The following is a 247,897-nucleotide window of genomic DNA, read 5'->3' as shown; positions in this document are numbered from 1 at the left end:
TGCCGTAGGGATTCGCCCCAATTTTGCTTCAGTGCTAAAACTCTTTATGGGAATTGCGAGTGCCATTTCTTTCTTTAATCCTTCTTCTTTTCAACATTTTCTGTCAGGAAGAGTGGTCTGATGTTGTATATGCCAATTATTCCAGGTGGATCTTTTAAACACTCTTGGGGAATCACTGATTTATACCTGAGGAAAATGGGTGCGGGCAAGTACGCACGGCGAGAGTAAGCGAGGAAAGGCGCACGCGCGCTCACACGGCTCTTCCTCTAGCCCGTTTAAACTCTGTCTGAACGTGTCAACAGGCAGATTGTTTTCCACCCCCTCTCTTGAATATGTGCAGAGGGGAGAGGAGCAACGGCTTATAATTGTCCCCTGTGTGGTGGCTAAGATGACAGTAAGCATACCACCTGTGCTACACTTGCTGATCTTTTACAACTTTATTTTAAGTTAAAAATAAATAAGACCAGCAGTCTATAAAAGTACTGGATGACTATACAAGAGGATATTTTTATAATCATGGGGTGGAGAAGTCTTTACTTAGCATAATAAAAAAAGTATGTGATCCACATATGGAAAGATGCCCTGCTATATTGTCAAGTGAAAAAAGCTGCAAAACAATATTTATAGTTTGATCCCACTTTGTTAAACACTACACATGTATATGCATAGAAGGTGGTTGGGAAGGGTATAAACAGCTAACAGTGGTGATCTCTGGAGGGTGAAACTGGGAATCACTTGGTTATGGGGGAGCTCTTGCTTTTTGCTTTATAAGTAATTATGTTAAACTTTTTCAATGGCCAACTGGTAAGAATGTGGAGAAAATTGAACCCTTGTTCATTGTTGATAAGAGTAAAATATTTCAGTCACCGTGGGAAACAGTCTGGCGGTTCCTCAAAAAGTTAAATATAAAGTTAGCACATAAACCCAGCAATTCCACTCCCAGGTAGCTACCCCAGAGGAATGAGAACATGTCTACACAGACTTGTACACAAATGTTCATAGCAGCATTATTGATAACCAAAAGGTTGAAACAACTTAAATGTCCATCAACAGATGAATGGATAAACAAAATGTGGCATATCCATACAGTGGAATATTATTTGGCTTTAAAAAAAAGAATGAGGGGCACCCGGGTGGCTCAGTCATTAAGCGTCTTGCCTTCGGCTCAGGTCATGATCCCAGGGTCCTGGGATGGAACCGCACATCGGGCTCCCTGCTCAGCGGGGAGTCTGCTTCTCCCTCTTCCACTCCCCCTGCTTGCGTTCCCTCCCTCGCTGTGTCTCTCTGTCAAATAAATGAATAAAATCTTTAAAAAAATAAAAAAGACTAAAATTCCGAAACATGCTACAACATGGATGAGCATTGAAAACAATCTGCTAAAGTAAAAGAAGCCAGCCACAAAAGACCACATATTTTATGATCCCATTTACGTGAAGTGTTCAGAATAAGCACGTAGGTAGAGACAGAAAGTAGAAGAGTGGTTGCCAGGGAATGGGGAGGATGGAGGGATTGGGAGTAAAAGCTAAGGGTATTAATGTTCCTTTTTAGGGTGATGAAATGTTCTGAAATTGATTGTGCTGATAAGTGCTCAACTCTGTAAATATACTAAAAGTCATTAACTTGTGTGTAGTTTAAACGGATAAAATGTATGGTATTTTAATTTTATCTTAATAAAGCTGTCAAATAATATCCTTAACATGTAAAGAGTATTTATAAATTAATAAGAAAATGCAATGGAAATGGTCAAAAAATAGGAACAGATAACTCTCAGGAGAAAAATTTTAAAAATCTATATGTAAATGTTTACCTTCAGTGATAATAAAAATTAACTTTAAAAATCCCAAGATTTTCTACAGGATTATTTATCATAGTCCCAAATTGAAAGCAACCTACATGTCAAAGAATAGCAGGATTAATAAATTATGGTATATTTATAAATTGGATTATTAAGCAGTTAATAAAAATGACATTCCCCTGTGGTGATGGAATTGTTCTGTATCTTTATTGTATCAATATCAATACACTGGTCACAATATTGTATTATAGTTTTGCAAGGTGATGTCACTGGGGGAAACTGGGTAAAGGGTATATGATATCCTTCTGTATTCTTCCTTACAACTGCTTCTAAATCTACAATTATCTTAAAATAAAAAAATCTAGGGGCACCCAGGTGGCTCAGTCGGTTGAGCATCCGACTCTTGGTTTCAGCTCAGGCCATGATCTCAGGGTTGTGAGATCCAGCCCTGTGGTGGGCTCTGAGCTCAGCACAGTCGGCTTGGGATTCTCCCCCTCTCCCTCTGCTCCTCCACTCCCCCCGTTTGCCTGCTCCCTCTCTAAATAAATAAATAAATAAATAAACAAATAAATAAATAATCTATTTTTTAAATGACTTTGTTGAAGAATTTTTAGAACATGAGAAAGTGTTCATGATATATTATTGATTGGATTATCTGTATGCAGCAGGAATATGAAGTATAATCTCAACTACATGCCATCTACAAGCATTGAAAAAAATGTTGGAAGAAACGTGGAGTAAACAGGTAGATTGACAGGAGATAGATAAATACATAGACAGGCAAATTGATAAAAGAGCGAGAAGACTGGGCTTGCATTAGCTCCTTCTGTATCATCCATAGGACGGTAACAGTTTAATTTTACTGCAGACCCTTATTCGAAAGAACACTAACCTCAGGGGTTCTCAGGGCTGAAGAAGCAAATGCAGACTTATGACTGACTCTGTCTTCCCCAGTTTGTATAGTATGTCACTTCCCCTATACCGAGTTGTCCTACAGAGCAGTCGTTGGGGCCCTTGCTACAGGCCTTAAACATAACTAACATCTTTGGAAATAAGGTCCTTTGGGATTTCATTAATGTCCTTGGATGAAAGCTAAGGATGAACTGGATTTATAACAAATTCCTTTCTCTAGAACAGTGATTTGAAACAATTTCATCCCATTTACCTGAATCCATAAATCTCATCCCTCCTGGGTAGAACAGAGGGAAATTGAGTAACAGGAAATATTTTTTTATTATAGCAAATTAGACACAGGTTTTGAGAAACCAGAATCTCTGAAATGCTGAAAGTGGAAGGGGACAGTAAAATTAAAAGGTATCCTTATTTGCTCCTTATTACCTTTGATTTTGAGAAGATTCCACAGAATTCAGGAAGTCTATTGACATGTGTCAGGATTACCAAAAGAAAGCTCATTCAGAGAATAGAAATAATAGCAACCTCACAATCTCTATAGATTATATATATATATATATATATATATATATATATATATATATATATATATAAGGGCTGCCACATTGTGCTACGTTCTTTGCCGTGTATGTGGAGGGTATCTGTCATTTTTGCCTGCCTAGCATTTATGTATTTCAATATTCCTATGGAGAGTCTTCCTTGCCCCATTATATATTTTTTTAAGTTTATTTAAGTCATCTCTATACCTAACGTGGGGCTCAAACTCACAACCCTGCGATCAAGAGCTGTATGTTCGGCTGACTAAGCCATCCTGGTGCCTGTTTCCTGCCTCACTCTAAATCCATGTGTTGCAGGCAAGATTGCCAGCAACATACACAACACACCCTTAGGAAGGTGACCCAGGTCTAGTAAATCAGTGTGTTCTGTCCCTTGGCTGCTGTACTAGGCTTAAACCAATGAGATACCATCCCAGGGCTTTTGGGAACCAGTGAAAGGGAAAATACCTCTTCTCTGGGATTGTCAATTACAGGGGTGAGATATGCCTGGGGCTGCAAACACAGCTTGCTGGAGAATGAAACCAGTGTGATGAACGCAGTTATTGGAACATCCGGATCCAGCCATGCCTGAAAAAATACCCACCCCCTGGATTTTTCGGTTACATAGATCAATACATTTTCTTTTATGCTTAAACCTATTTGCAGTTGGGTTTCTATCATTTGCAACCAAAAGAACCCCAACTATACATCATGATTAATGCAACATATAATCTCATTTAATTCAGGATTGGCATCATGAGACCTAGATGCATGTATAAACCCAGAATAGCATCTTAAATACAGAGGAGCCTCTTTGACACCCTGGGCTAAGTAAATTCAAAGAAATTAAGTAGTTGATCTGAGCTCAGTCCTTGACATTGATTTAAAGTTCACCCCTCCTCAGGAAATTCCACAGAAATCTTTTCATTTGTTATTATTTTTAAAATTTTTCAGTAGTTGCCATTTTAAAAGCCAAAATTTTGCTTCCCAAGGAAAACATTGTTTCAGAGGCAGATATTTTAATTTCTGTTTTTTGTTAAAGGAAGTGACTGCTTCTAACTTTGCTCTGTTCTGATTGCCTAATGCTTTTTTTTTTTTTTCAGCTTTGAGGTATATTTGACAAATAAGCCAAATGCTTCTAAAATGCTTTAAGAGTATTTCAAATGTAGTTATACTTTTGTGCAGCAAACAACTGCTCCTGTAAATGTTGGCAGTCCTTTTATGAAATGCTCTGGTACTTTCTCAGACTATGAGAATATGTTGGGAATGTAGATGTCAAGTACTTGGGACAAAATTTGAGTCAGAAGTAGAAATCTGGAATCATTACTTCCCAATTCTTTAATTTCTAACTAGGACTGCCTCTTTCCACATCAGCTATGATGAGTTTCAGCCTAAACAATGAATTAGAAAGAGACTGTTTTCTGCTGAATTTCTACACTGTACAAATATTTATTAATATTTATTTACTTTTTTATTAAGGTGATTGGAACTCAAAACTGGCGTCTGAAAAGATGATCAAGTTAAACAGCCTGATTTTAAGAAAACCACTTTCACCAGATTGGTTATATGGCTCACATGAGGATAAAAGAAACAAAAAATCCAAGCTAAGGTCCATAATTATACATATTACCTATTTTTTGTCTCAAAAATATATATCATTTGGTAACAATGACCAATGAAAAATATAAGACAAGTTATTTACTTCATATAATGCCAAATTTAAAGATCCAAGTCTACAAGATCAGCAGGTCATCATCTTTTTTTTTTTTTAGTGATTATGTTTCTGGGGTGCCTGGGTGGCGCAGTTAGTTGGGTGACAGACTCTTGGTTTTGGCTCAGATCAGAATCTTGGGGTCATGAGATCGGGCCCTGCCTCGGGCTCATGCTCAGCACGGAGTCTCCTTAAGACTTTCTCTCCCTCTCCCTCTGACCCTCCCCCCTCTCTAAAATATATAAATAAATCTTTTAAAAAATCTTAAAATAAAGATTTTATTTCTAAGTCATCTCTACACCCAATGTAGGGCTTGAACTCACAACCCCAAGATCAAGAGTCGCGCCTCCAGCAACTGAGCCAGGCAGGCGCCCCAGCAGGTCACCATGTGAATCTGATATAAGGGGAGTTGCTGTTATTCGCAATAATAAAATTAATAAATGTAACTTCTTCACTTTCACACTTCATCTTCTTTTTTTTTTTTTTTTTTTTTTGTAGGCTCCACACCCAGTGTGGGGCTTGAACTCTTGACCCTGAGGTTAAAAAGTCCCATGCTCTCCCAACTGAGCCAGCCAGGTGCCCCCTCACACCTCACCTTTATTCGCACTTGCAAGTACTTCTTCATCTGTCATCTCTTTTGGTCCTTCCAACAAACCTGTAAGAAAGACGCGGTTTGTTTACCCCCACTTTCTAGATGAGGAAACAGGTTTTGAGAGACTGAGAGTTGCCTAAGTTCATACTATTAGTTTGTAGCATAACTACAACTAGACTACAAGTAAGTCTGTTGACTAAATCTTAGCATTTTTAAAGATTATTTTATTTTATTTATTTTTAAAGATTTTATTTATTTATTTGAGAGAGAGAAAGAGAAAGCAGGAGCAGGGGGAGAGGGAGAGGGAGAAGCAGGCTCCCTGCTGAGCACTCAATCCCAAGGCCCCGGGATCATGACCTGAGCCAAAGGCAGAAGCTTAACTGACTGAGCCACCCAGGAGCCCCTTTATGTTATTTATTTTTTATTTTTTTATTTTTCTTTAAAGATTTTATTTATTTATTTGACAGAGAGACACTGAGAGAGGGAACACAAGCAGGGGGAGTGGGAGAGGGAGAAGCAGGCTTTCTCCACTGAGCAGGGAGCCCAATGCGGGGCTCGATCCCAGGACCTTGGGGTCACAACCCAAGCCGAAGGCAGATGCTTAACGACTGAACCACCTAGGTGCCCCTTAAAAATACTTTTAAGTATTTATTCATTTATTTAAATAATCTCTACACCCAACGTGGGGTTTGAACTCAGGACCCTGAGATCGAGAGTCACATGCTCTTCCAACCAGAAGCCAGCTAGATGCCCCAGTACTTCCTTGCTTTTATGATGAATAAGATTCCATTGTATATGTAGACCATGTTTCGTTTATGCATTCATCAGTTGATGGATACTATACTTTTTTAATGCATAAATATTGAAACCTTGATATTTTTGCACTAACAAAGTATTTTTCTCCTTAGAATACTGTCATTTAAAAAAATCTAATCTTGAGATGTTCGCAGAGAAGTATATCCTGCCTTAAAATTTCAAACCAGAGATACATTCCTTTCCGAAGTATTTTGATAACCTCTCTCCTCTGTGTAAACCCTTCCAAGGTTTCTTGCTGTTGTTGAAATGACTGATTCTGGGTTACTTGTGAAGTTGAGCATCTTTTTCTGTTTCCTAATCATCTATGTGTTCTCTCAGAATCTGTACTCTTGGTCAGCTTCCAGATGTCTCTTAGAATGGGGTGGAGGAAACTTAGAATGGGACGCGTATGTTTAGAAAAGGGCTGGGGGGAGGGCACCTGGGTGGCTCAGTCGGTTAAGCAACGAGCTTTTTTTTTTTTTTTAAGATTGTATTTATTTATTTGAGAGAGAGAGCGCGTGAGCAGGGGAGAAAGCGGGAAGCAGGCTCCCTGCTGAGCAGGGACCCCCCCCCCCCCCCGATGTGGAGCTTGATCCCAGGACCCGGGGATCATGACCTGAGCTAAAGCAGATGCTTAACCAACTGAGCGACCCAGGTGCCCCTAAGCAACCGACTCTTGATTCTGGCTCAGGTCATGGTCTCAGGGTCCTGGGATCGAGCCCCAGGTAGGACTTTGCACTCAGTGCGGAGTCGGCTTGAGGTCCTCTCCTTCCTCCTCTGCCCCTCCTCCCACTCACACACACACATTCTCTCTCTCTCTCTCTCTAATAAATAAATCTTTAAAAAAGAAAGAAAAGGGTTGGGGGAGAGGGAAGTTATGATGGGGGGTTATGAGAGGAGAAAGATGGGTGTCTGGGAGGTTCTTAGGCCCAATTCCCAGCTTTTCCCTTTGAACTTGGCCACCTCCTTTTCCCTGATTTAGGTTCCCTCTGTTTCCCTCCATGCTTTTCACCCAAATCAGATCTCTTTTCTTAGGATCCTATCCCTCCTCTTCTATGATAATTTATTCTACTCAGGGGTCGCCTGGGTGGCTCAGTCGGTTAAACGTCTGACTCTTGATTTCAGCTCAGGTCATGATCTCAGGGTTGTGAGATCGAGCCCTGAGTTGGGCTCCACGCTTAGCGTGGAGTCTGTTTGAGATTCTCTCTCTCCCTCTGCCCCTCCCCCTGCTTGTGCTCTCTCTGTCTCAGAATAAATAAATTTATTTATTTATTTGTGCAGGAGAGAGCACAAGCAGGGGGAGGGGCAGGCAGAGGGAGAGGGAGAAGCAGACCCCCCTCCAAGCAGGGAGCCCGACGCGGGGCTGGAACCCAGGACCCCGGGATCATGACCTGAGCCGAAGGCAGAAGCTTAACGACTGAGCCACCCAGGCGCCCCAATAAACAGAATCTTTTAAAAAGTATTCTACTCAGAACATTCTTTCTCAGTCATCCTAGATGAAGGCAGTCAACCCAGAAGGTCAGACCGGCCTCATCCGAGCCTCCCCCAGGAGGAACAGCAAGTTTTAATAGTGCGAAGAAGATAACTATATCTCAATTTTTAAATAAAATACTGATATTTAGTGTGACTTGCAATACCCTTGCAGCTGGAGGAGAGTTCCACCACCACTAACAGGCCATGGAGCCGGAGGCCTGGGATGTGGATTAAAGCCTGGACAGCTTGGAGCACTGCGCTGAATCTCAGCCGCCTGTCCTGCCTCTGTTTCTGGCTGTTTCCATTGCAGGCCCCTGCCAGGTCACTGTGGTTCTTAGGGGGCTGAGGACAGTCCTTTCCTCACCACCTTCCCAGTGTTCAACTGGGGCTATTTCATGCAAAAAGTAGCCTGAGTGGTTTGAAATTGCAGATGAAATGATGCTATTTATTTCTCTTCTGTTCTAAGGGGCCACACTATTTTTGTTCATTAATTTATAAGTCCACAACGATGAAGAGAATGGGAAAGGGTATTTGAAAGGAGAAGAGATTTCAGTACAATTTGAAAAAGTCAAAAGTTGATAAAGACGAGCTTAAAAGCGAGAGAGCCGCAGAAACAGGAGTGGATCGAAGGGAGCCCGCGTGCCCCGCAGAGGCCTCCAAGTCCCGGACGTGGGACTATCTCCCCAGCTGCACCCCTTACGCCTTACACCCCGTTCCCACAGCACTCCTAACTCTTGCCAGACAGCATAGACTTCTGGGGGTGGGGGATTGAAGGGCCTTCAAAAAAAAATCCGAATTCGGCTTTTTAGGGGTCTCCTAGGATATGATTCTATTCACCTTAAAGCGAAGGCTTCTGGTTTCCCAGCTCTTCCAGTAAAGTCCCCAGCCGGTGTGCAGCCCCTCCAAGTAAACCCCCATAAACCTGGGCCTCGTTTTTAAATATTGAGCAGGGTGGCAAGAGTCACTAAATGTTGAGGCAAATCACTGTAACGGTTGCTTTTCTGTGTCACTTTGGCCAGGCAACAGTTACTCAACCAAACACTAATCTGGGGGTTGCTGTGGGGTATTTTGTAGAAGTGGTTAACATCTATCGTCAGTCGACTGGAAGTAAAGTAAATTGTCCTTGAAAACCTGGATGGCCTTAGCCAATCAATTGAAAGGCAAAACAGGTTTCCCCCAGGAAGAAGGAATCTGCCTCAAGCCCGGAGCATTAGTGCCCGCCCGAGACTTTCCAGCCTTCAGGCTCGCTCTGTTGATTTCAAACCTGCCTAGATAGACCCCCAGTTGTGATCGCCTAAGCCAATTCCTTGAACGAAACCCCCCTGTTTCAGTCTCTGTCTCTAGGTCTCGACCTATAGAAAGATAGGTAATTTCTATATGCATTACACGCACACGCACACACACACACACACACACACACACAGCCTACTGGTTTCGCTGGTAGAACCCTGCCTCTAACTAATGAAAGTCACCAAATGCAAAGAGAGACCAAGAGCAACGGCGAAAACGGTCTGGCCACGCCCCTACCTCCGCAAACTCCTCTCCCACCCGGGTGCCGCCCTTGACGCGCTTGGCTCCAGCCACAAGAGCCTCCTTGCTGCTCCTGCGACCCAGCACGCTTGGCTTCCCAGAGCCCAGGCCCCCTGGGGCTGCCTCCCACTGCAAAGGTTTGCCTGGCTTGCTCCTGGCTTGCTCCCCCAATGTATTAGCGTCTCTGCTCAAATGAAGCGACACCTTGCAGCGACACCTTCCCAGGCCGCTCTAACTTAAAACCGACACCCCCCCCCATTCCCACATGCGCCATCTGTTACATTCATGGCAAAGACGACTTCCTGAAATGATATATTTGCACACTTATTACTTTATTATCTGATGCCTCCACTAGCCCGGAGGCGTCGGGACAGGGACCCTTTGTGTCTTGTTCACTGTTGTTATACCATCCCCTAAAACAGTGCCAGGTCCTTCATGTGAAGACTCAATATATGGATGGATGGCAAATGAACAACTCTGTGGAACAGAGCACTTTAAAAACAACTCTAATTTAAAAAAAAAAAACAAAACAAGAAACAAAACCACGAATTGTTTATACACTGAAAGATTCAAGTCATTATTACGATCTGTAAACAATAATGGAATATTAGGAAAAGGGAAAAATCGGAGCACAACAAAGAGCTGTTAGGAAGGCACCTGGCTGGCTCAGTGGGTGGAACCTGCGACTCTTGATCTGGGGGTTATAAGTTAGAGCCACGTTGGGGATAGAGATCACTTAAGAATAAAATCTTAAAAAAAAAAAAAAGACAGCTCTTAGAGCCGAAAATGATTGGCAAAACTTTAAAAAATTCCATGAAAAAGGGGCACCTGGGTGGCTCAGTGGGTTAAGCGTCTGCCTTCGGCTCAGGTCATGATCCCGGGGTCCTGGATGGAGTCCGCATCGGGCTCCCTGCTCGGCGGGGAGCCTACTTCTCCCTCTCCCTCTGCCTCTCCCCCTGCTTGTGCTCTCTCTCTCTCTGACAAATAAATAAATAAAATCTTTTTAAAAATACAAACAAAAAAATAAAAATTCCACGAAAGGGCCAATTTTAACCTGCCAACTCGATGTGACTGCACGCTAGTTGGGAAGAAGCGGCGCAGAATGGGCTCTCACAGGTAGTTTGAGCTGCTTCCAGTACACCATTGACAGGTGCAGGTAGGCTGGTGTGTTAGAAGCTGTGATGTGCCAATCAGATCTCCTTTCAGAAAAGAAGGATTTATTCTCCCATCTTTTGAAAATGCAGCGAGATAAAAGTCTCCAGCTGTCAGCCCCCTGCAGGGGTTGTCTCAGCGGAAAAGAGCCACCTAACCCAAGGTCCTGCTCAGGGCAACCCATATTCAATGAGTGAACAACACAGGGGATTAAGGTCTAGCTCCCTTGCCCCAAATAGGGACTACTCTGACAAATGACCCAAAATTCCAGTCGGGTTGGTTGAGGAGACTTTACAGTTTTGACTTCTTCCTCTGGCCAGTCATCTTCCTTCTCTTAATACCCCTTCTGTATCTATATTCCTTCTAATGGCACGAATTGAAGTCATCATATGTCAGCAAAGAGAAGAATGAGATGCCGGTGTAGGAACTGAGGAAAGAAGGGAGAGGGGAAGTGGTCATTTTAGAGTGGAAAACTGGGTTTCTAAGAGAGTATAGTGGGATTATCTGACAATGTTGAGAGAAAAGAGACACAAGGCACAGAGAATAAATTCTGGAGTCCCAATGTCACACAGGAACCCAAAAAAGAAGAAGAAGAAAAAAAAAAACAGAGAAAATGAAGAGCGGCATTTCAAAAAAACCCAGAAGAAATAAAAGAAAATTTTTCTAGAACTGAAGAACATGAATGTTTGTATTAAAAGGGCTCATCAAAAGTAAAATGAGATGACAGGCACCCGGTCGACTCAGTCAGTGGAGTGTGCGACTCTTGATTCCGGGGTTGTGGGTTTGAGCCCTGCACTGGGTATAGAGATTACTTAAAGTCTTAAAAAAAATAAATAAATAAAATTAGATTTTAAAAAAGAAGTACATTGGGGGCATCTGGGTGGCTCAGGCCGTTAAGTGTCTGACTTCAGCTCAGGTCATGATCTCAGGGTCCTGGGATCGAGGCCTGTGTCCGTGGACTCTAAGCTCAGTGGGGAGTCTGCTTGAGGATTCTCCCTCTCCCTCTCCCTCTGCCCCTCCTTCTGCTCATGCCCTCACATGCGTGCTCTCTCTCATAAAGAAAAATAAATAAATCTTTAAAAAACACCGTATGAATTTTTAAGGACACCAGGGATATGGAGAAAAACCTAAATATTTGCAGAGGGAAAAAATCTTTTGCAAAAGAGTAAGAATTAAAATGGCATTGAAATTCTCAGTAATGATACCGGATATTTGAAACTAATGGAAAAAATCCTTCAAAAATACGAGGAAAACATTTTTCAACTTAGAATTCTTTACTAAGCCAAAATCTCAAACAAATATGAAGGTAGACTAAAGATATTTTCAGACATCCAAATAATAGTACATCAAAAGCTCATCTTTCATAAACCTGTCGTAGGATGTTACTAGAGAATGTATTCCCCCAAAATGAAGTAAATCAGTAAAGAGGAAGACAAGGAATCTAGGAAATAATGATCCAGTCCAGGAGCTGAGATAAAGGAAATTCTAGAAGGAGAGATATACAGCAAGCCTGGAAGACACCCAGCTCAGATGGGGGAAGGACAGAGACCTCTGAGAGAGCTGCTCCCAACTCTTTCCACCTCTTTCTGCCAAGTTTGGTGAGCCTTAACGGGGGTCTTTTTGATCCACCTAAACAGACTTTAAGAACTTTGTATATCAGAGAAAGAAAAATTGGAGTTTCCAACCCTTCATTCGTAGAAGACCTCCAGGCTCCTTACATAAATGTGCCCACTCCCTCCCCAGAAACTTTCTACCTCCACAAACAATACTATAGAGCAAAAATAAAATGTAAAGCTTTTGTCTTACTAGACCCTCTGCTCAAAAAACAGAATGTGAGAAAAATCTAGGCAAATTCTAGTTATCCATCCAATGTAGTCCATACATTAAATCCCTCAAATCTATCAAAAACCTTGGTTTCATCATGATGGGGGGGGGAAATCTGGGTTTTTTCCTCAATAAGAAAATCTTGGGGGGCGCCTGGGTGGCTCAGTCGTTAAGCGTCTGCCTTCGGCTCAGGTCATGATCCCAGGGTCCTGGGATCGAGCCCCGCATAGGGCTCCCTGCTCCGTGGGAAGCCTGCTTCTCCCTCTCCGACTCCCCCTGCTTGTGTTTCCTCTCTCACTGTGTCTCTCTCTATCAAATAAATAAATAAAATCTTTTAAAAAAAGAAAATCTTGGGGTGCCTGGGTGGTTCAGTCGGTTAAGTGTCTGCCTTTGGCTCTGGTTATGATCCCGGGGTCCTGGGATCGAGCCCCGCATTGGGCTCCCTGCTCCGCGGGGAGCCTCTTTCTCCCTCTCCCTCTGATCCTCCTCCCCTTGTGCTCTCTCTCTGTCAAATAAATAAAATCTAAAAAAAAGAAGAGAGAGACTCTCGATTTGGACAGCTACCCTGCTACATTTTTCATGAACTTTAATTTTTAGGGATATTGATTACTGTAGAAAGTACTTCTAGGAATGAATCGTGTAGTTCTGGCTCTAATATTCAAATACATGAAAATAATGGTGTCATAAAGATGTGACAAGTGTCATCATATCCTTTTAGAAGACTGTCCTCAAAACACTTGATTTTTGTTTGCTCTCTGAGGCTGTGCCTCTCAGCCACCTTCCAGGGACCAAAGTGGTTTCCAGGCATTGCGGTTCTGGAAAAATATTTTGTTGAAAATGAACTGGACAGAATTAATGAAAAGGCCTCTTTCCCTCTGAAAATGAATAATTTGGTGTCCAAATTTACAAGCTAATCTTGGGTAGGTTCAGGCAGCACGGGACAGTTTCTCACATTCTAATCACTGTAGGGCTCAGAGTCCGAGACCTTTGGATTCCATGGGGACCCCACCATGGTAAAGCTGTCCCACGAAGCCCAACAGCACAGAGCCAGCTGAGCAGATCTGTTACACTAGTAACCCCAGCTTTACTACTAGCCAAGCCCTAATCCAGAATTGGGAAATCCCTGCCTTCCTTTCTTTGAGGTCCCTAACTATTGTAGAAGACACCAGAAGAGCAGACAAAGAACGAGCGAAGAAAGTTGAAGTCGGTTACCACAGTTTGTGTGTATGGATGCGCATTCACGAGAAGTGCACTGAGTCCTACAAATCAGTGGCCCTCGGACTGTGCGACTCTGGGGAACAGAAATGGAAGTGACCAGAATTCTATTCATGGTGGATATAATATTCCAGGCTGGACCCACTCTTGCCTAAATCCATTTCTTATCTTAGTCTAAGGCAAAAAATTCCTTACCACAAATGTGTGTCCTTAAGACAGTCACTGCTTGCAATGTCCACAATAGCCAAACTGTGGAAAGAGCCAAGATGGACAGATGAATGGATAAAGAAGATGTGGTATATATACACAATGGAATATTATGCAGCCATCAAAAAGAATGAAATCTTGCCATTTGCAAAGACGTGGATGGAACTGGAGGGTATTATGCTGAGCGAAATAAGTCAATCAGAGAAAGACATGTATCATAGGACCTCACTGATATGAGGAATTCTTAATCTCGGGAAACAAACTGAGGGTTGCTGGAGTGGTGGGGGGTGGGAGGGATGGGGTGGCTGGGTGATAGACATTGGGGAGGGTATGTGCTATGGTGAGCGCTGTGAAGTGTGCAAGACTGTTGAATCACAGATCTGTACCTCTGACGCAAATAATACATTAAATGTTAAAAAAAAAGAAGAAGAAGAAGATAGCAGGAGGAGAAGAATGAAGGGGGGGAAATCGGAGGGGGAGATGAACCATGAGAGAGGATGGACTCTGAGAAACAAACAGGGTTCTAGAGGGGAGGGGGAGGGGGGATGGGTTAGCCTGGTGATGGGTATTAATGAGGACACGTGCGGCCTGGAGCACTGGGTGTTATACACAAACAATGAATCATGGAACACTACATCAAGAACTAATGATGTAATGTATGGTGATTAACATAACATAATAATAATAAAAAAAAAAACACCAAGATAGTTGCTGCTCAATTTCTGTTTCCTCAGCCAACAGTAACCACAGTCCATCACGGCCTGCCTCTCCACCTTCTCTGGGAGCAGACGCATTCTTGCTCTTCAAATTAAACATGAAGATTTGGAAAAATGTTTCAAAACCAACCTGCTGTCAGCAACTCAAAACTTAGAGAAGCCTTGACTTGAAGGAGAACTCAAAACAATTTAATAAACCATACACTGTATCACAGTAAAGGAAGGGACACACAATTGTTTTATTTACAAGGACAACACTGGGGAAATGGAGCTTCCATTAAAAAGAGTTAGCCTCCCAGGTTCAAAGTAAAATATTTTTGCTCAAAATGTACAAGGGGCTGGAACAGAAGATCTTTAATGTAGCTCCTAAACTTACTATACACACACACACACACACACACACACACATATATGTATATATCCCTAAATGCTTATTTTTAAAAAATATTTTATTTAGGGTGCCTGGGTGGCTCAGATGGTTAAGCGTCTGCCTTAGGCTCAGGTCATGATCCCAGCATCCTGGGATCGAGTCCCGCATCGGGCTCCCCGCTCCTTGGGAGCCTGCTTCTCCCTCTGCCTCTCTCTCTCTCTCTCTCTCTCTCTGTCTTTGTCTCTCATGAATAAATAAAAAAAAATTAAAAAAATATTTTATTTATTCAAGGGCAAGCAAGCAAGAGAGAGCACACATGAGCCTGAGCAGCGGGGAGGGGCAGAGGGAGAAGGAGAAGCAGGCTCCCCACTGAGGAGGGAGCACTATGCGAGGCTCAATCCCAGGACCCTGAGATCATGACCTGAGCCGAAGGCAGACACTTAACAGACTAAGCCACTCAGGTACCCCGTCTCCCTAAAGGCTTATTAAAATATTATTGCTTTTACTTGGTTCTTTAAACTTTTCTGTATTATCTACATATTTGAAAATGGGCATAGATTTAGCTTATAACAAGAAAATAGAAAACATATTTAAAAAAATAGACAACAAAATTAGACTCAAGTGATCATTTTCTAACTTAAGTCAGGTCATGTCACTCTGTTCCTAACGCTCCAAATGTTCATAAAGTCCTTACTGAGGTTCTACATGATTCCAACCTTCCCTACCTAACTAATTTCAACTCGGACCACACTCCCTTCATTTTGGTCACATCATGTTCCTGGTAGTACCTCCAATGAGCCGTATAAGCTTTATCTCAGGGTCCGTGCATTTGATGTCTCCTATACCCAAAGGGCTCCCTCTCTTGCTTATTTCAATTCTCCGTTCAAATGTTACCTTGTCAGAGAGAACTTCTCTCCCTACCATATCTAAAATAGCAGCTTGGAGTGCCTGGCTGGCCCAGTCCACAGAGCATGTGGCTCTTGATCTTGAGGTCGTGAGTTGAGCCCCGGGTTGGGCATAGAGATTACTTAAAAAAAAATAATAAAATAGCACCTGCTATCATTCTATGAACATTTGCATTGATTACGAACTCATTAAAATTTCCTTTGTAATGTAAAACTATGCCATACATAATGGTAATTTGACAAAGAAAAACACTTGCAAGAAATATAAGATGTACATTTTCTGAGGTGCTTGGCTGGCTCAGTCTGTAGAGCATGCGACTCTTGATCTCAGAGTTGTGAGTTCGAGCCCTGCGGTATAGAGATGACTTTAAAAAAATAAAATCTTGGGGCACCTGGGTGGCTCAGTCAGTTAAGCGTCTGACTCTTGGTTTCGGTTCAGGTCATGATCTCAGGGTAGTGAAATCGAGCTCTGCGCTCAGCAAGGAGTCTGCTAGAGATTCTCTCCCTCTGCCCCTTCCCCCACTCGCACGTGTGCTCTGTCTCTCTCAAATAAATAAATCTTTAAAAAAAGAAAATAAAATCTTTTTAAAAAATGTGTATTTTCTTAATATGTACATTTGGTCATATATTTTGCAAGTGCTTTAAGGATGAGCAACCTATTAAGAGAATGGGCCAAGGAAATGTCATTGACAAAAGAAGAAATACAAACACCTACATGTTTAAAATATTTTAAATACTTATTAATATTAATATTAATATTTATTTATAAATATTTTAAAATTCACAAATAAGCCAAGAAAAGCAAATACCACCAAGAGCAAGACACTACTTCTTCCTCTAAACCAGTGGTTGGCAAACTTTCTGTAAAGATCTAGAGAGTAGAAATTTCCGTTTTGTGGGCCACATAATAGTCTCTGTCACACATTCGTCACTGTTTTTTTCAAATTTCATTTTATTATTATTTTTTTACTTTTATCATTTTATTTATTTGTCAGAGAGAGAGAGAGAGCACAAGCAGGGGGAAGGGCAGCAGAGGGGGAAGCAGACTCCCTGCCGAACAAGGAGCCCGATATGGGACTCGGTCCCAGGACCCCGGGATATGACCTCAGCCGAAGGCAGATGCCCAACCGACTGAACCACCCAGGCGCCCCTGTCTTTTTTTTTTTTTTACAACCCTTTAAAAGCAAATAGGTTGGGACGCCTGGGTGGCTCAGTCGTTAAGCGTCTGCCTTCTGCTCAGGTCATGATCCCAGGGTCCTGGGACCAAGTCCCATATCGGGCTCCCTGCTCAGTGGGAGTCTGCTTCTCCCTCTGCCGCTCACCCCACTCATGTTCTCTCTCATTCTCTCTGTCTCTCTCTCAAATAAATAAATAAAATCTTTAAAAAAATAAAAAGAGTCAACTGTACATGAAATCAATAAAATACCACAGAATGATTTCAAAGGATGCTGTATATCTGAATTAATTAATTCAAACATAAGAAGGTCTTCATGGCTTTTCTTGGTTAGAAAAAAAAATATATATAGATCACATAAAATAGCATATAAAACATGATTCAATTTATATAAAATTGTACATATGTATGTATATATGTGTATATATCTAAGTTAGACATATATATGCATAGAGCAATATTTGTGAAGAATATGGTTAGCTGGGGTGTTGGGACATTAAGTGACTCTTATATTATTAGGTATTGCTTGATTTTAAGCAGGTATCATCATTTTAATAATAAAAAATAACTTGGGGCGCCTGGGTGGCTCAGTCAGTTAAGCGGCTGCCTTGAGCTCAGGTCATGATCCCAGGGTCCTGGGATTGAGCCCCGCATCGGGCTCCCTGCTCAGCGGGGAGCCTGCTTCTCCCTCTCCTCTCTGCATGTGCTCTCTCTCTCTCGCTCTCTCTCTCTATATCTGTCTTTCTCTCTCAAATAAATAAAATCCTAAAAAAATAAAACAAAACTCATTAAATTAGGAAAACTTCACATCAATTGAAATGCATTTTTGTGTGAAATGCAATAATTTTCTAAAACTATCCTTCTGGGGGCACCTGGGTGGCTCAGTCGGTTAAGCATCCGGCTCTTGATTTCGGCCCAGGTCATGATCTCAGGGTCGGGGATCAGGCCCCTGCAATTGACTCCATGCTGGGCATGGAGCCTGCTCAAGATTCTTTCTCTCTCTCTGCCCCTCCCACCCTCAAAAATAAAATAAAATAAAATAAAATAAAATAAAATAAAATAAAATAATCCTTCTGAAATTATTCTTACAATACAATAATGGTAAGTATCTTTCACCATTTAAACAAATATTATTATGGGTTTTGTTTGCTCTTTGGTTTGTTTCTTATACTAACAGTAAAAAGTTACTCATCATCTTATGAATATTCTTTTAGGTAATCCAGGATGATGCATTTTAATTTCTGCCACCCCTTTTCTCAAACTCTCTGTGAACAATCACTGGCATCATGGTACCATGATATTCTCAAACCCAGGGCACAGAGCATAGAACTAGACAAGACTCAGCACATTGACCACTGTATAGGAGAAGCGAGGGGAGCAGAAGAGCAGAGAGAAGGTGGATGGTGAAGGGCATCAAAGTGCCCACTCAGAAAGTGCCCTGGGAACTCATATCACTGTCATTTGCAGCCAAGCAGTCTTCATTTACCCCATCCTGCAAGCTTGCCACATTTAAAAATGAACATGTAGGAGCTCCTGGGCGGCTCAGTGGGTTAAGCGACAAACTCTTGATTTCAGCTCAGGTCATGATCTCAGGGCTGTGAGCTCGAGCCCTGTGTCGGGCTCCACGCTGGGTGTGGATGCTACTTAAGATTCTCTCTCTCTCGGGGCACCTGAGTGGCACAGTCAGCTAAGCATCCAACTCTTGGTATCAGCTCAGGTCATGATCTCAGGGTCCTGGGATTGGGCCCCACGTCGGGCTCCGTGCTCAGTGCAGAGTCTGCTTGGGACTCTCTCTCCGTCTCGCTCTGACCCTACCCTGCCACACGTACTTGCTCTCTATCTGTCTCTCAAATCAATAAATACATCTTTAAAAAAAAAGATTCTCTCTTCTTCTCCCTGTGCCCCTCCCCTCCCTCTAAAAAATAATATATATATATAAAACAAACGTGTAAATCAACAGAAATATCACAGCCCTGGTGTTCAGCATAGCACCTCACTTGCACCATGTTTCCCGCAAATGAGCAGCTTTTATGGATCTACACTGGGTATTTCAGTATTTAAATAAAAAGGGTTCACTGACAAAGTTGTAACAGGACTTTTCATTAAAGCTTTTACCTAAGAAATGGAAGTACTAAACTGTGCAAACTTGCTACACTTTTATTCTTTGAGAATAACTGGTTCATTTTTGTGTTTGCATTTTTTGGATTATGAGACTAACACATGCTTATTGTAAAAGATTTGCAAACTATAAAGAAACAGAAAAGCAAAACCCAGCCTCCATTGTGTTATTCAGTGACCACCATGGTTCATATTGTAGCATTTTTTCCCAGTCATTTTGAGATCATAGTGTATAATTTTGAATATTTTTTTTACTAAGCATTAAAGCGGACTCATTTCCCAGTGGCAATAGCATCTTAATAAGTGTGAAGAAAACCATGTCTAGGCTTTCGATATCAAACTAGTGATGAAATTAGGTTAACAGATTACATGTGTACAATGTGTTCTTTCCTACCTCTGTCGTTAAAAATTTCACATAGACAAAAATTGCATTTTCCATACCACAAGGATGATCAAGGTAAAAAAAAAAAAAAAGACGCTGAAGTCCAAACATTGGATTATGCAGTACTTTCTTTCTTTCTTTCTTTTTAGAGAGGCAATGGGCAGAGGGAGAGAGAGACTCTTAAGCAGCCTCGATGCCCAGTGTGGAGCCTGACTTGGGGCTCCAGCTCACGACCCTGAGATCATGACCTGAGCCAAAATCAAGAGTCAGACACTTAACCAACTGAGCCACCCAGGCGCCCCAGGCAGTACTTTCAATCAAATGGTCAGAAGACTTCTAATAATCAAAAGGAGGGTCTTTGTGTGTGTGGGGGGGAGTCTGAAATATGCTACCAGTGAACAAAATGTTACACCTTTTGATGACATTTCAGTGATTGACAAGAAAGTTAAAATTGCTATTTAAATTTTATATATAGGCCAATTTTAAGGCATGAAAAGAAAGCAAGATAAAAATCTGTCATCTCTTTCTAGTTCCAAAATTATTCAATGGAACAGATAATTTAAATGTCAGGAAAAGGTTTTTCAAAAGCTTCCAGAAATATTGACAAATTGCATAAATAACCTTTGCTTGACTAATATTTTTGTCATTTAAGACATATTCTTACTTTATTAAAAAAAAACACTGAAGTATTACATCAGTTTTACCTGTTAAACAATAGTACTATTCAATTAAAATTTAAAGCAAATTTATATTTAGATTTCAATAGTACATGTTCATCCTTAAAGGTTATAATTTGTTTTAAATAGCACAGCCATCTGTCCTGTGATGGCTCACATGAGTTTAATTATTGGAGAATTCTAAGTGGCATTTCTCCCACAAATGCGTATCCTGCTGAACTGTACTGAAAACATGAGCTTTGACCCCATACTTCCACCTTACCAGCAAATTACACTCTTGAGTTCACCATTTGTTAGTAGTATAAATCACGAGTGCCTGTCACCTTATATACTTATATATTCTATCATATATTCATAAACAGTTATTACTTCTAGAATTTTCCCATTCATGATTGTTGATCTGTTGTTGTAATGAATATATATTTGTCCCATACATAATTTTCAATATGTAGAGTTGTGTAATAGATTGCCAGTAAGCAAAGTTGGTTATTTTTTTTAAGTAATCTGTACGCACAATGTGGGGCTCGAAGTCACGACCCCAAGATCGAGTGTTGCATGCTCTACCAACTGAGCCAGCCCAGCTCCCCTGTGATACAATTTTTAAGTGGGCAGGTGTGACCTAGGAAGACCAACAATAAATAAAACATGGGTAAATTAAAGAGCCCTGCATTTGTGCTCCAAAAACAATTGTACAATTATGGGATGGAGGTTGTAGTGTGTTCAATGGTGACCCCCAAAATATACGTCCACGTCTTAATCCCTGGCACCTGTAACTGTGACCTTATTTGGTAAAAGAGTTTTTGCAGATGAAATTAAGGATCTCAGGATGAGATCATCCTGGATTATCCCTGTGGGCTCTAAATTTGGTGACAAGTCTTCTTATAAAAGAGATACAAAGGAGAGACATAGGGAGAAGAGAAGACCATGTGAAAATGGAGGCAGAAATTGGAGTGATGCAGCCACAAACCAAGAAACTTCTGGAACCACTGGAACCTGGAAGAGGTAAGGCAGAATTCTTTTTTTAAAAGACTTATTTATTTTAGAGACAGAGAGAGTGCGCACATGCAAGTGGGGGGAGGGGCAGAGGGAGAGAAGCAGACTCACCGCTGAGCACAGCACCCAACGTGGGGCTTGATCTCATGACCCTGAGATCATGACCTCAGGGGAAACCGAGAGTCAGATGCTCAACTGACTGTGCCCCCCAGGTGCCCCACAGCAGGGAAGAATTCTTATGGAGCCTTCCGAGCGAGTGTTGCTATGTCAACACCTTGATTTCAGACTTCGAGCCTGAAAGAAAGAATACATTTCTACCGTTTTTGTTTTTGTTTCTTTTTTTAAGTAGGCTCCATGCTCACCATGGAGCCCAGTGTGGGGCTTGAATTCATGACCCTGAGATCAAGACCTGAGCTGAGATCAAGAGTCTGTTGCTTAACCGACTGAGCCACCCAAGTGCCCCACATTTCTACTGTTTCAAGCCATGAAGTCTGTCATATTTGTTACCCCAGCCCTAGGAAATTAATATAGGGACACATGGCTTGGCAACAGTATATGTGAAAATATCTGGCTGATAAAGAAAGCAAATGCAGGCTTCAGCCACAGCAATGGAAACGGAGTTAATAGATCAGGGAAGTAACTTGTTTTACCATAGAGCTGAAATACTGCACTCTGTGCCTAGTGCCACATTTTAGGAGGGACGTGGATAAATGGGAGCCTTGTCAGAGATAAGTGACCAGGATAGTGATGGTTCTGGAAGGCTTGCCATACAAAAGATGAGTTGACAGCATTGGAGATGGGTATCCTGCAAGAGCGGGTGGATGAGCAGCCCTGAAACACGTGAAATGCTGTCTTGTCAGAGGGAGACATCTTGCTTTGTGTTGCTCCAGGAGGCAAAATTGGGTACAGCAGGTGGAAAGTAAAAACAGAAGAAAAGTTGTCTAACAAGTGCTGATTATAGAAATTCAACACACTGAAAGTATTTCAAAAGGGGAAACGTTTTGGCTTCCTAATTCCAGACATACGGCATCTGGTTCTGCCTCTGCAGTTCATTGGTTTCTGTGATTCTGGACATACCATTTCCCCTTCTTTGGATCTCAGTTTTCTTTTCTTTTTTTCTTTTAAAGATTTTATTTATTTATTTGAGAGAGAGAGAGCGCGTGTAAGCTGGGGGCGAGGGGCAGAGGGAGAAGCAGACTCCCCGCTGAGCAGGGAGTGGGACATGGGACTCGATCCCAGGACGCTGAGATCATGACCTGAGCCGAAGGCAGACGCTTTACCGACTGAGCCACCCAGGCGCCCCCGGAAAGATTACTTTAAAAAAATTATACGAGGGACACCTGGGTGGCTCAGTCGGTGAAGCGTCTGCCTTCGGCTCAGGTCATGATCCCAGGGTCCTGGGTCGAGCCCCACATAGGGCTCCTTGCTCAGTGGGGAGCCTGCTTCTCCCTCTGCCTGCCTCTCTGTCTCTCTCTCCCTCTCTCTGGCAAAATAAATAAAAATCTTTTAAAAAATTATATGAAAGGCAGCTGTTAAGGAAATGCAGCAAATGCAGCAGGGAGGTGCTCAGTAAATACACTTAAAATTAAATTTCTGACTGTGTCTAGCCCCCATCCTCCTGGGCTGCCTAAATAAACAAATGAGTGAGTGAATGAATGAATGAAAAGTGTCCTTCCTTGGGTCCCCCTCCCCTTAGGGAGTAGTCTATAGTTCTTGGAGCTAATGCAGTGTCAAGGAGTTGGAGACAGGGAAGGGTACCTATCCGGGCCTCAATCATCATCCACAGTTTACCACCAGAGAGGTCCATCATCCCAATCGCCATGGTGTCTCCTATAGCCCAAAGGTCTCCTGGCTCTTGCCATGTTGAGGCTTGGAAGTCTTCTCCAAGGCTGGCTGGAAGGGAACCTGTCTGCCTGGAGGTACCCTGCTGTTGTCCTCTGTTTCTGCTGTTTTCTTGAAAGCGCTGCTCGACCTGATAGCCGAGGTCCTGCCTGCACTCCACCCTCAGAAACCCCTTTCTCATTTCTCCTCCCAGCAGTCCGTGGAAAGTCTTCGGTAATCATATAATTTTCTAAGGCACTGCATGTCCATGATTCCCCTTTTCTCTCTCCTCTGAGAACCTTCTACATTCTTAATGATCTGCCTTTGGAACACAAAAGCCGAAGGTAAGCTACGCAGGTAATTTTGTTTTTCTGGTGCTATATATTTTTAAGGTAATGAGCTGGGGCTGGCTATCTGCTTGAAGGGGAAGGTAAAGGGGGGAATGTGAAGAACATTCATTCTCCCCATATATTGTCATTTCTCTCTCCTCTCTGAGTTCAAAGCCAGTTGGGAAACAGGCTCAGGAATCACTCAGAGATAAAATGTATTCATTCAACACAAATTTGTTAAATACCATCTACTGTCCCAGCATTGCTGTAGGCACTAAAGAATACAGCAGTGCCCAAAGCAGACAAAAGAACTATATAGGATTTGCAAAGTTACATTTTATTTTCATTATTTTTTTACAAAGTTACATTTTAAAACCTGACCTAGCCTGAGGTCAAAATGTCCTTTCCTCAATTGAATTTATCCATTTAGTCAGAGACTTAGTGGCTGAAAGACTGAACAAGCCTCTACTGTTTCCTTTGCTGTGCAGAAACTTTTTATCTTTTTTTTTTTAAGATTTTATTTATTCCTTTGAGAGAGAGAAAGAGAGAGAGCACAAGCAGGGGGAGAGGCAGAGGGAGAGAAGCAGGCTCTCCGCTCAGCAGGGAGCCTGATGCGGGACTCGATCCCAGGACCTGGAGATCATGACCTGAGCCCAAGGCAGACGCTCAACCTTCTGAGCCACCCAGGTGCCCCAGAAGCTTTTTATCTCGATGAAGTCCCAATAGTTATTTTTGCTGTTGTTTCCCTTGCCTTTGGAGACGTGTCTAGCAAGATGTTGCAGCTGAGTTCGAAGAGGTTGCTGCCTGTGTTCTCCTCTAGGATTTTGATGGATTCCTGTCTCACATTTAGGTCTTTCATCCATTTTGAATTTATTTTGTGTATGGTGTAAGAAAGAGGTTCAGTTTCATTCTTCTGCATGTGGCTGTCCAATTTTCCCAGCACCATTTATTAAAGAGACTGTCCTTTTTCCATTGGATATTCTTTCCTGCTTTGTCGAAGATTAGTTGACCATAGAGTTGAGGGTCCATTTCTGGGCTCTCTATTCTGTTCCATTGATCTATGTGTCTGTTTTTGTGCCAGTACCATACTGTCTTGATGATCACAGCTTTGTAATAGAGCTGGAAGTCCGGAATTGTGATGCTCCCAGCTTTGGGTTTCTTTTTCAACATCCCTCTGGCTATTCAGGATCTTTTCTGGTTCCATACAAATTTTAGGATTGTTCCAGCTCTGTGAAAAATGTCAATGGTATTTTGATAGGGATTGCATAGACTGTATAGATTGCTCTAGGTAGCAACAGTAGAGGCCTGTTCAGTCTTTCAGCCACTAAGTCTCTGACTAAAATATTGTTAAATATTTTAACAATATTTGTTCTTCCAATCCATAAGCATGGAATGTTTTTCCATCTTTTTGTGTCTTCCTCAATTTCTATCATGAGTGTTCTGTAGTTTCTAGAGTACAGATCCTTTACCTCTTTGGTTAGGTTTATTCCTAGGTATCTTATGGTTTTTGGTGCAGTTGTAAATGGGATCGACTCATTAATTTCTCTTTATTCAGTCTCATTTTTAGTGTATAGAAATGGAACTGATTTCTGTGCATTGATTTTGTATCCTGCCACATTACTAAATTCCTGTATGAGTTCTAGCAATTTTGAGGTGGAGTCTTTTGAGTTTTCCACATAAAGTATCATGTCATCTGTGAAGAGTGAGAGTTTGACTTCTTCTTTGCCAATTTGAATGCCTTTTATTTCTTTTTGTTGTCTCATTGCTGAGGCTAGGACTTCTAGTACTATGTTGAACAACAGTGGTGAGAGTGGGCATCCCTGTTGTGTTCCTGACCCTAGGGAAAATGCTCTCAGTTTTTCCTTATTGATTGCAAATGACATATCAGATAAAGGGCTGGTATCCAAGATCTATAAAGAACTTCTCAAACTCAATATGCAAAAAAAAGTCCAGTCAAGAAATGGGCAGAAGACATGAACAGACATCTCTCCAAAGAAGACATACAAATGGCCAACAGACACATGAAAAAGTGCTCAACATCACTCGGCATCAGGGAAATCCAAATCAAAACCACAATGAGATACCACCTCACACCAGTCAGAATGGCTAAAATTAACAAGACAGGAAACAACAAATTGTTGGCGAGGATGTGGAGAAAGGGGAACCCTTTTACACTGTCGGTGGAAATGCAAGCTGGTGCAGCCACTCTGGAAAACAGTATGGAGGTTCCTCAAGAAGTTAAAAATAGAGCTACCCTAGGACCCAGCAATTGCACTACTGGGTATTTACCCCGAAGATACAAATGTAGTGATCTGAAGGGACACCTACACCCCAATGTTCATAGCAGCAATGTCCACAAGAGCCAAACTGTTGAAAGAGCCGGGACATCCATCAACAGATGAATGGATAAAGAAGATGTGGTATATATACATACAATGGAATATTACTCAGCCATCAGAAAGGATGAAATCCTATCATTTACATCAACGTCGATGGGACTGGAGGGTATTATGCTGAGCGAAATAAGTCAATCAGAGAAAGACAATCATATAGTTTCACTCATATGTGGAATATAAGAAACAGCACAGAGGATCATAGGGGAAGGGAGGGAAAACTGAATGGGAAGAAATCAGAGAGAGAGAGACAAACCATGAGAGACTCTTAATGCTAGGAAACAAACTGATGGTTGCTGGAGGGGAGGGGGTAACTGGGTGATGGGCATGGGGAAGGGCACGTGATGTGATGAGCACTGGGTGGTATACACAACTCATGAATTATTGAACACTACATCTGAAACTAATGATGTATTATGTGTTGGCTAATTGAATTTAAATTAAAAAAAAAAAAAGACTGAAGCCCCCTCCTCCACCTGCCTATCTGGTTTCCTACCTCCAGTGGGCTTACTGCATGGAAGATCCGGGAATGGAGAAAAGAACACCTAGTAGCCTGCAAGCTGGTAGCTCTGAAAGAGAAAGGGCCAAAGTGGGCTGAACACACACACACACACACACACACACACACACACCCAGAGAGAGAGAGAGCGAGAGAAAGCAAGACAGCGAGAGAATACCCCCTTCTCCAGGCTTACCAGTTAGCTACTTGAGTGGGTGGAAAGAGGAGCAGAAACCCAATTCTACATACGTCATAGAGGTGAGTTAACCATTTTATGGCTGGAGGTAGGAACATGGAGAGGGAAAGTTATTCCATTTGCAATTAATATTGTAGCTTTTTATCCAGACCCCCATGAATTGTTCTTGACTTTTGAATAAGATGTGCGTGAATTTATCTAGATACGCTTACTCCTCATTTAGCTCTAGTTTTTAAGCTCATTTTTTTAATGCCCAAGTGTCTCTGTTGTTACTAATTGAGAAGGCTGCATTATACAAGGGCCTTCTACTTCCATTAATTGGTGCATCCATAAAACATTATTTGTATCACATTAAATATATTATAGGAGTGAATTCAGAGTAGTTTCTCCACATTTATTTTCTTCATATGGGAAACACAAGGGGTGACATTTATCAAGTGGCTAAAATCTAGCTCCTTAAAGTTTTATCTTTTATGTTTATATACATTTAATTATATGAAATTTGAACCTGGCTCCTTAAATCCTTGATGCGCTAGTTCTGAGCCCGTTTTCTCTCAGAGGCAGTCCTCACCCTTCCCTGCTCTGCTCTGTCCTGTAGGGATAGGGAATGACCCCCTCAAGCTGTTTCCCAGGCTCCCATGTTAGCTGGCTTCCAGCTGGGTCCAGCCAACAGGAAGCGCTAGCTGGAGGCTTGGGGGCAGGTGGGAGCCCGGTGTCTCTACCTCAGGCTGCATCTCTAACAGCGGCTGAAACTCTGCTGTGGTCCCAGCTGCTCCAGACAGGCCCACCATGATTCCCATTTCTGCCAAAAGACCAGGCCAGAGGCTGCAGGATCTTCACCTCCTCTCTGTCCCCTCAAGCCTAAGAGTGGTTCTGGCCTCCTACTCTAATCTCTGGGTTGCTTTGCATAGAGCCCCAGTTGGCTTTTTAGCTCAGCCAATGTGTGTAATCAATTCCCTGTATTATGTTCCTTTTTATTTTTTTAAAGATTTTATTTATTTATTTGACAGAGAGAGAACGAACACAATCCAGGGGAGTGGCAGGCAGAGGAAGAGAGAGAAGCAGGCTCCCTGAGGAACAAGGAGCCCGACGTGGGGCTCGATCCCAGGACCCCAGGATCATGACGGGAGCCTAAGGCAGGCGCTTAACTGACTGAGCCACCCAGGCGCCCCCATTTATTTTAAATACATGTAATGGTCTGTTTTCCAGTTTGGACCTTGACTGTTGCTTTTGGCTTGAAAACTGTCATCAGATTATGAAGATCAACTCCAACGAGTGAGTGGGGAGGAGTGTGAGTCAGACAGTAACCAGGGTAAAGAACCTAGCTGCTGCTTTATTTCTTCAAGGTGTTCCATGAAAAACTGGTGTCCAGTGATTTGTTGTTAGATGGTCTATGCAAAAAGTGATCCTTGGTTTGGAACACAGTGGATTTCAACAGAGTCATATGGGTTTAACATTAGATCTTTCATAGACTTTAATGTTCTAGAATGCATTGTAACTTGTCCGACAGGGTACGATCATACATGGAAATTCCCAAAGTTATTTAGCCAGGGAACCCACTTTTTCAAGGAATACCTAATAACATTTCCCAGGACTCTTAATGTTTCATACAACCCAGTTTGGAAAATGCCGAATAATAATAATCTCAGCCAGGCTTTTGATAGGTGCAGGTGGAATCATTTCAGATTAATAGTGCTGGCCATATTCCCACGTTCTTGTTTAAGTGATGTACATACTTTACCTTTTTTATTTAAAAGATTTATTTACTTGAGAGAGAGTGTGCAAGTGGGGAGAGGGAGAATCTCGGGAGCCTGACTCGGGGCTCAATTTCACAACCCTGAAATCAGGACCTGAGCTGCAATCACGAGCTGGTCACTTAACTGACTGAGCCACTGGGCGCCCCAGTGATGTACATACTTTAGATACCAGGTGTAGGCAGCTAACTTGATGCCTCATTATTAAAATTGTAGGAGCATGCTTGTATTCTCACTCAGATGGCAGGGAACAGGGGTAGTAGGATAAAATGTTACCTTGGGAAACACCTGATTTAGTAGTACTGGAGGGAAACTCAGTTCAACACCATCAACTTTGATGAAAGGGAAAACCCAGGCCTGGTCTTTCTCTTTTTCTTCCTTTCCCTCCCTCCCTCCCTCCCTCCCTTCCTTCCTTCCCTCTCCCTCCTCCCTTCCTTCTTTCTTTCCTTCTTTTTTTTAAGGATTCTTAAGTAATCTTAAATGTGGGGCTCAAACTCACAACTCTGAGATCAAGAGCCACACTGTTCCACCTACTGAGTGAGCCAGGCGTGCCAGGGCCTGGGGTAGTTTGAGGCTACCCACTTCAAGACTAAGAGCATTGGCATATGAGCCCTGTTCATGGTTTCATTTGGGGTACAATGGCATCTGGCCCACAGGAAAATGATTACAGAAAGATTTGCTTTTTGATCATTCTAGACTCTGCAGGACACGCTTTTGGGGTTCTGGACAAACTGCACAGTGTGGTGTCGCAAGAAACACATTGGTTCAGACCTGGGTTCTGTCTTGAGGGGCCAGGGCAAGATAATTAGCTCGACTGAGCCTCCGTTTTGTTTTGTTTTTTTTAAAGATTATTTATTTGAGAGAGAGAGAGCACGCGAGAGAGCAGAGTGATCACACGAGTTGGGGGTTGGGGCAGAGGGAGAAGCAGACTCCTCCTTGAGCAGGGAGCCCAACGAGGGGCTCCATCCCAGGACCCTGGGATCATGACCTGAGCCTAACAGATGCTTAACCAACTGAGCCACCCAGGCGCCCCTAAGCCTCAGTTTATCTGTAAGAATCTGGAGTTTAATGATCTCCACATAGAGCTGTTGTGGAGATTAAATGAGGTATGTAAAAGCATTCCATGAAGTGTTATGCAGATAATAGCTAAAAGAATTTATTTTAGTATTCTACAGTCAGCTCAATTTAATGTCCTCTCCCATTAATATTTTTATGTTTTTTTTTTTTTAAAGCTCTACACCCAACGTGGGGTTTAAACTCACAATCCCATTACCAAGAGCTGCGTATTTTATTAACTGAGCCAGCCAGGTGCCCCTGCTTTAGTGTGTTCTATTTTTCAAATTATAATTTAGAAATAATTTCAGGCGTAAGTTGCAAAATAGTACAAAAAATTCCCCATATACTCTCTCTTCAGATTCCACAAAGTATAACAGTCACAATTTCAAAAAATCATTTAACATTGATATAACCTATGATAGTATATAGCCTATATACCTTAGGTAAACTCACCAGTTACCCTACTCATGTCCAATTTCTGGTCCGGGATTGAATTGAGGACATGCTGCACTTATGTCATCTTCATTTCCTTTATCTGGGTATTCCTTAGTCTTGGTCTTTCATCAACTTTATACATTTTTTTAAAGTAGGCTCCACGACCCACATGGGGCTTGAGGGGCGCCTGGGTGGCTCAGTCGTTAAGTGTCTGCCTTCGGCTCAGGTCATGGTCCCAGGGTCCTGGAATCGAGCCCCGCATCGGGCTCCCTGATCAGCAAGAAGCCTGCTTCTCCCTCTTCCACTTCCCCTGCTTGTGTTCCCTCTCTCGCTGTCTCTGTCAAATAAATCTTAAAAAACAAAAAAACCAACCCCCCAAAAAACACATGGGGCTTGAACTCATGACCCTGAAATCGAGAGTCGCACGCTCTACCAAGTGAGCCAGGTAGGTGCCCCAAACTTTTTTTACTTTTAAATTTTATTTTTAAAGATTTTTATTGGAGAGGGAGAATCCTAAACACCCCCCCCCCCACTGAGCAGAGCCCGGTGTGGGGCTCAATCCCAGGACCCTGAGATCATGACCTGAGCCAAAGTCAGACACTTGACTGAGCCACCCAGGTGCCCCATTAAATTTTTAAATCTGCTCATGTTTACTATTTTTGTTTTTTTAAGTAAGCTCTAACCCAGTGTGGGGCTTGAACTCATGTAACACCAAGATCAAGTTGCATGCTCTACCACCTGAGCCAGCCAGGAGCCCCCATGATCTCTATAATTTTGAAGATTACTGGTCAGTTATTGCGTAGAATTATCCCTGTTTTGGTCTGTCATGCTTTCTTATGGTTAATATTAATAATTAGCATTAATATTGTGATGGCTGTAATGATGGAAATAGTATCCTGGTTAAGTGTATGGACTCTAGTCAGAATACCTGGATTCAAAATCTGGCTCTGAGAGGGATGCCTGGCTGGCTCAGTTGGTGGAGCATGTAGTGAGTTCGAGCCCCATGTTGGGTGTAGATTCCTGAAAAAAAAAAAAAAAATCTGGGGCACCTGGGTGGCTCAGTCGGTTAAGCAACTGACTCTTGATTTCAGTTCTGGTCATGCTCTCAGGGTTGTGAGACTGAACCCCACGTTGGGCTCTGCTTTCAGCACGGAGTCTGCTTGAGATTCTTTCCCTCAGCTCCTCCTGCCACTCGTGTGTGCACTCGTGCACGCTCTAAAATAAATTTAAAAAATCTGGCTCTACCAGGTAGTGCAGGGTGGGACTGCTTAAACGTTAAAGGTTGCTTTTCTCCTAAATACTATTATTGGAAAAACAGTTTTCTTTACAGCTGTCATGTGTATCCATCTTTTCTCTCCACTTCCCCACGAGTCCATAGAAGTATCTTCCTGGGACAAGGGCCCCTTGCTAAGGGCAACCAACCTTCCAGGATTGCCTGGAACTTTCCTAATGTCAGTAATTAAAGTTCCATGACCTGGAAGACCTTTCGGTTCCCAGCTGAGATGGTGCGGTATGCTGAGTGACAGCCCTCCAAAGATGTCCATGTCCTTCCTATTTCCTAGAAACTGTCAGTGTGTCACCTTACCACGGAAAAAGGGACATTGCAGATGTGACTTATCTCGAGATGGAGAGATCATCCTGGATTATCCACATGGATTTGATGTAATCACAGAGGGAATGCAGGAGGGTCAGACTCAAGAGATGTGACAGTGGGAGCAGAGAGATTTGAAGATGGGACCAGGAAAGGATCATGAGACAAGTAATCACATTACTTTTTTTTCTTCAAGATTTTATTTGAGAAAGTGAACACAAGCTGGGGCGGAGGGGTGGGGTGTAGGTAGGAGGGGCAGAGAGGGAGAAGCAGGCTCCCTGCCAATGCGGGGCTCGATCCCAGGACCCCAAGATCATGACCCGAGCCGAAGTCAGACGCTCAACCGACTGAGCCACCCAGGCGCCCCATCACAAAACCTTCTGAAAGCTGGAAAAGGCAAGGGAGCAGCTCTCCTCTAGAGCTTCCAGGAAAAACACCCCGATTTTAAGACTTCCAGAATTTTAAGAGAATACATTTATGTTGAAAACGAAACAAACAAAAACCCTGGCTCTACCAGACGGCGTGACCTTGGTTTGTGACTCAGTTTCTTTATCTGTCAAACGGAGCAACGTGAGTATCTACTTCATAGGACTGTTTGAATTATGAGAGGCACGAATATCCGTCGTAAGTCATTAGAACAGTGCCTGGCACACAGTAAGTGCTGTTTAAGTGTTAACCGGAGGTAGTTGTGATTTTAGTGGCTTTACTGGCAGGAAGTACGTCCTGGCAAACTGACAGAGACCAAAACAGTAGCAGGCATTTTAACCATGAACATCCAACAGGCAAAGAGCCAGGGCCAAAGACCCTCTGGTCCACCACCAAGTGCACTGTCCCTTTCAGCCAGAGGCCGGCTCCTAGCACTTGCTCTTGAGGCTCAGGAGATGAGGACTTGCCTGAGCCCCAAGCAGTATTTCTTCAGCATAATAGGTCCACATACTAGGAACCGATCCCGTGTTTCCTTCCCCGAAAGTTGCTGGGAAAATGTGTCAAATTAATTTCACAAAGTTGTGAAATAATTAGCCCCTGTTTTTCTATTTCCAGAACACAGGCCTTCAAGCTTCATTAGTATGCGTCCAGCACATCAGCCATGGACACATCCACTGAATAACCATAGTGATAACCTCAGCCCCTAACCTTTGCATGTGCTTCTTGTTAAAGGGGCCAAACCGCTCAGACCCTCACAATACTTACTTTACTGGCCAATCTCCTGGGTAGACTCAGCAGTGAGGCAGCTCCCCGCAAAGCCGGATGGGGGAAGGGAAGGAAGCTTGCACAGACTAATTCCAAGAAGGTAGAAAGAATCTACCATAGTTACATCTCTAAAAATTTGGTAAATGACAACTACTCACTAAAAAGATCAAAGCAATAAAACATTTCTTAATATAAAAATAGCAATGATTTCATCTGAATAACAAATGATATTTTACAAAGCAGTTTTGATCCCTTTACCTCGTCTGACCACCCCTGACCCTCAAGACACCATTTTACAGGCAAGAAGAGGACCGAGAGGAAAATAGCTCGAAGTGACAACGCTGAAAACTTTAATTCAGGTCTCACCTCCAAATACAGCACATTTCCCACTTACCAAAAAATAAAAAGGAGACACCTGAAACTAATATAACACTGTATGTTAACTGCTGGAATTAAAATAAAAAAAATTAAAAAATAAAGGAAATGCACTAAATGTAGGTCAAAGACTTAACATGATCAGAAGGCTACAAAAACATGGAGACTTAAGTGTAAAAATGAAATGCTACCAGCCACGGTGGAGAAACTTTAGTTTTTTACGTGTGCACCTTTGGACCAAATTTCAAGCGACTATAGAATCGCTGCATGTTTGGATACTTAAGAATCAGATGATTTCAATGAGATGGAGACACAGACCATATATCACACTACCTCCAATGTGTGGGCAGCAGAAAGCACACTGCCAAGCATACACTAGATTTTCAGTACGTATTTACTGATTTGGCTGCCCTTTTCTCTATCAAAACTCCCACAAAAACTGTAACCTCCCCAAATTAGGTATTGCCCTAAAATGCCAGTTAACGCATACAGAAACAGGCAAAGAGAAAATTAAAAAACTATTTCCCATCATCATATTGCTTCTGTATTTTTATGTCAAACTGAGACCTTTCCAAAAAAAAGAGGCTAAAATATCAATCATATCATACCAAAGTTTATTGATACATCAAACAAAAATTTCTGTAATGAAAAAGGCAAGTTGCATTCATAAAAGATGGCATTCACAGTCATTATAGAAAGCAACGACATAGATGTAAAAAATTGCTTAAGTGAAAAATGTAATTTTGCAGTCCCATTTTGCAAGCTGAAAAATGATTTTGTTAACACTTGCATAAAATCTGCACATTTATATACTGCATGTTATTAAAAAATTCCATCACTAAATTATTATGAATTTTGCAAATTTAGGCCTACATTTATACTGTTGCTGGTGTAGATGTTGTAGATACAGAATCTGTGTTTTACGTTTAGTAGGTTACACCTTCAAACAAAGGACAACAGTTGTGAAAATTACAAGGACATCTTGATAGTTCAAAGTTGTTCAAATGATGGGTATGTGATCCCATTATTACATTTTCCCCCATTCTCTGTCACAAAATAAGGTGGTTAGCTTGTAGTGCTAGGAATACTGTGAGAAGGCTTACTTCGAGTGATTACATCTGCTAACCCATGCTAGCCATTTTTTAGCTCATTAATAAAATATCTTTCAAAAAGGAAAGTCAGGTCCCTCTCAAGGATCTAGGCCATGATTTCACCATCGTGAATTTGAGCTACAGTGTAACGTGTAGCTGTGACAGGACTTTAAATCCCCCTTAGTCACCTTTCTTCCTGGCTGCGAGGAATTTTACATACCACCAGTTACATTTCCACTGCCCTGGATGTTCTGATTATGGCAATCTTCAATGGTTTGCGCTCAACGAGCCTCTCTCTATATTGTGGCTCTCTCATTTGTATTCACAGTCCCTACAGTACTTATGTGAGACAACAGAAACAACACAGCAACGGCCAGACCACGAACAAGAACAACAAAAAACATCAAAAGCTTTCCTGGGTCTGATTTTTTTTTTTAAGCTCTTTGGAATAGGCAAAGAATACACAGACTTTGTTTTCAGTAGATTACCTCAAATATAGGCGACCAGAACACAGCACACTTGGGTAAGCTGTGAATGACATCTAACAAAATACTCAAAAATAATACTGATAGGTGAGAACAAATGAAATAATGAAAAAGGGGCATAATGATGGATAGGTTTCTGATAACTGAAATTCTGTCCTTCCTGGAATTTAAGAAAAATTACACCTAAACATTACACAAAATATATATGGAAGAATCAAATGTGCCATGTGGACCATATAAATACACTGGTATAGATTGAATTCAATACTTTTCTAAATCAAGGTATGATATAAACACTAATAATAGTACAGGCATGCCAGAAAGACAACCAAAAATGGGAACAGGTATGAAAACACTTTTTTTTTTTTTTAAGTAATCTCTATGCCCACTGTGGGGCTCGAACTCATGACCCCGAGAGATCCAAGAGACGCATGCTTCACTGACTGAGCCAGCCATGCGCCCCTGAAAACACTTTTTAAGAGCCCATTTCAATCTTGTAGTCAAATGTAGCCATTTATATCCAAAAAAAGTGTTTAACATTTAATAAAGACATTTCACATTTATGTTTATGTTTTTAAGTGAACTCATTAGGAGGCTAAAGCCCCCTTCTAGTCCAGTAAGTTGAGGACTTTACCAAGGTGAATCTCATGGTTTAAAGTTAGACCATCACCCAACCATGTTTGCTGAGAAAACATTCATGTTCACAATCACGGCTCTGCAGCTGAATCACCACCGTCTTGGGATGGATCCCTCTTTCCCAAATTGGCAAGTTAAAAAAAAAAAAGTGCTGCATATATGCACAAAGGCAGCCTCTTTCAAAAAATAACCATTAACAGTTATAAGCTATTTTTTCCCTCTCCACAAAAAATTATAGAAGATTGATGTTCAGATGGCTTTATTTTTTATGTAACTATGGTTTTGCCTATCTCACCTCAGATCCCAGTAAAACTAATATTGGAAAAAAATCTGTTATATCTTCACTCTCTTGATGGGCTACTTACTAAGCGGTTGGAAATGTTTTTATTTTCAAATCTAGTAGCCACACACCCATCAAGTGGGATTTAATTCAGAAGAACAAAAATAAAATGAGCGATTTTTTTGATTCTCACAAAAATATCCAGGATGAACGTTCTTTCCACATAAGGGTTCAAGGTATTTTTTGGGCAAGGATAGTCTATGAAGACAAAATTAGCATGTGGGTGAACAGAAAAGATTAACCATTTAGTCTTCTTGTATGTTCAAGTATTCCTTTCATATATTTGAAAAAAAATAATTTAAGATGATCATTCAGCAGGAACAAGAAATGTGATCCAAACAGCCTATTTCTTCTGCCAGGCAAAAAGAGTAAGATTAGCAAAGTCTATTCATTCCCATTGTATGACTTCTACTTTATACTATTATATTTAGATCCATTCACAGAGTTCATGGGTTAAAGGAGCACCCATTGGGTAGTTATATTATTCTATCTAAAGCCAGAAATTCTAATTATTCGTGCTTTCAACTTTCACATGATTCATAACTTAAGAGCTTTGGCCATAACGGCTACTTAACAATAACTGTAAATGCTTAAGAGAGTCATTTGGTATTTTAATGGACATTGATTCTGAACCCTAGACATAAGAGAGTGGTTTAATTTGTTGCATATTGAGTATCCTGAGATGATAACTTTTTGTAGTTGTTTCTTCCTGCTTTCTTTTTTAGCTGTAACCATTGTCAATATGCTTGTAGGACAATAACATAGGCAGTTCAAGATTCGGATTCTGAAAAATTTAAAATATACAGAGTTAAAAGGTTTATTTTAACAATAATGTGAAGCCATCTGTTTAGCATTTTCAAAAATAAATCAAGTAGTATATTTTGTTATGAGAGTAAAGGAACGATCTTAAAAGTGCCAAGTTTTATTCACATGCAGGGAAAAAAAAGTGACACAATAACCAGTTTTTAATCCCTTCTTCATTTGTTAGCTGAATAGATTCAGACTTGCTTTTTGCTTTTGGAATGCTCCAGGGCTCTCCTGTCACTGTTCCCATAAGGACTCTCTAGTCCGTGAGCTCCTTGAAAACAGGGACATTTTATTCTCCTATCTCCAGCACCTAGCCTAGTGTCTGGCACATAGCAGGTACTCGGGACATGTTGAATGAATGAATTGATTACTGTTTGTTTTTTTTTTTTTTTTTTTGAGGATGTGTAAATTTTGACAGAGAAAGTCTAAAGATACACTCAGTTTTGAAAGGCTGTTGTAAAAGTATTTTTCCTTTACTGAAAGCAACATGTTTCTTCCCCATATAATGCTGAAGTTCATTTTCTTTTTGGTAGATCACTTATCTATGAGTCAACGGATGCTTGTTTGTCTTATCTTTTTAGAAAAGCGACCACCAAAACATCCCGAAATCTGTAGATTCTTCTCTGTCCTCTGAACATTATCAAATGCTATTACAGGGATAGGGCGTGGTAGGCCAACTGATCACAGAGTATAAATCAGGTATGTTGAGAAGTGGAAGTCTTTGGTGTCGGGAGGGAGCCTAATTTTCATTCTACACTCTAAAATCCAACCTTCTAAAACAGGAGTAGTGAAGGGCCTTAAGGGGTATGCTATTTTCTTCCCATTTTGGTGCACCTTCCTTGCCATGACTGGACTGGAAGTCCTCTAGAATACGTTCCATTTCTTTCATGTTCCCTATTTTCCTAAGAGTTCTTCAGGTAGCAGGGACATGGTGACTAAGCCTAACCAAAATAAGGTTGCTGTTCACATTGAGAACTTACAAAAGGAGTCACACAGTTCTCTCATCAAGGGACAAACTCGGTGGCTGAACTACTTGCCAAATATTTTCCTCGGAGGAAAAATAAGGCTACATGAAAAGATACTTGTGGAAGAAAGAACCACGTTAAAAACAAAACAATTGTTTAAAAAATGAAACTTCCTCAATTCTATGTTCCTCATCCTTTGTCACTGTAGGATTTTAGGCCCTGGAGAGGCCAAAAGTAGAAGCAGTGTCTGCTACCCAGCCTAGTCTCCCAAACCACAGACCAAGCTAAAGAAAGCAATCCAGGGGGATACAGAATTAGCTGGCAACAGCATAGCACCATACAGCTTAGGACAAGGCCATCCGGGACAAAAGTGTCAAAGACTTTGAAGGCTACCAGGAAGCAGATCATTACTGAGGGAAGATATAAGCAGGTGAGTCGCTCAATATGGGGAAAAAGATGCTAACTGGGGCAAAATGAGTCTGCTTCCCAAAGAACACTGTGGATGCAGACTGTGATAAGGCGTAGGAGATAGAAGAACCAAAGTATTCATGCCATTAGCTTAATTTTTATTCTTTGCTCGGGGGCGGGGGAGTTGACAGCTGACAAAAACATGGGCCTATGAGGAAGACTCACACTTGTTAGCTCCAAAGAGAACTGAACTGCAATTTCATTCCTGATGATCACTAATTTTTATGTGTGCATGAAAGATGGCCCTGCCCTAAGCTGTATTGCATTTTTTCCAAGCTGGTAAGCTTGTAAACTTCATTCACGAATTACTCTGAATTCCTATGGGTGGATAAAGGGCCTCTCATGGTCTGGGATGACAGAGGCCTTGGCAGTGGGAAACAAAATGCACACAGAGGAGTCATTCTGAGTTCAAGGACTCCTCCCATGGCTTATCAATTCTTCCCGACTATTTTTCTGGGATAAATGAAACAATAGGTTATAAAATGAATTCACTCATTTTTGGAAAAAACAATTCTGAAGCATTCTACATAATTAGGCTAGCATCCCCCTGAATAGCTAGGAAAGATTTTACCTTTATCTCTGAAAGTTGAAACATTTAGCTTGAATAAAACTTGACATTAAAAAAAGTGATTAGATTGGTTCATTAATTTTGGGGATCAGACATTTACGAGTACATTAGGTGTATACCTGCAAACACACAGACACGGCACATGGAGGTACAAACACATTGGATTATTTCCACATACTTCCCAAAAGAACATGCAATGCTTAATCGACTTGATATTATACAGATGCAATTTTGGAATATTTATTTTCAATTTTCTAAATGATCTTTTAAAATCCAAATGGTATTTCCTAATCAGTATTAACGAATACCGCCATGACAACTTGCCCCTTAAAAATTCAATGTATTTTTATTGTATTTTTATTGCCCTTCAAGTTCTGCAAAATGCCTAACATTTTATTTGGGGGCTTAACAAATTTCAAATATAGATTTTCCCATATTCCAAGTAATGCATCTTTATATTTTTTTGTAAAGAATTGTATAAAGTTCACCACACCAACAGCAGAGAAAATTTAGAGAGTGGTATTTTCATTTTTTTCTTTATAATGCTGTTAATCTGTTTCTTTAAAAGCCAGCCCGCTTGTTTAACACTAGGTACCTGTTACAATATATTAGATTCGTCTGAGAATGTTCGTAAAAGAAGAGGTCTGACTGAAGGTCTGGCGGATAATGAGTCAGATGCCCTTTTACAGCTCAGATTTCTCTGTAATAGTGAGGTAAAGATACTTAAAGCATTTGAAGACTGGTTAACCTACCTGGTGATAAAAACGTAGAAGAAAAAAATCATTTCCTATAGACTACTCTTTTGGCCAAAAGTACAAATGATTACACTACAGCAAATGCATAACATTTAAATGAATACATTGAAAGACCTAAGAAAGTCTCCAACTCGAACTGAATTGTTTTCATGGCAGAAGTATGCAGATATTAGTAGTATATGGCAAACTGGGGTTTTTGAAATGACACCGGTAGGTTGGTTATGTGGTAGATGAGTCAATATGGTTTGATTAGTAAACCTTACCATCCTTTTGGTGAACACCTCTGAGAGTTGTGCTGGTGCGTGAGTGTATCGAACCAAGAGAATTTGTGCAAAACATTCCTGTCTTGGTGAACAGACTAGCCGTGGCTTCTACCGCAGACCAGAAATCAATGGGACTAGAGATTTACAGTCTAAACGTTTGAAAATCACTTCCTCTCCAGTGTGACAATTTGAGAAGGTGAACAAATGATTAAAGGAAAATGACAAAATTCTCTTAAGTATCAATAGAAGATATAAAAATGAGTAATGAGAAGTACTTTTTCATAAAGAGAAAATGGTGTCAAGCAAATGAGAATGCAAGCAAGTTGGTACATTAAGAAAGGAAATCACCTTATTCACTCCAAGAGAAACTGTGATTGCTGGAAGTTTGAGAAAGCATGAAGATAGTAGATGTTCCTGAGGAAGGGAGGCGTTTCGTTACCTTGATCACAATTGCACAAAGGGTGGAAAATTGCAGTAGAAAAAAGAGAAATGCAGAAACCAAAAAAAAAAAAAAAAAGTAAATATTCTCTGAAATGTAAGACATTTAAAAAGAAACCCTGAGAATTTGAAGTCGAAATGACATGTTAGTTTTGAAGACATTACTCTCTGAAGTAACAGTTGAGTTAGAGTTAGGAACAGTCTCTATTATATGTGCAAACTACTATTTCTCTGTTTAACAGTTTAAAATTATTTTGTTAATGGGAAGATTATTTTGAATAAAATATTTTAAAACATCCTTCTCATTAAAATAAGGCTTACTTCTAATCATTAATTCACTAACCTACATTGTTCAAAATACATTGGTCAGAGGGCTATGTCCAGGGTCCATCAGCAATCTAATTTTGAAGGAACTCTCTGTCTTATCCAATTGCACAGATACAAATGAAGGGACTGACTGCTCTTAGGCCCTTACAGGTTAAAAGCCTAACAAAACTAACATAATGGGAAGACATCTGGTGAAACCACACTTCAGTTCCATTTATCACTGGACCCATGCTTAACTTCCTTTATTCTAACACAATTTGTTTGGTTTCCCCCTTTTCTTACAGAGACCTCTTTAAAAGGGTAGGCTAAAGAGCTATAAATTTCTCCTTTAAAATGCCTAGAAAAAGTAAAAATTGATTAACTTAGAGTTTAATCAGAAAACCCAACAGGTTATTGTTTTTCCTTCTTATTCTATGCCTGAAGTTACAAGCTAAGTCACAGACTTGGTTTTGGCATTGTCCAAGCAAAAGAGTAGATGAGTGGTCAACTACGGGGACGAGTTTAACAATTCTGCTAATTAAGATTACCCATATTATCCACTTAGTGACTAACAAAAATAGGTATTAAAAAAAGAAACCAGCTAAAGTATCACATGTATCTAGCAGAGTCTAATTAACAATAAAACTTTTAAAGGCAAATACTTTGACTTATTCATATATGTTTTAACATAACTATATTTTTTTCCTGTTCATATTTTACCTTAAAGTTGGTGACATGTTGGCAACATGCAAATTACCAATATATAATTTCTGAGAAAAAAAATTTAAATTGTTCTGCCTTCTATTTTGTGGGCAAAGATCTCGCAACAAGATTAACACGATACCCAGTCCCCCACCCCCATGTTTAATATACAAGCCTAATTATTAAAGACTGCAACTATAAGCACATTTTGGTGCACTCAAAACCTTACATCCAACCATCAGAGATAAAAGTACTTCTATGAAGCAGAAATTTTAGAGGTTAATAGATTAGGTTACTTTATAAAGGAAAAAGAAAGGGAATATGAAAATACAGAAGGCAGTGGAGAGCATGGAAAGAGTATCTGAAGCAATCAAAAACTCATATAGCCAGCAAGTGGGGGGTGGGGGGGAGAAGGAAGCGAGATAATGAGCTAAAAGAGGATGAAATTTCCAGATTCCTTTGCAGTCATCTAGAGAGCTTTGACACCAGCTCAGGCTCAATGAGCAGTATGTCAAAGAGGCCAATGCATAAAGGTCCATCTCAACAGCCACAAGTTAGGATCCAACTTTTTGTCTAATCCCGTTAACAGGGCCATTATCCTTAGAACCCATGGTTGTATGGGACACCGTCAGAACTGCAATAGCAATCATCCTTGGCACCATTGTTATTAAAAGGTAAGTTATATTCTCCAAAATTTTCAAAGTGCTTACTCTGGGAATTTTGCTCAGACAGCTGACATTCTTCCTTTTCCTGTCCTCTACTCTGAAAGAGCTCCCTCCAGAATGGACTATTTCTTCTTGTTTGTGCAGACATCCCATGTTAGGCATGGCCATGTGGCTAGGTCTATTCCCATTAGATTATAGTATTCCAGGGTCTAGTAAGCAAAGTCAAGCCTCCCTTCTGATAGTGGTAGTTTACATGGGAAAACTTCCATAAAGTTTGGAGGAGAAGTCCTCCATTGGAAATGGGAAGTGGTATTTACTACTTGGCCAGAAAGTTCAAGTGTTACTTCACTGATTATAAGAGAGCCCAACAATTGTGCTAGGAGGAGACTACAACTTTTTGAAATACCAGATATCTAAACTTTAAATTTCCTTTCAAGTGTTATCTCGCTGTTCCACTGTTCGGTGCTCAATGGCGGTTTCACCATTTCAGCAGCACGGTGATGTAGCTTTGTCAATCTATAAGCTAAAGAAAAGCCTTATGATCCTTAATGACTGGATTTAATTCAAAAATTAACCACACTTGCTGAAAAGATAGCTGAGGAATAGGTAGCTTAAGCTATCCTCTGAGTTAAATGACCGAGGGAAACGATTTTCGAAGAAAGTAGAATTCTTTACAATGCTGACGTCATGACAGAACTCAGCTGGGGTGGAGGCTGCCATTCCAGCCTTTTTACTGGAGGCTTCAGGAGGTAGTGACTTGAAACAGCTCAGATGTGTTACAACACGCCATATCATTGAGTCTCCTATCCTGCTTTATACCTGCTTACAGAAGAGCTCTGCATAAATCCCCTTTGTAACTCAACGACAGTGAGAGCTCCCTGTGAGCTGGAGCCACATCTGACTCCTCCCTGAGTTACTGACACCTAGCACAGTAGCTACCTTATAGTGGACCCTCAGGCTGAATTGAATGGAATCTGACAGAAGGCTGCTTTGTAATTGTTAAACGTAAATGGCTTAGCACCCTTTTCAAATGCCAGAGACATTTTCACTACCCACTGCTGACTTCCCTTCTGAAAGCAACTGCCAAGACCCATAGGAGGACAGCTCGGGCAGCCTAGTCGCCACAGGTCTTTCTGGCTATGTGCACAAAGGATCCAAGATGCTAACCGGTTGGAGTCAGGGGGATCTTCTACCTCTAGGTAGGGACGCACACTTTACCCCAGTAGGGAGCCTGTCAGGTATGAGGCTAACCCAGTGTAAAAGAATTTTTTGCCTCTCTTTAAAAGTGAGGCCAATGCCTTAGCAAGGGATATTAAACCAAGTAGGAAGTCACCAGGGATGTCAAACTGCTGGTGATGAAGATACTCTTTCTCCTTCATCTTCAAAGTGGCTTCTGCTTCTTTGATATGGCCAAACAGGGCCTTATATAAACAGATGTGACATCAGAATAGCCTTGGCTGCTAGGTTTCCGTTGGCCTTTATGCATTCATATGCACTACTTTGCTCTTGCATTTTCTCAGAAGGGAAAAAAAAGGGGGGGCAGTGCTGCTGAGTGCCCACAACTTTTTGTCTCATCTGCAACTCTGAAAAATCCTACAGAGTCTGAAAAACCATGTAGCCTTTCAGACATTGGATGTAAAGAGAGATGTTCATCAGTAGGCGGTTCAATACATGTTCTAGTTCAATGAGGGTAGGAATAAATGAATGAATGATCGAATGAATGAAGGTGATTATGGGAATTTTCCTGATTGTTCTAGCACACCAGCATGCCAAGCTATAGCACAGACACTAGAATTCCTCCTATCATGGACATAACCCATAGCAAACAAATTTCATGCTGAACCTCATGCTTTCAACAGAAGTTTGGAATCTCCTGTTTGCATGGAAAGAAAAATGTTTTACGTCTTTATCCGCGACTGCTTTGTAGCATCCCTCCATTTAATTTATGTAAAAGTCACCGCCAGCCAGTGTCTAATTTTGTTTTTAAGAGAAAGGGCCTTGGGAGGAGGATAAAGATGGTATGTTTGAAGGTTTGGATTTCGGAGATTTTTGTATCATCTTTAGAGCATGAAGCCGGGAATGAGCCGTTACTTAGCATGAGCTCCATTAACCCAAATAAGAAAAACATTTAGGAGCATCCCAAAAGTGTACTCCCAAATAAGAGGGATAGAAGAGCACCTCAGAGATCTTTCCCAAACTGTCTATGATGACAAGGCACCAAACCACTTTTTCCAGGGACATTTTTTATTTGGCTTGATATAAATGGCCACTTGAGCCATTCCGGGAAAAACTTGTTGTATCATACCTGTTTTAACTCTGTTCAACTGATATTAAGGTCTATGGAGACAAGTAAATGCCACTTTCCCATCCTAAGACTAAACACCAGGCTGGAGGGAGTTAGTCAGGGGTCTACTGGAAGTAGCTAGGCTCATGTTAGTCGGTGCAGTGCCACCCACAAAGCATGCAGAAACAGCGAATTAAGGCCAGGTCTGACCACCTAACTGTACAGGGATCGGCTTGGTATACCCAAATCAATGTGGCTTATGCCAAGGGTAATCTATTGACTTTCACTGGGGCTGATACTGACTTATTGATCATGAAAGTCCTCTTTAACACAGCCAGTCACTAAAGATTTTCTCATTATAATCATTTTAGTTCCCCCAATCTATATGATGCCAACCACTGGATTTTCTCAAATCAATAGGCCCAAACCAACATCAGAGAAACCAGTTTTGTGGCTAAAGTGGTTGGCAAGTTTGATCGAATGGGTCCAGTAGATATACCTTAAACTATTTCCTGAAAATACTGCCTTGGAGGGGCCATATGATCGAGTTGGTGTCAAGAGGATAAAAACAGGGTTCTGTTTGGCAAAATGAGTTAAGTGTTGGCAGGAATATGACATATTTAATTAACCTTCTGGTCAAAATTTGCCAGAAGTCTTCTTCTCCAAGCTAATCTACCCCTTTCACTTTAAAGGCTTTTTAGAAATGTTTAAAAGATATCAGAGAATTAGGCTAGCAGAGGGTAATAGCGTCTCAGTCCCACAAGAAATCAACAATTTAAACAGCAAAAATAAAAACACACTCATAAAACAATCTTAATTTTCACAAGTGTGTTCAGGAGGGCAAGGATGCAGAAATCACATCCAGGGGATTCTCTTTGGTTCAAATATACTGCTGGACAGACAGGGCTAGAAGCGACAGAGAGATTAAGCAGCACTATAATTAAAGGAAGGGGAAAGGTTTGAAAAGCAAATTGGGATTATTAACTGAAAAAGAAAATCTGCAAACAACCCACAGGGAAATTTCTAAGGTTAAAGCTGGAATGTTGGTGTGGAAATTCCTGGTGTGAAAATTCTAGGCTAAAAAAAAAAAAAAACCCAAAACACCCCATTTTTTCCATTTAAAATTCCATATGGAGCATATGAGATACTCCATATGGATTGCTAAAGGTCACATAGAACACTATTAAGGAATCTACTTACCACCTGCATTGGATAACGAAGTTTTTACTATACTTTTTATGCAGAAGAGGAAATTAAGTGATGAACCTGTAAGGAGGGGTTTAACATGCTGTAACTAATGCAAATCTCTAAGCAAGGTTTTTAGTTCATGGCAGATACTGAAGCCCCTTCCAAAAATAAACTTATAATATAAACTTAGTTCTTACCCTGGCACTTCTTCTTCTTACATTCTTTAATACTATCAGGAGAATCTCAGGGAAAAGGCTGATAAATATTAGAAGAACTATGGCCAACCATGTAGATACAGAAGACAGCATTTGAGCAAATACGAAATACATTCTCTGTTGTTTGAGAAAAGGCCTAGAGTGGAAAGAAGACACAGAATGGAAAAGAAATCAGTTCCTGTCATATGAAGCAGATGTGTAATTGAAACTATCTTTTGTATTTAAAGGGACTCTTCTAATTATACACATTAATAGAAATAATTTTAAGAATATCCCAAAAGTACTGAACAGATTTCATTTACTTAATGTTTAGGGAAAAAAGGAATGATAATTAAAGGGGAAGAATGACAGGAAAATGCATCTGACTTGAAAACAACCAAGCAATCAACTTTAAAACTGCCAAGTGGAGAATATTTATTTGCGTTAGAAAATACTGGAGCTTCAAAGATATTCAAGAGCAATGGTTAATTTTTATGCTAATAAGCATTTTATTTCCTCCGCTGTTTTGTTAATATGAGAATGGACTGTGCTCTACATTCAGAAATTTATAAAGACATTTTTATAGGTTCCCCCAAAAAAACTCTACATAAAGAGAGAAAAGACTGTTGAGCTTCTCTCTCTACCATTCTTATCCACAAATATATACTGAGTATCCAGTGTGTGCCAAGTAGGTTGGCAGAAGAATACTGCTAAGAGGACATTAAGTCTTGGGAGTCCAGAAATCTAGGACCCCTTGTTCTGATGCTGGATTTCATTCTAAGTCAACCACTGAACTGTTTGGTGGCCACAGAAAAGCACAGCCAGTTTCCCCCGAGCTGAGCCACAGAGAGCCTTACTAGGCTAAATGTTGTTGGAAGCAGAGGGGGAGGAAGTGCAAAGTGGCTGATCAGGGTTGGGATGCACAACAGACTCTCCTTGGATTAGGAGCTCTAGGCAGATAATTGGTTGTCTCATTTATTATATTACGCATTGGGCTCACTGAAGATAAACTGAAAAAAATCGATGTTTGTGCACTCTTATGTAACATAATAAAATCAAGCTTTTGGCTCTAGGTGTATGGGGACAGCGAGATGGAGAATTTAATGAAGTGTGGGCTAAAAAGGTTTTCCAGGGTCCCTACCATCCAAAAAGGAATTCTGCAGAACTCTACCCTCACTCCAATTCTGAAGGGCACCCTAACTTATTTTCTAGGCAGTTAACTGACCATAAGGGTCCAGTAGACAACTAACAACTAGTCATAGGACATTCCACACAGTACCCACAATACTCTGTGATTAACAGCTCTAGATTTTTCTTTTCTTTTTTTTCCATTTTCCCTGCCCTGCAGCTTTAGATTTTTCTTTATCTTGACACCTATGGTGCTTTACAGGGGAAGAGTAAAAAACAAAAGATATTATTCTTGGATTGGGTTTGTAGCTTAGAAATCATCATTCTCAGGGCCAAACCCCAGAGGGGTGTGTCACAGTTCCTCAGGGTTGAATGTGTCCAGAGATAATAGCTGAAACCAGCATTCAGCAGAAATCTCACACAGTTTCTGGTCATATTTTGCTAGTTGCTTTATAATTTTATATTCATGTAGTAGCTCAACTCAGCTCTACTTAAGGATAGCACTACAGGCAACAAAATAAAAACATATATTTCATTTTTAGCAAGCATCGCTAAAGAAACAGGTGTGACAAGGTCTTAATCATTTAAAGGATTTATTTTAATTAATAAGGAATAGTCTGTGGTAAGAGAAACTAGTTTGCTAGAAACATTTTATTCTTGCAGAAATTTTGCATTAGTTCATCGGATGTTGATTACACAGATTTATAGACAGAACTATGCTGCTCTGGGCAGAGTTACAATTGCATATTACATGTGGTTAACCAACTTTGATTAATTTGTATATTATTAAAGAAAAGAGAGACTTCTGTCAGCTTCACCACTTCAATAATTACCTCTATAGGTGCCCAATACATGCGTGATTACACTTTTTGGAACTGCTTAAGTGATTAGGTATTTCATATTTTTATTTCTTAAGGCTTTTATTTTAAAAGCTTTTCAAAACAGTAAGAATTTTTTCTAATTAAAGCTCAAGGGACAATAAACATGGCCTCACATCTCCATGATACCATGGAATGCTTTGTCCAGTGAGAAAAAAGGTACTCCTAGAATCGCATCCTATGGCTTCCCCTAGCCATGCTCTCTGCTGCTGGCATCCTTGTCAAGAGAAGCCACTGATTAATGAAAACACCTATGATATTTAAAAACAAAATATAGGCCTCTGGGTGTAAGAAAAGGAGATGACAATCTAACTTATTTTCATTCCTTTTAACTCTCCCAATCAAAGCTTATGTGTCCCTCTCACTAGATCCTAATCTCCTGGAGGGAGGGGTACAGTCTATTCATCTTGGTTTCCCAGAGCGCCTCACACTCAACAGATTCCGAATAAACATCTATTGAACCAAGATGAACTCAATGAACTTTAAGGCCATGTTGTAGAGTCTGCCTTTACCCCACCCAAAACAATGAGATGTGATTTTAAGATATAACCCTCTGAATATTAAGTGGTATATACTCTTTACCTTGAGCACAAGTATAGTGACAAGATTGACAGTAATATACCATAAAGACAGAACAGAATCCAAATGGATAATAATGTATCTACTGGCTACTGTAAACTGTAGAAACTTCAGAGGATGAATATTTCCAGTGGAAATCACATCGCAGGGCATGCTAGAACTTGCAGTTTCGCTTCATAGACATTAGATGTTTACATACCTTCAAGTGGAAAGATTTGGACAGGGGCTACTTACTTTTGAATAACTTGTGTAAGTCGACATACTTGCATTTGAAATCTTACTTGAAATTAACTTCCAGCCCATTAATACAGAAGACCTGCCATCTTATACAATCAACACTTTAAAAAAGTATGATTAATGTTTGCAGAGACAGTGTACATATACATATATCTACTTTGTTATTTTTACATATTACTCACACATATACAGCTGCTTACCAAATAATTCCTCCCCAGAAGAATGAGAAAAATACATAAAAGGCTAAAGAACCCCAAATCACAAAGTGATTTATCCATGTCCAGAAACGAGTATCCAAGGCGAGCTGAAAAGATACAACACAGATTTCATGATGGGTACATACTACACCAGGCAGTTAAGTACACTATGCTATCTGCAAACTTGCATACAGTATGATACCTATGGGAGGATCTCGCTTGGGCCAGGCAACTAGAAGAGAGGGAAGCTAAAAGAACAGAAACCAGACTTTTCAAAGAGCTAGGGTAAGAACGAGCTAAGTTCTGTTCCAAGGCCTCCAGACCCAAGAGGACAGGCTTGGAGGTGTGGTCAAGCAAGTAGCTGGTAGGTATGGGGCTGCAGATGCCTCACTACTGAAGGAAGGGCAGACACTGAGGTAACTGTAATATGCTCAGACTGGAGCCCCAGGTCCTCAGGTGGTGGTGGCTGGGAAGCTGATGATAAAAGCAGAAGGCCTAGCTGGTGGAGGCAGGTATACTGAAAATCAGTAGGAGGGGGAAAGGTTAGTTAGGAAGAATAGACAAACTACACAAACTACACAAAGGAGTCTTGATAGCTCAAACACAACAGATGGGGGTTATTAAATGCAAAGGCAACTAGCTCTATACACCTGGCACCATGTAGCAATGAATCATGGGACTGACTATGTAGTGTGCCTTTCAATTGCAAAACCCTTATCTAATCCATTAAATTAATAACATTTTCAGTTGCCTTAGATTTTAATCCCTCCCTGTTTCTGCCAGGGCTGATTGTTTCTTTAGATTGTGGCACCTGGGATTTTCAAATGCAATCTAAAAATAAAAAAGTATGGTCTGTTCTGCTTGTTTAAAATTTCTGGGCCACATGGACTAATATCCAGGGCTTTGATTCTTGAAGAGGAGGTGGTGTCTCCGTTTTTTTTTTTTTACTTGCTGTGACACCCTGGTCCTCGACTCCCTGTTCTAAGTTTCTCGTTCATAAGCAGGATGTTGAGAACATCGTTAATGTAGACCAGACTTGCATTCCCACCTCTGGGCTGCTAGGGAGAAGGTCACGATAATACCCATCTGAAGATGAGAGAGTGAATGTCTTTTGAGGGACACATGAAAGACGCTACAGTAAGGCCAACTTTAACTACGAAGGCCATATGCAAGAGCAGGGGAAACAAAGGTGGAGAGGTTTCCGTTTCAAATCATGATCCTGTGAAAGATAATAATAAATAGCAACAACTAGCATCTGTTGTTCTGATCACATTCTATGTGCCAGATACCACTCTAAATGCTTTATGTGTATTCCCTAATAGACTTCCCACCAAAAATCCTGAGAGGAAGGTACTACTTTTATCTCCATTTTGTAGAAAAAGAAGAAACGAGGGTACTGAGAAACGAAGTCACTTGCCCAAAAATAGCAGCTAGTAAGTGGCTAAATGGAGATGAATTGTTTAACATCTTCTTTTGCAGTCCTACAATATTACTGAAATAGTAGATGAAAAATGCAAACATATGTTAGTTCTATTTGGTATGAGAAATGAATCAGGAATAAAAACTTAGAGGGGAAATGACTAGAGGTTCTTTGTCAATCATACTTCTGGGATTCTAGTTTTGACCACTGGGCATACTGGAATGCATTTACCCATTCTTGGATCCCATGTGAGGTGCTTATTACTGGAATGATCATCAAAAGAATTTGATTATGCTTTCAAGTATAAGAGAGTCCCAACTCATAAGTCTCAAGGGTAGAATTCAGCAAGGCTTCAGAGTATATTACATAGCTGCATGTTAATGCTCATGATTCCTGTATGTTACCTGCTGTATACTGTTATGCATTTCATCACTAATATGGATAAATTTCAGTGATAAATACATTATATAAAGTTTCATTACTACTGAGCTCTTTTGCACACATATCTGCTCATGGATACCTATTCAACTGTCTTAAGTACTCCCATTCCTTTGAGGCCTGGTGTTTATAAACACAATCTTAAAAACTATTCAAGTATTTAACATAGAAACACACACACACACACACACACACACAAGCACAGCCTATTTATATACTACTTATACTGTCTTGAAAGAAGAAACAGATTTTCAACAGAACTATGGTGTATGAATCTTTTTTTTAAATGAAACAAATTAAAGAGGATAGACAATGTTCTGGAAAAAATGGATCACAAACAGCATACAAATGTCTAAATATCTAATATCATACATATTTTAGTAAGTATTCAGACTTGAATAACAACCTGCAATACAAGTAAAGAGAAGACAAAAAAGAGAGAATAGTGTAAGACCAGAAAGAATTACAAAAGTGGTGTTAAATATATTTGAATAAATAAAAATCTAACCTTCAGAGTTACAGTGAATACTAAGACTGTAAAAACAATGGTTCCAAAAGTCCAGTTTCCATATACCTGCAAAACATTTAACAATTACATGCACCATGAATACACAAGCCTGCTTACGAAAATAAAAAGGAAAATTTAATCTTGGGTGTAATTGCTAAAGACATGGGTATAAAATGTTTAGGGAAATATCTGATCAAAAGATCAGGCCAAAATGTTGGATTTTACTGTGACCCTAAATTTTCTTGGACAGCTACGACACATTTGCGGTTGGTAGGGTTTATTTCCATTACTCCATGTAGTACTGAACAGGGAACACACTGGTATAATAAAGGCAGAAAAAAACCCCTATTCCACTAACAGTAATGTTCATCAAAACAAGTCATTTGAATGATTCACGGCTCGAAAAGAGTTTGACATGGACTTTCTCTGTAATAAAGAACTAAAGCTCTCAAATGAGAACTAATTTTTAGACAAATGGACTCATACTTTAAAAATAGAGTCTAATTTTTTGGCGGTAAATATTAGAGCTGTCAGCATGTGCACATTAAAGAAAAGCAGGGAGCATGTACAAGTCAATAACTATGGCAATGAATGGCACATATGCTTACCAAATGCTGTCAAGATCTGAATGCATAACATTAAAACAGAAAATGAAATGTAAAACGCTTTAAAAAAATAATAAAAAAATTAAGATTTACAGAAGCAAAAAAAAGGATTTGATCAAATCATACATGGTGCTCTGTTTAATCACTGATAGCAGTCTTACACTTACTGTAATTTTAGCAAACATTTAGAAGGATGGTGACATATATGGTCAAGTCTAATTTGGTTTTCACGAACCCAAAATGGGTAATGGATAAGACACAGGCTGGGCTGGAGCTCCCTAGGCGCCACCCAAAGAGTTTGCTGAGCAAATGAACCAGGTCAACAGGAGCGCAGGAGAGTACCCACCTGCTTTGCAGCAAGCTCTTTTTAAGAAATCATCAGCTCTTTATCATTTATGCGCCAAATAAAATTAAACGTGGAAGTCACAGAATCAGCCATAAAGCTAAAGGGACCCGAGAAATCACAGAATCTAATCCCTTCTTACTGACGTCCAAAGCTGACTTGGAAGGCTAAAATGACTGGCCTGCAGATTTAGCAGGGTACTTTCCTTGACCAGTGCTACGTGCGTCTCCTTAAGTACTACGTCTATTTCCTCCACAGTTACTCAGTGATTAATAATTTTTTTAAAGTAACCTTTGTGCCCAATGCCCAAAGTGGGACTCAAACTCACGACCCCGAGATCAAGAGTCACATGCTCTACTGACTGAGTCAACCAGGCGCCCCCAGGGATTAATATTTTTAAGGGATTCATATTAAACTGACTTGTGTTAGTCCAAATTAGAAAGGTTTTGGACTGTAGTACCTAATTTCAGAGTATCTTTCATATTCATTGGGCCTATTACTTCTGTAACAGATGTTGACTGTGTAAGTTCTGGACAGTTACTGTACTCAGTAAGTTATTTTTGAACCTTTGCTTTGCTTCACGTTATAAGGATACCAAATGAGTAACCATTAAACAGGAAGCCCAGAAATAGCCAAGAACGAACACAGTGAAAGCAGAGGTGAAGCGGTGGGCTCAAGGCTCATCGTGTGGCTGTGGCAAGACCTTGGCCTACCAGCCGTGCTCTCCCAGAACATAGCCAGGGGAAAATCATCCCACTGCAGGTGCTGACTTATGTAGTCGCTTCCTAGGAAGGCACTGGTAGGATGAGTGTAGTCTTCCTGGAAAACACTATGCTCCCATGTGGAAGGGAAAAAGGAAGAGAAGGGAATCCGTCCGTTTAACTATCGGGCTAACACTGCAAAGATAGGGTAGCTATGCCCTTCAACTCCAAGCATGAAAGGCCACTATCAATAGGAAGTGAGTGGGGCCAGACTTTTAAAACAGGAAAAGTCTGGGGGCGCGTGACTGGCTCAGTCAGTAGACCACGCGACTCTTGATCTTGGGGTCCTGAGTTCAAGCCCCATGTTGGAGGGTAGAGTTTACTTATAAAAAAAAAAAAAGAAAAGTATAGGGGTCTAAATTCTGAGGTCCTAAGAACTCTGTACATCTATTAAAAATTGTAGCCAAGTTAAACTTCCAGAAGGTTTGCACAGAAGCTCTCTAGTTAGCCGCGCACATGGGAAGTGGTTTCTTACTTCAATACTTCTATTGTTCTAAAAAAGTTCTAAGAACTAAATATTGTACCTCAAGAAAAAGTTTACAAAATGATTACAGCTAGATTATGTGTATGATAAATCCAGTACCTATAGAAAAAGAATAAGCCATGCTTACTATACCAACATGTAATGAAGTATTTTTTTACCTTTGCATTTTCTTCTAGGGATGAAGTCTGAAAAAGAAAGTAAGTCCCAAAGAAGAACACTGTCCCTTCAAATGCAGCTAGAAACGTCCAATATAAGAAGGGTCCCAACTGTAGCATGGCATTGCCAGAAATTTTCCTATTGAGAAATGGAAAAAGAAACCACAGGTTAATGAATCTCTGTGAATCTCTGTGGGCTATTTAAAGATCCGGTGAAAGGCCAAAAGTGCACACAGGTGTGACCCTGTTATAATGAAGAGAGGCATCCCCGAGGAACTGGAGGGCCCTACTGAGCCGCAGGTTCATCTCCCTGCAATTGCTTCTGGACTGAGGCACTGAGTAAACAGTCAAAAGCACTAAGTTTAAAATCCTGGCCACCGACAATAACATCATCAAAAATAATTAACTCCCATTTATTGAGTACTTCTTTTATGTCAGTAAACTGGGTTAAGAGTTTTATATATATTGTCCATTTTTATCCACGAAAAAAACCACACGAGATAGGTATTTGTCAGTCCCATTTACAAATAATGAGACTTGAAAGATGTATCATAACGGTTCCCAAACTATGGTGCACACTGGAATCACTTGATTTCTTCTTGGGAATGTAACCTTTTTTAGGTCGCAGGGTACCCTTTATATTTTTTCAATTGAGTCAAATAATGTTTCAAGCTGTAGAGTCATGTTTTCATAAACGGTAGGTGGATCGAAACTTTAAAATCTGTTAAAATAACACAATTTTCTCAGCACAAGTCAGAGTGTTAAATATGGCTACTAATTCTAATGGAGCAGAGGTGCAGAAAGAAGATGGGTTTGTGCAAGGAATTCTTTTGGCTTCTATTTCAAATTGCCTTTTTTTTTTTTTAAGAGAGAGAGAGTGTGAGGGGGGAGAGGGAGAGACAGAATCTTAAGCAGGTTCCATGCTCAGTTGAGGAGCCCAACGTGGGGCTTGATCTCACGACCGAGATCATGACCTGAGCCGAAATCAAGAGTCGGCTGCTTAACCGACTGAACCACCCAGGCCCTCCTCAAGTTGCTCTTAACATTTATCAGAAGGTAGCTCATCGCTCATATAGGACACTGTTGGCAATACCATATAGAACATCTCTTGGCTTTATCGAATCAACACCTTTATAATGTAAATGCAAGTGATCCTTGTTCACTTGGTATTGAGTACTGTGGGGTTTTCTGAAAACATGGCAATTATGTAACTTTTACCTACTAGGATTTCCAGATGCATGAAGGAATTTGAAATTCGGGGGATGCATAATGGCTATGTGTCGGTGTTTGCCCTAGAAAAACTGCAGAAGGAAAGAGGTGGCTGCTTCTCAGAAACAAGCTCCCCCCACACATAGGTCACACTGTCAAAGCAACTGGGAGCCACAGGGAAAGCCACCTTCCTAAAGATTTTTTTTTTAAGATTTTATTCATTTATTTGACAGAGAGAGACAGAAAGAGAAGGAACACAAGCAGGAGGAGGGGGAGAGGGAGAAGCAGACTCCCCACTGAGCAGGAAGCCCGATGTGGGGCTTGATCCCAGGACCCTGGGATCACGACCCAAGCTGAAGCCAGATGCCCACCAACGACTGAGCCCCTCAGGCCCCCCCTTCCTAAAGATTCTTGCAATGAGTGAACAGCAACCGCCAGTCCATGAGGCTTTTGCGAGTCACTGAATTTGGGCTGAGGCAAGAGTGAATCCTGTGTTTCTAGACTGTCTCTGGGAGCTACCTTACACACCGTGGGAAGAGGGGCAGGGGATCATGGTATGTTGGGTGACATTCGAGGCTTTCTAGCTGCCCTCAAACGGATGACAAAGCTGTTGGAAACTCAGAATATGACAGCTGCCATGAAGGAGAACATGAAAGAAAATGAAGATTTGGGGGGCAGTCACCCCGCTGCACAGGCCTGAGCACCTCCCTCTGATGGGAAGCGGCAGGTGTACTGGAACCTTTCCTTCACCTTTTAAAGCTGTAGAAGAAACAAACTATGCCTCTCTAGAAGAACGACAGTTTACTATTTAAATTTCTCTTAAAAGCATGAAAATATCTGAATAGATCGTTTCGTGTCACAGTATTTGACAAGTGCCTGAGTCACGACGTCCCTGAAGGTGAAATGTGTAGTATGCCACACGATGCCAGCCACAATATTAAGTGGTACGGCTGCAGACAGGGCCACAGAGGGTGACTAGGGCTTCATGTTTCCAAAGGAATAATTGGAGTAACAGAGCAATCTACAATACAGGCTGAGATCCGTGTCTCCACGGCTTGCGTTTCCGCGGGTGTAGCAAGTATACCCTCTCTGGAAAATCACTGAATCCTCTGTGACCTACATCTGTAGTCCCTAACTCAAACTTCATGGACACCCTTAAAATAATTGGTACTCAACAGCTTTCTGCAGGTTTTCAACATTCTTAATGTATGAAAATGCTCAGCATAGCCCTGAAGTTATGTGGAGGGGGTGTTAGAATAAGATTAATAGCTCCCATCTAATTGAAAACTATGTGCCAGGGACTGTTTTAAATTGTTTTACATGTAGTCACTCACTGAATCCTCACAAGAACACTGGGATTGGCTGCTCCTGTTACCCACATTTTACCGAAGGTGAAACCGAGGCACATGACAAAGTCACACAGTTAGACAGGAGCGAGCGGGGACTGGAGTGCGGTCTGCTGGCTGGAGCTCTTGGTGGGACTGAATGGGAGGGATTCCGCTCACTGCCGCCCGAATCCCGCGTTAACCGGAGCAGCCACACTAGGGAACTTCACTTTAGTTTTGTCTGGAGACAAACACTGCTGCTCAGTGTTTGAAAACCGCCACGCAGCTGGGAAGTGCATGGGGCTAGTCATCAGGGGGACTGAATTCCGATCTTGATTTGGCCTCTAGTTACACCATGTGCCCTCAGGTCAGTCATTTCTGGGCCCTGGTTCCTCATTTAAAAAAGAGAGCATGGGAGCTGATGCTCTGTCTAACCATCCCCTTGCCACAAATTCAGGGAAAAGCAGAACATGCTAATGTCAGAAGAATGCATTCAGCAAACTCCAGATTGGGGTAAACGCTGCAAGATAAATGACCCAGTTTTGTCAACAAATAAATTGCCCGGTTAACCTACAGATTAAAACAGACTCAAGAAGCATATTAACTAACTACAACATATGGACCTTATATTCTGATTCAAACAAGCATGCTATAAAATGAGTCAACCTGGGGGCGCCTGAGTGGCTCAGATGGTTAATCATCTGCCTTCAGCTGAGGTCATGATCCCAGGGTCCTGGGACTGGGCTCCCTGCTCAGCGGGGAGTCTGCTTCTCCCTCTCCCTCTGTCCCTCCCCACCATTCATGCTCGCGTGCTCTCTCTCCCAAATGAATAAATAAAAAAAAATCTAAAAAAAAATAAATAAATGAGTCAATTGGAGAAATTTGAACCTTGACTGGATGTATGATAATATTATGGACTTTAACGTTAAAGTTTTAGGTATGACAGGGTACTGTTATTTTTTTAAGTCCTTATCTTTTTAAGAGATACTTACTGAAATAATTATTTTATATAATGTTTGGTACTGTTATTTTTTTTAAGTCCTTATCTTTAAGAGATACTTACTGAAGTAACTATTATATAGAATGTTTGGTATATAGGGCGCCTGGGTGGCTCAGTTGTTAAGCGTCTGCCTTCGGCTCAGGTCATGATCCCAGGGTCCTGGAATCGAGCCCCGCATCGGGCTCCCTGCTCTGCGGGGAGCCTGCTTCTCCCTCTCTCACTCCCCCTGCTTGTGTTCCTGCTCTTGCTATGTCTCTCTCTGTCAAATAAATAAATAAAATCTTAAAAAAATGTTTGGTATTTATTAAAAAATAAGTCTGCAATAGAGCAAACAGCATTATTCATGAAATAGGATACTCTGAACTGATAATTATTGAAGCTATGAGTAGTGAGGATAGGGCAGTTCACTCTATTAATAGTATTTTTGCTACTACTGTGCATGTTTGAAATTTTCAATTTTTCCATCTTTAAAATAATGACAAACTTCATAAAGCTGGTTAAGTCCAACAATTACTAAATGTAATTTTTATGAGTCATACTGGTTAAAGAAATCCCTTAAATTTGTGCACCTTCACTTCATACAAATAAACCACCTGAGTCGCTCTATTGCACTTGCTGTCCATTATGTAGCAATGATTATCATCTGCTATAAATTAACATCTTCATCCTTAGGTGCAGGCTTAACTTATAAAAACCTAATTAAATCGTATGTTAAGCAACTGGCCAAGTACCCCATCCATAGAGAAAAGCATCCATTTACAACTGACACAAAATGGATATAATGGCTTGATGAGTTAATTATTTTCTTCAGCAATACAGTTTTATTTATTTTTTAAAAAAGATTTTATTTATTTATTTGACAGAGAACACAAGCAGGGGGAGTGGGAGAAGCAGACTCCCTGCTGAACAGAGAGCCCGATGTGGAACTCGATCCCAGGGCTCTGGGATCAGGACCTGAGCCAAAGGCAGATGCTTAATGACTGAGCCACCAGCTGAACAGAGAGCCCGATGTGGAACTCAGTCCCAGGGCTCTGGGATCATGACCTGAGCCGAAGGCAGATGCTTAACGACTGAGGCCCAGCAATACAGGTTTTAGAACGGCGCTAACAAAGTAGAGGAGGCTATGCTTCTGGGGTAGTTTAAGTCTCGGAGCACCTGGGTGGCTCAGTCGGTTAAGCAACCAACTTCCGGTTTGGGCTCAGGTCATGATCTTGGGGTCTTGAGATCGAGCCCTGCGCTGGGGTCCACGTTCACTGAGTCTGCTTCGGATTCTCTCCCTCTCCCTCCCCTTCTGCCCCCGATCTCACCCACTTGTGCGCACACACTCTCTCTCTAAAATAAATAAATAAAATCTTAAAAAAATTAAAAGAGAAAGTCTAACATATTATCAGTTCAACCCATTATAGATAGGAATCAATACTCTATAAATCTTTGTGTGTGTGCCCCCTCCCTTTTTTGGTAGTTAAAATAGTATGTCTTCGTGTGAGACTTCAGAACTCTATGACAATGTAGGTTCAAGTTTTAGCAGTTAGTGATTTTGAACTAGATGGTTCACAAACATTCATGGACAGGACCTACATCTAGGACATACACCATTTTCCTATTGAATGGTACAGTTTAAGTAGCTAAAAATTCAGAACAGAACCATGTAATCAAATCAGGTGGGCAGTTGTGTCCTTCCTACCTGTGGATGAAAAGAAATCCACGATTTTAAAAGTCTACAGTGGTTTTTAACAATGTGCTCTACTTACATATACAATCGGGGATCTGAGGTCAGAGTGTCAATGTTGATGTGCTGCTCCAGCAGGCTGTAGGCCAGGATGGGTAAGGATGTGAAGCAGATATTGTACATTGTAAGGTAAGCGGCATCATACAGTGGCTGAAATGACAAACAACAGAAAAAAAAACATGTGTTTGGAAAAATCATAAGCTGAATCCAGATAGTTTCCTTTCACGTTTGTCGTGATAGCAAAAGAAGTTTATAAATAAGGGCACTCTCACTGATAACTGTAGAAAAGAAATGAACATATTGTGATATATCATATTAATATATCCTCCCTTCCCACAGGATCTTATTCAGAATGTATACATGCTATAAGGTCTATTTCTAACAAATATTTACTAACAGATTTTGAAAAGATTTCTCAGGGAACAAAGACCAATTAAATATAAGCCTGGAACCCCTCAGGGAGACTAAGCATAGGCAGTGGCCAGCCTGTGTCATCGTGGTTTTGTTGTTGTTAATATTTTACATAGTTTTAAGTATCACTATCACTTTCTCTAGGCTGCATTTATGATATTGAATGTGGCCACTTGCTAAGGATTAAATAAACGTACTTGCAAAAACAAAGCTAAAAATAGGTACACAGGCATGACTTCCCTAGGCTCCAGACTCAAATCTCCACCTTTCTGCTGGCTGTCCCATAGGCATCTGCAACTCAGAATGTCTAAAAACAAACTCATTAACTTTCCCCTTAAATCTGCTTTCTCCTATGTTCTCTATCTCAGTGAAGAGCCCCCACAATGTTGCAACCTGAGTAGCTATCTTGGCGCCTGGCACCATCTGGGTGCTCAAGAAATATTTTGAAATTTGTGATTCTCCTATCTCACTAGCCATTTCTTTAGTCTCCTATTCTGCCTGAGCCCTCTGTTGGAGTGTTCCAGTACTCAAGTGTTTGGAACTTCATACTCACTCTCTAGGTGATCTCACCAGTTCTGTGTTTTAACACCATCCATTCACTGAACATTCCCAAGTATTCATCTCTGGCCCAGACCTGTCCCCATGTATCCAGTTACCCACTTGTTACCTCTTGGAAATATATTTCAAACCTACATCCAGAACTGAACTCCTTAGCTCAAACCGGCTCCTCTTGAAGTGTTCCCCATCTCAGGAAAGGGCAACTAAATCTTGGTGATCAAGCAGAACCAAAATCTTGGATTCATCCTTGACTCTTTTCTTTTTCATACCCACATCCAGTCAATTCAGAAGTGTTTACTGGCTCTACCTTCAAATATATTCAGAACCAGATTACTTCTCAGCATCTCCACAGTTACCACTCTGCAAGCTTCCTAAATGGCTCCCTACTTCTCCCCTTGATCTATAGTCCACACAATGGCCCGAGTAGTTCTGTCAGAAAGTAAGCCAAATCAAGTCGCTATTTTGTTCAAACTCGGCAGTGGATTCCTTTATCTCTGAAAGTTAAAAAAAAAAAAAAAAAAAAGGGTTCCTACAAAGGAGTGGCTATCCAGTCCCACTTGATCTGGCTTCTTCTGTCTGGCCTTCTCTCTTAGATCTCTCCTGCTCCTTGCTCATTCCACTCCTGCAGCAATGCCTTCCTCACTGTACCTCCAACATGTCAGGCACACTCCTGATTTAGGACTTCCTTTGAACTTGCTGTTTGTTGCCCCTGCCTGGAACACTTTTCCTTTAGAGAGCCTCATGGATTACTCCCTCAATCACAAATACCAGCTCAAATGTCACCTTCTCACAGAGAGACCAACCTTGATTTAAGTTGCTACTCCCTTTCTCACAGACATATTTCCCCTGTTATCTTGTTTTTTATTTTCCTATTGTACTGATCACCTTTTATCTTGTTACACATTTATTATTTTTACTGTCTCTCTTCACGCTAGAATTCAAGCTCTACAAGGGCAGGGATTTTTATTTACTTTATCAACAGGCATGGCCTGAGAGAAGCAAGGCAGCCCCTGACACCTAGAAGCTGTCCTGGCACTCACAAGCTAGGCAACGGTGTCCTCCTGTCGAACACGAACAATTTCATCAAATGACAACGTCAAACAAGGCTATTCTGTCACCATGACGGATCAAGACAAGAACATCAACCCATAATCACGTTGAACACAGAATATGAACATTGTCCAAATCACAACATTAACCAATATTCCTGTTCTGGCAAATATGGGTGACTGTTGTTTCTTCACCAACGACAGTGGTAGTCTCCTAGTCTTCAAACCTCCTGTAAGATGCACTGAAATGCTTAGTCATAAAATTACCCCCACTTACTGACAGCACCCAATCTAGAGCAAGCCCCGCTCATCTTAAACTTTTCCCCAAATAGGGGCGCCTGGGTGGCTCAGTTCCTAAGCAGCTGCCTTCGGCTCAGGTCATGATCCCAGGGTCCTGGGATCGAGCCCCGCATCGGGCTCCCTGCTCAACGGGAAGCCTGCTTCTCCCTCTCCCACTCCCCCTGCTTGTGTTCCCTCTCTCGCTGTGTCTGTCAAATAAATAAAAAAATCTTAAAAAAAATTTTCCCCAAATGACCTAATTCAAGCCCAAGTCTTTTTTTTGTAAAGGATTTTATTTTTAAGTAATCTCTATATTCAATACGGGACTTGAACTCACGACCTCGAGATTAAAGGTTGCACACTCTACTGACGGAGCCAGTCAGGTGTCCCAAGCCCAAATCTATGATTTTTCTAATACTCTCTTCCCGAGAGGCTCCACTGTTCCTCATGTTACTTTCATTAATCTGTTTTTTTGTTTTGTTTTGTTTCTATATCATTTATTTCTGCTATAATTTTTATTATTTCCCTTCTTTTGCTGGCTTTAGGCTTTATTTGCTATGTTGTTCCTTTTCCAGCTCCTTTAGGTGTAAGGTTAAGTTGTGTATCTGAGACTTTTCTTGCTTCTTTAGGTAGGCCTGTATGGCAATATACTTCCTCTTAGGACCGCCTTTGCTGTATCCCAAAGGTTTTGGACTGTCATGTGTTCATTTCCATTTGCTTCCATGTATTTGTAAAAATTTCTTCTTTAATTTCCTGGCTGATCCATTCATTCTTTAGTAGGATGTTCTTTAACCTCCATGTATTTGTGGTCCTTGCAAATATTTTCTTGTGGTTGACTTCAAGTTTTAATGCACTGTGGTCTGAAAATATGCATGGTATGATCTCAATCATTTTGTACTTTCTGAGGCCTGTTTTGTGACCCAGTCTGTGATCTATTCTGGAGAATGTTCCATGTGCACTCGAAAAGAATGTGTATTCTGTTGCTTTAGGATGAAATGTTCTGAATATAGCTGTTAATCCCATCTGGTCCAGGGTGTCACTCAAAGCCCTTGTTGATCTTCTGCTTTGAGGATCTGTCCATTGCTGTGAGGGGGGTGTTAAAGTCCTCTACTATTCAGAGCAGGGAGCCCGATGTGGGGCTTGATTCCAGGACCCAGGGATCGTGACCTGAGCCGAAGGCAGGTGCTTAATGACTGAGCCATCCAGGCACCCTATAGTTTTTGTTTTAAAATCTAGTTTGTCTGGGGCACCTGGGTAGTATAGTTGGTTAAGTGTCTGACTCTTGGTTTCGACTTGGGTTGTGATCTCAGGGTCATGAGTTGAGCCCTGTGTTGGGCTCAGTGACCATTGCAGAGTCCACCTGGGGCTCTTTCTCCCTCTCCCTCTGCCCCTCCCTGCCACGCTCTCTCTCATTCTCTAAAACAAATAAATAAATCTTAAAAAAAAAATCTAGCTTATCTGATATAAGTATGGCTACTCTGGCTTTCTTTTGATGTCCATTAGCATTATAGATGGTTCTCTATCCCCCCCCCCCTTTTTTTTTTGAGAGAGAGAGAGAGAGTGTAAACGGGGGGGCGGGGAGAGGGAAAGAGAATCTTTTTTTTTTTTTTTTTTTTGAGAAAGAATCTCAAGCAGGCTCCACGCCCAGTGCAGAGCCCAACATGGGGCTCAATCTCACAACCCTGAGATCATGACCTGGGCTGAAATCAAGAGTCAGACGCTTAACCAAATGAACCACCCAGGTGCACCCATCCCTTCACTTTCAATCTGCAGGTATCTTTAGGTCTAAAATGAGTCTCTTGTAGGCAGCATATAGATGGATCTTGTTTTTTTATCCATTCTGATACCCTATATCTTTTGATTAGAGCATTCAGTCCATGTACATTCAGAGTGATTATCGAAAGAGATGAGTTTAGTGCCATTGTGTTACCTGTAGAGTTGGTGTTTCTGGTGATGTTCTCTGGTCCTTTCTACTCTTTGTTGATTTTGGTCTTTTTTTTTTCTTTCACTCAATGAGTCCCCCTTAAAATTTCTTGCAGGGCTGACTTAGTGGTCACGAACTCCTTTTGTTTTTGTCTGTCTGGGAAATAATTTCTCTCTCCTTCTATTCTGAACGACAGGCTTGCTGGATAAAGAATTCTCGGCTGCATATTTTTCCATTCGGCATGTTGAATATTTCCTGCCACTCCTTTCTGGCCTGCCAAGTTTCTGTGGACAGATCTGCTGCAAACCTGATCTGTCTTCCCTTGTAGGTAAAGGACTTTTATCCCCTACCCCCACTGCCCAACCTCACTGCTTTCAGGATTCTTTCCTTGTATTTTGTGAATTTGACTATGATATGCCCTGGCAATGGTCAGCTTTTGTTGAGTTTAATGGGAGTTCTCTGTGCTTCTTGGATTTTGATGTCTGTGTCCTTCCCCAAATTAGGGAAGTTTTCAGCTATAAATTTATCTGAATAAACCTTCTGCCCCTTTTTCTCTCTCTTCACCTTCTGGGACTCTTGTGATACGAACGTTATGTTTTAATAAGTCACTTAGTTCCCTAACCTATCTTTGTGGTTCATTACCTTTCCCTCTTCTTTTCAGCTTCATTATTTTCTGTAATTTTATCTTCTATTTCACTGATTTGCTCCTCTGCTTTGTCCATCCTTGTTTTTATGTCCTCTACTTGGGATTGCATCTCGGTTGTATCATTTCTAATTTTGGCCTGACTAGATTTAAGTTCTTTTATCTCCACAGTAAGGGATTCTCTAGTGTCTTCTATGATTTTTTCAAGCCCAGGTAGTGTTTTATAATCGTTTTTTTAAAATTCTAGTTCAGACATCTTAATTATATCTGTACTGATTAAATCCCTTGCGCCCTGAGTTCCACTTCCCGTTCTTTCTTTTGGGGTGAATTTCTCCGTCTCATCATTTTGTCCAGAAAAGAAGAAAATGAAACAAAAACCCCCACAAAAAACAACAAAGAAAAACCCCAAAAAACAAAAATTCCCCCCAAAACCCTAGATCGTGGGAGTGTTTTGCTCTGCTTGTTAGAAGAATCTAGATCCCAAAATAAATAATAAATAAAAGTAAACAAAGAAATACAAAAATATAAAGTATATACAAATAAAAATTTGAAAAATAAAAACTTTACAAAATGGATTGAAAATAAATGAAAAAACAAAAAAATAAAAAGTAAAAAGGAAGCTAGATCCTATTTTCCTCTAGGACGGAAGCTCTGCAGCACCCTATGATCAGTAAACTTGGTGTAAGTGAGTTGTTTGTGCCGGTCTTCTGGGGAAGCAGCCTGTTGGGATGATTCTCAGGTGGATTTGTCCTAGTGGAAATGCGCCTTCAGGGTGCGGGGGGGGGGGGGGGGGGGGGGACTTGGTGTAAGCAGCTCCGGATTCCACTAGGTGGTGCTGTTTTGCTCCCTGAAGGCTTACAGCACTGATGGGTGGGATGAATATGGTTGTGTACCACTCTCTAGCCCTAGAGCTGAAAGTTCCCACCCCCCCCACTCCTCAGTGAGCCCTCACAGAAGAGCAGTCAATCACTGATTTCCATCAGAACCCTGCGTTCAACTGGTCTGTGTCCGAGCTTTTTTTCTTTAATCTCAGGCACGCAACTGAGTTTCAAAACTCTAAATTTCAGGGACTACCACAGCGCAGATGTGCGCTGCTCTTCTGGGGGAGGGTCTTGCCACACTTTTGCAAGTTGCTGGCCCCTGGTTATGTGACCAGGCACATAACCATGCAGGGGTTCGCAGTTTATGGCAAAACAGGGCAGAAAGCTGGCACTAAGAATCACTGTTCTCAGCTGGCTTCCATGTTCCTATGCCTGGGAACAATGCCACCTGTTCTTGCGACCCAGGGGATCCTCAGACCATGGTGTCCCTCCTGGGATTCCACCCTGCTTTGCCACATGAGCACCTTTAAACTGGGCACATCCCCCACTGTAGCAGACTTCTAAAAGTTCTGATTTTTGCACTCTGGTGCTTATAATACTTTGTGGTAGCCTCTGAAAACAGGCTCTCTCCCCGCCACTATATCTATGGCTATATCTCCCCCAGTTCAAATCTCTGCACCTCCTACCTTCCAAAAGGTGGTGGCTTTTCTACTTGTAGACTTGCAGTTTTTGTTCTCTCAGACCTCTGATTGATTTCTTGGTTGTTCAGAATGATTTGATAACTATGTAGCTGTGTTCAAGGGACAAGACATGCTTAGGGTCCCCCTAATGTTCCACCATCCTAACTCCCCTAGAATTAAACTCAGCAAAAATTATCTTCTGAATTGAAAAGAACCCCCAAATAGGTGTTTTGTTCCTTTTCATTTTCAAGGGAGAGGATTAGTTTGTTGGCACACAATACTGTATTTTCACTGGAAACTACCCCATTTTCACTAATGAGAAAATTGAAAACAACAACAAACATACAAACAGAAAGATTGCCTGGTAAGCATTTAGTCTTGAATTTCATTCAAACAAAAGAAGCATCAATCTACTTTTATTCCACTACAGTACTTCAATGTTACATGAGAGATTATTGTAATTCTTAGATGCATAATTAGGAGACAGAATGCCCTCAAAACAAACAACAGGTTTAGTTGATAATAGTTTCTTATTAAACCTGCTACAAATGTTTTCTTTTCACATAGGAAAAAGACCAATACTATCCTAGCTTTGCTAAAGAAAGAGTTGCTTTTTGCTTAAAGAATCTGAATCCTGGTCCCATTTCTACATTCTCTGTAGCTTGCTCTCCAATTTCCAGGGTTGGAGAGAACATGTGATGTGGACTTGAGTTGAAAAAGGCTGCCTACCTGTATGTACTCTAAACATATTTGCAATAATGGTTGCTACATCCAGCACTAGCACAAGGCCAAAGTAAAAAATAAAAATATTGCACATCATGCCACCACCTCAGAGAGACCTTCTTTTTACCCGATACACTTTTCCTCTAAGATGTCTGACAGTTCCCTCCTCTCCTTCAGATCTCTGCCCAAATGTCACCTCAGGGAGAACTTTCCAGATCATCTCTAAAATAGCAGACTTCTGCATTCATGCTCTACCAGTTTATGATGCTTTACTTTTTCCTTTGGAGCCTATATCAGTACCTGACATATTTGTATGATTGCAGTCTCACCCCCTAACACTGTACTGCAAGCTCCATGGGTAAGACTTTGTTTTGATCACTACAGTAGGCACTCAAGAGATACTCATTAAATGAACGGACCTACCATCTGAGCAGCTGAGGAAGCCAAACATCAACTCCTATGGAAACCTCAATAGCTAAGGTAACCTAAGCAGACTCTAGACAAACTAGGGTCTGAGTCTCAGATGGCTTTATAAGGAATAAATCCTTTCCTCATAGAACTTGTGAACACACTCCTTTCAAACTAAAAACAATGTTTTATCCAGATTAAGCCAATTTCCCTTTAGCATTTTGCTACAAAATTTGAAATGTCTTTTTATTTTTTAAAGATTTTATTTATTTAACAGAGAGAGAGAGAGAGAGAGAGAGAGAGTACAAGCAGGGGGAGCGGGAGAGGGAGAAGCAGACTTCCGGCTGAGCAGGGAGCCCAATGTGGGGCTCGATCCCAGGACCCTGGGATCATGACCTGAGCTGAAGGCAGATGCTTAACTGACTGAGCCACCCAGGCACCCATTAAAAATGTCTTTTTAATACCTGTACTCATCCACGGAAGTGAGGAATTTGAAGCATCTGACCAGTAGTAATCTGGATGTTCAGACAAAGCAGATTCATTAGAATTTAGAAAACTCTCTGTAACTAAGACTGTTAGTTTTGCATGCAAGAAGGCTGATGGCACTTCCTACAGCTGGTAGATGATTAATTCATAAAGCAACTCTGCTAAACTGGCACCACAGGCTTGACCACAAGACACTGATGTAAGAAAGAACATACCCAATGAAGAGGCAAGTTCTAGGGAAAGAGAGCAATCACTTTCCATTCAGAAGAACACACTGTCTTAAAAATACTGCCAAGAAATTAGAAAAAAAAATCTTTTCCTAGCAGGAGGAATGAAATATGCCTTGAAATTTTAGAAACTCAGTCTCTAATATCTGCGGTGATGTTACCATTAGCTCAGCATGGCAAAATGACTGAATTGCTCATAGATTAACTACAAAATTTCTCAGTCACTGAGCATTACAGCTCCTGTACTGGGCTATCCTTCCACTAGAAGCGACACAAGTTCCATTTCAGTTGTTAAAGCTATAAATGTGCATGCCCATCCCACCACTTATGTATCAAAATAACACATATCCTATTCTTTATGTAATAATAATGTTCAGAACACAATAAACCACAAAAAATGTAGAGTTGCTCAAGTAATCCAAGGCTCTATCCAGGGATCACAGCTTCTTGGCCAGTTGAAAGATCAACATTTTTCTAGAAACTCAACCTAAGAAACTGCAAAGGTGTGAGATTTTATTTGATGAAATATTAAACTACACCATTTTAGGATTATTGGAAAGCATGGTTTACACTGATTAAAAGAAATACTCTTAAGGTTATCTCCTTAAGGTAACTCCTCCAACAGGAGGTACCAAATAACTTTCAAGAAGAAACGAATGATAAGAACATCACTAAAGCAAAGACATAAACATTTGCTATTGTCAAAAACCAGGGCAAGAAGACCAACTGTTGAACCAAAAAATAAATAAATAAATTGTTTTACTTTGAACATACCTCTCTCATCTCTACAATCCAATACATAAAAAGGTAATTTATTAATAGCCAACATAAAGTACATTATAACAAATAACTAGGGAAACAAACCTGTTGTGAGAATCCACAGAAGAACTGGTACAAAAATTGTGGCAAAATGAAACAAAGGTTCTGGAAAAAAATGTAAAAAAAGAGTTAGCCTTCACTTGAACTTTCTAAACTAACACAGGATATTGTACTCCAAATAGTCTGTAGTCAATCCCAAGCCCTTCTAATATCATAACACAATAAATCTCTATTACAGTTGTAAGCAAACAACTCAAAGACAAATGATTAACTCATATTAATACCAACTTTTGCCTTACCAAGCAGAAAGAGGATCTCACTTTATGAGAACCTCTTGCTATTCTTCCTTGAGGGAAGAAATAAGCTCATACAAACACAAACATTTAGGTATTACCCCTTAAATGCCAATCTGATTTGCAAAATCAACATGAGGTAGACTGACATAAAGCTCAAAGTGTACATTTAAAGTCAATTAATGCCAGTAAACAGCCAGGATATTGTTAGAGTGTATGCTGACACTAACAGTATCAACTAATGCTTTACTGTCTTTATTATTGCCTCATCAAACAACTGACATATTATTATTGATCACCTATTATATGCAAAGACGGTATTGTGGGTAATACAAAACAAAACAAAACAAAACAAAAACCCAGAGCAAAGCTTCTTACTCCTAAGGGACTTATCTAATTGGGAGAATACTAAAAACAAACAGGAAAAAATATAAGCTCAGAATTCATAACACAGTAAAAGCCACTAGGTAGGACTATAAATACTGAAAATTAATGTCTTCAGGCAAAATCACCAGAACTAGTATTTTCAAATGAGTGCCACCTGTCATGGTAGGATGGGACCTTATTTGAGAGCTGTTCTCACTTGTTCACGATGTCTCTGGATGTCTCTTTGGGTAGCCCTTCAAGAGCCCGATTTTGGGCTATGTCAGAAAACTAGTCTCTTTCCTTCTGTCACACATTCTCACTTAGCTAATTTACCAGGCTAGGAGGCTTGAAGGGGTTTTTAAAAATCCAATGCATCCTCAAAGGATGAACATCTGCTATAGCTGAGGATATTTAGGTGAATATACTATAGGCTCTGGAAGCTCTTCCTAAAGAAAAGTGCTATACATGTATTGAATTAAGTCCTACAGCATCGGTGTGTCAGAGCTCCCAAGGTCACCTCTTGAAAGGGGGACACTCACGTGTATGCATCAATTTTGGGAGAATGCAAAACCATACTTAAAAAAAAAGTGTTCTGAGGTTGGAGGAGGCAGTACTCAGGGGGGATTATGGGGGTGCTTTGTGGGAAAGGAAGGTCTGACTCTCCCACTAGAATGCAAGTCCCCTGAGAACAGAGACTTTGCCGTCTTAGTCCATTATGAATCTTTAGGTCTTAAAATGGTGCTTGGCACATGGTAACACATTCAAACGTATCTGTTCACTGCATAAATAAAGAAATTAGAACTTGAACAAGGTATTACAGATGGATAGGATATGTTGACAGCATGAACCAAGGCAAGGTTCATGTATTTTATATTTTTTTATTATTTATTTTTAAAAAAGATTTTATTTATTTATTTGACAGAGAGAGACACAGCGAGAGAGGGAACACAAGCAGGGGGAGTGGGAGAGGGAGAAGCAGGCTTCCCGCGGAGCAGGGAGCCCAATGCGGGGATCGATCCCAGGACCCTGGGATCATGACCTGAGCCGAAGGCAGTCGCTTAACCAACTGAGCCACCCAGGCGCCCAAGAGGAAGGCTTTTCAGCCCAGCCCAAGAGGGTTGAAAGTATTAGAAATCACCCCGGGATAAAAGGCAGCGGGGGAAAAGGAATACTGCTAGTCGGTAACTAAGATGATAATGGGCACAGAGATCTTAATGAAGACAGAGGGCATTAGCTACACGAATAAGCCCCTAAATTGGGAACAGGGATATGTTAATTATTGACCACTGGTAAACAGCCATTTTAATGCTTGTTTTGTTTTCCTTAACAGAGCATTCCTTCCATCTGGTGGTAGGTGCTTGAATTGCAGGCCAAAATCTTGAGGCAAACCAGGCCTCAGGAATGGGATTAGAGTGTTAGGCAGATATGCATGGCAAATCTTCATGGGCTCACCTACTAGGGATAAGTAAGAAAATAACCACCTGTCCCCAAGTGGGGCTGTTGAATTACTTAGTCCAAGGCCTGACAGACCCTAACTGTGATGTACAAAAAGTCTTGCACTGAGAGTAAATAATCCTATTGTGGAAATCTAGCTCTGCCACCTTTGAGCTGAGGAGGGAAAGGCAAGTTTCGTAAACTCTGAGCTCTGCTTTCCACATATTTTAAATGAAAATAATAGTAATTGCTCAAAGGAGATCTGTGAGGATTGATTAAGAAAATAAAGTGCTTTTGTTAACCAGCAAAGTATCTTACACATACTGGGTTAATCATCATTATAATCATCATCTATGTTTGGCCGGGATACCAGCTGATACTGAATGACAGGGTCCTGGCAAATCTGTAAACCTGGGTTCACACTAATGTATTTATGTATTTATTTTTTAAGTAGTCTCTACACCCAACGTGGGGCTCAAACTCACAATCCTGAGATCAAGAGTCACACGCTCCACTGACTGAGCCAGCTAGGCATCCCAACATGTATTTTTTTTAAAACATTTTTTTTTAAAAGTAGGCTCCATGCTAAACGCAGGGCTCAAACTCACAACCCTGTGATCAAGAGTTGCAGGCTCTACTGACTGAGCCAGCCAGGTGCCCCTCACAGTTATGTAGGTCTTTTCGAAAATAGAAAGCTAGTAAGAACAGGGATTGATCACAGAAAACTGACACACAAAAACAGTTGCTGTGCTTTCCCTTCTGAGAAATATAGGGCATGAAATCCAAACACTCTAACGGTTTGAATCATTTGGGAACTTGCACACGAACTCGGTAATGTACCTACGAACTAGAATCTAATTAAGAACTTTGGTAAATTCTCTCCCCTGGTAGACAAAAATGACTAGGCAAGCTTAGTCTAACATGAACTCTAATGCTTGGTGAAAAAAGAAAACCAAGGTATTGTTGGGGAAATGACTTCAGTGTCCACTCATAGGGGTTTGCGATCCCACACCCTTATCATGTTTTAGGTGAATAATTAACTGGGTGAGAAAAACTGTTCACAATATGTTATTAAGTGAAAAGGGAAAAATGCAAAACAGTATGTTTTGGGACTGACTGCTAATAAGTATGGGGTTTCTTATGGGGTGATGGAAATGTTCTGGAATTAGATAGTGGCAATGGTTGCTCATCATAGCGAATACACTAAAAGACACTGTATTGTACACTTTTGAGTGTATGATAGTGAATTTTGTTATGTGAAGTATATCTCAATATACAAATTGAAAAAAAAATCCAGTAGTGTATAACATTATAGAGGCACCTGGCTGGCTTGGTTGGTAGAGCATGTGACTCTTGATCTTGGGGGGTGCACAGCTTACTTGGAAAAAAGAAAAAAACACCAAAAAAACCCAAAACCCAAAAACGATGTCAACACAATTTAATTTATATAGAACAGGTCACATAAAATGTCACTATTGGTTCTCTCTGTGGGTATGATTATAATTACAGATGACCTCAAAACCTTCATTTTGGAAAAAGAGTTATACATAAGAGGGATTTGAGAAAAATCATTGTTGCATGAGTTTCCTTTCGATTAGAGCATTAAGTCACTAAGCAAGATTCTCAGACAACCTCGTCTTGAGGAGAACCATACCAATGTTTTACATACTTAAAAAAATAATTAAAATCAGTCAGGATTAGAGAGGAAGGACCAAAATGGTATGCAAACAAAAATTTAACCTAACTCTATTACAAATAAATAACATAAACACTATGAAATGGTGGAAAAGGAAAAAAGTAATTTTGGAAATAGTATTTTGACTGTGTAAGGCTAAAGACAAACAGAAGTATATAATAAATACATCACTCAAGTTAGTTTGTTGCTCATAGGATTATGAGTTAGCAATTCTGAAACTACTTTATGAGTATTCCAGGATTGAGCAAGTATATAAACATATTGAGGATAACGAGAACTGGGGTTCTCACCACTGGAGAAAGGAGTTACAAGTAAGGAAAAAGGGAAGGGCAGAATGAAACCCTGTGGTGTTGGCTGGAATTCAAGGACCAGTATAAACTGAGTTTATTCTCAGTTTATTCTTGGTTCTTGGTTCATATTCTTGGTTCATACTGTCACCTATGATTCTGGCCCAACATAGCTGTGTGTGTACACACACACACACACACACACACACACACACACACACACACACACACACACACACACAGATATAAACAGATTTGTGTGTATACCCATGGCCTAGAACTGCAGCTCAGCAGGAATGAGCACAACTGGCACACAGATCTTGATTTCTAAATGCCACTTGCAAATAAAAGGAACCAGTGTTTCTTGGAGAAAGGTCTGAATCCAGAACTAGAGCAGGAAAAATACAAGATGAACCTAGAATATCATATGGAACCAGAAAATAAAGTCTTCAAAAAAGTTTGGGGAGCAGGAGAGAGGAGAATGGGGAGATGACACTCAGTAGGTGTAAGGTTTTAGTTTTGCAAGACAAGTTAACAATACTGTATTGTACATTTCAAAATCTGTTAAGTGCACAGACCTCATGTTAGGCATTCTTATCACTATAAAATAAAAAATGATGGGGACGTGGTGAAAGGACACAGGCTAAATTTGTGACAATCTGAGTAAGAGAATAAGTAACAATAGTAATAGATTTTTAACTCATAGAATAAAGTATCTTAGTAGCAGAATGCTCTTTTCCAATGAAATTACACAGATTAAAGTTGAAGGGTCTTTAGACCCCCAAAACACCATCTGAATCAAGTTATCAAAGTTAACATTATCCTGAGTGAGACGTATTGACAACACATGTCTCCTGATATGATGCACTGAGGTTACAACATTACTTCTATGGTACTGGTGCCAAAAAAGCATAACCTGATTCTCATGATAAGCAAACATTAGACAAACCCAAATTGAGGGGCATTCTACAAACTAGCCAGTACTCTTCAAAAATGTTAAGATCACGAAGACAAAGAAGATAGCAGTTTTCCAGTGTAAAGAAGACTAAGGAGGGGGCGCTTGGGTGGCTCAGTCCGTTACGTATCTGCCTTTGGCTCAGGTCATGATCTCAGGGTCCTGGGATCGAGCCCCGTGTTGGGCTCCCTGCTCAGGGGGGATGTCTGCTTCTCTCTCTCTCTGCCCCTCTCCCCTGCTCATGGTCTCTCTCTCACACTCTCTCTCCAAAATAAATCAACAAACTAAAAAAAAAAAGACGACTAAGGAGGTGTCACAGCTAAATGAAATCACGAGCCTGAAACAGACCTCAGAGAGATTACCAGTGGGACCTTTGGCAACACTCCAAGACTACATGTAGACTGGTTAATAATGTGCCAATTAATCTCAATTTATGGATCTTGATAACTATGCTGCATATTATCTAGGGTGTTAACAGTAGACAAAGAGTATATGAAAATTATTTCACTAATTTCACAATTTTTTTAAAGTCTGAAATTATTTCAACACAAAAAGTGAAAAAAACTTTAAAAACTATACCGAACAGAACATAGAACAAGAGATCAAGTTCTGGCCCATGTCGGCTTAAAATGATTTTCATACTTTAGACACTATTTCACCTTCATGTATGCCAGGTTCATTAGGCATAAAATGAGTGGCTTGTACTATATTCATGGAACTCCAAATTGTGCTCTGAGGAATCTCTGGGCAAGACAAGGAGAATGAACAAGGAAATAGCCCTGGACTCATCATCCTTCAATGAATGCAGTTCTGCTTCTATCTGCTTTACCTGTATAATTCCACTTGAAAAGAGTAGTTCGGAATACTCTTTAGGATAAAAAGGGAACCAACTATTGATAATACGATATAACATGGATGAAGCATAAAAAACATTATGCTAAGTGAAACAGGCCACAGACACAGAAGAGCACATATGATTTTATTTACATGAAGTTCTAAAACAGGCAACTCTAATGTGCATACTGCATAAATTATACCTAAATTTATATATTATATGTTGTAAGTATCATATGTTGTGTAACAATACAAATCAGGTTAGTCATTGGTGCAAGGTAGAGGAGACTGACTGGGAAGGAGCACATGGGAACTTTCTGGGTTGATGGTTACATGGATGTATACATGTGTCAAAATGGAATTGTACACTTTTAATGGGTACATTTTACTGTATTTAAACTCCAAGAAAGTTGACTTAAAAATTTCATCCCAAATTGCTTGCATTAAAAGGAATTTCTAGTTTCTTTTTTAAAAGTATTTCTTATTTGAGAGAGTGCACGCCTGTGTTTGGGGGGGGGAGGAGAAGGAGGGCAGAGGGAGAGGGAGAGAAGCTCAAGCAGACTCCCCTCTGAGCGTGGAGTCCAAACCAAGGCTCGATCTCACGACCCTGAGATCACGACCTGAGCTGAAATCAAGAGTCAGACGCTTAACTGACTGAGCCACCCAGGTGCCCCAGGAATTTCTAGTTTCTGATTCATTAGATAATGTTTTGTAGACCACAAATCTCAGTACTAAGATAGCAAAAGAACCGTGAAAAATGGGAGGAAAATCCTATGACCAAGCTGAGCCAATGCTGGGTTAGATGGTGATAAGTTCAATTACAAATATTTTGTTCCATACCTTATAGAAGAAATACTGTACAAGGTGTGCTATTCTCACATAATATAGATGTCCGTGAGCCAAGAGCAGTTTTTTTAAATGTTTAAACTTTGGAACAGCATAATCGCTATTCCTGGCTGCTTGCCGACCTTCTTTGCCTTTTATACCTGAAAAAGAGAAAATCTCTGTGACTATTTTATAAAATAAACAACCTCCTGATTTGTTATTTTCACACTTTTAACTTGTTTATGTGGCACAGTTCACTCATGTACTTTAAATTTCTTTTTAACCAAAAAGTGCTGTAACAGTGACAATGAGTCTTACCAATAAAAAGTAAAACTTAACTGGTAATTACTTATTTATAACATGATATAAAACAAATAGAATCATTGTTTTAATCATTACAAGGCAAAAATTAAGGAAAAAAATCTGAAAATTTATCTGAAAAAAGGCACTTAGTAAGTGCATAAATGTACATGCTCCTAGACAAGGGGCTGTAACAAAGCAACTCAGAGACCTGGGGTTTGTGGTCCAGGAGCTCAAAACTGAGAGTTACAATGGATGGTGAAGTCCTCTCACTGAATAAAACTCTTGAGTAGTAGCCCAAGTGGTTCAATGAGTGCAAGCAGCTTTAGGCCACTTCCACACTGAATAACCAATGAGTACAACTGAGAGTTCCACACTAAAACAGGGTTACTTACAAATGAAAGAATTTGGGAATCCAGACTACAGTAATAATAATTCCCAAGATACCTAGACCATTATTTCTTTCCTTCAAAAAAACAAAAACAAAAACAAACCAAACTTGCTGGGGTGTCAGGACTGCTGCCTCTCAGCAGCCTGACATGGGAAAAAAATGGTGCAGGCAGGGGAAAAGGCTGTTGTTGCATGCCAACATATAAATTCCACACTATAGCCCAAAGCGCCCATAAATATTGCCATGTGGAAAACCAGCCAACCAATTATCATTTCTTAGTCCCAAACAGTTAAGAATCTCAGAAGATAGAGTGCAGCAACATAAGCAGGCGATGTGGCCAGGGGCAGAAAATCAATAAAATTTCATGCATGCTGTTAAAGTGAAAGCTAAATGATCAATTGCACCACCAGTAGGCTTGGGAAATTCACTTCACTTGGCTAATATAAAAATATCCTCTAACTTTGTATTGCTACATTCCCACCGGGGCGGGACTTTGGGATGGACGTGTTAGATGAGGACCTTCATCAATGAATAATTATCGTCCCCAAATTAAAATTCAAGAGGAGTAACCAAGACATTCTCTCTAGAATATAAGACCACGTGACCTAACAAGCGATATGGATACCTTACAGCTGCCATCTCATTAGGTGGTTCTTACCTATTCCCACATGGGATTCCAAGATCATACTAACATCATTGGCACCATCACCTATTGACAGCGTTATTGGGCTGCCTTTTAAATTCTTCACCATTCTGACAATCTAAACATTAAATAGAAAAGAGGTACAGAAAAGGTCAAAGCAGAATGTGAGACTACTACATTGCGGGTATATGCCTCGTTCACACTTGTAAATGGAGGCCTTGCAAACAAATAGAAAGGTAGTTTGTGCATATTACATACAATAGCCTTGAATTCTCAGAGGTAAAAGAATGTAGCATTTTAAATGTAACACCAGCACCCACTATTTTTTTTTGTTTCCATGCATATACGAAGTGTCAGAAAACCTTGCCTCCTACCTATACTAAGAGGCCAACCTGTTTCCCTCTTTTGTCCTTGCTTCACGTGTCCTTTCAGATGAGGTGTTGAGTGTGACAGCGGAGACCAGAAAGCTGATTTGAGGTACCATGCATTAGGGCTACTGGAATAAGAGTAGGAAGTGAGAGAACAATGCTTCTAGACCCTCTCCATCTCTCCTCCCTGCAGATACAACCACTCCCTTCGGCACAGTCCCCTATTCCCAGGGACTTCCCCGATGATAAATTCTTATACCCATCCAGCTGCCAACTAAACTTTACTAAATCTCCCAGTGCCCAATATGATCTCACCTCTTCTAAAGGTAGCTGCGTTTTTAAATGGGGGCATCGTAAAGTTGGTGAGATTTGCAGAAAGTTCCCTGAGATATATGTATAAAGCCTGTCACCACTATTCCGAGTGTCTCTTCCAGATGTGTCAACGGCACAATGCAGCTCACTGCTCATTCATGGCAGGTACCGAATAAAAGACATCTTCTGGTGGAGTCACTTTGTGCAAGCATATTGGGTAAGCTGCCACCCTCCCACCCCATGTTTTAGATAATGACTGCTTTATGCGTCACCCCTCAAAACCCTCTAGAATCTGGCAGTTTTTAAAAAAGTGTATATAATTCAGAAGCTAACTAATGCCTTGCAGAAATTCTGTCCTCCGAATCGCTTTCACCAGTTAACATAAATAAAATCCATTTTCAACATTAAGTGATTAAAAATAACTGACCCGAGGCTAAGCCACCCCACAGTCTTTTCTTTAAACAAAATTCGGTCAGGTTTTAGTTGTACTAAATAGCGTACAAAAAACCCCACATCCAATTCCATTTAACACAAAAATGCTGTTATTGTGAGATGCCGGCTTTCCCCCATTCCCTCCCCTCAACTTGGTTCTTTTTAAAAATTTTTAGAGACTCTCAGAAATAATCTGTAAATGAGTCAAAGACAAACTTAAAGAACCTGCTCTAAATTTGTGTTTGATGGGCTACAATTCTGGTTAACCTAATTGCACCTGTGAAACTTGTGCAGCAATGATTTACACCTCAAGGAAGAAAAGGTGCAGCCAGGAAAGTTCTGGGGAAGGTGATAAAATTAGCAAGGGTGACAGCTTCTGCATGAAAATATGGATTAAGATTAAAGGTCGTCCTTGTGGAAAGATAAAAAAGATATACAGTCATGGACTATAAAATCACGAAAGATTTAGATAAACATTTTTTCTTTTTTTTTTTACTGTGCCCCGGGTCACCTGGATTAAGAACTTCTCTTCAATCTCTAAAATAGCTTCATGTGAAAGAAATCAATTTGCCAAAAACTACTTATCGACAAACTACAACTGCACACTGCATATACAATGTGCAATATCCAAGAAAGACAGAAGGCTGGTCACACACCTTAAGAAACATGTAATGGAATAGGAGAGATAGGGAATGAATACAAGAATATTAGATAATCAGATTATAATAAACACTAACAGTGTGAGGTATCTGTGCAAGGGAGTATGTAACATTGTCGTCTAAGTTGTCTACATAAAAAGGCCCATGATGGCAGAGAAGGGAGAGGACTCTACGTGCCACAGTAATCCGGAATGATTTTACAGAAGGAAGAGTCATTTTATCTAAATCATGAAAGATGGTTAAAGATCTGCGTGGATGGGGAAAAGGGGCTTAGAGGAGTATTCCAGAGGGAATGGCATGATCTAAGGCACATAGCCAGGTCAAGTACAATATATGCTCAGAAGACAGACTGGCTTGACCAGATCAATGAGTTTTCGTATAGGGGGCATGGACAGCCATATCCGGGTCCAGATCAATAGGGAGTGATGTTATGAAAGTGGTCACAGGCTGCAGAATAGGAAGAAAAGGCAAGACCACAGGCAAAGAGCCAAATTAGGTGGCTAGTTACAGGTGGAGTTCAATGAGCTGTTAAAGGAAGCTGCATCTGCCAGGAAAGAAAAGATGAAGAAGACAACGTACTAGGAAATGGACAGAATTTGGTGACTGAAACCACATGGAAGGATAAAACATGGTGGGGGGGAGTCACCAGAGATTTAAGGTTCTGAATCTAGAAACCCGGAAGTACAGTGGGCTCACTAACTGATGCAAAAGACAAGGAAGATGATGGGCTCTAAAGAAAGCTGAGTTGAGATGGTAATGACAACACCCAAGAAGACGTGTTCAGTAAGCAGCTGGAGAAGTAAAGTAGAAGCCGAAGTATTTGGATTGGAGAAGTGACTGGAAAATCACCTGCATGGACCTGACAGAGGAGTAGGTGATATCCTGGAAGATGGGACTATAGCGAAGGAAATAAAACAGGCCAAGGACTGAACTACACGGAGGCTCCATATTCTGGTTAGAAGAAGCTGGGAGAAGGAGTATGAAGTTAGGAATTCAAGTAACTGCCTGGGCAGTGGAGTAGCCAGAATCCTAGTGAGCAATTTGAGCAACAGACAATAAATGGGTGGGTGGGGGGAAGAGATTGCCTCTGACTAAAGGGACAGATTTCTATGGCTGCGGTTCTGGTAGGATCTACTTCCTCAACTGGGCTAACCAAGGCTCTGAAGGTTAAAGAAAAGAAAGAAGAGCACCTGATTGTGGTGGGGATTGAGAGTGAGAAGAAAGTAGACAGAGACAATGCCCTAAGTTAGGATGGGCTGTGTGCGCGCGCATGCATGTGTGTGCACGTGAAGTAGGGAGTAGAGTTTGTGTAAAGGACAAACCAAGGACACAGCCATTCCTTGGGTCTAGAGCAACCAGTTGAAGAATATGAAGAAGCAACACTAAGGCATGTGAAAGAATACAGTGTACACAGAAGTGAAAAGGTTTGTCATCTGTACTAAGGGCAAAAAAGCAAGCAAGGTGAAGCAGATCAACTCGAGCTGGAGGAGCTGGAGAAAACAGCCTATGGGAGGTGGCTCTTGAATTGGGTTTAAGTATGAGTAAAATTTGTTAGGACAAGAGGAATTCAGAGAGAATTCCAGATGAGGAAAGCTTTGGAGGAAAGGGAGCACCAACCAACAGGAGTGGAGGATTCAGGCTGGACACAGAGTGATAGTAGAGTGACAGTGGACACAGCACGTAGAGACACAAGGGCCAACAGGGGTAAGCCTGAATGCCAGAGTGCCAGAATGCCAGAGTGCCCGTTATCCTCAGGGACTAGGAAACTATAAAAGTATCCGAGTAAGAATATATAATGGAAGATGTGGTGTTTTACAAGATTAATTTGGGAGCATGGCAAGAGATTGAAGGGGGATGGGTGAAAGCCAGGAGACTGATGAGGAAGCTAAATCACAGTGTCTGTGTGTGAAGTCATAGGGCTTGGACTGGGATGGAAGTGAAAGGTTTAAAAAGATGGCACCCAAATGAGAGCTATGACAAAAGGTAGGATCAATGGGGCACCGTGACTACATAAAGAGTGTGGGAGAAGAGAAGGGTCAAAGGTCATTTGGTAACTTAGGGAGCAAAAAAAAATGTGGTGCTGGTGACAAGAATGAAGACAAGGGAGAAAACAAACTGGTCTGAAGGAGAAAATGACAAGATCTGTCTTGGACACTAGAATTTAATATGACAGCAGGGATTCCACATGGAGCCGTCTAGCAGGCAGCTAGAAATACGAGGTTTCACGTAAAGGAAAAGTCAGTACCAGAGACTATCAATGAGAGTCACAGAAATTCATGTTTAGAGAGACAGGCTATAAGTGAAAAGCAGAAGGAAGACAGCCCCAGATAAAAATGATAATCAGTGAGAAGTGAGAAGATGACACAAAATAAAAAGACACTAGGTTGCCAAGTAGGACACACAAAAAAAAGGCAAGACTGTGGACTACAGACAGAAACTCAGGGAAGAAAGTTTTAAGGAGGCTATGACTGCGGCAGAGAAACGAGGAGAACAAAAGACAGCGCGATGGATTTGGCAAGGAGGTCACTGCTCTTCTCTAGGCGATCCAACGGACGTGACACCATAAGAAGAAAGAACACACGGGGCTAATGTCACAGGGGAGCGAGGAGCAGTGCAATGGACGCAGCACGCACCAAGCACTCATTAGAGAAGTTTGGAAGGCAAGGAACTTGACAGCCAGCTTGAGGGGACAAGAAGCATGGGGTCATTCACACGGGTGGGCAGACCTCTGAATTTGACTGCAAAGAAGCAGCGTGGGAAGATGTAATAAGGTAAAAAGGGCTCTTTGAAGAAACAAAAGTGAATATCTGCACATGTGTGTATAGAAATCCCCGGAACGGAACATTAACTAATATCCAGTTACCTGGGCTTTCTGTAAAGGTGCCATCCGACAGCAGAGCACTGCGGTGCACTTCATACATATCTGCAAGAAAATGCTTTTGTAATTGTTAGAACTGGAGTCTTGACTAGAATTTAATATGAGTGACAATGTAGAGCCATCGATGATTAATCCATATTCTTGATGTTCTGTCCATGCTCTGGAAAAGAAAAACAACGCTATAATTGAATCTCCTATATCTTCCTATTTTGAAACCTAATTGTTTTTAAGAGCACAAAGAGGAGGGTCCCGCATAAGAGTCATCATCAGTCTGGTTCCCGAACCTATAAACTGCAGAGAAGCAACTGTCTCTAATGATGGCACAACAGAGATTTTTTCCATGACATCTTTGAGACTCAAGCTGCCCATATAGATTCTAAGGTCTAAAAGGTATTTAAAAATAATGGGCATTTAGCAGCTGGTCTCTGTGTAAGAAACTCAAGGTGAATTGTGGAAATTACAGATCAGTCAGTCAAACTCTGATATGAAGACAAATCATCAATCTGAAAACTTCTTAATAAAAGAAGAAGAAGACAAAATGGCTTCGGGCATACAAATCACAGAAGACCTTTTCCTGCATGACAAAGCCTGTCAATAGACCTGGCTTCTCAAAAATGATGGAGAGCCTAAAAGACACGGTGTTCATTAAAAACTACCACACAATAATGATATACGTTCCTTAAATCAGTATCATTTTATACTGGATTAGTGGTTCTCAATCATAGCCTTCCCATTACAATCATCTGGGCAGCTTTAAAAAATTGCCCACACCTGAGGTCTATTCCCAGACAAATTAAACCAGAGTATCTTGGGCAGTGCTTGGTTATTTATAGGTTTATGTTTCAGAAAGCTCTGTAGGTGATTCTCATCCATAGCCAGGACAACTAAGAGAGATTACATTCCAGGATAGACAAATATAACAGGTGCAAGTACTTAAGAAAAACATATGGGAGGGGCGCCTGGGTGGCACAGTTGGTCAAATGACCGACTCTTGGTTTCGGATCAGGGTCATGAGATCAAACCCCATGTTGGGCTCCGCTCTCCCTCTCCAACCCCACCCCCACCCCCGGCATGCATGCCCTCTCTCTGTCTCGAGAATAAAAAAATAAATCTTTTAAAAAAACATACGGGGGAAAACTTACAACTGAGAAAATTCTACCAATTAACATTTCGTTTTTTTGTAATTAAGAAAAAAACAGTGATTAATCAATTTTTGTTCAGGGGATCTTGGGTGCCATTTGAGCACTAGTGCAGTGGAAGTATTAGACACAGCACAATCTCATCATTATAGATTCATTTGTCTAATTTTAGGCTTCCTGAAGCTTAATGTTGAAGGGAGTCTTGTTAAAATTCCTGAGAATTTTGTTCAAGTGTAGCTTTTGACTCACTAGGTTTTCGGTGGGACAGGAGATTATGCATTTCTCACAAGCTTCTAATGATAATGGAGTTGCTATTCTATGGCCCAAACGTCTGAGTCGTGAGAGCCTAATATGCCTCCTCATTCCTTTATTCCATATCTCCTTGGTGTATACTGACACTATGGTATTTTGTACTTGTCCATATTCTGCTTCATAATTTTAGAAGCATGTTTTATTCACTAATTAAAGAGCTATCAATCGTGTTCTCCTTTGCTCCTCTACTCACAGAGCTGACTTAATGTGCAGAGAACAGTGGCTCAGTAACAAATCAAGCAATATTTATAAGCATCAACTCTTAGGTAGAACATAAAAGAATGGGAAGAATCATTAGCTCATCTTTCCTGGGAGAACAGAGAAACCTCCTTGAGGTGACAGAAATATACATGAGAGAATATACGCAAACAAACGAGATACTAAATGGCTAATATCCAGAGGTTGGGACAATAAATACACACAGGAAAGACCAGTGGAACTGAAAGACAAGGCAGAATGAGGTGAGGGGAGAGTAGTATGCTGGGGTGTGTTAGGAAAGCAAGGTGCAAAGGTCACTTGAGGCCTTTGCTGTGACCTCATTCTGTGTGTAATGGAGAACCACTCGCCTGGCAGAAGGGCTTAAGGGATTCAAGGCACGAGTTGCTAGGAATTTGAAGTGCAGCGCTAGTGGGGAGAATGGAAACCTGAATAAGGCTCGGTGGCTGACGTGAAGCGGAAGCTGACAAAAGGGATTCTGGGTCTGATGCTTACTTATAGAACTTGAGGGAAATCTGGGCCCAACTCCAAACAGATGAACCACAAGAGGGAATGTTCTGAGATGGTGAATTCAGTTTTTCAGAAGTCCTGGCCTTTACAAAAGTACCCCAGAGCCGCTGAATGGTGCTGTGGACTGAACTGTGTCCCACGCCCTCCCACCTTCCCAAATCCTATGTTGAAGCTCTAACCCCCGATGTGATGGTATCTGGAGATGGGGCCTTTGGGAGATGACTAGGTTTAAGTTAAGTCATGAGGGTGGAGCCCTTATGATAAGATTAGTGCCCTTATAAGAAGAGACACCAGAACAGCATCTCTCTGAGCCATGGAAAGACGCAGTGAGAAGGTAGCTTTGTATAAGCCAGGAAGAGAGACCTCACTGGAACTCGACCCCAGAAATATGAGAAATAAGTTTCTACTATTTGAGCTGCCCAGTCTATGGTTACTTTGTTATGTTAGCCAGAACAGAGTAAGATAATTGGGCAAGTAAAATGTAATTTGGGCTGCCTTTATACATACCATTTGGCTAAAGGAAGGAGACACTTGCAATAAGACCATGTTTGAAAAAAAAAAAAAAATAAGACCATGTTTGCTGGTTTAGGAAGGGGCACAGCCTCATGACTGTGGGGAAGTCGTTTGTAAAGCCTGTTGACACACTAGACATGAAGATCCCGAGAGAACACAGTTGTTAAAAGCATGGGCTCTGGAAGTGGACAGACTTGTTCTACCCCTTATTAGCTATGTGATCTTGAATAAGTTACTGCATCCCTCTGAGCCTTACTCTATCTGTAAAGTGAAGAAAATAAGATAGCCTTACTGGGTTGTGATGAAGACTCAGTGAGAATAATTACATGAGGTGCTAAATATGGTTTCCAAAACAAAGCGTATGCTCAAGAAATGCAAGCTAATATCATCCAGGAGGCCTTTGGATTTAGTGCAGGCCTATCCTGTGGCATTCCAGAAGAGGCAGTTGATTTGCTGATGGCCACAGTAAATCCCAGCAACTGGTTTAGACAAGGCTAAGCCTTGGTCAATGATTCTGGGCATGGAATTATTATGCATCCGTGGCTTTCCTTGAGACCCTTAAGTTCTATAAGTTCTTCCTAAGCAACTAGTTGGAAGCAGAGTTGAAGTGGCCATGTTATTAACAAGTATTTGGTTCCCTTCAGAGTTCTGGGGCATGAAAATCCACACAGAGAATGGCTCTAGGACCTCAAATTACAAGCAAAGTGTTATAGAGACCGGTTTCCTTACATTCAATTTAAGAGACCACAAAAAGGAGCATTTTTTTTCTTGACATGGACCAGGCCAGAGCATCAGGGCTAAATACCCACACCCTAAACATGAAGAAATTGAACTACTTTTCTAAACGTGGAGAAATACACGATTTTCTTTTAAATTAAAAGAGAGGTGGAAAGTGCCAAATAACCTCAAATGAGCCATTGGCCAAGTCCTCAGGGAAGGTTTTAACTTATAAGGATAAAACACCTGCAGACAAAGAACAATAAATCATAGAAAACGGAGCCTTCTGCATAAACAGCTGTGATTTACATTTATACTCATGCCTAAGTATAAGAAACTGATGCACTCTTACTTTTTAAGGCTTCTAGTACTTTTAGGAAAATCATGCAGCAACTTCTTACGATATTCTATCAACAACTCATGTAATCGATCTTCTTTCCTTTCACTTTCTTCGATGGTTTTTGTAGTCAGTTCCAAGAGCTCAGTGCTGGTTTGGAAGAGGCGGCACGCATAGCAGGTCGATTTGGCTGTCTCCATCTTGTCCCCAGTAAGCACCCAGACTTTCAGACCTGCTGCATGCAGAGCTTCAATGGTCTCAGCTGCTTGATCTTGCAGCCTGGGAACACAAAGGAAATCTTGTTATCCTCAAAAATTCCTGACAGAGATTCTGCAAGAAGGCTTGCAAAAGAGAGTATTTTTACAATTCACAGCAATGCTGGAGTCCTGACATGTTACCAGTTGGTTTTCTCATATACCCTCTACTCTTTCTGAGAGTGTTATCTCTGGCATGGTTTTACTTACTAAAATGAATTTCAAGCAGTGAGGTTTGGAAAAGTTAACGACATCTCTTTAGGTAAATGGTATCCAATGGCAGAATGGAGAATCATCCCTCTTAGTTAAAATGTTCATAAACTCACCAAACATTCTTATGCACTGTCACTTTACTATATTTCATTAAATTTTATATCTCACCATACAAATACTTAGCGTGGTTCAAAACCGAAAGGGCCAAACACATTCTAGTGAGATATCGAGGGGAGTTAGTGAATCCCCATTGCTGAGGAGCGTTGAAAATAAGAAAGCCAACCATCCCGAGTGAGAATTTAAGCATAAATCCGAAAGGCACAGAGAGAAGAATACTTTCTTTGAGTTCCCTTTGGTCAGAGTAAGAAAGAAATAGACTAAATGAATCCCCTTAAAATTTCAAAACCTTCCAATGTGGCTGAATATATATATATGTATATATATAACTTTTTTTTGGTTAAATCTCAAAATTTGCATTTAATTTCTTAAAAACTCCTAAAATATTAAGAGTGTAAAACCTATTCTTTCAGGCAGATCAATGCTGGAGCCCTACAATCCTGTCTAGTAGAGCTCAGCCTGGAGAGTTAAAGCAAATTATTTGAAAGTATGCAAAAACATGCTCTAGCCTGTTGAACCAGGTTAGAATGAGCTCTCATGTTGTCTGCTCTAACCTGAATTTCCTTTCCGCTCATTTCTGTCTGTCAAAATCTTACCACTTCTATCAGGCACCAGCGCAAACGATGTCTAGCACAAAGCTCTCAATACATCATAAGACTATTTCATAAATATCTGCATAAATAAATGGATGGCTTTGTAAACATTCAAAAGATCTTAGAGATGACAGATTCGTTCTTCTAAGCCACAAATATTTAACTTAAAAAAAATCATTCCCACGAACCAAGTCTGGTCTATCAACAGATCTGAATAGAAGATTTCAAAATTTGAGAATAAATTACAAATCTGAACAGATACCACCCTAAATGGTCATTAAAATGACAAGAATATCATTTTGTAATTACTTGTCTTCCACTGCAGTGGCTCCAATTAAATTCATGTTTGTCTCAATATCATCAAAAACCTTTTCCATTTTTTCTTCTCTGTCTTGTAAGGCCATTTTTGCCTCGATGAGCTGTCTGTTAATTCTTTCATAATCATCTGGAGCGATTTCTTTGAAGGCTACACAAAGTGTCCGATACCCATCCTAGAAAAAAAGGAGATCTCTAGTTATCCAAATAATTGAAAAAAAAAATCCCACATCGTTTCACTGCACAAGAGAAATTATGATATGTTAGTTAGAAAAAAAAAACACTAACAGACTGCAACTAAAAGGGTAACATTCAATTAGGTTCAGAATAGCAAAATAATAATAGCTCTTATAGAAAAAAAAAGCAGAACATAAACCAAAGATTCTTGAAAAGTCTTCAAGTCTACCAATTCTGAACAGAAACTTGCTCCAGGATACTGTTTTACATTAAAATAAGGAAAATAATATTACTAAATCCCCAAATCTAAAAATAGACAATAAAAATAAGCTAAAATGCATTTAAACATTTAAATAGCAATCCCATCAAATAGTCATCTTTAGCATTTCTAGAGGGATGTAGGCTCACCATTGCATTACGTTCCACATGGGCTTTAGTTAACTCAATTTCATGATTTTGCACCCTGGGGAAGACTGCTGAGTCTGCTCCTTTACAAAAGAGAAGTATGTCTCCTAAAATAAATAAAAAACCAAGTTCTCAACCTAGAATTTTAAGACCAGTATTGGGATTTTAATAACAGGTAACTCTTAAGGTGGCCTCTCCCACTCAGCTACTGTGGATCCTGAGCCTGCCTGGTAATGCTCCCCCAAATGGAATGAGACATCTTGACCTTTACTCTCATAGGACAATGCCCACTACCTCTTAAGACCAAGATGGACACAAATAACTCAAGAGTATACAACAAGCACCTCTGTTAAGACGTACTTCCTTTCAGGGATCATGGGAGACTGTACTTATGTCAAAGAGCTCCTTCTGAATTTTCTTTGAAGACGTTGTCAAGCATGTTCTAAAGTGCACACATGGCATCTACTGATGTCAAGGACCAAACCCACATGCAAATAAAACCATTTTGAATAAACTACAGAGGTTACTTTAAAAAACAGTGGCTTGGTAGTTTGTACTGGAAACTTGAAAATAGCACTGCAGAATGCTAGTATAAGTATGGCCTTATAGCAGTCCATGCATCTGGCCAAGTAGTCACCGTTAAGCATTAAGAAAGACACTTCACCCTTATAAAGCAAAATGCTGAGTTCAAGAAGTTAAAAAGAAGTGTAGCTCTGAGGTCAAGGCTCTCTCAGCAGACCACTTCCCCAGATGTCACACCATTTGAGTAGAACGCATACGTGTGTGTTTATAGGTAAGAACACCAAGTGGTCTTCTTTTTCTAATTTTCTCTCACACATCCACAGTGTGTTTAAAAGTCACAAAACAAACGTGGCCTTCACATAATGAAATCAATTTCATGACCTGGCAGTCACATCACAAAGTATGAATAAAGTGGGAAACGTTCCCTCAAGGGTCTGTCTGTATCTTCCCATTCTCACACTAAGGAATTTGGGATAGATTTAATAAAAGGTAAATTACTAGGATATAAACCAAGGAAAATTTGAAAAACCACCTAGAGACAGTCACAGTCTCTCTCTCTCTCTCTCTCTCTCTCTCTCTCTCTCTCTCTCTCACACACACACACACACACACACACACACACACACACACACACACAGAGGCATCTGGGAGCCTGCATGTAAGGCAGGAGTGCTCCCCCATGGCTCTTGCTCAATCCGAGCAGAAGGTATCTCAGCTACCATGGCTCCTCCAAAGGACATGGGGTAACCCTGGGATGATGGTACTGGTTCCGATGCAAAGGGCAAGCTTCCTTACTCTGTCAAACAAAGAGCCCAGCATGCTAGAGTAAAGCCACCATATCCTTTCCCAGAAGTCTGGCCCTTAGTCATCCCTAGCTTGCCTGCTACCTGGAAGTAAAAAGCAGTGGAGAATGAGGAAGGTCAGGCAGGGAGAGCCAGTGACTCTCTACACTCAAGAATTCTACTGCTAGTTAATCTCAAACCACCCAGCTGTACTGGGCTGCCGCATATAGACATTACCAGTGATCGGTCAGTACCACGAACTATAAAAAAGTCACCCTTTCAGTTTCTGTTTGGACACTCAGGACTGAAGAGTTCAGTTTCCAAGAAAATGCATATAATACTGTCATATGAGGGGTTCTGCCACTGACAACTGGGCAACCCGAACATATGTGCTTATATAAATACCTTAAGGCATACACGGAAGTTACCGCTTTGCATGACTTTAGGCAGTCATCTATTACTAAATGAGATATTTTCCTTTCTTAAAATAACTGATCAACACACAAATCTACAAATGGAAAAAGAAGAGGAAGAGAATAAAAAGAGAAAAAGTCAAGTTTTCAAAAAGTATACCTGCTTGAGTCTTCACAATGACACTCATACGACGACGGACAGAATCGAAGTTTAAGGTGTGAAGAAGTTCATACCTTTATGAGGAGAAAAATGAGAAAAAGAAAATACCTAGACCACACTGGGAAAAACAAACCGCCACAGAACCATCCTGAATAGAATTCTCCCCTTTTGGTAAGGGTTGCTGGCTGAGTGCACAACTGGCACTTTCCATTGGGACTTTGAAATTTTTCTGCACTTAGAATGTGGTGTCAGAGGATGCTAGTGTTGCTTAAGGGACATCTATATCCTCTCATTAGATTACTGCAAATGGGAAGGGGACAGTGACTACATAGACAAAGAGCTGCCCAGCCAAGCCATTTCTGGAGGGGTCTAGAAATAGTCCCACCCTGCCAATTATTTTAATCATTGATGGGGTGCTTACTATGTGTTGAGCACAATGCTAGGTACTGGAAAATAGACACGAATCTGCCTGATTTCTTTCCCTCAAGAGGCTCATCATGTGATTAAGGGAAGCGGAGGGTAACGAGATGACTAACTCTCAATCCGCCATACACTGTAATAAAGGAACTCACAGGGCAGATATAAAAGCACAGAAGGAAGATATCTGAAGGAAGGCCTCCTGGAAGAGGTAGTGCCTGGGCTGTGTTCTGCAGGAGTGACATGAGGAAAAAAGGGTGTCATGGCATTGTGAATAGAGAAAAAGGCATGTGCAAAAATACTTCACTAGGGGCGCCTGGGGGGCTCAGTTGTTAAGCGTCTGCCTTCGGCTCAGGTCATGGTCCCAGGGTCCTGGGATCGAGCCCTGCATCAGGCCCCCTGCTCTGTGGAAAGCCTGGTTCTCCCTCTCCCACTCCCCCTGCTTGTGTTCCCTCTCTCGCTGTGTCTCTGTCAAATAAATAAATAAAATCTTTTAAAAAAAATAGTTCCCTAAAGCTTGAAATCTAGTTGATAGGGGCACAGCAAGAGGGGTAAACAAGGGCTGGGAGCTGAGAACATTGTGGTCCATTTCAGAGATCTGGAATTTTATCCTAAGAGCAACAGGAATTTACTGAAGGGTTGAAACAGTGGAATGATCTGATCAGATTTGTACTGAGCTAATAAATCAGATGAAAGAATGCAGAAGAGTAAAAATAAGAGTTAATTATTACAAAAACATGGGGAAATATTTTCTGAAAATGAGCAACTTGGATGCACGTATTTGACCTAAGAATATTTACTATGAAGCCAGTTTTTTTTTTCCAAAGATTTTATTTATTTATTTGAGACAGAGAGAATGAGAGAGAGAGAGAGAGAGAGAGAGAGAGCACATGAGAGGGGGGAGGGTCCGAGGGAGAAGCAGACTCCCCGCCGAGCAGGGAGCCCGATGCGGAACTCGATCCCGGGACTCCAGGATCATGACCTGAGCCGAAGGCAGTCGCTTAACCAACTGAGCCACCCAGGCGCCCTGAAGCCAGTTTTTGATGGGAGTGAGCAGGTCACCAGTTCTGGGATGTGTGTATGAGTAAGAGATCTACATGTAGCAGGTCACCAGTTCTGGGATGTGTGTATGAGTAAGAGATCTACACGTAGCATATCATTTGGTGTTGACCAGATGGGGGCACTGTTGTGAACCGGCTAGAATCTGGACTCTAATAATGATCCGGGCTCCTGGCGGTCAGGCCAAAGAGCCTTCGCCTGGCTTTTAAGCATCACTTCCCAAAGGGGTACATTCCCCAAACACATCTACACATACTACAGGTTTCTGAGACAGGTCTCATGAGATGCTAGGGGCCAGAATAGAAGTCAGATAAGATAATTACATTTCAAGTTCAGATGAAGGAATTCAAATTAATCACAGAACCTAATTAAAATCTGCTATTAAGCCAAGGTGGTTTTGTTCATTGGGATCTCTGTAGGGAAAAAAAAAAAAACACCAAAAAACCCCAAAACACTGCTGCATCAGGGTACTTGCCCTGGGGCTCACACTGGAGCACAGAGAACAAGACAAAGCTTCTGACACCAAAGCTGCCATGACTGGCTGAGCTTGCAATCCCAGAGTGACTGGCTGGGTTCTAGACAGCAGAAGGTTTCATGCAAGTTCATGGATTTTTCTTGCAACGTGTGCTGGAGACCAAAAATTGGCAACCATGTTTCAGAAAGAAAGTCCAGGCAGATTCTCACTGGGGCTATTGGACCCATATGTGAACCAAACAGGAATAATTTCCACGTAAAGTCCCAGTTTCTACCCCTCTATGAAAAATGTCTTCTACTGCAACTATATTTACATAAAACTCCAACTGGGAAAGCAGAGTCTTATACATTTATGGATGTAATAAGTTTCCTTTGTTGCCCTTCCTAAATCCACCCAAGGTTAACCACGGGGTTAAGATGTGATAAACATCAAACACACAGTGCTACTTACTCTTCTATTTCTTTTCTTTGGTTCTCCACTCTCATATGGCCATTCCGAATTCCTACAAATGTGAACCCATACCTGTCAAAAGCAACAAAAACACCTCTGTGTATCTCTAAAGAACGATTAATTTTCCCTTGCACTGGGGTTACTCATACTTGTTTTCTTCTCTTTTGTGTGAAAAAAAAATCAGTCTATAACTATACTTCCCTTTACTGGCTGAGATGACAGGAAAGAGGAAGTCAAAGCCCAGTCACGACTTGTAATCAAGGGGCAATTTGTAATTCCAATTCTATAGCAAACACATTGGGTGACCTTTTAACCACTTAATCATCTCAGGCCTCAAGGGTAAACAGGACTGTCAGTTACAAAGTGACGCCAAAATTCCTAAGAGCACTTCAGAAATAACGTGTGTTGTACAAAAAGTGGCCATTGTTATAGAATTTGCAGAATATAATATGAACATTTGGATTCCTTTTTGGTATGCATAAATACTAATCCAAGTTATACCTATGCATTGCTATTTTCTTATTGGTCTTAATTGGCTAGGTTTGGGGAATTTTTCACAAACTTTCAGATAAAGCAGTTCGGCTTTTTATTAAAGAATATTTATAAGATAAGGTTATTGAAGCAAACAGAAAAAACAACTCCAGTCCTCCTGTGATTTCGCTTTCTCAGGAGAAGTACAAGAAGTGCTTACTTTTTTTTTTTTTTACCCTTCAAAAATGCTAATGTATTTCTCTACAACTCATCTCAGGGTTTTTAAAACAGCCTTACTGAGGTATGACTGATATACAAAGAACTATACATATTTAATGTGTGCAATTTGAGAAGTTTGGACACGTTCAAACACCCGTGAGATCATTACCACAAACAAGGTAAGAGACCTATCCAACACCTCTCAAAGCTTCCTTGTGTCCCACTGGTCCGTTGTTTGTGGTAAAGAACACTTAACATGAGATCTACCCTCTTAACAAATTTTGAAGTGTTACATGAGATCTACCCTCTTAACAAATTTTGAAGTGCAAAACACTGTGTTGTTAACAATGGGTACAATGCTGTACAGCAGATCTCTAGAATTTATTATTCATCCAGCATAACAGAAGTGCTTACTTTTTAGCTCCTTTCACCAAAGCTATTTCATCTGGTGAAGAGGACATGTAAGTTAATTCAGCTGATTCTGTAGGTCCATCAACAGCATCATTTGTTTTAATTTCTACAGTATGACATAAACACAAGGCACGCAGAAAGAGCTCTTCTCGGTTCTGTTGAACAGTAACAGAAAAATGACTCTATTATATTTTCCCCTTGATTACCTGGTAGTCAGTGAACAGAGAAAGGGTATTAATGTGAGAAAACGTTGTAACCTCCAGCAAACTGAGTAGCAGAAATTTCTAAATCCCTAATACTCAAATGAGCTATATATCCTCCCTTATACCTAACAGCATCCCTGGTTCTCAGCTGACATACCCTAGGGGCTGTGTTAACTCATTCAGGCTACTGTGGTGCCGCCTAATACTAAATCAGTGAATTCTTTATGGCCTAAAAGAGTTCATTCAGTATCCAATTCACAATCTGGCAATAGCTCAGGTGCAGGGAGACCGGTTCATTTAATGTCTAGACGCTCCTGGGACTTGAATGATTTGAAAAGACTTCATTCTTGAAGCAGCTCATATTTTTAAAGACAAAGCATAAAGAATTATGATCATACAGGCAGGCAAGTGAAATTTTTGCCCAAAAGCCATTTTCCACAATCCTCCCTATTTATAAATTCTATATAGAAAAGTTTCCAAGTTAACAATTTCCAGAGGTGTTAGTGAAACGACAAAAGTTGAAGTCAAAAGAGCAAATGGTTATTCCAAAGTTGGTGTCATGCCCTCAGTTTTCATTTCTACTACAAAAGTTAACACATGCACACGTACATTCATTTCTCAAGGTAAAATGTAACTCAGAAAATGCCACCTTATCTGCTTTGTCAAAATACGTTAAGGGTCCATCAGTTTGAGAGAGTCCATCAGTCTCCTGAGCTGCACCTTTATATTTGTGCCCATCGATGCAGCACTCAATGAATTCCATGCTATTTTCAGTGAGTGTTCCAGTCTTGTCTGTAAATATATAATCCACCTAAAAACAAGGACACAAACAGATGGAATTTTACCTTCTTTAGTGTGACTGATTTTTTGTTAAGCTGTAAGGCAGGGCTCTTTTCATATCCGTAACAAATCACTGTTTCTAAGACTTCTTGTCAAATGTCAGGTAATTACAAAAGCAATATTATGAAAAGAGTGGGAAATGAATAAGAGCATTTTTTTAAATTAAAAGGAAGTTTTTCTTTTAAGTAAACTCCACACATGTGGGGTTCAAACTCACAACCCCAAATTCAAGAGTTGCATGCTCCACTGACTGAGCCAGCCAGATGCCCCTGAATAAGTATTTCTTTTTTAAAGATTTTATTTATTTATTTGACGGGGGGGGGGGAAGGAGAGAGAGAGAGAGAGAGAGAGAGAGAGAGAGAGTGCACACAAGCAGGGGGAGCAGCAGGCAGAGGGAGAAGCAGGTTCCTCACTGAGCAGGAAGCCTGATGCAGGACCCAATCCCAGGATCCTGGGATCATGACCTGAGCCAAAGGCGGCTGCTTAACTGACTGAGTCAGATGCCCCAAGAACAAGTATTTTTAAAGGCAGTGAAATAGTATAACATGTCCAAGGCAGACGCACTCAAATACAGAAGATAAATAGTAAAGAAAAATGTGGCTATTTTATCAAACTAAGAAACTTTCAGTTTATTACTTATCCATTTTGATGTAAAGAAGTTCTAAAATAAAAGTCAATTTTCCAAGTGGGAAATAAGAATATACTGACCACTTATTACACACACACACAGAAAAAATAGTTGACAGGAACTAAAATTAACTAGGATGTAACAAAACTTTTCCTTGAAAAGTAGAATTTTCCATGAATATACTGGGTTGAAGGAAAATGCACTGTGTTATATACTGCAGATAGAATCACAGAGTATGGATGGTCAGGGAAAATAATAATATCAACAGTGACTTAATTAGGAGACACAGTAAGTCTTTAATGTTCAAAAACATAACTGAAGTTTCTTTTCACATACTGTGTATATTTTTAGGTACTCCTGAAAAAAGTTTCCAAGTTAAAAAAAATGGAGTTTGGGCGCCTGTGTGGCTCAGTTGGTTAAGCGACTGCCTTCGGCTCAGGTCATGATCCTGGAGTCCCGGGATCGAGTCCCACATCGGGCTCCCTGCTCAGCAGGGAGTCTGCTTCTCCCTCTGACCCTCTTCCCTCTCGTGCTCTCTATCTCTCAGTCTCTCTCAAATAAATAAATAAAATCTTTAAAAAAAAAAAAATGGAGTTTATAATAATAGGTTAAAGTATAATGTAAGCAAAAAAAAGTATAATATAAGCATTCTTTCATAAATAATGGAAAAAGTAAGCTATGAAATAAATTTTCCATGCAAAATAAACCATGTTGAGCATTGCCATTTTATCTCAGTTTTTATCTCTTCTATTTATAACATCTGGCTTTTGGAAACCCACAATTTTATCCTCCTTTTTGGCAATTTACGCTTAAATAGTTAAAATTATGGGCTGACAGGAACAAGCATAAGCACAAGATGAAGGTTTTCATTATGTAAGGGAGAGAGAGATGAACTCCAGCAGTAGTTGCTTTCTAATTATTTTTCAAAGCTTTTCACGGTAGCAAGCACTGGCACAAATATAGCATTTCAATCTTCCTTTTTTTGCTCTGTTAGCCAGCCAAGTTTGAATTCTCTCTTTAAATTAATCCAAGTGGTATTATTCCTGTATCATCTAGATTTTTCCAGTTCAAACAAAACTCTTTGGGACTTTTTTTCTGATCAAAATTAATTTACCGTCCTTTCCCCCTGAGGGTTCTCCTGGGTTACTGCATCTCCTACGCTTGGATGAACATTAACCCATTTAGAAATCTTTTATAAGTGTTAAAGGTGGTAGTTTAAAAAATATATCGCTCAACTGTTTCCGTACATATAACGTTTTGTGCAGTATGGATCAGCATACAATTACTCTCACAGGTATAGGACAACAAATTATACCCTAACACAATAATTATCAAATCATAGCGTGCATCACACTCACTTGGAGGGCTTGTTAAAACTCAGATCGCTGGCCTCTATTCCCCAGTTTCTGATTCAGCAGCTCTGGGGCAGGGCTAGGTAATGGGCATTTCTAATTAAGTTCCTAGGTGATGCTGATGCTGCTGGTCCAGGGATTGGACTATGAGAACTACTGCTCTAATACGTGCCCCCTGTATTTGGCAAAGGGGGACGAGAGGATCAGCTGTTACTAAAAAGTACTCTCATATTTAAAAGGGAAAGAGGACTAAAGAGCGAGAGGCTGTTGCTTGCCCGACTCTCGGAGCCTGCTGGAAAGGCACTTCTCTATCAGCAAGCTCAAACTCATCATCTTATGGATGTAAAGCCTAAAGTGAGACAGCTGTTCTACGGTGGAAAAAGCCCTGAAGTAAGGTTCACGAACGCATGGAAATGCCTATTTTGGTCAAAAGTTTTCATATCGTTCAACCTAATGGAACATTTGGACTGGTGTCTTGACTTCACCACCTACTAACTTTGTGACCTTGGAAAATTCTCATCTCTGTAAACTTTAAATATTAACCTTAAATAACCAAGCCTGCTGCACAAGGCTGTAAAGAGTGGAAAATAAAGTATAATAATAAATGTTTATAAATTATAAGGTATCATATAGATGCAGACAGTCATTGCTGTTGACTTGACCAAAATTACACAGTACTGGACTCTTTCCACCGTCTCACATTCCCTATTTTTCTGATCAATTATGATCACATTGCTATAGTTAGGTACAATATGTGTTTTCCTAACTGAATGGTGAACAACTTGAGGGTTTCTTGTTTACTTTTTAATAGTAACCTCAGTACCACCAACATATTCTTGCTATATAGTGTAAGTTCAATACATTAACGGTGGCACTGAATTACTGGAATCAGAGTATACACCCAGACACACCATTAGGCACAGCTGCAAGACTTGAAGGGGATATAAAACAGGAGGCTGGGGAGGCTGGTGGCTCAGTCGGTTAAACGTCTGCCTTCGGCTCAGGTCATGATCCCAGGGTCCTGGGATCGAGCCCCGCATCGGGCTCCCTGCTCAGCAGGGAGTCTGCTTCTCCCTCTACCTCTCCCCCTGCTTGTGTTCCCTCTCTCGCTGTCTTTCTCTCTGTCAAATAAATAAATAAAATCTTTAAAAAAAAAAAAAAAGGCTGGAGGCTACCCCAAAATATTTTCAAGATGGGTTAAAACCATTTGGTTGCCTAAAAAACTGATGCCTGATCATAAAAGACTCCATTCTTTTCCAACTGAACAGTCTACTTCCTTTTTGTTTTAAAGACTTATTTATTTTAGAGGGAGGGGGAAAAAGAGAGTGCACGGGCAGGAGGGGCAGAGGGCAAGGGATAGAGAATCTCAAGCAGACTCGACGCTGGGCACAGAGCCCGACTTGGGGCTGGATCTCCCAACCTGGAGATCACGACCTGAGCCAAAACCAAGAGTCAGTTGCTCAACCAACCGCGCCACCCAGCTGCCCCTACTTCTTTTTGTTTCTCAAGTCAAACACTGTCCTAAACATATCTTCCCATTTTTAAAATATCAGTGTGGGTCATTTTTTTTAAGTAGGCTCCACACCCAGCATAGAGCCCAATTCGGAGCCCAAACCCATGACCCTGAGATCAAGACCTGAGCCAAGACCAAGAGTTGGCCACTCAACCGAGTCACCCAGGCGCCCCTCAATGTGGGCTGTTTTAAAAGAGATTAAGCAAGTATTTGCAATGGTATTGATGGGACCTAATTGACACTGCTTTTTATAACATAAAAAGTCCTACAGATCTGACATTATGACTCATCAAGGAGGAAACCAGTTACACTTAATTTTGTGTGTACTGGTCCACTGAATGCTAAATGGCCTAGGAAACTATTTCAAGACTTCTTTGCATTTTCATTCAGGCAGTTTCCATACATATAAGCTGATAATGAAGGCAAGTTGTTTTTACACCATATAAATTAAAGTGGTGGTCTGGCTATTAACTTAGTGATTTGACTAAATGACAATCACACAGAAAGGCAGGTTTGGGTAGGGTAAAGAAGTGGTGGTTGAAATGAAAACTGTAGTTTCTTGTCACTGATCAAATTTACCAGATCATTACCCAAAGCTCTACTTTACTTTCGGCAGTGGGAGTACAGCCTGAATGATAGGAATAAAATTACATTCCTATAGGTAATATGGCAGCTCCTGAGGTGGGGATCTGAAAGATGTAAAGAATCTCATTTAGTGGCATCTGCCCTGGAGATCCTGCCTGTCTCTAGGGAGCATTAGGAGTCACGTGCGCCATGATGGCTGTTCTATTTGCAGTACCCGGGGCTATCGCCACATTTATCCTTGGGTAGGTGAATCCAGAGAGCCAGGCACTGGATCTAGAACAGGCAGATTTACTCAACTAAATCACCTGTCAGGGAAAGTTCACCAGAGGTGGCTTGTAACTCAATTTTTTTTTCATGCAACAATGCTATAGATCGATGCTTGTTATTGGAACTAGAGTAGTTCTATTCAGACAGCTCTGTTCCTGGATGAAAAATTCTGGTTTAAAAAGGCTAAGTAAGGTCAGCCGTGGCAGCTGAAGTCACCTTCAAAAGAATCTTCTGGGAACAATATCTAAGGGAAAAAAAAACATTTGTTCATTCATTTCTTGTTCTATCCTTAGTGACTCAGTATCTCTGTGGGATGCAGATTCCAGTCTGGGATCCTGGAGTCATGTAGCCAAGGCTCAACAAAAATGCTATCTGGAGTGTCCTTTCACCCTTGTGACTGTAGTTGCTAAGATGGCACTTCAGTTTAGGTAAGGCTGGGTAAAGAACAGAAAGAGCGGGGGCAGCAGGGGGCTAGATTCAGGAAGCGAGTTTTGAGGTATAGATGCAACTTGGCAAAATTTAAAACAAGTGTGAGGCCCTGTTCCAGCCGCACAGTTCCATTAACTGAATTTGCATCTCCCAGTCATAGAAATGACATTTCCACAGCCTTGACATTCTAAATATCATGAGAATTAAATGAAAGCCAAAAAATTCCCCCAGCTTGTGAAGATCATTACGTGACACACAGTAAATTCAGACAAAGGGAAAAACTTTCTCAATACTGATGAGAAAAGCACCTATGAAGTCGTCATTGGAAGAATGACAGCTAGACTGCGCTGCGTTGGAAAACAAATGCACCTGGGTTAGAAATGAGGCCACAGCCTGGGTTGCGCTGGTATATGAAGCAAAAAGCATTTTGAGGAGTACGTGCCCTCACATTTTGCCTTCATTTAAATTCCTGCACTGGAATCAACAACTCTGCTTGCTAGGAATGTATTCCGTCTGATCAGAAATGTACCAAGAAACGTCAATAGGACAACTCTGGTCAATGTTGCTTATGGAACAAAACACAGTTACAAAATAGCTTTATTTACTCCCCAATAGTCTATCCCCATATGGTAACAGACAGTGATGAAGACTTAACTACATGTGTCTGTTCCAAAGCAACAGCCCATAATCTCACATCACCACCAGGTGAGTTTTAAAGAAAATTTCCATAACATTCAAATTTAATATACAAACTGGGATACTCCTCAAAAATGCCAGCAAAATAATTAAGGCTACAGCTATGAAAACACTGCTTATCTTCATTGTATGCCTGCTTTATAAAGGAATATGTGAATCACATTTCCAAATGGGAAATGGTCACATATATTGGTAAGCCAGAATGTAAGAACAGATATTTTCAAAATATTAACTTATTTTAAGTAAAAATACATTCTAACCTGACCAAGTTCTTCATTAAGGTCTGATGTGTTAACCAGGGCTCCTTCATTAATTTCTTCATCATAAAAGTCCTTATCCCATGAAATGAAGAAGGAGCCCAAGAATTTCTGCATTTCTACCGTGACATACATGGATACAGGAATGATAAAGTTGAATAGAACCATAAATGACAGGAAGTCAGTGAACATTTTCAAAACCTAAAACAAAAGAAATAGTTTGTGCTGATTAGATACACAGTTCTAGCAAACAAGTACAAAATAAAGAACTAGTTAACTTTCTTTTTATATCAATGCTGAAAGCACTGCTCTTGCTATGAAGAAAGTATGTGAAAACATTTAAAAACACCCTCAATTTTATCATTATACTTCAGTAAATGTGCCTGTTGACCTAACACTTTTTCACTACCTTAAATTCTTTGCCCTTCCCCCAATATGAATGTAGGATCAAAGTTTCTGTGTAGGCATCTATTTATTATGTTATCGTGATATATCACAACCTCATCATATATAGTCACATGCCAGAGATTCTTGCTCAGTTGTTTAAAAGTCTTAACTAAAGAGCTAAAAATAAGCACAGATGCCTAAAGTAAAAGAAAAAAGAATACTATAAAACTTCTTAAATATCTAATAGCTTAGGGCTACCATACAACCAAGAGAAAACCCGGAAGCTAACAAAAGGTATCATTATCTGAACAACATTTCAATAAAGGGTGGCTTGGTCACAAAGTGCTAGAGTTAAAATTTTTAGCAAGAATTAAAAGTTTCAGCATAAAACCGATTACCTTCAAAGTTTCCCGCTCTTTCTGAGTCTTTTGGTTATACCAAGGTTCATCGTTATAGGGGGTACTTTGCCAAACATACTTTAGAGTAGTGCATACTGCAGCTTTGGTCAGTAAGATAAATAAATACACAATCAGGAAGGCATTAATGGATCTGAAAAATAAGATATTACGGATTTAAAAACTATATAATTATCTAAGATATCAACCACGTATAAATTAAATGGTTCAGTTTCCTAAAACTTCTCCTGTGTACAATGTGTAACCACAGCACAAGCTTTTATGTATGAACTGCAGTTTTCACTGCAAAAGCCTTATTCTCAGCTGGTAAAGTGGAAAAGCCAGCCCTGACCTGTTTGTTGGTCACCAATGCTCCCCAAAGTGCAGAGGCTGACTAGCTTAACACACTTTAAAAAAAAAAAATTAGGATCCTATAAAGTGCCAGGAGACACACACGCATACACAGTACCTACTCAACCCTTACAGAAAGAGTAGGTTGTTTCCATTTCCCTAAATCCTAACACTTTGCAGTAGAGGGTGGGGGAGCAAATGTGAAATCCTCAAATTTAGTATGGATTCTTCTAATCTGAAAGTAGGGCTATGGAGAGGGTGCCACTGATACATGGGATATCCATGGCAACGACAGAGCGAGGACTCTGCTATAGCAATTGGCCTGAAGCTCTAGCAGGAGACTATTATCTACACTGTTGAACTTCCTTACACAAAGCAAGTGAAGGTACCCAAACCACTATTCAGCAGCAAAAGGGAATAAATTTGTATTTCAACTAAACTTTGCCCCTGAATAGCTCCACAAGCTTCGGTAAGTCACTCATCTCGGAGACCATTTCTTCATCTGTAAAGCAGACAGGCTAATAGGAGTTACTCTACGGAGCTGCTCAGAGGATTAAATGGAATCAGACATACAAATCACTGAGCACAATTCTGGAACATAAAAAGTGCTCAATGTGGTAGCTGCTATTATAACTGATGCTGTTTTTTGTTATGGTTGTTATTCGGAATTACTGAGAAGTGACTATATCACAGTCCAACTGCTACTAAAGAAATGGTGGTGCACACTAACTTTTCAACAGCAGAACGCTTCTGAGATTTCCCTTGGTAGTTCAAAGCCATTTTGGTTTCCATCCCAGTGTAAACAGCAACTCCTAAGGAATAAAAAAATACAATGAAAACTAGGTGCCAACCAACTCCCCACCAACTTGGGTCTATCCACTTTTCCCATCTATAAAAGTGGGCATTCTTAAACTTAGTCTAGTCACCAGTTGACATATCATTTATAATTTTAATTCTACATACTTTGTCATATTTATTATTTTTTAAAGATTTTATTTATTTATTTGAGAGAGAATGAGAGATAGAGAGCACGAGAGGGAAGAGGGTCAGAGGGAGAAGCAGACTCCCTGCTGAGCAGGGAGCCCGACGCGGGACTCGATCCCAGGACTCCAGGATCACGACCTGAGCCGAAGGCAGTTGCCCAACCAACTGAGCCACCCATACTTTGTCATATTTAAAGTTAGTTTATTTCCCATCTTACAAATTCTTAACACCTAAAAACAGGCTTAGACTGAGTGGCAATTATCAGCAATGTCCAATTTGTAACATGCACTATTTATGCACAGGCTTTACAAAGCATATTTCTGGTAAGGAGATCTTAAAAATTGTTCACCATATATCTTCTTGGTATTTTTTAGTGTGGCTCCTTTCAACAAGAGATTTTCAGGTCCCAAAGACCTAAATGAAAAATGAACACAGCTTATCCAAACAGCTCAATAAATATAGCATCATCAACTTTGCCCTACCACACATCTATCTCCAAGGGGTTCAAAATGTATCTTTCCACTTATATCATTATGCTTACTCCCCAGGATGAGCTGAAAGATCTTTCCCTCTGAACTCACTTGAGGGCACAGCACAGTTGGAAGCAGAGCACAAGAGTGGCCAGCAACACGCAGAGGTAATGAGGTGCACAGAGATAAAAAAGGATTCTGAGTCACAGACAGCAAGAACCGTACAGAGCAGGAGACAGCAAGAAACAGAAAGAAAAGGTGACAAATGAAAGACTGGGAAAGCAGCCATCAAGGTAGGAAAGATACACTGACGTATTTAGAGAGAGTAAACCCGCCTTTGGGGCAATCATTGGGCGCCTGGCGTTTGAATTCCTTTTGAGCGTGGCTTATAAAGGCCAAGTGGAAAAATTGAGGTAATTAACTGGATGATAGAAGAGGGAAGAAAACATCCCTTTTTATATGAATTGCTTCATTATAAATGATTAGCCTTTCATTTTGCTTCAGTCCGAGTAATTCTCTCAGCTTTTTATGTACCGCCTTATCCCTCAGTTACTCTCCCTTAGCCACTGTTCTCCAGGTGTACTCCCGATATAGTCTGCCACTGCACAACCAAGAACAAAAAGCACAGCGCCCAGGACAGATATGGGAGTATCAGTCCAAGGGCCTGGAGCTCTGCAATTTTGGACACCCTCAGCATCACTTGCAACACCACCCCCCTACTGGGATGCTGGCTGGTTAATCCAGGTTTATTCACCTCAACATCCTTTTCTATAAAGAAAAGTATCTGGGTATTTAAGGGGCTATATAAGAGAAATATACCCACCTCCTCTCGAAAAGGACAGATGAAAGGAACAGCAAACTAACCTGGCAACCGCCTCAAGACTATTACTGTAGATATTGATTCGTCCAACAAACCTGCAAAAAGAACATAATGGCAAATGTGTCTACTATATCAAGGTAAAAATCTATATACCATGTAAATGGGAATGAATCAAAATACAAATAATACAAAAGAGGTAAGACTGAACGAACTACAAAAACCTATTATATTTCTGGAAAAAAAGTTATGCTGAACCAACAAGATGTGCAACATTTTCATATTATTTTAAAAATGATATTATGGATTATAAGAACACAAAGATTCAAAATCGATTTTCCAACTCCAGTTGGCACTGTGCATGCACAGAACACCCCCGCTCATTTATACGTTACATAAATAATTAACCTATTTTAGATCCATGTGAAGAGAGGTTTCTGGTGCTGACACACAACTTTCAAAACCCTTAGTTCAGTAGTTCTTTCACTTGTGCATGCATCAGACTCACTGGAATGCTTATTAAACTGAGGATTTCGGGGCCCCATCCCCAAGCTTTTGATTCAGGTGAGAATCTGCATTTCCAGCAAGTTCCCAGGTGATGCTGTGCTGGCCCAAGATCACCCTTTGAGAACCATGCATGAGTCTTAGAGGGCAAACATTTTGATTACCATCTTGGAAATTTCCAACCTGTGTTTTTCGGCTGATCTCAATACTGAGCTTGATCTGATCACTTAATATGGCGAGGCACACCATAATCTGCATTTCTCAAAAAATGGCCTAAGGTGGCCTAACTCTCCTTAACAAGAGAGTTATGAGTATTTTATAATTTGCATCATTGCTTTTCAGAAAAATTGAACTATGATTACTGTATACACAAAGTAGGATGGTCTGCTCATTTATTCACCGCATATTAATTGTGCCAGTGCTGTGGTAGGTGCTGGAGACACTAGTAAGCCAGAAAGACATGTTCCTTCCACTACAGACAGACAAGTTAACAGGGAATTACAGTGTAAATGATCACCATTCAGGTGGTGGAAGTACAGGTAATCTCAAGTCACAAAGCAAGGGCACTCAATCTAGTCCAGAAAAATCAGGAATAAACCTTCCCTGCCCTAAAATTCTCCTTCATATTTAAGGTAACTGAAAAATTTAGGAGTTGCCATATAAGCATGCAAAAATGTATACTGGTCTCTAACACAGGCAGAATCAGTCACTCCTTTTTCTGTGACCCCATGGGCCTTTTACTCCATTCTATTGTGTTGCTGTACTATAAGCCTAGCTTTAATATTTTATCTGCCCTGCAAAGTCTGAGCTCCCTGAAGGCAGGGAACAGCTGTTTTGTTTTATGGTCCCTGTTCCTACTCTCAGGGTGGATACAGAAGAAAGGAAAGAGGAAAGAAGGCATGATGGGAAGGAGGGAAGGCTCTGTTCTTGTAGTAGGATGAACATTTTGTTTTTCCACTACTGTGCGTTGGTGTTAAGCCACATCCAACCATTTGGTCCCCCATTATGACCAACAGAATTCATTAACAAGATGCCTGGCATGGGTAATTGATGCCATCTGTAAGAGGGAATAGAATGAGATTAATTGGCCCACGTGGGGATTAAACTCATTACTCTATCCTCATTAACAGCATGCCCTAATCAACCAAACTAACCAGTCTTAAAAATCAAATGCCAAATTTTTGACAACCCACAATGACGATTAATCAGCAAATCTACTCCAGAAAGCCTAAGAATAGTAAAATAGAGGAAATTACACCATTTCATGGGTCCCTCAACTGTTTACTGCAGGCAAAAAGCCTATTCGCAATACTCAGTTCATCATAATCATAAAAAAGGATAGTGCATGGCCCCATATCCCCTTCCTCTCTTTAATGTTGGAAGACATATCAAGTGGTTTATTTATGTTTTAATTAACTCGGATTAATGCATGAATCTGATAGAGCAGCCTTATGGGATAACATAATCTTAAAATTTGATATATGGTCATGTTTACAAATAACAAAAATAAAAGAAAAATCCCAAGTAAGGTGTCCGGGCCCACAATGATTTATCTTAGGCTGGTAGTGAACAAGGCTGATTTGATTCATTTCCCTGCCAGAAGGAAAGAACAGCTCATAAAAACACGAAAGAAGTAGGGCTGGAAAGTGGTGGGCGTTTCTCTGCAATACTGGTGGCGAAGAGCAGGTGATTCTTACTTGTAGAGGTCAGGCTGAGGCTGCTCACATTCAATTGCTGCTCGGAGGGTATCAATGGACTCGGCTGTACACAGTGCAGTGGTATCCCGTACTGCATAATGTGTCTAGACGCGAAAGGCAGAAGAAAAAGCAAAACCAAGAAAAAGGGATTTTTTTCATAATCGTACACCCACCTTATTCCAGCAACACAGTATGTTTTAGTAAGAGGCTTTGGCAGAATAATACAAATACTGATGCACATTTCCGACCAACTAAATTTTATGGTATTATTCTTCAAATATATTACAAGTAATTAGATAACCCTGCTGCAAAGGGATTTAAAAGATAATGAAAAAACTAAAGCCTTTCCTGATAGTGACAGCAGACAGAATTCCATTTGTAGCATGCATATCCTAACTGAAAACCCAATGAAAAATTTAATCTGTTTACTTTTTCTATTTATAGAACTGAGACCTGTTATTTTGCTCACCATAGAGTATGGTGATACCAATGTATACACATGAACTGAACATAAATAACCACCCTGCGGGTCATAAGAAGGCTAACATTTTGCCAACGGAAAGAAAAAAACATCATTAATAGTTCCACTACACAAACAGCATAATTAATGACTTTGAAAATGCTCAAAGAGGCTACATTTCATAGCGGGAGCAGTGATATGATGTGTCTTGCTTTAGTCAGACAGTTGGAATATTCTACTAGTGTATATTATGCACTTGATTTCCCCAGAACTCAAGGCAGGCTCCAATAAACCCATTTATAAATCATCAAAGGACGGCTAACACAGACTCAAAGACTGCACCACTTACGCAGAAGGGAAAGCTGTTGCATGGTCTTCTGGGAATATTACGGAACTGCCTGAGCTCTATTTAAAGCTCTCCCCCGACTGTGAAAACCTATGTACTTTTAGCTGATTTGATCGGATCAACTTAATTGAAAAAAGAAATCACTTAAAAGTTTTCTTCCTCTAAACAACTTTTTCCCCTATTAGGGAATCTTTAGGTAGATCTCTTCATTTTTATCTTGACATTTCCTCAAACTTTGTTTTTGAACAGTTTAAATGCACTAATTCATCACCATGCCCTTGAAGTACAGAATTAGTCATCTAACAGGCATTTCAGTTCCTGTTTCACATACTGAGTCCTGGTTCTTGACTCCAGATGGAAAAAACAAGCAGAGAAAAGCCCTCAAGGATATACACAGAGGTGAGCACATTAGTGCCCTTCCTTAAAGGCAGCATATAGAGGATACATCTTTATGCCCTGTGGAGCTCTGGACAACGGCCAAGAACTGATTGCCAGAAAGTACCATGGAAATGTTATCCTCCAATTTGAGCAAACTTACTTTTGCTCATTTATAATTCTTCCTAGTTGCAATGAACAAACATTTGCCAAACAAAACCCTAAGGTATGTTTTTAAAAAGCAATCAAACTACTCCAAGATAAGAGTTTCTATATGCCATGAATAAACATTTTTTAAAGAAAATATTCACCACTTTTAAAATAAAAACAGACTGACGGTTAGAATACACGAAGTTATTTTTACAGTTACATAGTTTAAGCCTAGAACAACATTCATTTTAAAAAGCCAAAATAAAACATCGAATCGGATATGTCAGTATCAAATGCAAACAGTGCTACAAAAAAATGGGGTGGTTTTTATTTGGGGCATGGATTTTCCTCGCCGAATACCACACTTTTTCCCTAAAGTTGAGTAATTGCTTAGAAGTTCAAACACAATTATATAAAAGCTGCTTTCAAATACAAAACTTGCACAAATAGGAAAATATAAGATAAAAGACAGTAGCGGTACTGTATGATTAACTATCCTGAGCTTGAGATGTTTATGCAAGGTTTACTTTCCGTTACCTTGCAATTGGATTCCCCATCAAGACTGGCTGTAGTAACGTAACAGGTTCCATCACTAGTGCAGGATGATAGAAGAATAAGATCACAGGGGAAGGTTTCATCTGCTTGTACTTCTACTACATCACCAACCTAGTAGAGAGAGAAAAAGAAATATAAATATTCTTAATTCTAAACAAAGCATTCATCATACCTCAAACTAAAGCCAAAAGAGTAGCAAGAGACTACTCCTGCTCCTAGAGAGTGTCTCAGCATCCCATGCCACGTGAAAGATGATGGAAGAATATTCTTCAACATTCAAAATCCTTGGTAAGGTCACAAGGACTTACTGATGCAGTCAGATTACCTTACTATTGAACTTTAATTTCAAATAAACAATTTTAGTACCCGGGGACCCGTCTGCTCTCTGACGTATTTTGGCACTGCTGTTCGATAAACAATGACCGTTATCAGTTCATGAATGCATCCAGAAAAACTGCATGTCTCAACCCGAGCACTTCCTGAACACTGGGCAGCCACTGTCCTACCCTGCATCGTGCATCTTTCACTATGCTTTGCCTTCCATGTGCTAACGGCTATTCCTGTTGGGTGCTGGTTCCCTCTTCAGTGCTCAGAAAAACTTAGCTGACTGGAGAGGCAGCTATTTTTCCCATAACATTTGACAAAAAAATAATTTTCAAATAGGTCACTTTCCAATAATTCATCTGCTATCAGAAGAATCCATTAACGGGCGCCTGGGTGGCTCAGTTGGTTGGGTGACTACCTTCGGCTCAGGTCATGATCCTGGAGTCCCGGGATCGAGTGCCGCATCGGGCTCCCTGCTCAGCAGGGAGTCTGCTTCCCCCTCTGCCCCTCCCCTCTCTCATGCTCTCTCTCTCTCAAAAAAAAAAATCTTAAAAAAAAAAGAAGAATCCATTAATATAGCCATGAGAAACGATTTCCTCTCAGCAAGTACCCAAAGCTCAAGTATAGGAAAAACATAAGAAATCATGAACCATTTCTAGTGCAGATGATTTAAAATGTAGGGAATAAATCATAATGGTTAAAAGGTAGAACTTTTTCTTAAAGATTTTACTTATTTATGTATTTGAGATAGAGAGAGCAGGGGGAGGAGCAGAGGGAGAGGGACAAGCAGATTCTGTGCTCAGCGTGAGCCCAATGTGGGGCTCAGTCTCATGTCCCTGAGATCATGACCCAAGCCGAAATCAAGAGTCGGACACTTAAGCCACTGAGTCACCCAGGCACCCCAGGAGGTAGGACTTTGTAACGTGACTTTATGGCCCAGCTCTGCTGCTTCATCATATAAGCTCAGGGTGAGAGCCGCAGATGATTAGAACTCCCTCACAGGATTGGTTTGAGCACGAAATGAGGACAGGTAAAGTGGTGAGCCAAGTACCTGGCATGTATTCACCATTTGATAATTATTACGAATACAAGGCAACTATTTTACTCCCAACCTATGAATAGTCCTAACAGGTTTGGGGAAGGATCTAAGAAATCGTCCAGAGTTCAGTGCTTCCCAAACTTTTTCATACTGTGGCACAGAGAGAAAATGCTAAGTGTCAGTTTTCTACAGCACCTCAGATAAAGGGAGGAAGCTGCTCGTGGCAGAAGACAACCCACTCTGGGAGGGAGTCCATATATAGCACACCAACCTGGACACACTGGTTGTGAAATGCTGAATAAATGACATACACCTGTCTTCTATCTGCTACAGGATTTGACAGAGAAAGATGGGGATTTCAAGACCTATTCCGGAACAATTTTATTTTCTTGCCAATCTCAATCAGCAGCCAAGAGCAACAGCATCAGTAACTCAATTAATTTGTAAATAATATTTTGTTGGAGCTTTCCTTCCTCACTTACATAAACACTTATGTTGCTTACATAAAACCACAGTCTATGATTAAATACACAGAAGAGAAATAACAAACAAAATCCTAAATCATCTTAAAAGAAGGAAACACCCATTAAAGGATGGAAGAGCATTCTTAGGCACCTAAAAACCACAAATAGACAATTTCTTCGACAACGTGTACAATTTGCTCAGATATGAACTATAAAGGTTCTGTACCTGGAGTGCAAGTTGAGGCTGGTGAGATGGCCAGAGGGCAGATCTCAGAGGGCTGGCAGGCCAGGCTCAGGGGGTTAGGCCTTACCCTAAGGCAAGGGGGAAGTGGGATGGGGTTTTTAAAGAAAAGGAACAACAGGGTCCACAGAGACATTCAACTTGGGCTCTATTTCCGTTTAGTATGCAAAAAACAGTAAGAGAACAGATAATCTACAAAATTATGTGTTTTTTTAGTTCATCAGAGAGCTGAGGTTGCGAGGCAACCAAGTGAACCGAATTTCAAAGGGCGGAAAGTCCTTCTGAGGACAGACAGGAGAAATGAACTGTTTCACAACTGACAAGGCACAGGAGCAAGAGATGACTGCCATAAAAGGGCAGAAGAAGAAAAACAATTAGATTTTGAACCAATTCTTAAAGGCTTGGTAGGAGCTAATGTGACAGTTTGAAATGTGCAAACCTGAAAGAAAAGAGGAGATCATAACCACTCATCATTTCTTCTTTACAGGCATCCATTGGGTACTGGTGAGAAAACACGAGGGCAGGAGACCTACAGGAGCCTGCCTTACTGGTATAGGCATGCCAGTTATGCCTGACCACTGTGGAGAGACAGAAGCAAAGTATGCCAGAATCGTGGACCCTTCTCTTGTTTTGAGGCAAAAGCCATCTATGTCTAGGAGAAAGGCAAGAAACCCTCCCTGGGTTAGTCTCAGGAAAACGTCACCACTGCTAGAGGAGACAAAGAATAAACACCATCTGCTGCTCGGGATGGGACAGAAAACCCACAGATAACGGGGGCCCTAGCACTAATAAAAGGCAAAGTTCAAATGCCATTGGAGGTGGGGTAGGAGTACTGAGACCAAGTATTCAGTAGTGAGGCAAAGGTGCTTAGGCCCTGCTTAATACTGAGACTGGAGCAGGAGAACCAAGAAATCACTCTGTTCCTCCCAGGAGACTTGCAATATGAATAACAATAAGAAATAGCAATCTACTGGGGTGGGGGAGAGGAGAAGGGGCAGAGAGAGGGACATCCAGTCTCAGGGACGCAGACCTCCTGGAAGCAGCAGGTGGAACAGAAGTACTGAGCTAGGCCCTCTGGGCCCCCAGGCCCTACGCAAAGCACAAGGCAATGGCAATGGAGCGCTCCCGGGATTGGAATTCCCAGTGGGATACCAAAAACAGCAAAAGCTACAACCCGACTCCGACTAGACTGACTTACGCTTCACATTCATGGGCTGACAGAAGAGGTGTGCCCATTTCAGATCATAAATACTATTTACTTTGGTCTCTAGCACTGTTTCACATTCAATGTCCAAAAATAAATTAAAAAAAACAAAACAAAACAAGACACATAGAACATAAGATCAAAATGACCTAAGATCAAGATATAAAGGAGTCAGCACAGGACCAGTCCAGAAATGTTGCGATTTTGGATTATGAAAAACAGGCATGTAAAAATAAAAATAGCTATGATTAAGATATTAAAGTATTTCGTGGAAAAGGCAGACAACATACATGTGCAGGTGAGGAATTTGGGCAGAGATGGAAACTATAAAAAAAAGGCAAAAGGAAAAGTTATAAAAGATGTCCTTCCATGTGTTTATCAGTAGACTGGATACAAAAAAGGAAATAATCAGAAAACCTGAAGAAACTCTTCCAGTATTTCCAATACCAAAACCCATATTCTCTTCCTTACAAAGAACCATGCTTTTACCTTGGAATTCCTCAAGCCCTCTTTGTCGGCTGTCTTCTCTATATTCTAGGATTCGACCCGTCCCATGGCTTCATGTGCCATCTACATGTTGACGAAATCCAAATTTCGACTGCTAGTTCAAACATATCTAAGCTCCAGGCTTGACAATTCCATCTGGATGTCTAACAGGTATCTCAAAATGAACATGGCTAAAATGGAATTTTTGATTTCCTTTTCACTCCCACATCTGTCATTAAACCTATTCTTCTCCTGGTCTTCTCCATCTTATTTAATAACCAGCATTTTTGTTTAATAGCTCAATTTAATTCACCCAGTTGCTCAGGCCAAAATCAAGAAGCCTATCTTTATTCTTTTTTGCTCTTTGCTCTTTTTTGCTCCCTGCATCCAGTACATCACTAAGTCTTGATGATTCTACCTCCAAAAAATATCCTGAATATATCCATTTATCTTAATCATGAAACAGGTGGTACAAAGTTGTGGTTATGAGCACAATTCATAACCCAAACTTGTTTCAAATCCCAGGTTTTCCACTTACTCGTCATGGACAAGTTTCTTAATCTCCCTGTGCCTCAGTTTTAATATTTGTAAAGAGGGAATAATCAAAGTACCTATTTCATAGGACTGTTATAAAGTAAGGATTAAATCAGTTAATATAATGTGAAAGGGAATGCCTGGCATATTTATGTTATATATAAATGTTATTTACTATTTTATTATTGTCATCTCTACTACTGTCATCGTAATGTAGGCTCTTACCCTCTTCTCCAAGTCACTCCCTGGCTTTGAAAACCTTCAAAAAATTTCCACTGCACTGAGGATACACACCAAGTTACTCTCTTACTCAACAATAGTCTACCCACTTCCCCAGGCAAGCAAACACTTAGATAATTTTAGTTTATAGGCATTTCTTGCCACACACAAGTATTCCAGAAAGGGCCGAATCAAACAGCACCTTACACAATAGCATCAACTGATTTAATTAAGATTATACCTGGTTGAGATCAGCCTCAAGGCAAAGAAGCCTGATGAACAAAAGCTGGAAGATGGGGAGGGGGTCTTTCTAAGAGGGTGGGGGGTGACAACAAAATCAGAAAGAGGAAACAAGAGAAAGGGAGAGACGTGGGAAACATTTACTTGCTTCACAATTTTACTTAGTGCCCTGGGAGCAACAGATTTAATGCTATGAATCATTTAGGCTGCATTTGGTTCTTATGCTGAGTTTCTAAGACCGGTTTGGCAACTTCAGATCCTAACCACTCTAGTTGAGGGTCTTCTACGGGATGCAGAGAATGCAGAAAAGAAAAACGGGTGATATAAAGACATTCTAGGGGCGCCTGGGTGGCTCAGTCATTAAGCGTCTGCCTTCAGCTCAGGTCATGATCCCAGGATCCTGAGATTGAGCCCCACATCGGGCTCCCTGCTCCGCGGGAAGCCTGCTTCTCCCTCTCCCGCTCCCCCTGCTTGTGTTCCCTCTCTCGCTGTCTCTCTCTGTCAAATAAATAAAATAAGAGCTTAAAAAAAAAAAAAAGACATTCTACGTCAATCTCAGGTAACTCTCCCACTCTGTAGCCTTTTCCGCATTATTACTAAAAGAAGATGCAAGACAATTTACCTATCGCTGTGAATATGGAGAACTTATGTCCAACAATTCCCAGTATTTAATAAATAATTCAGCACTGATAATGCCTGATGAAAGTACAGGGAGGAGAGTATCATTTTTAAGCAATTCCTATCACAATCCTGAACCCTTCTGGAATGGTATTTTCACCTACCCTCTGCTCTTTCTGTTCCACCCATCTTCTTCCCTTGTTCTAGAGAATTTGATTTCTGTTACCTTTCCTATTTTAATCCATATTCATATAGAAATATTCTTTTAAAAATAATATCTTGGAGAGGGGCCTGGGTGGCTCAGTCATTAAGTGTATGCCTTCAGCTCAGGTCATGATCCCAGGGTCCTGGGATCGAGCCCCACATCAAGTTCCCTGCTCAGGCTGCTTCTCCCTCTCCCTCTGCACCTCCCCCCCGATTATAAGAGACTACTACAATTATATGCCAACAAATAAGAGAACCTAGAGTAAATGGGTAAGCACCTAGAAACATACAACCTGCCAAAACTGAATCATGAAGATACAGAAAATCTGAACAGACCCAAAGCTAGTGAGGAGACTGAAGCAGGAATCGAAAACTTCCCCCCCCCCAAAAAAAACTACAGGGCTAGATGACCTCATAAGAGAATTATGCCAAATATTCAAAAAAGTAATAACACCAATTCCTAAACTATTCTGAAGAATCGAAGAGGAGGGAACACTCCCAAACCTGGTGTATGAGGCCAGAATTACTAATACCATTTTATCAGGAAAAGACAGTATAAGAGAAGAAGACTAGAGACCAATATCTTCAATGAATATTGATGAAAAAAAAATCCTGAACAAATACTACTCAACCAAATCCAACAGCACATTAAAATGATCACACACCATGACCAAATGGGATGTATCCTTGGGAATGAAAGGATATACACAAAAATCAATCAGTGTAATGCAACACATAACAACAACAGACAAAAGCTATTTAATCATCTCAATCAATGCAGAAAAAGCATTTCGCATAATTCAACTCTTTCATGATAAAAACACTCAATGAACTTAGAAAGAGAAAAAAAATGACCTCAACATAATAAAAGCCATATATGAAAAGCCCACAGCTAATATCACACTCAGTGAGGAAAGACTGAAAGCCTTTCCTCTAGTATCAGGAACAAAGCAAGGATATCCACTCCCCAGCATGGCTATTCAACATTGTACTGGAAGTTCTAGCCAGAGCAATTACACACACACACACACACACACACACACACACACACACACACACACACGGCATACAAATTGGAAAAGCAGTAAAATTATTCTGGTTTGCAGATGACCTAATATTATATATAAAAAACCCTAGATTCCACACACACAAAAACCTGTCAGAATTAATAAATGAATTCAACAAAGTTGCAGGATATAAAATCAACACTCGAAATTATTTGTATCTCTATACACTAACAATGACCAATCCAAAAAGGAAATTAAAAAAAGCAATCTCTATTTACAATAGCATCAAAAAAGATAAAATACTTAGGAATAAACTTAACCAAAGAAGTTAAAGACTTGCACATTGAAAGCTACAAAAATTGCTAAAAGAAATCAAAGATAAAATAAATGGAAAGCCATTTCATGTTCATGAATTGGAAGACTTAAGACTTGTTTAAATGCCTATACCATTCAAGCAATCTGAAAACTCAATGGAATTCCTACCCATATGCAAATGACATTTTTTGCAGACATAAAAAAAATTCCTATAATTCATATGGAATTTCAAGGGACTCCAAATAGCGAAAACAATGCTGAAAAGAAAAAAAAACTTGAGGGGTCTCCACACTCCCAGATTTCAAAACATACTACAAAGCAACAATAATTAAGATGGTATGGTACCGGCATAAAGACAAATATATAGACCAATGAAGAGAGAGCCCACAAACAAACCCTTGCATATATGGCCAAATGATTTTCAACAAGGGTGCCAAGACTATGCAATAAAGAAAGGATGGTCTCTTCAACAAATGGTGTTGGGAAAGCTGGATAGCCACACGCAAACAATGAGGTTTGACTCTTACCTTACACTACATACAAAAATTACTCAAAATTAATTAAAGACCTAAATATAAGGGGCATGTGGGTGGCTTAGTCGGTTAAGCATCTGCCTTCGGCTCAGGTCATGATCTCGGGGTCCTGGGATCGAGCCCCATGTTGGGCTCCCTGCTTAGTAGGGAGTCTGCTTCTTCCTCTTCCTCTGCCCCTCCTCCCTGCTCATTCTCTCTCTCTCTCAAATAAATAAAATCATAGGAAAAAAAAGACCTAAATGTAAAACTTTTTATACTCCTGGAAGAACATCAGGGAAAAGCTTTAGGACACTGGATTTGGTAATGATTTCCTGGACATACACCACAGTGCAGGAAAAAAACCCCTCAACATTAGAAATGGGAATATATTAGGGTGCCTGGGTGGCTTGGTCAGTTAAGCGTCCAACTCTTGGTGTTGGCTCAGGTCTTGATTTCAGAGTCGTGAGTTTGGGCCCTGTGTTGGGCTCCATGTGCTGGGTGTGGAGCCTACTTAAAAAAAAAAAAAAAAAAAAGAAACCGGAATATATCAAACTTAAAAACTTTGCACCAAAGGAAACAATCAACAGAATGAAAAGGTAACCTATGGGAGAAAATACTTGCCAATCATATATCTGATAAGGAGTTAATATTCAGAATCTATAAGAGACTTCTACAACTCAACAACAAATACCCCAGTTAAAAAACGGGCAAAGGATCCGAATAGACATTTCTCCAAATAAGATATACAAATGGCCAAAAAGCACATGAAAAGATGTTCCACATCTCTAATCATATGGGATATGCAAGTCAAAACCACAATGAGATATTTCACACCCATTAGGATGGCCACCATCAAAATAACAGAAACTAACAAGTGCTGGAGAGGATGTGAAGAAGTTTGTAACCCTTGTACACTCTAAGTGTAAAGGTAAAATGATATATCCATTATGGAAAACAGTATGCAAGTTCCTCAAAAAATTAAAAACAGAATTACCATATGATTAAGAAATTTCATTTCTGGGTATATATCTAACATAATTCAAAGCAGGATATCTAGAGTTATTTGTACACTTGTGATTGTCAGCATTATTTACATTACTAAGAGGTGGAAGCAACTCAAATGTCCATCAACAGATGAATTGATAAAGAAAAGGTAGTATAGGCATAAAATGGAATATTACATAGTCTTAAAAGAGGAATTGCTGTCATATGCTACAACATGGATGAACCTTGAAGACATTATGCTAAGTGAAATAAGCCAGTCACAAAAGGACAAGTACAGTATGATCCCATTCAAAGGAAGTAGTTCTCGAAAGCAGTCAGTCATAGAAATAGAGAGTAGAAAGGTGTTTATCAAGGGCTGGAGGTAGGGGGAGTTCATGTTTTATGGGTATGAAGTTTTAGTATTACAAGATGAAAAGATTCTAGAGATTTGTTGTACAACAATGTGACTATACTTAACACTAATGAATTGTACACTAAAAATGGTTAGTTAAGATGAGGGGGATGCCTGGCTGGCTTAGTCGGTGCAGCATATGACTCTTGATCTTGGGGTTGTGAGTTCGAGCTCCACAACGGGTGTAGAGATTTTTTTAAAACAATAAAATTTTAGGGGCACCTGGGTGGCTCAAGTCAGTTAAGCCTCTGACTCTTGGTTTCAGCTCAGGTCATGATCTCATGCGTCTTGGGATGGAGCCCCGGCGTTGTGGGGTTCCGTGCTCAACAGGGAGTCTCCCTTAAGATTCTCTCCCTCTGCTCCTCCCCAACACCCCCAAACAAATAAATCTTTACAAAAAAATAAATAAAAACAAAACAAAAAAAAAAAGAAAAAAGGTTAGGTTGGGCCCTCTCGGGGCCTCACTTTCAAGATGACCAAGAAAACAAAGAATAATGGTTGTGCCACAAAGGGCATTAGGCTGCACGTGGCCATGGCCATTTGTGGCACAACCACAGAGAAGTTTGTTACTGGGACCACAGTAGAGGCCACTGCCATCAGGGGCATTTCCAAAGCGAATGTCTTCCAAGCGTATGTGTGTCCCAAGCTGTGAGACTACATTACTGCGTGAGCTGCACCATTCACAGCAACGTAGTCCAGAATGGCTCTCCTGAAGCACAGAAGGACCCAACACCCCCACCCCCACCCCCACCCCGATTTGGACCTGAGGGTACTACCCCACCACCTCCACCAAAGCCTATGTAAGGAGCTAAGTCCTTAAGCAGGGAAGAAAAACTGTTCTCTGGAAAAAAAATAAAATGGAGATTATACTTTAAAATAATGGTTAAGATGGTCAATTTAACGTTATATGCTTTTTGATCACAGTAACAAAATGAAATAAAAAAATAAATAATACTTTGAGACTGGGATAAAATATTTATAGAAGACCTATCTGATAAAAGACAGTTATCCAAAATATTAAAAAAAAACTTTTAAAACTCAACAATAAGAAAATGAGCACTCTGATTAAACAATGGGTACAGACCTGAATAGGCAACCTCATGAAAGAAGATACTCAGATGTCAAGGACGCATATGAAGAGATGTCGAACACCACTATGTCATTAGGGGAATGCAAATTAAAACAAAAATGAGATACCACTACACACCTCTTAGAATTGCCAAAACCCAAAACACTGACAACAGATGTTGGCCAGGATGTGGAGAAACAGGAACTCATTCGGTGCCGATGGGAATGCAAAATGAACAGCCTCTTTGGAGATAGCTTGGCAGTTTCTTACAAAATTAAACATGCTTTTACCATACAATCCAATAAGCACACGCCTTGATATTTACTCAAATAAAATCTTATGTCCATGCAAAAACTTGCACATAAGTGTTTATAGCAGCTTTGTTCATAACTGCCACCATTTGGAGGCAACCAAGATGTCCCTCAGAAGGTGAACGGATACATAAACTAGTCCATCTAGACAATGGAAGATTATTCAGCACTAACAAGAAATGAGCCATCAAGACATGAAAAGACATGGCATAAACTTAAATGCATATTGTTAAGTTAAAGAAGCCAATCTGAATATGATTCTAACAATATATTACGGAAAAGCAAAACTATGGAGAAAGTAGAAAGATGAGTGGTGACCTGGGGTTGGCAGGATGAAGGGATGACGAGGCAAAGCACAAAGGATGTTTAGGGCAGCGAAACGATTCTATATGATACTAATAATGGTGGATACCTGTCATTAGACATTTGTCTAAGGCCACTGAATTTGGAACAAGAGTGAATCCTAATGAAAACTATGGACTTTGGGTGATAATGATGTGCTAGTGTAGGTTCATGGATTGCAACAAAAATACCACTATGGAATGCTGATAGCGAGGCAAGTTGTACAGATGTGGGAAAAGGGGGTATATGTGAAAACTGTACTTTCCTCAATTTTGCTGTGACCTCACAATTGCTCTAGAAAAGTAAAGTTCATTATCAATTAAAATACAATCTGTTAAAAAAAATACCATCTGTTGGGAACAAAACAGATTATTTGATATGGACAGGTCTAAAATCTTAATTGACTGGGATCTTATTAGGTAATAATCAACAATGATTAATTTGGGTTAAAAAATAACTCAGCTGATAGTAAAAAATAATACTATCTTAGAATTCTCATACATTGCTGGTGGAATGTAAAATGGCCAGTTGCTATGGAAAACAACTTGGTGGTTCATGAAAAAGCTGAACATAAGAACTACAGTATTATGTAGCAATTCTACTCCTAGGTGTATATCTCAAATAATTGAAAACAGGTGTTCAAACAAAAACTTGACCATGAATGTTCATACCAGCAATGTTCATAATAACCAACAGGTGGGAAAACTCCCAAATGTCCATCAACTGATGAATGGATAAAGAAAAGATGGTATAGCCATATGATGGAATATTTAGCTATAAAAGCAAGAATTACTAATATATGCTACAATAAGAAGAGACCTTGAGAACATTAAGAAAGAGAAGGCAGACACAAAAGGCCACATAGTGTCTGATTCCATATACATGAAATAATCTAGAATAGGTAAATCCATAGAGACAGAAAGAAGATTAGTAGTTGCCAGGGCCTGGGAGAGGGAGGAATGTGGCATGACTACTTAATGCCTATGGGGGTTACCTTTTGGGGTGATGAAAATGTTCTGGAACTAGATAGTGTTGAAGTTTGCATAACAATGTGAATGTATTAAATGTCACTAAATTGTATATTTTAAAAAGCTGTGTTTTTACCACAATAAAAAAATGAACCACAAAAATACCTTGATTTTTTCACTCTCTTTTCTCACTCGCTTTGCATTTTCAATAATGTAAACAGTGCTCTTGTTGACTTCATTGTCAGCTCTGTGTCTTAGCCAATCCTCATATCCCTAGAGTAAAAATAACTACAGTCAAGCTCACATGATGCAGCGAAGTTGTTAATAAATTTCTATAGCTCCCTCTATGAGTCACTAGTAGATATTTATACTTATAGTATTATTCTCAACTCACAGTGCTAAAAAGACAACATTGTTCATTTTTACAGCAAAAACCAAGACACCCTTTCAAAATACCCCTTAGGTAAATATTTACTTGTGTTAAAAGGTTTCTCCATTCTACAGAGAAGTATCAATGAAAACACAGGAATCAGAACCGTAATATTCTTCAACTGTGAAAGGCTATGATTTATTCTTCTAATTCTACTTACTCAAATTAATGTTAATTTCTCTACTTTTTAATGTGACAATTTTTTTTCTGGGTTTTATTTTCTTACAGCTCTAATCACTTAAATATATTATTCTGTAGTAGACTGTTGGGAGTGATCATCGCTGAGGAAATCTAATTCCTCCCCAGGGAAAGAGAATAGAAAAGGCAAGTTAGGATTATTTTGGCACAGAATCCATGATAAGTTTTGGAGGTCAACTTCACTGATTTGGTGGTAAAGGAAATCATCAACTGGTATTCATTTTTTAGAGTTAAACGTCATCAGGAAAAGGTCTAATGGCTCATTTTAGTTTGTTTTTTTTGTATGAAGTAAATTTAAGCCAAAAGAACTAAGGAAGGAGGATGTTCATTTGTCTGAGGATGACCTCTTCTCCTTTTTTACATCACACTGCTTTTTTTCTTGAGAATAATGTCTGTGCCTTTTCAAATGTAACTGTTTGAAAAAAATCTCTTGATCGCCTTCCACTTTTATTCTCCAGTGCTATATTCTTCCTGTCCTGTCCCTCTTTATGACAATGCTAGGCTATCACTTCCTATGGCACTTTCTGTGATGTCAGTGAGGAAAGAAAGGCCCTAACATGAACTAGTATAGGGAGTAAAATGAATCAGTAAGAGCTTTTGTAAACCATACAGGCTATTCTTGGAACCAGCAATTCTATGATGTTAAAGAAAATAATCCTAACAGCCTAAGGGAAAGAACATTCCAAAAGTCTTTATTTAGCAACCAAACACTTGAAAAAATATTCTTGCAGTTTCTGGTAGGCAAGATAGAGACCAGATAACCCCAAGAGGAAAGGTAACCTTGTTCAAAATACCATTAAACAGACCTTCATTTTCGAAGTTCTTGAGGGTAGTTTTTAAAGCTCTTTGGTAAGTACTGTCTAAAAGTATGTTTGCAATTAGTCAGGTCCTATGGACTGTCCCAGTACATGATAAACGTTGCTAACCCCCCCTTTACCTCCAGTTTCCCATTTGCATTTTCAGTTTCATGTGGAATTTTTCAAAGGTACTATTATATAAAATGGTCAAAAAACTTCAGACATCAGCATCAGAAACCATGGCAATTGTCAGCTTTGATGAAAAACAAGAATAAAAGTCTCTGCCCACCACCTACTTCGGCAGCATCAGGGAAGAAAGACAACAAGTATCAAGTACTTGTGCTCTTGAGTTCTCTGCTTTAGGCATCAACAAAAATTCACTAGAATGGGAATTTTTCAGAAAGATATGCCACACTGAAAAACATTTATACACACTAAAAATTCGCCTCTCATTTCCTGACTGAGCTGTACCTTCTACCTCCTTTCTTTTAGGGTTACAACCCCATAACACAAATACTGAGGAAAAAAGGGGCAAAAGAAATTAAAGATGTACCTTATGATCATTTTAGTATGTTTTTAATAGGAATCAAATATAAGTTAAATCCATCAAGGATGCTGCCCACTCTATAGAAATATGAAAAAGGACCTTTGGCAATGAAATTCAAAGCAGATGGGACTGAAATGCAGGCATAATTGTAAATAAGAAATTTACCTGCTTGATGGCTGTAACAGTTATAACAAAGAAAAGTGGAAGTCCACTGGTAACCGGGCTAGTCGGTGTGTCTACTGTGACCTAGGTAAAGAAATTAAATTGAACGTAAAAGGAAAATAAGCCATTCACTTATATGCAGGACTGATATGCTACAACCATTTCAGGTAGAAAAACAGACAAAACATATCCTGGTAACAGGGTCACTGTTGACTTTCATTAAACAAAAGCAATCCACAGAGCAGTTAGTGTAAGGAAACAGTTCTAATTCAGGCTTAGGTTTCATTCCAGTTTGGATTAACGCCTTGAATGAAATAGAACCAATCATTTACCATCTCTTTGTTGAGTATCATTCTTTCAGCCCCTGTGCTATCATCAGCCAGGCTCTAGAGATGTTGCTTTAAATAAGATAGAGAATTGTCCCTGCCCTCATAAAGCTAGCAGCTTACGGGAAAACAGTCAACCAAGTGAAATGCTGAAATCTAATGAGTAAAGCTGAGTTAATGAGATGAAGTATGGGCTTTCAGGCAGGCACAGAGGACCGCATATACAATGTCTCTATGGTAGCAGCGCAGGGGTGGGGGGCACACGTAAACAAATAAAGGGTAGAGTGTGGTGTAAGATGGGGCTGGAGAGGGGGACAGAGGCAAACCCAAGCAGGGCCCTCTAGGCTAGAGCTCATTGTTTACCCCACAGTGGGAGATAACTAAAGCTTTTAGGCAAGGAGAGGTCCCGTGAACAGAACTACATTTTGAGAAGATCATCCTCCCCGATTTGTGGAAAATAGAATGTAAGCGGGGAGTCCATAATGCAGGTACAAGATGACGGCTTGGACGAGGGGGGCAGCGGCAGACATGCAAAGAACTTCCATGGATAGTTCGGGGTTAAAATGGTAGGAATGGCAAGGAATTTTTTGTCAGGGTGATGAGAGATGACTTGTAAGTATCTGGTGACGGCTGGGTAGATGTTGTCATTCACTAAAACAACAAATACTAAGAGAGGACTAGACTGGAGGGACAGAGGACCATGAGTTCAATCTGCCCCCACAACCCGCTCTCTTCTCTAATCCCCACCTAGGCCTGGCTCTGCCACATCCCCCGAGTTAGAGACACAGGCTTTTATGTGGCTGTGGGCCTTCATGCACAGCCTGAGATACCCATCTGGCATTCTTCACCAGGTTAACTTGCTCTAATCTTTCAAGGTTTAGTTCAGATATCATCTACTCTTTGAAGTTTCCTTAAGCTCCTCTTGGTTAGAAAGACATATTAACTTCCACTGTATCCCCACAGCACGTTGCTCATGCTACTTTTATGACTTATACCGCATTAAATTAAATGGATACATGACTGTAACATACATTCCTTAAGGACAGAAAAGCCATATCTTGATCTTCATTGTATCTGCTAGAATCTTTGTTATCTGGAATACTGCAAGGCACACAGTAGGTGCTTGGTATACATTCACTGAACCAAACTGAACTGCGCGGCATGCGACAAAGAATGACTCCTCTGAGCATAATTTTGTATGCAGTTTATTTTATGCTGTTTTGTAAGATATCTTACGATGGATCACTAGAGTAGCTCCTTTTCAAATGACCCATCATTTAAGACTGAAATTAGCTCTTTTCCATATCACAACCCAGACTGGTTTTAAGTAGCAGGGCTAAATTAAATTACAGCACCATTTACTCAAAGCCTCAAAGTGGATAAACAGAAGCACTTAACATTAACAAGGCTTTGAGCCATTTCATTGGGATGTTTCTGCTTCGTTTAAAAAAATGAAACGAGTGGGTGCCTGGGTGGCTCAGTTGGTTAAGCGACTGCCTTCGGCTCAGGTCATGATCCTGGAGTCCCGGGATCGAGTCCCACATCGGGGTCCCTGCTCAGCGGGGAGTCTGTTTCTCCCTCTGACCCTCTTCCCTCTCGTGCTCTCTCTCATTCTCTCTCTCTCAAATAAATAAATAAAATCTTTAAAAATAAATAAATAAATAAAATAAAAAATGAAACGAGGAAAAAATACCCTTACTGTAATAAAATTTTCTGGGGGTAATTTTGGTGAGGGAAAACTTATAATAGCTCATAGACTTAAAGATGGAAGAGGCAATTTAAGATGTCTAAAATTTAAAACACAAAAAAAACATTAGCAGGAACATAGAGAAGATCAAGTCTACCAGGCTTTCACACTTAAAAGTAAATGAAAGAGGAAGAGCAAAACTGGTATCAGGAAGAAAAGTGATAAATTTTCAATTAAGCTGAATCTGGTGTTTAACGAAGTAAAACTATTAATCTGAACTATTTTCAATTTTAATATATACCACTGTATTTAATGGTACACAATATATGTCCTTCTAGGATAAACAAAGATGAAATCCATGGAAGTTTTTAAAGAAAGTAACAAATTCTCAACAAGTTTTCTAGTAAAAATGCTACTTTGGAAATATATAAAATCATGTAAATCTTAAACTATAATATTAGTACTTTAAAAAGTTTTATTAAAACAAGCCCTGAAACACCTTTTTACACACAGGGCACTTTTATTTTTTTTTTTAAAGAAATGGATTGAAAATTTGTTTGGGGGGAAAAAGTTTGATTGGAGTAATTTTCTTTTTTTTTAATAAAAAAATTTTATTTATTTGACAGCGAGATAGCACAAGTAGGCAGAGTGGCAGGCAGAGGGAGCGGGAGAAGCAGGCTCTCCGCCGAGCAGAGAGCCAGACATGGGGCTCGATCTCAGGACCCCAGGATCATGACCTGAGCCAAAGGCAGCCGCTTAACTGACTGAGCCACCAAGGTGCCCCTGGAGTAATTAAGTTTCTAAAAGGGGAATGGTTGTTTATGGAGCTCTTACCTGCACAAGGAAAATGATGAGAAAATAAAAATTTGCAATTCTTCTAAACTGTTCGAACAGATTCTTTGGGAGGAAATTCCAGAGTGTATACTGTATGGGAGGAGGAAAAAAAAGAGTATTATTAGAAAGGAAACTTGAAAAATCCTAATAACAACTCATATGGGCCGGACTATCACAATAATTTGAAAATGTTAAAACCCAGACCTCACACATACAAATAAGCATACACTTAGAGGTATACTATATAAGAAATGAAGTTTTCATTTGGAGCATCACAATTGGGCCATCTAGTCCCCAACCTCTGCTTTCCCTGACCTGATCTAAATTAGGTTCCTTGTTAGGTGTTCTCAGGTCATCCTATACTTCCTTGATAATACTCGATACAGTGAATAACTATAGATGTGTGCATTTTTTATTAAAGTTGCTCCCTCCATAGGCAGTAAGTTCCATAAGGACAGGTAATATTACTTTTCCCCCAACACCTAACAGACACAAAATAGACATTCAATAAATTAGTTGGATGAATGAATGAACAAATTAATTCCTCTGGCTAAGCTAACCACTGGAGTCTGGATCATCATCACTGATATAACTCTGTCCCTATCAGTACCCCCCCGCCCCACCTCCATGACAGCTGAGGTGTACACATAACCCTGGGACATAGAGGGCTTTCACTTTAATCAACATACCACACTAGGCTTTGGTAACTGGTAACAGGTTAAAGGTTCAATGCTAAGTAGTACATGGGCAGGAGAAGAAAACTCTTGGGCCAACTGTTGAATCATTGAGACTTTCTCACTAATATCTTAAGCTCAAGGATGAGGTCATTTAAAAAAATCACCAAGAGAAGTTGCATTTTCTAGATATCTTGATAAAGACCAGAAACCAGAAAGAAAGGTTTCTTAACCTAAAAGATCTAAATTATACTTAAATGATCTCCACCACAAATACGGTGAGAAAGTATCTATTCGGTAAGGTGACTGAAATGCCAAAGTTGCAGAGCATGACACAATATATGTGAATTTACTACTAACCTCTCTTTAAAAGGCTTATGGGCTCAAAGATTAGGGAATCCCGGGAAAATGAAGATAAATGGAGGCAAAAATATTCAGTAAAGGAGTTGGTGCATTACAACAACAGCCAACCTAGAAGATTCTTCCCCCCCAGGAGTCACGGAAGCGCCTCAAGGAAGCTCATTCAAAATTAAGCACAAAATTACAATGAGATATCACCTCACACCTGTCACAATGGTTAAAACAGAAAACACAAGAAACAACGGGTATTGGCGAGGATGTGGAGCAAAAGGAACCGTTCCTCTTGCACTGTTGGTGGGAATGCAAACTGGTGCAGCCACTGTGGAAAACAGTATGGAGCGTCCTCAAAAAGTTAAAAATAGAACTACCCTATGATCCAGTCCTCGCACTACTGGGTATCTACCCCCAAAATACAAAACACTAATTCAAAGGGATACATGCACCCCTATGTTTACTGCAGCATTATTTACAAAAGTCAAACTATGGAAGCAGCCCAAGTGTCCATCGATAGATGAATGGATAAAGAAGAGGTGGTATATATACAGAATGGAATATTACTGAGCCATAAAAAGGATGAAATCTTGCCATTTACAACAACATGGATGGAGCTAGAGAGTATAATGCTAAGTGAAATAAGTCAGAGAAAGACAAATACCATGATTTCACACATATGTAGAATTAAAGAAACAAAACAAAGGTAAAGAAAGAGAGAGAGACAAAATAAGAAACAGACTCTTAATTACAGGGAACTGATGGTTACGGGGCGGGGCGGGGGGAGGGGTGGGGGATGGGTGAAATAGGTGATGGGGATTAAGGAGTGTACTTGTCCTGATGAGCACTGGGTGATGTATATGGAAGTGTTGGATCACTATATTGTACACCTGAAACTAATATAACACTGTAGGCTAACTATACTGGAATTTAAAACCTTAATAAACAAGGAAAAATAAAGAATTGTGTGGATATGCATCATTTGGGGGAAGAGAATCCACACTTTTTATCAGGTTCCCAAGGCAGCTTGTAACCAAAAACAAAAGGGACCAAAACCACTGATCCAGTCACGTTGAAGCTGATGTAGTTCAGGATCAGCACTTAACTGTCCCAATTACTTAAGATCAATTTTCTAAAACAATAAGCTAAACTTCCACAACAAGCTAACAGCTGAGTTTCTGGCTTGTTGACCTTCTGTTCCCTAACTAAGGGGTTTTTAATTAAACAAACAAACATTAGGGTCTGTTAGAGTCCTCTGTGGGGTGTTAAGACATCAAAAGGGAACATTTTTGTTGTTTCTAGACCCCCACTGTTTGTTTATCACTGTTTTAACTTATTAAATGAACTGCTTCCTTGGGGAACTCTGATTATTACCATTATAGGAACCTATTGCTATATGCCCTCTTCTTTTCTGTATCAGGTCATGAGCTATTAAGAGGTCAGGGAACATATCATAAGCCCTCTTACCACAGCTGCCTAGAACAATGTTTGGTACATAGAAGGCACAAGAAATCTTGATCTTAAGTGTTGGCCATTTACTCCACTGCTCGTTACCCTTGTGAAGCAGAACTTTCTCTTTTTTAAAGTACCACTCTTTCTCCCATAAATTTGAAAGTTTAAGTAAAGGGAGTTACCAGGACACTCTCCCACTAGGATTTAGTAACTTTAGCTAAAAAGGCACCGTCCCGTGAGTTTGAAAAGATTCAAAGAGCTGTCCGATAAATTCTACTGAAAATCTGAGTTTTAAAAATGAGGGAGAATGCTAGTGTATTTTAGGCTTAAAGCTTTAATTCAAGACAGTCTTTCACATAGGAGTTCTAAATTTAACCTTGGGCATACCTTCAAAGAGTTAGGTGGAGCGCACAGATTCTTAAGCCACTAAAGTGCCTTCAAGATTGAGGCTCTGAATTTTTAAAGAAAAAAAATGTGTAACAGGGAAATAAGATGGAAACTAAAGATCCTAGCAGCAAGCAATCAGTGCTCATTTTGCTACAGAAGGGGATTTCCAAATTTCGTACCAGCTACAAAATTCTGGCGATTCCCAGAGGTTCCTGCTGATTATATTAAAGTAGTAAGGTTGCATAGAACAAGTTTTTCTATGGAAAGTATTGTGTGCCCCAAGAAGAAAAGAAGACTAATTTTAACAGTAAGTAAAATTTAAGATAGGTCAAAGTGTTTATTTTCAGTGTTCCCTGCATTAATAAGACTTACTGGGAATAAGGAAAAAGGAAATCAACACTTGCTACGAAGTTGGAAGGCAGCTAACATATGCTATAAACTGTACATTTCAATTAAAAGATTCTGGTGAAAATATAAAGAGCCAAAAGACAATGTGAGGAAGGAAAAGTTCAAATTATGAAAATATTGGGGCGCCTGGGTGGCTCAGTCGTTTAGCGTCTGCCTTCGGCTCAGGTCATGATCCTTGGAGTCCTGGGATTGAGCCACACATCGGGCTTCCTGCTCAGCGGGGAGCCTGCTTCTCCCTCTCCCACTCCCACTCCCCCTGCTTGGGTTCCCTTCTAGCTGTCTCTCTTTGTCAAATAAATAAATAAAATCTTTAAAAAAATTTTAAAAATTATGAAAATGTTATCTCTAGAATGGACCCAAAGGCCTCTTTTAAAGAGAGATCATGCCACACAATCAAAACACATGAGACTGAGGCAATCACTAGTACTGCTCAGGACTGTAGTAATACTAAGCACAGAAATATAATTTAACAATACCACCTACCATTTACTGAGTCATTACTGTAAGCCAAGCACAGTGTTTAAACTGTGGATTACTTTATTTTATCCTCATCGCGGTCCTCTGAGGTAAGTACTGTTAATATCTCCATTTTACAGATAAGAAAACTGAGACATGGAAGGGTTCGATGCCTTACTTTAAATTCAAACCCAGATCTTCTGTCTACAAGGATGAAGCTCTTTACCACTACACTGTCCATATGCTATCCTCTTCTAATTATTCATTGTATTAAGATTTCATTCTTTTTCCTGAAGTTAGTGTACTGTCAATTCCTCTTTTTCTGCGCTAGAGCTTTTAGGAAAAAGTGGAACACTGGTAAACTAGATGACTGGTAAATTAGAAAAACTGTAAACATGTAATAGTTACAGAGAAAAGAGAGATGTTAGTCTATTCAATGTACAAATGTTCATTTCTTTATTCTGATTTCTAAAAGATATATACAGATACAGAGATATATGTGCAAATCTGTTCAGAAACAAACTTTATTTGTCTCATGCACTCTTAACTATTTAAAAAAAATATCCTAATGTATTGTTTTGCCTATTGGCAAAACTGAAGCTAGATAAAATATGAGAAATATATTAAATATGAAAAGATTTGACAGAGTGTTCTAGTTCTTTTACAATGTGAAATCGTGAAGTATATTACAACAAAATGGTTATAGTTAGTTCAACGAAAGTCACTTTACCATCAGTGTGTTACATTATCTTCTACATAAAACACTATGGAAAACAGTACTTCCCTAGAAAGTATTTTAGATTTTGATGCAAAATGTGAGAGAACACAGAGAAAGGAGCCCCAATAGCACAATGATGTGAAAAGGGCTTTTTATTCAGAGCCACTAGACCTTATAAAGCAGTTCTGCTCCTGACTTTATCACTCACTCTGCTTGATGACCATGGCACTAACTTAATTTCTCTGGGTTTGCTTTCTCCATCTGTAGAGCCAGCAAGTTGAACAGATAATCTCGCAGGATCTTTCAGTTCTATGTCTATGATTCTGAGTCAAAGGACTACTACTATTGTCTTGGATCCTACAGGGGGAGTTACAATTTTCAATCAAAGGACTAGTCACTATCCTGGGCACAGGTATGAAAACTTCTGGTTGATGACAGATTTTCTGCCATAAGGTTCAAGATGAACAGGAAATAGACATTTTATCCAAAGACAGAGTGTTCTATAGGCCAACAGATACATGCTGATCAGGCAACAGTTTTCACTCATTCTGTCCATATTTTACATGTTAATCTCCTACTTAAGTATAATCTGTATACATTCGCTACCTCAAGAGAAATCACACATGTGTTTGAAAACCAAATGTTAAATTTTTAAAGGAAGGGCATAATTTTGTTTCAGGTCCTAGGTGTTCACAAACTTGCAGTGATCCAACTGTCACTAACATTTTACATCTGCCTTGCCAGGCTACGTGAAGAAGTAAGGAAAATCTATCAAGATCTGTCAATCTATCAATTATCTGCCATTTAGCACCTAGTACCTAACCTGGTCAGCCAAAGGTGAAGATTAGCAAGCTAATATTAGCAGAATGAGGGCGACTGGGTACTAGGGACTATAGAGAGTGCTTTTACGTATAGAACATCAGCTCCATTTCACTGTTGAGGACATATAGACTTGGAGATTAATTTGGCCAAGGTCACAAAGCTAGTAAATGGTCAGGCCAGGAGTGTACTTGAGGAGCTCCCCAGTGGAACAGAAAGAGATATAAACGTCATTCTAGGATAGTACCCTCCAAAAGAATGTAAATTATTTAGAACCTAGTCCAAGCACTTAAGAGAAATTCAGGAAGATTTGGGCAAGTAAATAATTCCTAGTTTTAGCACCCTTTAAGGCTTAACGTAATATGTATCATCAACAGGCACTATGAATAATAATGGAAAGCAAGTGACTAATATTTCAGCTATAACAAGACAGAATGATACTTTTTAAGAAAAACAGCCTTTTGGTGGAATAATTACCACAGTTGGTATACAGTATAGGTGCACATCCATGTATGCATATATAAATAAACCAGCTTCCTTGGAAGCATAAATAAGTGCATTATCTGGCTCACTATATGAATCACTACATGTATCTACTGAATTAAAAAAACCACTTACCTTAGATGAGACTATTCTATTATCACAAAATCTTTGTGCAATGTAAGCTTCTGTTTCTGAAACTGGATGATTGCCAACAAACACTGTACGTGTACCAACTCTTTTCTCTTCTCCAGCACACTGACCAAGAGAAAGGGAGGAAAAGTCAGTTTCTTATCACATTTGTCCATGCTTCTACTGAGCTCAGAATTCTTGCCTAAGCACATCTGACAATCCCCTAGAGAGACAAGAGTACCAGGGAGGGGAGAAAACCTTGTTAGGCTACTCAAACTCCAGGAGCTCTTGGTTGCTGACTTACTGAAGATTAGTGGAAGGGTTGCTTGAGACAACTCTTCTGAGGCCAACCTTACTATTTTAAAATGTTTAAATTAAAAGAAATCCTAGAAATAAGTCAATCAGAGAAAGACATTTATCATATGACCTCACTGATATGAGGAATTCTTAATCTCGGGAAACAAACTGAGGGTTGCTGGAGTGGTGGGGGGTGGGAGGGATGGGGTGGCTGGGTGATAGACAATGGGGAGGGTATGTGCTATGGTGAGCGCTGTGAATTGTGTAAGACTGATGAATCACAGACCTGTAACCCTGAAACAAATAATACATCATATGTTTAAAAAAAAATGAACAAGATAGCAGGAGGAGAAGAATGAAGGGGGGGAAATTGGAGGGGGAGACGAACCATGAGAGACTATGGACTCTGAGAAACAAACTGAGGGTTGTAGAGCGGAGGGCGGTGGAAGGATGGGTTAGCCTGGTGATGGGTATTCAGGAGGGCATGTTCTGCATGGAGCACTGGGTGTTATATGAAAACAATGAATTGTGGAACACTACATCAAAAACTAATGATGTAATGTATGGTGATTAACAACATAATAAAAATAAATAAATAAAGTTTAAAAAAATAAAAAAATAAAAGAAATCCTAGAAAAACAGTATTTTTACTGCCATTTTTCTTTCTTCCACAAAATCTCAACCATCACCATCATAGCAACACACTCCAAAGGTCAGATTGGGAATATTTAATTTATCATACAACAACTACTGAAGACCATCTTGCTAATTCCTTACCAGAGAACACAAAGCAGAATGCAAGTTATTTCTGAATGGAAAATAATTACTTCTAAGTATAGAGAAATAGAATGGCTGTCTTTTATTTTATTTATTAATTTTTTTAAAGATTTTATTTATTTATTTGACAGAGAGAGAGACAGCGAAGAGAGGAAACACAAGCAGGGGGAGTGGGAGAAGGAGAAGCAGGCTTCCTGTGGAGCAGGGAGCCCGATGCAAGGCTCAATCCCAGGACCCTGGGATCATGACCTGAGCCGAAGGCAGACGCTTAACGACTGAGCCACCCAGGTGCCCCTAGAATGGCTGTCTTTAATGCTGATCAACTATTTCTACAAAGAAAAGTTGTAATTCTTTGGTTTTACAGGAAAGACATCCTTTGTGATTTCTCAGAGCCTACTGTCAAAAAGTCCCATTTCACACACTATATCTCTAATGCCCCTTTTATTTTATTTATTTATTTGAGAGGGAAATGGGGGGGAGGGGCAGAGGGAGAAGGAGAGAGAGAATTCCCGAGCAGGTTCCATGGCCAGCACAAAGCCTGAAGCAGGGCTCGATCTCACAACCCTGAGATAATGACCCCAGCTGAAATCAAGAGTCAGTTGCTTAGACAACTGAGCCACCCAGATGCCCCCCACTTTTACAATTTTTTAAAAGTAGGTTCTAGAAGTTCTAGAATCTAGAAGTTCCAAGGTTGAGCTCCATTTTACCTTACTTTTTATTTCACTGAGGCTTTACTCCATTTTTTGTTTTTTAAAGATTCTCCAAGTTTATTTTGCAAATTTTTTTGCATTTTATGTTTTATTGGCTTACAGTGTTATAAAGAGAAAAATGTATACAATTTTGAACACTGAACTATTAATCATTTTCACATGAATTCAGATATACTTTATTTCTAATTGACCTTCAAATGCAGCAGCAGCTCATGAGTTTAGTTTAAGTATTCTTGCTACCCTATCCTACCCTGTCACTGAGTCAGGGTTCAAGATACAGATACATATATAAATACAAAACAGACACAAACAAGCCTTTTATAAAGTGAACAAATCTTTTATAATGTAAGTAACGGTTCCCTTTTGGAACTTTCTATATCCAGTTCATGCCTTTTCTGAAATTGGGACATTCACACTTTAATTAGACACAATCTTCATAAAGCAAAGTGTTTATCTCTTTGCAAACTCAGGTAATTCTTGAGAGCAATATTTTTCTTACTGATCTGAAAACACTGTGAAGGTCAAAGAGGAAAAATCACTTCAAATGATCAAAACAGGTCTGAAAAATAATATACTTAATAGTGTAGGGAGAATAATTTTAAGTATAGATTCTATGAAAATACTGATATTCAAAGGAATAGCTTTGGACCCATTGCCAAAAACTCGGTTTTTTTCTCAGTTAATTAAAACCAAGAGTATTTAGGAAGATACATTCAGTCCTTGAAGTAAGAATGAAAGGATTGTACAATTCAATTTCTATATAAATGACTGAATATACAAAGTATAAAATATAAACAAGTGTAGCAAGAAAATAAATTGGCAGAAATACTCAACCAGTAGCAATAATTAAGACCACCATTTGAAAGATCTTCTATACACCAAGAACGAAAAAAAATGTTGTTATACGATTTTACAGCATACAACTGAATTCAATTCTAATTCATTACTATTATACCTTTTTCTTCTTCAGTATTAGAGGACCCACATCATCTCCTATCAATTCATTTTATTTTTTTATTTTTTAAAGATTTTATTTATTTATTGGACAGAGAGAGACAGCGAGAGCAGGAACACAAGCAGGGGGAGTGGGAGAGGGAGAAGCAGGCTTCCCGCTGAGCAGGGAGCCCGATGCGGGACTCGATCCCAGGACCCTGGGATCACGACCTGAGCCGAAGGCAGACGCCTAACGACTGAGCCACCCAGGCGCCCAATTCATTTTGTTTATTACGTGACCCATCACATTCAGGAAAGTCTTAGAACGCCAACATCGGCAATAAGCTGCTTTAGTAAGACACAAATCTTCAATGTTTATTTCATTCACCACTTTGGAATTTTCCTCTTGTATTTTAAGATTAATCAAGCTTGGGGGTCCTGGGTGGTGCTGCCCATTAAGTGCCGGACTCTTGGTTTCGGCTCAGGTCATGAGATAGAGCCCTACCTTGGGCTCCCTGCGCAGTCCCAAGTTGGCTTATGTTTCTCTCTCCCTCTCCCTCTGCCCTCACAAAACCCCATGCTTGCTCTCTCTCTCGCATACATGTGCTCTCTCTCTCTCTCACATAAACAAATAAACCTTAAAAAGATTAATCAAGCTATTGTTCTGTTGCTTTTCTTTGAGAGGAATGGACGGATTGCAAGGCAGCTAAGTAGTGCAAGTACACTAAAGAAAGGCAATAACCGAAGCCATTCTGAAACTGTGAGCTGAGTGAACCAGTAATGCTCTCGGGGACAGGGAGCTGCTTTAGATACGGGAAGCTGCACCTTCATGATGTGGGCCCGCTCTCCAGCACCATCCTCTCCGCCAGTGACCACTCCTCTCTGAGACCCACCGCTCTCCAGCTGAGCTGCCATGCCTCTACTGTTTTCTTACCTTAAATCAGGACAATACACTTTTTAAACTTTTTTTTAAAGATTTTATTTGTTTGACAGAGAGAGAGAGACAGTGAGAGAGGGAACACGAGCAGGGAGAGTGGGAGAGGGAGAAGCAGGCTTCCCTCAGAGCAGGGAACCCGATGCAGGGCTGGATCCCAGGACATTGGGATCCTGACCTGAGCCGAAGGCAGATGCTTAACAACTGAGCCACCCAGGCACCCCAAGATATTTTTTAAAAGATTTTTATTTATTTATTTGACAGAGAAAGAGATAGCAAGAGAGGGAACACAAGCAGGGAGAGTGGGGTAGGCAGAAGCAGGCTTCCTACTGAGCAGGGAGACCGATGCGGGGCTCAATCCCAGGACCCTCCTGAGCCGAAGGCAGACACTTAATGACTGAGTCACCCAGGTGCCCCAGGATAATATGCTTTTAAAAAAAGATTTTATTTATTTGAGAGAGAGAGAGGACGGGGGTGGGGTGGGGGCAGAGGGAGAGGAAGCAGCAGACTCCCCACTGCACAGGGAGCCTGAGGCGGGGCTTGATCCTAGGACCGTGTCATGACCTGAGCCAAAGGCTGACTTTTAACCAACTGCCACTGCACCACCCTGGCGCCCCTGGGATAGTCTCCTTTGATAGTACTATATTACCATGTTTGAGACAGCCATATATTTAAGTCAAAACAAGATAGGAACCAATATCCACATACATATTTCCATTATTTTTTAAAAAGATAATTCCTTAGCCCAGAACGTTTTAAAGTATGTAGGGTCAAGGATTTTCCTTCCTTTCAATGATCTATTTAAAAGCCAAAGATGTAATAATCCTGACCCCAAAGTAATCATTTTAAGCAAGACTACTTAGGGATTGCAAAATTCTCCAAATGTCTGTTTGGATGTATTTCAATCTGAATTTTTGTACCTTTTATCAATATTATAGGGAAAATGATTTTTTAGTTTAAAAAAAGGTAAAAATCAACCAAAAGTATAGATAAGACCTCTTGACTCATCATTTTCATTAAAACTTATTAAATAATTATTTAGTGGGGTACTACTTTCAAACTCTGAATCAATCAAAAAGTGACTGGGATAAATTCAAGTAGGAGAGATTTAGCGCCCCCCCACACACACACACGGGAACTTCTGGAATTCTAACCTGGCATGGGTGATAGAATCTCTATCCATGGCAATGTGGAAAAAGTAAGTAACTGTGGTAGAGAGCTTAGCTGTTTACCCACTTGCCCAAAGACAGGGTATTATTAGAACTGACTGTACAAGGTCCTTCTCATGCTAAGACTCCATGGTAAATTTTCAGACAGTTCCTGGTTATTGTTCCAATAAACAATACCTTTATCAGAATGGCAGCTACAGGGGGTGCCTGGGTGGCTCAGTCAGTTAAACATCTGCCTTCGGCTCAGGTCATGATCTCATGGGTTGTAAGACCCCCGGCATTGGGCTCCCTGCTCAGCGGGGAGTCTGCTTCTTCCTCTCCCTCTGCCCGTCCCCCCTGCCCCTGCATGCAGTCTCTTTCTCCTAAAGTCTTAAAAAAAAAAGAATGAAAAGAATGGCAGGTATATACATTCTGATTCATGGACTGACTTCTTTGTTTGCAACTATTAATATACAAGGTCTGACATGGTTTACTGATAAGAGCACTAAATTTTCCATAATCTCCATTTTGCAAAATGTAAACAGAAAGTGAATACACCTTGCTAAAGTATAGCTCATTCTGCTTCACCCTTACCCTCACCTTCTGCTGCAAGTTATGATCTTTGCTGTAGTCTCTACAACAGACGTGAACCTTATAATGTACAGATCTGAGTTACAGAAATTGTCAAATTACTTGCCAATTCTGCATATACATATGTATTTACAACCTTTAATATTTGTATGGTTGTTTAGTTTTTCACACAACCAAGAAGAGGCTATAGAGTAAATAAGGAAGAGTTACCTTTTATGCCAATTCTCAGATCATTCTACAAATGGAAAGGAGGAAGAAAGGGAAAAGAGGTAGAGGGTCAGTGAAGCGGGATGTTTCCTGCGCTGCTAATATAGATTGTTCCCCTTGGTTAACAGTGGCCACTGATTAGCTTAAAACAAAAATGAACTAGTAGTTCCTCAACTCTGAATTGTCTTCAACTTTCTTCTCTGGCAGGAACAAGCTTAACACAATTTTTTAGGCACTTAATATTTTTATGAATGCCCTACATTTGAATGGCATTTACAGTTTTACTAAAGGCTTTCCCCATACATTGTGTCTCTATACATTGTGTCTCTGATCACTTTCAAATAAGGCCTACGTGACCTCTATCTCTATTAAGTTGGAGAAAATGGATTGAAATTGCTGTGTAGGTTTGGGAGGCCAGGGGGCGGGGGGAGCTCCTGGCAGTGATCATGATGATGAAAAGGGGGCCTGAGAGGAGCTGTCATGTCCATTACTGAGCATTTTTTTAAAAAGGGCAAAGTCTCCCCAGCCCAGGCAGATTTGGGTTTGCAGCTGCCTGGGACTGGGGCTGGAGTGGGGTGAAAGAGGACTTTTCCATGCCTGCTTCACCCTAAAATCTGAAGAACCTGCAATTTCTGGTGGAATTTGCTCTAACTTATAACAGTTTAGTTTGCATAAAAATGGCAGTGCTGAACTCATGCGTAAATTTCACTGTGATTTTCCACTTGCTGCCAATGCTGAGTGTTAAAACAGTGGTTTTAGGTTCCTGTGATTGTGAATAATGTAGGTGCCTTAGCCAGGGCAGAGAAACTCCAAGTAGGAATTATAAAAAAATTTCCCTTTTGGATGGCACACGATGTTGTCTGGAGTGGGAGTGTATGATTCCTGCCACCTCATAATGAATTTTAATTCATTAAGAGTCCATCCTGTGTTGAACTGCTTCCCATCCAAATGTCCTTAGAAATGGCATTTTTAAAAACTGAAATACGCTGGCATGGATTCTATTTTAATGACACATCATACACTACAATAAAAAGTATGGAAAAATATTAAAAAATATACTTATAATACACGAGTTAACAGAGAGAGCAATTCTGTTTTTTTCCTCAAGATAAAAGCCACCCTTTTGTGCCCTTGAGTTATGCTTCCATTGTATAAACAATACTGTGGGGGGGGGGAGGTACCAAAACATAGTATCTCAATAAAATCAGTGAAATGGTACTGTTGTTCAACTAGTACCATCTTAAAATCCCATGCCTTTGCTTGTCATAACACATAAAAAGCTGTTGAAAGTGTAATTTGTTTCTTGATTGCCTCTAGACTAGTTACTCAATAAGAACTGAGAGAAAATAGACACCTCAATGTAAGACTGTCACTATAGAAGCTGGCACAGAATCTAAAGCAGGGCTCACATCCCCACCCTTTCCAGGTGCTTGCAGACTTAAAATTTATCACTTAGTTATAGATCAGTGGTCCTTAATTCTGGCCACACATTGGCTTTAAACACAACACCAATGCCTCGGTCTTTATTTAATATTCAATTTTTCTGGAAGCTCCCCAGGTGACAATACTAATTTGCAGCCCATGCCTGTGAAAACTGCTATACAATCTTTCACTTTGAATTAGTGACTGCTCTTACCTAAGATCCTACAAGTTTTTAGTATACCAGCCATAATCCCACATTTTTAATTTAAACAATTTGCTTTTCAAAGCATAAAAATACAAATAACCCTCAAACAGTGCCCCCTCCAATCACTTTGAGCTGTTCACAAAATGAGATTCTCCTTCAATATTTATTTTGCCTGTGGTTAATCTACTATCAATTTAGATCACGGATAATGAAAATTACAGGACTTGATATAATGCAAAGCTACTCAAGTCATCAGCAAATCATCACTGATGTCATCCCTGGCAATTACGGCATTGTTTTTATTTTTATATTTAAAAAAATTTTAAAGTAAGCTCCATGCCCAGCATGGAGTCCAACATGGGGCCTGAACTCACAATTCTGAGATGGAGACCCAAACCGAGATCAAGAGTCGGCTCAACCTTGGGGCACCTGGGTGGCTCCGTCGGTGAAGCATCTGCCTTCGGCTCAGGTCATGATCCCAGGGTCCTGGGATGGAGCCCCGCGTCTGGCTTCCTGCTCAGCGGGAAGCCTGCTTCTCCCTCTCCCACTCCCCCTGCTTGTGTTCCCTCTGTTGCTGTCTCTCCCTGTCAAAAAAATAAATAAAAATCTTAAAAAAAAAAAAAAAAAGTCGGCTCAAGCCACTGAGCCACCCAGGAGCCCCACAGCATTATTTTTATTGGTCATCAGACTGCTCTCTATTAAAGCAAATGTTAAGTATTTGCTCAGAAATGAAAACGGATTATTAAAATTCTGAAAAGCCTGGCAGTGATTTAAAACTGTTCTCTGGGGGCGCCTGGGTGGCTTAGTCGTTTAGCGTCTGCTTTCGGCTCAGGTCATGACCCCAGGGTCCTGGGATCGAGCCCCGCATCAGGCTCGCTCCCTGCTTGGCAGGAAGCCTGCTTCTCTCCCTCTCCCCCTGCTTGTGTTCCCTCTCTCGCTGTGTCTCTCTCTGTCAAATAAATAAAATCTTAAAAAAAAAAAACCTGTTCTCTGCACCCCAGCCCTAAAGCTATTTTCTTTTATGAAGCACTAGCATTTTTGAAGGGCATAATTAGTCTTAAAAAGGTCAAATGAATTCAAAATTCAAAGAAAGAACTAGCATTTCATCAAAACTTCAGGTGTCTACTAAAATGCTCCTAAAAGTCAGTATTTTCTGTCCTAGGGTTGGAGGGGTGAGGTGCAGGGAGGAGAGCACCAGTGCCAGGGAACAATTCCAGTGTATTAAGCCTCTTGGTTAAAATTGCTACAATGTATTCAGTGATCACACTGCTGAGGTTTCCAAGCCCACTCCATTATAACAAGCCAAGAAGAATAATCTTGATGTGTAATTGACAGTCATAACTCTAAAAGGGGTATTAAAATCACACTTTTCAGATTTTGCTTTTGCAGCATCTTCTTAAGTGATTAAGCTGTCTCTCTCCTTTGCCAGGGGTAGTGAAGCAAGACCAGGACAAGACATTTTGTGTTGTCTTGCCTTTAAAGCTTAATTATGGTCATATTAACAGAAAATCTCAAACACCTGATCAAAAGATAACTGAATATTCAAAGTATATCCCGAGACACAAAGATTGTCTCTAATTAGGCATTACCTGATGGCAGCACATTTAACTGAATAGAATCTGCTATAAGAAATGGTTATTAAACCCCACAAAACCAAAAATCTAAATCAGCAGGCACAATGCTTAGGACTTGGGTAAGAACAATGCCTTTGGAAACTCAAGAGTTAGACTTCAATTACCTAAATGTGATCCACTGAGCAGTTTAATTTCACCAGGGACAATTCTAAGTGTTCTCAATCTGATACCCCTCCCCACCATGTCTTTACTCCAAGAACCTCAGGGCTACAAAAACGTGGCTTTAAAGATGAAATATAGCTGTCTTTAGGATGGCTAATAATCGACAGATCAAAACTGCTGTAAGCATTTAGTAATTCAAGACTCTAACAGGAATTTTCTTGATGATTCAAAGATTCCTCCATTTACAGAAAGTAACCTGAGATTCTTAAAGTTCTGGCTGGGGCTCAGCAACTCCACTTTCCTTGTTGACAGCATTTCTCTTACCCTAGAGCTTGACAATATGCACACAAACTTGAGATGAACTCAGCATACAGGTCTATAAGGCTTGAGAAGTTACTTTTTCACTTCCACCATCCATAGCTACATACCACCTTGTATTCCAAACACTTAAACTTCAAAAAATCTAAATAGAGAGGTACATAACTTCTAAGGATAGGAACAACAGTGATGCTGACTGATAATCCTGCTAAGCATTTACCATAGCCCTGGGGAAATGGATAAAAATGTATATGCAAATAGAAAGCAACAAGGCCCCAAGACCTCAAAGCCCAACCTGGCTGAAAAGCGATCAGAATAAAATATAGATCACAAACCTCAGAGGCAGGAGGGAAAGATGGGACCATCTGCATACCGACATGTGAAAATGTGCTAACACAAAGGCAGCTAAATCGCAGAGAAAACGCTGCAGATTATCAAGCAACTTGTACCAACCCCTGTGATCCTTGTGAAGTTTCTCTGAATACGGGAAGACAGCCAACTGTGGCTTACAAGTTTCTGTACCTCCAAGGGAGGCGGCAAAAGAAAGCACTAGAAGGTTGGTTTGTTCCTTAAGACTCTGAAGCAACATGCTGGTGTCCTGGCCTCTGTTATCACACCATTTGACATCTTTTTGTTACTCTTCTCCCAACACCTGATTTGCCTTTGTAACTTTGATTTCAAGTATCGTTTTAAAATATTAGTGTCTTGCACCACATAGTATTTTTTTTTTCATCTTGTAAAGTTCTTTTCTAACCCATGCCTACAACAGATGGACAATAAGTGGAAGTAAAAATCAAACTTTAGACAAAATTTCAATTGAACTTTGGGTTCTAGTCAGGTAAATAGTTTAAAAGGAAGAGATACAATCTAGGCATTCGCTATGATACACTGAGTCACCCCACCACCAGAGAGTGACTATTACTGTATGTTGAAGTTTCAAAAATGTATAGCAAAATATATATACATGTGTATATATATATACACACACACACACACATATATAGCCTAAGCAGATGGTTTTTGTGAAGTCCCTTAGGGCTGAAGGATTTTTTTTTATCACTTTTTAGAGCTCTCACAGGTAAGGAAGTTTTATCTCAGCAGCAAACAGTAATGCCTAACAATGGCAAGGAAAGGAACCACTGGATATTAGGGTGATAAATGCCTTTACCAATATCTACCTAGAAGAGACAAAGTCTCATCCAAATACCACTTTCTAGGTCACCAGAGAAGAATTTTCATTACAGTGTAGGAAGAGATAAACCCTGGCTAGAGCAAAAAAATACATTGTAAAAGAGGTGTCTGAAGTCCCGAATGGGGTTTTATCTGCCATTTCAATGATAGAATCATTATTATAAAGGTGATGGTAAGTTTCTAGAAAGGGTCTAACAGTTCAAATGTATGCTGGAGTATGTCCAGTGGAACCAATGAATGCATTTCCCCCCTGGTATTGTTAAATATTATACAGAAAGCAAACTAGCTAGAAAATAAATACCCAGGATGTGTATGTAATTGGTTTAAATAGCACATCCAAGGCTCTACGTGTTATTTTAACATCCCCAACAGAAGAGGTAGGTAAAAAACAAGATTCCATTGTGGAGGAAGGCTGAGTTGAATAACCAAGAAAATAATGGGGAGAGGCTGAGTTGTGACTCAAGCCTCATAAAAGGTAGCCCCTTCTATAGTGAAGTTATTTCTAGCCTTCCATTCAACCATGGTCTTGTGGCAACTTCTTGGCTCAAATTACAACGTCTTTAAAGAAATCAGAACAGCACCTCTATAGGAGAAGGCTTTTAGGGCAAGGTTTGGAGGGAACAGGAGAAGCAATAAAGACATGACCCTGGGAAGTGTTGTTGATACTTATGCTTATATTATACACCATATTATATCCCTATGGCTTAGGTGAGCCTCCACCTTAACAGTAAAGAACTTAAAAGACTGCCTATTGTAGGATTAACAAAACTAAAGGACTGTAAAGGATATTTACTTGAGAAGAGGATGAAGCTTGCAGGTACTAACCATGTGAATATTAAAATTCCAGGAACTGGGTCAGCAGCACAGAACTAGGCAATGGCCTCAACATAATTCAGGTGTAAATGTGTTATTTACAGGAAGAAAGTTTCTGGCTCTACAGAAGAGGCGCAGGCAATTCTGAGGTCACCCCTATACAAAGGGATGGGGTGAATTATGGCCCACTGGCAGAGAATGCTTGGCCCTGAAAATACTGTTCCGTAGCTTGCATGAGGACTACAGTTGGCCAGGGAGGTTGTCAGGGGGCATGTTTGCCCACAAGTGAGGGCCACTCAGGGAGTCCCCTGGAGGCCGCTGTCTATAACATAATTAGTCCTTCGGAACTGTTGATCTGACGTCATGGATGTAAAATTAGCAAGCCATTTCTCCCTTTGTGGCACAGCATATGGTCACTGATGCTGTCTCTAAATCTCCCTTCTCTCCTCCCAAAAGCTTTGGATTCGAAGCTGCTGTGCACTATAAAGATTGGGTGCTGCTATAAATTTAATGGGTGACCTGTAATTATTCCTAAAACATGCTTAGAAGATTCATCATAAATTAGCAATGTGTAACTTTCAGTATATTGAATAAAGACCACATCAAATACTTATTTATGGCTTCACTGCATTATTTATGTATATGATTATTTGTGTATAATAAAAATTGATTTGTGAAAAAATTTTAGGGGGCAGGAGGGGTGGGGGGAGACAGAGATGGAGAATGAATCTTTTTTTTATTTTTTAAAGATTTTATTTATTTATTTGACAGAGAGAGATATAGCGAGAGAGCGAGCACAGGGGGCTCTGGGGGAGTGGGGGAGGGAGAAGCAGACTCCCCGCTGAGCAGGGAGCCCGATGCGGGGCTCCATCCCAGGACCCTGGGATCATGACCTGAGCTGAAGGCAGACGCTTAACGACTGAGCCACCCAGGCGCCCCAAGGGAATGAATATTAAGCTGGGTGTGGAGCCTGACTCGGAGCTCCATCTCACAACCCTGAGATCATGACTTGAGCCAAAATCAAGAGTCAGACGGACACTTAACTGACTGAGCAACCCAGGTGCCCTATTTGTGAAATTTTAATATACCCTTGGGTAGTGCCAACTAGGAATGCCACCATAAGATGGACTGGGAAGAATATCAGAATACATTACACAATGTTCCCCAAACTGCAGTACATGGGACAATAATGAGGTTCCTCAGACAAGGGGAAAGGCTGCTCCTATAATCCTCCCTCCTGGGCAATGCTATTCCTTTTTCTTTTTTTTTTTTTTTAAGATTTATTTTAGAACAAGAGTGAGCACACATGAGTGGGAGGGGCAGAGGGAGAGAGAATCTCAAGAAGACCCCAAGCTGGGGCACCTGAATGGCTCAGTCGTTAAGCGTCTGCCTTCGGCTCAGGTCGTGATCCCAGTGTCCTGGGATCGAGCCCCACATCGGACTCCCTGCTCCGTGGGAAGCCTGCTTCTCCGTCTCCCACTCCCCCTGCTTGTGTTCCCTCTCTCCCTGTGTCTCTGTCAAATAAATAAATAAAATCTTAAAAAAAAAACAAAAACAAAAAACTGTTCAAGGGTGGGAAAGAGATTACATATTTGAGGACAAAGAGTAATTTACAAACCAATACACATGAGAAGATAATGTAGTCAGGATGAAAATTTATTCATAGGCTTCAAAGTAGAAAAGGAGGGAAAAATAAAGGAAACACAAGTCACCAAGACCAAGGAAAGGCTCATGTGCCTTAAGGGTACTAATTTGGTACACTAAAAGGTACATTAGCTTTTTGGGGCTTTAAGGATGCCCATTTAAACCACCACACAGCCGATTTATTTATTGGTAACCTTTACATGTGAAAAAATGAATGCCTTCTCAAATGTGCCTATGACCCAAGGGAAACAGTTTATTCTTCTGATAAAATAGAATGAACTTTATGTCCTGGCAGTCCAGATACAAACAACCTCAAGTTAAAAACAGGTTAGGATTAACAGCCATTAAGAACAATTTTAAAAATTAATGAACCACTTAGAATTACAAATTTTACTTGTACAAAGGTTTTTTTTTTTTTACTATAAAATGAAACACACGCAGAGATATAAAACCAACTGAAAGAATTTTTATTAGAGCAGACACATTCAAAACGTATGACTTCTCAAAAACAAGTACTACTCACACTGAAGGTCATACCACCCCCAGACCAAACATTTTTTTGTTTTGTTTTTTACCAAATAGGACAAACAGTAATTTGAGGTTCTGTTCAAGTACATGATTGAAAATAGCAGTGAGATATTTCCAAAGCACACATAGGGGGTATTTAGAACAATTATAAGAATTTTACAGCCAACATTAAAAATACCTGGCAAGCTTTGAACAGGAAAAATGCTTTCAGCTAAATCATGAAACAGCACAGTGGTTGTAGCATTAAGTGATTGTTGCTCAGTGGAACACTGCAGATTAGTCGTGACGAGTACTCGATAATTAAATGTGCACAAAGACTCAATTCTCCTGATTGCAATGCATTTCACTCTACTTCAATTATAAAAGGCATATGCGTATGCAAATGTGTTAATACATTTCTAAGTCTCTTCTTACTCCACTTTGTAAACTCAGATATGATGTAAAACCTTCTAAACACCAGCAAAGAGAAAACAATTACAGCATTAGTTAAGGGTAGAAAAATGGCACCCAACGGAACACAGGTAATTCTCGAAGGTTAGAAATTAAAATGCATCTGCACGTTAGTATTATTACTGAGGGCCAATTATGGTGGACTGATGACTGTGGATGGGCAGGAATAATCTTATCGTGTACTTGAGTATTCTAAGATGGCCTGCTTCTGTCCCTGTTTGGTTCCCAGCCATGTGCTACAGTCTCTGCCCTAGACAAAAGGCAAGTAGGTACATTTCTTCCCTGGGTGCTGGGCACAGTTAGCTTTAAAAAAAAAAAAAAAAAAAAAGAGGAATAAAGGGAAACAGCAAGGGAATGGACAGAAGTATAAATGTGTTTGCAAGGAAATGGATAGAAATATAAATGTGTCAAAACAAAAGAAAATTACCTGTGATGAGAATATTCTTCTGCAAGATTGCATGGGGCTTCCTCATCATTCTCAATGCAACTCTCAAAAGATAACTCCAATGGGAGTTTGTAAGCAACATTATGGTGGGTAAGAGGAAAAGGTGGGGTTCTCCTAATAGTTGCAAGCTTTTCTTAGAAGGCAATGTACCAGAATGATGTTGGACACTGATTTTATGGATTTAGAATCCAATTCAGTCCAGTGTACACCTTTGAGCTTCACTGTAACTTTTCGTAATATTGAGCAACAATGTGATAAGGTATCAAAGAATGAAATATTCACTGCGAATAAGGGGAGGTTCATTCATGCATTTAATTAATTAAATTAGATTATATTTATTTGAGAGAGAGCATAAAGCGGGGGAGGGAAAGGGAGAAGCAGTCTCCCTGGTGAGCAGGGAGTCAGATGCGGGGCTTGATCCCAGGATCCAGAGATCACGACCCAAGCTGGAGGCAGACGTTTAACTGACTGAGCCACCCAGGCGCCCCTCATTCATGTATTTTAAAGGTAACATTCTTCTAGAATGGCTAGAATTTTAAAAAGACATGGAAAATAAAAAGTGTTGGTGAGGATGTGAAGATATTAGAACTCCCATACATTGCTGGTAGAAATATAAAACAGTTCAGCCTCTGTGGAAAACAGTTTGGTGGTTCATCAAAAGTTAAACAAGGAATTAAGCATGAGCCAGCAATTTTACTCTTATGTGTATACCCCAAAAGAACTGAAAAGAGGTGTTCAAACAAAAACTTGTGCATTGATGTTCATAGTAGCACTATTTACAAGAGTCAAAAAGTCAAAACCACTCAAATACCTATCAACAGATGAATGGATAAATAAAGTGTGGTCTCTCCATCCAATGGAATACTATTCAGGCATAAAAAGGAATGAACTACTGATACATGCTACACAACAGGAATGAACCTTATAAACATTACGCTAAGAGAAACCAGACACAAAAGGTCATATACCGTATAATTTCATTTATATAAAATATTCAGAACAGGTAAATCCATAAAAACAGAAAGCAAGTTGGTGGTTGTCAGGAGCTGGAAGGAAGGCAGACTGGGGAGTGACTACTTAATGGTTACGAAGTTTCCTTTTGAGATGATGAAAATGCTACAGGATATGACAGATTTGGTGGTGTCACGTGAATATACTAAATGCCACTGAATCATTTTTAACATTATTTTTATGTGAATTTCACAATAAAAAAAAAGGAACACCTGTGCCTTATAGCAGGTCATGAGGCAAAATTGTTAATATAGTTGATGCCTCCATTCAACCAGTATTTACTGAGTCCCTACCATGCAAGATACTGTAAGTGATGAATAAAAAAACTGACACCGTTTCTGCCTTCAAGGAGCTTGGAGTGTAGTGGGGGAGACCAGATATTAATCAAATACTTACACAAATCAGCTAAGTAGCAGGAAGGAAGGCTACACAGTGTTCGGAGAGCTGACCCAGCCAGGACCACATGACCACCACACACAACACAAGCCTGATCAGACAGACCGCTCCTCCAGTCCCCGCTTTAATAGTTTCCCACTGATCTTAAAACTGAAAATTAAAATCCTTACTCTGACCTGCAAGGTCTTGCAGAGCCAGGTCTCTTCCTCCTGCTTCTCCAACCTTGTTGTGCCCCAACCAAGCCTCTCCGCCTTGTTTTCTCTGTTACAGCCCACTGGCCTTCCTTCCATCCCACTTCCATCCTTCCCGCTCCAGGGCTCCTACTCCACATCGAATACTCTTCCCTCACCCCTGTACCTTCTTAACCTGTAGTCACCCTTCAGATCTCTCAACTGTCACTTTCTCCTGAAAGCCTTTCCTGATGGCACCTCAAATGAAAAGAGACCAATAACCTTTTCTCCAAAGTCTATGTCTGCTACAGAGAATTTACAATGAACAAAACAAAATCTCAATTCAGCTTTTCCAAAAAGCCCTAACTCCAAGTCTCCCCAAAATTCTCCTCCGACATTCTGAAGACATCCTTTGTGAATTCCTTGACTTTGCATAAAGTATGTTTTCTTAAACCTTCTGATTAGTTTCAATAAAAACAAGGCAATGATTGTGACAATAAGAACTCTATATAGTCTACTGACACAAGCTCATTAAACATAATTCAATGTGGCTGGTTATTGTGATGCTTTGTTAACTGATTTATATACACTTCAGGCAATTTTATGCAGAGTAGTATTCAGATTCATCAATTCCAGTTGATTAAACAGTTGATTAAAAATGGGTGGTTATGGTCATTTCTGTTTAAAAAAAAAAAAAAGTCAGGCATTAGGCCAGGAATATAATCCTCAATGTAATATTGTTTCTGTGAAGAAAATCAGATTAGACTTCTGTTACTTTGACTTCCATGAATATAACCTGCCATAATGTACAAGGACAAGTTGTAAAGGGTTTTCAGGAGGGCCCATCATCTAGCTAGTATGCACTGTGGAACAGAGAGGCTAGGTCCAAGGCAAACACAATTCAAACTGGCCAGCCATGCACTGTTCTCTTTTCAAGTCTACCTCATTTGATAATCATAAACTGGGGCAGGGTATTTTTTGCAGCATTGATTTCTCTGCAGGAAGAGCGCAGAGAAGTATCACTAACATACAGAAAGTCCCCACACAAAAAAGACTCTGCTAAAGCTGTCAAAGGACATTTATACAATATTAAGATGATCCTTATGCTTCTGGGAAGTGAAAATAAACTGCATTTTAAAAATAACATCTCAATGATTAACATATTATTTATATAGTATTTGATATAAGAATTAGTAATGAAGCTTGTGGATTGGGTTTACTAATAAATAAGTAAACAACAGCATGTAACCAGCACCACTATTTCTTGGATCATAGCTTCCAGTCTTAAAAAACACTATTGAGAAATCAACACAAAATCCAGATACCCTACTCCCACTGAAAACCAAGGCTAGTTCGTTTTTTTCAGTAGTTTTCAGGTTGATATGGCTGCTGGTACAATGGGCTGGGAAAGAAATCTATTTGTTCCAATGAAACTTCAAATAAGAAGATTAAAGAGCCACATTCAAGAGCAGCACAGCCATAAGGAAAATCTCTCCTTTCATCATGAATTTTCTCCCTTCAGTTTTTGCTATTCCTATGCTGAGACTATAGCGGATCTTTTGTAGAAAAACAACTCAAACACACAAGTGGTATATTTCAAAATTTTTAGCCATTCTGATAGAAAGGGCAAAAAGCCAAAAAAAAAAAAAAAGTTAAATGCTCTGGAGCTGACAAATAGTGGAACCTAGTAAGATTTTTTTTCTTTCTTTCTTTCTTTTTTTTTTGGTAAGTGGTAATTTCCCCAGGGGCGCCTGGGTGGCTCAGTCCGTTAAGCATCTGCCTTGGGCTCATATCATGATCTCAGCATCCTGGAATCAGCCCTGTTAGGCTCTGTGCTCAGCAGGGAATCTGTTTCTCTTTCCCCCTGCCCCCTCCCCTGATTATACTCAAACAAACAAACAAAGTGGTAATTTCCCTAAGGAAAAATCCTTCTTTCTTCCTATTTCCCCTAGTTACCTATGTTTCTGAGACTGGGAAATCTCAGGTTATAACTCAAAGAAGATGAGCCCATGGCTTCCTAGGCCCCCACAAAGCTTGCCTTGCCCAAAATACACGAGCACATTTGCAATTCCAGACCCTCTACCTGACCCCTCCAAGGTTACGTATCTTCCTTCTGCCACCCTGCCAGTCAACAGCTTCCCCCCTTCTTTTACTCTTTCACCATTTGCCACCATGGGAGGTCATTAGTCAGCAAGAAGGGGCAGACTGGAGTACATCCCAATCATCTAGCTCCTTTGTTCCCCGTGTTACCTCTCACTGACCTCTTAGCTGGGGTTGCACCCCAATTCCTGACACATAATTTCATGGGGTTGACCAGAAAACACAAGTAGGACATGAGAGAAGGAAGCATATAAATCCACATGTGGTACACTGCTAAGTAAAGACAGAAGTACGAAGGAAGAATAAGGTTGGCTGAAATGCAGAGGCTGACTAGGGCCAGATAGAGTTAGTCTAGGAAGATTTCCAGATTAATGCATGTCAGAACCTTGGGGAACTTTGGCCTCTTTTAATCCAGACTATGATTAAATTCATTTTCAAATCTATTATATATTTCACATGTGCCATGTTCCAAAACTAGATAATTTGGATACAATGACAAGAGGATTTTATTTTTAGTCACATACTGTGCTTGGTTTCAGGGCTTCTCTAACACAAGCCTGACCTTTCCTATCCATTCCAACTACATTTTCTACTAGTAATCCTGGGCAAGAAGGTTCTGTTCCTACCAAACTGGTCTCCTTCCTCATTTTCTCTTATTATCTCAGTTTATTCCCAACCTCTGTTCCCCTGGACTGAATTTACCCGCATGAGTCTCCTTGAAAGTAAACTGAAGGTTCAACTATGCCAAATTCAGCAGTCTAATCAAGAGACCCTGTGACATATGGAGGGCTGTAGGTACATAAAATTGGCAAACCTTTACATATTGACTTTTCCCTCAAAGTGATTACCCACTGGTTCTTGGAGCTCTTTGTCTTATTTTCCTAGATGGACAGAGTGACAGAAGGATTACAAACGATATGGCTCATCATTTAACTAAACAGCCTGGCCCCAAAATCAGTGTATCATTTAGAGCCATTTGAGATCACCAAGTATCATCAAGCTATAAACTGAGACAAGAATATAATTTGATCAAGTCTAGGGTCTCAAAGTTTAACTATCTCATAAATATCTTCTAATGGGTCTACTTTTGATATTCAAAAATCAGAGGCACTCTGACACTTTCCATCCTAATGACCTTCTTTCAGAGAGCCTGGCAATTACCAAGTGGTTTCAAAGTGGTTATACAAGAGATGAGGAAGGAAGACCAGCATACTGGCTGGGTGTGTGGGTTAGGGAGCCAGATACCTGGGTTCAAATCCTCGTTCTGTCCCTTACTAGCTAAGTGATCTTGGGCAAATCCCTTAACCACATTATGTCTCACTTTCCCTATCTGCATAAATGTTGATAATTTATGAGACAATTAAGAGACAGTGCCTTCAAACACTAAAGACGCAAATGTCAGTTGCTGTTATTACAGCACAGGGAAACAGCAGATTCTTTTGCTGCCACGAACCAGTTGCTTCCAACACAGATAAAACATATCTACATAAAAAAGATGTAATCCTAATACAAATAACTGAAATACATCTGCAGGGTTATTATACTTGCAATACAGTGGCACAAATGAAATCAACGTGGACATTTTCATAACCAGAATAAAAAGAGAGATACAATCTTTGTAAAATGGAAGGAGAGAAAGCAAGCATGCTTATAAAATCAAAGTGATCATGGATATTTAAGTGACCTATACCACACTGACCAGATAATACTTAATTAGCTAGCACATGAGCATAAGACAGAATAGTACATTTTGACTTTACTTAGGATTTCAATGGAACTAGAAGACCTATAGGTCATTCACAATGCTTGCAAAAAGAACTAAAGCCAATTTCAAAAGGCTCCTCAAAGGTTATGGTAAATGACTCAGCTTAGGGTTGGAATTCAGGGAGAAACAGAGGGTGGAGGGCTCTGGCTTAAGCACTAGGTTGAAAGCAGAAATAAACAGCAAGTATAATTAAATGTACACAGCTATGAAATAGCACACGGCTCTGCAACACCTGCAATGCAGGGAAGGCTGGGTGCTGAGAGTGAGAGTGTGAGAGAAAAGCACATACACAGGCAAACGGGGTGAGAAAACCTCCCATCCTGCCCTTTAGTTAGGGTAAGAGGACGTGGTCGGAGCAGCGACCTGCTGTGGACAAAGAGAGGCCGGAAACAGCTGGCCTCAGACATTCACCTTCGACCACTGTTCCTTCACAATAAATCAAATGATATGTGCAGAGGGGGAGATCCCCTAAACCAAAGGTCTATCCTTTTCTAAAACTGAAACAAATATTTAAAGAGCATCAAAAGAACTAGGCACAGTGATAACCATCATTCCTATGCTAAACTTCTGCTTTGAAGAGATTTAGAGAAACCAGGGTGTTTGGGTGGCTCAGTCAGTTAAGCGTCTGACTCTTGGTTTCGGCTCAGGTCAAGATTTCAAGGTCGTGGGATGGAGCCTGCTTAACATCCTCTCTCTCCCTCTGCTCCTCCCCCACCTCAAAAAAGTGAGAGAGATTTTGATAAATCACCATAAATATTTCTGCTTTTCCATTAATGTGTTTAACAGTTAATCTTTACAAATCTTTGAAATCATTTTTAAAACATGCTTTTGCTTGCCAAATAGGCTGTCCCATTCATTTTTGATGTTTGAATGCATTTGCTTTGGGAAATTAAGTTTAAGAAAGAAAGAAAACTCCTACAGCAAGAGGGAAGTTGTAGGTCTGTTGTGTGATAATCTCTATCATATAAATTTCATTATGAATCTTCCAATTTTAATGTGATCTTCCAAAAGTAAATTTGTCTTATACATTTATATTTGAAGGTTTATAGTAAAGGAGAACACATAGCTTGACCTCAGCCTCTAGCTGTTACCTGGTATATAACAAACTGGAGAAAGATTTGCCTTCTTAAATAATAGCCCCACCGCCAGAGTTCCTTAAGAGCTAAATTGTAAGATTTTGTGGTATCAGTGGCTATAAATCTCAGTAATAATCACCATTGGACTTGGTTTAGTAGACTGAAGTCTGATAATCAGGATTAAAGAGCTAATCAAAACTGGCTTTGTAAATGTTTAAGTAAGGCTGGGTTCAGCAATTGTCCATGGCATAATGTAATCTACCAAGTAACTCCTAAGGTTTACTTTTGCCATCGTTCTTTCTTCTTTATAAATAAATAAATAAATAAATAAATAAATTTTATTTATTTATTTATTTAAATGAATAAACACCCAACCACCCAGTTGCTATAGTAAAAACAGGATTTGGGTTCTGATGGTGACCATAAAATATTATGAAGAAATTCCTTCATTTACTCCCAGAATAAACATTTAAAATTTGTAAAAAAAAAAAAAAAAAAAAAAAGAAGAAAGAAAAAAAATCTAACTATGCGAGGTGATGGATGGGTTAGCTCATTTTATTGTAGTAATCATTTATTTTTTTTAAAGATTTTATTTATCCATTTGACAGAGACACAGCGAGAGAAGGAACACAAGCAGGGAGAGAGGGAGAGGGAGAGGGAGAAGCAGGCTTCCCGTAGAGCAGGGAGCCCGATGCGGGGCTCGATCCCAGGACCCTGGGATCATGACCTGAGCCGAAGGCAGATGCCCAACGACTGAGCCACCCAGGCGCCCCTGTAGTAATCATTTCTTCATATATACATATTTCAAATCATTATGTTGTATGCCTTAAATTTACACAATGTTAATTTTTTTTTTAAGATTTTATTTATTTGACAGAGACACAGCGAGAGAGGGAACACAAAGCAGGGGGAGAGGGAGGGGGAGAAGAAGGCTTCCTGCAGAGCAGGGAGCCCGATGCGGGGCTCGATCCCAGGACCTTGGGATCATGACCTGAGCCGAAGGCAGATGTTAATAACTGAGCCACCCAGGCACCCCAATAATTTTTTTTAAGATTTTATTTTTATTTATTTAGAGAGATGGAAGAGAGCACTAGCAGGGGAAGAGGGAGAGAGAGAATTGCAAGCAGAATCCCCCGCTGAGCATGGAGCCCGACACGGGGCTCGATCTCATGACCCTGAGATCATGACCTGAGCTGAAATCAGGAATCAGACACTTAACTGACTGAGCCACCCAGGCGCCCCAGTGATGTATGTCCATTGAATTTCAATATAGTTGGGAAAAAATAAAATCTGAAAGTAACACAAAGTATACCATAACTGAGGATTTTGGCTGCACTTCTAAAACAGCATGTTTATTGTTACAATTTATAATTTGAACAAAGCAGATTCACATTAATTAAAATAAACGTCAGGGTTGGGGGCAAGACACACATAAACTAGAACTCTAGGCAGGCTCAGACCCAGACAGCATCTGCAGAGGGAAAAGACTGATGGGAGCAATTTCCAGGTCCTCCTGTGGCACTCCAGACTATTCATGTGGCATTTACTGCAGATGTCTATCAAAAAAAATGTGGGAACGCCCAAACCAATTATTTCAACCCAGGACTCTTGTCCAACTGCCCATCCTCAGCCTCCGCCTGCTCTGGCCTTCTTCTCTCCACCTCCTCTTCCTAACTCCACTGCTCCACTTGCCTCCCTCCCTCTCTCCTAAACCACTGATTAAACTGTGGGCTATAGCATCTGCCATCCTTGTTAATCAAACCCTCTATATCCTTAACATCAGAAAACCTTCCCTACAAATACTTGGCTTCCCGGAGACTGGCTTTCTTTTTTTTTCTTTTTTAATAGAAACATCACGTGTATTGACAAGGTAGGGCCACAATGGACAGCTTCCAGAACAGAAACAAGACAGTGCCAAGATAACAGAGTATGAAATTGCAGCAGACAGGTTAATACTCTTCACTCTCATCCTCTCCCTCACCACTATCCGCCCCAACCTCCTCATAATACTTCTCAGGGGAAGCCATGTCCTCATGGGGGCCTGAGAAAACTCTCCTTCCTCCATGCCCCACTCACATACAGTGAACAAAGGCCCACTTGGCATACATCAGGTCAATCTTTTAGTCCAGGCGAGCCCAGGCCTCAGCAATGGCTGTGGTGTTGCTCAGCATGCACACAGCTCACTGTATTCTGGGAGACTTGGCTCTCTTCTGAAGACTCTTTCTCAGAGGGGTAGGAGTCAACCTCCTCTTGCCTCCCCATTGCTTATACGGTCCATTAATCCAACCTCATGAAAAGCCCCTCCTCCCTTGGGGCTCATGCCATCTAGAGATACAAGCATTTAACCCCTCTTTGTCAAGGATATCATGTCTCCTGGACATTTCCCTTCATTCATTTGGGTTACTGGCAGCCTTTCCATCCTATCTCCTGCCATTATCCTATGAAACTTTAATGTTCATGTGAATGGCCTACTCCATACTCCTTTCATAGTTCTTGGACTTCTCTATCTCTAGTGACCTTTACTATCCTTCATTATCTCTATCATGATCACATAGTGACAATGACCGTAGACTTTGAAATGTGGCTTTTAGTCTTACTCTATTACAACTCTTGCCACACTGTTGGAAATTCCATCATTCACATGGTCAACTCACCCAAAAAGCTAGACTTTTCAAGTCCCAGCCTTCTTTTGCTCTAAGGATCTTCACCTTTGCTCCAGTCAACTACTCTTTGGACAGACTAGGATTTGTTATTACCTCCTGTTTCACCTCTGATACCTCAAAAAACAATAGCTCTCTCTCAGCTTTTCAGCTCTGTCACTCCCACCACAAAAGCTCTTTAAAATCTCTAGTCTCTTGATCCCACCCCATTTGTCAAACTCCTTACCTTCACTTCCCCTATGAAGTCTGAACACCATGCTCAGTCATGGAACCCATTCTCTCACTAGCCTCCTCAATTCCTTCCCAAACTGGCTTTGTCCTATGATTGACCTATAAAGCCCTAAATCCAGGACCAATCTCAGAAACTGCTTTCTTTATTCCTGCATGAAGGAGTGAGAACTGTTTTGATAAAACCACACAAATATGAAGAATGATGCCATTCCAAATTCCTCAGTGTCACTCCACAAACCTACTTGTTCTTGCTCATCTCACTATCCACTTACACTAAATGCCCAAAGCTTACTACACTCCTCTCTATACAGGAGACCTTGCTCCTACACCCCTTTAAAAAATCAGGGTCATCTGGTAGGCCTTTCTTCACATTTCCTTGTGTGTGTACATCAGTTTCCTCCCCTCACTTCAGAAGAGGAAATCTCTTCTCCTGTTTAAGACTGCTACTAAAGAGCTTCCCTCTATGTTCTTGATCACCATGTTCCCATCTTTTTGCACCAATAATTATCCCATCTCCCCTATATTGTTAATCACTTCACATCTACTGTCTCCCCCATGGCTCCTTAGCTTAAGTATGCTAGGGTCCTTATTTTCTTACACTTCACACACTTTCCTTGACAGAAAACCCTCTTCCAGCCTTCTCTCTCTCCTTCCCTACACAGGCCCAGTATTAAAAGTAAAGCTCCTTTAGGGCAGGGCTTTTTTTTGTTTGGTTCACCGGCATACCATTAACGTAGAACAGGGCCAGGCACATAGTAGGAGTTCGATAAAAAATTGAACGAGTTAAGTAGTGCCCTCAAAAGAATACATGCACTATGTCTACTTTCTCACCTTCTCTTCATTCTTTCAGCCCTCTGTCTGTAAGCTGGTTCCGGTGCCCATACTCCCACAGCTCTAACTTGCCAAATTGAATGGACAGTTCCTTATTTAGCCTCTCTAATACTGACACCATTCAACTATTCTCTCCTTCTTGGAAGACTGTTTTCTCCTTTGCTTCCATGACATCACACTTCCTCTTACCTCTCTGGACATTCCTGTTAAGTCTCCTTTGCCAAATCGGCTTGTCCAGCTCCCCCATATTAAATGACTAAATGCTGGTATTTCCCTAGATTCAGCCCTCAGCTCTCTGTCCTCCACCATTCTGCATACTCTCCCTAGGTAACCCAATCTACACGAATGGCTTTAATCATCATCTACATGCTGATGACACCAAAAAAGGTTTATTATCTTCAGCCCAGACCTCTCTTCTGAGCTCTACACACATAGGAAAACAATGACAACCACCGGCCAATTTTGAGGGCTTACATTCCAAAGTATAATTCTACGTTCTTTACATATATGTACTCATTTAGTACTCACAACCAACCTATTAGGAAGGTACTATTATTCTCACCATGTAAAGGTAAGGAAGTCAAGGTACAGAATGGAAAGGAACTTGCTCAAGGCCACAGAGCCAGCTAGTAAGCAGTAGAGCTGGTAAAATAGTGCTAATGAGTACTTTTCAAAATAAGAGCTTTATTGCTATATAATTCACATATCATAGAATTCATTTAATGATCCAACAGTTTTCAATATGTGCAGTGTTACACAACCATCACCACAATCTAATTTTAGAACACTTTCTTTTTTCTTTAAGATTTTATTTATTTATTTGAGGGAGAGAGAGACAGCACGAGCAGGAGGGGCATAGGAAGAGAGAGAGAGAGAGAGAGAGAATCCCAAGCAGACTCCATGCTGAGCATGGAGCCTGACTCGGGGTTTGATTGATCCCAGAACCCATGAGATCATGATCTGAGCCGAAACCAAGAGTCAGATGCTTGACTGACTGTGCCACCTAGGTGCCCCATAATTTTAAAATATTTTCACCACCCCAAAAAGAAACCTGTACCCATTCATCAGCAGTCACTGATATGAGTACTTAAAAAAAAAAAATTTATTTATTTTAGGGAAAGAGAGTGAGTGAGAGGAGCGGCAGAGGGAGAGAATCTTCAAACAGACTCTCTGCTGAGTGCAGAGTCCAATGAGGGGCTCAATCTCCTGACCCATGAGATCATGACCCTGAGCTGAAACCAAGAGTCGGACGCTCAACCGACTGAGCCACCCAGGTGCCCCATTTTCAGTAATCTCTATACCCAATGTGGGGCTTGAACTCACAACTCTGAAATCAAGAGTCGCATGCTCTTCCAACTAAGCCAGCCAGGCACCCGATGAGTATTTTTAAGCTTTTACTTTAGAAACTTTAACTTTTTAAGATAATTACATTCAAGATAATTATATTCAAAAAACAAATACAATCAGTTATGACAATAGTTTTTTTTTTAAAAAGTACATATATTAGCTTTTACAATACAAAAGATTATTTTTTTTACGTTTAAAAAGGGAGTCTTCTACCAGGATTGGATGTATGCATATGCTACAACAAATTCAAACAAGAAAGAGCTAAATATTCCTCTAACTAGACAAATATTGCAGCCTTAATGTGTTACCAGAAGGCAGACACACTCAATCCTCACATGAATTAACAGTGAAAAGGAGAATATCTTTAGTAGACTGAAAAATGACCTCTCCTTACATGCACAATTTTACATGATACATGTGTCTAGTTACATGAAAAATGAAACCAGTTGCTTAAAGGCAGAAGAGTGTGTAACTGGCAATTATCAACTGCATATATGACACAAAGGAAAAGAAACTGCTTAAGAGAATAAGGTGAAAAAGGCTTTTTTAAAACAGAAGAGTTCATGAGCCTTTTAATGACTATAATTAGAGAAGGTATTCCCATGCTGCTCCAGGTGCAGAGATGCAGCAAGAGTAAAACTGTACTGTTGACCCCAGCTTTCCTGGCCCAGTGACTGAAAAGCACTAATGAGTGATTTCCAGTCTAATTTACCATTTAAAGGCTTGGGAAAGACCAAGAAAGAAAAGGCAATAGAATAGATATACAGTTCCTAAGTGATAGAAAAGAACCACCACTAAAGAAAAGCATCAGTATCTAATTCTATGAAACAATTCTTTCACATGTCTTATTTCTGGCTCTTCCCTTTCATATATATCGTGCTTCATTTGAGGTTCAAAATGTGTTACTTCCAGGTAAATCAGATTCAGATCCCACAACTCTAATAACCCTGAAACCATCATTGGTGTGAAAGGGCAGCTCTTTATTCCCATCCAGAATGAAGTGTGATGAGGATGAACTCATCTACTGGAGACCGGAAGATACTTTGTTCAAGTCAACAATCATTAACTGAGCACCTACTATGTCCTAGATTCTGCACTGGGTGCTGGAGACTAGAGAGGAAGAAGACGCTACCCCTTACCCTCACAGTTAAGTAGGGGAGGAGACATATATTTAATAAGGCAGAATATCAGGCTATAAGTAGTACAGCATGGATTTAACAAGATTGTTCTGTTTTTGGACCAAGTTCAGACTCCAATTTTTGTTCTAGAAAACATGGTGAGCCCAGCTGCAAAAACCATGTGAGTCATGGTAGAAAGAGATTCGTTCCAAAGGAAGTGGAGAGGGGGGAAAGGGTAAATCTGAGAAAGCATGACGGTATTCCTTCACTCACTAATTCAGCCATTCCAAGTATCTTAAAATTAAGTACCTACGATCTGCCAGGTCCAGAGGATATAAAGGAGAATAAGATGCTGTCTAATCTTCCAAGGAGGTCTCAATTTAGTGAGCACAGCAAACAAACACTGATACTGCATGCAGACAAGTGGAGAGAACAGTAAGAACGATAATAATGGTTGACATCTATTGAAGACTTACTGTATGCCAAAGTATTGTCCAGTGCATTTCATACATATTAACTCCTTTACTCCTTACGACAAACCTATGAAGTAAGTGGCTCTTAGTTTCCCCATTTTATAGATGAGGCAACTGAAGCACCAAGAGATTATATGACTTCTCTTACGTCAAGTGGCCAGAAGGACAGAGCCAAGATTTGCATGTTGATAAACTGACTCAAGCCTACCACCTTCACCCCAATACTACACTGTCTTAAACAAATGCATAAATCAAGATCACATCATCCTGGATAATCATCATCACAGCAAAGCTATGAAGTAGGTTTTATCATCCCCAATTTAGGAAGGAGGAAATTGAGGGGCAGAGAGGATAACTAAATCACTCAAAGTCTTCCAGCTGAGTAGCAGAGCCAGAATACAAATTGGAATCGGCCATAAATCTCTTTCTGTATTAGAAACAGCAGCTCTAACCACACTGGAAAAGTAAACCACTAGGTATAGAGTTCTTCCAGAGTAGCAGCATCATACCGAAAACATATTAGAGTTTTAAAAATGCCTTAGGCACACAGTACCTCGGGGAGTCACGCAGCATCTGCGTCTGCATCAAACAGTTACCACAGAAACTAGTAATTCTTCAGGACCAGCAATACACACTACACTTTGATTTGTTCTGATAAGAACAGAGAGCCCCGGAGGAGAAGACAAGCAGGACAAAGGACTGACATCACGGTTCTGTCGGCAGTATAGCTGGATCTGCTGTAATTAGACTGTGTGCCACACAGCCCCTTGTTCGGGGACAAGAATCCTCTATTACTTGTGGACTTTAATTTCAAAGTGATTTTATCTATGAATTCTACCACTTAGGAAAACAGATTTGTTTTCATCATTCCTGAGAAGCACATCAAAATAGCACTCACTGGGGCCACACAGCAGCCTAAATGGTAGGCAATTATGAAGATGCTTTATTCAAATGTAAACAACTGATGATACATCAAAACCCTGCTTCAGGACGAGAGGGGAAACTAGGAAGATTGTATTTTTTTTTGAAGATTTTATTTATTTGTCAGAGAGCGCGAGACAGCACAAGCAGGAGGGGTAGGACAGAGAGAGGGAGAAGCAGGCTCCCCGCTGCCTGGTGCGGGGCTTGATCCCAGGGCCCTGCAAGCACGACCTGAGCCGAAGGCAGATGCTCAACCAACTGAGCCACCCAGGCGCCCCACTAAGAAGACTGTATTAATGGAACATGCAACATTTCCAAAAATTGGTAAAGCCACAAGAAAAAAGAAACTCCTCAAAGTATTTTTAAAGGAAAAGTATTAGCAAAAAAAAAGTATTTTAGCATAAAACATGTAACCATGTTGAAGATTCTTTGCATGTCTAAAATAATGATGTAGCTTATATTACATAAAATGAATCACAGTGTATGTGTGATACAAATATTACAGTTTTAGAGCTATTAATTTTAAATTTACGCACTGAATATCCTTTCTGGTACATTTTTAACTGCTTACGAATACTGCTACAAGTTTCTCAACTTTAAGAAATGCAAGGTTGTTTTTACTTTGTGCCAAGTTTTGAGAAGTAGCAAAAACTTGCCAATCAGGACAAATTATCAACATCTGAGATGAATGACAACAGTCTATGATTTCTTACCCAAGTGTGTCACAGATAAAAGACACTGGAGGTCGAAAACACCTTGGGTCAAAACCCTGGCCCTGCCTCTTATTAGCAAGTTATGTCGTATTCGGCAAGTTACTTAACCACTCTGTACCTCACTTTTCCTATATGTAAATTGGAGCCATACTATATTCCTAGAAGGATTCAACAAAATAACACACGTATAGTGCCTGACCCATACACAGTTGGCACTCAGTAAGTGTTAATTTCTATCACCCACCACCCACGTCTCCATTTTCTGGGGAGAAAAAATTAAATACTACTTTGCCAGATGGAGCTTAGTACACACACAGTTCCACTTTCCAAAATACCAAGATGAATAGTTTCTGCCTTTTCAGCATCAGGTTTCAGGAAAAAGAATATTTGCCTATTCTGACTAGATGCCAGTCTTTACAAGCCTGGAACAATTTCTTTCCTACCTGTAAGAGATGGAGGGCTTTGAAGCTGGTGAAAATGAAGCAACAATGGGGCACCTGGGTGGCTCAGTCAGTTAAGTGTCTGCCCTCGGCTCAGGTCATGATTCCACGCGAGCCCTGTCTCCAGCTCCCTGCTTAGCGGGTGTGGGGGGTGGGGCGGGTGGTGTCTGCTTCTCCCTCTCCCTCCGCCTCTCCCTTTCTCTCAAATAAATAAAAAAAATAAAGAAGGAAAATGAAGCAATGAGTTAAAAAGGATCTCAAGTGACACAGATCCACTAGCTCAAGCCCAGCCCGAAATTCTGTAACAGCATCAATATTCCTCAAAAACTGAAGGGGCTTCTAAGTTCAGACTCTGAGTGGGCTTACTACTCTAATAAAGACAAAGTTCAAACGTTCCCATTTTTGCCTAAAAGATTTATGGTTTTCCTTGAGGTATTCACATTATCTAATTATTTAAACACAGACTGCCATAGTAATTATTAAAAATCCTAAACACTAATATAAGTATGACAAGAGTTTTGATAAATCTTTAAATTCCATTCAAACATTTATTTCACAAAGAATTATTTGATACTTTCAAGTGTACAATACTAGACCCTGCTCTGGAAATGCAAAGATAAACATGTAGCTATACCGAGTATCTAAGGCCAACACCCTAAGAGAGGAGTAACAATAATACTTCACGAACACATACTATATACCAGGTACTCTTGTAATATGTTATAAAGACCTATTTAACCTTCATGCTAACTTTGCAGTAAATATGACTATTAGCCCCATTTTACAGAAAAGGAGACTGAGGCATAGAGTAATTATGTAACCTGTCCATGGTTACAGATAAAAGGTCATGAGCAGGATATGAAGTCAGCAATCTGGCTCCAGATAGTATACACTTTTTTTTTTTTTTTTTGAGAGATAGAATGAGCGTACGTGCAGGGGCATAGGGAGAGGGAATCTCTTTTTCTTTTTTAAAGATTTTATTTATTTATTTGAAAGAGAGAGAGCAAGAGAGTGAGAGAGCAGGAATGAGGGGAGAGGCAGAGGGAGAGGCTGATTCCCTGCTGAGCAGGGGCCCTGATACGGGACTCCATCCCAGGACCCCAGGATCATAACCTGAGCCAAAGGCAGATGCTTAACCAACTGAGCCACCCAGGACCCCCTCAAAACAATATTTAAACACATTTTTAGATATATATGTTCAAGTATGTGATGATGGTTTTCATTCTTATTGTTCCAAAAGTTCTTTTTACACTGGCTTTATTTCCACTAGTTCCATGAACTATCAAAATAAAACTTTTAATATCATTAGTTCAATGTTTTTAAAGATTTTATTTATCTATTTGACAGAGAGAGACACAGCTAGAGAGGGAACACAAGCAGCGGGAGTGGGAGAGGGAGAAGCAGGCTTCCCGTGGAGCAGGGAGTCCGATGCGGGGCTCGATCCCAGGATCCTGGGATCATGACCTGAGCCTAAGGTAGACGCTTAACGACTGAGCCACCCAGGTGCCCCTCATTAGTCCGATTTTTTAAAAATAGCTTGCGTGGGGGCGTCTGGGTGGCTCAGTTGGTTAAGCGTCTGCTTTCAGCTCAGGTCATGATCCCAGGGTCCTGGGATCGAGCCCCACGTCAGGCTCCCTGCTCAGCGAAGGGTCTGCTTCTTCCTCTGCCCCTGCCCCCCCGCTCGTGCTCGTGCTCTCTCAAATAAACAAAATCTTTAAAAACAAAAATAGCTTCTGTGATTCTACAAACAAAAGTAAATAAAAATGTAGAAGAATGTTTAACAGCATTGTTTACAATAGAAAAAGGAACTAAATAAATCCAAATGTCCATCAGGAAAGTACTATTTAGATTATGGAATATCCAAATAATGGACTACTGTACAACTGTTAAAATATATGAGTAGCTTAATATGTACCAATATGAAATCATCTCTAACATATAGTAGGTGAAAAAGCAAATTGAAAAATATGATATATTGTATGACACAACTGTATAGAAAAAAATACATGCATGTGTAAACACACACACACAAACATAAATACAATCTGAACACCTAGACAAGAAATTTAACAGTGCTTATCTCTGGGGAATAGGGTTGCAACTGACGCAGTGGTGTCAACTTTTTTATACCTTCTAGTTTTTTTTTAAGATTTATTTATCTATTACTTGAGAGAGAGAAAGAGAAAGAGAAAGAGAAAGAGAAAGAGAGCTCGCTCGCACACAGTGGGAGGGGCAGAGGGAGAGAATCTCCAGCAGACTCCCCACCTAGCGCACAGAGCCTGAGGCAGGCTGATCTCGCAACCTGAGCCAAAATCAAGAGTCAGAGGCTTAGGCTTAACAGACTGAGCCACCCAGGCGTCCCTATACCTTCTAGTTTAAAAAAATGTTTAACCACATATAATACTTTAAATTTTAAAAAATCCTGAATATTGATTGCCAAAGAAATTTTTCTCAAACATATCTATCCTAGTTACATAAAATGCAAATTAAAGAGAAAGACCCTGGATTAAAAGAAATCACTGTTATTGATTTTAGATTAAATAAAAATTGATCTAAATTTTATGTTATTAATAAAGTGCCCTTTAGTCTGTGCTTGGCTGACACAACTTGAGTATTTTAAGACAACCCAAGGAATTCAAGTACAGGAGTGATATCTTTAAACAACTAAAAATGGATTTTGACACAATAACTTTCAAAACAACAGCAGCATCTGAAATGATCAACACTAAGCTTGATGTAGACTGAGACTCACCAAGATACCAGAAAAAATCCAACTTCCTAACAGTTCCTATAATCTACCAAATACTTCCCCCCCCATGGGTTTCCTGTGGTTCTTTTGTACTGTCATCTAACCTGCTCTATGACCATTTTAAAGGAAATTTCTACTTTCAGGATTTTCCATGAAGGAAAAAGGGGGTGAGGTGGGGAACTTTATCTTCAAATGCTTGAAATTAAAGTATTATACCCCTATATCTACACAATACAATCTTCCAAGTATTAGTTACTTCCGGGCAATTCGCTTAAAAAATTTATGGGAGGAATGAGTGAAGGGGGGCGTCAGTGAAAAAGTGGGGCTTCAGCTTTCATAATCAGCACTTTTAGCATATAATGCTTTGCCTTGTCCAAAGCATCCCCAAATATACAATCTAATTATTTAAAGTTACTGAGCGTAATGGATTTTTTGTCTGATGCAGCAATTTGCATGAATTCATGTGACCAGAAATGTGTTTCTTTTCCAAAGAAAATGACCTCCCAAGAGTAAAGGAATCACCCAGCCATAGGGTTTGTTTTTCTTTTCAATGCAGCTTTCCTATCTCCAAGTTGCCAAATAACGAATCTCTGTAGTTGTTTTACATAGCAGGGCCGGACCTCAAATGTGTTAAGAGATAGAGTCGCACATTGTTTAAGGCATGCTAAATTCTATTTAAAATGTCTATGGCTTTTTGTTTCAACACTGAGTACATGTTTGTAAATCTGGGTTTGATTTGTAGTTTTTTTTAAGATTTTATTTATTTGAGGGAGAGAAAGAAAGAGCATGAGCAGGAGGGGAGGGGCCGAGGGAGAGGGAGAAGCACACTCCTGGCTGAGCAGGCAGCCTGAAGGCAGGCTCGATCCCAGGACCCGGAGATCATGACCCAAGCCAAAGACAGATGCCCAATTGACAGAGCCAGCCAAGTGCCCCTTGATTTGTATTATTTTTATCTAAAAAATCAATAGCATGACAATGGAGATTAATGGTGTACTTTTTTTTTTCTTTGAAGATTTTATTCATTTGTGAGAGAGACAGAGAGAGAACAAGCAGGGGGAGAGGCAGAGGGAGAGGGAGAGGCAGACTCCCCGCTGAGCAAGGAGCCTGATGCCGGACTCGATCCCAGGACCCTGGGATCATGACCTGAGCCGAAGGCAGATGCTTAACCATCTGAGCCACCCAGGCGCCCTAATGGTGTACTCTTAACATAAAAGTTAACTAACTGGCTCCATCATAAGGACAGAAAGTAGAGTGGTAGTTGATAGGAGTTAGAGGGATGGGCAAATGGGGAATTATTTAATGGTACAGTTTTACAAGATAAAAAGAATTCTGAAAATGGACAGTGGCGACCATTGCAAAACAGTGTGAATGCACTTAATGCCACAGAACCATACACTCAGAAGTAGTTAAGATGGTAATTTTTGTTATGTGTATTTTACTACAATTAAAATACTTTTACAAAACTGAATTGGCTTGTTTCTGAAGCATTACCAAAAAAAAGTTGATTGGCTCCAAGGACATTGGGGTTAGAGTGCCTCCAATGAGTCCTGAACCAAGGCTTACTATAATTCCAATTCCTTGAGCCTGAAGACCATTAAGAACAGAAATAGAGTGCTGATGGGCATAGCTTGTCTGGATAACTTCCAGCTCTGCTCCTACGTGACTTGGACAAGTCATTTAAACTTTGAGCTTCAGTTTCCTTCTCTGTAAAAATGGAAAATAATCCTACTTAAATCTTACCAGGTTTTTCTTTTTTTAAAAGATTAATTATCTGAGAGAGAGGGCGTGCACACACGTGAGTGGGAGGTGGGAGGAGGAGCAGAGGGGGGAGGGGAAGAAGAGGGAAAGAATCTCAAGCGGACTCCCTGCTGAGCACAGAGCGTGATGTGGGGTGAGGCGGGGGCTCTATCTCACGACCCTGAAATCATGACCTGGGCCAAAGCCAAGCCCAGAGTTGGACGCTTAAACGACTGAGTCCCCCAGGAGCCCCCCCCCCCCGCCACCAGGTTTTTCCTGCAGATTTACTGAAAGAATACCTGTGAGTACACATGATACTCAGTAAACCCTAGGTATTATTAGCAACCACATGAATATACAAAGTTGATTTTCCCAGACTGAAGAGAGAGGCATTGGTGCCCATTTTGGCAAAGGTGTTAAGAGGACAAGTGAATGTATGTGGCTGTATACCAATACTTAGTGCTGATTCCAGGTGTTCTCCCCAACAGCTTACAAATTATGGGGTTTGTGGACTCTAGGTTGAATCCAGGTTTTCTCAAAGGATGCTTCTGAGAAGGTTAGCAAGAGAATCCCCAGGGAACTTGGTCAAAATGCAGAGCTCTCTGTCCCAAGCCAAACCTAGTGAATCCCAATCTCTGGGGGTAAGACTTGGGAATCACATCCGTATCTGGCTCCAATCAGACAAAATGAGGGGAAAGGAAAACCAAAGGGGATCTGGCTCTGCAGTAAGGCTTCCTCTCTTGCTTTGATTAACTTTACTAGCAGATGGTACATGGATCTTGACATCTATTTCCATGACCAGCCAAATGTCTTGTCTAATTTAATTTTTCTTCCCTCTCTTACCACCTCCTCCTCCTCCTAATCTCATTCTTTGATGGAAAAGCATACCAGCCAAATTTAGGACTCAATCCTCTTGCCATCATACCACTTTCATTACCAGTTTATTTACTTCCATTGTGGGAAAAGAAGATGAAACCAAATGTCATGTACTCAGAATAAAATTGCACAAACTTAGGTATTATAATATCCATTTCTGGGATCTACCTGGTTTATCAACTGGCTCTAAAGTCTTGGTATTTGTCTTCTCATGCTCTTTAACCAAGGAAAGAAAAGCACCTTTGAAGAACCTTCCTCAGAGAAAACAAGATACCAACCTGGGGATTCTTTTGAGAACAATGACAATAATCCTGGAACATTATTAACCTGAAGAGTATCCTGGCCTTTGGGGAAGTGTGGAATTTTCTTTAGGACACAGGAGGACAAGGATGGAAAACGAAAAGGGAAAAGTCACAAGTTGTCTCTGAAATGCTTTTCTCCAAGAAGCGCTTCTAGCTCATTCTTCCTGTCAAGTGAACAGCAGCTTTATACATTTTACCTGACAAGGAAACACAGTATTTCATCTGCAGTTATCAGGAACTGACAAAAGAGCCAAACGGTCTGCCATCAGCCACTAAAACCTTCCCTGGTGCTTAGACTGTAACAGTAAGTAGGGCCCGTCTGGGGAAAGAAACAAAAGCAACAACACATCACCTTGAACCCCCGCACCCAACTTACTAGAAAAGTTATTGATAAAGTATCAAGTGGAAGAAAACACCACAGCCACTTTTCTAACAAGAGGAACATCAACAAAAATGGTCTTTTTTCCTGAAATGATTACATATACGTGATCCAAGAGAAAACCATTATCTCCAGGAGCACCCTACCAGCCACACCAAGTTTTTCAAGTTCTCTTTCCACACAAAGCAGAACCTGAGGCAGAAAGTGCAGTTCAAATCCCTAATACAATGAACTTCTTAAGAAGAAGAAGAAATCTAAGGGGCGCCTGCGTGGCTCAGCCGGTTAAGCGTCTGCCTTCAGCTCAGGTCATGATCCCGGGGTCCTGGGATCAAGCCCCGCATCGGGCTCCCTGCTCGGCGGGAAGCCTGCTTCTCCCTCTCCCACTCCCACTCCCCCTGCTTGTGTTCACTCTCTTGCTGTGTCTCTGTCAAATAAATAAAATCTTTAAAAAAAATTAAAAAAGAAGAAATCTAAGCCGCAAGTGATAACAATTTGCATCCAGAGCTTTAGAGCAGGAATAATAATATCACGTACCTCAAAGGGCACTTTTAAACAGCACCTAGCATTTACTACAACTTAAAAATGTTAGCTGCTATTATTGCTGTCAGTTTTAAGAAAAACTTACATGCAATAAAGTTTAACACAACCAAACATTCTAGATCAATCATGGTAATTTACTGAAATGGAAAGTTGACTTTAAAAACCAAAATGCAGTAAGAGTTCTTTAAAATAGACAAGAAATGCTAGCAGGTGAGCACTGACCTATCTACACACATACTAATAAGAGAAAACAGAGAGCCACACACACACACACCCCAACATCATGCATCTGTGTTCCTCTCTGCTCATCTGCCTGAGACCAGCAAGGGCTTGAGGCTCTGCTGCTGCTGTCCCAGACAATTCCTCCAGAGTCCCTGGTCTGGGTTTCTGTAAGGCCCATGACCCATGTGTGGTTATCAACTATTAAACCATTCCTGGGGGCACCTGCGTGGCTCAGTTGGTTAAGCTGTGTCTGACTTCAGCTGAGGTCATGATCTCAGGGTCCTGGGATTAAGCCCCATGTTGGGCTCCATGCTCAGCAGGGAGCCTGCTTCTCCCTCTGACCACACCACTCCCTTGTGTGTGCTCTGTCTCTCAAAGAAATAAATAAAAGCTTTTATTTTTTTTAAAGATTTTATTTGACAGAGAGACACCCAGGTGCCCCAAATAAAAGCTTATAAAAAATAAAAAAAACACATTCCTCTACTGGCATTCTTAACGTCGTTTAATTATTTATACTTGGATTTCCTTTTAGCACCCCAAACGGAAGTTAAGAAATAGCAATTAATGACTGGGAGCACCTGGGTGGCTCGGTTGAGCATCCGCCTTCAGCTCAGGTCATGATCCCAAAGGTCCTGGGATCGAGCCCCACATCGGGCTCCCTGCTCAGCGGGGAGCCTGCTTCTCCCTCTGCCTGCCGCTACCCCGCTTGTGCTCTGTGTCAAATAAATTAAAAAATTTTAAAAAAGAAAAAAATTAATGACTGATATCATTTTAAAAGACACAACTTATCACCTTGCCAAGCACAGGCTGTATCCTTTGTGGTGATAACAACCTTTAAGGCGGCAGCCATAGGCTAAATAATACATGTGGCTGAGAAGATGCACAGGTCAATACAAGAGCAATCTCCTTATTTGTGGCTCAATGAGACCCACTGACCAGGCTGTGGCCCATTAACCACAGGCTAAACACACCTAATGACAGTACAGCTGACAGAGTTCTGAACAGAAGCAATAAAGAAGTTAAAGAACTGACTAGAATCCAGGAAGATAATAGGTAACACACTTCCACAAACAAGCCATGTGCCACAGATGGTTTGCAAAAGCCCACTGTGTTGCAACTGGGAACATATTATCTTTCTTATCAAGAGGTAACACAGACCAGTAAAAAGAACAAGAGTTACACATTTATAGTCAGGCTGCTTGGGTTTGAACCCTAGCTCTACCCCTTGAAAGCTTTAGGACTTTCCCTTGTTTTGACTTTCCTAAGCTCCAGTTTCCACTGAAAATATGGAGAGTCGTCAGGATATAATGCACATACAGGTCTTGGCACACTGCCTGGCACATAGCTGGTGCTCAATAATTACTAGTTGTTACCATGGAAACAATAAAAATGGTGTGTAGGTAGCCAGAAAAACCCAAAAAAGGCCTATTTTACCAATAATGTGGGCAAAAAGCAAACACTAAAAGAAAAAAACAGTAAAACCAAATACTGGAAATATTTGTTACTAACAAAATAAAATCAACTTTTCTTAAATGTGTTAACAGGAATACTTAAGGAAAAGCAAGCTTAATCATGATAAAAGTATATGATTGCTGTGTCACTTCTGAAGAAAACAGGACACCCTGAAAGAGCTTTAAAGATCAGCTGCATAGATTCACTCACTCAACAAACATTTATTGAGAATTTACTATACACTAATCAATGTTAGGTACCAGAGACAATGATAGATGGTAAAAACAGAAGTATGTGTAAAATGCTACAATGGGCACAGAGCACAGAGGTGGAAGGGATTCATTCTGGCCCAGGTATGTCCGAGAGGGGAGATTCAGGACAGCTTCATAGAAGAAAATGACATTTGAGTTGGGTCTAGGACTTCATCAGGGAATGGGAAGAAAGAGAACTTCAGAAAGAGGGAAGAGCAGGAGCAAATACCTAGAAGATATCCGGCAAACCCCTAGAGGCATCTGAGTTACCTGGGAGCCTGCAAATAATCCAGTATTGCCAGAGACTAGGCTATTGGGAAAGGAGTCAGGGAAAGGCTCCACAGAAGGCCTGAGAAAACCTGAGAGGAATTTCAGCACCCTTAGGTTTTAGCATATAGGTAATCGAATAGGGCAAGACCGATGTTTTTTAAAAAACACCCTCTTGATAAAGAAATGCAAGAAAATAACTACTTTAAAAGTCAGGATAAGGGCGCTTGGGTGGCTCAGTTGATTAAGTATCTGCCTCCTGGTTTTGGCACAGGTCATGATCTCAGGGTCATGAGATGGAGCCCTGCCTCGGGCTCCGCACTGGTCTGCTTGAGAATTTTTCTCCTTCTACCCCTCCCCCCACTTTGAGAGCTCTCTCTCAAGTAAATAAAATCTTTTAAAAAAAAGTCAGGGTAATAGTTATTTTGGATGGAGGACGGGTTTATGATTGGGATGGGGCACCTGGAGGGACTTCTGGGCTGGCTTCAAGATTCTATTTTTTTGATCTGGATGGAGATTTTAAGCATGCTTACCTTGTAATATTGTATTAAGTTACATAACTGGTTGTTTGGTTTTTTGAATCCTTGTATAATTTTATAAAAAAAAAGCTGAAAAAGCAAACACCCTCTTGTAACACTACAGTCACAAAAAAAAGATGATGAGGGTCAGGGGAAGGACAGTGGGAGTGAGGAGGAGATAAACCCATTTGAGATACATCTTAAGAGTTGACTGCCAGAGGCTTAGAGAGAGACAGTAAGTTGAGATTTGGACATATTGATACCTTTGGGACTTTGACTACTACTTTCCCCCCTTTTAAATTTATGGCTTTCCTTTGCCCTGGTACACATCTACTGATAGTAATATTCAATTCCCTATCACTCATAAGTCATTTTGATTCATATTTTTGGCTTTCAAGTAGAAAAGACAGAAGTAGTTCTTGATGTAATGGCAAGATGTGGAAGAAAGGAGGAAGATGGTTAAGAGAGCAGAAAAAATGAAACAAGATAAAACCAGAGAGTGAGACAAACCATGAGAGACTCTTAATCTCAGGAAACAAACTGAGGGTTGCTGGAGTGATGGGGGGTGGGAGGGATGGGGCGGCTGGGTGATAGACACTGGGGAGGGTATGTGCTATGGTGAGTGCTGTGAATTGTGCAAGACTGAGGAATCACAGACCTGTACCCCTGAAACAAATAATACATTATATGTTAAGAACAACAAAAAATCTGTTTTCTGGGGGAAAAAAAAGAGAGAGAGAGAGAGAAAGATGTGTATAGACACACATAAAGGGGAAGCTCTTTGGTGAAATTAACAACCGGTAGTAGTGAAAGGCAGAGTAAATGAGTAACATCCCAAGTGAACTATTCTACTAAAATGGAAAAGCTATGTAAGGCAAAGGCTAGTAGGTCAAAGCTTCCCAACCACATCAACAAACACCAGGGAAGGGAATGCACCATGCAGCCATCTTTTTTTTTCACATGTCTGGGACACAGGAGTTATATGTACCTCGAGAATTACAATAGAAATTTGAAGGGGAGAGAGAGAGGTCAATGAGAAAAAGAAGAGGTATTCCACAGCAGGTCAGAGTACAGGGGAGGAGCAAGTGGCTTTGCTTATATGTAAGCCAAAATGAACTGTCCTCACTTGAGAGAAGAGATGGATATCAGCAACTGTGTTAGATTAACTACTCTAGAGTCCCTTGCTGCTTTATCACAGAACAGGCACTCACCAAATGCATGAAAAACCAACTTTGATAATACTCATAGAGAAATATTAAGATTTTGCCCTCAGACCCCTGCTTCTACTGTATAATCATAATAAAACCTAGCCACCATTTATTGGAGAAATACTCTATGTTAAGCACAGTCTAAGCCTTTAGCATGAATTACCTGGTTGAATCCTAACAGCAAGCCCGTGATGGAGGTGCCATTATTCACCTCCAGACTGCAGGTAAGAAACCTGCATCCCTTCAAGTGGAAACTCTGGAGAAGTAAGACATGAGGGAGAATGCATAGGACAGACATGGACCTGGGCAAAAAGGAGCACCTGCTTCATACGTGGTCTAACCCAGGTCACTAGGGTAGACTATTACATAGGGATAAGGGGCTAAATCTCTAGTTGCTGGTAGTGATTTTGTAGGACCTTCTCTTCAGCATGTCTCTTTCCTCTGGCAGTATGTGCTGGTGGCAGGCCGTTAGTGGTACTGAGATTTGGGATCCTGGCCAGCTCTCTGTTTCTTTCCATCAGAAATATGACCAACATCTGGCAGTCAGCAAACGTCAAGATGAATGAGTCTCCACTAATTCATACATTACTAAACTGGAGTGTCAAAACTGGTCAAATTCCATTACAGAATTACAGTTCAGCTGCAATGAATACTAAATACATATAAGCCATTGGGTGGGACTTTGAAATCTCTTTGCTCTATGGAAATTTCTATTCTGGTAGTAGTTGTATGAGATTTGATCTTTATCGCACTTTTCCTGGCAGCAGTAAAATTCCATTTCCATCAACTGTTTCCTCTCAGGAAAGAAGTCTCTCAGGAAATATTCAAAACATTGTTCTCAACAAAGTTCTCAAATATGAATCATTTTCAAGTGCCAGGAAGATACTCCTTCCCCCAATGTTTTGCATCATAATATACTTTCCCTAAAATGATGGTTTTTGGACACATTTGCAAAGAAGAAAAAGGCAGAATAAGTTATTCATTCTTCTACCGATATGGCTTTGCTCAAGCAGTTCACTTTGCCTCAACTTATTTTCAAGTGCCAGGAAGATACTCCTTCCCCCAATGTTTTGCATCATAATATACTTTCCCTAAAATGATGGTTTTTGGACACATTTGCAAAGAAGAAAAAGGCAGAATAAGTTCTTCATTCTTCTACCGATATGGCTTTGCTCAAGCAGTTCACTTTGCCTCAACTTATCTTCTCCTTTAGATCTGTTCGTCCAAGTTCTACCAATTCATTCATTCAACAATTATTTCCTGAGCACCTACTAGTTTTTTTGGTCCTGTAATAGGTAGTAGGGGTTCAAATAAGTGTTTTAGAAATCAACCAGGCAGAAATTAGGGGACGGTCATTATAGGCAGTGGGGACCATCATGTGACCTGCTGAGAATTTCCTTCAAGAAGTTCCCCAGAAGAGGAAACATTTAAAGCTAGTCTTTTAAGGACACGTGAGAGGAGTAAGATGGAAAAAAGGCATTTCTGGAGGCTAAGAGGAAGGCCTCCAATTACAGGGAGCACAAATGAGCTGCTGCCTCAGAAATTCATCCTAATGTCTGTGCTGAAGCTATACTTCCAATGGGTTGCACCTGACCCATGAGTGAAGACAGCAGGGGAGGACTCCACTGACCTGGATTGCCCAAAGGCTTTTCTGAACCTTCAACTGCACAGCAGCCTAGAAAGCTTCTGCCTAAGCTACTCTCTTCTCTTCACTAGGGGTCAGACTTGCATCAGGGACTAATGGCACTCCCATCCTTCCCCTCTCCGTCCTCGTAGTCTCACACAGGTGGTCGTTTCCCTTAATAAAATCAATTTCTGCTTCTCAGAGGACCCAGACTAACACAGCATTCTCCAGAGCGCCCAGCATGAGTAGACACTCAGAGGCATGAAAAATCATGAGCTGCTCTGAGTATCCCAAGGAGTGGTATGTGCCTGGGGCTTGCTGTGGAGGTGTGGGTACAGAGGGAGAATAATCTGGGCCAAATCAGAGAAGGCTTTGTATGTCTGGTAAGAAACTTGGACAAGGTCCTCTGAAAGACAGGGAACCACCAGAAAGTTTTAAGCAGGGAAAGGGTATGTGTTTTCAAAAGACTGTTCTACTGGCAGAATGGAAGATGGACTAGAGGAAGAATAATATGGAAGCATCTTTGTGTACGCTTCCATCTTGTCTGCTAGCTTGTGAAGTCCTAATGGGTGGAATAATACTTTTTTAAATTTTGTTTTAATCTCTATGCCCCTGTAATGATTAGAATAGTGTTTAACACAAAGCAGCTACTCAAGAGGCCCCAGCAAATCTATCAGGCTGGGCCTCACCTTACTGCCCAACATTTTAAATTAAACCACCTTTCAAAAGTTTAATGACCAGCCTTTGAACATTGCTGCTGGGACACTGGAACTCTGTCTAGCCAATCTAGAAAAAAGAAAGTTACATGTATGAAGGGTAGAAGTTACTCCCCAAACTTTATCCTCCACTAATTAGTTATTTCATGAACTCTCTTTGAAGCCCACATATAATCACATTTGTTGATCCTAATTGTAAGGACAAAGGTCATTAGATATTTAGTTTTTGAATGTTTACCAGGTCAATGAAGTTTAGAGTCACATCAGGATCAAGGCCCAGAGGTGTTATGCAAAGAACACTGAACAAAAATCAGAACTGGGTCCTGGATACTGGTACCATATTTAATAGTGATCTTTGAGAAAACATATTGCTAAGGTCTGTTTTTTTTTTTTTTTCATCATAAAGGAGAAGTAAGACCTACCTTAATTTATAAGGTGAAAATTAAATTAGAAGATGTGGTCAGTGTTTTGAAAAGTGTATGTAAAATATTGTATTGTCACTAATTTGTTAGCATGGTAAATCTCAAGTTAGGAGTTCTTACACCCCACACCCCAAACAAATAAACATAAGGGCAGTGGGAGGAGCCTTTTAAAGATGATGAATATGTACATTACCCTGATTGTGGTGATGATTTCAAGGGTGTATGCATATGTTCAGAACCCATCAAATTGTGTACATTAAATATACATGGTATTTTGTATAATGATCACAGTTCAATAAACCTGTTTTAAAAAGACTAATGATTACCAATTCTGATTTACAACACCACCAAGCAATGGTGTGATATTATACAAAAATTCCCAAAATATAATAGATTTTCCTTTACTTTCACCTGTCAAACAGCACACTTAGTTGGAAGGGTACTGTTAGGAAATCAAATGAGAATCAGTTCCCAGAAGCTATGGATTGCTGGAGCTGGAGCCAGAGTCGGAGCCAACAGCTCTCCTGAGGTCCTAGGCACTGAAAGGTCATTTGACGATGGCCTGATGCCCTTTCTTAGACTTACCCATTTTTCTCATTGTTACCTTCCTGACTTGACTGATGAAAACACAGCTCTTGGGCCCTACTTGTGATAATCAAAACAACCTTACTGAAAAAAAGGAATCATTATCTTCAAACAGTCTGAAGTGACTTGTGTAAGTTAGAGAAGTGAGTTTCAATGACTCAGAAATGGTCAGACTGAGCCAAGGGACTAGAGCTATCCATGGTTGGTTGCCCATGTAAAATGAAAATGGCATCTCTAGTCCTCCTAGCTGAGACAATCACTTCTAGACCACACAAAGACCTACACAAGCACAGAAGTGTACACATACTCATTTCCAGAGCCTAAAGCATTCAGCTGAACCTTTTAAGTCTTCCAAATCTGCAAAATGATTTAATAAATTGGTATTGTTTTGACTTAGGGAGGAGGTAGGTAAAAAGTACAGGAAATTAGGTCCATTTTTATAAAAAGGAACTTGCTCTAGGCTATTTTGATAAAAGAACTAAATAAACTACAGAGATCATCCTAAGTCCCATTGGCATTTTCCAAACCCAAATTAATTATTTGGAGTTATAAAATGCATTTCATGGTAAGAAATTAATAATAATGATAGTAATAGATACCACTATATTGAGCACATTCTATGTGCAAGGCACTTTACAAATATCATCTGTATTCCTCATAACAACCTGTGCTAACAGTTTATATTTCAGATTTTTAAAAAGATTTATTTGAGAGAGAGAGAGAGAGAAAGCGAGCACGTGTGTGAGTGGGAGGGAGGAGCAGAGGGAGAGAATCTCCAGCAGACTCCCTGCTGATCACGGAGCCCAATGCAGGGCTTGATCCCAGGACCCAAAGATCATGACCAAGAGTTGGATGCCTAACCGACTGAGCCACTCAAGTAGTGCCTCTACATTTCAGATTAAAAAAAAAGTCTCAGAGAGACAAATGTGCCACAAATCAAGTAAATAACAGAATAGAGATATAAAACCAAGATATCTAAGAGCCCAGATTTTCAAATGGCAATAAAAGGTGGTAGAACATTTCTCCCTTTCCTAATCTCACTCTCTCCCCCACCCTCCCTTGTCTCTGTCCCCCTGCAACACCCCCTACACATACATTCATTACCAGAGAGGCAATATAATCTAGTGGGCTGATAGGGGTTTTACCAAACAAACCTGCATTTAAGTTCTGACTATAACCATTTACTGCAAGACTTCAGTGGTACAAAATATTTGTTAGACCTCAATTTCCCATTAAATAAGGTTAAATTAAATAAATGTACTCATTGCCTAGTACAAAGACACTTGCTATATTTGTTGCCCGTCCCCTTGCTCCTTTGATAGCTTAAAGACCAAAAGATGAAGAAAAGCACTCTACCTATATTACATTATAGGTAAGGTTAGAACTTCCCTTAGTAAAGATGGAGGTGGTTCTAGTGACCTATAAAACACACATATGATTAAGGAAAATTGCCAACAACTTTGTGGCATCTAACTACGATTTTTATCTATAAAATGTAAGAGAATAATATATAATGGTCACATGGGATTTAGTCTAGAAAAGCAAGGTTGGTTCAACATTCATAACTCAAGCAATGCCACTGACAATATCAACAAAGGAAGAAAATCCATACAATTTTTATATAGATGCAGAAAAAGTATGACATTTGTTCAACAGCCATTCATGATTTTTTAAAAATACTCAGTTAACTAGAAATGAAAGGTAACTTCCTCAGCCTAATAAAAAACATCTATGAAAAAACTTATAGGGTTGCCTGGGTGGCTCAGTTGGTTAAGCGTCTGCCTTTGGCTCAGGTCATGATGGGATTGAGTCCCACACTGGGAGGAGGAGTCTGCTTCTCCCTCTGCCTGCCGCTTCCCCTGCTTGTGCTCTCTCTCTCTGACAAATAAATGAATAAAATCTTTAAAAAGAAAAGAAAAGAAAAGAAAAAACCTACAGCTACCTCCTACTTAATGGTGTTAAGATTGAATGATTTCCCTCTAAGATCAGGAACAATGTAGCAACCACACTTACCACTTATATTCAACATCATACTGGATAGAAGTCCTAGCTAATGCAGCAAGGCACATAAAAAAATATAGATAAAATTGGAGGAAAAACAAAACCGTCTTTACTCACAGAAAACATAACAATCTAAAAAAATCCAAAAGAACCTACAAAAAACTACTAGATCTAGTAAGTGACATTACCAAGGTTGGAAAATATAAGATCACTATACAAAAATGAATTTTGTTTTTATACATAGCAGTGAATAAATGGGGACTGAAGTTTTTAAAAACACCATTTGCTATATAGCACCAATAAAAGATGCAATACTCCAGGATCAATGTAACAAAGTACTGTAAGATTTATATGTTGAAAACTACAAAAAACATTGATGAGAGAAATCAAGGGGCACCTGGGTGGCTCAGTCGTTAAGCATCTGCCTTTGGCTCAGGTCATGATCCCAGGGTCCTGGGATCGAGCCCTGCATTGGGCTCCCTGCTCCACGGGAAGCCTGCTTCTCCCTCTCCCACTCCCCCTGCTTGTATTCCCTCTCTCGCTGTGTATCTCTGTCAAATAAATAAATAAAATCTTAAAAAAAAAAGAAATCAAGATACAAGTAGTTAGTTACATGTTCATGGATCAGAGGACTCAATATTATCAATATTAAAATTCTCTCCAAAATTCATCTATAGATTCAATTCAACTCCAACTCAGTATTCAACACTCAGTAAAACCCAAGCAACCTTCTTTTTTAAGAAATTTACAAGGTGATTCTAAAAGTTATATGGAAAAACAAATAATCTAGGACAACCAAAGCAGTTTTGAAAAAGAAGAAAGTTGGAGGACTCAAACCCACTGATTTCAAGACTATTAAGCTACCACTATTCAAAACACTGTGATATTGGCAAAAGAATAAACACATAGATCAATGGAGCAGAGTAGACAGTCCAGAAATTGATCCACCCAGTCAATTGATTTTTGACAAAAATGCCAATTTAATTCAATAGACAAAGGACAGTCTTAGTCTTTCAATAAATAATGATGGAACAATGGGGTATATTTATATTTCAGTGAACCTCAACCCAAACCTCACTCTATACATGCAACTTGAAATTGATCATAGACTAAAATGTAAACCCTAAAGCTAAAAAACTTCTAGAAAAAAACTGAAGCAAATCTTCATGATCTTACATCTGGTAATTATGTATAGGACAGAAGAAACATGAATCATAAAAGAAAAAAATTGATCATTTGAATTTCATCAAAATTTACAACTTTTGCTCTCTGAAAGATAGTAAGAAAATAAAAAAGAAAACAGACAAGCCATAGACTGGGAAAAATATTTGGAAAACAAATGTGATAAAGGGCTGATAACCAGAATATATAAAGAACCCTTAAAACTGTTAAAAAAAACTTACCCAATTAAAAACAATTAATAGACACTTGCTCAAAATCATTAGTCATTAGGAAAAATGTGGAATAAAATTATAAAAAGATATCACTAGCTATCTACTACAATGTCTAAAATTGAAATAGATATACAATAACGATGGTATCAAGGATATGGAGCAACTGGAACCTTACACTGCTGATAGGAATCAGCAACAGTACAGTTTGACATTTCCTTATAAAGTTAAAAACACACTTTCTAAAACCCAGGGATCCCACTCCTTGGTATTTACCTAAGAGAAATAAAGACATATATCCACATAAAAACCTGAATATAAATGTTTATAGCAACTTTACTCATAATATAAAAAATTTAAATTATCCAAACGTCCATCATGGTGAATGGATAAACAAATTTTGATTTGTTTTTCATATAATGGAATTCATATAATGGAATTCTACTCAGCAATAAAAGGCAGCAAACTATGGATAATTGCAACAACATGGATGACTCAAAAGCATTATGTTAGGTGCACCTGGGTGGCTCAGTTGGTTAAGTGTCCAGCTTTTTTTTTTAAGTGTCTAACTCTTGATTTCAGCTCAGGTCATGATCTCAGAGTCATGGGATCGAGCCCCATGTTGGGCTCCATGCTCAGCAGAGAGTTGGCTTAGGATTTTTCTCTTTCCCTCCCCCTCTGCCTCCCCCTCCCCTTGCTCATGCTTGCTCGCTCTCTCAATAAATAAAATCTTTTATAAAAAAGCATTATGTTAAGTGAAATAAGCAAACTCAAAGACTACACATTTTGATCCCATTTATATGAAATTCTAGAAGTGACAAAACTATTATAGAGACAGAAATAAGAGCAGTAGTTGGCCATATAGGGAGGGAGTTAACTACAAAGGAGCATGAAGGAATATTTTGGGTGACAGAAAATTCTATTATCTTGATTTCAGTGGCGGCACAACCTATAGAATTTTGTGAAAATTCATAGATTCTAAATACCTAAAAAGGGTGAATTTTACTGTATGTAAATTATGCCTCAATAAGCCAGAAAAATGAAACAAAAATGCATACCACCTCAGAAATGGCCATCTATTTTAGGCAGAGATCTACAACTAGTCAGAATGAAAAGTGCTGAGTTTTGATCATAAGTTTAAGAATCATGATTAAAGGACAGAAAGACAGGGAAGGCTCACAAGGATCATGACAGTTTTGTCTGTGTCTCTTTCACTGCTCATTGATACAGTAATGTAAAAAAGGGCTCGGTTAGGAAGTTGATTAATGCATAATTTAGGACCAAAATACCCCATTTGCTATTTATTTGAAACAAATCAATTAAAATGATAAATGGCCACTAACTGTCCTTACCAATTGCTTGAGTTTGTAGATGACTCACTTAAAACGACTGCTTGAGGAGACAGGAATGTTAAAGTACTAATTTTCTTCATTTTACAACTGTTCTGATTTACAAGAGCAGGGAAGAAGCATTTTCATTCTATGCAATTTCTTTGTCTTGATTAGAATTTTTTAGACTCACAGAAGCTTATCTTGGCAGCAAAGGCTGCAGGGTGCAAGAAGGTGAAGAGTTGCCCCAAACCCCTCAAAGGGCCTTTCTCCCTGTTTGGCAAGTTATTCAGTGATAGTTGCAGGCAGGTGTCTATTAGTGGATAAACCAGTGTGCAAGGTCCTGGGTTTGCAGGGAGCTCCTGTCAAAACAGTGGTAGGAGTCTTGTAAGTAAGCATTCTCAGAGCCCAAGACAGACCTAAACTGAAAAATAAACTGCTGGTGGTTACAAGCTACTCTAGACCAGGAAATGATCTCTGTCTTCAGCCTTACCCCAGAGCCTGTGCCAGAATGGGCAGCCAGGAAATATTTGTTGGATGAACAAATGAGTGAAGAAATGATTTATTCCTCCTTGTACACCATTTTCTTTCAGTTCTCAGTGCCCCAGAGTTCACCAAGAAGACAAGACTGGCAGTCGATCCAGGTAGCAGGAACAGCATATATGACAGAAAGGTAAGTAAGCACGATATAGCCAGGAAACTGCATGAAGTTCTGGGGAACTGAGAATCTGGTGAAAATGGTGTAGATGAGACCAGAGGTAGGCATGAACCAGAAAGGGTGAGGTTTTGTAAGGTGTGCCAAAGAGTTAGATGTCAGTTTGAAGGGGAGACAATGTGAAGCCTATTAACAGAGGGGTAACAAACCAAGATTTGCATTTAGAAAGATGATTCTAAGGGCAAGTCAAGGATAGACAGAGGCAGAAGGTAGAAGCAGAGGCATTCCCCCCCCTTTCTTTTTTACGTAGTTGAAAAACTGGTGGTGGACTAGAAAGATGGTATTAATTGAGGCAGCAGAAAGAGGCCCTTCACAAACTAAACCTTCAGTCATGCAGAAGAAATGACCTATTCTCCTACTCATGGTATATCTCTAGTTAGTGACTGCGATTGCTTATTTCTCTATACCCCACTAGAGTAGCATTTCCCGAAGGACAGGAATGGTGATATACACACACACACACACACACACACACACACACACACACACACACACACACACACACACTTAACTTCCAGTGCTTGGCTAACAATAGATGTTTTAGTAACTGTGTTGGCTGACTGAATGAGTAAATGAATGAATGAATGAATGGATAGTTTGGGCCCAAGAAACCATTAGAGAGCTTCTGTAAAATGTCATCAATGGGTTATTTTGGAAGTGGATAAGCTACCCATTACATGGGAAGTTGAACAGGATACCTTTGGAAGTCTCTTCCAATGCAAGGATTTTAGGATTCAAGGCCACTCCCCTGTGAAAGTAACAAATGGTTGAAAAGGGGCTATGTGAGATGTTCTAAAAGAAAGCTAAAAAACTGGTCCAATGAAAAATGTCAAGGGGTGAGTTCAGGAAATAACTAAAACAGCTAAAAGCTGACAGTTTTTTTTTAGGGTACCTGGGTGGCTCAGTCGGTTAAGAATCTGCCTTTGGCTCGGGTCATGATCTCAGGGTCCTGGGATCAAGCCCCATGGTGTCGGGCTCTTGGCTCAGCGGGGGGTCTGCTTCTCCCTCTCCCTCTGCACCTCCCCCTGCTCATCTCTCTCTCAAATAAATAAAAATCTTAAAATAAAATAAAAGCTGACAGATTTTTTTTTAATAAAAGTCCTAGAGAAAGAAAACAACTGATTGTCATAATTAAGCTTCTGAAGGCAGGCAGTATGGTACACATCAGGCCCCTCCATATTAAAGGGAGGGAATATCAGGTGCTTGGAGCGTAAACCCAGAAGCAAGATCTAGAAGGAAATCAAAGTAGATAGGAGTGCCTAATCAGAAAAGGAGAGCAGGCAGCAATAGGCAGAGGTCCACGTAGGTGAGCAGTGAGCACCAGGATACTAAGCAAGGAGAAAGCAGACAGAAGACGACAACAGGGAAAATATGGTAAAAAGCAATTAGTCAGTAAGCATCAACATCACCATCAATGTTCAGCAAAGTCCCAATGACAGGCATGGGTCTAGGCAAAGCTTAAGTTCCCAAGAGGCCTGGCTAAAAGAAAGCACATTCCTACCCTGGGGTACCAAGCACTGTACCCAGATTAGGACTTCATAGCGGTGAAAGAGAAGAGGGCCCAGTTTCTGGCACAGAAATACAAATCCACTCTTAATCACAAGGAACTAATAAGCAAGACAAGTCTTATAAAAACCTAAGCACACAAAGTCAGAATGAGACTAGCAGACATGCTGACCTGCTGAGCTAAGCAGCTTAAGGTTCCTGAAATTCTCCCCAACTCAGGACAGGCTGGGGCCCAAAGCCTGGTTCAGGGCTGACCTGTCCCAACTCTGTCCACCCGAGAGCTGTGAAGACATGGAAGTCAGCAGGGATCAGAGCCTTCCCAACATCAGACAGCATGAAGGCCATGAGCAGAAAATACCAATGAAAGAGGCAGTAAGGAAGAGTAATACAGAATTCCGATTATAGACATCTCTTCTCCGTCCACTTTCTCCACCCACCACACTTCCCTAATCCAGAATACATTTTTTTTAAAGATTTTATTTATTTACTTGACAGGGCAAGAGAGAGAGAGCATGAGTAGGCAGAGCAACAGGCAGAGGGAGAGGGAGAAGCAGGCTCTCCACTGAGCAGGAAGCCTGATGTGGGACTCGATCCCAGCACCCTGGGATCATGACCTGAGCCGAAGGCAGATGCTTTAACCAACTGAGCCACCCAGGCTCTCCCAGAATACATTTCTTAAAAAGCTCTATGGCCCATAGCTATTACCCGGAAATCTATTCATTTTTATATTTGTGGCCATACCTAGAAAAAATAATTATTAGCCATCAGTTCCTTGGTCAGGACCCATGTCCCCAACTGCACATACAATGTTTTGTGGGAAGATCAGATTCCCACTACATTTTTCTGTAATGTACCATATCATGATCATGGATGATCATGAATATATAATTAAGGTGACAGTCCATATTGCTACTCTTATTTCCCATTCCGAAACTCAGACTTACATGTTCTTAAGGGGTTTAAGCAATGCTCTGGCCTATCTACTCTCACTGTAAAGATGAAAGTCTGAGGGCCACTGAGGAAAGTTACATAAAAAACTACGTCAAAAATTGCACAACAAACTAATGGCAGAGCCAGCAATACTATCCAGATGCCTTTGCTCCTTCCATGTTTGCGGTGTCAACAAAACCTGGTAGAGATGCCAGTCATTAGGAAGCAAAACTGAGTTAAATGCATTCACTTCTAATTTTTAACCCTTCCCACTGAGCTCACACATAGCCCAACAGAAAATCTCTTTCCATCTGCAGACATTCTTTGATACACTGACAGAATGGAAATCCACTAGAGGTTACACAATTTAGATTATCCAACTCGAAAGCAAGAGAAAGCCTCAAGCAACACCATCTGATTATGAGATTTTGCTGCTTTGGAGAATTAATCAAATTCATCCTAGAGGCTCATCTGCTGCATGACACACTCATTCCTTGATATCGACACTCCCTAACAAATTTCAACACAAGATGTGCTGGTGACTTCTTTTCCTAGTACTTTCTGATCTTCATCTGTTACTATGACTAGCATTTGAAGAAATGTAAACAAGCAGGAGGTTGCTTGATCCCTAATATCTATATAATCCTTTGTACTTACACGAAAAGCTGGGGAGATAGAAAGGGTCTCATTTACAGGTATACTTGTCACTTATTTCTGAATATAAAATAAATGAAAAGAGAAGGTGAGAAAGTCTAATAACTGGCAAATCATGAATAACTGAGTTGCTGTAACATTTGAAGAATGTGACTTAAATTATTTAACCATACTCATCTGTAATCAAATAAGAATTTTGTTGAAAAACTTGGTATATTTAGAAAAGCTAAACAAATATACAGGGCACACCAAAAACTTAATCTTGACCAACTTTCGTTACCTACAAAGTATAGGCTGTTCCTTAGGTATGGTTTATTTTTCCAATGAGTGGGCCTTGAATAAAAAAAGCCCAAATTCACCTAAAACCACATTTTCTTTAACTCACAATAACTTCTGTTGAGTAAATAAGTGAAATGAACCACATTAATCTCCAGAATCACCGAGGTAAGAAAATCAATAAAAACCTCTGTTTTAAAAAAGAATATCTTTACAGTGAAGAAACTTGACAAACACTGCCCCAGCCAGGTGATCAAGTTCATACCATCACTGGTAAGTCATGCTGATACTATACATGGTGGATATGATGCAAGGAGAACAGCCCTTTACTTCTCTAGTCTTCTTCCTAAAAAGCCATAACCCATGTCTTACCTTGAGGAAAACATTAGACAAATCTTAACTGAGGGATATTCTACAAAATCCCTCCCTAATCACTACTCTTCAAAACTGTCAATGTCATCAAAACCAAGGGAAGTCTGAGAAACCGTCACAGCTAAGAGGAGCCTAAGGAGACGTGATGACTAAATACAATATGGTATCCTAGATGTGATCCTGGAACAGAAAAAGGATATTAGGGACAAGCTAAAGAGAAAAGAAAGAAAGTAGGGACTTTAGATAATATCAATATTGGTTCATTAATTGTGACAAATGTACTGAACTGATGTAAGATACAGGGAAATGGGGTGTGGGGCATACAAGCAAACTCCCTGTACCATCTGCAAATTTCCTGTAAATCTAAAACTATTCTCAAATAAAAAGTTTACCTACAGAAGTTAAAAACAAATTTTGAAAATGAGTACTGGAGGGGCGCCTGGGTGACTCAGTCGTTGAGTGTCTGCCTTCGGTTCAGGTCATGATCCCAGGGTCCTGGGATTGAGCCCCACATTGAGCTCCTTGCTCAGCGGGGAACCTGCTTCTCCCTCTGCCTCTGCCTGCCACTCCCCCTGCTTGTGCTCTCTGTCAAATAAATAAATAAAATCTTTAAAAAAATAAATGAGTACTGGATTCTTAAATGTAGTGAATAGCTATGATATATAAAAGATATTAGACAGTGACACTGAGCAATCAAGAGTGTAAACCTAAATATTCTTTAGCTCTCTCTCCCTTTTTGGCATCTCTCTCAAATTCAGGGAGTCCTCTTAGACCCTATTAGCATTAATAAATACATGCAGCAAAAAAAAAAAAAATCTCCAATTTTTTTCTATTTGCCTTACGGCGAATGTGTTGTTTTCGGTTATATGAAATATATCTAATCATACTGAGGCATTCTGCTCGTTTTTTCCTCTACTGAGGAGTCAAACTAGCACCCCAAAACTATTAATAATGTACTAAAGGTTAACTTCAGCAAAAAGCTAATTGTTTACTTTCTGTGTGCTTTCCTTCTGGAACCATCTTTCTGAGAAGTGCTTTAAGTGTCTGTCAGAAGCCAAGAACGTGAATTAGGGATTGGTGGGGAAAGAGGGAGTGAGGCTGCTGCAGGCCATGTTCCCATGTAGCTGACCCTGGTCATCTGTCTTTGAGCAAGTATTATCACTTGCTTGAATTCCTTCTCCATCATCCTTTGCTCCCTCTGAATCTGGTGATTTCTAGTAATGAACTTTGTTTATGACACATGCTGTATATTATTTGGTTTGAAGAAGCTTTGTGTTTATGTGAAGTAAAGCAATGTTCTTTTTCAAAGCTCTCAGTTCTTAAAATATCGGGACTTGCAAAAAGCACATTCAGGGTTGTTATTATCCCTTCAGATCAATAGCTCAGTCACTGCTATGAGATATTAAAAAAGGAGTTAGGAAGACAAGCAGATCTTTAGAGTTGCATCTATTCTGGCAAAAGAAGCACAGTAGAGAGGCACAAACATATTAAAGACCATTTTAGCAAGTGAGTTCCTGCCAAGCAAACAAATGCTGGGCCACTCTACCTACCTAAGTGTTTTCACAGTGGTTTTAGCTAGCCAGCAACTGAATTCTAGGCACAGCTACAGGCAAACAGAGGTGTGGAGGTTGAGGAATGAGAGTGGATGTGGGCAACAGCTGGACACGGGAACATTTGCAAAACACATGAACTAACTGCCCCCAGCACAAATATTCATAAAAATACTCGTTAATTTCACATCCCTTCGCCAACTGAATACATTTCACAATTTAAATAAGCATTTGAAATATGTCAGTTGCATATACCTGTCTCTGATTAAAGTAAAACTTAAAGATACCACAAAACAATGGAGGAGATTCCACTCAGTAAGAAAGATGTTATCTGGAATCTCACATTTAAAAAACAATCTCTTGGGGCGCCTGACTGGCTCAGTCAGTAGAGCATGTGACTGTTGATCTCAGGGTCATGAGTTCGAGCCCCAAGTTGGGGGGTAGAGTTTACTTTAAAAAAAAATCTGTTAGGGGGCGCCTGGGTGATGCAGTCGGTTAAGTGGTGGACTCTTGGTTTTGGCACAGGTCACAATCTCAGAGTTGTGAGATTGAACCCCACATGCCCTGCATCCCCCAAGTCGAGCTCTGTGCTTTGCCGGGAGTCTGCTTGAGATTCTCTCTGCCCCTCCCGCTCATGCTCTCTCAAATAAATTTTCTTAAAAAATCTCTCAGAATATACTTAGTGTCTTATTTCCAAAGAGTTCAGTATGGAAAGGAGAAAAAATAGCTTTACAGTGGCAGAACCTGGTAAACACTGCTTTAGACAAGTGATTTAAGGTCAACACCAACAGTGATTATGTTGAGGATATGTACTCTTTGTATAGTGTGATGAAAATGGCACTTAACCTACCTCTCCAATCTTCCTCCCAAAACTCAATAGCCCCAGTCTAATCATAAGGAAAACAGTCAAATCCTAGTTGACGGACATAGTACAAAATACCTGACCAGTACTGCTCAAAACTGTCAACATCATCTAAACCAAGGGAAGTCTAAGAAAGTGTCACAGAGGGCGCCTGGGTGGCTCAGTTGGTTGGGCAACTGCCTTCGGCTCAGGTCATGACCCTGGAGTCCCGGGATCGAGTCCCACATCGGGCTTCCTGCTCAGCGGGGAGTCTGCTTCTCCCTCTGACCCTCTTCCCTCTCGTGCTCTCTATCTCTCATTCTCTCTCTCTCAAATAAATAAATAAAATCTTTAAAAAAAATTGTGTCACAGCCACAAGGAGTCTAAGGAGAAATGGTAACTAAACATGATGTGGTATCCTGGATAGGATCCTAGTACAGAAAGATATTAATGGAAAACTGAGGAAATATAAAGTATGGGCTTTAGTTAATAATATATCCGTATTAGTTCATTAATTGTGACAAATTGGGAAACTGCATGTGGGATATATGAAAACTCTACTACCTAATCAACTTCTGCAAATCTACAACTATTCAAAAACTAAAAGTTTTCAAAACTATTTTAAAAATCTTTTCTTGGTTATCTCCCATCCCCATTCAAATCTTGTACTTCTAACCAATTATCAGAAAGATAATCAGTGAGCCTTGGACACCTGCTGTGTGAGAAAAAAACCTGAAATTAATTTTCTATGGATCGCTTAATAGTGATTCCCACTAGGTGGGAATGGTTTGTTAAAATAGTGGCCTGGAGTCAAACAAGAAGCAAATTTAAAAGGCAAGGGGCACTTGGGTGGCTCAGTCGGTGAAGCATCTGCCTTCGGCTCAGGTCATGATCTCAGGGTCCTGGGACTGAGCCCCATATCGGGCTCCACACTCAGTGGGGCGTCTGCTTCACCATCTCCCTCTGCCCCACCCCCAGCTTGGGCGCACATGCTCTCTCTCTCTCTCTCTCTCTCAAATAAAATCTTAAAAAAAATAAAGTCAAAATCGAGGATGAGTGACCTTTAAAAATGCAGTCAATCCATCAGCCCCAAAATCTAAACATAGCCAAGAATATGCACATCCAAACCTTGCTAATACTTCAAAATGCTTTAAATGTCTAGAAACTACGACACCCTAAGCTTTAGCAAAAAATACTTTTGAACCTGTATAACATTAAACATTAAAACAATTTCAAAAACAGAGCCCCAACAGGGGAATCGTGGGCATTATCAGTTTTACGATCATTTAAAAGTAGTTTATGGCCTATTGTTGGTCAGAAGCAATGTAACTTAATTTCAAAATTGGTTTAAAACAGCACTTTCTATTTTATTTAGCCGGAGTCCATCTTTAGTTAATATACTTATAGAACACTGGTTCTCAAACATTATTATGCATCAGCATCATCTGGAGGGTTTGTTGAAACAAGGGTTACCAGGCCCCCCACCCCAGAGGTGGTGATGCATCAGGTCTGAATCAGAGGCCTCACAACAACTGCATTTCTGACAGCTCCCACCGTGAACTGCTGTCTTTTGTCAACATTCCAACATTAGAAAACCTGTGATCCTAAATAAAATCCAAAACCAAACTGAAATGATTTGGGAATTTTCTGCTCTTTTTCTTTGGCAACAAGTATTTTTTGAGCGTTTATTCCAGTGCCCAGCATTACCCTAGACACTGACTCTAGATTTAGAGGGCAAATAAGTACAACCACACATGTCCTCTTAGATCTGGTTCTACAGGAGGAGGCAGCTAATAACCAGTTCCAAGACTCATTATTAATCACAACTGCAGAAAGACAAGGGGCTATGCAACCCTGTGAGACTGGGTGACCTGACCCCGGAGGCGGTAAGGGAAGGCTTCCTTTAGGAAGTGATGCTTGAGCTTAGTTCTGAAGGAGGAATACAAATGGGGTCTTTGGGAAGAGGGTTCCACACAGTGGGAGCAGTGTGCAGTAGGAGAACAGAACCCTGAGGGAAGGCTGGTGTGACTACGATGCACAAGAAAGAGTCAGAGGTCAGAGATTTGCACAGGCAGGCAGAGCCTGGCAGGCCTGATAAGAAGGAGCTTTAATCTCGGGGCGCCTGGGTGGCTCAGATGGTTAAGCATCTGCCTTCGGCTCAGGTCATGATCCCAGGGTCCTGGAATCGAGCCCCGCATCGGGCTCCCTGCTCGGCGGGAAGCCTGCTTCTTCCTCTCCCTCTACTGTTCCCCCTGCTTGTGCTCTCTTGCTCTGTCAAAAAAAAAAAAAAAAAAAAGGAGTTTAAATCTCACCCTAAGTGTGAGGGGAGCCACAAGGGAGTCTTAACATGAAAATGACTTTAATATAAGTTTTAAAAAATCAGTCTAGCTGCTTTGCAGAGATGGGTTAAGAATGGCAAGAGTGGATCTGAAAAATATTCAGGAGGCATAGTGTTGGAATTTGGTGATGTACTGCATAACATGGAATGAGGGAGAGAAGAATCAAGGGTAACTTCGACTGTATCATATGCTGTGAAGTGATCAGTTCTTTTCCAATCTGACTTGCGTTTTTCTCTGTGCCTAGGAAGAGACAACTCACAAAAATAAACAGTAGGATGACAGATCAGATGCTTTCCTTTTCCAAGAAGGGAAAATTCCTTTTGAGAGCATTCTATATCAAGCTCAAAGTGAACCTTATTGTCTCCTTTCACTATTGTGGAAGCAAAGACCAACAGGGTTACTCCTCACATTTAGAAGAGCATTTAATTTTTACCTTTTTGCATGGCATTTATTACTTTTTGCCTTGTACTTTTGTTACATATTCTATGTACCTCATTCTCTTTTTCTAAACTTTAAGTTCTCTAATGAAAGACAATAATTACTACAACAATAAGAAATTCCAGAGACAATCTATGTACTGAAATCTAGGGGTGCTGGATGTGGGAAGGAGATTAGAGAAAAAATAGACAGAAAACCCTTTTGTCCCATTAACGAAATGGGTTGTCCTTTAAAAATGGTGCACAGGAGTAGAAAAAGGTGCTCATTATGTATTTTACATTGAAATATACTTAAATCAGCACTGGAATATAATGAAAGAACACAGCGAAGGGTTGTAAAGCATTGCTTTCTGTAGCTGAAAGAGCAACATCCTTTGGATGACCAAGGGGGAACACGGAAAATACTTCCATTCTTTTTAATGTCACCACATCCTTAAACCTGGACTGACAACAGCTGACTAAAATTCATGAGAGTTCTACAGCCGACTCAGACCATAAATAATTCTTACTCTTAGAAAAAAAAAATCCCCCCCCTCCGCAAAGCCCCCCCATAAAACAAGTATGTGCAACACTCTGAACTGAGTGTTGCAAAGGGTTCCTTCTTTCTCAGGGAGCTAAGCTCACCATCTTTTGAAGAGTCAAGACAAAATCCCGTAACCCAAAATCTGTGACAAATGTCTCAGTCCAGGTCCCAGCATTATAACCCATCAATCCAGCATTCATTGGTTAAGACCTTCTTATATTGCTTTCTCTAAGTGAAATTGGCATAATGGTGCCTTTCCACTAACTACTTTCAGATAAGGTCTAAGATTCGAGCATGTTAAAACCAGAAAAATCAACTCAGAATGGTTTTTCTTGCTCACAGACTTCATTCAGGGCTTTGTTCAAATGGCACCTTCTCAGTGAGGCTTTCCTTCGTCACCCTGTGGAAAACTGCAACCTCTGCCACCTGATCCTTCCTATCTTCCCTTCCCGGCTTCATTTTCCCTTCATCACTCATCACCCGCATACAAGATATTCCATCATTTATCTTGTTTATTGTCTGTTTCCCTGATTGTCCTCTCCTCCCAAATCTGTTCTTCCATTCTTCCTGAGCACCTGGTTTTCAGGTAGAAACTACATTTTGTGTCTCCCTTGCAGCTAGGGTGGGCTGTATGAAAAGATTTCTCCAAAGGTATGTGTATAATAGTGATGTGTGAAACTTCACTGGTCATTTTCATAAAGAAGTTTGCACAGAACCCCCTCTTTCCTTCTGGCTGGCTGGAACTTGCAAATCAACTGCTGAGGAAGGTAAAACTGCCCCACTAGCCTGGGACCCTGAATAACCTCACGGAACAGAGACTGTCTCTTTGCTCCAGGTTACTACACCGGGGAAACAAATGCTTCCCTTTTCTGGCCACTGCATTTTGGAGCTCTCTGTTAGATCAGTTTACCCTTTGCCCTAACACTACCTCCCCCCACATTAAAATGTAAGGTCAGGGGCACCTGGCTGGCTCAGTCAGTAGAGTGTGTGACTCTTGATCTCGGGGTCATGAGTTTGAACCCCACATTGGGGGAAGAGATTACATAAAAAAACAAAATCTTAAAAAAAAAAAAAGTAAGGTCCATGGGGGCAGATGTTTTTGTCTGTCTTGCTCACCAGTTCATCACGAGCTAGTAGAATAGTGCCTGACACTTAGTAGAGTACTCAATAAATATTTATGAATTTATTATTAAACAGACTTTATTGTCACTACCCCTCCACATCTCCCAATCACCTTCATGGCTTCAAGAAGTCCAGATTACAAGATTCAAATTGCTCCCAAGACAGTGACCCAGAAGTTCCTATACCCCATTCGCTTCCATGTCCCCATTCCGCCCCTGAGTGTGCCCTTTAGCCCCATGAGCCTCCTTTCAGTTTCCCAATGTGCCAGGCTCTTGCCCAACTCCGGGCCTCTGAACAAGCTGGTTCCAGTATCTACTCCAAGTAGTCCCTCATTCCTTCAATTATCTGTTTAAATGTTATCTCCTCAGGTGGAACTTGTTGGCTACTCTTATCAAAAACAGACCCTATTTCTGTTTCTATTTATTTTACTCACAACTTATGAATATGAGTAAGTATAATATTTGTTGGCTTATTTTTAAATTGTAAAATAGATTATAACCTCCATAAGGACATGGACCACTTCTCTTACCACTTGGTTCCCGGTGCTTAGCATAGCGCCGGGCTGGTGAGAAGTCAATAAAGGGGTGAATGAATGAATGCACTAAAGATGACTGAGTGTTTTTAAATATTTTGAGGTAGACACGAGTTAAAGCATATGTAGCTCTCCATAAATGCAGTCTTCAAATGTCCTTGACTACCAGCCTGACAATAATGTAGGTTTCTGTTTATGGGAATATAAACTAATGCACGTTCTGGTACACCTTTAAGTGTTAGAAAAATCATCATTCTTCCCTTCCACTTCGAGTTTTTAGCTGCTAACGACCAGGTGGAATTTGAAATGACTCCTATTGGTATGATGGACCAAGAGCAGCTTTTACCAGGATATCAAACTCACACACACACACACACACACACACACACACACACACACACACACACACACACACACACACACACACACACACGAATATAACTGGAAAAATCTGAGTAAGATTGGTGGCTATTATCAATGTCAACACTCTGGTTTTGACATTATACTGGTTCTGAAAGATGTTACCTTTGGGAGAAACTGGGTAAAGGGTACACGAGGGCTCTCTATTATTTCTTACAACTGCATGGATAGCTACAATTATCTCAACACAAATTTCAATTTCAAAATGCCGCTTCAACATAGAAACTCTAGGATGCTGCAGAATTCAACTGGTTACGTTTCTGAAGAAAACCGGAAGGAAGAGGGTGGGGAAATGAGTGAAAGAGAAGTAGAAGTGAACATGAAACTTCACAATGGGAAAGATTACTACACTACACTGCACTCTCTGAAAATATAAGCACATATCCTCACCGTCTACTTCAGGTCACAAGGTCAAAGAGTAAAAGTTTGTTAAAGAAAACCTAGTTCAAGCCCCTGCATTTTAAAGGTCTGAAAAATGAGGCTCAAAAAATAACTTGCTAAACTTGAAAACTTTTAGGAAAAAAAGGAGACTAGCTTTCCAATTTTGGCATAGTCAAGGATTACGTAAACAAGATAAATAAAGCACTAACTTGTAAAGAGACTGAAATTTTAACTACGTTAAAATTAACCTGTTTATTAAAAGACACCAAACAAAATAGTAAAAGGACAAGTCACCAACTGAGACAATATCTGCAACAAATATAACTGACAAAGGATTGATATCCTGAATATAAAAAGGATTCATAGGGGCACCTGGGTGGCTCAGAAGGTTAAGCGTCTGCTTTCAGCTCAATGTCCGGCTCCCAGCTCAGCAGGGAGTCTGCTTCTCCCTTACCCTCTACCTCTCCCCCTGCTTGTGCTCTGTCTCTGTCTCTCTCTCTCTCAGATGAATAAATAAAAACTTAAAAAAAAAAGGATTCATAATTATCAGTCAGTCCGAAAAAGATAAACAACCCAATAGGAAACAGTCAAAAGACATAAATATTTCAGAAGGGAAACATAAATGGTCCATAAACATATGCAAAGATGCTTAACTTCATTAGTCATCAGAGAATTGGCAAATAATAAGTCAAACAATACCAAGTGTCGAAAAATATGAAGAAATAGGAATTCATACATTGTTAATGGGAGTGCATATTGGTAAAACCACTTGAGAGGGTAATTTTACTTCTTCTTGTACAGCTGCACATTTCTGGACCTGTCATTAAGTGTGCATGTCTTCTTATATTTATGCCCAAGTGTATGTGTTTGCATGTGTATATGTGTAGCCTATACATACACATACATGGACTCACAGGGTTTCCATTATAAATATACACCAAAAGACACATATTTTCTGATCGTAAGAGGAAAAAAAACACTTGCAAACAACTTAAAGGTCCACTGACAGAAGAATGAATAAATTCTGGTATATTCCCAAATGAGTATTATTCTGTAGTGACATTGAATGAAACATAGCTACATAAAACCTTATAAGGAATCACAGAAATACAATACTGAGTAAGAAAAAAACAGTATACCATTTCTATAAAGCTCAAATTAAGAAAACAAAACAATGTATTATCAAGGTTTGCATACATTAAGTGTTAAATCCATTTTTTTAAAGCGATGGAATGACTCCTAGAAATAGTTAATTGTTAGAGTAGAGGGGAGGCAGGAGGATGTGGAGGGGAGACAGGGGGATGAGACAATAAGGTAACACAGAGCTAAACAGAATTATATTGGTAATGGTCTCATTCTCAAGTTAGGTGTTAGGTATACAGGTATTCATATTATTATGCATGTATTTCACATATATTCTGTATGCACCAAATATTACATTTTACAAAGATAATTTCTTTAATATGGAAGTGATTTTCCTAAGGCTATACTGCTGGTGAATGGAGGCACCAGAACAGAAGTTTCCAGCCCCATACCTCAGAAAACTTCCACAATGCTAGCTGTATATTGGGAACTTAAGAGACAACTGTTGACGCAACATGAATTTCATGACTACTTAAATTTTTAATTCCAAACATGTATTCTATAAATCCATTAATGTCTTTTAACTGATTTCATTTGATTTTATTTTGATTACATTGCTTTCATTAGTATCTTTAGTAAGTCATATGTAATATGTCTAAATATGCACAAGAATTTTTAATTGCACTGCCTTATATTTCAAAACAGGGATATATATTCTACTGATACTTTCCATTAAGGTCTAGGGTCTAACCTAAATAAAGAAATGATTATGATTTTTAAAATAGATTTATAGAACTCCATTTCATGAAACTGCTCCCTTGCCATGGCTATTATCCTCTGGTTGAATCACTGGCTGTAATAGACACACCAAGCACCGAATTCTACTCCACTATACTACTGGTTCTAAAATTTATACATACGAATTGTCTACTTACTGCACCCTACTGTCTCTTAGCAGCTGCCACTCAGCCAATCCAAGGGCTGCCTGTCTATCTACTACTGTGCAGCTAATTGTGTTCATGAGTACACACGAATAAGAGTGTCCTTGGGAAATAATGTCAGGTGGCCACTAGCAAAAAAGACAGGGGTGCTGCTCCCCAGGAAGCCTGCCCATATTTTAGCATCACCAAAAATGCTCTCCTCCATTTGGAGCTGTTAGCTAAAGGTTAATATCATCAGAGTTGAGTTTAATTCTAGAACATAGTACTAACAAAGGCATAGGTCTACATTTGATCCCTATTCAGGTCATTGTAAAACCAAAAAGTACAACCACTATTAAAAGCTAATGAACAGCATGAACAGCCTAAAATTTGTCATTGTTCCCATTCAAAGTATAGACAATTTAGTCTACACTCATTAAAGAAAACTAAAGTTTGGGGTAGAGTATAGTCAAATGAACAATCAAGGATGGAGACCTGAGGAATAACACTGATAAACAACCCAATAGAAAACATTAAAAAAATTCCACTGCTTGACTGTGAAGCTTAAAACATATACTACAAAATTATAAAGCTAGGAGAGAACTTAAATATAGATGACCCAAGAGCCCTCACAGCTCACAGAAGAGGAAATTGAGGACACAGATGACAGAGCTGGGCCTGGAATTCCACATTTCTGAACCTCCATTCGCTGAATAATCTTGGACAAGCCACTTGTCCTCTCTCTGTCCATTTCCTCTGCTGTAAAATGAAGAGGCTGGACAACTGGATGGTCTCTAAGACTCTCTACCGTTCTGGGACTCGCTGAGCCTTTACAGACCATGTAGCAGTCTGAGCCCCTCATCTGATAGATGGAAAGTGTAGCAAATTAGTTATTTATGGTAAGGTCTTTCATTCCTGATCTATATACACTTTAGATTGTTCATTCATCTTCACATGATCACATAAGTGTGATGGTTAATTTTATGCATTATCTTGACTGGGCCATGTAGTTACCAGATATTTAGTCAAACATTCTGGGTGTGTCTGTGAGGGTATTTCTGGATGAGAGTAATATCTGAATTGGCAGAGAGAGTAAAGCAGATTGTCCTCCATAATGCTAGTGGACCTCATCCAAAAATCAACTGAAAGCCTGAAGAGACCAAAACGATTGATTCTCCTCCCCCGTCTCCTCCGCCAGTAAGGGGGCACGCCTCCTGCCTAATAGCCTTTTGAGCTGGGACATTGGTTTAACCTGCCTTTGGACTCGAACTGAAACACTGGCTCTCGAATTCGAACTTCCAGTGTCAGCTCTCCTGGTTCTCAGGCCTTCCCACTTGGACTTTACACCATTGGTTCGCTTGGGTCTCTAGGTTGCTGACTGCAGGTCTTAGGACTTGTCAACTTCCATAATCATAAGTCATTTCCTTAAAATAAGTTTATATGTATACATATACACATATATATGAAGTTTTTATATATGAAGAAACTTATTTACATAAACACATATAAATAACACCAAACATTAAATATATAGGTATTTACACGTCTGTAAACACACACGCACACATTCACACAGAGCCTGTTGACTCTGTTTTCTCTGGAAAGCCCTATCTACAATAAGCAAATGTATATAATGAACGAATGCTTGTTAAAGCACTTAAAACAATGCGAGGAACTCACCACTCTGGTTTTAGCTGTTATTATGATAAGAAGACAAAGACAACTTACAACTAAATTCCACAAATCTGCAACGTATCACTGAAGCCAAGGATCAGTAATTCAAGGCACTGACTGGAATAATTATTTCTGCACACAGACAGCCTAACAGAACACAGATGCCTGTACTGAAGGTAAAATGAAAAATCAAAAAATAAAACCCATTTCAAATTTTGATCCATATAAAATAATAAGATTATTTCCATCCTCGTGTATTAAGGGCTTAAATCAGGCACTGAGGCATTAGTGACACAACAATAAGCAAAAATGGTCACAGTTCTTACCTTCATGAAATACTATGTAGAGGGAAGGTTGATACTAAATATGTTAGCAAAGCAATTTAATACACAAATGTAAAGCCAATTGCGATAAGAGTATAAAGGAAAGGTTCATAATGCTATGAGAACCTGCAAACCTGGCACTGTCCAAGGGAAGGATAGGGACAGCTTCCTTGGGGAAATGATGATTAAGCTGAGCTCTGAGAAATGAGTAAGAATTGAGGCAACTGACTGCCATAGAGAAGTTTATCAGACAAGAGAAATGATATACATATATATATACACCACACACACACAAAGGTCCTGTGGCAGACGGAACACAAAAAATGAGGAATATTTTTTGCAGAAATAGAAAAATGCATCCTAAAACCCATACGGAATCTCCAGGGACCCCGGATGGCCAAAACAATCTTGAAAACGAACAGGGGCACCTTCGTGGCTCAGTCGGTTAAGATTCTGATTCTTTTTAATTTTTTTTTAAAGATTTTATTTATTTATTCATGAGCGACAGAGGTGGGGAGGGGGGGGAGGGGGAGAGAGAGAGAGAGAGAGAGAAAGCAGAGGGAGAAGCAGGCTCCCAAGGAGCAGGGAGCCCGATGCGGGACTCGATCCCAGGACCCTGGGATCATGACCTGAGTGAGCCGAAGGCAGACGCTTAACCATCTGAGCCACCCAGGCGCCCTAAGATTCTGATTCTTGATTTTGGCTTAGGCCATGATCTCGGTTGTGGGATCAAGCCCCATGTTGGGCTCCATGCTCAGCATGGAGTCTGCTTGTCCCTCTCCCTCTGCTCTTACCCTTGTTCTTTCTCTCTCTCAAATAAATGAATAAAATCTTAAAAAAAAAAAAATAAGAACAAAGTTGGAGGCCTCATATTTTGTGATTTCAAAAGATATCACAAAGCTACAGTAATTAAAACAGTGTAGTACAGGCATAAAGACAGGCATACAGGCCAATGGCATAAAATAGAACCCAGAAATAAACCCTCATGTATATGGTCAAAAGATCTTCAAGAAGGATACCAAGGCCTCTCAATGAGTAAAAGAGAATCTTTTCAACAAATGGCACTGGGAAAACTGGATGGATACCCACATGCAGAAGAATGAAGTTGGATCCTTACCTTACACCACATATAAAAGTCAATTCAAAATGGATTAAAAACCTAAATGGAAGACCTAAAATGATAAAAATCGTAGAAGAAAACATAGGGGAAAAGCTTCATGACACACTGGATTTGGTAATTATTTTTTGGATATATTACAAAGCCCAAGAAACAAAAGCAAAAAGACAAATGGAACATCAAATTAAAAAACTTCTGTGCATCAAAGGAAACAATCAACAAAGTGTAAAGGCAACCTATGGAATAAAAGAACATATTTGGAAATCACATACCTGGATAAAGGGTTAATATCTAGAGTATGTAAGTTAATACCACTTTGAATACACATTTCTCCAATGATATACAAATGGCCAAAAGCATGTGAAAAGATGCTTAACATCACTAGTCATCTGAGAAATGCAAATCTAAACCATAATGAAATATCACCACACACCAATTAAAATGGCTTCTATTAAAAAAAAGCGTTGGCTAGGATGTGGAGAAGTTGGAACCCTTCTGCAATGGTGATGGGAATGTAAAATGGTTCGGCTACTATGGAAAACTTCAGAGGTGCCTCAAAAATTTAAACATAAAACTACCATATGATCTAGCAATTCTACTTCCGGGTATATAGCCCAAAGAATTAAAATCCTTAGCCTGAAGAGCTACTTGCACACCTCTGTTAATAGCAGCATTATTCACAATAATCAAGAGGTGGAAACAACCCAAATATTCACCAATGGATGGATGGATAAACAAATGTGGTATATACACAAAGCCTTAAAAAGGAAGGAAGTCCTGTCACATGCTACTGCATGGATAAACCTTGAGGACATTATGCTAAGTGAAATAAGCCAATCACAAAAAGAAAAATACAGTGTGACTCCATTTATACAAGGTATCTAAAGTAGTTAAATTCATAAAACAGAATTAGAATGGCAGTTGCCAGGGGCTTGGGGGGAGGAGGGGTGGGGCAAGTGAGAGAAATGAGGAGTTGCTGTTTAATGGGTATTAAGTTTCAGTTTTGCAAGATGAAAAAGTTCTGTATATCTGTTGCACAAGAATGTGATTATACCTAACACTATTGAACTATACACTTAAAAAAATTTAGGATGGTAAATTTTATGTTACATGCTTTTTACCACAATTAAAAATTTTTAAAAACCTTTTAAAGATTTATTTATCTATTTTAGAGGAGGGAGGGGCAGAGGGAGACAGAGAGAGAGTCTTAAGCAGACTCCAAGCTCAGCACAGAGCCCCATGCAGGGCTCGATCTCATGACCCTGAAATCATGACCTGAGCGAAAACCAAGAGTCAGATGCTTAACTGACTGCACCACCCAGGCACCGCCTCCCAAACTTTTTTCTCTTAAAAAAAAGTAAGAAGTGAGGAAGAGCTGTGGGAAAGTTGGGCAGTTCCTCAAAAAGTTAAACACAGAATTACCATATAACCTAGCAATTCCATTCCTAGGTATATACCCAAGAGAACTGAAAACATATGCCCACACAAAAACACGTACAAAAATGTTCAAAGCGGCAGCATGATTCATAATGACCATAACATGTAAATAATCCAAATGCCCATCACCTACCTGATCAATGGACAAACAAAATGCGGTATATCCATTTGGTGGGTTACTGAGCCACAGGAAGGGATGTAGTACTGATACATGCTACAACATGGATTAAAAAACCTTGAGAACATCATACTAAATGCAAGAAATCAATCACAAAAGAGCAAATATTATAGGAGTCCATTTACATGAAATGTCCAGAATAGGCAAATCCACAGTGATGATAAAGTAAATGGGGGGTTACCAGGGCCTGGAGGGAGGGATTGGGACTAACAGCTAATAGGTACATGGTTTCTTTTTGGGGTGATGAAAATGTTCTGAAATTAGATGGCAGTAATGGTTGCACAAAATAGTTAATATGCTAAAAAACACTTAATGATGAATCACTAAATTCTACACCTGAAACCAACATTATACTGTATGTTAACTGGAATTTAAATAAAAACTTGAAGGAAAAACAAAACAAAAAAAACCCCACTTAAGTGTACACTTTAAAATGGTGAATTGTTGGGGCGCCTGGGTGGCTTTAAGTGTCTGCCTTCGGCTCAGGTCATGATCTTAGGGTCCTGGGATGGAGCCCCACGTCGGGCTCCCTGCTCAGTGCGGAGTCTGCTTCTCCCGCTCCCCCTTACCCGCAGCTTGTGCTCTCCCTTTCTCTCAAATAAAATCTTAAAAAAATAATAAAATGGTGAATTGTTTGCTATGTGAATTATATCGCCATTTTTAAAAGTGAACAACAACAAAAAACAGTGAAGAGTACAAGCTTATACTGGTCAGGTTTTTATCCAGGGAGCAGAGGAAAGTCACTGAGGGCTTTCAGACAGGCATTTGTAAAAGATCCCTCTGGTACTGTGTGGAGGATACATTGGAGAGGGCAAGAGTGGATGTGATCATCTAATGCGATGGCCTGGGTAAGTGACAGTGGCAGTCTGAACTTGGATGGCAGTAGAGGTGGACATGCAAAGAAGTGGATGGCTTTGAGAGCTCTTTCAGAAAACCAAACCTACTAGATTTGCTGTGCGATTAGATGTGGGAGATGAAGGGGAAGGTGGTATTAAGGATGACTGCTAGGTTTCTAGCTTGAACAAGTGGGTCAGGAATGGTGTCATTTATTGAAAGAGGAAGACTGAAGGAGGAACAAATATGAAAGAGGAGAGATGTTGATAGTTTGGACAAGAGTAGCAGTCGTGATGCGAAAAAGAAAAGTACATCAACGTCGTCTGGAGATACACTGGTTGAGGGAATAAGATGTAATTCGTGTTCCGGGAATGCATAATGATATGGTCAAGTCTGAATGTCAAAGAGCCATGTTGTCTAGAGGTAGTGAAACAGAAGGGTACTGTAAGGAGTGTGCTCCTGGACCAAGGCCTGATCCCCAGCTTTTTAAATCCAGTCATACCTTGGAGATATTGCAGGGTCAGTTCCAGACCACAACAATAAAGCAAATATCACAATAAAGTGAGTCACATTCATTTTCTGGTTTCCCAGTGCATATAAAAGTTACGTTTACTAGGGCACCGGGCAGGCTCAGTGAGTACAGCATGTGACTCTTGATATTGGGGTTGTGAGTTTGGGCCCCACCTTGGGCGTAGAGATGACTTAAAAATAAAATCTTTAAAAACATTATCCTTACAATATACTGTAGTCTATTAAATGTACAATAGCATTAACAATGTACATACCCTAATCTTAAAATTTTATTGCTAAAAACTTTTTTACTAAGAAAAATGCTAACCGGGCGCCTGGGTGACTCAGTTGGTTAAGCAACTGCCTTCGGCTCAGGTCATGATCCTGGAGTCCCAGGATCGAGTCCCACATCGGGCTCCCTGCTCAGCAGGGAGTCTGCTTCTCCCTCTAACCCTCTTCCCTCTCGTGCTATCTCTCATTCTCTCTCTCTCAAATAAATAAAATATTTAAAAAAAGTATAAAATAAAAAAATAAAATAAAAAAATGCTAACCATCATCTGAGCTTTCAGCCAGTCATAATTACTTCACAGATTACCATAACAAACATAATGATGAAAAAGTTTGAAATACTGTGAGAATTACCAAAATGTGACAGACACAAAGTAAGCAAGTGCTGTTCGAAAAATGGTGCTGATAGGCATGCTCAACACAAGGTTGCCATAAACGTTTGATTTGTAAAAACACACAGTATCCGCAAAGCACAATAAAATAAAGCACAATAAAACGAGGTATGCATATAAATGACCATCAGTACTCAAGATAATAACCTATCTACCATAATGTCCCCACATAGTAAAAGTTTCTGAAAGTATGCACTCATTATGTAAGCAGGACAAATAACCATATACTACATGAAGCAGTGTCTTGAAATATTACCCCAGGTGCTTCCACCCTAGTTCCCACCTTACTGCTTCTGCACCAAGTCAGAAGACTGATGACCACCATCACTGAAGTAATGGATTTCGGAAAAGAGTCCACAGGAAGATTCCCGTAGCTATTGTTTTAAAGACCGAGAGCTGCCTGAACTCCCTTTTTAGTTTTCCCTCTGTTAAAGTTTAAATCTCACCACAGCAAACATAAGGCATTGAAGACCAAGGTTTTGGTCTTTCTCCAGCATTTGGAGGTGGAACCCGTGCCCTCTACGTTGACTGGTTCCATTGCTCTGAGTACCATAAGCAATAACTGGGTCCAATTGCTCTGGTAGATTGCTTCTTCCTGTAATGAGGTTGCCTGGCCCTATAATTCCATGAACTTCAATACTTTGGGTCCCTTACCACCCAGTTCATATGCTACCTCCTCTACCAATCCCTCCCCCAGCCACAGCAGAGTGAGATTCAGCGCCCTCTTCTGAAAGGCGGCCACACTTACTGTGTGTGCCTCTATAAAAGGAGAGCAGCACTGATGACCAAATGCCTTGTAAGGAGGCTTGTCTTGTATGTAATCTTCTATCTTCTGTCTCTACACTAGACTGCAAGCTACTGGAGAGCAGGGCTGTGCCTTACATACTTCTACAGCACAAGCAGGGCATGAGTGTTCAAAGGAAGCCTGTCATTCACATGAATGTTTTCAGAAAAGAAGCCAAAGTTAATTGTGCACTATACTATAGATCCCTTAATCCGTATTACTGCAAACTACATTAATTGTGAAGCTTAAAGAACATCCCTGCTGCTTACACAACAGGTGTAGCTTACATAATCTGCTCTACCCAGCTGTTTCTTACTTGTGACAGTTCGCCCCTGGCTTCTGCTCCCTATTGATCTGTAGGATTACTACATCTTTCAGTATGAGTTCCTGATTTATTCCTTGCCCAGATGATAAAACAATTATTAATTTTCCTTTTTGATAAGAACAAAAAAAAAAGGCTGAAACTTAAGAATAAGCAGAGATATCCCTGGGGTTTTTCATGACTGTAAAACTCAAAAAAAACACTCCTGTGGATTCAAACAATATAAATATTGCCATAAAATGCATTAGCCCAAGAATTTTATTCTTTTTTTTCTTTTGGCAGGTTTTCCCTCTATAGTCATCCTTCACTAAATACTCTTCAGTATGCCTGCACTTTGGCGTTGTGTTACCTCCCACCCCCAAATTTTTAAATCAGCTGCTGCCTCTGAGCTAACAGCTAGCCATGTACAGAACGCAATGAGGTAATGATGCAAATGAGTATTGGGACTATGGGTAAATGAATGGAACAAGGAGGGAGGGGGTCATAACAAAAATCCAAAAGTCAGGAAAAAATGAAAATCCACGAACTTGGTGATGCTCCAGAGAGGAAACCAGCAAGTGTTGACGCTAAACTGGCAGAAACATCAATACTTCCTGGCTCCCCCACTGGGTGCATCAAGTTACCAGCGGGCAGGCTGCTCTTCTGCTGCAAGTGACAAAAAGTGAATGCATTCAACAATATGAAAAAGGATGACCCATAATCCAGAAGCATGGCTGTGTGCAGCAAAGGGGTGGTGATTGCTGGGAGTGTCAGTCTCAACTCTGCAGATTAGCTTAACGACCATGGGCAAGTCACTTCCCTCCATTGAAAAATGCCAGTATTTGTAACATTACTGTGTAGGAAAGGGTTAACCTAGCAGGCCTGAGACTCTATTCTTAAAAAAGGCCTGCTTACAAAGCTTGCAAGCAGCTGGGGATTTGGATTTTGGGAAGGTTCCCACCACCCTAAATGGTTAAGAGTAGCCAGGTGTGCCTAAACTCTTGGTACAAACAATATGATTTATGCTAAATCCTGTTTTCCTTCTGGGAGTCTGGAATTTTGGCACATACCAGGCAGAGGGGGTCTACATGACCAGGTCCCTGTAAAAACCCTGGGCACGGAGTCTCTAATGAGCTTCCTTGGTAGATAACATTTTATACAAGTTATCACAACTCGTTGCTGGAGGAATTAAGCACAACCCTTGTGACTCCAGTGGGAGAGGACCATTGGAAGCTGCACCCGGTTTCCTCTGGACTTAGCCCCATGTGCCCTTTACCCTCTGCTGACTTTGCTTTGTATCTTTTTGCTCTAATAAATCATAGCTGTGAGCACAACTATATGCTAAGTCCTGTGAGTTCTGCCAGTAAACCATGAAACCTGGGAGTGGTTTTGGGGACCTCTAACACAAATGCAATAGTGTGGAATAGTCTACCAAACATTTTCCCAACAACCTGGTGAAGTATTATCACATTCATTCTGTAGATGAGGAAAAGTAAAATTCAGACAAGTGAACAGAGAATGTACACAGAAAATAAATATTTCAATGTTTATGACATGGGTGCTCTTAAATTTTAGTGAATTTCAGAACCATCTGGAGTGCTTGCTAAAAATGCAGTTTTTCAGGGATCTATCACCTGAGACTTCAGGAGACTTCAGGATTCAGGAGACTTGAGTCCTAGGAATCTGTTTACAATAAGCAGCCCAGATGATTCTTATGCAAGGATTCCAAAGACGACATTGTGATCAACGCATTGATGTCTATGAACCACAGTGCCCAATTTCCCAAGCTGGGCAGTAAATGGCAGAAATAGAATCTGCACCAACCCTTTTAACAAGGCTGAGTCTCAGGCGCCTGGGTGGCTCAGTTGGTTAAGCGACTGCCTTCGGCTCAGGTCATGATCCTGGAGTCCCTGGATCAAGTCCCGCATCGAGTCTGCTTCTCCCTCTGACCCTCTTCCTTCTCGTGCTCTGTATCTCTCATTCTCTCTCTCTCAAATAAATAAATAAAATCTTTAAAAAAAAAAAACAAAACAAGGCTGAGTCTCTTCACAACAAAACTGCTTCCAAATCCCTTAAACTCTACAGTTCCTCTGGTCTGCTGTCTTCTTGCTAATGGTATCCATCCAACTAATGGCAATGAGGTGCAAACAGGAAAGTATTTTACATTCCCAGCACCAAATACTAAGTGATATCCTGAATTAAAATAATGCACACTTACCAGGGAAACCCAAAAGATATACAGTTCTTGAAGAGTTAACACTGCAGCTTTGTTTTTCAGAAAAGACTTGATGTGCTGGTGGCAACAGAAAATATAAGCTTATGAACGGCTTTTTTTTTTTAAGATTTTATTTATTTATTTGACAGAGAGCGAGAGAGGGAACACAAGCAGTGGGGAGAGGGAGAAGCAGGCTTCCCGCAGAACAGGGAGCCTGATGCGGGGTTGGATCCCAGGACCCTGGGATCATGACCCGAGCCGAAGGCAGACGCCCAACGACTGAGCCACCCAGGCGCTTAACAAAAAGAATGTAAATTTGCTTATTATTTTAGAAGTTGAGGACAGTACATTATAGCTTTTTATGTATGGCCAAGGAAGGGGGAGGTGCTAAAGATAATCTTTTGAATTAAGAAAACAGCCTCATCTAAACGCTAAAGTTTTTCTGATTACTTTTTAAGCAGGCATGAAATTACTTTTTTCTGATCATTTTCACCTGTGACCACAGATTCAGACTGTTAATTCAGTTCAAAACAATGCCGAAAGTATTTATTGAGCATCTACTGTTTACTTGATGCTACACTAGGTGCAAGATCATTATCAAGAAGACAGTTTGATTTTTCCAGGAATACCTAGGCAAAGAAGAAGAGACTAGAAAAGTACAGCCACCATAATACTTTAACATATAATGAAGGAGGCTAAGAAAACAAATAGATGCTTGAACAGGATAGGCCTCACTAATCCTCCTATATTCTATTAAATATATATGGGGCAAAAAAAATTGATGGCAATCTATACTTCACAAATACAGATTAACCTCCCAAATCTGGATATCCATGGTCCAACATTATCTATAAGCCAGATAATCAAGAAGTCAGCCAAACCAGCAATCCATCCATACACTGCAGTCATCGAGGGGCTGTCTGCCAATGTGCTGGCATAGGGCAACCCACACCCATATCTGCAGTGCCGAATGCTCATTCATCATTAAACTGCAGTAGTGTTAACATATGCTGCAGTCATGCTAATGTTTGTTTTACAATCACCACTGATCCACCCTTGTACCAAGCCAAGAAGTGTGAAGTGAACAGAAATAAACTTGAAAACGGCACCTAGCTCACTTATGGAAGCCCAGAAACTCCCTCCACCCAGTCAGAAAAGTTCTCTCAATCTCACAGTCCAGATGCAAAAGATTAATCTGTATAAAGCACTACAGATGTACAGGAAACTCCACCTCCTTGATGGAAAAAAAACCCCCCAGTGCTTTTGTGTCCCATGCTTTCACCCTCTTTAGGGAGAACTGATTAACCATGTTAGACAAGCAATCAGCCTTGATGATTTTTTTCCATAAACCAGTATATGAATTCACTCATGGGCTAGTTCTTTGCATATCATCCAGACACAGGGAAGTTAGTCATGACTCTCCCAGAACCCACTGCCCAGCCGGTGGTTAACTGGTAAAGTAGGTGAGGAAAACAAGCTCATTTGGAGAGCTGCATCAGTATGAAAATGGCCAGTTTCACCTGCCCAAATCTCACCTCTGCTGAAAGTTCATTAAAAGCATGGGAAACTACCTGATTTGTAGGCACTCAATACTGCACACTAATAAGGGGTTGAATTATGAGCTATAGTCATAAACAGGAGCAAATGGTAAACCTATATAGATGGTATTCAGAAGACTTTCAGAATTTTATGTTGCTTAATCAATAAGAAAAAGTCAGGAAGAAAGGACAGAATTTGTTTTCAGGCTATTTAATATATAATTTAACAGTAAGTAAATAAATAGTATTTATTTTAAGTACTAGTGACTCAACCCTAAATAGGTTTCCCACCTTACACAGAATCAGACTAACATCTATTTGCAAAAGAGCAGTTTGCCATGTATAGGTCACATTGAAGGGTCAAACACAACAAATTCCTTTTTATCTGAAATCCAAACAACCAGGATATAACTGAGATCGTACACTCTATTTTTGGTAGAAAAACAAATGATAAGTAAGCACACAACAGTAACTTCTTCATGAAAATCAAGTTTCATGGTACGTTATAGATGTGTTAGAGACAGTGTAGTCACCATGTCCTCTCTATCTATCGCCATGCATGTAATGATAACTAAAGCTTCTGAAGACAGGGACTTTGACTTGCTCACCCATGTGTCCACAGGGCCTATCATAGTGCCCTACACATAGCAGGTGTTCAGTGAATATTTGTTGAATGAAATAATGCTCAAAATCATAAAATAACATAACCATCTAATAAAGATTATACTATGGTCAGCACAGGGCAAGGTCTGGGCTAAGGGTGCACCACTATCCCCAAATTTCCACTTGTTCACCAGCCTGGAAGGTCTCCAAACCCTGTCCTTTTGGGCTTTTAATGGAGGCTTCGTTACAGAGGCACGACTGATTAACTCATTGGCCAGTGGCAATAGAACTCAATCTTCAGGCCCTCACCCCTCCCCAGACGTCAGGGGGTGGGACTGAAAGTTCCAACCCTCTGATCACAAGGTTGGATCCCCAGGCAACCAGCCCCCAACCAGAGGTGCTTTCCAGAAGTCGCCTCATTAATATAACAAAAGACACCTTTACTGCTTTCGTCCCAGGGAATTCCAAGGATTTTAGGAGCTCCGTGCCAGAAACTGGGAGAGACCAAATATATATATACATACATATATGTCTTCTTATAAATCACAATATCACACCTAATTAACTAGAACTCATTCTTCATAAGGAGTTTGCTACAAATATCAGTCTATAAGTAATAGTTTTTATTTGAAACACATAAAAGCTGTTCATTCAAAAAATATTTATCAAACTCCTACTATGCACCTGGTACTTTGCTAACTGTTCTGCCCTGAAGCTTTCAGGCTAGGGCAGCCTTTCTCAACTGAAATTCCTCATCTGCGGATGCATGCATAGGCGATAATTTATTATATGCAATGGATGCCCTAGGGCATGAGAGCTTAATTCTTAAAAAACTGATCTAGGGTGCCACACAAGTTAAAAGGAGATTACAGTAAGATAAAAAAGGTTGCTTTTAGTAAGGTCGAATTCAACTGTTAAACCTAGCCATGTCATGGGTGGGTGGAGGGATGGGTGAAAAAGGTGAAGGGGAGGAAGAGTACGCTAATCTTGATGAGCACTAATATGTGGAAGTGTTCCATCACTATACTGTACACCTGAAACTAATGTAAGACTACGTTAACTACACTGGAATTAAAAAAAAAATAACCTAGCCATGTATGAACTACCTGGTAGGAGCCAAGATGCACAGACTATTTGTAAGGCTTGTGTGAATGCAAAAATACTGCAATACACACATCTGAATTAATTTCTAAACATAATAAAATGAACTCATCAATATTTTCCAGGCTCAGCAATATCAGGCCAAGGGTTTTAGTAAAGTGAAGCGGGGGAGGGGGGAACAAAAGCTTAATTACCCTGATAATTGAAGGAGGAAACAGAACCTTCTTGCTTCAAAAAAGAAAAACAAAAAAAACCCAGCAGTTACCTGAATTATTTTATTAACTGCCTCCAAAATTGCTTCACTGGACTGGCCTTGCCTTGGACTCAAAGTAATAAATTAGTTATCCATTTCACTTAATTATTTTAAATATTTTTGGTCTGATTTTGAATTTTCATTCCACCTTATGCAGTCTAACTGCTTTCTAGTCCTGAGCCTCTTTGATTCGACATTTTCTGTGATATTACTATATGCTGCATGCTTCATGGAAGCAAAGCAGTTTGAGAGCTTCTAGAATGAGAGACAAAATTTTCCCAGTATTTCACACTCACAATTTAAGCTTTCATTTATCAATGACCTAGAAATTCATGCCTGTTTAATATCATTCTGACAAGCTAAATTGACAGCATCTACTTGGCCCAACTCCTCTGAATCTACTTTATCAAGGAATGTCTTCTTTTGAATCTTTAGCATGAAATAAGGTCAAAAAGGTCTGGGGGCAGGGCACCTGGCTGGCTCAGTCGGTGGAGCATGCGACTGGAGCATGCGACGACACTTGATCTTGGAGTTGTGAGTTCGTGCCCCACATTGGGTGTGGAGCTTATGTAAAAATAACATCTTTTATAAAGGGGAGGGGGTAATTCTCATTGTTTAGACTCTCATTAAGTCTTTAAACCCATGTGAAAATGCTACTGCAATCACTAAGAATTTTATGAAGAGTAAAAGGATAAATAACATAAAAGTCCCTGACCCCTAAGTCTCAACTAGTCCAGACTTCCAATTAGACATGCCTTTAAAGGAAATAAACTGTACAAAGCTACTATTTTTTATTATATCTATGGAAAATGGAGATGTTGATTGGGAATAGGTGGTGCTTTTATTTTACTCAGACATGCAACTCTTAAATCTTCTAAGATACCCCCTACATGCCTAAACCCTAAAATCCTACACCAAATCCACCAAATTTCTACCTCAAAACTGTCAAAAGGAAAGTCATAATTCATCAGAAAAAAAAGAAGTCAATTATTAATGGCAAAGAACTCAAGGCCTCATCTTTAAGAAATACAATGAAGTACTATTTCTTTTAGCTTGAAATTGGAGAACCTGAGGAAATGGCATTTTTAAGACGATTCAGCAAACACTACTGAGCCACAGAAGATGATGCTACTCCCAAAAGATATTTACTTCCCACCTCAGGTTTAAAATGTAAAGCCCTATGGCAACATGTATCTAGTTTTCAGTGACCAACAACTACAATCAACACCACTGTAATTTGTCAGGTTCAAAGTCTATTCTAGATACATATAGGTACACACAGAAAACCACTTAATTTTGAAAGGAATTCACAGCTCCACTTCTGAAATACAAAAGCCAACATAAGACAGCACCCAACTTGGACTATATCTACATTGCTGTGCAAGTCTCAAAGTCCAACCTAAATCTCGAACTATAGCCTTCTAGTGATTTAAATAGGAATGCTCTTCAAATAATCTCTACCAGGCAAAAGATGAGGACAGCAGACATACTGATCTAGGGGAGATAAAATTCCCCTCCCCATTTTCCAAGTCATCTTTAGTAATGAGTATTCAAGAACGTATTTCACATTCAGTCCAATGGTTTGCAGATTAATTCTTTGTCCTAGGCCTCCGGCTCAGATACAACTCCTGGGAACCTTCCAGCTTACTGCACTGGTACAAATTCCCAAGACTTACCATAGTCATGGTTGCGCAGGAAAACGTGAGCTCTTGGGTATTTCAGGCGAACAATGAGGTCAAAGCTCATTTCAGTGTGAGCATAAGTGATTCTCTGCAGAGATCTTGGTCGGGGATGCAAAGTACTAGCCTCAAACCTGCAGGCTGGCACCTCAACCACTGCTGCAAATTCTACGGCGTGCCCTAGCTTCCTGGGCCAGCACTGCTTAATTATCAGACTCAGATACAATGCAGATCACTCTTAGCAAAAGAAAATCAAAGGGGGCTTTTAGACCAATAGTTGGGTTGTATGGTTTCAAATGTTCAAACCCTTAAAAAATATCGGGGATGTCAGCATCTCAATTTTAAGATAATGAATTCATTATGAACCAGAGTCCAGTTGTTTTCGCCTATTCAAGTGCCCTGTGAAAAGATTATCCTTCTCCAATTATTACAATTCGCTGTCACCTTTCCCTTTTTGTCAGCCCCAACAACACTCCTAGATCACAAGAATCCAATGTGAAATAGAACTATGAAGTACAATACTTTTGTACCTTCTCAGGCTAAATGTGAGAAACCAATTTTAGTCACTTGCTTTGGCAAAGCATCCAGTACAAGCCAATTCCTATAGATTTCAAGATGCTTGATATGTACAACCTCTTTTGCTCTGTGCCACAGGTAATCTCCAATTGCCTAAAACAGGTTTCTGGATGAGGTAAACATTTAGAAAAACATTAACATTGCACTACTGTGATAATATCCTCAAAAGGGATGTACAATTATTTCTTTTAGCCAGGGTTCATTCGTGAAAGTTTCAAATGCAAAAAAAAAAAAAGAGCAAATTCATCTAACGCCTAAAAAAATGTTAGCAATGCTTTGATAAGGAATAATCACATGAAAATGGCCAAATCGACAAGTTCTCAAACGTGTATTTTAATGGGGGTGGGTGGGAGCGCACAGCACTGAACCATTTTTCTGAACGACTGAAAAAAATCAAAATTTACAGATGAGCCCTTTCCTTCACATCACTGGCAGAAATAAAATCCTATTCCCGCCACCTCATCTTGCAATTAAGGAAGTTGCTACAAATAGCCGCACAGAAGTAAATGGTCCCGGCTTTGCTCCATTCTTAATGTACTCTCTAGGAGTAAACAGGTTACTCAAAAAAGTCAGTAGCCAGGAATCGCTTTTCTCGAATGCCAAACTCCCACGGAAATACAGTCCCTTTTCTGGGGATTTGCAAGCGGTAAACGTGGACGGAGGAATTCAGCCGGAGCCTGCCTTTTCTCACGAGCTCGAAGTACGGGGCGGTCAGGGCTCGGTGAGGTTGCAGACGCCGCCGTGCAGCCTCCTCGCGTCTCCACATCCACCCAGCCCACCCTGACAATCGCCTTCGCTTTTATTATACCCAAAAGGTGAGCTTCTTAGGCTGGGTCTCCAAAGTTTGCTCAGCCTCTGGTCAGCAGACCCCCACCCGGCCGATCCCCGGGCAAGGCTGAGTCCTGCCCTCGCCTCCAGCTCCCTCACTCCCCAGATCTTTTTTTGGGACACAGTGACAGGTCTAGGTTTACCTCCATGTGCTCGTGGCAGAGGAAACAAAAGAAAGCAACCTCCCTGATAATAAACGCCATCTTCGACTAACTGGCAAACCGAGGGGCCCCTGGACCGGTCCCCCCACGAATCCTACCACCATCCAGTCGGAGGGCGGCCCCCCGTCGGAGACAGAGTTTGCAAAACCCCGGGAAGCTCTGGTTAAATTGTCCGGGGGGAGGGGGACTCTGGGAGCCTTACCTGCCTCCCCACCCCGGCCGCCCGGGCAACGTGGTTCAGTTAAAATCTAAAAGAGGTTGGTGGTGGTGGCTCCCAGGGATACAATTATTCCCTTAGAAAATTGCTCCGAAGGACCCAGCGGTGGGCTGGCGAGCAAGCAAACCGCACGCGTGGAGCCGCAGCGAGTGTACTTACAAAACGATTAAAGCTCCGGCGGAACATCGCGACGAAGGCTGCCGGGCGCCGAGCTGGGCTCTACTGAGCTGTCTGGGAAGGTGCCGTCCACAAAACACACTGCGGCGTGGGCCGGCGGCGTGAAGCGGGCGGCGAGGCTGGCGGCCCCGCCACCGCCTGCCCTCCTAGGCTCTCCGCGCTTCCCCCGCCCCCCAGCCGCCCGCGCCCTGGCGCCCGCGCCCCCCCCGCCCCGCTCCCGCCCCGCTCCCGCCCCACTCACAGCCCGCCCCCGGCCCGCCCGTCCCGGGGGCGGCGGCCCCGCCGCTCCCCCTGGTCTGGCCCCAGTACCGCCGCCTCGCCGTTCCCGCAGCAGCCTGCCGAGAAGGCGAGCCTGGCGTGCGGGGGAGGGATGGCGGAGGAGCACTAGGCTCCTCCCGCGGGGAGGGGGGCGCCCCAATCTCTCCGCCTGCGCCGGGCTCGGCACCCCGCTGTCTGCACTCTTCCCCGGCACAGCGCCACCGCCCGCCCTCCCTCCCCGCCGGCCTCGGCAGCTAGCACGCGTGCTTCCGCCCCACTTGGGGCACGGGGGACCCTCCCGGGGCACCCCGCGCCTCACCTCGCCTCAGCCCCGCACGACTCCCCTGCCCCGGCTCTAACTCGTCCACGGCACCGCTTCGCTCGTAGCCCTTTCTCGGTCCGCGGCAGCCGCTCTGCCCCGCGCTTTCGTCCCGCACCCGGGCTAGGGAACCACGGTGCAGTCCGCCGGCCCGCCCCGAGCACGCGAGGCAGCCGGGCTCCCCGCTACGCGGCGGGGAGGAGCCGAGCTCTCAGCGAGGAGTGGGGACAGGCAGGACACTGTGGAGACCCCAGCGGGGGCGCAGCGGGGGTATTAGTTATGAAAGCCGCCCCCTCCTCATCTGCAAAGGCGCGGGTCTCCCCACCACCCTCGCTTCGCTCCCACCTACGCGGCTTTCCCTCTTCCAGTTCTTTCTCCCGTCCTGCCTCCCCGCCTAAGCCGTCTTACTTCCACTTTCTCTATGAGGTTGTAAAGTCAGGCTTTGTGTCGCGGCCGCTGCGCAGCGGGGCGGGATTTCCCTGCCACCCCCCCCACCCCAAACCCCTCCCCCTGGCCCCCTCCTCCGTGCATCTCCCAGAGCATCCTGGGAGTTGTAGTCCAACCGTGCTCCTGTTCCGCCTCGTACTGCGGGCTGGGAGCTCCCCCACTCGCCCGGACGGGGTTTGCCCGAAGGGTTGAAGGAGGAAGCGGCTGAGTCCGCTGCGCCGAACCGCGGTTCTCGGCTCCGACTGGATATGGTGGCCGGGAGTGCTCGGTAGATTCCCGCGGTGAGAAATGTGAGGAGGATAAATGAGGCAAAGCCCTGAATGCTGGGAGCTTTGCCTAGGACTCAAAATTTATGCTCCAGGAAACCCTCTACACTCTCGGCTCCTAGTTTGGAACTGGAATTTGTGAAACTTCAAAAATTAAATATAAAACCTGAATCTCGAATTGCCACGAGACCGGGCATCCCAACCCCCACCTCAGCCGGTTTGCACCGCCCTATTGGCTTGCCCCGTGCTGCTGGAGAACTTTCAGATTCCTCTATAAAAGTAAAGATGAAATAAGTAGAGAGTTGAGAAACATTTACACGAGCCTCCTGCCGCGCCACATTCTCCTGCCAGTTTTCGAGCTGGGGACAGGGTCCAGCTACACCACAGGCCTCCCCTCAGGTCGTGAAGGGCCTTTGCTGCTGGGCACAGGCGCTTCTTTTCCTCTCTGGGGTTTAGATTCATTTCAACAAATCTTTACTGGGCATTTTCTTTGTACCAGGCACTGTGCGAGGGGCTGGCCACGGCGACTACTTAAAAGACATCCCCAACAGGGTGGTTGCAATCTAATGGGGGGTGGGGTGGGGTATAGCGACAGGCAAAAACCACGTTTGAAAGTAACGGCTGCTAGAATGGAGACTCCCAAGGGCTGAGAGAAATTCAGCAGAGCGATACTGCATCCGAAAAGGGGCTGGGGAAGCTTTCCTGAAGGCTCTGGAGATTGAACTGGACCTTGCAACATGGGAACGTTGTAGAGGGTGTGTCCGAAGGAGCCCAGTGGGCAAAGTCCAGGCCGAGGGAGAGGTCGGTGAGAAGGCGCAGTGCAAGCTAAGAAAATGAACACATCGTCTTGGCAGACGCCCAGGATGTGTGGGTGGGGCGGCCCAAATGAACATTAAAACCCAAAAGGATCTTCAGAAACACCCTCTGAAGTTCGAACTTGATTCTGTGAGCAATGAGTAGCCCAGCCCCAATGAAGTGCCAATGCAAGAGACTTAAGGTACGTTCCTAAATAGTCTTAATTGCCGAGAAGTAATACGATTGGAAATATTTGCAATTCTTTCCCTATTACGGTTCCTTCTGTTTGTTCACACTTGAGGCTATATCTAATGATTTTTAAGATTTATGTTAGATGTATATTAATCAGATATTAGGATATTTATTTTATTGGCAAAATGGATCTAAGGTTTTGTTCTCTACTATTTCAAAGATTTATTTTTGAATAGAGTTTATTTTCTGGCTTTACTTTATTGAACACAGCAACTAATATAATTTAATTCACTAATTATTTGTTGAACACCTACTATGTGGCAGGCATTTTTCTAGATACTGAAATTTGGAGGTGGGAGCAGTGATTATCATTTGTTCTAGGAGTAAGTGTAGAATTCTTATCAATAAAATACATCCTTATCAATAAAATAGGTAATAGAAAATGAATTTAGATGTTGGAGATGCAAGTACTTACTAGTAAATAATAAGTAATATCTTTCCATATACAATTTTGTTGAACAAAAGGAAAAAAATGTACTTACAGATTCAAACAGATCAACTTTTTAAAAAATTTTTTCTTTTTTTAAGTAATCTCTACACCCAATGTTGGGGGTGGTTCAAACTCACGACCGGGAGATCAAGAGTCACATGCTCCACCAGCTAAGCCAGCCAGGTGTCTCTCAAACTGATCAACTTTTTTAAAAAACTAGAGAATTAGGGGCACCTGGCTGGCTTAGCCCATAGAGCAAGTGACTCTTGATCTCCGGGGCATGAGTTTGGAACGCCCCCCAACACTGGGTGTAGAGAATACTTAAAAAAAGAAAAAAATTTAAAAATAAAAAAATAAAGAACTAGAAATTATTTTGCAGTATTCTCTCACACACCATTGTGTATTATGTCACATGCCATTGCTATGTTGTCCAGCTTAAAAGCAAGGCATTTTGATCCCCCAAGATATAGCAATATTGCTGGTCAAATTTTCATTTGTTATTGTAATTCTGCTATCTCTATGTCCTAATTATTTCATCACAACACCTATACTCATGGGTCCAGACTAATTTGCTTAAAAATGCAATACACAAATCAAAATATGCTCAGCAAAACATGAAATTTATGCAAGGTAATTTTTTCCCATATCCAAACCCAACTTGAAATTAGTTACTCTCATAAGCACCCTTTAGAATTACTTTCCTTTGTGAGCTTCTTTAAGACAAGAAGAAATTATTTTTCTTCTTTTCAGTACCTCTTCACAGTTTCCAAAGAAAACCTAGGTGTTGCAGAAAGCTGTTGTCAATGACTATGAAAAGCAAACCCATCAGCCAGCATTTTTCATTTGGCCAACTGTATAAACAGAACTGCAAAAACTAACTTCCTCCTGACTAAACTGTCAGAACCCGTGGTATATAACACCAACTCTTGTGGTGTATCAGCTGACTTCAGCAGAAGCCCCAGTCTCCTGCAGGCAGGAATTCTGAGGAAGCAGTCTTCTGTCCTTATTACCATCGTGACTACATATAATGCTTACTGTCAGAAAAAGGGAAAGTGTTCTTCCTCCACCATTTCAATTCTCCCATTTCTATGCAAGCCCCCCAGAAGCCCTTCTCTATTGCTTCCCTTACTCTTTCCCACCTTCTACCTCAACCCCTCAGAATTCTCACCATGGCAAATGAGCAGAACAACCACTAGGGCACAGGATGGCAGTCCACACTTGGGAAGGAGGGGAGCAAATTGCTTCTGGGATCAGTCAGTTGATCAGCAATTCAGGATCCCATCAGGAGGGGAATGGTGAGGAGACACTTTTTCCATCTAATACTAAAAAATGAAAAAAAAAGAAAAAATTGAAGCTGTTATATCAGCATCTAAATCACTGCCATCAGCAAGTTAAAGAAATTTAACTGTCTGCTGAAGTTTCTTTTTTTTTTTTTAGATTTTTATTTATTTATTTAATTGACAGAGAGAGAGACACACAGCAAGAGAGGGAACACAAGCAGGGGGAGTGGGAGAGGGAGAAGCAGGCTTCCCGCGGAGCGGGGAACCCGATGTGGGGCTCGATCCCAGGACTCTGGGATCATGACCTGAGCCGAAGGCAGTCGCTTAACCAACTGAGCCACCCAGGCACCCCTCTGCTGAGCTTCCAAACATACTTCATAAGACTACCTTTTGCCCATTTGAAATTTCTTTCTCCCTTCCAAGTCTGGCCCTAACACTTACTTAAAACTGATTTTATCCATATCTTCCTAATTACTGGCTCTCTCCAATTCATTCTGCACACTGCAACCCCAGAAATCTTTGGAAGACAGATCAAATCACTCCCCTACTTAATGATTTTTCAGCAGCTTCTCATCACTCTTAGGATAAGTCCCAGATCTTGCCTTAACATCACCTACTAGGCCCTGAATTCTCTGACCCCTGCCTTCCTCTCTAGCATAAAGGTGGGCCTACTTTCCCTCTTAGTCACCAAGCTCCACCCCACTGGCCACCTTTCATCCGTTGAGTTCCCAAAGCTTCTTTTCCCCTGACAGCTTTTGCACATGCAACCATCTCCACTGGAATGCTTTCATGGACTTTACTATTCATCCTTCAGATCTCAGCTTAAATGTTGCTTTGTCAGATAAGATCAGGGCTCCCTGTTGTAGTGCTCCACATAGCCCATATTAATTACATCGAGGGCACTGACAAATGAGCTTAGTAATCATGGAGAACAGTGGAAGTCCAAAGGGATTGTGGATGATCTAATGTTGTTTTGCTTTTCAAAATGGGGAAGTAGGTATATTCTAGGAATCATGATACCAAAGGCATACAAGTTAGAACTCTGACTATTAAAAGGATACCAAAGGCATGCAAGCTGGAACTCTGACTGACTATTAAAAGGATGGGGTATTTTAGTACAGTGGAAGAGAAGGGGCAATCTCTAGGAATCACAATGAATTCACTGAGATATAGTTTGGCCTTTAAGATTCTGAGAGAATGATTTCTAAATCAGAATTCTACATCCTCCCAAACTATATTGGGAAGATAGAGACTAGAGACAGAGAAGATGATATGGCATAAGAAGAGTAAATCTTTGTCTTCCATAATGAGTCATTAAGTCAAAATATATCAGTATAGTTATATTATTTAGAAATGAGGTAAACATCAGAAGAAACAGCTAAAATGAAAAGTACTTGCCTCTAGATGCATAGATTGAGAATGGAAAAGAATGGGATAAGAGACTTCTTTGTTTTCTCTTTATAAGTCTTGTAACTAACTTTTAAACTATGAGCATAAACTATTTTCATAAAAATAAAAATAAGTTTGAAAATATAAATAGCATTTGGACACGTAGACAGGAAGTAGGAGAACGTTCTAACCAAGATAAATGGCAAAGATGTGGAGGTGAAAATATTCCAGTAAATGGTAAGTAGACCTGACTACAGGAGCAATGGGTCCATGTTGAGGAGTAGTAAATGATTTAAAATTTATTTTTATTTATTTATTTATTTATTTATTTTTAAAGATTTTATTTATTTATTCATGAGAAACAGAGAGAGAGAGGCAGAGGGAGAAGCAGGCTCCCAAGGAGCAGGGAGCCCGATGCAGGACTCGATCCTGGGACCCTGGGATCATGACCTGAGCCGAAGGCAGACGCTTAACCATCTGAGCCGCCCAGGCGCCCTTATTTATTTATTTTTTAAAGATTTTATTTATTTGACACAGAGAGACACAGCGAGAGAGGGAACACAAGCAGGGGGAGGGGCAGAGGGAGAAGCAGGTTTCCCGCGGAGCAGGGAGCCCGATGCAGGGCTCAATTCCAGGACCCTGAGATCATGACCTGAGCCCAAGGCAGACGCTTAATGACTGAGCCACCCAGGCGCCCCAAATGATATAAAATTTAAACCTACCTTCTCAGGAAGCAACTAAAATATACATTCCATCATATGAGAGAGTAAACTAAGAAAGAGGAATTCATGAGATCCAGAAAATGGGAAAAACATAAAAGGTTAAGGAAATTCCTGATATGATAATGAAAGAAAGTTTGAGGTAGACAGCTGTGTGGCACACCTAGGGAGCAGCCAGGCTAGTGGAGAGTGGGAAGATGGAGGGATACAGGAGGGATGTCTCTAGAGAAAAAAATTTTTGAAAATTAACTGATAGATTACCTGATGTGCTTGACCATGTGGAGAATAGTATTCAGAAAGGTTTTACAGTTGTATGGGAAATTAGTGAAGAATTAGTGATTGATACATAGAAAATAAAGCCAACTAGGAAAAACCAAGGCAGTTTGTAACTCCAGGAAAAACTGAAAAGTTGCACAAAAAAGTAAATGAGTCATGATAAAATGCTACTTGGCTTCAAAGTGAAAGACATTTACATAACCATAACGATGAAAACACTGTCTTACTGATTTACCAAATTGCAAATCTTTTGTAGGATGAAGGGAACACAAGTTCGAAAGGGTGATGTTGTAAGAGGTCTAAATCTATATCTTCCATAATAAGAAGACAATCAGTACTATCTAAAAATTGAAAGAACAAGAAATATCAGTATAAGTACATTATATAGAAATATATAAGTAAATACTAGAAGAAATAGCTAAAATTATTCAAAATAGTTGCTTTCGTAGTATAGATCAGAAGTTGGGAGAGATGGAATAGGGGTTTGCTTTTTTTCTTTATAAGTCTTATTGATCTATTTAACTTTATGAATATGCATCACTTTCAAAAATAAAAATAAAAAGAGTAAATTGCATTTTGAAAGGGCAGAAAGGAAAGAGAGCATTCTAGCCAAGAGAAACAGCAAAGACATGAAGTAGTAAGTAGACATCCCTAGCAGAGTGTGGGTTCACAATGGGGAGCAGTGAAAGATAATTTTAATAGTCATTTATTGAGTACTTGCTATGTGTTAGGTACTGTGCTAAGCACTTAATATACATTATCTCATTTATTCTTACTAACCCCATATGGTACCACTATTATCCTCATTTTATTTTTTATTTTTTTTTAAGTTTTATTTATTTATTTGACAGAGAGCGCAAGTAGGCAAGAGCAGATAGAGGGAGAGGGAGAAGCAGGCTCCCCACCGAGCCGGGAGCCTGATGCGGGGCTCGATCCCAGGACCCTGGGATCATGACCCGAGCTGAAAGCAGAGGCTTAACCAACTGAGCCATCCAGGTGCCCCATCCTCATTTTATAGATAAAGAAATGGAGAAGTTAGGGAACTTGCCCGAAGTCACAGCTAGAAAATAGTAGAGCAAAGAGTCAAAAAGATCTACTAGACAGCAAATCCATACCCTTAACCACCATATTTTGAAGGCGTAATTAACAACATTTGATCACTGATTTAATTTATGGGACAAAGGAAAGAGGTGAATTCAAAATGACTCTAAGGAATTAAGGCTCTGTGAGCGGGAGAATGATGTTTATTCATTTTAACAATTGACTACACCCAAGCAGCATGACAAAGCTATAGCAATGAATGGGAGCAATGTGATCCCTGTCTCATAGAGCTTGCCATCATTCATACATAGGAGAATCATTTGTGGGAACATCAGTGGAGAAAATTGTGAGTTCAGTTTTAACTATGTTGAAGTAGCAATAGAATGCTTGAAAATGTCCAGTATGCATGGAAAATGTGGTATAAGATGCTGTAAACCTCAGAAATCTATCCCTGGTCAGGGGAAATCAGGACTAAGAAAAGCTATTTCATTTAATGCTTCAGAAACCATGAATGAGCTTTAAGAGTGCACTTTCAATGGTAGTCGGGTCAGAAGCCAGATTGTAGCTTATAGGTATAAACCATTCATTCTCAAAGCTTGATGGTTTAAGAAGGAAAAAAGATTGTACAATAACTAGGAGGGCCATAAGGATAAGCAACTTTTTTTTTTTTTCCAAACGAAAGGAGACCTATATATGTGTAAAAGCAGAGAGGAAAGGATTCTGTAGAAAGGAGAAGCTAAAGATTTCAGAAAGAGAAGATAATTGAGGAAGCAGGGTGTGAAATGAGGTAAGGGCATGTGGCTCCGGTTTGAAGGGTAAGGAGGGACCCTTTTTCCTCTAAGATAGTAAAGAAGGCTGACAGGGGAGAGAGCGAATCAAATGGTCTTAGATTAAGAGGATGCACAGGAGTGAGCATCTATTTTTGAGCAGAACTTAGTTTTTGTGAGAAAGGTCAATTGGGGAAGGAGGTGTAACCTCATAAGGAACCAAAGAATAAAATTTGAGGTTCAGATCTGAAAATTAACAAGCCCTTTGGGTACTCAACAGTCCTATTTCACCACTTTCTACTGTTTAAAATAATTGCAGGTTGCACCATCCATCAGTCTTCCTGATCATTTAATTCAAATTTTATCTCACCCAGGCTAACATTTAGGTACTAAGACTCAGGCAGAATGCCATCAAAATCCATTAAAAATGGCTCTCTTCCCAGCAGTGATAGTGATGTAAACTCCCCTTAACAATCAAATCCAACCTTGAATTAATTAATATCTCTGTTGGTATCTATTTTAAGTCATATGGTTCTTACTGGCTCACTTTCTAGCATTTTTTAATTTCATTTGGCACTATTCAGCAAGTATTTAGTCTGTCCTACTTGAAAAAGTATTTGCCATTTTGGTTTCACTTATTTCCTGTCACAGGATGTAACTATAATACACTCACGTGCACAAAACACGTAACAAACATAAGAGCTTTTCGAGGGCAGGGCCATGCCTTATTTACCTGTATCCCTATTTCCAGGGAAGAGCATGACGTGTTATTGAAGTTCAAGAAATGCTGACAAAGGAATGAATGATCATCTGTGTGCTGTTCTGGGGAGAGCCCTAAACTGAGATCCAGGAGATGTCAATTCTGGCTGTTACCTAGAGCTTCCCTCGGACCAATCACATACATTCTCTGTACCTTATTTTCTCCATGGGAAGATGAAGGGATTGAATGATTTATTAAATTACTTCTGACTTATGAATTTTACATACCATTTTTAAGATGATAAAATTCCAGTTTTCCGAGTGGCACTATTTGGATTGCTGTTTGAAACTTGTTCTAAGTCCCTGGCTAACCCATTGGTCACAACGCCTGTGAGTCAGAGTAGATCTGCCCCTCAGGTCATCTCTCCCAGACATAATAGACAACCAGATGTGCCACTCAAAACTCTGTTCACTGGGAAGATTTCCCTTCCCTCGTATCTTTTTGGGGTTCCCCATGGTGGGGTTCCCCATGGTGGGGTTGTAGTGCTGCAGTCATCTACTTTTACTTTCAGATGGTGCCAGGTTAACTATGCAAAGTTATATGTAAACCAAGCTGATGTATTTCTTTTTTATCTTGAGTCATTTGGTCATAGGTAACTTACCAGGAGGCCACAGGTATGGATTGAGAAAGGGGCAGCCGTATGGCAGGAGGAGGTGCCGTGGGAGGCTGGGCCACCTGTGCATGAAACTAACATATGCCTTCAGGGCTGCTCAGGCTCTGTCACCAGCTAGACCCCAAGACCTGATCTCTACTGTTCACCTGCTTAGACCCACCAACCTTTGTCCCATATTTTTCCTTAAGCTCTTTTTTCCCCCCTTATCTTTTAACAAGAGACCCAAAGGGCATAGCATCCTGTGGTGGAAACCAAAACTACCACTCAAGCAAAAGCAACTGCCTGGACAAAAGGTTACCCGTCAGCCCAGAACACCCAGACCAGCTGGAACTTAACTCCCAACTCATACCTGCACAGATGGACCATGGAGTGACCCACAGTTACCTTTACCCGGGTGGAACAGAGAACACCTACCAATTAAAAAAAAAAAAAGACTAAACCCACCAAATAAATTAAGTACTTACACGGTACATTTAATTAATCTTCAGAGTAAAACTGCTTCTTTTTCTATGTGTGTACATACATACAGATGGGACAGTTACCCAGGCAACCAGATAGAACATGGACTTCAAAGGAACAATGGTCTTGTCATTCTTCACAAGAAGTTAATTAGCTCCTCTCCTACAGATCACTTCTAAGACTCTGATTGGTAATGTCTCAACTCCTGCTCAGCTATAAAGTCATAATTAATAATTAGTCTATTTCTCTGGTAACTGTCATTTCATGACTACTGGGCAATCTCCTATCATTAATGACTGTTTTACATTACCATGGGACAGGCATACTTTTACTGACCCTCAGGCTTCCATAGGACGTTTTAGCCAGGTCTAATCACTATGAGGTTCCTTCACACACACTCCCCTCCCCAACCCAACATGGTTATCCAAATGAAATTCAATTAAAGGAATAGAAAAATTACAAAAGGGTTGATAGACCAATGAACCAAATATGTGTATATTTGTCAGGCAGTAATTTTTTCTTTTTAAGTGCTCACTAGATCATTATCTCCTTTGGGCTGCCTCCATTAATTATTTCTCAGTCCTCCACAAGTTTGGTGTTCCCTAAAGTGCAGGACTCTCAATAATTTCCCTGATTCACTCCAATTTAGGGATAGTGCTTCCTGGATGGTGTATTTGTAATATGTACAGAGTCCCTGACATCAACAATTTTGTATTTAATAGAGAGATGTGAGACTATTTCACTTTTTGGCAGTTTGTGAAGTGCCATATTTGTCAACGGTGAGTCCCGTTTCTGCCTCCATGCCGACCTTTGTTCTTGAGTTTGGCCAAGAAAGAATTCAGAGCCAAACTCTCAAGTAAGCAAGAGTTTGATAGCAGTTAACAAGAAAGTACACTCTCAAGATGGGAGAGAGGGCAGGCACAGAGATGGCAATTGCACTGGGGGCTCAGGGTTGTCTTTTCTTTTTATGTTTGCATAGGCTATGGGTCATAAGTAGGGTGGTCTCTGACTGAGGTTGCTTCCAATCATCTAAGGGACTCCTCCTACTGTCTGGAGGGGGAGTTTCTTGGCCCTATACGGTCCTTGTTGGGACTGTCATGGCAGGCATCCCCCTTGAGGGTGGGGGGGTGGGAGGGTCAAAACTACAGTGTTGTATATATTTTAATGAAGCTCTAGGTTGCTGGTAGGGCAGTGGTTATAGGAAAGGATGCATGCATATTCCTCCCCACCCCGCCCGCCGTCTCTCCCTGTAGTTTGAAACTTGGTTTCTTCCCTTTTAATCGGTTGGAAAGTATTTGTTCCCTGCTCATATTTGACTAACTGTCCACTCCATCATATTAATATTAGTTATTGTTATTCATTATTATTATTTAGTGGGAAAAATCACTGTCTTCTTTGGTTTAAACCAAAGCTATCTCAGGAATATATGGTAATTTCCCTTATCAGCTTTCGTTCTTGGCCCAGATCATAAACAATATTCACGATCTTGAATGTACAGAGAATTTATTTATAGCCTTGACATACTTTTCCATGAACTGTTTAAATATCAACATAGTGCAAACGAAGTCTGCCAGGAAAATAAATGATTTATATTCATTTCTGTGGGTGACCTTCCATAGAAAGAAATTAAGGATTGCATAACTATAAAGAATAGATAGAAACAGCCAAAAGTTCAACGAACTGCGGTGATTATAGGTGATGAAATTACATATATTTGGGGTTTTTCTGTGTATCTTATATTTCCCTCATGTAGTTACACAATGACCTTTGGCATATTTTAGAGGAAGACGTATGCTTATTTCAATTTCTTCCTCAATTGTAGGGATGGCAAATATATGGCACATATGTTGTCACTCCCCACTCCCAAGTTCATAGCAGACAATGCTAGTCAATCTTGGTACTCTATGTCACTGAATTTGGAAGTAATCCCATGATCTTTTGCAATCCCGCCCTCCACACAGCTGTGTGAATAGATTAGAGTGATCACCTGAGATGGAAGCCTTTTGTCATTCTTGTTCTAACCTTAAGAGTTCACACCTGTCTTAGTCGAGGATCAGTGGTGACAAGGAGTACAAACTCATTCAAACCAGTTTAAGAAAGGGACATTTATTTTAAGAATACAACAGACAATATTACATATGTCTGGACTATGAAGAACAGTCAAGCCATAGAGTGATCGAAACTAGAATTGGCAAGCAGAAACAGCTTGCTTGCTCTTTCTCTCAGTGACCACATAGTGTCTCTCTTCTATGCTTCTCTGTCTCCTCTTTCTTTTGACTATTATCTACTTTCTACCTAACATGCCTTCCCAGCCCTACTCTACATGTTATTTAATTCAAGCATCCTCATAATTCTCTCTCTAGAGTTTCTGTGTCTCTTACTGAAAATCCTCAAGAAACCACATCTGATGACCAACTAAGTTTCGGGCTTCTAGGAAGTAGCCAGTTGTCTGCTTTTGGTTCTTCAGGGTTGGGGGAGCGGCTGTTAGGGGAGTGGAATCACATTGTAGGAAGGGCTGTCCCTCTCAGAAGCTATAAGTTTCTCCGGGTTGAACCTGAAGAAGTTGACAAATTGACTATCTAATCTGCTTATATATACTCTCCTATTTGTCCCCCCTGAGTTGCCAGATAAAATACAGGATGCCCAATTAAATTTGAATTTCAGGTTAATTATGAATATTCTTTGACATATGCATACCAAAAAATTATTCATTGTTTATATGAAATTCACAGTTAACTAGGCATCCTGTATTTTTTTAAAGATTTATTTATTTTAGAGAAAGAGAGCATGAATGGGGGGAGGAGCAGAGGAAGAGGGGGAGAGAAAGAGAGAAGCAGACTCCCTGCTGAGTGCTGAGCCTGATGCAGGGCTTGATGTGGGGCTCCATGCAGGCCTCCATCTCACTACCCTGAGATCGTGACCCAGGCTGAAATCAAGAGTCAGCTGCTTAACCAACTGAGCCACCCAAGTGCCCCGGCATCCTGTATTTTTATTTGCTACATCTGTCAATCCTATCCCTGAGTCCTCCTCCTTTGGACTCACTCCTTGAGCTGTTACGGTGACATTTTTCCAGTAAGTCAGTAGGTGTTACCCTTAGAGTGTGGGTAAAAATCCTAAACTAAAATATCTCTATTAGAGATCAGCGTGGCCACAGCAATAGTGCAAGCTTAGAATATTGCACATTTTACTATTATTGGCTCTATATTTGAAGACTTGCTATTTTCTTTCAGGCTGATTTTAGTAGAGATTTTTTTTGGGGGGGTGGACTATCTCTTCCACAGAATAGAAGCTGGGGGCGCCTGGGTGGCTCAGTCGGTTAAGCGTCCGACTCCTGGTTTTGGCTCGGGTCATGATCTCAGGGTTGGGGGGATCCAGCCTCTCCTTGGGCACGGTGCTCTGTGCTCTCTCCCTCTGCCTTTCCCCTCCTCAAATAAATAAATAAATAAATAAATAAATAAAATCTTTGATAAAAAAAGAATAGAAGCTGTTTGGGGACAGAGTCTGACTAATGTTATTTCTGTGTACATCACTCAATAGTGTTTGGAGCATCATGAATATATAACAAATGTCACAATTACAAAAAATAACTTTCCTGTAAGAGTTTCTTAAAAGAAGTTAAAGTGGTGTTGACCAGGACTTGTGGCTCTTGGGTAGGATTTATTTCAGGTTTTCAGGACTAATTCCTCTTCAATAACCAAATCAAAAACAATATAGTGATTACAGAGGACTGATTTATTCAATAATGGCTGGCTAAGACCCAATAACCCAACATCACGTGCCATTATGAGGTTGATTGTAGATGCCACTTACACTTTCCACTTAGGAAGGGGGCCTCCAACTTTCCATGGAATTGTAATCTTGGGGCCAACCTGTATATTCGTGTATGGAGAGAGTGTCTACTTGCCCAACCAGCACAATGGATGAGGACCCCAGAGCTGTCTCACATACCCAGTCACAGGTTGTGCAAAGAGCAGGGCAAACATGAATCACCCTTCAAGGCAGTGACCTTATCTGCTAGTGACATGTGACCTAATGCATGTTAACCTCTGAACAATCAGATTAGTCACTCCTTTTCCTAGGGGGAGAAGTCAGTGCAATTGATGAGTGTAAAGGACACATTCCTTCTTAGCACTCCCCTCATATTTTTCTATTATTTGATCTTAACTATTTTTTAGGCAATAGCAACCTTTTTTTTAAAGATTTTATTTATTTATTTGAGAGAGAAAAAGAGAGAGCACGAGTGGGGGTGGAGGAGGGGCAGAGGGAGAAGGAGAAGCAGACTGTCGCCTGAGTGGGGCTCCATCCCAGGACCCTGAGATCATGACCTGAGCTGAAGGCAGATGCTTAACCGACTGAGCCACCCAGGCGCCCCTAGGCAATAGCAATCTTCACCAAGTATATTAGTTTCCTAGGACTGCCATAGCAAAGTACCACAAACTGGGTGGCTGAAACAACAGCCAGAGAAATATATTATCTCACAGTTCTAGAGGCTAGAAGTCTGAAATCAAGGTGTCAATAGGATCATGCCCCCCTCTGAAGGTGCTTAGGGAAGGATCTTTTCCAGGTCTCTCTCCCAGCTTCTGGTAGTTTCTTGGCTTGTAGCAGCATAACTCCAAACTTCACATGGCATTCTCCCTATTTGCTTGTCTGGGTCCAACTTCCCCCTTTTATAATAGCACCAGTAATATTGGATTAGAGGCCCACTCTACTATGGTATGACCTCATCTTAACTAATTATACCTGCACTGACCTTATTTCCAAATGAAGCTACATTCTGAGATACTGCGGGTTAGGACTTCAACATATGAATTTGGTGGAGAGACATAATTCAGCCTATAAACCATGTATCTCTTGCAGCATCTCCTGGATTTCTTTCTCCTCTTATTCGAGTACTTCTTACAAAGTATTTCAACATGGAGGTTTGTGTGGCAGACCTTCTGAGGCCTTATGCTTGAATAAAACTTGATCCATATTACCTTGGTACAACAGAGGTATATAACAAAATGTGAGCTTTAGAAAAAGAAACTAACAAAATCTGGCATATATACAAGACCCATGGGATGTCATAGCCACACAAAAATATTTTTTCCATCCTGTCCAGCATCAAGTACCTACTTAATGAATAGGGGAGGTGTTCTTTGGGAGAGTGGCTACAACATAAAAGTGATTTAAAGCTCTAGAGCACCATAAATCTCTATTTTATACATGTATTGTTTGGTGCATGGTAACAGTAAATGAAACAAGAAAAGTGGCTTGAATTAAAGTATAGTAGTTCAGACTGATTTGCTGATAGTCTGCTAGTCTAGCGATTGTCATATGGATCCTGAAATAGCTTACCCCTCATCACTTCAGTTTTTTAAGTGGGTATGTAATATGCTGTTATTATTTCTTTTTTTTAAAGATTTTTTAAAATTTATTTATTTGAGAGAGAGAGAACACAAGCGGGGGAAGGGGCAGAGGGAGAGAGAGAGGGACAAGCAGACTCCCCGCTGAGCAGGGAGCCCAACATGGGGCTCGATCCCAGGACCCCAGCATCATGACCTGAGCTGAAGGCTGACACTCAACTGACTGAGCCACCCAGGCACCCCTGCTCTTATTATTTCTTATAGTAACCTCAAGTGATCGGCATAGAAAGCTTTATTTTCAACAATTCCACTCTGTCATTGCCGTTCTTTCAACAAAACTAAGGTTTATAAAAGAGACTTGTTTACACAACAGAGTTATATTCCTTTTGCCAACAACTATCACTTTCAGAAGTTGACTGCCTTTATTGTTAATAATCTATAGTATCTACCATTAGTTTTATAGTACATTAGAATTTTATTTAACTTAGCTGTGAATGCCTTTATATTTATTTAGATGAACATGTGGAAATTAAAGATAAAAAGCTCAGTCACATTCTTTTTTTTTTAAGATTTTATTTATTTATTTGACAGAGAGAGAGACAGCGAGAGAGGGAACACAAGCAGGGGGAGTGGGAGAGGGAGAGGGAGAAGCAGGCTTCCTGCCGAGCAGGGAGCCCGACGTGGGACTCGATCCCAGGACCCTGGGATCATGACCTGAGCCGAAGGCAGACACTTAACGACTGAGCCACCCAGGCGCCCCTCAGTCGCATTCTTATGTTACAGTTTATAGTCAAGCAATTTAACATTGATTTTCTTATTTATTTATTTTTTATTTTTATTTTTTTAAAGATTTTTTTCATTTTTAAGTCATCTCCACACCCAATGTGGGGCTTGAACTCACAACCCTGAGATCAAAGGTCGCATACTATACTGACTGAGACAGCCAGGCCCCCCTTGATTTTCTTATTTTGCAAAATGGCAGAGAGATACAATCCACTCTTAATATTTCCAGGACTAATTATTCCAACCATTCATCATAATAGGTCTTTTTTTCTTCTTTTACTCTTAGCAGTTACCTGCCTTTGGTCATTTCAATAAATTATTAAAAAATAGTCCATTTTGCTAGGAAAATAGGTGACTAAGGGAAGAGATTGATGATAGAGGATATATATGAATTTTTTTATTATCATTAAATTTCTACTATTTAGAGAAAATGGCTATATTGTTTCTATATTTTTATTTTTTAAAGTAAAATACTTATATATGACATTTGTCGCAATTTATTTTTTCTCCTTCCATAGTCTTTTCAATGTGTTATTTTGATTCAGGCACATAAGGGGATAATTCTAAACAAGTAGAGCTATCTGAAAGTTCTTAGATGTAAGCTATAATTAGCCCTTGCTTATTTTAAAAATGGCCCTTTCCATGCATTATATAAATAATTGCAAAACTAATTAATCATGCTTAACCCTTGTTTTCTAAGGTCACAGCAGCACAGGAATAATTGACGGTTGTATATTGAGTTCCAGTTAAGGAGATACTTGGCTGAAGCTCCAATAGAGCTTTTTTCTGACTTCTCTTTTCCTTCCTTTGCTACTTTTAATTTTTAGGGATTGCATGCAATGTGGCAGGGACTGCAGGATTTGGGGAATTGATAAAGCTTAAGACTTTTACTAAGTCCCTGCTTGACACTACCATAAACATCCCATCTGTGGTGTATCACTTCTTTCTGGCCACTTAAAGATCTGTGATCCCTGGCACCATGCCATGCTCATCTGGCCTCCCCACCCCTGATAAAAAGTGGTCTGCTTGCTGAATGAAAATTCCTTCAGCTCTTCAAGCTCCCCTTTCCCACTGGAGGATAGAAGGGAGGATCTCAAAGCATTGTTTCAGCTCCATGATCATATAGTTTCATGTAGAAAATATATGTGAGAAATGTTTGAAATCTAACCTTTTTAAGTGATGGGTTTTTAGAAAGAGCTGTACTAAATAAAAGGAGCAAAATATAATTCATTTCAGTCCCATAGCCAGGAGCAGGGTATAAGTTGTGGAGATGAGTCTTAAGGAAGGTGGATTCAACAGGAAGAGAATGCGGATGGTCTGAGAGGGAAGTGCCACGTTTGAAATTGGCTTCACAGTGCCTTCTGAAGGGAGAATGGAAATGTGAGGAAGCCATGGGCCCACTGAGCATATGATCCTGACTTGCTGAACAGCGGAAAAGAAAAAAGAGCGAGATAGAAGGAAGGAGTAAGGTACCATGAGAGATGAGACAATGCTGTAAGAAAGCCAGGAAATAGAAGCTCTCTTACTTAAATCAGGACATTTCCAAGAAGTACTGAAGACTGTCTGTTAAAGTGATAGGACTTAGTTATTTTAATTATTAGCTTGGGCGAGTTTCCACTAGTAAACTTTTTTTTTTTTTTTGGCTAAAGTTCTTCTCTGACTCATGGTACCTATTTTTATTACTTATTCTATACTGGCTTTATGTATGAAGCCCCCATTAATGCATTAGAATTTTGCATATTGAATGAGCTTCAAATATTCTGTAGAATCCTACTCTATAATTAAATGTGGTTTAGAAGGGAACATAGATACTTATGCATATAACTTGTTCTTAAGATGTCATTATCATTGGTTACCACTGACAGTCATTTTAATTAGATATTAATATTCAGAGATTTTAAAGTATTACAAATCTCTAGGCTTCAAAATGGGAAAGGGAATAGAACTTAGATTATTTGGTTTTGCCTACTAAGATGTTGGTTGAATTTAAACTAAAAACCATACAATTTCAACTTTTTTTTAAAGATTTTATTTATTTATTTGACAGAGAGAGACACAGCGAGAGAGGGAACACAAGCAGGGGAAGTGGGGGAGGGAGAAGCAGGCTTCCCGCCGAGCAGGGAGCCCGATGCAGGGCTCGATCCCAGGACCCCGAGATCATGACCTGAGCCGAAGGCAGAGGCTCAACGACTGAGCCACCCAGGCGCCCCGACAATTTCAACTTTTACTATTTTCGAGGCTACTAACAACTCAGATTAACTCTAGAATCTTTGCACAATATGAAGCCAGATTAGCCAGTGAAATTGTAATTTTGAAACTTAGCCTCAGATGCTGTCAAATGCTGGTGAGATCATCTGAACAGAGCAGCCATTAAAAAAAAATTAGGAGATGGATGGGGAAAATTGAATACTGACTGGATAATTGTTATTAAGGAATTATTGTTAATTTTTAGGTGAGATAATGGTAGTGTGTGCATGTACTTTTTAAAAAGTAATCTCTACATCCAACATGGAGCTCAAACTCACAACCCCAAGATCAAGAATCACATGCTCCACCAATAGAGCCAGCCAGGCGCCCCTGTGTGTATGTATTTTTTAAAAGTCATCATCATTAGAGATATAAATGGGAAGGGGAATGGATAAGAGTTAAATGAAATAAGACTGGCCACGTAATGATAACTGTTGAATCTGAGCAATGCTTATATGGGCGTTCATTATACTACTTGTTCTATCTACTTTTGTATATGTTTGAACTTTGAAAAATAGTAAACAGTTTAAAATTTTAATCAGAACTTTCACTTGTATTTGTGAATTTTAAGAAGACCAGGCTTTTCTAATCGAGAAAAATTCTAACCCTTTCTAGTTTGTCTTTAAAAAAGGGCAATACCAGTAGGAAATCAAGTCCAGAGCGCCCACAATGCTTTTTATTTAGTTATTTTTTGTTAACGTGACCTGATTAATTTTATTGCATTCAATATTTCTTTAATTAAAGAATAATTGACATACAATATTGTATTAGTTTCAGGCATACAGCATAGTGAATCCATATTTGCATACCTTATTAAATGGTCACCGTAATAAGTAGCAATCAAGGAGACAGTGATGTTAGAAATGGCTATCAGGAGTTTCCCTAACTCCACCAGAACTAAGCACACAAGAGCCATTTCTGCCAAGCACTGGGCACTACAGGAAGACAGTCTTAAACTGTGAGGACTGTGTGTAAATATTAAAAAATCGACTTGAAAAAAAAAACTTAATTGGGTTGAGACTTCATGTGAGGGCTAATCCAAGGGAAATAGGAGTCCAGGGTACCCATCTTGCAATTCCTTTTTAAGATTTGCATGTGCGTGTATGCTCATGGTTCCCATCCAAGTGACCAGATCTAAGTAAGACACATATAAGGAGCCTTTTGCCTCTAGAATGCAATAATAATTACAGTCAAATCATTTGTTATGTCATGCATTTAATCACTATTTTTTAAATAAGTTGCTTCCAAGATGGATAGGATTAATCTCAATAATGATTGCAAATAGATTTCCTGCTATCAATGTTTTAAAGGATAGTGAGCATAAAATAGTTGGTATAAGTTTGCTTTTTCACATGTGGTTTTTATTTTTATTGAGCCCTTAATTATTTTGGATGCCTTTAGGGATAACTTCGTTGCATTTTATGTTGCAAATAATGGTTATCTCCTTATCACTTTCATCACTGTCATATATCATGATATCACTGCTGCTCACATTGTCACAGGATACATTGTCTCTGTAATCTCCCTCATGAAAGGACTTGAAAAAAGACTTCACTTCATTTGGAAAAGGTGAGTTTTGAGCATTTCTGTCCTTTGTCTCAGAAATATTGAACAAAGTCTCAGAAGAATTTCGGCAAACTAACCATTTTTCCGTATAGCATTGACAAATCTTGATTAACAGAGGCCTAGATAACATGCCTGCCTTAACTGTACTAACTGACCTTTTTAGATTACGATGTCTAGGGGATTTGGTGAGTTTCTGTAAACTGGATCGCCTGGGTGACAAGATATGCTTTTGTGAACGGGATGGCTTGGTTGGCCTTACTAGATATTGTAGACTGGCTGGCCAAGGTGGCCTCACTGCCTTATTTGGATAGGATGAACAGGCCTGGCCACCTAGTTTACAGGCATGAGCTAGTTTATGTGGCTTTTCTAGATTACGTATTCTATATGACTTCCCTGGGTGGGCTGACCTGAATATTTTTTGTGGGCTTGATGGCTTATGTGACTTTTCTTGACTTGATAGGCTGTTTAACTTTTCTGTACTAGATGATATACATTGCTTTCCTGGACTCGAGGGCCTGATTAGCTTTTCTGCCCTGGATGGTCTGGATGAATTTTCTGGACTTGAGGGCCCAGAAAACTTGTCTCTACTAGATAGCATGGATTGTTTTTCTAGACTGCATGGACTGGCTATCTTGTATTCACTGAATGATATTTTGGATGATCTGGGTGACTTGGCTGTCACATCTTCTTTCTTGAGCCTGAAAATATAAAAAATTTGGAATATGACATCTTAAAACAAAAGAGTACAATTGCTGTCACCAGAAAACACAGGCTACTATGTCAGTTTAGACTTATTGGTCTTTTTTTTTAGCTCTGGTAGAAAAATTGAACACAGTAAGAATTGGAGTATGGTAGAAGTCATGACTTGGGTTATAGATATGAACTCATGCTGAATACTTTTTATTTTTCTTGAGAGTATATTTCAGATGCATTAGATAATCATATAGCCTACATATGGAATGACACAAAGTTGTTTCAAGTCTACTGTTGAGAAGGAGAGAGAGCTTCACTTATTCTAGAAATTAAACTTTAAAAAAAGTCGTAGGTTGGGGGTGCCTGGGTGGCTCAGCCAGTTAAGCATCTGACTTTGGCTCAGGTCATGATCCCAGGGTCCTAGGATGGAGCCCTTCGTCAGGCTCCCCGCTCAGCAGGGAGTCTGCTTCTCCCTCTCCTACCCACCTCCCTGCCCCGTGCTCTTTCTCTCAAATAAATAAAATCTTTTTTAAAAAAAGTCACAAGTTGATATGCAACTCATAGACAACTGTCACAACTTGTCATCAGGAAAGAATAAACTCTTTAGACCATATTCACTGTTTCCTTCCTATCATATTTACACCATCAAGTTATCTATCCATGCATACTTATATTCACAATATTCCTCTAAAACTAAAGGAATAGAGCACTGGTGTATTTTAGTCATCGGTCCTTATATTGGGAAATTTTTAGGGAACCGCTATATCAGGGCCAGCCTGATTCTCCTATGTGAAAGGCAGGGAATGAGACAACGAGAACAACAGGGAATAATTTTTGCTATTATGTCTTAAAATGGTAGATTATCCAAAATGTTTTATTGTTTTCGGAATGCAGAGACCCAACTCCCTCTCTCTCCCCTTCTTTATTTTCTTTTCAAAATTTTTTTTATTTTTTTAAAAGATTTTATTATTTATTTGACAGTGAGACAGAGCACAAGCAGGGGGAGTGACAGGCAGAGGGAAATGAAGAAGCAGGCTCCCCACAGAGCAGGGGGAGCCCTATGTGGGACTTGATCCCAGGACCCTGCGATGATGACCTGAGCAGAAGGCAGTCGCTTAACCAACTGAGCCATCCAGATGCCCTCTTTTCAAATTATTTATTTAAATTCTAGTCAGGTAACATACAGTGCAATATTGGTTTCAGTCTCTCCCCTTCTTTATTCTCCCTGTCTTATTTAGATAGTCAAGCCCTTTTTTCCTAGACTTAATTTATAATGAAATTAATAGCCTGGGGCTCAGCTGAACCCTCAGTAAGAGATAGCTTTAGAATATGCTAAAATTGATAATGTACTTGAGAATATTTAAGAGCTGATATTATTGAAGTGAAGGTATCCACCCACAAGATGAACTCTTTAGAAGTCTGGGGTTAACATTAAGTAACCACAACAGCAATGAAATCTCCACTATATGTATACACACAACTTGCATTCTTAATTTAAGGGTGTAAAACTTACGTTCCTGCTTTGGGTGCTTCGTTGCTCATACACTTGTAATGGAGAAAACAAAAACAGGTAAAGACAAAAGCTATGATCGTAATACCAATTATGATAACGAGTAGACGTCTCCTAAAGTTGTCTATTTCAGTCTCCGTTGATTGAACGTGCTTAGCTCCCGTCGAAGAGGTTGTTTCACCAGAAAATGTGTTATCTTCCGTTTGGTAGTGGTTTGCCACTAAAGGTCAAAAATCAAATCTTTTTATCAGTGATTTTTTAAAGCATGATAAGTGTTCCACTGTCATTTTCCTCCCTCTATCACATCCCCAGCCACAGTCTAGATGCCAAATCTCTGGCTAATCAGTACAATTACCTTGGTTACCCCTGCATCATGGTTTGCTCACCCCATTACCTATGTTTTTGAGTGTATGTATGTCTTGCACATGTGAATGCACTTGAGTGTTAATGTTTGTGTGTGAATGTATATGGTGGAAAAGGGGGTAGGACAAGAAAAAACTCTTGTTGAAGCCTACTATATGTTAGGTACCACACTAGATTAGTTGAGGGCAGGGGTTGGTGGATTTGGGTGGGGAAGGGGAGTGAAGGGGGACAATATGTCTATACCCTATGCTTCTGTGTTGCTTGGATTTTTCACACAGAAGTAAAACTCTCAGGGGGAGAAGTAAAACTCTCAGAGTTGTTAATTCTGTAAAATTTTATAATTTTATAAAAAATTAAAAAAAAATAAAACTCTCAGGTGTTTTCCTATAAATTCTTTTTTTCCTATTTTTTTATTATGTTAATCACCATACAGTCCATCATTAGTTTGTGATGTAGTGTTCCATGATTCATTGTTTGCATATAATACCCAGTGCTCCATGCAGAACGTGCCCTCTTTAATACCCATCACCGGGCTAACCCATCCTCCCACCCTCCTCCCCTCTAGAACCCTCGGTTTGTTTTTCAGAGCCCATAGTCTCTCATGGTTTGTCTCCCCCTCTGATTTCCCCCCCTTCATTCTTCCCCTCCTGCTATCTTCTTCTTCTTTTTTTTAAACATATAATGTATTATTTGTTGCAGAGGTACAGGTCTGTGATTCAACAGTCTTGCACACTTCACAGTGCTCACCGTAGCACATATCTTCCCCAATGTCTATCACCCAGCCACCCCATCCCTCCCACCCCCCACCACTCCAGCAACCCTCCGTTTGTTTCCTGAGATTAAGAATTCCTCATATCAGTGAGGTCATCCTATAAATTCTTAAAGACCTACTAAAGGTAACATCCAAGAAACAGCAGATTTCTTAAACACAGCTAGCTTGTCTAATTAAGGCTCAAGTACATAATATAATAGATCCTAATTTCTAAGTTTTAAGGTTAGGCACATACCTGTAGTAGAAGATCCATCACTTTGGTTTGTATTTAAACAACTGTTTGTCCAAAGGGACAAAAGTAGGACATAAATAAAAAGATTCATGTCCAGGGATTTGTTCAAATGTTTCTTCTACCAAGGAAACTGCTGTCTTTGATAGGGCTCAGCCTGTTCTAGGAGTTTATGACATCATTATCATTTTGTGTCATAGTCTGACAACATAATCTCACCATGGAGAAGCCCAAGCTTCTGTGTATAAATACTGTCAAATGATTTTTAACAGTTTATTTCTCCACATCAAATATTCTATTAAATTCAAATCAAGAAGGTTGGGGCATTATTAAAAGCATAGAGGGAGATATTTAGAGAAGATAGGGAAAATGGGATTGCTTTAGATATTGAAGAACTATTTCTCCTTATTAAATGGTAAGGGGGCACTTTTCAGCCTTGTAGTAATTCTTAAGTGTTATAGGGGTTAAATCATCCTGGGGTATAAGTCTGTAGGATTTTTTTTTGTTAACAAAATTAAGATATTATAAAACAGTAGTAGTTAAAACAGTATGGTACTGGCATAAAAATAGACACATAGATTCAATGGAATAAAACAGAAAACCCAGAAATAAACCCACAATTATGTGGTCAATTAGTCTTTGACAAAGGAGGAATGACTATACAATGGGAAAGCTGGACAGCCACATGCAAAAGAATAAAACTGGACCACTTTCTTTCACCATACACAAAAATAAACTCAAAATGGATTAAAGACCTAAATGTGAGGCCTGAGACCATAAAAATCCTTGAGGAGAGCACAGGCAATAATCTCTCTGACAATGGCTATAGCAACACTTTTCTAGATGTGTATCCTGAGGCAAAGGAAATAAAAGTAAAAATAAACTATTGGGACTACATCTAAATAAAAACTTCTGTACAGTGAAGGAAACAATAAAAACAAACAAAAAACCCTTAAAAGTCTCCCATCCTACTGAATGGGAGAAGATATTTGCAAATGATTTATCCAATAAAGGGTTAGTATCCAAAATATATAAAGAACTTAGACAACTCAACACCCAAAAAACAAATAATCCAATTAAAATATGGGCAGAAGACATGAACAGACATTTCTCTGAAGAAGACATACAGATGGCCAATGGACACATAAAAAGATGCTCAACATCACTCATCATTAGGGAACTGCAAATCAAAACCACAATGAGATATCACCTCAAAGCTGTCAGAATGGCTAAAATGAAAAACACAAGAAACAAGTATTGGCAAGGTTGTAGAGAAGAAGGAACCCTCTTGCACTGTTGGTGGGAATGCAAATTGCTGCAGCCACTATGGAAAACAGTTTGGAGGTTCCTCAAAAATTAGAAATAGAACTACTCTACAATCCAATCATTGCACTACAAGGTATTTTCCCCCCAAAATACAAAAACACTAATTCGAAGTGATATAAGCACTCCTATGTTTGTTGCTGCATTATTTACAATAGCCAAACTATGGAAGCAGCCCAAGTGTCCATTGATAGATGAATGGATAAAGAAGAGGTGGTTTAGATATATACAATGGAATATTATTCAGCCATAAAAAAATGAAATCTTGCCATTTGCAATGATATGGATGGAGATGGAGAGTATAATCCTAAGTGAAATAAGTCAGTCAGAGAAAGACAAATACCATACAATTTCACTCATATGTGGAATTTAAGAAACAAAACAAATGAACAAAGAAAAATAAGGCAAACCAAGAAACAGACTCTTAACTATAGAGAACAAACTGATGGTTACCAGAGGGGAGTTAGGTGGGGGGATGGGTAAAATAGGGGATGAGGATTAAAGAGTACACTTATCATGATGGAAAAAAATAATAAAATGATAAAAAAGGGTGAAAGGAAAGTAACAATTACAATTCATATCGAGGTTTGGTATGATACAGAGAATCTCATCTTTTCCTCAAGATCTCATCTTTTCCTTGTGAACTATTAAGTTTCAGAGAACCCAAAACTATTCTTTTATAATACAGTAACTTTTTTTTCATTTAAAAATAAATTGTAATGGGGTGCCTGGGTAGCTCAGTCAGTTAAGTGTCCGACTCTTGATTTTGGCTCAGGTCATGATCTCGGGGTCCAGTCCTGCATGGGGCTCTGCGCTGGGTGTGGAGCCTGCTTAAGATTCTCTTTCTCCCTCTGACCCTTCCCCCAAATTGTAATAATTAGTGAATGCCAGTGAAAATAATGATGTCTGTGGTTAATATAAGGCAGTAAAGATTAGAAATCAGTGTTCTTTTTTAAAAAAGATTTTATTTATTTATTTGAGAGAGAATGAGAGAGAGAGAGCACGAGAGGGGGGAGGATCAGAGGGAGAAGCAGACTCCTCGCTGTGCGGGGAGCCCGATGAGGGACTCGATCCCAGGACTCCAGGATCATGACCTGAGCTGAAGGCAATTGCCCAACCAACTGAGTCACCCAGGCGCCCTAAAAAAGATTTTATTTTTAAGAAATCTCTTTACCCAACGTGGGGTTCAAACTCACAACCCTGAGATCAAGAGTTGCATGCTCTATTGACTAAGCCAGCCAGGAGCCCCTAGACCTCGGTGTTCTTAATGCTTTGAAATTAATGTTGAAAAGCTGAAATTCATTCTTTTGATTAACTTGACTGCCACACTGAGCATATCTGTGTATTGCTCCCTTAAAATGTTCAATATTTGGATGCTGATTAGAAGCTATCTGTATTCAACTCCTCTGTTGTTAATTCTGAAGTGTTATTTACACATTGTTATGGTGCACCTTACCTTGGTTCCTTTCTCTGTTTATTAAATCTACCATTTGACAGAATAAACACCAGGTAAATCAAAGAGGTGCCTTTGTTCTGTGTGGTTATTGTACAAAGCAACTACGGCTGCTGCCACAAGTCTCCAGAATAAAACCTGACTCTGAGCAACTATAATACTCTAGGGACAAGCATAACCCTACCCAGAGTGGCTATCTATATTTTCCAATGTACAAGTCCCCAAATACACTATTTGAAAGGCAATTTAATGTTTTGGCAAAAAAAAAATGAATATTACTAAGGGATTGGGTCTTGTCAATTTTCCTAAGCCACAATAACCACTCACAAAATTTAAGTTTTCTTTTTTTTAAAAAAGATTTTATTTATTTATTTGAGAGAGAGCGAATGTGAGTATGAGAGAGTGAGAGAGGGCACAAGCAGGGGGAAAGGGTAGAGGGAGAGGGAGAAGCAGACTCCCAGCTGAGCAGGGAACCTGATGGGGGGCTCGATCCCAGGACCCTGAGATCATGACCTGAGCCAAAGGCAGATGGTTAACCAGGAGCCCCAAAATTTAAGTTTTCAAATAAAATAATTGAAATTAACTTTTCCTACCTCTTATACTTCAGTAACCTTATTTATCTGTCAGGAAAAAAAATTAAGGTTTGAATAGTCCCTTAACCTTTTTTTTTTAAAGATTTTATTTATTTATTTGAGAGAGAGAATGAGATAGAATGAGCATGAGAGGGGGGGAGGGTCAGAGGGAGAAGCAGACTCCCTGCTGAGCAGGGAGCTCGACGCGGGACTCGATCCTGGGACTCGATCCTGGGACTCGATCCTGGGACTCCAGGACCATGACCTGAGCCGAAGGCAGCCGCCCAACGAACTGAGCCACCCAGGTGCCCCGTCCCTTAACCTTTTTATTGAGCTACTGCTAACCATCAAGCTGAAGCTCAGTCCAATCATTCATTTATTCAGCAAACATTTATGGAGTGTTCCTATAATGCAGATACCATGCTTAATGCTGCAGATCCCAAAATAGGCAAGATAAAAATTCCTGTACCCCTGGAACTTATATTCCAGTAGAGAATACAAGTAATTACAAGATAGTGTGAAGTGGGCTATATTAAGACTAAGCACAGTCCTTGGGGAGAGAAAGATCATTCTAACAATGATTGGAAAGTATGGATTAGAAGGGAACTCAGTTTGTTGGGGAGACCACTAGGAAGAAGAGAGAAGATGGTTACCAAAATTGAGGTACTGAGGATAGAGATAAATGGATGAATTTTTAGAAACTATTAAAAGAAATTAAATTGACATGATTTGGTTCGTGACTGTTCAAGGGAAGGAAAGGGAAGAGTTGAGGATAGCTCAGAATTCTGGCTCAAATAACTGAGTGACTATTGGTCCTATTCATTGAGACAGAGGACACAGGCGAAGTTGGAGCTTTGAAGAGAATGGGGGTAGTAGAAGTTGATGAGTTCAGTTTGGGTTATGTTGAGCTTAAGGTTTTTATGTGATATCCAAGTACACATGTCCAGAAGCCAGTTAAATATATGGACTTGAAGTTCAGAAGATGGATTCCAGGTGGGAGTCATCAGCATCTAGAACAGGCTTCTTAACACTTTTTGTGCCATTGGCAGTCTGGGGAAGCCTGTGAACCCTGTTTCAGAATAATATTTTTAAATGTACAAAATGAAATGCATAGGATTATAAATGAAGTGAATTATACTGAAATAGTTATCAAATACAAGAATTGTGATGTAATAATACATGTAATTATTGACTCATTAAAGAGATCTAGTGGTGGATCTAATAACTACTATGAACTGAAATAATGATAAGCATAAAAAATATTTTGAGATATTTGTAACAAATATAATATATTAAACTGTATAATATATTAAACTATATATTGCAGATCAGAAAGCTGTAATCTGATACAGAGCCATTGAAGGTGGGAGTAGGGATGGGGATAGGGGCTGGGGGAGGAATTTGAAGAATTTCTATCTGATGGCTTCTGTTTTCCTACTGAATGACAAGGGGACTCATCCTTTGGGAGTAGAAGGGGCAGAGGTTTGAGGACTGGGGAGAGTTTTGGATTGATGCTATGGAGAACAGAAAGACTGAAGAAACTATCTGATGAGATATGGTTGTGATTTTTGCCCTTTCTCTGGCTTAGTGAGAAAAATATGTTTCCCTTTAATGATAAAGTTATTTCTATGGCAGTTGATGTGTTTATTAAGCTAAAAAATTAATCAGCATAATAATACTACTTGGGAAGTAACTAAGGGCTGCTACATAATGTAGCATTCAACTTTCTGCACAGTTTTCCCTGACAACCATATTCTGTGGATATATAACTAGTGGACCAGTACAAACTGTTCAAGGAGCTGACTCATCTTGGAACTCTGAAGTCTAGGCCCTTAAAGCAGGGTAACCACAACACCTTTGCTTGGTAGATGCTCCAGTCTCCCTTTGTTCAGCCTATCCTCTGCCTGCCCTAATTTCAGCTTCACATATGAACAAGGACAGTCTATTTGTAGGAAAATTTCCCTGAGAGGTGTGGGTGGTTGGAGGATTCTGTGGCAATGGGGAAAGCACAGTGCATTTTCCCAAATGGACTGGCTCTTTCAATTTTGTGTTGCATGACAATAAGTCATTCTCAAACATTTATTGAGGGCTTCTTATGTGCCTTTGGCATTTCAGTGGTAGAGACAATTGAGGGGAGTGGGAAATGGACATTAAAAAAAAACAGGCAGTGATAGATACTATAAAGGTTCTGGGAAAGTCAATAACAAGTTTGATTTCATCAAGAGGGTCAGGGGAAGCTTTCCTAAGGAAGCAACACTGGGGCAGAGTTCTGAAATATGAGTGAGAATGAATTAAGAAAAGAATGTCCTAAGTGGAGGAGACACATAGGCAAAGGCCTTGTGGTGGGATGGAGAGCAGCAAGTTGGAGACCCCAAAAGAAGGTAAGAGAGTGGAGACCAGAGACGTTTGGGCCTTGTAGGTCAACTTAAGTGCATTGGCCTTCATTCTAAGAACAGTGGGATTTCATTGAAGAATTTCTGGCTTAGAGAGTGACATAATAAGATCTGCATTTTAGAAAAATCGCAGTAGCTTTTGTATGGGGAATAGATTGGAGGGGCACAAGTAGGAGAAAGTAGTAAGATAATTAGGAGGCTGTTACAGTGCTGATAGTAGATGGTGGCTTGAAGCATAGTAGTGGTGGTGAAGATGGAGAAAAACTGATGAATTTGAGAAATAGTTTGATGGTGGGTAGGACTTGATGGGTTTGCAATGGGGCATGAGGTGGAGAGAGGTATCAAGGTTGATTATTCGTTCAACAAAAAACTTGTCTATTATGTGACAAGAAGCTTTGTGTTAGGCACGGAGCATTCAAAAGGACATAGTTCCTGGGACGCCTGGGTGGCTCAGTCGGTTAAACGGCTGCCTTCGGCTCAGGTCATGATCCTGGGGTCCTGAGATCAAGTCCCGCGTCGGGCTCTCTGCTCGGTGGGGAGCCTGCTTCTCCCTCTCCCTCTGCCTCTCTCCCCAGCTTGTACTCTCTCTCTCAAATAAACAAATAAAATCTTAAAAAAAAAAAGACATAGTTCCTACCTTCAAGGAGTTTGAAATCTAATGGGAGAGACAGGTAAATAACCAATCACTATGCAGCACATGACAATGTCATGCAGGTGTGATGTCACAGGAACACACAAAAAGAGTATCTATTCAGAGTGGGGACCCCTGGAGGAGATGACCCTTGAGATGTGTGTTTTTTTAAAAAAATTTTATTTATTTGAGAGAGAGAAAGCATGTGTGCGCAAGAGAGCACACACGAGCAGGGGGAGGGGCAGAGGGGGAGGGAGAAGGAGAAGCAGGCTCCCCACTGAGCAGGGAGCCCTATGCCACCCTGGGCTCAGTTCCAGGACCCTGAGATCATGACCTGAGCCAAAGGCAGACACTTAACCAACAGCCACCCAGGCGCCCCATGAGATGTGGTTTTTAATTCATTTGTTTTTTAATATGAGTAGGAATTCCTTGAACCCAAAAAGGAGGAAAAGAATGTTGCATTGCAGACAGATAAATCAACATGTGCAAAAAATTATTGAGGGAATTAATTTTCCATGTGGCCAAAATGAAGAATGTGGGGAGAGATAGCAGAAAATGAAGCTGCAGTGGGTGAGCAGTGTAACCCTTACAAAAGGCCTTTCTTTAAGTCTTTTTCCTCATCTCTAAAATGAATAGAAAAGCAATAAAAGGACATGGCTTATAAGGGTAGCAGTCTTTGAAATCATACTTTTTGGATCATTGGAATAGAACAAAATTAAATATTCTTTGGAAAATACAACTCACTTTTACCCTGAAGCTCTAAATAATTCTGCTCAAATACTTTTAACAATATAAAGATCAGAAAATGTTATTTTTATACAATGTTCTATATCAGTTATATCTCCATAAAGATAGAAAGAAAACTAAAAAAGGAAAATTTTATTTTATTGCTTTTTAAATAAGATGATCTTAATTTAGTGCTTATAAAGTGAAAGAATATATTTGTCAACTCTTTAAGATCAGTTCTTTTTCTAGTGATGGGTAGTTGGTAGACAATATCCTTTTTTAAACAATATCATTGACTGTATTCCCTATGGTGTACTTTTCATCTCCATGACTTATTTATTTGACAGCTGGAAGTTTGTATTTCTTAATCCCCTTCATTTAGCATAATACCCCTCACATCTATCCATACTGTCACAAATGGAAAGATTTCATTCTTTTTTATGGCTGGGTAATATATCATTGTATGTATGTATATATACCATATCTTTTCTATCCATTCATCTATTGATGGACACTTAGGTGGCTTCCATGTCTTGGCTGCAATAATGCTGCAATAAACATAGGGGTGCATATATCTTTTCAAATCAAGGTTTTATTTTCTTTGGGTAAATACCCAGAAGTGGAATCAAGTGGTGTTTCTGTTTTTAATTTTTTGAGGAACTTCCATAGTGTTTTCTGTAGTGGCTACACCAATTTATATTACCACCGATAGTGCACCAGGGCTCCCTTTTCTCCACATCCTCACTAACATTTGTTATTTTTTTGTCTTTTTGATGCTAGCATTCTGACTGGTGTGAAGTAATAGTTCATTATGGTTTCTCTTTTTTTAAAGATTTTATTTATTCATTTATTTTAGAGGGAGGGAGTGTGTTCATGAGCAGGGGGAGGGGCAGAGGGAGAGGGAGAAGCAGACTCCCCACTGAGCATGGAGCCCAACATGGGGCTCCATCCCAGGACCCTGGGATCATGACCCAAGCTGAAGGCAGAAGCCTAACCAACTGAGCCACCCTGGTGCCCTCATTGTGGTTTTGATTTGCATTTCCTGATGATTAGTGATGTTGAGCATCTCTTCATGTCTGTTGGTCATCTGTATGTCTTCTTTGGAAAAATGCCTGTTTAGGTTCTCTGCCCATTTTTTAATCTGATGTTTGAGGTTTTTTTTGGTGTTGGTTTTGTAAGTTCTTTATATATTTTGGATATTAACCCTTTATCAGATATATCATTTGCAAAAATCTTCTCCTGTTCAGTAAGTTGCCCTTTTTTGTTGTTGTTGGTTTCCTTCACTGTGCAAAAGCTTTTTATTTTGATGTAATCCCAATAGTTTATTTTTGCTTTGGTTTCCTTTGCCTGAGGGGGCATATCCATATATATATTGCTAAGGCTGATGTCCATGAGATTAGTGCCTATGTTTTCTTTTAGGAGTTTTATGGTTTCAGGTTTCACATTTAGGTCCTTAATCCATTTTGAATTTATTTTTGTGTATGGTCTGGGAAAGTGATGCAGTTTCATTCTTTTGCATGTAGCCATCCAGTTTTCCCAGCATCATTTATTGAAAAGATTGTCTTTTCTCCATTGTATATTCTTGCCTCCTTTGTCATAGATTAATTGATCATATAACTGTGGGTTTCTTTCTGGACTCTTTATCCTATTCTGTTGATCTATGTGTCTGTTTTTGTGCCAGTGCCATACTGTTTTGATTGCTATAGCTTTGTAGTATATACTGAAATCTGGGATTGTGTTACCTACGCCTTTGTTCTTCTTCCTCAAGATTGCTTTGGTTATTAGGGTGTTTTGCGGTTCTTATAAATTTTAGGATTATTTGTTCTAGCTCTGTGAAAAATGCTATTTGGTATTTTGATAGGGATTGCATTGAATCTGTAGATTGCTTTGCAAAGTATGGACATTTTAACAATATTCTTCCAATCCATGAGCATGGCATATTTTTCCGTTTGTTTCTGTTGTCTTCAATTTCATTCATTAGTATCTTATAGTTTTCAGAGTATAGGTCTTTCACCTCCTTGGTTAAATTTATTCTTAAGTATTTTATTCTTTTGGTGCAGTTATAAATTGGATTGTTTCCTTAATTTCTCTTTCTGTTACTTTATTATTAGTGTATAGAAATAGAACAGATATCTGTATATTAATTTTATATCCTACTTCTTTATGGAATTAATTTATTTGTTCTAATTTTTTTGGTGGAGTCTTTAGGGTTTTCTATATACAGTATCATGTCATCTGCAAATAGTGACAGTTTTACTTCTTCCTTACCAATTTGGGTACCTTTTATTTCTTTTTCTTGTCTGATTGCTGCAGCTAGGATTTGCAGTACTATGTTGAATAAAAGTGATGACAGTGGACATTCTGTCTTATTCTTGATCTTAGAGAAAAAAATTCAGTTTTTCACCATTGAGTGTGATGTTAGCTGTGGGTTTTTTTATATATGGCCTTTATTATGTGAAGGTATGTTCCCTCTAAACCTACTATTTTTTTTTAAAGATTTTATTTATTTATTTGACAGAGAGAGACACAGCGAGAGAGGGAACACAAGCAGGGGGAGTGGGAGAGGGAGAAGCAGGCTTCCCACAGAGCAGGGAGCCTGATGCGGGGCTCTATCCCAGGACCCTGGGATCACGATCTGAGCCGAAGGCAGACACTTAACGACTGAGCCACCCAGGTGCCCCTAAACCTACTATGTTAAGAGTTTTTTAAAAAAATATTTTATTAATTTATTTGACAGAGAGAGACACAGCGAGAGAGGGAATACAAACAGGAGGAGTGGGAGGGGGGGAAGGAGGCTTCCTGCGGAGCAGGGAGCCCAATGCTGGGCTCCATCCCAGGACCCTGGGATCATGACCTGAGCCGAAGGCAGATGCTTAATGACTGAGCCACCCAGACGCCCCAAGAGTTTTTTTTATCATGAACAGATTTTGTATTTTGTCAGATGCCTTTTCTGCATCTACTGAGATGGTCTTATGATTTTCATTCTTCCCCTTGTTAATATGATGTATAAGATTGATTGATTTGTGAATATTGTACCATCCTTGTATACCTGGAATAAATCCCACCTGGTCGTGGTCAATTATCCTTTTAATGTATTGCTGAATTTGGTTTGCTAATATTTTGCTGGGGATTTTTGCATCTATGTTCATCAGGGATGTCGGCCTATAGTTTTCTTTCCTTTTTTTTTTTTTTTTTTTGTAGTGTCTTTGTCTGGTTTTGGTATCAGGGTAATGCTGGCTTCATAGAATGAATTTGGAAGTTTTCCTTACTCTTCTATTTTTTTTTGGAATAGTTTGAGAAGAATAAGTATTAACTTTTATTAAATGTTCCATAGAATTCACTTGTGAAGCCATCTGGTCCTGGACTTCTATTTGCTGGGAGGTTTATGATGACTGATTCAATTTCATTATTTATATTCGGTCTGTTCAAATTTTCTATTTCTTTCTGTTTCAGTTTTGGAAGATTGTTTCTAGAAGTTTATCCATTTCTTCTAGGTTGTCCAGTTTGTTGACATACAATTTTTCATAGTATTTTCTTATAATTACTTGTATTTCTATGGTGTTGGTTGTTATTTTTCCTTATTTCTGATTTTATTTATTTCAGTCCTCTCTCTTTTTTTCTTGTTGAGTCTGGCTGAAGGCTTGTCGACTTTTTTAATCTTTTCAAGGAACCAGCTCTTGGTTTTGTTGACCTTTTCTATTGTGTTTTTAGTTTCTATTTAATTTATTTCTACTGTAATCTTTTTTATTTTTATTTTGTTTTATTTTTTTTAAGATTTTATTTATTTATTTGACAGAGAGAGACAATGAGAGAGGGAACACAAGCAGGGGGAGTGGGAGAGGGAGAAGCAGGCTTCCCACAGAGCAGGGAGCCCGATGCGGGGCTCGATCCCAGGACCCCGGGATCATGACCTGAGCCAAAGGCAGCCGCCTAACGACCGAGCCACCCAGGCGCCCCTGTAATCTTTTTTTTAAAAGATTTTATTTATTTATTTGAGAGAGAGAGAGAGAGAGAGAGCATTAAGGGGGGGAGGGTCAGAGGGAGAAGCAGACTCTCGGCTGAGCAGAGAGCCCGATGCAGGACTCGATGCTGGGACTCCAGGATCATGACCTGAGCCAAAGGCAGTCACTTAACCAACTGAGCCACCCAGGCGCCCTCTACTGTAATCTTGATTTCCCTTTTTCTACTAACCTTGAGCTTTGTTCTTTTTCTAGTACAGTTAGCATAAGGTTAGATTATTTATTTGAGGTTTTTCTTGTTTATTTAGGTAGGCCTGTATTGCTATAAACTTCTCTCTTAGAACTGCTTTTGTTATTTCCCAAAGATTTTGGACCATTGTGTTTTTATTTTCACTTGTATCCATGTATTTTTTATATTCCTTCATTCATTCATTTATAAGTAGGCTCCACACCCAGCATGGGGCCCAACATGGGGCTTGAACTCACAACTCTGAGATCAAGACCTGAGCTGAGATCAAGAGTTAGATGCTTTACTGACTGAGCCACCCAGGTGCCCCTGTCTCCATGTATTGTTTGATTTCCTTTTTGATTTGTTCATTGACCCATTGGTTGTTTAGTAACATGTTGTTTAGCTTCCATGTGTTCGTGTTCTTTCCAGTTTTTTTCTTGTAATTGATTTCTAGTTTTATGCCATTGTAGTCAGAAAAGATGCTTGATATTATTTCAATCTTCAATAGGCAATATCTTAAAGCCAATATTTCAGAAATAGCTTGCAAATTAATTTGAATATTAACATCATATTCACAATGGCTACAGAAACACTTGTCTTTTTTTTTAACACAAATACATATGATTTTATTTGTAGGTTTACATGACTGGCGTGTTAGAGAAATTCATTTCACTAGAAATTCTGGGGCAGGATTTTGGGGGCACCTGGGTGGCTCAGATGGTTAAGCATCTGCCTTCTGCTCAGGTCATGATCTCTAAGTCCTGGGATCAAGCCCCGAGTAGAGTTCCCTGTTCAGTGGGGAGTCTGCTTCTCCCTTTCCCTCTGCCTCTCCCCCTGCTCATGCTCTCTCTCTCAAATGAATAAATACAATCTTTAAAAAAAAAAGAAATTCTGGGGTAGAATTTTAATTACAATTGTGCATAATAGATGTACTTTAAAATCCCATTTGTTGCTTTGGATTTGTTATTATTGTTGCCAGAACTAGGCTGATGCCCGGTGAAGCAGTTGCCTCTGGCACAAAATTTAAGGGGTGCTCAAACACTCAATAATACAGATAAATAATATTTCAATGCAATATTTTAAAATCAAAATTAATGGAAAAAAATCCATGATGTACAAAATATCAAACATTTTAAGTAAAGATAAGATCTGACCCTGTACTTGCTCCCTAGTTCTGTTTCTACATCTTCATCCTGCAGAGCTATCCTTAGCCTTGTCCACTTTAGGAACATTTTTGTAAAAGATTTATTTATTTATTTGAGAGAGAGAGAGTGCTGCATGGGGGTGGGAGGGGCAGAAGGAGAGAATCTCAAGCAGACTCCCCGCTGAGCACGGAGCAGGACTTGGGGCTTGTTCTCTTGACCCTGAGATCATGACCTCAGCCGAAATCAAGAGTTGGACAGTTAACCGACTGAGCCACCCAGGTGCCCCAGCATTTTTTTTTTAAATATTCTTGTCCACGTTAAAAAGCAGAGGGGCAGAGTCAAGGACTCAGCCAGTGCTTTCAAACAGGTCTTTATCCTCAACACCCCGAGAAATCTCTCTAGGTCATCTTCCCCAGGGCTGCGCTCCTGGGCTCCAATTTGCTGATTTTCTGTAAAGAATGCCTCTTCCTACTTTCTTTCTCCTTGGCTGTCCATAGCCGAACCCTTGCCACTTTCCTGATTTTCCCTCTTTTATCTGATTGTCTTGCTCCCAAAGTTGGCCAGAATTGTTCCCATTGGAATCAGTAGTATTCAAGCTCGTCGTAGCTCCCACAAGGCAAGTTTGAATCCTCTGCCCTTTCCTGGTGAGACACAGGAACAACCGTCCTGTGGTTTCTACCTCATGGTTTTCTACTGCCCTCCTCTGGGCCTTAATTGCCAGTGCAATCCCATCTCTGGCTTTCAATTTTTTTCCCATTAGATTTTTTTAATTAAAAAAATAATATAGGCACCTTATAAAAATCTCAAGCCCCACAGAGGTATTTCAGCATTCCTTTATCCCTTTGGTTCTTCTGACCCCTTGAAAATTGTTCTAAATACTCCTTACTCATGGCCTGCCAAGATGCCTGAAATCTTCATCTTTATTTTTAATTGCATTTTTAAAATTGCATGAGGAATATATTAGTCTATTCTCATTATGAAAAGTAAAAAATACAGAAATATGCAGAATGAAAAATTATAGAGTCCTTTCCTTGACTATGCCACTCTTTTGCCATTCTAGAGATAATGACTCAAAGTTTCAGGTGTGACTCTCAGATCTTTTTCTACACATTTACATACATACCATGTACATAAGGCATACACACATACTAAACAGAAATGGGATCATTCTGTAAGTATTGTTTTTTAGGGTTTTAAAATTTACACAACTGTTTGGACCCCCCATGTTCACAGCAGCATTATTCACAATAACCAAAAGGTGGAAACAACACAAATATTCACCAACAGATGAATAGATAAACACAATGTGGCATATGCATACAGTGGGATATTATTCACCCTTTAAAAAAGAAGTAAATTCTGAGATATGCTACAATCTGAAAGAACCTTGAAGATACTATGCTATGAAATAAGGCAGTCACAAAAGGCCAAATACTGCATAATCCTACTTATATGACGTACCTAGAGTAGTCAAATTCATAGAGACAGAAAGTAGAATGGTGGTTACCAGGGGCTGGGCAGAAGGGAGAATGCAAAGCTATTGTTTAATGGGTACAGAGTGTCAGTTTGGGGTGATAGAAAAGTTCTGTAGAGAGTTGCACAGCAGTCTGAATGTATTTAATGCCACTAAATTCTGCACTCAAAAGGGTTGAAATGGTAAATTTCATGTTATGTGTATTTTACCTCAATAAAAAATAGAAAAAAATGCTCAACTAATACCTAAATAATTTCCTCGTAGAAGACTCACATGTAAATGTTATAGCGTAAGGCACGAGTGACCCCATTGACTGCTTTCCCTCCTCCATCCTCTTCTGCTCTCCCCAGGTAATGGCTTTCAGACGGTCTGGTGTGTGTCCTTTCAGTTCCTTTTTTGTGCATTTACATACATTACAGAGCGTAGGTCTGGAGCCCGCCTGGGTTAATAGGGGCTTCTGAATGGGGGCTGCACTGGGTATTAAGTTAAATAATACATGTATAGCGGATAATACCTGTGACATTAAAAGTAGAAAGCAGGGGCTGGAAGGAATTTGAGGATGGGGGCCAGAAGGACAGCAGAGGAGCCCAAGAAAAGAAAGTGAGAGGCTGCCAATCAAACCTGACATTCATCTTTATGGAAAAAAAAAAGTAGAGGAGATACAAGGAAACACAGATTGAAGCATAGTAATAAAGGAAAATTTAATACACTACTCTCATCACAAGACAAATCAAATAGACAAAGTTATTCAGGAGGTAGAAGCCGCAAGTGACATAATAGAGTCAATCTTATAGATACATATGGGACTTTGCACCCCTTCTTTTTTTTTCACAGCATGATGACTTTTTTTTTTTTATTTGCTTTGAACAGGGAATCCATTATTTTGGAAAAGCACTTTTCCACCCCTCAAGCTAGTCCTAATAAGGTCCAGCAATCATAAAATTCCTCCCTCTAAGCCATAAGGGTGGGCATGTGGCTCAGACCAGACCAGTAATAGTTTTCTATCTCTGGCCATAGTGATTGGTTTGTAGCTGGCCATATGACCCAGGAGAGGCCAATCGGAGGTCTCCACCCAGTTTTTTCAAACAACTAGGATGTGAATTCAAAGTTGCCTGTGCCATGGCCCCAACTAATTTGAAAGAATAAAACTGTCATAAAGAGAAACATCATCATGAGTGATGGAGAGAGTTTTCCAAGGAGAGTCACAATTCCAGTTGTTCCTGAGGCCACTGCATCACTGCCTTTTTGGTGGCCTGATTATATGTATCCATATAGTCCCTCTTTTATTTTGCTGATTGGAATTGGGCCTATGTCAATAGCAACCACAAGATTTTGAACTAATATAAATTGGTGTGGTGTGTGTGTAAACAATAGGATGATACCACAGGGGTCCCTGAGCTATAAATTCAGATCAGTAGGCCAAAGACAGGCCCAACATGCTTGGTCTCAGGACAGTAGCCCCCTACTACACCTCTGTAGCACAGGACAAGCTACTGACTTAGAATGAAATGAGGCCATTGTTTGCTGGAATTTCAAATTCTTCCCACCAGCAGTTACCAGCACACTTCCTCTTTGCAGACTTGAGCTTTTCAGAAAAGAAGGCTGTTATCAGCTTTCCCTTCTTATGCCCCTGTGCTTACCAATAGGACTTTCCTGCCAGTGCAAATGCATGTGTGTTCTCTCCTACACACACTCACAACATGTGTCCAAATGTGTACCCTCAAGGGCCGTCACAAACATATACATAAATATATGACACCTCAGGTGAGAACGTGGAGGCAGTATCTGTAGGACTAGAAATTATGTTTTATTTTTTGATCTCATATGCCCGTTGATGTGCTCTAGTTATTACCACATAAAGGGCGGAAAGCAATTTTGATCTCAACTGCCTGTCCAATCTCAATTTATTCAGTCACAGACATTAATGAGTTTGCAATAGGTCGTTTTCTAGAAGGTCTTGAACATCCCCAAAAGATCTTGACAGTCCAGTATCCATTTAACTGTTCTTTGCCTGTTCTGCCATCGTGTGGACAAGGAACACAAATGCTATGGAGATAATGATCCAACTTTCATTTGAAAAGTGTTCTAATGATTAGAGATATTTTTCCCTTCAGGGGTGGAGGAGAAGGGGGAAGGACACTGGGAGAAAATATGAGTCCCAAATCGAGGAAGATTGCCTGCTTTCACTGAATCTTTACAACCGGTTCAGGCTGGAGGGTTTGCTCAACTGAACGCAGCGTCTCTCTGAGGAGCTAGCACTTAGTGCTACCAGGTGTCAGGCAAAGAATTCCTACAGTAGTCTTCCTAGTGGCCGGCTGGGTAGGCATTATCACTGCATTATTTTCATTTTCAGATGAGTCTAGTGAGGCTCGGAATGGCTGAGCAGTATGCCCCGGTTCCCAAAGCTAGTAAGTAGCAGAGCCAGGATGTTTTGAAAATAGAGGGGAGGGAAATATAAAATAAAAAATTTTATTAGGACTTACCTACAAAAGAATATAAGTGATGTATATATCAACTATGAAGTTAAATAATAAAATGAATGCTCATGAATCCACTAACTTCAGAAAAGAATACTGTCAATGCCATTGAGGTTCCTTGTGTGTCCTTTATGCTCCTGCCTCCCTGCCCTTAGATCCTGACTTGTTTTCATTTCCCTGAATTTCGTTAACATTTTATTCCAGAAGTATGTGTCCCTAGTTTTGCTTAATTCTGAAATATATAAAAATGGAAAGATATTTTACATTTCCTCTGTGACTTCCTTTATTCACTCATAATTGCTTTGACTTCCATCTATGTTGCTGTATGTATTTGTAGTTCTTTTTTTCACTGATGTTTAGGCCTCTATTAAATGAATGTACCAGAACGTACTCATCTATTCTCTTATTAGTGGACACTTAGCTTGTTTTCCGGCTTTCCACTGTTACATCCAATGTTGCTATAAATGTCCATGTACCTGACTCTTGGTGCATGTGTTTAAGAGGTCCTCTAGAGAATATACCTGGAGGAGAACAACTGCATGATAGGGAATATAAATATTCAACTTTTACATGATAATCTAAAATTCTTTTCTAAAGTGGTT

At 40.2% G+C, this 247,897-nt stretch overlaps 2 protein-coding genes, 1 non-coding gene and 1 pseudogene across 9 annotated transcripts; 2 read left to right on the top strand and 2 right to left on the bottom strand.

Annotated features, from left to right (window-relative positions):
• Positions 1–33,310: 33,310 nt before the first annotated feature.
• Positions 33,311–208,307, bottom strand: ATP11C (ATPase phospholipid transporting 11C). Of its 7 annotated transcripts, none has more exons than XM_027607948.1 (31): positions 207,912–208,307; positions 207,317–207,415; positions 127,385–127,504; positions 121,502–121,591; positions 118,658–118,738; positions 116,686–116,793; positions 105,010–105,138; positions 103,142–103,245; positions 100,988–101,038; positions 100,003–100,067; positions 99,400–99,481; positions 98,322–98,472; positions 97,540–97,737; positions 91,619–91,780; positions 90,770–90,921; positions 89,666–89,737; positions 87,265–87,338; positions 85,391–85,494; positions 84,800–84,981; positions 83,329–83,592; positions 79,555–79,729; positions 74,936–75,038; positions 73,602–73,747; positions 66,942–67,001; positions 57,891–58,018; positions 52,609–52,744; positions 50,258–50,323; positions 47,895–47,998; positions 44,876–45,029; positions 44,691–44,756; positions 33,311–36,053 (listed from the first exon to the last, which is right to left on the bottom strand). In XM_027607948.1, the coding sequence occupies exons 2-30, from the start codon at positions 207,341–207,343 to the stop codon at positions 44,727–44,729; spliced, it is 3,318 nt and encodes a 1,105-aa protein (XP_027463749.1). In that variant the 5' UTR covers positions 207,344–207,415; positions 207,912–208,307; the 3' UTR covers positions 33,311–36,053; positions 44,691–44,726. The 7 variants fall into 7 exon arrangements, with proteins under 7 accessions (XP_027463749.1, XP_027463746.1, XP_027463744.1 ...); XM_027607945.1 differs by lacking the exon at positions 44,691–44,756 and adding an exon at positions 39,444–39,534; XM_027607943.1 differs by lacking the exon at positions 44,691–44,756 and adding an exon at positions 38,673–38,777.
• Positions 114,303–114,634, top strand: LOC113930648 (annotated as a pseudogene).
• Positions 172,186–172,312, top strand: LOC113931686. Its single transcript, XR_003522837.1, has one exon. It is a non-coding gene; the product is annotated as a U6atac minor spliceosomal RNA (small nuclear RNA).
• An 18,688-nt stretch (positions 208,308–226,995) lies between the features above and the next one.
• On the bottom strand, positions 226,996–231,057 carry CXHXorf66 (chromosome X CXorf66 homolog). The gene is made up of 3 exons (XM_027608956.1): positions 230,920–231,057; positions 229,553–229,769; positions 226,996–228,044 (listed from the first exon to the last, which is right to left on the bottom strand). The coding sequence occupies exons 1-3, from the start codon at positions 231,005–231,007 to the stop codon at positions 227,159–227,161; spliced, it is 1,191 nt and encodes a 396-aa protein (XP_027464757.1). The 5' UTR covers positions 231,008–231,057; the 3' UTR covers positions 226,996–227,158.
• Positions 231,058–247,897: the final 16,840 nt, after the last annotated feature.

This window comes from Zalophus californianus, chromosome X, assembly GCF_009762305.2.
Source record: "Zalophus californianus isolate mZalCal1 chromosome X, mZalCal1.pri.v2, whole genome shotgun sequence".
Lineage (NCBI taxonomy): Eukaryota > Metazoa > Chordata > Mammalia > Carnivora > Otariidae > Zalophus > Zalophus californianus.
This window is presented reverse-complemented; position numbering and strand designations above follow the sequence as displayed.

Excerpts from the sequence above, each read along its gene's own strand:
- ATP11C (XM_027607943.1), bottom strand. The coding sequence starts at position 207,343 with ATGTTCCGCCGGAGCTTTAATCGTTTT. Across the intron at positions 121,592-127,384 it reads ATAGAATAGTCTCATCTAAG|TATACACTCTGGAATTTCCT; the intron begins GTAAGTGGTTTT and ends CCTCCCATACAG. Across the intron at positions 50,324-52,608 it reads CCCTAGAAGAAAATGCAAAG|GTATATGGAAACTGGACTTT; the intron begins GTAAAAAAATAC and ends AATGTTTTGCAG.
- CXHXorf66 (XM_027608956.1), bottom strand. The coding sequence starts at position 231,007 with ATGAATCTTTTTATTTATGTCCTACTTTTGTCCCTTTGGACAAACAGT. Across the intron at positions 229,770-230,919 it reads TGATGGATCTTCTACTACAG|TGGCAAACCACTACCAAACG; the intron begins GTATGTGCCTAA and ends TTTGACCTTTAG. Across the intron at positions 228,045-229,552 it reads GAAGCACCCAAAGCAGGAAC|GCTCAAGAAAGAAGATGTGA; the intron begins GTAAGTTTTACA and ends TTATATTTTCAG.